This window comes from Erythrolamprus reginae, chromosome 11 (assembly GCF_031021105.1).
Source record: "Erythrolamprus reginae isolate rEryReg1 chromosome 11, rEryReg1.hap1, whole genome shotgun sequence".
In the NCBI taxonomy this organism is placed as follows: domain Eukaryota; kingdom Metazoa; phylum Chordata; class Lepidosauria; order Squamata; family Dipsadidae; genus Erythrolamprus; species Erythrolamprus reginae.
Window position 1 is genome coordinate 30200943 of NC_091960.1, and position 288358 is coordinate 30489300.

Here is a 288358-nt window from a genome sequence, read left to right on the forward strand (position 1 = left end):
TCTCCCTTATGAAACCGGGTTGCAACGCCTTGGTCTCTACAGCCTTGAAAGACAGCGTTTAAGAGGTGACTTGATCGAAGTGTATAAAATCATGCATGGGATGGAAAAGGTGGATAGAGAAAAATTCTTTTCTCTATCAGACAATACTAGGACAAGGGGAAACTCCCTAAAGCTCATAGATAAGAAAGTGAGGACAAATAAAGGGAAATATTTCTTCCCCCAGAGGGTCCTTGGTTGATGGAATTCCCTTCCAGAAGAGATCATGACAGCTGTCAGTCTGAATAGCTTCAAGGCAGGATTAGACAGATTCATGGATGCCAAGTGTATTGGTGGTTATTGAAACGGATGTCCAAGTGCCGCCTCTATGTTGGTTGAGGAAAGCAAAGTTCCCTTGGGTACCATTTGTTGGGGGTCAAGGGAAAAGGAGGGTTTTGCCTTCTCTTTCTGCTCAAGAACTCCATGTACAATTGGTGGGCCACTGGGTGACACAGAATGCTGGACTCGATGGGCTTTGGCACGATTGAGCATGGCTCTTCTTACATTCTTATGAGAAGGGCGGCTTAGTCGATTGTGGAGCTTTTGTGATGATATATTCACATCCTGCGTGAATCAAGAAGACAGGACAGGTGGAGTCGCTTATTTCTGAAGATGATCTAGTTTTATTATTTCCTCTCTGTCCCAGCTACTCATTTTGGGTGACTCCTCAGATCTATGGCTAAGTGTTCTGGACTTTTAGCGAGAGCTGTTGAAATGAAAGACTGTGTTATTATTCAAGACAAAGGATACTTTAAGAATACTATGCCTACCATTCTTAAATGATGTTTCTATGGAGTGTGTCACAATGAATTCTCCACTACTATTTACACAAAGTCTGCAGGCCTTTCTGGCATCAGAAATATTTAGCTTCATAACCAGAGATTTTTCTTTTGGAACTAATGGACAAATAACTAGGGCAGAGGTCTTCAAACTTGGCAACTTGAAGACTTGTGGACTTCAACTCCCAGAATTCTCCAGCCAGCACAGCTGGCTGGAGAATTCTGGGAATTGAAGTCCACAAGTCTTCAAGTTGTCAAGTTTGGGGACCCCTGAACTAGGGGGGGGGGAAGTCATGGGACTTTGTTCTTATGTAAAGATAGTCCTTGACTTATTACAGCTTGTTTAGTGACTATTCAAAGTTACAACGGCAGTGGGAAACAGTGACTTACGACTGTTTTTCACACTTAACAACGGTTGCAGCATCCCCACATGATCAAAATTTGGATGCCTGGCAACTGACTAATACTTATGACAGTTGTATGTCTCGGGGTCATGTGACCATCTTCCTATGACAAGCAAAGTCATTGGGGAAGCCACAATGGTGTGTTACTAATTTAACAACTGCAGTGATTTACTTAGTGACAGAAATGATGGGCTCAATTGTGGCTATAGGTTGAAAACTACCTGTATGACAATTGCAACAGGACTCTTTTGTTTTGACAAAAATACTTTTTATTCTTTAATTATACTGTAATAGTAAAACCTAATACCATCAAAACTAAACAAATTTAGTGATTCTTCAAGCTGTCTGTTATAAGCATGTATTATTTCATCCAATTCCCAGCTCTTATAAAAACATAGAAGATTGACGGCAGAAAAAGACCTCATGGTCCATCTAGTCTGCCCTTATACTATTTCCTGTATTTTATCTTAGGATGGATGGATGTTTATCCCAGGCATGTTTAAATTCAGTGACTGTGGATTTACCAACCACTTCTGCTGGAAGTTTATTCCAAGCATCTACTACTCTTTCAGTCAAATAATATTTTCTCACATTGCTTCTGTGTCTTTGGACCCATTCAATTTTATCAATATCTTTTTGTAGGTGAGGTCTTCAGAGCTGAACACAGTTTTCCAAATGTGGTCTCACCAGCGCTCTATACAGTGGGATCACAATCTCCCTCTTCCTGCTTGTTATATCTCTAGCTATGCAGCCAAGCATTCTACTTGCTTTCCCTACCGACTGACCCCACTGTCCACCCATTTTGAGACTGTCAGAAATCACTACCCCTAAATCCTTCTTTTCTGAAGTTTTTGCTAAAACATCCAATACAATACTGAGATTGAGGATTCCTTTCCCCCAAGTGCATTATTTTACATTTGGAAGCAGTTTCCATTGCTTTGACCACTTATCTAGTAAAGCTAAATTATCTATAAGCAAATTCATAAAGTATCTTTCCATTCCTTGTACAGAGCCTCAATGGTGCAATGCTTAGAGTGCAGTACTGCAAGCTACTTCTGCTGATCACCAGCTGCCAGCAGTTTGGCAGATCGAATCTCAGTAGGCTCAAAGTTGACTCAGCTTTCCATCCTTCCAAGGTCAGTAAAATGAGGACCCAGATTGTTGGGGGCAATATGCTTACTCTCTGTAAACCGCTTAGAGAGAGCTATAAAGCACTGTGAAGTGGTATATAAGTCTAAATGCTACTGCTATTGATATAAGAGGCTAACAAAATAACATACTTTCCTTTGACCTTGATCAAATAAACCAACCTTATATTCCTTCCTTTTATGTCACGCTCTCCAACATTTATTCCTAACAGTTTAAATCTTGTTCAAATATTGTCAAATGATTTTATTTGTCTTCATTTCTTTTTCTCCCATTGCAAAAAATTCTTCCAGTGTTTAATATGATCTTTTTGTAAATTCAATAGGAAGAAAAAAAAATCCAGATCAGTCTCTTGGGTTGTCATTTGTATTTCTTTATTAAATTTTCAAACATCTGTCAGTTCCTTTTTTAGATTCCAGTGGAATTCCTGTTATAAACTCAAAAATAGAAAGGTTTGACAGTATACACAATGGAGAAATGGTTGAAGATGATGGAACTTTGGAGATGGGTACATTAACCTTTTCATTAGCAAAAAACAAACAACCCCTAGTATCTACTTTCATTGCTAATTGGAAACTCCTTATACACTTTTTCCATAAATAGGAAAAATTGCATTTAGGATTTGTGGATTTGATAATTAGGGGGGTTAAATACATAATAGAAAAGAGCAACTTTTCGGTAATCACAAAGTAAGAGATAATTTGGTAATTGGGCTTGTTTGGTAATTGTTGTTTATATCCTAAGATTTTTATTAATCTTGCTTCTTCATTGCTTATTTGACCCCTATGACAATCATTAAGTGTCGTACCACATGATTCTTGACAAATGTATATTTTATTTTATGTACGCTGAGAGCATATGCACCAAGACAAATTCCTTGTGTGTCCAATCACACTTGGCCAATAAAAATCTATCTATCTATCTATCTAAAAAAAATTTCAAAGGAAATCAGAAGCTCATTTTTATTTCATTTAATGCTTTCATTCTGAATTTTCTTTTTTTTTAACCACTTTTACTCTTTATTAATTTGTATTAGTTTTTATGTTCTTTGTAAAACTTTTAATAAAAACTTATTTTTTTAAAAAACCTAGTATAGAAGAAAGACCGTTTCTTGTTCCAAAAAGTTTATGGAAAAACAAAAATGGGAGTAGACACTTTGTGGTCCTTTTTTAAGAAGTATGTAACCTGTTGGTATGTGACATTTCCATGTGAATGGCATGCACTTTTACTTTCCAGAAGATGTATATCTCTGCCCCTTCTAAGGGTAGACGTATCTATGTAAAAATGAGCTAATTTACACCATTTCCACATTCATCGGAATAGATTAAATGTCTAGCTTTGAAACGAGAAGGTAAGAATGAAGTCCTACAACTTCAGAGAAATACACCCAACAAGATAATTATAATAGAACATAGCTGTTGATGGTGTTACAGACGCTGGGCAAGAGGTGCTAATTATATTGGTGTAATCCAATTTCATGTAGTGATTATAACTGTAATCCTAGCTAAGATTAGACAGTTGTGTTTTCCATGAACAGATCATAATGCGATTGCTGGCTGCACAAAAAATGTCACCCGGAAAAGGTGATACTTGAATGCTGGGCTGCAATAACTATCTAAAGAAAATATGTCTATCTCCTCATTTAGAACCGATCTCATTTTCTGTTGCACCTCACCCAGGATATTGGTGACCAAAGAACCAAGTAGATGGTAGACTGCAGCAACTTGAAGATATGTGGACTTCAACACCCAGAATCCCCCAGCCAGTCTGTTGGTTCACGATAAGAATGAACCAATGGTGGGTTGCTCCCAGTTCAGCTGGTGGCTGGAGAATTCTGGGAGTTTATTTATTTGCTTGTTTGTTCTATCTATCTATCTATCCATCCATCCATCCATCCATCCATCCATCCATCCATCCATCATTTATTTATTTATTTATTTATTTATTTATTTATTTATTTATTTATTTATTTATTTATTTATTTATTTATTTATTTATTTATTTATTTATTTATTGGAGCGGCTAACAACAGTTATAAAAAACAGCATGTAACAATCCAATACTAAACAACTAAAAAACCCCTTATTATAAAACCAAACATACATACAAACATACCATGCGTAAATTGTAAGGCCTAGGGGGAAAGAATATCTCAGTTCCCCCATGCCTGACAGCAGAGGTGGGTTTTAAGAAGCTTACGAAAGGCAAGGAGGGTGGGGGCAATTCTAATCTCTGGGGGGAATTATCTATCTATCTTCTATCTATCTATCTATCTATCTATCTATTTTTGCTACTGCTTCTGGGTGAATTCTGAGAGTTGAAGTCTAGACATCTTAAACTTGTCAAAGTTGAAAAAGATTGCTCTGGGCAGTCGCTACGCTGACCACTAAATATGTCGGTGCCACCTGATCAACAAAATGGCCACAAACACCTCTTGAAGTAGGTGAAGGGTGTGTGCTGTAAACTGACCAGCATCCTGTGCACGCACATGTTATTTGTTCACATTTTTAAACAGAAAGCGGTTACCTCTAAGACACTTAAGCTGTTTACAATCCAAACTCCTTTGACTATATGAAAACAGGTAGGACTAGCTAGCGGGGAGGGGAGGGGGTCACCGGGAATTTTCCTATTGCCAATTTTTAACCCTCTTTACGTAGGATGCTGGGCAATTTCAGTATTGGCAGAGCTAGGGGTCAACTTGTTTGTTCCAACTTATAGCTTCTGGCTAGGCAGGGTCTATTTCACACAGCCGAGAGAGCTACACAGGTTGCATTCTGCAGATCTACGACAACTCCTCGGGGTCACTCCGATGACCCGAGGTAATTTATGGCTAGGATGAGGGGAATGCCCCCATTCTGAAGACTGTTGACATGAGAACACAACTGTTGACAATCCCAGAAAAATATTAGTCTGTGCGACTTTCCCCCAATCACATCTGCTGTTTTGCTTGCAGAAGAGAACCAAATAACAGAATTGGAAGGGATATTTGGGATCTCCTAGTGCCATGTTGGTGAATCTATGGCATACGTGCCAGAGGTGGCATGCAGTGCCTTCTCTTCGGGCACATGCGCCGTCATCCCAGGTTAAATCTCTATGGTGTTTCTTTCATGAGCTTCGGTTTCCCTGCAAACAACAGAAGCTCACGAAAGGAAAAAACCTTACCTTTTGCTGCACTGCTGGTGTTGGAATTATTATTATTATTTATTAGATTTGTATGCCGCCCCTCTCTGGAGACTCGGAGCAGCTCACAACAACAAAACAGTAAAAATTCAATTGTTAAAACAATTTAAAACCCTTAATATAAAAAACAATCATACATCTCATACGGTCCAGGGGAATCAATTTCCCCATGCCTGACGGCAGAGGTGGGTTTTAAGGAGTTTGTGAAAGGCAAGGAGGGTGGGGGCAATCCTAATCTCCGGGGGGAGTTGATTCCAGAGGGTTGGGGCCGCCACAGAGAAGGCTTTTCCCCTGGGTCCCGCCAGATGACATTGTTTCGTCGGCAGGACTCCTAGAAGGCCAACTCTGTGGGACCTAACCGGTCGCTGGGATTCGTGCGGCAGAAGGCGGTCCCGAAGATATACTGGTCCGATGCCATGAAGGGCTGGGATGCCCCACCTCCCGCCAACCTGTGGTCTTTGGGTCTGTTCTGCTCATGCTCATGTCCGCGCATGCACAGGCACCTTTCAGTTTGGGCACTCACTGTCTAAAAGGTTCGCCATCACTGTACTAGTGAGTCTAACCCCTGCATTGGTAGGAAACGCTATACCATTTCAGACAAATGGTTGTCCAATCACTTCTTTAAAACTTCCAGTGTTGGAGCATTCATAATTTTTGGAGTCAAGCTGTTCCACCAGTTAGTTAGTTAGTTAGTTAGTTAGTTAGTTAGTTAGTTAGTTAGTTAGTTAGTTAGTTAGTTAGTTAGTTAGTTTGTTTGTTTGTTTGTTTGTTTGTTTGTATGCCACCCCTCTCCGTAGACTCAGGGCGGCTAACAACAACAATAAAAAACAGCATGTAAATCCAATACTAAAACAACTAAAAAAACCTTATTGTAAAATATTGTAAAACTAATCATACATACAAGCAAGCATACCATGCATAAATTGTAAAGACCTAGGGGGAAAGAATATCTCAGTTCCCCCATGCCTGACGGCAGAGGTGGGTTTTAAGAAGCTTATGAAAGGCGAGGAGCGTGAGGGCAGTTCTAATCTCTGGGGGGAGTTGGTTCCAGAGGGCTGGGGCCGCCACAGAGAAGGCTCTTCCCCTGGGCCTTGCCAAACGACATTGTTTATTCGACGGGACCCGGAGAAGGCCCACTCTGTGGGACCTAACTGGTCGCTGGGATTCGTGCGGCAGAAGTCGGTCCCTGAGATAATCTGGTCCGGTGCCATGAAGGGCTTTATAGGTCATAACCAACACTTTGAATTGTGACCGGAAACTGATCGGCAACCAATGCAGACTGCGGAGTGTTGGTGTAACATGGGCATACCTGGGAAAGCCCATGACTGCTCTCGCAGCTGCATTCTGCACGATCTGAAGTTTCTGAACACTTTTCAGAGGTAGCCCCATGTAGAGAGTGTTACAGTAGTCGAGCCTTGAGGTGATGAGGGCATGAGTGACTGTGAGCAGTGACTCCAGGGCCAAATAGGGCCACAACTGGTGCACCAGTTCTCGCTTTTAGGAAGTTCCTCCTTTAATGAATGATATGTTTTATTTTATTTTAACTATTTGTTTTTCAAGTATGTATCGGTAGATATAACAATGTTTATATACATGATACTAGTAAGAGAGAAACTTTAGGACAGGGGACGGAAGGCAGGCTGGTGCACTTATGCACGCCCCTTACTGAGCTCTTAGGAATCAGCAGAGGTCAACAGTGGATAGTCTAAGGGTAAAGTTTTGGGGGTTAGGTGATGATACTACAGAGTCAGGTAGTGAGTTCCATGCATCAACTACTCGGTTACTGAAGTCGTATTTCCTGCAGTTGAGTTTAGAGCGGTTTACTTTAAGTTTGTATCTCTTGTGTGCTAATGTGTTGCTGAAGCTGAAGTAGTCATTGACAGGAAGGATGATTTAAACTGGACTGCAGAAAATACGATTTCAGCAATAGAGTGGTCAACGCCTGGAATTCACTACCGGACTCTGTTGTTTCTTCCCCCAATCCCAAAATCTTCAACCTTACATTTTCCACAATAGACCTCTCCCCTCCGAGTCTTCAGAGAGGGGCGGCATACAAATCTAATAAATTATTATTATTTTTTTTTAAGGGGCGTGCATAAGTGCACTTTTGTGCCTACCGTTCCTGTCCTAATGTCTTTTTTAATCTTTTCTATCTCTACTTTATACATATATTATGTTAAACATACTATATTTGTATGACAAATAAATAAATAAATTTTATGGGCTATGCTTAGTTCACGTTTAAAGCAGCATAGTTCTAAGCTTTCTGAACCTGGGGTTGTAAGTCAAGTTGTGTAGGGTATTCTGTTGAGAGTGGAGGAGTGGAGGACTCTTCTAGTAAAGTATCTCTGGACATTTTTTAGAGTGTTTATGTCCCAAATGTGATATGGGTTCCAGACAGATGAGCTGTATTCGAGGATTGGTCTGGCGAAAGTTTTGTACGCTCTGGTTAGTAGTGTGAGATTGTTTCCATTTGTTGCTTCTTATCCTGAATCCAGGTACTATTTATTTATTTATTTATTTATTTATTTATTTATTTATTTATTTATTTATTTGTTTGTTTGTTTGTTTGTTTGTTTGTTTGTTTATTTATTTATTTATTTATTTATTTATTTATTTATTTATTTATTTATTATTCATTCATTCATCCATCCATTCATTCATTCATTTATTCCAATACATAATACACATTGAAGAGAAAGATATGTAATAATATAAGTAAAGAAAAGAATATAAGAAAAGATATAAAAGTATAGGTGAACATATTTGAAAGGAAGAAAAGATAAATGAGATAAGGAGAGACAATTGGACAGGGGACGAAAGGCACACTGGTGCACTTATGCACGCCCCTTTCTGACCTCTAACGAACCTGGAGAGGTCAATTGTGGATAGTCTAAGGGCGAAATGTTTGGGGTTAGGGGTTGACACTACTGAGTCAGGTAATAAGTTCCATGCTTCAACAACTCGGTTGCTGAAGTCATATTTTTTACAGTCAAGTTTGGAGCGGTTAATATTAAGTTTGAATCTGTTGCGTGCTCTTGTGTTGTTGCGATTGAAGCTGAAGTGGTCATTGACAGGTAGAAACGTTGCAGCATATGATGGAATAAGTTGACCCCATCTTCTTTGTGACAGCCCTGACATATATATTATTGCTCTTTGAAATATTTTCTTGCCAACATGGACAGTGTGTCAAGGCTTTTGCCCCCAAAAGAAAAAAGTAAAGAACTGAAATGTAAAACATCAATACAAACCTGTGGCTGTTCTTTCTTTCATAATACAGCCACCATCCCCTTACCTCTGGGAACTGTGTGTTGTTATCCTTGCCATGTGATTACTTGAGCATCTTCCTTGGCTCCAGTGGATCCAGCCACTGATCCAAACGGAGTGGGTTTGTTCTATTGTAGTATCCCTGGATCGTCTGTTAAACCATGAATGATTTTTATTGAATGCAATTTGGAAATGATGGGGGGGGGGGTTTCTTCTTCTTTGTTTTCTAAATTATGTGCCTAGATAAAGAAAGACATAACAAAAAAAAATCCATAACCCTAATTCCATAATAAAAATTAATAACTGTAACCACAACTTCAGGGCAACACCCAACCACCGTTGGGTATATAAAGTCTGTCTGCACTGCTGTTATTTTGGACCCAGTGGTGGATTGCTAACTCTAGAAGATGCTATAAATGGTTTGTGTGGAAGTGATGATTTTTCCTCTTGTATGAAGAAGATAAGTCACAGTGGGAGTCAATGCACTGACGGTTGACATGTCGAAGCAAAGCATGAGCCACATATAAGAGTGATCTAATAGGTTTATTGAAGAGACCTACATTTATAAATTAACAGAATAACAGAATAGGAACTTTGGACATCTTCTAGTCCAACCCCAGCTCAAGCCGGAGACCCTATACAGTGGTTCATCTACTTAAGAACTTAATTTGTTCCGTGATCAAGTTCTTAAGTAAAAAAGTTTGTAAGGAGAAGCAATTTTTTTCCATTGGAATCAATGTAAAAGCAAATAATGCGTGCAAACCCGTAAGCAAAGAAATAAAAGCTTGGAATTTGGGTGGGAGGAGGAGGAGGAACAGGAGGAGGACAGTCGCTGCCGAAGGAGGGTGAGGTGTGGGGAATGAAAAAAATCCAAAACTTTAAGGCTTAAAAAAAAAGAGGGACTCTGGGACAGCGAGGAGGAGCACGCGCCTCCCATACACCCAGCGCAAAGCTGCCTCCCATACACTGCGCCAGAGAGAGAAACCCAGAGGGAATGGCAGGAAACTGGCCGGCCCTTCGTGCCACTCTCAAATTTCCTGGGAATTTTTTCCAGGCTCGGGTTCTTAAGTAGAAAATGGTTCTTAAGAAGAGGCAAAAAAATCTTGAACACCTGCTTCTTATCTAGAAAAGTTCTTAAGTAGAGGCGTTCTTAGGTAGAGGTACCGCTGTATACCATTTCAGATTGTCCAATCTCTTCCTTAAAACTTCCAGTGATAGAGCACCCACAGGTTCTGGAGGCAAGCTGTCCAACAGGTTAAATGTACTCACTGTCAAGAAATTCATCCTTAGTTCTAGGTTGCTTCTCTCCTTGATTAGTTTCCACCCACTGCTTCTTGTCTCGCCATCTGGCCTTCTGGAGAATAGTTTGACTCCCTCTTCTTTGTGGCAACCCCTGAGATATCGGAACACTGCTATCATGTCTCTTCTGGTCCTTCTTTTCATTAAACTAGACATACCCAATTCCAGCAACTATTCTCTATGTGTTTTATTTATTTATTTGTTTGTTTGTTTGTTTGTTTATTTATCAGATTTGTATGCCACACCTCTCCATAGATTTGCGGCGGCTAACAGCAATAATAATACAATGTAAACAAATCTAATATTTAAGTTAATTTTAAAAACCCCAATTTAAGAAACCAATCATACATACTGACATACCATGCATAAATTTTATAAGCCTAGGGGGAAGGGAAAGTCTTAATTCCCCCATGCCTGGCGACAGAGGTGGGTTTTAAGGAGCTTGCGAAAGGCAAGGAGGGTGGGGGCAACTCTGATATCTGGGAGGAGTTGGTTCCAAAGGGTCGAGGCCGCCACAGAGAAGGCTCTTCCCCTGGGTCCCGCCAAACAACATTGTTTAGTTGACGGGACCCGGAGAAGGCCAACTATGTGAGACCTAACTGGTCGCTGGGATTCGTGCGGCAGAAAGCGGTCCCAAAGATATTCTGGTCCGATGCCATGAAGGGCTTTATAGGTCATAACCAACAGTTTGAATTGTGACCGGAAACTGATCGGCAACCAATGCAGACTGCAACATGGGCATACCTAGGGAAGCCCATGACTGCTCTCGCAGCTGCATTCTGCACGATCTGAAGTTTCCGAACACTTTTCAAAGGTAGCCCCATGTAGAGAGCATGGGGTGATGAGGGCATGAGTGACTGTGAGCAGTGACTCCCGGTCCAAATAGGACCGCAACTGGTGCACCAGGCGAACCTGGGCAAACGCCCCCCTCGCTACAGCTGAAAGATGTTTCTCTAATGTGAGCTGTGGATCGAGGAGGACACCCAAGTTGCGGACCCTCTCTGAGGGGGTTAGTGATTCCCCCCCCAGGGTAATGGATGGACAGATGGGGTTGTCCTTGGGAGGCAAAACCCACAGCCACTCCGTCTTATCAGTGTTGAGTTTGAGTCTGTTGTCACCCATCCAGACCCCAACAGCCTCCAGGCACCAGCACATCACTTAAACATGAGCAAGCAATGTTCTGCAGTTGCCAAAAAAAGCTCACTCAATCATGGGTTACATTAACAGAGGGATAGAATCAAGGTTATGTGAAGTGTTAAGACCGCTAATCTGCTAATCATTGTTGTGGCTCTTCTTCACACTGTTTCCAGAATCTCAACATATTTTTTACATTGTGGCGACCAAAACTGGATGCATTATTCCAAGTGTGGTCTTGCCAAGGCATTATAAAGCAGTCTTAACACTTCACATAACCTTGATTCTATCCCTCTGTTAATGTAACCCATGATTGAGTGAGGGTTTTTTGGCAACTGCAGAACACTGCTTGTTCATATTTAAGTGATTGTCCACGATGACTACAAGATCCCTCTCACACTTACTCCTTTTGAACCAGGTACCACTTACTCTGTTCTTGAACATTTGGTTTTTCTTGCCAAAATGTAAAACCTTACTTTTCTCTACATTGAATTTCATTTTGTTATATAGCGCACAATGTTCAAGTCTGTCAAGATCCTTATGTATCATAAGCCTGTCTTCCAGAGTGTTGGGTTATTCCTGAGAGCTTAGTGTCACCTGCAAATTTAATGAGTTCCCCATCTATCCCCTCATCCAAATCATTGATGAAGATGTTGAAGAGTACTGGGCCTGAAACAGAGCCTTGGGCTACTCCACTGCATACATCTCTCCATGTAGATGCAATTTTAAATTTCAATCCTGGGCCTAGAAAGTTTAGAACTAAGACGCCTTAAACAAGATCTAAGTATTGCCCACAAGATCAAATGCTGCAACGTCCTGCCTGTCGGCGACTACTTCAGCTTCAACCACAACAACATAAAGGCACACAACAGATTTAAACTTAATATTAACCGCTCCAAACTTGACTGTAAAAAATATGACTTCAGTAACCGAGTTGTCGAAGTGTGGAACTCATTACCGGACTCCATAGTGTCATCCCCAAACCCCCAACACTTTACCCTTAGATTATGTACGATTGACCTATCCAGATTCCTAAGAGGTCAGTAAGGGGCAAGTACCAGTGCACTAGAGTGCCTTCCGTCCCCTGTCCTATTGCTCTCCTATATCTCCTATACCTTTCTTCTATTCCTATATCTCTTCTTCTATTCTTTCATTGATATGTTCTATTCCTATACCTTCTTTTCTATTATTTCTTAGATATATTTTACTATGAGTATCTCCTCTATAACCTTCATCATGTATTTTACTATGTGTATATAGATATATACCCACTAAAACCCTCATTGTGTATTGGAAAAAATAAATAAATAATAAAATTTCATTTAAGGGATCATTGTACTACAGAGTCTGAGAATCTTTGGATTAAGACAGAAAGCCAGGGGGAAACAAGAGATGGGTACTATTCTCATTGTTGGAGATATAAACAAATGACAACTTTAGAAGAAAATGTTATTTTTAGTACAGTGGTACCTCTATTTAAGAACTTAATTTGTTCCGTGGCCAGGTTCTTAAGTAGAAAAGTTTGTAAGTAGAAGCAATTTTTCCCATAGGAATCAATGCAAAAGCAAATAATGTGTGCAAACCCATTAGGAAAGAAATAAAAGCTCAGAATTTGGGTGGGAGGAGGAGGAGGAAGAAGAGGTTGAGGACAGTCACTGCCCAGAGCAAAGGGAGCATTTCTTTTCTCTGAGCGCTGGTAGAGGTTTATTCCCTCTCCAAGCGCCCAGAGAAATGGAAATGCTTCGTTCGCTCTGGATTGCCAAAGCCTCCTTAAGCACCACCGAAAGGTTCCTCTGGCAGCCCAGAAAAGCCCGAAATAGCCAGGATTAAAGGGGGAATGGCAAGAAACTGGCCGGGCCTTCGTGCGGCTCTTAAATTTCCTGGGAAATTTTTCCGGTCTTGTGTTCTTAAGTAGAAAATGGTTCTTAGGAAGAGGCAAAAAAATCTTGAACATCTGGGAATGTAATAAAGTTCAAAAATTTTGGAAACAAATACAAATGGAAGTGAATAAAATTACGAATGGTAATTGGAAAATAACTAAGGAAGCAGCATTATTGATAAAAAATAGTGAGGTTAAAAGAATATGAAGAAATCAAAATTGCAGCGATAGAAAGTGCCCAGGCAACTATAGTGCTTGGGTGGAAAGATGACAATAAATGGACGATAAAAAATTGGTGCAAATACATGGCGGATCACATTCACTATGAAATTATGGAAATTAGACTACACAATTATAATGAAGGGAAATTAGCAGCAACAATGAGGCGGTGGGAGAAAGTTAAAAATTATATATTAACAACATCAGTAAGCGATGCAAATGTAAGAAATACAATTCAATCACTCTATAAAGAATGAACAATGTAACCCAGAGACAAAGCAAATGAAGGATACAAAATGGATTCTTCCCTGGTGAAGGGATTTTTTTCTGTATGGTGATGGTACACTTTATGCTTTCTGTTTTGTTTTTTGTAAAATTCTTAAAAAATCAATAAAAAATTATATTAAAAAAAACAAAAAGAACACCTGGTTCTTATCTAGAAAAGCTCTTAAGTAGAGGCGTTCTTAAGTAGAGGTACCACTGTATCTGTCTTCAGCTGCAGCTTTCTCCCTGCTCCTTAAAGAATATTGATTCCCAGGGGTTGTCGAGAAAAAAAAGAGCGAAAGGGAGAGGTTAAATTTTTTTTTGTATTTTCTCTCTCTATTTGGGCCTTCCTTTTTCCCCAGGCTTGTTCTGACACGCCGGTTGAAATCCTCCGCTGCCTTCTTTAACCCACTGAAGTGAGTCACACACCAAGCCCATCACTTTTTGCACACTCTTGTTGCAACGTGTGGGTGACAGAAACTATCCAGGAGGATGGGAACTGCTTGAATAGTCAATGAGTTTTGTTTTTGTTGCATAAATCTTAGTTCTGAACAGCTGGGGTGGCTTGCAACAACAGGGCTGCAGCCTTGGAAAGCCCTCCGCCCCCAAGCAACAAAACCTCCGTGGGCTCTAAAAACAACAAATTATGCTGTCAACATCGCTGGATGAAGCTTTCGTGACTGCGCCTTTACGCCAGTCCGTGGTCCACCTGAAAACAATAAAATAAAAGTTAGAGAAAGTGGAATATTACTTTTGGTGTTTTTTTTTTAATTTTTTTATTAGTTTTTCTTAAAATAGACAGACACACATACAAACATTAAACATAAAGTGAGGGTGTATTTCCCCCGCTTCTCTTGAAAGTATAAATTCAAATACAGAAAAAGAATACATAATTGAATATATGTTGAATATTAAAAAGTCTAATAATTTTAGGTTAGAATTTTCAAAATCATAAGTACTATGCATATATAAACTACATTTCTTAATATATTGCTTATACATAAACTAATCTACCATAATCATCGAACAATACATTTAATCTAATTTTAACTACTATATGTGTATAAAACAAAATTCTTGATATATTGCTTATATATAAACTAATATACCATAATCATCAAACAATACATTTAAACTAATTTTAACTATTATACGTATATAAACCAAAATTCTTAATATGTTAATATGTTGCTTGTATATAGACTACTATACCATAGTCATCAAAAAATACATTTAAACTGGTATTAACATTGTTATCGCCTAGGTAAAAACAAATTCAAAAAATTAACTATAAATAAATTTGCATATCTTATTTTTTATCTATCCATTTATAAACATTGTTCCATGTTTCATAGAATTTAGTATCTTCTTGATCATTTAATCGTCTTGTCATCATGTCCATTTCAGCGCAATCTAATATTTTAGCTATATTTGACCTTAAAAGACACTATGATAAGATGGTGTAGAAATATTGGCAAGGAAATAGATATAGATACATGGGAGAAAGTTTGGATTAATAACTGGAAAATGACTAAATCAGTCTCTTTAAAAGAAAATCAAATCAAAATGTTTTACAGGTGGCATCTCCCACCAAATAGAATAGCAAAAATGTTTCCTAAAACATCCCCACTATGTTGGAAATGCAAGAATGAAATAGGAACCTATTACCATCAATGGTGGACATGTGGTAAAGCTAAAATATACTGGAAGATGATAGAGAAAATAATAAAAGAAATAGTAAAGCAAGATATAGAAAATACCCCGGAATTCTACTTATTAGGAATTACCAATCAGACTTATAAGAAAGAAATTCTTTACTTAATTATACACATACTAACTGCGGCTAGAATAATATATGCGCAAAACTGGAAGGGGGAAGAAATCCCCAAGGAAGAAGAAGTTATAGGAATATTACTTTTGGTGTTAACTTCCTAACCTGGCCCCTTCCAGATGTGGGAGGGGACTATAAATCCCTAAATGTGTGGATGGTGGGTGTTATGGTCCCAGCAGGTTGCGGGATGCAACTTCATGTGCATAAACCAGTTGACAGCATCTTTAGAAAGGCATCTGTTAAGCTTATCAGATTTGGGCTGCAGGAACTTGACTGTAAAAAATATGACTTCAGTAACCGAGTTGTCGAAGCGTGGAACTCATTACCGGACTCCATAGTGTCATCCCCAAACCCCCAACACTTTACCTTTAGATTATCTATGGTTGACCTATCCAGATTCCTAAGAGGTCAGTAAGGGACGAGTACAAGTGCACTAGAGTGCCTTCCGTCCCCTGTCCTATTGCTCTCCTATATCTCCTATACCTTTCTTATATTCCTATATCTCTTCTTCTATTCTTTCATTGACATGTTCTATTCCTATATCTTCTTTTCTATTCTTTCTTAGATGTATTTTACTATGAGTATCTCCTCTATAACGTTCATCATGTATTTTACTATGTGTATATAGATATACAGTATATCCACTAAAACCCTCATTGTGTATTGGACAAAATAAATAAGTAAGTAAGTAAGTAAGTAAGTAAGTAAGTAAGTAAGTAAGTAAGTAAGTAAGTAAGTAAACAAACAAACAAACAAACTTGGGAAGCCACCAAAAGAAGCCAAGGAGCAGAAAACCTAACCATGCTATAGTCCACTTGTCCTTGTTGAGTGTACGTTTTAAGAAATTGACCAAACCAAGAAAATGGATGCGTTGAGAACATCTCATTGACCAATTCAATTCAATTCAATTCAATTTATTAGATTTGTATGCCGCCCCTCTCCGAAGACTCGGGGCGGCTCACAACAAGCGATAAAACAATATTGTACAGGCACAAATCTAATATTAAGAAAAAACTAAAAACCCTATCAATTTAAAAAACCAAACAGCACATACATACCAAACATAACTTATAATAAGCCTGGGGGAAAGGTGTCTCAAATCCCCCATGCCTGGCGGTATAGATGGGTCTTAAGTAGTTTACGGAAGACAAGGAGGGTGGGAGCAGTTCTAATCTCCGGGGGGAGTTGATTCCAGAGGGCCGGGGCCGCCACAGAGAAGGCTCTTCCCCTGGGGCCCGCCAGACGACATTGTTTAGTCGACGGGACCCGGAGAAGGCCAACTCTGTGGGACCTTATGGGCCGCTGGGATTCGTAGGCGGTTCCGGAGGTATTCTGGTCCAATGTCATGTAGGGCTTTAAAGGTCATGACCAACACTTTGAATTGTGACCGGAAACTGATCGGCAGCCAATGCAGGCCACGGAGTGTTGTAGAAACGTGGGCGAATCTGGAAAGCCCCACGATGGCTCTCGCGACTGCGTTCTGCACGATCTGAAGTTTCCGAACACTTTTCAGAGGTAGCCCCATGTAGAGAGCATTGCAGTAATCGAACCTCGAGGTGATAAGGGCATGAGTGACTGTGAGCAATGACTCCCTGTCCAAATAGGGCCGCAACTGGTGCACCAGGCGAACCTGGGCAAACGCCCTCCTCACCACAGCCGAAAGATGATGTTCCAATGTCAGCTGTGGGTCGAGGAGGACGCCCAAGTTGCGCACCCTCTCTGAGGGGGTCAGTAGTTCCCCCCCAGGGTAATGGATGGACAGATGGAATTGTCCTTGGGAGGCAACACCCACAGCCACTCCGTCTTGTCTGGATTGAGTTTGAGTTTGTTGACACCCATCCAGTCCCCAACAGCCTCCAGGCACCGGCACATCACTTCCACTGCTTCGCTGACTGGACATGGGGTGGAGATGTACAACTGGGTATCATCCGCATATTGATGATACCTCACCCCATGCCCTTGGATGATCTCACCCAGAGGTTTCATGTAGATATTAAATAGCAGGGGGGAGAGGACCGACCCCTGAGGTACCCCACAAGGGAGAAACCTAGAGGTCGACCTCTGACCCCCCACTAACACCGACTGCGACAGACCGGAGAGGTAGGAGGAGAACCACTGAAGAACAGTGCCTCCCACTCCCAACCCCTCCAGTCGGTGCAGAAGGATACCATGGTCGATGGTATCGAAAGCCGCTGAGAGGTCAAGAAGCACCAGGACAGAGGACAAGCCCCTGTCCCGGGCCCGCCAGAGATCATCCATCAACGCAACCAAAGCAGTTTCCGTGCTGTAACCGGGCCTGAAACCCGACTGTTGTGGCCCTAGATAATCGGCTTCTTCCAAGGACCGCTGGAGTTGGAGCGCCACCACCTTCTCAACAACCTTCCCCATAAAGGGAAGGTTGGAGACTGGACGGTAGTTATTAAGCACGGCTGGGTCCAGGGAAGGCTTCTTGAGGAGGGGGCGCACAAGTGCCTCCTTATAAAGAGCTGGGAAGGACCCCCTCCCCAAGGAGGCGGTGACAATCTCCTGGACCCAGCTCCGTGTCACCTCTCGACCGGCCGAAACCAACCAAGAGGGACACGGATCCAGTAAGCAGGTGGCAGAACTCACAGCTCCAATGGCCTTGTCCACTTCATCAGGTGTCACCAAGTCAAACTCCTCCCAGACAGATGGACAAAGACGTTTAGCCCCAGTCACCTCGACTGACTCATTGTCAGCCGATACTGCTATGCAATTGGAGTCGAGTTCCGCTCGGATCCGAGCGACTTTATCCGGAGTGCAAAAAACAGCACAACGGCAAACCGGATGTACATTTTCCCAAATTTCCAATTGGCTCGTTGGGGCATTTTTTTTCACCTACCAGGCTTCAGAAAGGCCTGTGTGCATGCGTGTGGGAGGGGAGGGGTGTGGGCATATACACGCATGCTAGCACGCCCACACAAACCCCTTTTGGCACGCGAACCAATGATGACTAACCTTTGTTCCCTTGAGTGCCAAGTGTTCAAGGTCATCTTTTGTTCTGTGTTAACTGCACGAAAGAGGAAGTAGGGGAATCCCTGCACCGGACGGGTCCACGTGATTGCTCTTGTGGGTGTGGGCAGTAATGAGCAGCCAAAAATTTTATGCCACACTGTGGGTGTGGCTTATTTTGTGGGTGTGGCTTAATGGTCATGTGACTGGGTGAGAGTGGCTTGAATGATCATCATCGTTAAGTGAACTGTTAAGTCCTTGCATTACAACCTTACCAGTGTTGTTCGCTGGGGTGACAATTTGCTTCGTGTTTTCTGCGCTCTCCTTCCTGGGTTGCCTCCCCAGCCTCAGGTTCAGCTCTTCTTTTTTTCCCCTGCTGCTTCACGCTCCTTGCTTTTTTCCTCTTTCCTCCTTCCTGGCCTCAGGAGGTGGCCACGTGAGGCTGGAGGGGAGCCAGGCAGGAGAGAGGGAAGCTCGTCCAAGGCCAGAAAGGAGGAAAGAGGAAAAAAGCAAGGAGCGCAGACGCAGCAGCAGGGGGGTAAAGGAGAGCTGAGCCAAGACCAGTAATCCAGGAAGCGACAGCAGCCGATCATCTGGAGCTGCGCACGCATCTTCATTTCCGCCGGTGGAACTGCATTCCACCCCATCCTTAATGGTGCCCACCTCTAAACCTGGGTGGAGAACTGGAGAGAAATTAGTACCAGAATGACTGAAACGTAACCAACATGGCTCTGCTAATAAATCGAACCTTTTACTTGAGAAGTGGATTGGATTCTGATTTATTTCTCAGATGCTATTTGGGGCGCTGACACTAAAAGCATGCGCATGCATGACCACATCCATAATCCAATGCCTGTCCCATGCCCCCTGCCCCCTGCCCCCTGCCCCCTGCACATGTGCACGCAACCCCCCACGCATGCACACACGACACATACACCCTGGTTTTCAACTCACATCCCAAAACAACACTGGGAGGGAGAAAAAAGCTCTAATCCCCAAACAATCCTGGAACAGGGGGAAAGCCTCCCATGATCCATAGTTCCCTCTAAGCTGAGCAGTGAGCAATCGCTCACTTAAAAATCATCATCAACTCAGAGTTTTCCAAACCTGCCCAGAAGCCGAGAGGGAAAGAGTGAGAGGGAAGGAGAGAGAGGGGAAGAGAGAGAAACAGATAGAAAAAAGAGAGGAAGGAAAAGAGAAAGAAAAAGAATGGGAGTAAGGAAGAGAGAAAGAAAATCAAAATCTAGTTTGAAACTAGCTCAACTATTTAAGTGGCATTTTGATATTGATAGAGTTGCCCTATTATGAGCTCACTGTGATAGACACACAGTACAGTATTTTATTTTGAAATTCTCTGAGGCAAAACAGGGTGGGTTTTTTGTTTGTTTACTTACTTACTTACTTACTTACTTACTTACTTACTTACTTACTTACTTACTTACTTACTTACTTACTTACTTACTTATTATTTCTGTGCCGCGCAGTCCCGAAGGGACTGCCGCTCAGACACTATACTTTTCCGCCCAACCCCCCCAAAAAAATAGAGGGAACACTGCTCCCATCTCCAAATGGTGTTGGGAGGGAGGAATTTCTGGAGATCTGGGGATAGCAATAGCATTTAGACTTACATACAATGATGGGCTCCTATGGGTACGGTCAGGTGCGCAGTACCAGTAGCAAAATTTTGAATTTGTTTTCTTTTTTTTCCCTTCTGGGTTCTGGGTATGTTTTTCCTATCACAGTAAATGAGATTGAATGTGTATAATTTTAGAAGAGCTGTGTGTATATATCCACATACAGTTTATTTAGTGGATAATGTATATTTTTGTGTGCTTGTGTGTAATATGTATGTACACCTATGGCACATATACATAGAATTAAATAGTATATTTTGGATGTTCAGTAATAGTAAATAGATAGGGAAATTGTATCTCTTTGAGGCGAGGAGAGGCCAGGCACCCTAACCCTTGAGGTGAGTGACATCAAGTTGGCCACCTTTAAGACAGTCTCATGACTTTTAAGCCACCCCCAGTCACATGATAGTCAAGCCACTCTGGCATGCTTTCTGAAGCGCACTAAATTGATAGAGTCAATGCCGCCTGAGAATTTCTCGACCGTTTCGAGATTGAAGGTGAGACTTTTCTCAAGATGAAATTTGGGCTTATCTCCATACTCCAGAAAGCAAACGTCAATCAATGCAGAGGGCCATACCCATTCTCCTTCAGCCCAAAACTCAGCAATCGGCAAGAAAAATCTTGGGCACACATCGCACACAAATCTTATTTATTTAATTAATTAATTATTTATTCGATTTTTATGCCACTCTTCTCCTTAGACTCAGGGCGGCTTACAACATGTTAGCAATAGCACTTTCTAACAGAGCCAGCCTATTGCCCCCACAATCCGGGTCCTGGAATTCTGGGAGTTGAAGTCCAGATATCTTCAAGTTGCCAAGGTTGGGAAGCACTGCTCTAAACCTTCCCTTGAGTGGTTTCAATTCCAATAGGTCTTATATTAAAAAGACTGAACGGGTCTAACTGAGCCTTGAGGAACCCTGGGATTCACTTCTGTGAGAAGTAGCCATGGCCACCACCAAGGCAAATGGAGGATCTTTCGCAGAGTCCCTCACAGAGAGATGGAAGAATTTGCTTGGACAGAATTTCTCAACCTTGGTCAATTTGTGATGTGTAGACTTCAACTCCCAGAACTCCCCACATGTAGACTTCAACTCGTCCAACTCTGGGAGTTGAAGTCTACACATCTTAAAAATGGACAAATTTGAGAAATACGGGCCTAGAAGATCAAAGTATGAGTGGTGACTAGTCATGGAGATCCTGTATTACCTCTGACCAGGGGTGGGCAGCAGGCAGGATGGGGTGGAACACAGTTCCGCTGGCAGAAATGAAGCTGCATGCCCAGCTCCAGCTGACCAGTGGCAGTCACTTCCGGTGTTACAGATCTCGGCTGGGCTCTCCTTTTTTCCCCTGCTGCTCTGTCTGCATCTGCGCTCCTCGCTTTTTTCCTCTTTCCTCCTTCCTGGCCTTGGACAAGCTTCCCTCTCTCCTGCCTGGCTCACCTCCAGCCTCATGGGGCCACCTCCCAAGGCCAGGAAGGAGGAAAAAGGAAAAAAGTAAGGAGCGTGCAGCAGCAGCAGCAGCAGGGGAAAAAGAGAGAGCTGAGCCAAGCCAAGCCAAGCCGTGCCAAAGCAGTCTGGGCTGTGGTCTTTTTTCCCCCTTTGCGAAGCCCTCACTCTGCTTGCAGCTGAGATGAAAAGGCATTGTGCGGCAATAAGAACCGTGTAACTCTCCCTCGGCTTTCCAATATTTTTAAATCTTCCCCATCCCATCCTCCTCCTCTTCCTCGGAAAGTGGCAGGGAGACCAGCACTGGCAGGAGTTGCAGGGGGCCCTTTTCCTCCCCCCTTTTTTCTAAACAGCTGATGGGCACCCATTCGCCTAGCTACCCAGCCTGAGGCAGGGGGCGACCCAAGAAGGAGAGCGCGGGAAACGGAAAACAATTGAGCAACACTGGTGAAGTTGTAAGTCAAGGACTTAAAAGTTCACTTGAACGATGATGATCATTCAAGCCACTCCCACCTGGTCACATGGCCGGCAAGCCATTCCTACCCAGTCACATGATCATCAAACCACACCCACAAAATAAGTCACACCCGCAGTGTGGCAGTAAAATTTTGGCTGCCCATCACTGCCTCTGACCAGAGGTGGGCTGCTAAGGTGGAATGGTGATCTGTGCTCGCCCGTGTGGCTCTGAGTACTAGCGGAGTCCAGCGCAATTATGCTACTGCACCTGTGCGTGGAAGCAAAAAAGTGAGCCAAAACACGGGCACACCTTCATGAGCCGGGGTGGCGCAGCAGGTAGAGTGCTGTACTGCAGGCCACTGAAGCTGACTTGTAGATCTGAAGGTCAGCAGTTCAAATCTCATCACCAGCTCAAGGTTGACTCAGCCTTCCATCCTTCCGAGGTGGGTAAAATGAGGACCCGGATTGTGGGGGCAATAGCCTAGCTCTGTTTAAAAAGTGTTATTGCTAACATATTGTAAGCCACCCTGAGTCTAAGGAGAAGGGCGGCATAAAAATTGAATAAATAAATAAATAAATGCCCGCACGCGATTTTGCTACCTGTCCAAGTGCAGTAGCAGTATTGCGCTGGACTCCGCTAGCACTCGGAGCCATGGGGGCGAGCACACCTCACCATTCCACCCTAGCAGCCCACCTCTGCCTCTGATTTTTTTTTTCAGAATAGGAATTCCTGGGGAAGATGAATGGGAATATGTTATTTCACTCATATTTTGCCTCCACAGATGCCCCTCTTGGTCTCATGCACTAAGGCAGTAATAGCTAATCGTTTTGTCATCACATGCCGAAAGCGCATGCTTGCACCCATAATGCAATGTGTGTGCGCCCCCGTACTTCCCCGCACATGTGCATGCAACAACACAACACCCCCACACACACACAAGTTTCTTGAAATTCAGGGGTTTTTTTCTTTTAACTGAGTCCCTAAGGATTCCCTAAAGAGTTGGGAGGCATAGAAATAAAAAAATAAAATAAAATAAAATAAAATAAAATAAAATAAAATAAAATAAAATAAAATAAAATAAAATAAAATAAAATAAAATAAAATAAAATAAAATAAAATAATAAAATAATAATAAAATAATAATAAAATAAAATAAAATAAAATAATAAAATAATAATAAAATAAAATAAAATAAAATAAAATAAAATATAAGTTCACTTCACTTCTGCATGCTCAGAAGCATCCCGGGCATGTGGACAGATCATTCTACCATTGCCACTATTGGTTCGCAGAACCAGGCCGAACCAGAAACAACCCACCGCTGGTCTGTTTGGGTGGGTGGGATTGGACTAGATGACCTACAAGGTCTCTTCCAACTCTGCTAATCTGTATCTGTATGTACTTCAGCAACTTCAAGCTGTGAGGACTTCAACTCCCAGAATTCCTGAGGCAGCGTGCTGATTGGGGGGATTCTGGGAGTTGGAGTCCGCACAGCTTGAAGTGGCTAAGGTTGAGCAACGCTGTTCTAAGCGGAGGGCAAGGCTGAAGGGCAGATGGCCCTTGAGATTAAATCTACCCCCACCTACTACCATACTCATACAGGAGAACATAGCTCGTTCACTCCCCTTGGGTGTGTCAGGACAACCGCACAAGAATATTCTTGTAAAGTAAATGTTTCCCCAATCTGCACTCTGAAATTGAAGATTACAGAATGTAAATACCACACGGGATGGATTACAAAACAGAGAAATGACACATCACACACTCCTGGCATCACTCGGAGTCCATTGTATCCTCTGTGTGGGCATAATTGCATTTGTCTACGTTTTGGCATCCGTGTGAGAGTTCAGTTATCCTTTACTTGTTCTCTACTGCCGTGAATTTAATGGCGGCTGTTAATTTGACGATTGTTTGGGAGCTACCAGGACACAGGGGATTTTTAAAGTGTGCATTAAATCCACTCGCGGCAACTATGTGCACATAGTTACCGCCATAGTTCCCTCTTAGCTGAGCAGTAAGCAATCGCTCACTTAAAAATCATCATCAACTCAGAATTTTCCACACCTGCCCAGAAGCCGAGAGGGAAAGAGTGAGAGGGAAGGAGAGAGAGAGGAAGAAAGAGAAACAGATAGAAAAAAGAGAGGAAGGAAAAGAGAAAGAATGGGAGTAAGGAAGAGAGAAAGAAAATCAAAATCTAGTTTGAAACTAGCTCAACTATTTAAGTGGCATTTTGATATTGATAGAGTTGCCCTATTATGAGCTCACTGTGATAAACACACAGTACAGTATTTTATTTTGAAATTCTCTGAGGCAAAACAGGGTGGGTTGTTTGTTTGTTTGTTTGTTTGTTTGTTTGTTTGTTTGTTAGTTCGTTCGGTCATTCGGTCATTCGGTCATTTATTTATTTATTTATTTATTTATTATTTTTGTGCCGCCCAGTCCCGAAGGAACTACCGCTCAGACACTATACTTTTCCGCCCACCCCCACAAAAAATTAGAGGGAACACTGGTTACCGCAGTCAGAATTTCAATAGCACAATTATGGAAGAAAGAATATATCCCGTCTGAAAACTTAATCACTTAAAAAAAATTTCAATTGTGCTGAAATGGATATAATGACAAATGAAATTAAAGGAGTTAGAAATTAAGAAACTAAAGAGATATGGGAAAAATTGCAGAGATGGATCCGCAATAAAAAACAAAATTGACAATATAGAGTATATGTGTAAATGCCAAAGACTTGGAAATATTAACGTTCTGTTTTATATTAATATAATGATTTGTATTTGGTTTGCTCGTGACATAATGAAAGGAATTGTAATGATGATGTGGTAGCAGAAACGGTATTAGATCCGTAAGAACAACGATTTGACTTTTTTTAAATAATAAAAGTTTAAATAAACTTGGGGGGGGGAAACCCACTCGCAAAATGGGAAGGTTTCCCAAAAGAGCTGCTAGGGTGGGCATGGCACATCCCAAAGCCCTCCTGGCAAGAAGGCAAAATCACTGCCTGGCATAATTGTGGCATTTTGTGGCATTCAAGTCCAAGGGCATTGCTTAAAGTAAATATAATGCTAAATGCTGGCATTATATTTCTGCAGCATAGCATCTCTCTCTTTAATTGTTTGTGAACCAAACAACCTTTTTTTAAAAAAACAAGAGGGCAACAAAGGGCAGGTTTAACAGGGTATTGGTGCCCCTGAGTGCCATATTACTTACTTACTTACTTACTTACTTACTTACTTACTTACTTACTTACTTACTTACTTACTTACTTACTTACTTACTTACTTACTTTCTTTACTTACTTACTTACTTACTTACTTACTTACTTACTTACTTACTTACTTACTTACTTACTTACTTACTTACTTACTTACTTATTGGAATGGTATGCCGCCCCTCTCCGTAGACTTGGGGCGTCTAACAACAGTGATAAAAAACAGCATGTAACAATCCAATCCAATACTAAAATACAGTAGTCCCTCACCTATCGCTGGTGTTACGTTCCAGACCTGGCCGCGATAGGTGAAATCCGCGATGGGGAATTTATCGACTGATAGTACTTATTTAAGTATTTATATTGTAATTGTTTGGTAAGTTTTCATTGTTTTAAGTGTGTATAAACCCTTCCCACACAGTATTTATTTTAGATACAGTATTTAAATACAGTATTTACAATTTTAGATTTTTTTTTTTTAAAAAAACCTGCCGATCGAGTTCGGCGGGCTGTTTAAATCTGCCGATCGACTTCCTCAGAAACCCGCGATGAAGTGAAGCCGTAGTAGGTGAAGCGCGGTATAGCGAGGGACTACTGTAACTAAAAAAAAACTTATTATAAAACCAAACATACATATAAATATACCATGCATAAATTGTAAAGGCCTAGGGGGAAAGAATATCTCAGTTCCCCCATGCCTGACGGCAGAGGTGGGTTTTAAGAAGCTTACGAAAGGTGAGGAGGGTGGAGGCAATTCTAATCTCTGGGGGGAGTTGGTTTCAGAGGGGCAGGGCCGCCACAGAGAAGGCTCTTCCCCTGGGTCCCGCCAAACGGCATTGTTTAGTTGACGGGACCCGGAGAAGGCCCACTCTGCGGGACCTAACTGGTCGCTGGGATTCGTGCAGCAGAAGGCGGTCCCTGAGATAATCTGGTCCGGTGCCATGAAGGGCTTTATAGGTCATAACCAACACTTTGAATTGTGACCGGAAACTGATCGGCAACCAATGCAGACTGCGGAGTGTTGGTGTAACATGGGCATATTTGGGGAAGCCCATGATTACTCTCGCAGCTGCATTCTGCACGATCTGAAGTTTCCGAATTACCCATCCTGTGATAGAGGTCTTCCTTTACTTAAGAAGTAGGTAAAGGTTCACCCTGACCCACCTCTGCAGGCTAACCCACCGGAGATCCTTCAGCACTGCCGAAAGTGCAGCGGGTGAGATGGACTCAAACAAAATAAGATTTCTTATGGGCCAGGTGCAATACAGAGATTAAGGTATTGTGCGTAATGTTTATGTCTTTTTGAAAAAGAGGGAAATTCAAAATTATGCCCCAGATTGTCTAGTTCTGTTCCATCACAAGATGACACACTATTAAGACCATTTACGTAATGAACACTTGTCAACACTATTAACAGCGGATCAGTTTGGATGTGTGCATCGGTCATTATACTGCCATTTTTATTTCATTTCATTTTATATCTATTCTATACATTCTTGGTTATCTTTTGATCCCGCCCTATACGCCTTTGCCTTTCATAATTTAGATAGACAGGTACATGAAGCAATTCTCCGACTGGATAGTTTGTTCCATCTGGCCACATGGCTAAATAAACCATTTAAAATTTATATTCTGCTAGTGCAGACTTTGCTAAGTCCAAGGGTAAAAAAAGTTTTAAAATCCCCTCTTATCTATCTATCTATCTATCTATCTATCTATCTATCTATCTTTCTACCTACCTTTCTACCTACCTTTCTACCTACCTACCTCTCCATCCATCCATCCATCCATCCATCTATCTATTATCTATCTATCTATCTATCTATCTACCTACCTACCTACCTACTTACCTATCTACCTATCTATCTATCTATTATCTATCTATCTATCTATCTATCTATCTACCTATCTATCATATCTACCTACCTACCTATCTATCTATCTACCTATCTATCTATCTATCTATCTATTATCTATCTATATATCTATCTACCTACCTACCTATCATATCTATCTACCTACCTACCTATCATATCTATCTATCTATCTATCTTTCTTTCTATCTTTCTATCTTTCTTTCTATCTATCTATCTATCTATCTATCTACCTACCTACCTACCTACCTACCTATCTACCTATCTATCTATCTATCTATCTATCTATCTATCTATCTGGATTTGTATGCCGCCCAACTCCCAAGGGACTCTGGGAGGCTCACAACCAAAAAATTACATATACAATGTAATATTAAAACCCTTTAAAAACAGTTTAAAACAATTTAAAACCAACAATTAAAACAGTTTTAAAAACTCCCTCTGCTGCCTAACCCCCACTTTTTTCTTTTTCTTTCTTTTTTCTTTTTTGCAGGTACCACGTTGTTGGCCTTTACTGGCTGCAGACAGAGTGACATTTTTCTGCATCCTTTAAGAATGGCAGGTGTGCTAGGGAATGGTCTCCCTCCGCTGCCTTAAAAGCCCTCCCTCCAGATGAGCGCAAAACAAACTTTCCTGTGAGAAAGACCTAACATTCTCGGACTTCATCTCCTTTATTTCTCTCCCCCCACCCGCCAAGACCTTTTGCAATTCACTTCATTTCTACACCTACACTTACAAACGTCCCGATAGGGCAGCTCTTTCCTCGCTGCCCGGTTTGCAAAGGGTTAATAAACTGCTGCACCTGCTGAGGTGTACCTGTCTCCTGGCACCTGTCTCTCCCAGCCAATCAGGCGCAAGAATCTGACAGAACCTACCTGTCAGCAGAACGCCCGTACAACATAAACCTCTAACTTGAAAGAAAGTCTTCACTTTTACAGCTGATGACTCTCTTTCGACGGTGCTAGGAGCGCTCCAGCCAAGGGAAGGGAAGGGAACTAACCATCTTTTGGCTAAGGCGACGTTGGAACAAACTTGGGCGGACCATGTCGAATGACGTTGAGTAAGTGGACTGAGTCTATTTTTTCTCTCCATGCGTTTCGGGATCCGAAGCTGGCTTTCGCTGCCGCCGCCGCGCGATTTCTAAGCAGATCTTTCTGATCGACAAAAAAAAGGGGAGGGGGCAGAGATTAGGAAAAGTAGGAATCGTCATTCCAAGCCCCTTCGCTTATTTCCCTTTGGAAGGGAGGGGGGAGGGAGGGGGGGGAGGGAGGGAGGAAGGAAGGAAGAAAGGAAGAAAGAAAGAAAGAAAGAAAGAAAGAAAGAAAGAAAGAAAGAAAGAAAGAAAGAAAGAAAGAAAGAAAGAAAGAAAGCTGATTTAATTAACTGGGAGTGGGTGGCTGAGTTTTTGGTTTCAGAATTTATGGCAGTCTTTTCCGCGTAGCGGGGCGTGGGACGCTCAATCTTTTAGCAAAGTTGCCCCGGGGTTGCAACTGAAATTTGCGATATTCCACAGCCTCCTTCTCGCAAATGTCAGCTGAGTTGGAAAAGGGGTAAGCTTTGTCTCTTAAATGTTTGGAGAAGAAGAAGAAGCAGCCGTCCAAAGGAATTGCCCGTTCCTTCCTTTCCTGTACGGTACAGCTAAGCTGAGAGTATTTATTTCCTCTGGAGGTTATTTTTTGGATGTTTATTATTTTTGGATACGATCCTGGATTTCGTTGCTGTTTCATAAGAACATCTCGGCTGGGAGAGAAGTCAAGATTCTTCTTCCCAGGGTACAGAGCGGTGCTTCTGAATTTCTGCTGATAAAGCTTTTGGGGAACTGTTGAGTCTTTCTTTTCTTTCAGAAAGCCTATCAAACTAGGCATTTCATTCACTTCTTCATGCAAAAGAACAAATATGGGAAACCCAAAATTTCTTATAAGCAACCGCTTATTCACAGTACTGTAATGTTAAAAAAAAAAACAGAGGGGAAAAATCTGCTTTCTAGATTTAATCCTACAACACATTTCTGAGTAGTTATTAATTCTACAATTAATAACTTTAATTAATTCAATTCAATGCGTTGTGGAATTAATACAATTAATTCTACAATGCATTTCTTTAGCTGTTACTGTGTACGTATAGCTAAAGAATATTTTTTTAAATATAAGATCAACGGCACCCTAGATTGTTAGCTAAGGCTGTTACCTACAGATAAACCCATTGAGCGTGATGGCATGTACTTTTTCTGCATAAGTAGATGTAGGAATGCCGAGCTGATGTCGCAGCGAAGTTTGCTGTGGAAATTGCTGGGCTAATGCTTTTGCTGGGCTAATGCTTCCCTTGCGGGACAGATGTCAGTAGGCGAGGCCTGTCCCATCAGATGCAGAGGCAATCTTCCGCTGGCACCCTTCCAGAAGTGAGGGCTGACACTCTACTTCTGTTGACTCAGATAATAACATAATCTACACTCAAAGGAGATGCCCTGACAGCTTTGAAGCTGGTTCACGTTGTGATTCATCCCCGTAGACTTCCTTTCACAGAATTGGGTTAGGGAAAACAGGTGCTTGAAATGGCTTGGAATTATGGCACAAAACTTGGCAGTAATTTGCTGAGGATTGGATCTCAGCAAGAAGAAGCCAGGGATAAACTAACTTGGATTTAATGTTGTGTGCCGTGCACCTATTAGATAATTAACACATCCAGTGCAGCTAATGGATGTCTCCTCACATCTTCAATAAAGACAGGCTAGATTAAAAAAAAAAAAATGATGGAGGCTGTGAAGGCTTTCAGGGGAGTCTTATCACTTTGTGTGTTCTAATACAGAAGGATGTAACTCTTAAAAGATATTTGACAATCTTTAAGTGTTGTACCTCATGATTCTTGGCAAATGTATTTTTTATTTTATATACTCTGAGAGCATATGCACCAAAGACAAATTCCTTGTGGTGTCCAATCACAATTATTGGCCAATAAAGAATTCTGTTCTGTTCTGTTCTGTTCAACTCCACTCTACTCTATCTATTCCTTATTTCTATTCTATTTTTATAAAGCAAAAATTGTATTGGTGAAGGCACAGCAGAGGTAATTTTACAGCAATACACAAAGTAGTATTTTGTTTGTTTGTTCTGGATTTTGTTTTTGTTTTGTTTTTTTGAGGGGGGGAAAAAGTGGCTTGGGGTACAATATGGCTGGATTCTCAATTCAAATTGTGCCGTTGGCTTCTTTGCGGAGAATACGTTGCTGACAATGAGATGATGTGGTGGAATGAGTGGGGAAGAAACCTGGAGCAATTGTCTGGATGCATAGAGGCTAAAGCCATATATTCACCTGCCTGCTTTAATTTTGAAGGTGCCAGTCTCTTTAAACCCCACCTGAGGGCAATAGTTGAACTCTACCAATATTGGCTTATTCCATGAACCAAAGTTTTCTGCCATGTGTAAAGCCAGTTTTTAACCTAAAAAGTGGTTAATTCTGATTTTTGGGTCTCAGCTGTAAAGTGAATGCAGTGTTTTCTCATGGAGATGGATAGATGGATGAATGGATGGGTGGATGGGTGGGTGGATGGATGGATGGATAGATAGATAGATAGATAGATAGATAGATAGATAGATAGATAGATAGATAGATAGATGGAAAGAGAGAGAGAGATCTTTGAATTAGCTTTTTCCTTTGCTTGAGAACAACCAGTGTATGTGAGTTATTCTATCCATCCAGGTTTGAGGTCAGCTACTCTATTGCAATTGCAACCTGCTTTAAGCAACTAATACTTTTACATTGCATGAAGATGGTAACAGGAAAATCTGCATTCGTGGAATTTTCTTGCTTCAGCCTAGCCATTAATGGTGCAATGGTGGGGCTGGAGGAGCAAATTGACAAAGCTTGTTTTAGAAACACTCTTCTTTTTTTTTTTGGTCTTGATTTATGCCCTTTTTTCACCAGTGAAATTGCAGTAAATTACAGATGCCTCTTCCTACCCAACAGCTCAGCTCTAAGATATCTACAGTAATTACAGCTCTTTACATATCTCTGCATAGCAATTTTTTCCCCTAGTTGCTCCAAGCATTCAGCATATGTCTTATCTGGACAGGTTCCAGGGAAATATTTAAGATTGTGCCTGCTTTTCTCCTGGGCCTTTTCAGATGGGCTTTGAAAGGAAACTTGTTTCCTGCTTGCGTGGATAGTTGGTATCATAAGCTATCTGTCTTTTTCTTTATCTTCAAGAGTGGTTGTGTTTTTTTTAATGCACTGTATGAAGATGAGGAGTAAAGTTTTAACATCACATTTGAGGTTGTCACTTTGGGGTTCTGGGTGTCTTCTCCCCCCCGGGGACATACCTCATCTTTCCAAATGTTCAGAATGGATCCAGGATCTTTCAGGTGACTTTTCAACTTGATCTCACTGTGTTTAAATCTCTTCCAAGGTTTCTCAACGGTCCATGGCCATCATCCTTTAATTTTGCCTCTAAGGCAGGGGGTCTCCAACCTTGGCAGCTTTAAGGCTTGTGGACTTCAACTTCCAGAATTGAAGTCCACAAGCCTTAAAGTTGCCAAGGTTGGAAACTCTTGCTCTAAGGCCTGAGGCTGATTGGAGGATGGGTGGAGGGGAAGAGAACCACCAATGGCCTATTTATGCACTCTGGGATTTCTGCAGCCAGTTTTAGATCAGACTTTGGCTAACTTTGGCTTCTTGACTGTTTGCAATTATCTGGCCCTGTTGTCTGCAAGCTATAAGTAAGATGTGTACATGTGTACATATTTTCTCTCTCCCTCCCTCTCTCCCCCCAACTCTCTTTCTCTCTCTCTCTCTCTCTCACACACACACACACTTATCCATACAGGAAAAACCCGCGTCTTTCAAATGATGCCTTTCCAAAAGGCAATTGTTCCATTTCAAAGGAAACCTCTTCGGAGAAAGAGATGAGTTTATCACATAAACCATCACCACCACTATGATTCCCGAAAGAGTCCACAGTTTCCAAAAAAGAGGGGTGGGATTACATTGTGTTCTCTCCTCCCCACCTCCCGTCCAACCCCCACCCCCGCATCCTTTTGAAGAATCTGCATTCTCTAGGCCTTTCCTTTGAAATCTTCCCGACAATCATATATGTTGTTTACGCAGCAGGCACGAAAAAAGCTCTTGATTTTTCCACCCTGTTTGAAAGGTAGTTGACTGGCTAATAGTTGCCCTGTCTCCTCTATTGTGATGTTGAACTCGGATAAAAAGAGCCCCACATTGTGATGCTTCTTCTCTGGGGTCTGTCCTGATGCCCCGACTGTCTCTTTAGGCCTCTTGAATATGCAGGCCATCTCTTTCAAAGAAGGGATCAAGGGGTCCCATCCACAGAGATGCTGATGGGTTCCACCTGAAGGCAAGGAATGCAATCTACAATCAGGGACAGTTATCTTCAGGGTCAACCTGGGGCAGGTTAGGGCCGAGAAGCTCCATTGGAAAGAAAATCAAGGGTTTGGAGAATATGACAAGTCTACAAGCAGCTTGGAAGATTTTTTTCTTCTCAGCCAAGATGGGGAAAAACTCTTCTCTTCATTCTTTAACAAACTGGCATCCTTTGGGCGTCTTGGGACTACAATTAACGAAATAATAGAATAACAGGATTGGAAAGGACTTTGAATATACATAGGAATTAAAGTAGAACGATTATAAAAGAAGAAGAAAATGGAGAATGAATGGTGGTAGACCCATATGATGAAATTAAGTTTTGGGGAGGCAGCATTAGATAAGTAGCATATACCTAAAATAAAGAATTGCATGTATAGAAATGATTCAAAGTAATAAATTTAGAAGAGACACCCTGACAGTTTTAAAATGTACGGGAGCAAGCTATCAGTCTGTTAAACATGAGATGAACTAGGACAAGGGTAGGCAAAGTTGACTCTTCTATGACATCTGGACTTCAACTCCCAGAATTCCTGAGCTAGCATAATTGGCTCGGGAATTCTGGGAGTTGAAGTCCACAAGAGAAGAGCCAACTTTGCCTACCCCTGACCTAGGATAATAATCACTCAGGGGAAAGGTAAAGAAGGAGAAAGAGGGAGGGAGAAGAGAAGGAGTGGAGGGAAATAGGAAGGGGGAGAGAAGAAGTAAGAAAGTAAGGGGAAGAGGTGGAGAAAGAGAGAGGGGAGTGTAAAGAAAAGAAGAATAACAGGCTCATGAACAGAAATATAAAATAGGTGCAAATTTTATTTATTTATTTTATTTTAGTCGATTTATTGGCCACCCTTTCTCCTAGCAGACTCAGGGCAGATGGGATATTGATTTAAGAATGATTGATAAAATGTATAATTACTGTATGTATATTATTGATATATATTTAAGGTATATGCATTTTATATATATACAGTATATAAGAAAATTGTGGAGAATACGTGTGTGTGTGTGTGTGTGTGTGTGTGTGTGTGTGTGTGTGTGTGTTTATAGGGAAGGGAAGGAAGGATGGAAGGAAGGAAGGAAGGAAGGAAGGATGGAAGGAAGGAAGGAAGGATGGAAAGAAGGATGGAAGGAAGGAAGGATGGAAGGAAGGAAGGATGGATGGAAGGAAGGATGGAAAGAAGGATGGAAGGAAGGAAGGATGGATGGAAGGAAGGATGGAAAGAAGGATGGAAGGAAGGAAGGAAGGAAGGATGGAAGGAAGGATGGATGGATGGATGGATGGAAGGACTTTGGGAGTCTTTTAGTCTAATCCCTTGCTCAATAGGAAGCTCTATATCCTTTCAGACAAATGGTTATCCAACATCCTCTAAAAAACCTGCAGTATTGGAGCATTCACAACTTCTGGAGGCAAGCTGTTCCACTGTCAGGAAATTTCTCCTTAGTTCTAGGCTGCTTCTCTCCTTAATAAGTTTCAGTCCTTTGCTTCTTCTCCTTCAAACATCAGTTATGATATTTTGAAATGGAAATAACATTTTGTATTTATGTCAAGATCTTCCTCAGGAAGAGCTGACAATTGTTTTCCTGTTAGAGAGAGGGAATCTGACCCTCTTCTTCCTTGAAATTCCCTGTGGGACATAAAACATCATTGCGTAGTTGTTTGAATGGAACTTCTGCCATATTGTAGAGATACAAGGGGTGGGTTGCGGCTGATTTGGACCGGTTCCTCAGAACCGGTAGCTCTGACTCCAAGCCGAGAGCAAACCAGTTCTCTTCATCTGTGAAAGTGGGCCCGCCAGTCTGCCCCGGGGTTATACTGACAACCAAATACTTTTTATATCTACTTTTTTAACATGTATATTGCCCACCCTATTCAGTAATATATAGTCAATGCAACTAAATGTATGATATCTTGCTGAATAATACATACCTCTATTTGGTATGTCTGCATGGAGATCCACCATATTAAGTCCATTTATTATTAAGTCAAGGCTGAGTCAACCTTGAGCCAGTGATGAGATTTGAACCACTGACCTACAGATCTATAGTCAGTTTCAGAGGCCTGCAGTACAGCACTCTACCTGCTACGCCACCCCGGCCCAATATTTAAATGTATTGTTAAAAGTCTATTTAAATGTAGCATCCAACAGCTCTCTGATGGTGACCCTTTTGTTCATTGCTAAGTGCAAGTGTAGCTCTGGGATAAAAACTGTTCCAAAAACATGTGCTCCAAGTCTTGTCAACTTAACATCATGTCACCTTTTAGCTCCAGAAATGGTGTGTGATGGTTTGCATCAGACATGCAGTTTTGAAAACCAGGTGTTGTGTACCAGCCACGGGATAGATTTAAATTTTTGAAAATAAAAGAAAAAGAAATTCAAACATTCTACGGTTCAGAAAAGATAGGCAAAGAAAAAAGGACTCTACAAAATTTTTTTTGATTGATTTTGTCCAATACACAATGAAGGTTTTAGTGGGTATACACATAGTAAAATACATGATGAAGGTTATAGAGGAGATACTCATAGTAAAATATATCTATGAAATAATAGAAAAGAAGATATAGTAATAGAACATATCAATGAAAGAATAGAAGAAGAGATATAGGAATAGAAGAAAGGTAGAGGAGATATAGGAGAGCAATAGGACAGGGGACGGAAGGCACTCTAGTGCACTTGTACTCGCCCCTTACTGACCTCTTAGGAATCTGGATAGGTCATGTCTATTTCTCTTTATCTTTTCATTTATTCATTTGCAATTTTGCACTTTAGGCATTTTTGACTGTCTCTGCTCTTTGACTATGTGAGCTCCAAAATAAAGGTGGTTACTGCAGGCACACACCTACTGGCGGTTTTATCCTTGTGTGCTGACTGGATATTACTTCCTGGAATTCCCCTCTCCCCACCTCTCCCCATATCCTTCCCCCCCCCCACCAGGGATCCAGCTGCCCCCTTCTGCAGTGGCGCGGGCCAAGGGGGTGAGGAAAGGCCCTGCCGTGCGGCAGGAAAATTGCCGGCCTCGAAGGAGTTAAGCCAGCTGTGGTTTTTGTGGTCGAAACCATGATTGCCAGGAGCAAATTTTTGTCATGCAGCAAGGTGTGCTCTTGAAATTTTGACTTATGCTTTTGGTGAATGAAAAGGTAAAAGCCTTTTATTAACGTGCAGGAGGGCTCCTCCTGGATCTAGGCTCTTTGTGTTTGTGTGTGTGCGTAAGTTTGTGTATGACACAGAGACTGAAACAGATTGCATGCATGGATGTCTATCCCTTCCCTTTTCTTTCTTTCTTTTTTAAAATAGTTTTGATTAATTTTCCAATGTTAAAAAAAAACACAAAGACAAAAGACAAATAAATAAAAAATAAAAAATAATAAGACAAAAAAAATCAAATTGAACAGATGCAGAATAGGTCCAAATATAAACATTAAGAACACTCTTCAATATATTTTACAGTATTCCGTGTCAAAATATATGTTGTTGTTGTTGTTGTTGTTGTTGTTGTTGTTATAATAATAATAATAATTATTATTATTATTAATTAGATTTGTATGCCGCCCCTCTCCGTAGACTCCGTACTACTTAACTGCTTCATTTAAGTTAGTACTGTACATGTTTTTTTGCCATTGGTAATTGAACCTGTAGTTATCATTATTACTATTATTACTATTATTACTATTATTATTATTATTATTATTATTATTAATTAGATTTGTATGCCACCCCTCTCCGTAGACTCCGTACTACTTAACTGCTTCATTTAAGTTAGTACTGTACATGTTTTTTTGCCATTGGTAATTGAACCTGTAGTTATCATTATTACTATTATTACTATTATTACTATTATTATTATTATTATTATTATTATTATTAATTAGATTTGTATGCCACCCCTCTCCGTAGACTCCGTACTACTTAACTGCTTCATTTAAGTTAGTACTGTACATGTTTTTTTGCCATTGGTAATTGAACCTGTAGTTATCATTATTACTATTATTACTATTATTACTACTACTATTATTATTATTATTATTAATTAGATTTGTATGCCACCCCTCTCCGTAGACTCCGTACTACTTAACTGCTTCATTTAAGTTAGTACTGTACATGTTTTTTTGCCATTGGTAATTGAACCTGTAGTTATCATTATTACTATTATTACTATTATTACTACTATTATTATTATTATTATTATTATTATTAATTAGATTTGTATGCCACCCCTCTCCGTAGACTCCGTAATACTTAACTGCTTCATTTAAGTTAGTACTGTACATGTTTTTTTGCCGTTGGTAATTGAACCTGTAGTTATCATTATTACTATTATTACTATTATTACTATTATTACTATTATTATTATTATTATTATTATTTATTAGATTTGTATGCCACCCCTCTCCGAAGACATATATATATATAATATAATATTTTATCATTCAGGTTTTAGGTTTTTTCTGTTTCTTAACTTTGATTCCTATTTTCTAGCCAATTGTAAAATCTATTCCGAATTCTATAATAGTCCTATTCCTCTTTTTTTCTTTTAATTCCAATAACGCCCTATCCATTTCAGCACATTCTCCCTTCCCTTTTTTGCTTCCTTCATTTCAAGTGGGGGGGGGGGAGAGTTTGGAAAGTGCTCTAAAGTTAGGGAAAAGTTTGCAGATGACCTTTTCTCCACCGAAACAAGTTCGCCTGCAACCGGTGTGCCTTTTGTCTGTGGCTTGCACAACTCTCCCTGGCTGTGCTCATACCATTTGCTAGTACCAGGGACAGTTGTTTGCTTTCCATAGGAGCTCTCTACTTGAGAGTTGCAAGATTTTGAAAAGGATTTTGGCTGTTGGCAGAATTGAGCCGGCGCACTGGTTAGAGTGCAGCACTGCAGGCTACTTCAGCTAACTACAGCGGGTGAGTACAAGTGCACTAGAGTGCCTTCCGTCCCCTGTCCTATTGCTCTCCTATATCTCCTATTCCTTTCTTCTATTCCTATATCTCTTCTTCTATTCTTTCATTGATATGTTCTATTCCTATACCTTCTTTTCTATTCTTTCTTAGATATATTTTACTATGAGTATCTCCTCTATAATCTTCATCATGTATTTTACTATGTGTATATAGATATATACCCACTAAAACCCTCATTGTGTATTGGACAAAATGAATAAATAAATAAATAAATAAATAAAAATAAATAAATAACTGCTAGCTGTAGTTCAGCAGTTCAAATCTCACCAACTCAAAGTTGGCTCAGTCTTCCATCCTTCCAAGGTGGGTCAAACGAAGACCCAGATTGTTGAGGGCAAGGGGCTGATTCTGTAAACCACTTAGAGAGGGCTGTAAAAGCACTGTGAAGTGGTATATACGTCTAAATGCTATATTGTTATATTCTTAGATGACTTCTTACATACTGGAAGCCTTCGGTTTACAACCCCTGGTTTAAATGACTGTTTGAAGTTACAGCGGCATCGAACCGATCATTAGTCCTCACACTTATGACTGTTACAGCATCCCATGGTCACGTGATCAAAACATTGACCCCTGGCAAAGGTTGTAGCACAGTGATGGCGAACCTATGGCACGGGTGCCACAGGTGGCACGCGGAGCCACATCGGCTGGCACGTGAGCCATTGGTGGAAGGTCTTAAGCATAAAACCTATCAGGAAAGACTTAATGAACTCAATCTGTATAGTCTGGAGGACAGAAGGGAAAGGGGGGATATGATCAAAACATTTAAATATGTTAAAGGGTTAAATAAGATTCAGGAGGGAAGTGTTTTCAATAGGAAAGTGAACACAAGAACAAGGGGGCACAATCTGAGGTTAGTTGGGGAAAAGATTAGAAGTAATGTGAGAAAATATTATTTTATTGAAAGAGTAGTAGATGCTTGGAACAAACTTCCAGCAGACATGGTCGGCAAATCCACAGTCACTGAATTTAAACATGCCTGGGATAAACATAGATCCATCCTAAGATAAAATACAAGAAATAGTAGAAGGGCAGACTAGATGGACCGTGAGGTCTTTTTCTGCCGTCATTCTTCTATGTTTCTATGTTTCTATTGCCCTAGCTCAGCTGCAATGTGCATTTGTGTGCTGGCCAGCTGATTTTTGGCTCCTACAGAGGCTCCGGGAGGGTGTTTTTGGCTTCCAGAGAGCCTCCACGGGGATGGGGGAGGAGGTTTTTACTCTCCCCACAGCTCCAGGGAAGCTTTTGGTGCCTGGAATGGGTGAAACGTGAGCCTACTGGGCCACCAAAAGTTGGGAAAGAGGCCGCTTCTGGCCTCCAGAGTGCCGCCAGGGGATGAGGGAAGCTGTTTTTGCCCTCCTCAGCCACTGAATTATGGGCATGGGCACTTGCGCATATGCGCCCACGCTCTTTCGGCACCCGAGGAAAAAAAGTTTCACCATCACTGTTGTAGCATCTCGGGGATCGTGTGATCACCACGTGGGAAGACAGAATGTCTTAACGACTGTGTGTTTCACTTAACCACTACAATGGCTCATTTAACAACTGTGGCAAAAAAACACCAAGTCATAAAATTGGGTGCACCACACTTAGTATTTATTTATTTATTTATTATTTGGATTTGTATGCCGCCCCTCTCTCGCTCAGCACTCGGGTCCCAATTCAATTCAGTTCAGGACTGTGTCTGCCTCCGCCTGCGCATATAAGCACAAAGCCAGCATAGCACTTAAATGAGCATTGATATAAGTCCCATTTTCTTGTCTGAAAGACACAATGGGAATGTAGGAAGTCGGCTTCAGTATTGGGTTCCTACAGGTATGGATGAAGACACCGCACCTGGAGTAAAATTGGAGCTGCATGCGCAGCTTTGGGCTTCTAGCATGCTCAGACTGATGCGTGAAGGGATGTGCACATGGGTGAGGTTTCAGCGATTTTTTGCTTCTGAGCATGCACATAAGCAAAAATAATTGCCAAAATCTCACCCGCATGCGCATCCCCTCGTGCATCAGTCTGCGCATGCGCAGAAGCAAAATATCACTCGGATGCATGTACACACACACAAAGCTGCACACACAGCGCACCAGGAGTGGCGGAAGTGGCAACACCCACCCATCCACCCCCCGGTTGGCTTATATTGTTTGGGTTCACACAACCTGCTCAATATGCTCTGGGAATGTGTTGAAGTTCAAACATTTTGGAAGGAACTACAGAATGGAATTAACAATATGCTAAACATTAATTGGATAATCACGAAAGAATTAGCAACACTAGTTAAATATGGGGAATTACGAGAATTTAAAGAAATCAAAACAGCAGCTTTGGAAAGCGCTCAAGCAGTAGTGGTACTAGGGTGGAAGGATAGTAATAAATGGACAATCCAGAATTGGTACTGGTATATGGTGGACCACATCCACTTCGAAATTATGGAAATAAGATTAAATAACTTGGATGAAAATAAATTGGAGAAGCTGATGGCACGATGGAATAAGGTGAAAAGTTATATCTTAAGTAGGATTTATGACGACAATGTGAAAAATAAATTCCAATCACTTTTTGTATGTAAAGAAATGTAAACCGGAGCTAAGGAAGAAATTGAAATTTATTGGAAATAATTTAACCCCCTAAATGGTGGTGGGGTTTATTGGTGTTGGGCACTTTTTCTTTAAGATTTTTTTGTTTCTTTGTTTGTTGTAATAAAAATTTAATAAAAATATTTTTTTAAAAAACAAACCCACAACCTGCTAAATGTTTGGTTCTGGAGCAGTATGCTGTGCAATGGCTTATGAACTGAGGGATGGGCAGACTTTTGCCAATCAGGCTTTTGACTGATGTGTTTAACCAATCCCTGTTAACAGGAGATGTTCCTGAGGATTGGAGAATGGCCAGTGTTGTGCCTATCCACCAGAAGGGCAGTAGAGAAGAAGCTGGTAACTACAGGCCAGTTAGCTTGACATCAGTTGTAGTTAAAATGATGGAGACTCTACTCAAAAAGAGGATAAATCAGCACCTAAAAAACAATAACTTATTGGACCCAAATCAGCATGGCTTTACTGAAGGCAAATCATGTCAGACTAATCTCATTGATTTCTTTGACTATGTCACAAAGGTGTTGGATCAAGGTGGTGCCGTGGATATTGCCTCTCTGGACTTCAGCAAAGCCTTTGATACGGTTCCACATAAAGAGCTGAACATATATCCATTGTAAGATAAAATACAGGAAATAGTATAAGGGCAGACTAGATGGACCATGAGGTCTTTTTCTGCCGTCAGTCTTCTATGTTTCTATGTTTCTAACCCCACCCACAGGGGATGAATGGCAGGCAATAAGGGAGGAGAGGAGGCGGCTGGGATTATTTGCGCAAATGTTGCCTCTACTGATCTCAGAAAGGCTAAGCCGGGTCAAAGCTAGTTGCTATTTGGATGGGAGCTTGCTGAGATAAGAAGCTAGAAAAAGACAACTGATTTTGCACCAGAAAGTATGCTTTTAGGAATTTGGAAAAGACAATAGCCCTCCAAAAAATGTTATATCTCATGACACATACAATTACCGCGGTAAGAATCTCTATCGCGTAAATGTGGAAAAAAGATCAGATTCCACCTGAAAATTTAATTATAGAAAAAATATATAGATGTGCGGAAATGGACCAAAGGACGAATGCAATTAAAGGAAGGAAAAGTAAAGAAACCAACAAGACGTGGCAAAAATGGCATGAATGAATCCCCAGCAAAAATCAAACCTAACAATACAGAGTATCAGTGTACATAAATAGAAAGGAAACTAGTATAAAAATATAAAGACACATAGAGAAAGGAAACAACTACCAATGTTTAATTATTAATTGCTATAAAATAAAGAGTATCTTTGTTTGTTGAATATATGTGAGTGCATAGAGTTCAATTTAAGAAAATGTGTAGAATTGACAATGTATATATGGGCGTGGCTTGTGCAGGACACCCTGCATTTTCTTTCAACATGTTTCAATGCAAATTGGGTGCTCTGGGGTGGAGCTCCATTTTTGCTACCCCACTGCATCCACCCACATCCGGTCAGTAGACTACTCCTGCTTGTACACTACTCTGAGTCACTTCGAGAAGAGTGGCATAGAAATCAAATAGATAGATAGATAGATAGATAGATAGATAGATAGATAGATAGATAGATAGATAGATAGATAGATAGATAGATAGATAGATAGATAGATCTCCTATTCCTTTCTTCTATTCCTATATCTCTTCTTCTATTCTTTCATTGATATGTTCTATTACTATATCTTCTTTTCTATTCTTTCATAGATATATTTTACTATGAGTATCTCCTCTATAACTTTCAACATGTATTTTACTATGTGTATATATATATACAGTATGACGGTCTTGGTATATTCGGGTTTCTTCCCGTGTAGAATTTTGAAATTTCTGGCGACGTTTCGACGAGGTCCCACTCGTCATCTTCAGGCTGGTGTTTCTGTCCTTGTTCTAGGGTGAACACATATACAGTATATATATATATATACCCACTAAAGCTCTCATTGCGTATTGGACTAAATAAATAAATAAATATAAATAAATAAATAAATAAATAAATAAATAAATAAATAAATAAATGATAGATAGACAGACAGACAGACAGACAGACAGACAGACAGACAGACAGATAAAATCTCATGCACGAGAGCATGCTCACATAAGATTTTACTTGGCCTACCAGGGGTCAAAGAGCTTAATAAATTGTGCATTGGTGGATGTCAGATATTGGCAGTTGTGACGCATATTTTGAGCAACACGGAACTGCAGCAGAGGGATGAGAGAGCCACATGCGGCTCCAGAGCCGCGAGTTGCTGACTCCTGCTATAGGGTTTCCATTCCTCCTGCAGTTGAGAGCAAGGGTGGGGGGAGGAATTTTGGGAATGTGACGATGAAGTGTCCTCTTACTCTCTCCGGGTCTTGAAACGAACATAGCCAGTCACCGTTTCCAAAGTAGAGAAGGGGCACAATTAAAGTTTTCCTTATTGTGAAAGGTTTCACAAACTTTTTTTGTCCCAGGTTGCATTATCAGTGAAGATTCATCTCTGCCCACGCACTCACGCTCCACACCTTGTTTCACGTAAACTTTCATACTGCTCCCCTCAGAGGTGGGTTTCAGCAGGTTCTGACCAGCTCTGGAGAACTGGTAGCGGAAATTTTAAGTCATTCGGAGAACTGGTAAAAAACACCTCTGACTGGTCCCACCCCCATTTATTCTCTGCCCCCGAATCCTAGCTAATCGGGAGGAAATGAGAATTTTGCAGTAACCTTCCCCTGGAGCAGAGGCTCTAATCTCCGGGGGAAGTTGATTCCAGAGGGCCGGGGCCACCACAGAGAAGGCTCTTCCCCTGGGGCCCGCCAAACGACATTGTTTGGTTGACGGGACCCGGAGAAGGCCAACTCTGTGAGACCTTATTGGGCGCTGGGATTCGTGCGGTAGAAGGCGGTTCCGGAGGTATTCTGGTCCAATGCCATGTAGGGCTTTAAAGGTCATTACCAACATTTTGAATTGTGACCGGAAACTGATCAGCAGCCAATGCAGGCCACGGAGTGTTGTAGAAACGTGGGCAAATTTATTATTTATTATTTATTAATTGGACGTATATGCCACCCCTCTCCGAGGACTCGGGGTGGCTCTCAACAAACAAAAAGATACAATATAAAACATTTCTAAGCCAATTAATAGAATATTATTAATTGTTGGAAGTCTGCTAACTTAAGTGCTTAGTTAGTTTTAACCCTGGTGAAACATATGGCAGGCGAGGGAAATTATTGTTCGGTGCGAATCCAAACCTCTTTTTAACCAATTAATTACATTTATAATACCACCTATTTTATTATCCAAAGTGACACTGGGTTGGCTCTTAGTTAATCATTCACTGCATTTCACAAATTTAGTAAGTAGACTAAGTCAATAATCAATCAGGTTGATTTAATTGTACAGGAAATGACTTTTTTAAAAAGTCAAAATTAGGGCCACAACAATGAGCTCAGAGCTCTATTTCTTAAAGTGGGTCGCCTTTTCTAAACCATTTGACTTGGACGGTTGATCTAGAAACATAGAAACATAGAAGACTGATGGCAGAAAAAGACCTCATGGTCCATCTCGTCTGCCCTTATACTATTTCCTGTATTTTATCTTACAATGGATATATGTTTATCCCAGGCATGTTTAAATTCAGTTACTGTGGATTTACCAACCACGTCTGCTGGAAGTTTGTTCCAAGGATCTACTACTCTTTCAGTAAAATAATATTTTCTCAAGTTGCCTTTGATCTTTCCCCCAACTAACTTCAGATTGTGTCCCCTTGTTCTTGTGTTCACTTTCCTATTAAAAACACTTCCCTCCTGGACCTTATTTAACCCTTTAACATGTTTAAATGTTTCGATCATGTCCCCCCTTTCCCTTCTGTCCTCCAGACTATACAGGTTGAGTTCCTGAAGTCTTTCCTGATACGTTTTATGCTTAAGACCTTCCACCATTCTTGTAGCCCGTCTTTGGACCCGTTCAATTTTGTCAATATCTTTTTGTAGGTGAGGTCTCCAGATTATTGTTTCTCAAACTTCACAAATTTAAGATATGTGGGCTTCGGTTCCCAAGATTGCTGGCTGAGGAGTTGAAGTTCATGCATCTTAAAGTTGCCAAGGCTGATATTTAGATCATTTGTTCTCTTCTTTTTGACCAGGTAAGAATACAGCCACCTGGTCCCTATCTTTGTTGACAAGATGGGTTTCCTACACCCCCTTTTATTCACCCTTCTCTGCCTGACAGCTACACAAAAGAGAACAAGCTTGTTAAAAAAAAAAAGGAAAGTTTGTTTTACCAAAACCAAATTGCCCGAAGACTGACGTTAACATGACAAACTTTGGGAGGTCGAAATAAGCGAGGTGTGGACTTCTTGAGAAGTCCTCTTGAAATCTTTCTGAGAAGTCTTCCCATCCTCACCTCGCTTATTTACCGCAGACTTGTTCCTGCCCTGTTTCATATTTAAAGAGAGAACGTACATGGGCAAAGGATGTCTTTGTTTCTCTGTCTCTCTCTCACGTTGTTTGTGTTTGTCTATGTGGAGGTATCAGCAATGGAGTATTTTTGTATTTACATAATTTAATAGCCTACGAATATGACAATAGTAAATATGGCTCATGAATATAGCATATGCATGCAGGTAGTCCTTTATTTATAACCAAAATTGGGCCCAGAATTTCTGTTGCTAAGCAAGGCAGTTGTTAAGTAAGTCATGCCTGATTTTACAACCTCTTTTTGTCATGGTTTGGAACCAACCCATACCGCATTTTTGATATTAATACCCTTGAAAATGTCCAAAGATACTTCACCAGAAGAGCTCTTCACTCCTCTACCAGTAACAGAACACCCTACGAAAATTAGACTTACAATCCTGGGTCTAGAAAGCTTAGAACTAAGACGCCTCAAACATGATCTAATATTAACCGCTCCAAACTTGACTGTAAAAAATACAACTTTAGTAATCGAGTTGTCGAAGCGTGGAATTCACTACCGGACTCTGTAGTATCATCCCCTAACCCCCAACACTTTACCCTTGGACTATCCACGGTTGACCTCACCAAGTTCCTAAGAGGTCAGTAAGGGGCATACATAAGTGCACCAGAGTGCCTACCGTCCCCTGTCCTATTGTCTCTCCTATATCTCCTATATCTTCTCTTCTATACCTATATCTTTTTCTGTAAAAATATATTCCAAGGTGCCAGAATAGAAGCTTTTAGTTCCTAACACCAGGGGAAATTTGTCTTTTCCCTTGGTCTCAGGCGACCCCTGTGACACAATCGTTCAACCCACAAAGAGTCCCGATCCCCAGGTTGAGAACCACTGCCCCAAGCCCTAATTTTTTGTTGCCATCTAATGGTCCTCTTCCTCCCCCTCCTCCTCCCCCTCCTCCTCCTCCTCCTCCTCATTATTATTATTATTAATCATCGTGCAGTCAGTCGTTCAGATTGGGTTTGGCAAGTAAAGTTGTCTTTTGTAATTGACATTTGCAAATGGCAAATTTGTCAGTGCCTACATTGTTCAAGTGATGCTCCAGTTGTTTTGGAATTGTACCCCAAAACAACAACTATTACTACTACAACAACTACTGCCACTACCATTATTATTATTATTATTACTACTATTACTATTATTATTATTATTATATATTATATATTATTATTATTACTACTACTATTACTATTATTATTATTACTACTACTACTACTACTACTATTATTATTATTATTATTATCATCATCATCATCATTATCATCATCAATGTTATTATTATTATCCAGAGCTGGTATCCCAAAGAAGAGATGTCAACAAAGCAAACCTAGCGGGGGTGGGTTCTGACTTACCTCACTGCTGGCTTGCTTCCTGTTGTATGGCGCACCTGCGCAGTGCTAAAAACCCACCCTCTGCACATGCACAAAAGCAAAAAACCCAGAATGGCACCTCTGCAAGAGCTGCTTTGGGGACATGGCAGGCCTAGGTTGCTCCCAGTTCCAGCAACCCAGACCACCAAGTTACTACCAGTTTCGTAATGCCGATCTGAACCGGGAGGAACCCAAGCTCTGAAACCTAGGATATACATATAGTGTAGAACAGTGGTTCTCAACCTGGGATTCGGGACCCCCTTAGGGGTCGAATGATCATTTCACAGGGGTCAGCTAAGACAATGGTCAAAAGACAAATTTCCCTTGGTATTAGGAACTAAAACTTCTGTTCTGGCGTCTTGGAACCTATTTTTACAATCCGACCAATCAGGCATTCACAGTGGGGTTATCCCTCTGACCTTCCTGCCAATCAGCTTAAAGCTTTGTTGGGAGAATTGGCGCTAGACTTATGGTTGGGGGTCACCACAACATGAGGAACTGTATTAAGGGGTCACAGCATTAGAAAGGTTGAGAACCACTGGTGCAGAATGAACAGTCAAACAAGCATGCTATATTCTGAAGTGATATTATGAACAATGCAGACCATTAAAAGCTGGCTTTTCCAGCAAGCCTTGGGGAAGATATATCATAAAGCGTTTCGTTCTTGGAATAGAATGTTCTGTTACAACTGGGTTTGTTTGCTGTCCCTGGCATAGAATTGTCAGTTCTCTGCTGCTTGTTGGATTTTTAAGTTTGTGTTTGGGCTTATTTTTGGTAAGCCACTGAGTCAGTTCCTGGATTCGTCCAGTAAATAACAACAACATGGGAGTGCTAAGCTATGTCACGATTTCCTGAACAAACCATGTTTGCTGGGATTCACCCAATAGCCAGAAAGCTACTGTTTACAGAACCCAGTGGCTGATTTACACACACTGCATTCACACCAAACAAAACACAACCTGCGTGAACCCACCCGAAAGCAAGAATTTTGAATTTTCTGCTGATTTTCAGTAAGAATAGAGCTTCAAAGGGACCTTGGTGATCTTCTAGTCCAGGGGTAGGCAAAGTTGGCTCTTCTATGACCTGTGGACTTCAACTCCCAGAATTCTGGAGCTAGCTTGATTGGCTGAGGAATTATGGGAGTTGAAGTCCATAAGTCATAGAAGAGCCAACTTTGCCTACCCTGTTCTAGTCCAACCCCCTGCTCAACCAGGGGACCCCATACCATTTCAGACAGGTGGCTGGCCAGTCTTTTCTTTAAAACCTCCAGCAATGAAACACCCACAACTTCTAGTGGCAAACTGTTCCACTGGCATGGGGGAATTGAAACATCTCCCCCTTGCCCATGTAGTTTCTGTGTATGATTCGATTGTGTGCTTGTTTTTTATATATTGGGGGTTCTTTTGGATTTTTAACCTAAAACTGTAATTTAGATTGCTAAATATTAGATTTGTTTGTTTGTTTGTTTGTTTGTTTGTTTGTTTGTTTGTTTATTAGATTTGTATGCCGCCCCTCTCTGAAGACTCGGGGCGGCTAACAACAATGAAAAGACAATGTAAACAAATCTAATATTAAAAATAATTTAGAAAACCCCAATTTAAAGAACCAGTCATACATAAAAGCATACCATGTATACATTCTATAAGCTTAGGGGGAAGTGAAATTTCAATTCCCCCATGCCTGACGACAGAGGTGGGTTTTAAGGAGCTTGCGAAAGGCAAGGAGGGTGGGGGCAACTCTGATATCTGGGGGAAGCTGGTTCCCGAGGGTCGGGGCCGCCACAGAGAAGGCTCTTCTCCTGGGTCCTGCCAAACGACATTGCTTAGTCGATGGGACCCGGAGAAGGCCAACTCTGTGGGACCTAACCGGTCGCTGGGATTTGTGCGGCAGTATTGTTTTTTACCATTGTTGTGAGGGGCCCGAGTCTGCAGAGAGGGGCGGCATATAAATCCAATAAATCTAATCTAATCTAATTGTTCCCACTGTTAGGAATTTTCCAATTCCAGGTTGCTTCACTCCTTAATTAGTTTCCATCCCTTGTTTCACGTCTTCCCTTAGATTTTGATGGTTTTCTGCAGATCCATTCTGTAACTTTTGATGGATTCCACGCACAGACTCAAACTCAACCCGGATAAGACGGAGTGGCTGTGGGTTTTGCCTCCCAAGGACAATTCCGTCTGTCCTTCCATTACCCTGGGGGGGGGAATTATTGACCCCCTCGGAGAGGGTCCGCAACTTGGGCGTCCTCCTCGATCCACAGCTCACATTAGAGAACCATCTTTCAGCTGTGGCGAGGGGGGCGTTTGCCCAGGTTTGCCTGGTGCACCAGTTGCGGCCCTATCTGGATCGGGACTCGCTACTCACAGTCACTCATGCCCTCATCACCTCGAGATTCGACTACTGTAATGCTCTCTACATGGGGCTACCTTTGAAAAGTGTTCGGAAACTTCAGATCGTGCAGAATGCAGCTGCGAGAGCAGTCATGGGCCTACCTGGGTATGCCCATGTTTCACCAAAACTCCGCAGTCTGCATTGGCTACCGATCAACTTCCGGTCACAATTCAAAGTGTTGGTTATGACCTTTAAAGCCCTTCATGGCACTGGACCAGAATATCTCAGAGACCACCAGCTGCCGCACGAATCCCAGCGACCAATTAGGTCCCACAGAGTGGGCCTTCTCCGGGTCCCGTCAACTAAACAATGTCAGTTGGCGGGCCCCAGGGGAAGAGCCTTCTCTGTGGCGGCCCCGACCCTCTGGAACCAACTCCCCCTGGAGATTAGAACTGCCCCTACTCTCCTTGCCTTTCGCAAGCTCCTTAAGACCCACCTGTGTCGCCAGGCATGGGGGAACTGAGACATCTCCCCCGGGCATATACAATTTATGAATGGTATGTGTGTATGTATGTGTGTTTAGAAATGGGGTTTTTAAATGTTTTTAGTAGAAATTTAGATTTGTTGTGAATTGTCTTTTGCACTTTGTTGTGAGCCGCCCCGAGTCTGCGGAGAGGGGCGGCATACAAATCTAAATAAACATAAATAAACAAACATATCCTCTTAACCTTGTCTGCTTAAAAGGATCGCTTAAAAAGCGATCAACCTCAAAAAGTGCAATAGCAGCCCCCATGCCAAGGCCATAAGGGAAACCGCCTGCTTTCTGAATCCCCTTCGCCTTTCTGCCCGCTTGCTTGTCAGGTGAATATTTAGTCTGGCTGAAGATTCTTGTCTGAACAGGATTAAACAGAGTCAACAGTGGTGAAACCTGAGTCATTCCATGGGCCGCTCCGTTGGAGACAGTCGGGGCGGCACTGAAAAAGGAGGAACGGCTGCGTGAGAAAATTTTAAAGACAACGAAACTAGCACTAAAAAAAAAAATAATAATCACAAAAACCCACCTGCGAAGAGTTTTTATGCGGGGAGTGAAACTACCTAGCATTAGTCCCGTGTCTGGTTGGGAGGGATGATGATAAGTGAGGGGGGGATAAAAGGGGGGAGGAAAGAAAATCAAACTCTGGAAACTTTTTCCTCTTAAACAGTTGCAAGAATCCCCAAACTTGGCAACTTTAAGACTTGTGGCTGGAGAATTCTGGGAGTTGAAGTCGACCACAAGTCTTAAAGTTGCCAAGTTTGGGGACCCCTGCCCTGGAGGGTGAGAATGGAGATATTACAGTATTCTTCCTCTGCCATGCCCATCAAACCACACCACACCGGCCAAGCCACACCCACAGAACCGGTAGTAAAAAAAAAAGAATCCCAGCACTGGTTCCCCTCTGTGGAGCTTGTTTCTCCTAGGTTTACATCCTATTAGATTCCGTTCACAATATTGAGCATTACAAAAGGCTGTATTCATAAGATAGGTTAGCCTATGGTGGTGCAGTGGTCACAATGCAGTATTGCAGCCTAACTCTGCCCACTGCCAGCAGTTCAAACTTTACCACCTCATTGTTGACTCAGCCTTCCATCTTTCTGAGACTAGTAAAATGAGGAGCTAGTTTGTTGGGGGCAAGAGGCTGACTCTCTAAACCTCTTAGAGAGGACTGTAAAACACTGTGAAATGGTATAAAAGTGCTACTGCTGTTACTATGGTTAAATTAACCATGGTTTATTGAATCTTGTTATCTGGGTTTGCAGAATGTAGTTAATCATCCACTAACTTCACAGGTCTAGAATGTGGTTAGTTAAGGGTGAGGTTCAGTGGGTGGTAAGAATAAAATGCCGATCAATTTCCGGTCACAATTCAAAGTGTTGGTTATGACCTATAAAGCCCTTCATGGCATCGGACCAGAATATCTCCGGGACCGCCTTCTGCCGCACGAATCCCAGCGACCAGTTAGGTCCCACAGAGTTGGCCTTCTCCGGGTCCCGTCGACTAAACAATGTCTTTCGCGGGCCCCAGGCTGGCTGGAGAATTCTGGGTGTTGAAGTCCATAAGTCTTAAAGTTGCCAAGTTTGGGGACCCTTGGTTTAAGGGGTTGATATTTCTCACTTTCTTCTGATGGCGTCTTCTGGAGAACCCTCGTGAAAGTTGTGGAAGCCTAAAAGAGCTTTTATTTCACACCAGAGCAAATTCACTTTATTTTAATTAGGCAACGGACACAGCTAAGCCTCAGAGGGTGTAATTGGGCAGGGAGAAGAAAGGGATTCTGAGTTTGGGTTCTTGCCTTTTTTTGTGGCTTTAACAAGCTTCCTGGGCTTTTAGCTCTACTTTGAACCAAGGGCTTAGCTATGACTCAGCTGCAAAGAAAGTTCTTGATGCTTTTTGCGGGTTGAGTGTGGCTGTCATGATTGGCTGTTGCTTTTTCTTGACCGGTTGTTAACATTGTTTTGTTGTACGCTGCCCTGAGTCACATCTGGTGAGATGGGCGGCTATGTGAGTTGGATAAACAAGCAGCTAAACTCTTGCAAATTAGACATTTTTCCTAAAATACACAATTCTGAAAACTTCCAAAACTGCAGACATGGATGAATTCTGGAGTGGAATAAAGTAGAGTACTGTGGAGTAGAGTAGAGTAGAGTAGAGTAGAGTAGAGTGTAGAGTAGAGTAGAGTAGAGAGTAGAGTAGAGTAGAGTAGAGTAGAGAGTAGAGTAGAGTAGAGTAGAGTGTAGAGTGTAGAGTAGAGTAGAGTGTAGAGTAGAGTAGAGTGTAGAGTAGAGTAGAGTAGAGAGTAGAGTAGAGTGTAGAGTAGAGTAGAGTGTAGAGTAGAGTAGAGTATAGAGTAGAGTAGAGTAGAGTAGAGGAAAGAAAAAAAGAAGAGGAGAGGAGAAGAGAGGAAAGTGGAGTGGAATGGAATGGAATAGAATTCTTTATTGGCCAAGTGTGATTGGACACACAAGGAATTTGTCTTTGGTGCAGATGCTCTCAGTGTACATAAAACAAAAGATACATTTGTCATGAATCATCAGGAACAACACTTAATGATTATTTGGGTTCAATAAGCAATCGGGAAACAATATTAATAGAAATCTTAAGGAGAAAAGCAACAAGTTACAGTCTTACAGTCACAAGTGGGAGGAAATGGGTGATAGGAATGATGAGGAAAAAAACTAGTAGTAATAGTAGTGCAGACTTAGTAACTAGCAAACTGACTCGCTATTTCAAAAGCCATTTGCTTGTGGGAAGAAGAGGATGGTTAAGTCAATCTCGATGCTTCCTGGTGATTTCTACTTTGACAAGCTAAAACACTTGTTTGACATTATTACTAATGTGGCCTGGATCTTTGTCCACTACCCCTAATCCAGTCTAGATTGTGAATCTCTGAATTTCTTCCCTGGTTGAGCCAAGACCGCTGAGGACAGTCAACTTGAAACATCATCATTTCTTTTTATACCTAGTGTTGGAAGGCTGCGTTTTGATCCTCAGGTCGAGAGTAGCCACACCAGCATTAAATCGCTTATTTTCCCCTCGAAATTGTGAACCATACCATGAAGTTCTTCAGGAATAAAATAAAATGGATGGAAGAATTGAAGGAATGGTTTGAGGAACAGGGGTAGAGAGAGAGGAGCTATCAAAAATGTTGATCAGGACACTTGGGGTCCACGACAGCCCATCGGGTTCCATAACATAGAAGCCAAAGCATTTCTCACCCCAAGATTGTGGACTTCTCATTTGCTCAGCCATTGATCCCAGTAGACAAAGAAACAGTAGGGATGGGATGGAGTGACACACCGAAATATTTATTTTTATTTATTTTATTTATTTATTTGTTTGCCCAATACACAATAATACACAATGAGGGTTATAGAGGATATAATCAGGTAGAATGTATTAAAGGGGGAATAGAGGAGAAAATAAAGGAGTGAAACACGATTTGAGTATTGCCCACAAGATCATATGCTGCAACGTCCTACCAGTCAATGACTACTTCAGCTTCAACCGCAACAACACAAGAGCACGCAACAGATTCAAACTTAATACGAACCGCTCCAAACTTGACTGTAAAAAATATGATTTCAACAATTGAGTTCTCGAAGCGTGGAACTCATTACCGGACTCAATTGTGTCAACCCCTAACCCCCAACACTTTTCCCTTAGACTCTCCACGATTGACCTCTCCAGGTTCCTAAGAGGCCAGTAAGGGCGTACATAAGTGCACTGGTGTGCCTTTCATCCCCTGTCCAATTGTCTTTCCTTTCTTTCACCTATCTTATATATTCTCTTCCTTTCATATATCCTCTCCTCTAAGTTCACTTTCACCCTCTTTTATATTATCACATGTCTATTTTTCTTCCTATGTATTTGTGTATTGGACAAATGAATGAATGAATAAATAATAAATAAAATATAGCTATGATAGAATAGCAGGAAAAGATATAGGTATAGAAGAGAAGATATAGGAGATATAGGAGAGACAATAGGACAGGGGACGGTAGGCACTCTGGTGCACTTATGTACGCCCCTTACTGACTGACCTCTTAGGAACTTGGTTAGGTCAACCGTGGATAGTCTAAGGGTAAAGTGTTGGGGGTTAGGGGATGATACTACAGAGTCCGGTAATGAGTTCCACGCTTCGACAACTCGATTACTAAAGTCGTATTTTTTACAGTCAAGTTTGGAGTGGTTAATATTAAGCTTGTATCTGTTGTGGGCTCTTGTGGTTGAAGCTGAAGTAGTCTTTGACAGGCAGGACATTGCAGCATATGATCTTGTGGGCAATACTTAGATCATGTTTGAGGCGTCTTAGTTTTAAGCTTTCTAGACCCAGGATTGTAAGTCTCGTTTCGTAGGGTGTTCTGTTACGGGTAGAGGAGTGAAGAGCTCTTCTGGTGAAGTATCTCTGGACATTTTCGAGGGTATTAATGATTAATAAATAAGATGTCATGGAAGGAAGAGATGAGTTCAAAGGAATAATTTGGCTTTAGTTTATTTAAAATCTTGAGAAGGCTGTTGATACTGCTGCATCTGGACTGGAAAAATCCAGGTTATCTGGTGCTCATTTGAACTTTTGAAGCCGATGTATGGGTGCCCAGGCTTTGTCCAAAGGAGCCTGGATGGTCTGGAGCAGTGTTTCCCAACCTTGGCAACTTGAAGATATTTGGACTTCAACTCCCAGAATTTCCCAGCCAGCGAATGCTGGCTGGGGAATTCTGGGAGTTGAAGTCCAGATATCTTCAAGTTGCCAAGGTTGGGAAACACTGGTCTGGAGCTTTAACAATGAACCAGATGGAGGTTTGGGCTCCGTCCGGTAAAGGGCTACAAATTTTTTTACTACCACACTATGGGCGGGTCTTATCTTGTGGGTGTGGCTTGCCAGTCATGTGACCTAGTGGGAGTGGCTTCATGATCATGTGACTGGGGGATTGCTTAAAGGTCATGTGACTGGCTTAAAGGTGGCCAACTTGATGTCACTCACGGTTAGGGTTTACGTTAGGGTTGGAGTGCCTGGCCTCTTCTTGCCTCAAAGAGATACAATTTCCCTATTTACTATTACTGAACATCCAAAATATGCTATTTAATTCTATGTTTATATGCCATATGTGTACATACATATTACACACAGGCGCACAAAAATATACATTATCTACTATATAAACTGTATGTGTATGTACACACACACAGCTCTTCTAAAATTATACACATTCAACCTCATTTACTGAATGTGTTGAGAGAATGTGGCGTGAATTGATGGTTTTTTATGATTTTTTTGCGGGGGGGGTAGTTCTTTTAATTAGTTAATTGGATTTAAGATGTTGTGTACTATACATTTTATATGTTGTGAGCCGCCCCGAGTCCTCAGAGAGGGGCGGCATAGAAATCCAATAAATAGGTAGGTAGGTAGATGGGTAGATGGGTAGATGGGTAGATGGGTAGATGGGTAGATGGGTAGATGGGTAGATGGGTAGATGGGTAGATGGGTAGATGGGTAGATGGGTAGATGGGTAGATGGGTAGATAAACCCAGAGTCCAGAAGGGGAGAAAAAAGGAAAAAAATCAAAGATTTTCTACTGGTTCTGCGTACCTGACCCTGCCCATAGGAGCCCATCACTGGGTCCACCCTATCTCATCACCCCGAGTTAAGTGAGACCTATGCAGGTATCTACCTTGGATACATAACAGTTATTAGCAACCCATAATAGCTGCTGGTTGACTCCAGGATGGCGGAGTGGAGAGTGATCTAAGTAAAAGTCTTGCCCGTGAGCCACAGGGCCTCTTTCACTGGAAAAGCACCCAAGGGTGGGGATTGGCAATGATGCCTTTCTCTCTCTCTCTCTCTCTCTCTCTCCCCTGGCAGTGGGACTGTTTGATCTGCAGCTTGTCGTCTTTTCCATTTGTGGAAAATCAAAGCAGCCGGGAGGTTCTTGGCCCCGCCTCCAATCCTTTCTCTCTCTCCCTGCAAACAAAGCAGGAAGGTGCGCTGGGCCCAGAGATTGTGACTGATTTAAGAACAAGCTCCTTGTAGGTCGACGTTTCTCAACTTTGGCCTCTTGAAGATGTTACGGACTTCAGCTTCTAGAATTCTGGGAGTTGAGGTCCAACACATCTTCAAGTTGTCCAAGTTGAGAAACACTGCAGGAAATGATGTGATCTATCTATCATCTATCAATTTGATCAATTTTATCTATCTATCTCTCTATCTCTCTATCTATCTATCTCTGTCTGTCTGTCTGTCTGTCTGTCTATTTAATCTATCTATCATCTATCAATTTGATCTATCTATCTATCTAATCTATCTATCTGTTTGATCTATTTGATCTATCTATCTATCTATCTATCATCTATCAATTTGATCTATCTATCTATCTATCTATCTATCTATCATCTGTCTATTTGGTCGGTCTATCTATCTATCTATCTATCTATCTATCTATCTATCTATCTATCATCTGTCTATTTGGTTTATCTATCTATCTATCTATCTATCTATCTATCTATCTATTTAATCTATTTATCATCTATCAATTTGATCTATCTACCTATCTATCTATCTATCTATCTATCTATCTATCTAACTAACTAATCTATCTATCTATCTATCTAACTAATCTATCTATCTATCTATTTATCTATCTATCTAATCTATCTATCTGTTTGATCTATTTGATCTATCTATCTATCTATCTATTGATCTATTTGATCTATTTGATCTATTTGATCTATTTGATCTATCTATCTATCTATCTATCTATCTATCTATCTATCTATCTATCTATCTATCTATCTATCTATTGGATTTATATGCTGCCCCTCTCCGAAGACGATGGTGCATTAATGCTTGCATTCCATTGTATACATATGTGCTTAGTTCTGCCGTTGCTGGGGCTAATGTCTAATGGCCCCAGGCCTGTCGGCACAGGTGGGTCTTTAGGCTCATGCTGGGATTCATGCGGCAGAAGGCGGCCATGCAAGTAAACTGGTCTGATGCCATGTAGAGCTTTATAGGTCATAACCAACACTTTGAATTGCATTTGGAAACCAATCAGCAGCCAATGCAGGCCGTGGAGTGCTGGAGAGACATGGGTCTACCTAGGAAGGCCCATGACATTGCTTTTACTGTTCCAATAGTAGTTTGTCATTGTGTGAGTTCAGATCAGGTCTTGAAAGTAGGAGAGATGGAAAAGCTCAGATCTCTTCATCAGCCTTGGTTGACGTAAGCATTGGGCTGGCTTTGTATATCCTACAGTGCATAAATATAATTTGTTTCTTTAGACATAGCCTGTTGCCCAACCAATTTTTTCCCCTGATTCATAAGTTGTGTTTTATTGTGCTGGGGCACAAGTCAAGACACCACCTGCAGCCATGGACTCAAATCCCATTCCTTTTTTGTGTTTGCATTGATGCCAACTAACAAGCAGAGGGTTTTTAATTGCCTAGTTGTAGCTGCCAACCATGACTTTTTTGACCTCTCTTGAGAGCTCCTCTGGTAAACACTTGTGGCTCAATTCAGTCATTCGTGCTTAACAAAACCATTGGTTAGAGCAGGAGTTTCCGAACCTGGCGACTTTCAGCCTTATGAACTTCAGATCCCAGAATTCCTCAGCCATGCTGGTTGGGGGATTTCGGGAGTTGAGATCCACAAGCTTTAAAGTGGCGAAGTTTGGAGACCCCTAGCTTAGAGTAAACCTACCCTGGTTTAAAGCTTATCAGATATATCCAGCTAACTGTGATTTAGTTAATAAACCCTGTATGAATGAGAATAAGAGACACTGAAATGTTATGCCTTTAATAATTGCGTATCTTTTTAAAATAAAAATGGAAATTTGCAGTAAAAAGTATTCATCTTTAGGGTTCCCTCTGCTTTTTTCTCATTCTTATGTCCCTATTAATCCTAATCCTCTAAATCCACAATCTTGGCTGGGTGAAGTTTTATTCATATACTTTTTCTATGTCCACTTCTGCAAAGTATTGGACAGTTCCCAGTTCTGCAAGTTCATGTTTCTAACACTGTTGTAGCAACATAAGCGATGCCCCTTACAATTTGGACATCTGAAGTAAAGAAAATTTAGAGTACTCCGGGCATTGGATTAGATATAGTGGAAGTGGAGAGCAATAAACAATACAAAGAAGAGCCATGTAATTGATTCCGTTAATTAATCCTCAAGGATTCCCTAATGGGTTCACTCTTCTGTCTTCTCTGGTAGTGTCCTAAAAGGGTGTTACAGAAATGGGCATGTAGGTGAGGGAAATAGAATTCCATGACTTCCCTGGAACCAGGGAGGGAGGGAGGGAGGAAGTGGGAAGGAAGGAGGAAGGAAAGAAGGAAAAAAAGAAAGGAAGGAAAGAAGGAAAGAAGGAAGGAAAGGAAGGGAGAGGGAGAGAGTGGGAGCGGGGGAGGGAGGAAGAGGGAGAAAGAGAGAGAGAAAGAAAGAAAGAGGGGGAGAGAGGAAGAAAGGAAGAGAGAGAGAAAAAGAGAGAGAGAAAGAGAAAAAAAAGAAGAAAAGAGAGAAATAGAAAAGGAAGGAAGGAAGGGGGAGGGAGAGAGAGAGGGAGGTAGGAAGAAAGGAAAAGAGAGAGAAAGGAAAAGAGAGAGAGATAAAGGAAGAGAGGGAGGGGTAGGGGTAGGGAGGAAGAAAGGGAGAGAGAAAGAGAAAAAGAGAAAAAAGAAGAAGAAAGAAAAGAAAGAAATAGAGAAAAGGGAGGAAGGAAGGATGGAAGGAAGGAAGGATGGAAGGAAGGAAGGAAGGAAGGAAGGAAGTTCCTGCCATGAAGAACTGGTAACCAAATTTCCCCAATGTGGTGTTCTTGAGACAAATTGCATTAGCTTCCATACTAAGATGAAGATTGTAGACCCAAACATCTGGGCATCATGTCTGCAATATTTAAAGGGCCAAATAGGAAACGATTCCCCTTGCGTGTGAATGTCAGGTAGTTCTGTCTAGGACACATCTTAGAAGATCAGGAACCATCTCCCAAGGACCGTTTCCCTGTTTTGTGTTCAATGGAGAACGACTTCCATGGAAGATCTGATATAGTAAATTAAATCACAGTCTACTCTGTAGGTCAGGTTTCGGTTATCAGTTGCCCTCCAGGTGTGTTGATATTACTGCACAGGTGTGGGTTCCACTTACCCTCCCTACTAGTTCACATCACGATGGAAGTGTGCCCCATCGCATGGGGCAAATGACCCTCTGCGCATGCGCAGAAGCCCCTTCAGAAGCATGCACAGAGGGTTCTTTGCTGGCCGCGGTGACCGGAGATCCGGTTCAGGAGGAGTGGACATTGCTGCCAGTTCGGAAAGTGTGTGGAACTTTCCGCCACTGGTATTTGAGACCCGGTCCAGCTGATATTGCAGTTCTAGCTATCGGGATCTGAAATAGACGGGGAACATGTTGTTGGAGAGGACAAATGTAGATTCCGAGATTCCAAGTGGACCTTTGTAACCCCAAAGCGGCAGTTTTGAACCGACTCCAGAAATGGAGCTCAATTTAGTGAGAACAAGGGAGGATCCTGGGTGGTTCCACGTCAAATTGAACGTTGCCATCTCCTGCACCTGCCGGGGTGTCTGCGCCTCCTTCAAGGGTGGCCCCATTAATTAGCAGATCGCAGTAATCCAGGGATGGGCAAGCGGCAGCCCCGAGGCTGCCTGCAGAATCGGGAGATCCTTTTTTTTCCTAGGGTCCCCACCTACCCCTCCAACTGTTTGGGTTCAAAGGCAGAAGCCTGGGTCCTTGCTGTTTGGAAGGAATGAACTGTGCCAACATGGAGAGTTCTGGCAGAAAGTACGGAGAACCTTAACACCGTTTTCAAACAAAAAACAGCACAAAAATTCTGAGAGGAGGGCGGGACTGGGAAGAAGAGAGAGAGGCAGGAGAGAGGGAGAGAGAGGAGGGGGAGAGAGGGGGAGATGGAGAGAGAGGTGGAGAGGGAGAGAGAGGGAGAGAGAGAAAGAAAGGAAGGAAGAGAGAGAGGGAGGGAGAGAGAGAAGGAGAGAGAGGGGGGAGGAAGAGAAGGAGGGAGAGGATGAGAGGGAGGGAAGAGAGAGAGGGAGGGAAAGAGAGAGGGAAGGAGGGAGGGAGGAAGAAACAGAGGGAGGGAGGAGAGAGGGAAAGAGAGAGAAAGAGAGGGAGGGAGGGACAGTGAAAAAAGAGGGAGGGAGGGAGAGAGAGGGAAGGAGAGGGGGGAGAGAGAGAGGGAGGGAAATAGAGGGGAGAGGGAGGGAGGAATGGGAGGGAGAGAAGGAAGGGAGGGAGCTGGAGAGAGAGAGGGAGAAAGAATGTCCAAGAAGGTCCACCTCTTGGAGTCATGGCTTCATCTTCTGAGACTTCCAGCCAGGCAAAAAACGTAGCCCGCAATCCCATGCCATCCAAGGACCCAAGGGGATTATAAAACACAGGTTGTGATTGATTTACAACACTTCACTTAGTGACCATTTGAAGTTCTAACAGCCCTGGAAAAAAAGAGGACTTACAACCATTTTTCACACTTATGTTATGTTATGTTAATATTTTATTTATTTATTTATTTGTTTGTTTGTTTGTTTGTTTGTTTGTTTGTTTGTTTGTTTGTTTGTTTGTATGCCGCCCCTCTCCATGGACTCAGGGCCACTAACAACAATGATAAAAACAGCATGTATCAATCCAATACTAAAACAACTAAAAAAAACTTATTATAAAACCAGACATACATACAGACATACCATGCATAAATTGTAAAGGCCTGGGGGGGAAGAGTATCTCAATTCCCCCATGCCTGACGGTAGAGGTGGGTTTTAAGGAGCTTACGAAAGGCAAGGAGGGTGGGGGCAATTCTGATCTCTGGGGGGAGTTGGTTCCAGAGGGCCAGGGCCGCCACAGAGAAGGCTCTTCCCCTGGGTCCTGCCAAACGACATTGTTTGGTTGACGGAACCCGGAGAAGGCCAACTCTCTGGGACCTAATCAGTCGCTGGGATATAGTACTATAATACTATACTTGTCTTACAAATAGATAGATAGATAGATAGATAGATAGATAGATAGATAGATAGATAGATAGATAGATAGATAGATAGATAGATAGATAGATAGATAAATATTTATTCCTAAGAGAAGAAGTTCCAGTGTGAATTCCATTTGTAGATGGGTAATTTCCTGTATCCATTTGTGTATCCTAGTCCAAAATCTTTTTGTGTCAGGGCACAACCACCACGTGTGAAAGAAGGTGCCTAAAAAGTTTTTGCACTGCCAGCAGATCGGATTTAAATTCGGATATATCTTTTCCGATAGTGTAGGAGCCAAATACCATCTATAACCCATTTTATAGTAATTTTCTTTGTATGCTACTGCTTTTGATAGTTTAAGATTTCTGTTCCAAATCTGCTCCCAATCTCCCCAATCAGGGACGTGAACATTTTAATCAACTTCCCCTTAGAGGCTTAGACGGGAACGGGAGTCGTCTTCTTCTTTGGAGCCGTTGTGTATTTCATAGCTGCTAGCCTTTTTTTATGCTGCAGGATCATCCCATGCCTTTGGGGAGAAATGCAAATCCCAGAAACCGAATAATCACCCGGAGACTTGGCAAAGCAAAAGCCAGGGTGTTAGGCCATTGGGAGTGCATCCCTCCCCCCCCTACTATTTTGCATTTCAAAACATTTTGCAGGAATTGTTCCAGTTCTTTGTTCAGATTAATAATTGCATCATGAGAATGTCACAGTCTGCACTCCGTCTAATCACATTACGATGCAATTAATTCAAAGTGTGTGTGAAAGAGAGAAACTGAGCCACGGCTTCCCGAAGGAGAGTCTCAAGGTTCCAGGTGGGATCCGAACTAAATCAGAGTCCAAGACAAATTACAGTGGTTCCTCTACTTAGGAATGCCTCTACTTAAGAACCTTTCTAGATAAGAAGCAGGTGTTCAAGATTTTTTTGCCTCTTCTTAAGAACCATTTTCTACTTAAGAACCCGAGCCCGGAAAAATTTCCCAGGAAATTTGAGAGCGGCACGAAGGCCCGGCCAGTTTCCTGCCATTCCCCCTTTAATCCCGGCCATCTTGATTTTTTCTGGGCTGCTAGAGGAGCCTTTCGGTGATGCTTAAGGAGACTTTGGCAGACCAGAGCAAACAAAGCATTTTCCTTCCTCTGGGCGCTTGGAGCGGGAAGTAACTACTTCACTGTGGTGACTCCCTCGTGCTGCCTCCCACACACCCGGCATGAGGTTGCCTCCCGGAGCATCTGGACACAGAAAGGCAAAAGGGGGAGCTTTGCCCCGGCTGAATCAACTCGGCTTCAGCCAAACCGAGGAGTCACCACAGTGAAGGAAAAGTGCCAGCTACAAAGCGAGAGAGAGAGAGAAGAGGGAAGCCCTTCAGCATGGGAAGGAAGAGGAAGCAGGTAGCAACAGCCGCCTTTTGGTCAAAGGAGCGGGAGGTCCCCTCCTCTCGCCCTCCTGGGTTTCTCTCTCTGGCGCAGTGTATGGGAGGCAGCCTTGCGCCGGGTGTATGGGAGGCGCGTGCTCCTCCTCGCCACCTCAGTCCCTCTTTTTTTTAAGCCTTAAAGTTTTGGATTATTTTGATTCCCCTCACTTCACCTTCTTCCTTAAGGAGCAACTGTCCTCCTCCTCTTCTTCTTCCTCCTCCTCCTCCCACCCAAATTCCAAGCTTTTATTTCTTTCCTAATGGGTTTGCACACATTATTTGCTTTTACATTGATTCCTATGGGAAAAATTGCTTCTACTTACCAACATTTATACTTAAGAACCTGGTCACGGAATGAATTAAGTTCTTAAGTAGAGGTACCACTGTACTCCTCAAAATTGTAATTTATTGCCGGAGCCATCCTGCATCTATGCCGGGAAAACTGAATCTAAGTTTTCCACCCAGTTGAAAGTTCACATTCCTTGTCCCCCACCCACAAACTGTCACGTTGCCCACTCAGATTGTGCTAGCGTGGCAAGTCCTCCTTCCACTTCTGCCCAGGTGGGTGGGCATAGGAAGGCCTTGAATCACTCAAAAGAATGCTTTATGGCTGCAGCTGTTTCCTCATGAAAATCCTCCCTCCCAAGTTCCTATAAACATCAGGCCTCCGATAGATAGTGTGGCAAGACATTAATTTATCACCAACTTCTGCACCAGAAGACAAAAACCCAGGAGGTTGAGAACATCTCAAGCTGGGGTCTCCAACCTTGACAACTTTAAGACTTGTGGACTTCAACTCCCAGAACTCAAAACTAAAGAACTTATGGAGCGTGTCTGTGTCCCAACATAATTTTATTCATTTGTTTGTTTGTTTAATTACATTTATATGCCACCCATCTCCTCATGGACTCAGGGTGGTGACAACAATACAATAAAATACAAAAGTTAAAACTCCATAATAAAAACATTCATCCATCAGTTATACATTGATTAGGCCGGAGCAAGATGTTAATGCTCAAAGGCCCTCCTAGGCCTGCTGGCAAAGCTGAGCTTTTAGGGCCTTTCGGAAGGCCAGGAGGGTGGAGCTGGTGCGAATCCCCAGGGGAAGCTGGTTCCATAGTGCTGGAGCCACCGCAAAGAAGGCCCTGCCCCTTGGTCCCACCAGCCAGCATCCCATTGATGGGATGATTTTTTTTAAAAAAAGAAAAGAAAGAAAACATGAGGAAAAAAAGAGACTTTCCTCTTGTATTTTGACGATAAAGGGTATTAAATTTCTTCCGGAGCACAATTCAAATTGGCTTTGACCTAAAACATTATTCAGTACATAAGAAACATGTCCACTATTTTAATTGTCATTAGAAACCTTCTTCTAGAATTGTGCGGTTAACAGAGCCTTCTTGAGTTTGGCCCCTTAACTGTAATTTTTTTAAAACTTCCTCAAGAACATTTTGTATTTTTTTTTCCCAATTCATTTTTATTTTATTTTGTTTGACTTACAAACATTTAGACATCATACAATTGTATGATTGTAAGAACATTTTGTATTTTATACTAGCTTTATTTTATTATTTTTTTCCATTTCTCTTGCAAACCCCAGCTTCATTCTGTGAGGTTGCTCAAATAACCCTTGAGTGCTATTTTAATTGTGGTCCCTTGTGTGTGGATTTGAAGGCAGGCAAACTTGCTATGACTTCTTCTTCCTTGGGGATTTCTTCCCCCTTCCAATTTTGCGCATATATCATAGCAAAAATATTAGATTGCGCTGAAATGGATATGATGACAAGACGTTTAAATGATCAAGAAGATACTAAATTCTATGAAACATGGAACAATGTTTATAAATGGATAGACAAGAAAAAATAAGATACAGTATATAAATTTACTTTTAGTTAATTTCTTGTATTTGTTTTTACCTGGGTAATAATAATGTTAATATTAGTTTAAATGTATCGTTTGATGATTATGGTATATTAGTATAAGCAACATACTAAGAATTTTGGTTTATATACATATAGTAGTTAAAATTTGGAAAATTCTAACCCAAATTTACTAGACTTTTTAATATTCAATATATATTCAACTATTTATTCTTTTTCTGTATTTGAATTTATACTTTCAAGATAAGCGGGGGAAATGCACCCCCACTCTATGTTTAATGTTTGTATGTCTGTCTGTTTATTTTAAGAAAATTAATAAAAAATTTATTAAAAAAAAATGAAGGCAGGCAAACTTTATTGTCTGTCTCTCCTGACTGCTGGTGGAGTCGTTAATCACTTTCTTTTGTTGCCGTAGTTTATTTTAACCTACACATCTTGAAAGGTCTTGTACTGAAAGACATGACAGAAACGTCTTGGGTTTGTCATTGTTGCTAAACAGATTTTACCATTAGTTCAGCAACGGGAGCCCCAGCCACCCAATTTGGATCCCGTCTGTCTTTCAGGACGGACTCTTTTAACTTTAGCTAATGGCTTGTTTGTTTTTAACCGATCATAAAATCCCACCCATCTAGAGCTCCTAGGGCACCTCGCCATTACAAGATAAAAAAATAAAAGCACAACAAATTGCATAATCTAGGACTGTGAGAAAGTGCAGGAACGGGCAAGCAACGGAAGGGGCGAGGACAGACCGAGAATAAGGTTACTCATTTTATTCACCTATTCACTTCTTGGTATCTCACCACAAGATCCCAAGAACTTTTAATGTAAAGAGCCACCCAAAATTGTGTCTCTACTTCAGTTTTCCCTTGGAAACCTCCTAGAGCAGTGGTTCTCAACCTAGGGGTCGGGACCCCTTTGGGGATTGCCTAAGACCATGGGGGGAAAAAGACAAATTTCCCACGGTGTTAGGAACTAAAGCTTCTATTCTGGCACCTTGGAACGTATTTTAACAATCTAACCAGGTGTTTTCAGTTGAGGTGTCCCTCTGACCTTCCTGCCAATCAGCTTAAAGCTCTGTTGGGAGAATTGGCATTAGACTTATGGTTGGGGTTCACCCCAACATGAGGAACTATACTAAGGGGGTCGCGGCATTAGAAAGGTTGAGAACCACTGTGGACCTACAGACTGATGTGACTCTTGGTGGGAGACTTGACCCGTTACGTCTTATATTGCAAACTTCATCAGAAATTTAACAGAATAAGAGAGCTGGAAAGGACCTTGGAGAACTTTAAGACTTGGGGACATCAACTTCCAGAATTGTCTATGCTGGCTGGAGAATTCTGGGAGCTGAAGTCCACAAGTCTTAAAGTTGTCAAGTTTGGGGACCCCTGCCCTATACCATTTCAGACAAACAGTGGTCCAATCTTTTTTTAAGGTGATGGAGCACCACAACTTCTTCAGCAAAACTGTTTCACTGATCGTTTTTTGCAATCAGGAAATTTCTCCTTAAATTTAGCTTTTTGCTGTATCCTTGATTACTTTTCATCCATTGCTTCTTACTCCGGTGCTTCAGAGAATAGGTTGACTCCCTCTTCTTTTATGGCAGCCCTTTAGATATTGGAACCCTGTCAACTTTTCTTTTGATTAAACTAGACATACTCAGTTCCTGCGAGCGTTCTTCATCTGTTTTAGCCTCCAGTCCCCTAATCATCTTTGTTGCTCTTCTCTGCACTTTTTCTAGAGTCTCGACATCTTTTTTACATCGTGGCAAGCAAAACTGGTTGCAATATTCCAACTGTGGAATATTATAGGCAGTGATAGGCTCCTACAGGTACAGTATGGTATGCAGAACCGGTAGAGAAATTTTGGTTAGGTACATAGAACCAATAAAAAAATAATGACTTTTTTTTCTTTTTTTTTCCTTCTGGGCTCTGGGCATGTTTTTCCTATTGCAGTAAATGAGTTTGAATGTGTATAATTTTAAAAGAGCTGTGTGTGTGTGTACATACAGCTTATATAGTAGATAAAGTATAGTTTTGGGTGCCTGTATGTAATATGAATGTACACATGTGGCATATATACAGTGTTCCCTCGATTTTCGTGGGGGATGCGTTCCGAGTCAAATTTTCACGAAGTAGAGATGCAGAAGTAAATACACTATTTTTTGGCTATGAACAGTATCACAAGCCTTCCCTTAACACTTTAAACCCCTAAATTCCAATTTCCCATTCCCTTAGCAACCATTTAGATTATTGCTTACCATGTTTATTTATTAAAGTTAATAAAAAAATATTTATTAAAGGCAGACATATGATGTCATCTGGTGGGAAAAACCATGCTATAGGGAAAAAACCCACAAAGTATTTTTTAATTAATATTTTTGAAAAACCGTGGTATAGACTTTTCGCAAAGTTCGAACCCGCGAAAATCGAGGGAACACTGTACATAGAATTTAAAAGTATATTTTAGATGTTCAGTACTAGTCAATAGATAGGGAAATTGTATTTGTTTGAGGCAAGGAGAGGCCAGGCACCCTAAACCTTGAAGTGAGTGATGTCAAGTTGGCCAACTTTAAGCCAGTCACTTGACCTTTAAGCCACGTCCAGTCACATGATCAATAAGCCACTCCCACCTGGTCACATGGCTGACAAGCCACACCCACAAAATAAACCACGCCTACAGTGTGGTAGTAAAAAATTGTGCAGCCCTTCACTGTTTATAGACATTATAAAGTGGTACTAACATTTCTCTTTGAGCTTCAAATTAGAGCTAGATTCATTACGCCCTTCTTAATCCAACTAAATCAGTCTAATTTAGAAGATTAAAATCTACTCTTCGTTATCCGATGGAGACAAACATGTCAAATGGAACAACTTCGCAAGGCAGCATTCAAGGGAAGCCTGAAAACACAAGCTGACAAACACCGCTGCTCATATTAGAAAGGGTGTATTGAACTGATGTGGGTGCTGTAATTTTATGGGCATTTTGCTAAAACCGATGGTCGCAAAGAAATATCTCGGTGCAACGGGCCTCTTTGTTTCCCCACTCAGCTTCATGTCTGTGCGTCTTCTGAAAAACGACGGGATGGGCTTGCAGAAGTACTCCTACATGAATGAAGACGAAGCTTGGAAGAGTTACCTGGAAAATCCTCTAACGGCGGCCACCAAGGCCATGATGCGAGTCAACGGGGACGATGACAGCGTAGCAGCCCTGAGTCTCCTCTACGACTATTACATGGTATGAAAAGCAATCGGTTAGGACCGTGAGGGTGAACCTATGGCGTATCTGCCGGCACGCCTTAGCTCAGCTGCAGTGCCCATCTGCGTGCCAGCCAGCTGATTTTTGGCTCTTGTGGAGGCCCTGGGAGGGCATTTTTGGCCTCCAGAGGGCCTCTAGGGGGCAGGGGGAGGCATTTTCACCCTCTCTGCACTCCAGGGAAGGCTTTGGAGACTGGGGAGGGCAACAAATGGGCCCACCGAAAATCAGGAAGCGGGGGAATAGGGGGTTGTGCATACATATGCAGGGGACAAGGCGGTGGGGGGGGTCATGCACGCATGCGCAGAGAAGTGGGGTGCATGGAGGGGACATTGAAGTATGGGTATTGGCACGCATGCCGCTCGATAGCATGCGCATATGCATTTTCAACACCTGGGGAAAAATGGTTCGCCATCACTGGATTGATTGATTGATTGATTGATTGGATTTCTATCCCACCCCTCTATGAGGACTCCGGGCAGCTTACAACATATAAAGGAACAATATAGCCTCCTAAGTCCAATTAGTTAGTTAGTTAGTGAGTTAGTTAGTTAGTTAGTTAGCTAGCTAGCTAGCTAGCTAGCTAGCTAGCTAGCTAGCTAGTTAGTTAGTTAGTTAGTTAGTTAGTTAGTTAGTTCTTTCGTTTGTTTGTTTGTTTGTTTGTTTGTTTGTTTGTTTGTTTGTTTGTTTGTTTGCTTTTTATGCCGCCCTTCTCCTTAGACTCAGGGTGGCTTACAACATGTTAGCAATAGCACTTTTGAACAGAGCCAGCCTATTGCCCCCACAATCCGGGTCCTCATTTTACCCACCTCGGAAGGATGGAAGGCTGAGTCAACCTTGAGCCAGTGATGAGATTTGAACCGCTGACCTTCAGATGTATAGTCAGCTTCAGTGGCCTGCAGTACAGCACTCTTCCTGCTGCACCCCCCCGGCTGATTAATTAATTTAATTAATTAAACTAATTAATCTAAAAACCTAAGACCATTAAAAAAATTCCCATTCCCATTCAATCAACTAACTTACAATACATTCGTCGCCCAGGGGGGGCTAGAATCTAGTGGCCCCGGGGTTAGGTGAATCTGGTGGGTACACTCACAAAATGGCTGCCACAGAAAGCCTGTCAAATCCCCAAATGCCCACTGAACATTTATATTGTTGCCAACCGCCAGGATGCCAAGCAGTGTTTCTCAAACTTGGCAACTTCAAGAGAATGCGGTGAATAGCGGCTAGGGAATTCTGGGAACTAGAAATCCACAAATCTTCAAGTTGTCCTCTGAGAAACACTGCCTTAGCGTCAATGGTGGGTTGCTACCGGTTCGTACCGGTTCAGCGAACCAATAGCGGTGGTGACAAGAGGCGACACCCACCCACCCGAACGTCGTCAAAAATGCTTCTGTGCAGAAGCATTATTATTTATTTATTTATTTATTATTTAGATTTGTATGCCGCCCCTCTCCGAAGACTCGGGGCGGCTCACAACAAGATAGAACAAATCATAAATAATCCATTGCGCTCACATGCTCCTGTTTTCCAAACCAGTAGCAAAGTCAAACCCTCTACTGCTTAGCGTGTCATGCAAATCTATCTGGTTTGCATTTATAGCGGAGGGTGTTGCACAAAGTAGAAAATATGGTTCATTTGGTCACCAGGTTAAATGCATTTTTGTCAACCATTGTGATTAGACCAGGAGTGTCAAACTCAAGGCCTAGGGGGCCAGATCTGGTCCACGGGTATTTAGTTCTGGCCCGCGGAGCTGCCCTAGAAACAGCAAAGGACTGGCCCACGGTTCTGCCAGTGAAAATGGGCTCTCGAGCTCGGTTTTTGGCTGCTATGGTCTCCTGCAACCTTCTGCTGGTGAAAATAGAGCACACAGCCCTCCCAAGTTCTATTTTCACTGGCAAAGGCTCACAGGAGGCCATGGCAATCAAAAACCGAGCTCGGGAGCCCATTTTTGCTGGCAGAGCGCTTCGGCTAACACAGGTGTCCCCGACATGAATAACGTAGAGCTGGTCACTCCCACCATGGCCATGCCCACCATGGCCCCCCAAAGTTAAATATAACCCTGATGCAGACCTCAATTAAATCAGGTTTGACACTCTGGATGAGACAATGGAGATTCAACCTGGAAACACCCTCCTGGTCTGCAGGCCACGTTTATTTTTCACCGTTTTCCTTCCTTTGCTAGGTTCCAAAAGAAAAACGGATCCTTCCATCTGGAACTCCAGGACGCAGTGAAGTTGGGAAGAGGTAAGGAAAAAAAAACTCTGCCCCTTTTTGTAAACTGCTTGGTAGGGGAGTGGGGAACCTGATGATTTCTGGCAGACGAGGACTTTGTAAATCCTCAGCTGCAAAACATCTGTTTCTTTAGTTCAAAAAATAATTGAAAGGTGTGTCGGTAGGTGAAGACAATGGGAGGGCTGGATGCCATGTTGTCCTATTAAATTACAAGTTATGACAGATTTGGGGGTGGACAAAACAGAACTGAAAAAAAAACCCTATTTGCATGCCTTTGGGGTCTGTGGTTGCCCCCTACATGATGGTCCTTTGCAGTGAAGGGTTGCACAATTTTTTACTACCACACTGTGGGTGTGGCTTATTTTGTAGGTGTGGTTTGCTGGCCATGTGACTAGGTGGGAGTGGCTTGACGATCATGTGACCGTTGTGTGGCTTAAAGGTCATGTGACTGGCTTAAAGATGGCCAACTTGACATCACTCACGTCAAGGGTTAGGTTTAGGGGGCCCGGCCTCTCCTCGCCTCAAAGAGATACAATTTCCCCATCTATTTACTATTACTGAACATCCAAAATATACTATTTAATCATATGTATATATGCCATATTTGTACACACAGGCACACAAAAATATACATTATCTACTATATAAACTCTATGCATATGCACACACACACACACACAAGCACGCACATTATACACATTCTAATTAATAATAATAATAATAATAATAATAATAATAATAATAATAATAATAATAATAATTTATTAGATTTGTATGCCGCCCCTCTCCAAAGACTCGGGGCGGCTCACAACAACGATAAAAACAATATTATACAGGCACAAATCTAATATTAAAAAAAACCTAAAAACACTATCATACTTAAAAACCAAACAGCAGATACATACCAAACATAAATTATAATAAGCCTGGGGGAAAGGTGTCTCAAATCCCCTATGCCTGGCGGTATAGGTGGGTCTTAAGTAGTTTACGGAAGACAAGCAGGGTGGGAGCAGTTCTAATCTCCAGGGGGGAGTTGATTCCAGAGGGCCGGGGCCGCCACAGAGAAGGTTCTTCCCCTGGGGCCCGCCAGACGACATTGTTTAGTTGACGGGACCCGGAGAAGGCCAACTCTATGGGACCTTATCGGCCGCTGGGATTCGTGCAGTAGCAGGCGGGTCCAGAGGTATTCTGGTCCAATGCCATGTAGGGCTTTATTGGAAGGTTGGGTAGCAGAATTTTGCAGTCTGAAAGTACAAATTTCCCATCGTCACTATTATAGCCTGAGAAATTAGCGAGGGTTTTTTCCCCCCTGTGTTCTGTTTCTCTGCCTATTATGAAGCTGTAGGCGAGAGCCTCTCTTATCTGATCATCCTTTAGGCAGCATCCTTTCTCCCAAAATTTCCCAAGATCATTCTCACACACCTTTAGAGGGCCACTTTTGATGGGTAATAAAAAAAGATGAATCAGTCATGCTATTTTCTTGATTCTGGCCCAAGGCTAGAATTTCAATTGGGTGCCCATAGATCATGGGTCTCCGTCCTTGGCAACTTGAAGACTTGTAGACCAACTCCAAAGTTGGCTGAGGAATTCTAGGAGTTCGTCCACCATTCTTAAATTTGCCAAGGTTGGAGATCCTTTGCTTACCATCTTCGCAAGTGTTGCTGGACTACTTGTAGCAGCTACACTCACGATTCTGAGAGTTGTAGCTGAGGTGTCCCTGGAAAGACACGCGTTCTCCATCCATCCCTTGCAGAGAGTTTTGGGAAAGAGGTTGGGTAGCAATGCAAAATGTTGGTTATGACCTATAAAGCCCTTCATGGCATCGGACCAGGATATCTGCGAGACCGCCTTCTGCCGCACGAATCCCAGCGACCAGTCAGGTCCCACAGAGTTAGTCTTCTCCGGGTCCTGTCGACTACACAATGTTGTCTGGCGGGACCCAGGGGAAGAGCCTTCTCTGTGGCGGCCCCGACCCTCTGGAATCAGCTCCCTCCAGAGATTAGAACTGCCCCTACCCTCCTTGCCTTTCGTAAACTCCTTAAAACCCACCTCTGTCGTCAAGCGTTGGGGAACTGAGACATCTCCCCCTGCCTATGTAGTTTTAGTGCATGATATGACTTTATGTATGTTTTTTTATATATTGGGGTTCCTTGCTTTTAGATTTTAAATGTACAAGTGTTATTTTAGATTTTGAATTATTAGATTTGTCAATGTATATTGTTTTTGTCACTGCTGTGAGCCGCCCCGAGTCTGCGGAGAGGGGCGGCATACAAATCTAATAAATAATAATAAAAAAGGTGTAAGCTTTCCATTTAGCAGAATGAAAACAAAAGAATAATTTGATCAAGGTCTGGTTTTAGTAACCAAATGGAGATACGGTTGGTCCCGGTAAAGTGACGTTCTGTACTAAATATCCTTCTATTGGCCTTGCGTTGCTAAATCCTTTTTCCTGGTCCTCCTTTCTCTCTTAAGGCATTGCCATGGGATGGAATACGAACCAGAGATTTCTTCCTTTGAAGGTTCTGCCCAGCTCATGAAGCTTCTGGCTGAAAACGTTTCCGTGAACCAAGAATATCTGGACTTGCCCAAGAAGAACGGCCTAGCCTTTGAAGGCATCTCTTCTCCTCATAAGCCACCAGCTCTGCCTCCAGGTCCCAGCAAACTGGAGACAAATCCTGAGAATTATATGATTCCTTCGGGAGACATGTACGACAACGGCTCGCTGAATTCCCTCTTTGACTCCATCCACGTGGCCCCACCCCAGCAGAGATGGCAGCCAGATAGCACCTTCAAAGAGGACCCCGAGGAGGTCAGGATTTATGCACAATCCTTGTTTGATGTTATCAACCGATGGTGGTCTGCAGACGGAAGTGGGCTGCTAAGGTGGAACGGTGACGTGTGCTCGCCCCCATGGCTCTGAGTGCTAGCGAAGTCCAGCGCAATTACGCTACTGCACCTGGGAAGGTAGCAAAATCATGCACAGACATTTCTGGGCACGATTTGCTACCTGCCCAGGTGCAGTAGCATAATTGCGCTGGACTCCGCTAGCACTCAGAGCCACCAGGGCGAGTACAGTGATACCTCATTTTTCACGGGGGATGAGTTCCAAGACCACCCGTGAAAAACGAATTTCCGTGAAGTAGAGGAAAGACATTTTTTAATGCATTTAACAAGTTTGGTATGAATGTTGCTGTTTGGTTTTTTAAATAATGATATATGTTTTTAATATTAGATTTGTTCCACTGTTATATTGTTTTTTATTGCTGTTGCGAGCCGCCCCGAGTCTTCGGAGAGGGGCGGCATACAAATCTAATAAATAATAAGAAATAATAATAATAACAAGTATTGGGACTTTTAAAACCCACCCTTTGCATTAAACAGTCATTCTATAATGTTTCTCAGCTGGAACTACATGTGATATCTTACCAGTTTCTTTAATAGAGTACAGTAGTACTGTAGAAGAACTTTATGGATTTTCAATGGATTTAAAAATTTTAATGGATTTAAGCCCCCTTTGAAAACCCGTGAAATAGCGAATCTGCGAAAGATGAACCGTGAAGTAGCAAGGGATTACTGTACACATCACTGTTCCACCTTAGCAGCCCACTTCTGTCTGCGGAGTATAATAGTGACGCCCATGTCAGACTTCTCTAACCACATGGCATCCAGATGTACTGGAGGAACATCTCCAACCATCACAGCTGGGGGTTACGCAAATTATAATCCAGCACATCTGGAAAACAACAGCTTTGGGAACGTTTGGGGAAACTCTATTTTTAATTGATTTATATTTATTTTTAATTTATTTATTTTATTAATCAGATTTGTATGCCGCCCCTCTCCGCAGACTCGGGGCGGCTCACAGCAATAATAATACAATGTAAACAAATCTAATATTTAAGTTAATTTAAAACCCCAATTTAAAAACCAATCATACATACCGGTACTAGCATACCATGCATAAATTTTATAAGCATAGGGGGAGAGAAAGTATCAATTCCCCCATGCCTGACGACAGAGGTGGGTTTTAAGGAGCTTGCGAAAGGCTAGGAGGGTGGGGGCAACTCTGATATCCGGGGGGAGTTGCTTCCAAAGGGTCGGGGCCACCACAGAGAAGGCTCTTCCCCTGGGTCCCGCCAAACGACATTGTTTAGTTGATGGGACCCGGAGAAGGCCAATAAAATCCAGCTTGTTTTGAAATCCAGAATGTTTGGTGCATCCGAGGCAGGGCCACCTCAATTTGGTCAGCCACCTGGCTCGGAGCCAAACTGTGTGGGTTCTGCCCACTTTTATGCAGGATGTGACACGTATGGTATAAATGGGAGCAGCGCAGAATGGGGTAATTAGGCGTGTGAAGGAGTGTCCCTTTCATACAAAGTCAGCTGTCACAAAGATTGGGCAGGATAGAGTAGAGGGTTTTTTTTGGTGGTGGGTGATGTCAGCTGTTCCTTAAATAGACTTCTTCCCTATAGTTATCCACATTGTTCAGTGGCTACACTTATTTCCACATCGCTCTTTCCCATTAGACTTTGCCAGTGTGAAAGAGTTGAGCAACAGGAAATTATAGAGGCTTGCTCCACCTTTTAGCAATTAGTGACTTAGAACCCTGATGGGATTTTTTTCCTTTACTCCTAGTTCAAGGATAGACAACTTTTATGGACTTCATGGGCCGTGAAATAAACTGGAATGGAACTCTCAAAGGAGATTGATTGATTGATTGATTGATTGATTGATTTTTGTTTGTTTGTTTGTTCAAACATGGACAGGATTGTAGGTATTGGTATAAACATAAACATTAGCAAAATATGTACAGGTAAATTAGGCATGCTTGTAAACCATGGTTAAAGTAGCTAGGTAATGTTATAGGAGGTATTGGTATAAACATAAACCTTAGCAAAATATGTACAGGTAAATTAGGCATGCTTGTAAACCATGGTTAAAGTAGCTAGGTAATGTTATAGTAGGTATTGATATAAACATAAACATTAGCAAAGTAGGTACAGGTAAATTAGGCATGCTTGTAAACCCTGGTTAAAGTAGCTAGGTAATGTTATAGTAGGTATTGATATAAACATAAACATTAGCAAAATAGGTACAGGTAAATTAGGCATGCTTGTAAACCCTGGTTAAAGTAGCTAGGTAATGTTATAGTAGGTATTGGTATAAACATAAACATTATCAAAATAGGTACAGGTAAATTAGGCATGCTTGTAAACCATGATTAATGGGTTAATGTTCTGCGAGAGCTTTCTCCTGCCTTGCTTTGTCTGCCCAGTTTGTCCTGGACCTAAAGAAAGAATGCAAAACAATCCACAGGGAGCTCTTTTTTGTGTTCTTCCATTTGGGACCCCACCTTTTAAGGACCCAAGTGTAATTAAAAAAAATATCTCAGCAACATCTTTGCAAATGTAGCTGGGAACCCAAGGAAAGTTTCTGGAGATCAAAGGCAGATCTCCAACTTCAAACATTAGCACAACTTTCCCAGACTAGTTCTCAAGTTGTATTAGACCAGTGTTTCCCAACCTTGGCAACTTGAAGATATTTGGACTTCAACTCCCAGAATTCCCCAGACAGCGAATGCTGGCTGGGGAATTCTGGGAGTTGAAGTCCAGATATCTTCAAGTTGCCAAGGTTGGGAAACACTGTATTCCAACAACATTAGACTACATAAGACAGGGGAAAGCTGTAAGTGGGGATATCTAGGGAGAAATATTGACTGTTCTCAGGGTTGTGCAACTACTTCCCATCTAAATCCAGGATATTTTGGTATTTGTTCCAAGTTCATTAGCAGGTTGATAGCTAGTACTGTATATGCTTTGGATTAGAATGGGATGGGTACGTCTTTTTTCTGGCAAATATGTCCTCCTCCTGCATGTAATCTAGAGTTTTTCAACCTTGGCAACTTTAAGAGGTGTGAATTTCAATTCCAATAATTCCACAGGCAGCATAGCTGGCTGGAGAATTCTGGGAGTTGACGTCCACACGTCTTAAAATTGCCCAGTTCGACAAACATTGATCTAATCCATAGTCACTTCAACTCTCTCTCTCTCTCTGTTCCTAAAAACTTGTTCTGGATGTTGCAAAAAATAGCACTCTGGTATTCAAGGGCTGATTGTGTGGTTCTAGCACAAGGTGGTTCCCGCTTGGTCTTCTCTGCTGTCCTACTTGTTTAGCAACTGCCTGAGATAGTTAAGGAGATGGTACTTTTTTCTTGATACTTTGCTCCCCCACACAAAGTTTAATCTGCTAGATATCTGTCTACCCCAGAGATCAAACTTTGCAACATTAAGAATTGTGGACTTCAAATTTGCAATGTTAAAAACTTGTGGACTTTAACTCCTAGAACTCTCCAGCCAGTATAGCTGGCAGGAGAATTCTGGGAGTTGAAGTCCACAAGAAGTTGCAACGTTTGGGGACCCCCTGGTCTACCTAATTTGCTTGGATCTAAAGCAGGCAAATCAAACTTTTAAGACTTAAAATCAAACTTTAAGACTTGTGGACCTCAACTTCCAGAATTACCCATTCTGGCTGAGGAATTCTGGGAGTTGAAGTCCACAAGAAGTTGCAAACTTTGGGGACCCCTGGTCTACCTAATTTGCTTGGATCTAAAGCAGGCCAATCAAACTTTAAGACTTAAAATCAAACTTGAAGACTTGTGGACCTCAACTTCCAGAATTACCCATTCTGGCTGAGGAATTCTGGGAGTTGAAGTCCACAAGAAGTTGCAACATTTGGGGACCCCCTGGTCTACCTAATTTGCTTGGATCTAAAGCAGGCCAATCAAACTTTAAGACTTAAAATCAAACTTGAAGACTTGTGGACCTCAACTTCCAGAATTACCCATGCTGGCTGAGGAATTCTGGGAGTTGAAGTTCACAAGTCTTAGAGTTGCCAAGGGGAGACTTCAAAATACATACATGCATACAAATGAGCAAAATAAACTCAACTCTTATCACACTAAACTGTTCTGGTTTTGTTTTCTGCAGTCCTTGATCTTCAATGACATTTTGAAGGCAGAAGCTCCATGTTCAGAAGGTTACTCCATCAGTGATGGCAAGACGTAAGTGTGAAAGTTGTCTCCTGGAGTATTATCTTTAAAAAACACAACAACTGGGTTATACCTTTTTCCTATAAATTGGGCTAACTCGAGAGCAGCTGGAGATTTTCACACAGAGTTTCTCCTGAATCGGTGCTGCATTTTCTTTCTTTTTTCTTTTTGAAAAATACTTTTATTAGTTATTTACATTAAAAAAGGGTATAGACAATACAACAGTACAACATTTGCAAAGTGCATAAAAATACATAATTATTTGGTAGGGAAGGTTTGCCTATTTGCCGATGACTCTAAAGTGTGCAATAGGGTTCATATTCCTGGAGGGGGTCTGTAATATGGTAAATGATTTAGCTTTACTAGATAAATGGTCAAAGCAATGGAAACTGCAGTTTAATGTTTCCAAATGTAAAATAATACACTTAGGGAAAAGGAATCCTCAATCTGAGTATTGTATTGGCAGTTCTGTGTTAGCAAAAACTTCAGAAGATAAGGATTTACGGGTAGTGATTTCTGACACTCTCAAAATGGGTGAGCAGTGTGGTCGGGCAGTAGGAAAAGCAAGTAGGATGCTTGGCTGCATAGCTAGAGGTATAACAAGCAGGAAGAGGGAGATTGTGATCCCCTTATATAGAGCGCTGGTGAGACCACATCTGGAATACTGTGTTCAGTTCTGGAGACCTAACCTACAAAAAGATATTGACAAAATTGAACGGGTCCAAAGATGGGCTACAAGAATGGTGGAAGGTCTTAAGCATAAAACGTATCAGGAAAGACTTCGTGAACTCAATCTGTATAGTCTGGAGGACAGAAGGAAAAGGGGGGACATGATCGAAACATTTAAATATGTTAAAGGGTTGAATAAGGTCCAGGAGGGAAGTTTATTTATTTATTTATTTAGATTTGTATGCCGCCCCTCTCCGCAGACTCGGGGCGGCTCACAGCATAACATAACAGTTTGTAACAAATCCAAATATAATTTAAAACATTTAAAAGAACCCCATTTTGTTAACAAGCATACACTCAAACATCCCATACATAAAATGTGCATGCCCGGGGGAGGTGTTTCAGTTCCCCCATGCCTGACGACAGAGGTGGGTTTTAAGAAGTTTACGGAAGGCAGGGAGAGTAGGGGCAGTTCTAATCTCTGGGGGGAGTTGGTTCCAGAAGTGTTTTTAATAGGAAAGTGAACACAAGAACACGGGGACACAATCTGAAGTTAGTTGGGGGAAAGATCAAAAGCAACGTGAGGAAATATTATTTCACTGAAAGAGTAGTAGATCCTTGGAACAAACTTCCAGCAGACGTGGTCGATAAATCCACAGTCACTGAATTTAAACATGCCTGGGATAAACATATATCCATCCTAAGATAAAATACAGGAAATAGTATAAGGGCAGACTAGATGGACCATGAGGTCTTTTTCTGCCGTCAGTCTTCTATGTTTCTATGCATAGAAATCCATAGAAAAAGAAGAAGAGAGAGAAAAAGAGTGAGAAGCCAAGGGGAATAACAACATACATATATACACTCAAGACGGAATAAAGCATTGTGCTTTATACATGGGTTGTTTTGGTATCAGAGCTTAATATTTACACCTGCTAAATTGCAGGCTAATTGTTTTTTGCAGCATATTCATTTATAACAATATTTTTTTTCCCTCTTGTTTATTATTACACATATATCTTGTTAATTTATCCATTGACGTATCCATTTCTATGCGATTGCTTTCATATCCTCTATATTTTTCCATGGGATAATAGTGCCTTACAATGGTAATATTTCCTCTTAACAATTGTTTAGTTTCTCTCTCTTAGATCTGTAGCTTTAACTGCTGCATTTTCATGAACCTACCATGGTAGCTAATTTATTTCCAGCTCAGCTGTTGTGTATCCCAAATTTCTGGAACCCAGTTTTCCAATTGAAAGCCTGGCACTTTGCAAAAATTAGGGATGAGATGGGCTCCAGTGACAGGAACATTGGGTTCAGGGGCTGCTCCTTTTCTTTGGATTTTTGTCATCAAAACACTGCCATTTCACAATTTGCAGTTACATAGCAAACGGAGGGACAGCAAGCAATGAGATCCTTGTGGCAATTCTCCAATATGTGCCAAAGCACCCAAAAGCAGAACAAGAAAGCAATGGATGGATACTAATCAAAGAGGGACCCAACCAAGAACTAAGGAGAAATTTCCTGATGCTTAGAACAATTAATGATGGTTAGAACAATTAATCAGAGGAACATCTTGCCTCCAGAAGTTGTGGATGCTCTATCACTGGAGATAGAAACATAGAAACATAGAAGTCTGACGCAGAAAAAGACCTCATGGTCCATCAAGTCTGCCCTTGTACTATTTCCTGTATTTTATCTTAGGATGGATCTATGTTTATCCCAGGCATGTTTAAATTCAGTTATTGTGGATTTATCTACCATGTCTGCTGGAAGTTTGTTCCAAGGATCTACTACTCTTTCAGTAAAATAATATTATTGTACTAAATATTACATATTTAGTAAAAAAAAATGATATAGGGCAGTGATGGTGAACCTTTTTTCCCTTGAGTGCTGAAAGAGAGTGGGTGTGCACTATCGCACATGCACGAGTGCCCATGCCCATAATTCAGTGCCTGGGGAGGGAGAAAACAGCTTCTCTCACCCCCCCCAGAGGCTCTCTGGAAGCCAAAAACGCCCTCCCAGAGCTTCTGTGCAAGCCAAAAATCAGCTGACCAGCACATACATGCATGTTTGAGTTGAGCTACGGAAATGGCTTGCTTGCCAGCAGATATGTCTCCACGTGCCCCCTGTGGCACCCATGACATAGGTTCGCCATCACTGATATGGGTTTTCCTGGTTGAGCAGGGGGTTGGACTAGAAGACCTCCAAGAACCCTTCCAACTCTGTTACTCTGTTCTGTTATTCAATTGCAGTGATTTTTTTTTGAACATCAGTAAACACATCAAACCAGCATTGAAGATAGATGAGTTGTTGGTTGATGCTGTTTTAATATCTCCCCTATTGATTAGTGGTAGAGGGTTCTTCTACGATAGAAGCCGGGGTGGCGCAGTGGTCAGAGTACAGGACTTCAGGCTACTTCAGCTGACTGCTAGCTGTAGTTCAGCAGTTCAAATCTCACCACCAGCTCAAGGTTGACTCAGCCTTCCATTCTTCCAAGATGGGTCAAATGAGGACCCACATTGTTGGGGGCAAGAGGCTGGTTCTGTAAACCGCTTAGAGAGGGTTGTAAAACACTATGAAGTGGTATATAAGTCTAAATGCTATTGCTATTCTAGTTAGTACATGAACTAACTCTCCGAGACCGCCTTCTGCCACATGAATCCCAGTGTCCAGGGAGGTCCCACAGAGTGGGTCTTCTCAGGGTCCCATCAGCCAGACAATGCCAGCTGGCGGGGCCTAGGGGAAGAGCCTTCTCTGTGGGGGCCCCATCCCTCTGGAACCAGCTCCCCCCAGAGATTCACACTGCCCCCACCCTCCTTGCTTTCTGAAAAAGTTTGAAAACTCATCTTTGCTGCCAGGCCTGGGATCACTAGATCTTCTTCCCCCCCCCCCCGACCCAAGAATGTGTTTAGAGTGACCTATTGAGTGAATGATAAATAGAATGTTTTTAAGATGTTAGGATCTTTTAAAGTCTTTCAATCATAATTAATTGGATCAAATTGTTTTACTATGTATTCTATGTTTGTTGTGAGCCGCCCCGAGTGCATGGAGAGGGGCGGCATACAAATCCAATAAATAAATAAATAAATAAATAATAAACTGGGATCTGTCCAGCTTTGTGGTCTCATTATATTGGTGTAAACTATAACATCAAAGGAAACCAAGTTGGCTCCTGGACGATTCCTTTTGCGTTTTACCAAGTGACATCTCTTTCTCATTCTCCAACGGTTCCATTCCAGTGACTTCGAATACACCTTGGGATCTCCCAAAGCCATCCATATCAAGGCAGGGGAGTCGCCCATGGCGTACCTCAACAAAGGACAGTTCTACCCGGTGACTCTGCGGACCGTCGGAGACACCAAATGTTTACATTTGTCCTCAAACAAAGTGAAGGTAAGTGACAGGGGGTCAAGCGTTCACCAAAAAACATAGTCCCGTGATGGCGAACCTTTTTTGGCTTAGGTATTAGAAGGATGTGTGCATGCTAGCGCATGTGTTCATGCCCACATCCATAATGCAATGCCTTCCCTCTGTATTCATGCGCACATGGCATCACTAAAGCCACAGGACTTGCAGTAGGCCCGTTAGGCCATTTTTTGCCATCCCCAGAGTTCAGGGGATGAACTCTGAAGCTTGAGGAGGGCAAAAACGGTCCAATGGGCCAATTGGGCTGTTTTTGCCATCCCTAGGCTTCAGAAGACTTTCCTGAACTCTGCAGAGGGCGAAAAACAAACCGACAAGCCAAACTGGAAGTTCATTTCCACACTTCCAGTTATTATTATTATCATTATTTATTAGATTTGTATGCCGCCCCTCTCCAGAGACTCGGAGCGGCTCACAACAAGTTGCCCCATTTCTCCCCGTCCCCAGAGTTGAGGAGGTTTTTCTGAACCCTGGAGGTTGCGAAAATGGCCGCAAAGCCCAAAATCAGCTGGCCAGGATGCACATACGTGTTGGGGCTGACAGATGGCAACGCCTTTTATGCTCTCAGATATAGCTACACTCAGTAATGGGCAGCCAAAATTTTTACTGCCATGCTGTGGGTGTGGCTTATTTTGTGGGTGTGGCTAAATGGTCACGTGGCTGGGTAGGAATGGCTTGCCGGCCATGTGACCAGGTGGAAGTGGTTTGAACGATCATCATCGTTCAAGTGAACTGTTAAGTCCTCGACTTACAACCTTAACAGTGTCGCTCACTGAGGGGGGGCAATTTGCTTCGCGTTTCCCACACTCTCCTTCCTGGGTTGCCCCCCTGCCTCAGGCTGGGTAGCTAGGCGAACGGGTGCTGCCAGAAGCATGAATGTTGCCAGAGCTGCTTCCACCCATGCCTTCTGCTTGCACCTCAGGCGGGAGGTGTCTGTGCGAGGCTGGAGGGGAGCCGGGCAGGAGAGAGGGAAGCTCATCCAAGACCAGGAAGGAGGAAAGAGGAAAAAAGCAAGGAGCACAGACAAAGCAGCAGCAGCAGGGGGGAAAAGGAGCGCAGAGCCAAGACCAGTTATCCAAGAAGTGACAGCTGCCGATCAGCTGGAGCTGCACAAGCATTTTCATTTCCGCATTTTCTGCCCTGTCCTGCCTGCTGCCCACCCCTGGCTACACATTGCCACCTGTGGCACGCGTGCCATAAGTTCGCCAACACTGACATAGCCTTTTCAGGGTTCATTTTCAGAGCCATCCCAGCCAAGAGCCAGGCAGGATTCTAAAGTCATTATCAGTCCTAAACATGTTATTTTGATTTCGTTGAGTTTGGTTTTGCAAATGGATTTATAAATAAGCACTTTGTAGACCTTAACAGAGTATATGTGGGCTTCCTTCCCTCCCCCCCCCCCCCAGAGTGTGGTGATGGTAGTCTTCGACAATGAGAAGATTCCAATGGAACAGCTCAAGTTCTGGAAACACTGGCATTCACGTCAGCCGACAGCGAAACAGAGAGTCATCGATGTTGGTATGGAATGTAACTACTTTGCGGGTTCTTCTCCAGGGCATGCCCCCTCCCCTAGCTTTCCGAAAGGCTGTGAAAACATGGCTCTGTCGGGAGACCTTGGGGACATTGAGCAAGGCCAACTAGCTCTGGCCAAGAAGAATGAATGTTTGCTGAAATTTTAGTTTGAGGTTTTTAACTGTTTTATACTGTCATTATTTTATTGTGTCTTTTTTATCATTATTTATATTGTTATTATTATATTATATTCTTTTATTGTTGTACACCACCCAGAGTCCGCAAGGAATTGAACGGCTTATAAATTTAATAAACTAAATTAAATTAAATTAAAATAGGATAGGATAGGAGAGCTTAATCTGGTATCTGTGATGATTCTCAGTCATTCAGCTCATGGTTTTCCCAAAGGTGCTTTTTCAAAAGGCAACCGGTCTTTCTTTTTATTTTATTTTTATTTATTTTATTATTGTTATTTGTTTGTTTGTTTGTTTGTTTTTTAGTCAATACATAATGTAGGTTTTAGAGGATATAATCATAGTAAAGTACAGCAATAAAAGAATAGCAGACGAGGCATTAGGAATAATATGGAAGAAATAATCATCGGGAATAATAGAGTTTATATACATAGAGCTAGTAGAAATATAAGAGAGACATTAGGACAAGGGACGGACGGCATGCTGGTGCACTTATGCACGCCCCTTACTGATCTCTTAGGGATCTGGAGAGGTCAACCGTGGATAGTCTAAGGGTAACATTTTGGGGGTTCGCGGTTAATATTGAGCTTGAATCTGTTATGTGCTCTTGTGTTGTTATGGTTGAAGCTGAAGTAGTCATTGACAGGCAGGACGCTGCAGCATATGATTTTGTGGGCAATACCTAGATCGTGTTTTAGGCATCGTAGTTCTAAGCTTTCTAGACCTAGGATTGATAGTCTGCTTTCGTAGGGCATTCTGTTTCAAGTGGAGGAGTGAAGGGCTCTTCTGGTGAAGTATCTTTGGACGTTTTCTATCTACAGTCGATGTTGCTCCATTCCTAAGAGGTCTGTAAGGGGCGTTCATAGGCGCACCATCGTGCCTACCATCCCTGTCCCAATGTCCCCAATTATTTGTGTTCCTTTCATATGTTCATAAACATGTTTATACTTACATCTGTTATATTATGCCTGCCTGACGAAATAAATAAAAGAAATTGTGTGTGTTTTTTAATTTCTTTTAGCTGACTGTAAAGAAAATTTCAATACTGTGCAGCACATTGAAGAGGTTGCTTACAATGCCTTATCCTTCGTCTGGAATATCGCTGAAGAAGCAAAGGTAGGCTTGAGATACCAACAAAGCTCCCTCCTAAATCTGGTCTCAAGGTAGCCCTTGAAAAATACAGTGGTACCTCTACTTAACAACGCCTCTACTTAAGAACTTTTCTAGATAAGAACCGGGTGTTCAAGATTTTTTTGCCTCTTCTTAAGAACCATTTTCTACTTAAGAACCCAAGCTCGGAAAAATTTCCCAGGAAATTTGAGAGCAGCACGAAGGCCTGGCCAGTTTCCTGCCATTCCCCCGGGTTTCTCTTTCCGGCGCAGTGTATGGGAGGCAGCCTCGTGCTGGGTGTATGTGAGGCGCGTGCTCTTCCTCGCTGCCTAATAGTCCCTCTTTTTTTTTAAGCCTTAAAGTTTTGGGGATTTTTTATTCCCCTCCCCTCACCTTCTTCCTTCGGCAGCGACTGTCCTCCTCCTCTTCTTCTTCCTCCTCCTCCTCCCACCCAAATTCCGAGCTTTTATTTCTTTCCTAATGGGTTTGCATGCATTATTTGCTTTTTCATTGATTCCTATGGGAAAAATTGCTTCTACTTACAAACTTTTCTACTTAAGAACCTGATCACAGAACAAATTAAGTTCTTAAGTAAAGGTACCACTGTGGCTGGATTTGTCCCTCTCCCGGAGAAATTTGGAAGAAAAAATGGCCCACCAATTTTTATACCCAGAAATTTGGTACAGAGTTTTGGAAAATAATCACTTTGAATATCCCATTTTAAATCATCTTTCCCCTTTGGTGGTATTTTGACTTCCATCTTGTTTAGGAGCAGCTTCTCTGAGTAGTTAGTCTGGCCCATTGGTCCTTAATGTTCTTTATTTGTATTAGTTGCATGTATTTGAATATTATGATTTCTAATACACTTTTTTCAAATATTATTTATTTATTTGTTTGTTTGTTTGTTTGTTTGTTTGTTTATTTATATATTTATTTATTTATTTATTTATTTATTTATTTATTTATTTATTTATTTATTTATTTATTTATTTATTTATTAATCAGATTAGTATGCCGGCCCTCTCCGCAGACTCAGGGCAGCTAACAACAATAATAATACAATGTAAACAAATCTAATATTTAAATTAATTTAAAAACCCAATTTAGAAACCAATCATACATACTGACATACCATGCATAAGTTTTATAAGCCTAGGGGGAGGGAAAGTCTCAATTCCCCCATGCCTGACGACAGAGGTGGGTTTTAAGGAGCTTACGAAAGGCAAGGAGGATGGGGGCAACTCTGATATCTGGGGGGGAGTTGGTTCCAAAGGGTCGGGGCCGCCACAGAGAAGGCTCTTCCCCTGGGTCCCGCCAAACGACATTGTTTAGTTGATGGGACCCGGAGAAGGCCAACTCTGTGGCACTGGGATTTTGACTTTTACTAGTATCATGTGTCTTAATATTATCATATCTTCACCTGATAAAACAAACAAATAAATAAAAGAATATCAAACCCACCCATTGGACTATCACTAGAGCTTCAGGTGACACCACACAGCTCTTTTCAAGGCTGCAATGGAGCTAGAACCATCATGCTTTCCATTCGCTTTTGTAGGTGTTCATTGGGGTGAACTGCCTGAGCACGGACTTCTCCTCGCAAAAGGGGGTGAAGGGCGTCCCGCTGAACCTCCAGATCGACACTTATGACTACAGCACTGGGACAAACCGTCTGGTTCACCGAGCTGTCTGCCAGATCAAAATATTTTGTGATAAGGTAGAGGAAGGGGAGCCTTTGGCAAATTTTGTGCATGGGCTGTGTGTGTTTGTGTGTGTGTGTGTAGAAAGCCACAGAGTGGCCAAGGGTCACCCTATTATTATAACTTTTTATTTTTCTCCAGAATTTCCATATATGCATCAGTACATATACTTTAAGAATGTATCAGTGATATACAGCGTTCCCTCGATTTTCACGGGTTCGAACTTCGCGGAATGTCTATACCACGGTTTTTCAAAAATATTAATTAAAAAATACTTTGCGGTTTTTCCCCCTATGCCACGGTTTTTCCCACCCGATTCACATCATATGTCATTGCCAAACTTTCATCTGCCTTTAAAAAACATTTTTTTAATAAACTTTAATAAATAAACATGGTGAGTAATAATCTAAATGATTGCTAAGGGAATGGGAAATTGCAATTTAGGGGTTTAAAGTGCTAAGGGAAGGCTTGGGATACTGTTCATAGCCCAAAATAGTGTATTTACTTCCGCATCTCTACGTCGCGGAAATTCGACTTTCGCGGGCGGTCTCGGAACGCATCCCCCGCAAAAATCGAGGGAACACTGTATACATTTTCAAATCAATCAGAATTCAAGAACCTATTTTTACGTCTACTCTTGCTATTACTAACCAGTCTGTTTTTCTTTTTCTTCACATTCCCCCCTCTCCATCTCCTTCTCTCCTATCTACTTTCTTTTTCCTTCTCTCCCTCTTCCTATTTCCTTCTCCTCCCTCCCTTCTTTCCTTCCTTCCTAATTCTTCTTTCTCTTCTAAACCCTTCTCTGAGTGATTTTGATTCTAATATATATTATATTTAACAGACCGATAACATTTCCCCGTGCTTAAGCTGTCAACATTACTTCTTAAATTCTGTTGTTTAACATTATATCTATACAGTTAAATCTTTATTTTCAGTATATGTTGTTAATCTAATGCTACCCCCTTAGTATAGTTCTGTCATCTGGGCTGCCTCAATTTCTATTCCTTTTTCTTTTAGCCACAATAGTTTTTGGCATGAATGGAATCTACCCACCCACCCACCCAATTGTCCTACATCTGAACATGATAATTGAGGGGAAAGGATAAAGACACCTCTCTCTATCTTTCCTCACCATCCCAATCCTTACCCCATGCAGCAATTATGTTTGGGGGGGTGGAAACTTTGTCCTTATTTTCAATTCTAATTGTTAGGCAGATGGAGGCAGGAAGAGAGAGATGAGTCAGCCAGAGCAATAGAAAGAAGGAAGAAGATGGAGAGACCATGATGCATGAATGGATGGGTCCAGGACTGGTACCCATGGCTTGGAATAGCTCTACTGATAGGGTGTGGCACCTGAAAATTCAGAGAGGCAGGACACATTCTCAATCAAAGATTATGCATGATCAGGGGACTCATTCCTGACTTATTAGATCCAGGTGTTTGCAAGTTAAGTTGGAAGAATCTCAGTTCTTCACTGTTCCGTACTGACGTACGGAGTAAATTTGCTTAGCCGTTGCTGATTGGCCAATGTGGCAATGGCAGAATTGAACGGCTTTCACTGGCAGGCCGGGTTCCAGGGAAGCCCTTAAAAGTGGCTTCCCTGCAGCGCTCCCGCAGTAGTAATAACTGAAGCTCAATAAAGATGCTGAACTGTTCTACGTCTTAATTCTTCATTCCCATGCAAATTTAACAGCCTTACTAGGCAGACCACGGGAAACACAGCCAGATGAACTAAATCTAATTTATTGTTAAGCTACGTCAAAAGAACTTCACAGCCTGAAAGTGCAAGTCTCCTGCTGTCACTTTTAGAGCCTGAGAACTTAAGGAAGGTCCCTCCTGGCCATCTCGTTCCACCCACTGTGCAGTTGTGGGCCATGCTCCCTCTTATCTGACCCTTCCTTTGCCAGGATCTCTCAGTGGCCTCTCTTCCCTCAGTCTCCCAAGGCCATTCCCACACACCATTACATTTTTTTTTAAAAAAAATGCTTGTACGTCTACATTTAGCAGCCATGGGATGTGAGAGTGAGATTGTGGCTTCTCTCCTCTTCCAGGGGGCAGAGAGGAAAATGAGGGACGATGAACGCAAACAATTCAGGAGGAAAGGAAAGTGCTTGGATGCCAATAATAATGGTGAGTAGAAGCGGACGAGCACATTTATTTATTTGTTTGTTTGTTTGTTTGTTTGTTTGTTTGTTTGTTTGTTTGTTCGTTCCTTCCTTCCTTCCTTCCTTCCTTCATTCATTCATTCATTCATTCATTCATTCATTTATTTATTTGATTTGTATGCCGCCCCTCTCCGCAGACTCGGGGCGGCTAACAGCAGTAAAAAAGACAAATATAACAAATCTAATATAAAAAGTAATTTTAAAAACCCCAATTTAAGAGACCAATCATACAAACAGACATACCATGCATAAATGTTATAAGCCTAGGGGGAAGGGAATATCTCACTTCCCCCATGCCTGATGACAGAGGTGGGTTTTAAGAAGCTTACAAAAGGCATGGAGGGTGGGGGCAACCCTGATATCCGGGGGGAGTTGGTTCCAGAGGGTCGGGGCCGCCACAGAGAAGGCTCTTCCCCTGGGTCCCGCCAAATGACATTGTTTAGTCGACGGGACCTGGAGAAGGCCAACTCTGAGGGACCTAACCCGTCGCTGGGATTCGTGCGGCAGAAGGCGGTCCCGGAGATATTCTGGTCAAACTCTTTGGAAAAGAGTTGTGTGCTGGTACCAGGCCATGCAAAGGAAGCTGCAGGGATGGTGACTAACGGAGACACCTGTAAGCAGAGGTGAAATCCAGCAGGTTTTGGACTGGTTCTGGAGAAACAGTAGTGGATATTTTGAGCACTTTGGAGAACCGGCAAGGAGCACCTCTGCCTGGCCACAGAGTTGGGAGGGAATGGGGATTTTGAAATGTCTGTCATCTAATAATTAATAATAATAATAATAATAATAATAATAATAATAATAATAATAACAACAACAACAACAACAACAACAACAACAATTTATTAGATTTGTATGCCGCCCCTCTCCGAAGACTCGTGGCAGCTCACAACGATAAAAACAATATTATGCTGGCACAAATATAATATTTTTTAAAAAAACTAAAAACCCTATCATAATTAAAAACCAAAGAGCACATACATACCAAACATAAATTATAATAAGCCTGGGGGAAAGGTGTCTCAGATCCCCCATGCCTGGCGGTATAGGTGGGTCTGAAGTAGTTTACGGAAGACAAGCAGGGTGGGAGCAGTTCTAATCTCCGGGGGGAGTTGATTCCAGAGGGCCGGGGCCGCCACAGAGAAGGCTCTTCCCCTCTCCCCTAGAGTGGGGAGGGAATGGAGATTTTGCAGTATCCTTCCCCCGCCATGCCCACTAAGCTTCCCCCGCAGAAACGGTACTAAAAAAAAGGGTATGGTAGGGGATGGTCAAAAAAAGCCAATATGGTAACCACATCAGTCAACTGAATCTCGCTCATTTATTTGTGTGTTCCATATTTTTTTTAAAATGGGCGAGATCTTCCATTGCCCCAATCGTGATCACCATCTTGATGCTTACAACCACAAAAGTCATTTCTGGAAATGAAAATCCTGCTGCTTCATGTTTGTGAGCTGCTTTCCTGCTTTGCACAACTCCAGAATCAGATATGGACCTTTGTGGTCTCACCCTGCCATCTCTATCAGCCACCGAGAGAGCTCGGGGACAATGTGCCTCGGATTGCACGGAAGGCCAACTTTCTCTTTGAAGCAGTGAAACTCCATCGCAGTTGGTGGGAATGTCAGCCTTGCCCTGCCTTGTGAATTCCCATGGTTGGGAAAAACACTCCACCTTTCTTCCTTCCCTTTAGAGCAGAGTTCCCCAACCTTTCTGGGTTGGTGGCCTCGAGTGGGGAGGGGGTGAAGAGCAGAGGTGGATTTCAGCAGGTTCCGACCAGTTCTGGAGAACCAGTAGCTGAGATTTTGAGTAATTTGGAGAATACCACCATTGACTGGCCTCCCCCCCCATCTATTCTAGTTTTGATGGGTTGACAATTTTCTCAGCCATTGAGATAAGAGCCGAGGTGGCGCAGCAGGTAGAGTGCTGTACTGCAGGCCACTGAAGCTGACTTGTAGATCTGAAGGTCAGCGGTTCAAATCTCATCAGCGGCTCAAGGTTGACTCAGCTTTCCATCCTTCCGAGGTGGGTAAAATGAGGACCCGGATTGTGGGGGCAATAGCCTAGCTCTGTTAAAAAAAGTGCTATTGCTAACATGTTATAAGCCACCCTGAGTCTAAGGAGAAGGGCGGCATAAAAATCGAATGAATGAATGAATGAATGAATGAATGAATGAATGAATGAATGAATGAATAAATAAATAAATAAATAAATAGCCCTGAAGAGGGCCATGGATTGACTTCCAACTGCTTTTAAGGATTTTGGAAATAGAAACAGCATCAGTATAAAAAGACTGCTCCAGCAGTCAATAATAAAAATAATCATAATCATAAGCCCAAAAAAGTGGTCGAAAATGAGCAAGCAAAACTACTGTGGGACTTCCGACTTCAGACTGACCAAATTCTGAAGCATAACACACCAGACATTGTGATCGTGGAGAAAAAGAAAGTATGGATCATCGACATCGCAATCCCAGGAGACAGCAGAATTGAGGAGAAGCAGCTAGAGAAATTAGTGAAATACGAAGATCTAAAAATCGAGCTGCAACGACTCTGGCATAAGCCAGTGAAAGTGGTCCCAGTGGTACTTGGCACGCTGGGCACAGTACCAAAGGATCTCAGCGGACATTTGAAAACCATCGGAATTGACAAAATGTCCATCTGTCAATTGCAAAAGGCCGCTTTACTGGGATCGGCACACATAATTCGCCGCTACATCACGCAGTCCTAGGTGCTTGGGAAGCGCCCGACTGGTGATGAAATACGAAATGCAGCATAGTGATCTCGTTTGCTGTGTTGTACTATAATAATAATAATAATAATAATAATAATAATAATAATAATAATAATAATAATAATAATATAACAACAACAACAGAGTTGGGAGGGACCTTGGAGGTCTTCTAGTCCAACCCCCTACTTGGGCAGAAAACCCTACATTATTTCACACACATGGTTATCCAATCTCTTCTTAAAATTTTCCAGTGTTGGAGCATTCACAACCTCTGGGGGCAAGCTGTTCCACAGATTAATTGTTCAAACCAATAGGAAATATCTCCTTAGTTCTACATTGCTTCTCTCCTTGATTAGTTTCCATCCATTGATTCTTGTTCTACCCTCAAATGCTTTGGAGAATAGCTTGACCCCTTCTTTGTGGCAGCCCCTGAGATATTGGAACTCAGCTATCCTGTCACCCCTGGTCTTTCCTTTCATTAAACTAGACACACCCAGTTCCTGCAAGCGTTCTTCATATGTTTTAGCCCCCAGTCCCCTTGTCATCTTTGTCACTCTTCTCTGCACTCTTTCTAGAGTCTCAACATCCTTTTTGCATCGTGGTGACAAAAACTGAATGCAGCATTCCAAGTGTGGCCTTACCAAGGCATTTTAAAGTGATATTAACACTCCATGTGATCTTGATTCTGAAGTCAGTTGCTTTAGAGTTGCACAGATGGACAAGATCATCTACTGTTAGGCCACTTTGACTGATCTGGTGCCCTCTAGATAAATCAGTGCAATTCTGCTAATTCTCAGCTACCCAAGAAACTGACCATAGACTCCCAGTGTTCTGTCGGGCTCTCTGGTAGAATCCTCCCAAAAATTCACAGGTACAAATTTCAGACACACACACATTTGAAAATTCAAAACAATGTTCTTTATAATGAAAATTCACTTAAACTAAGCCCTCTTTTGGGATAGCAAAGAGCACTGGTCTCCAAACAAACTGGTAATTTATACAAGTCCTTAACAGTTCTGTGATACTTAGCTTGCAGCTGTGAGGCAATTCACAGTCCTTCTTCTTTCACAAAGTGAAACACACTTTGCTCTGGTTTAGTTTCAAAGCGGGGGAAAATCAGCACACAAAAGGTCAAAGTCAGTAAAGCAGTCATGAAACACAACGATCAGATAATCCTCCACAATGGCCAAACCCACAGGCTGCTATTTATAGCAGCCTCACTAATTACCACAGCCCCACCCAACCACAGGTAGCCTCATTTTCTTTGATAATAATCTCTCAGTTGTTGTTGCCTATGCATCGCTCTCCGCATGCGTGGCTGTATCATTAACTCTTGTTCCGAATCCAAGGAGGAGCTAGATAATTGATCTCCTTCTGAGCTGTCTGCCACACTCTCCTCCTCCCTGTCACTCATGTCTTCTTGGTCAGAGGAGCCTTCATCAGCAGATTCCACCGGGGGCAAAACAGGCCTGCAGCATGTGGATGTCTCCCCCAAATCCACAGTCCTTGGGGCAGGAGCTGGGGCAGAGCTAACCACAACACCTGGTCTGCTAAAGAGTTTGCACATTCCACCTAGAATCCAAGCCAGGCCAGGTTAGCCCAGCCCCTGCTGGATTTAAAGTCCTATTTTAAAATCCCTTCTCTTTGCTTATTCTATTTTATTTATTTACCTATCAGAGCTAGACCCCGTAAGGTTGACACATGCCCTCTGGGAAGCTTACAAAACAAATCCATATTCAAAACATCATAAGTAAGATGTCAAATAAAAACAGCCATAAAAACTGCAAAAGGGAGAAGGGTAAAAGAGCAGCCAGCGAGATTATTTTTTTTTTTAAAAAAGAAAGAAATAGCAGACTGAACTAGTTTCAAGAGCCTCGGTGATTGCTCCAAGGCCACAAGGAAGGCTTGGCACACTCTGCCTCGGGGCCTTCAAGATAGCAAAGAAAGGGTAGGGGGGAAATCCCTGGAGTAAGAGCTTTGTTGTATGGACGCCATAGCCCGAAGGCTTGTCATTCCAGTAACCAGGAGTCAGGTTTCCAAAAATGGGGAAGGCTATAAAGAAGCTGTAAGATGATTTGAGTTGACCATGAGGGTCATATAGGAGAAGGTAGTTGTTAGAGGTTTATTTATCTACTTATCTATTTATTTGTAGATCCACTGTAGATCCAGTCTGGAGGAGTGTTTCCCAACCTTGGCAACTTGAAGATATCTGGACTTCAACTCCCAGAATTCCCCAGCCAGCATTCGCTGGCTGGGGAATTCTGGGAGTTGAAGTCCAAATATCTTCAAGTTGCCAAGGTTGGGAAACACTGGTCTGGAGGACAGAAGGAAAAGGGGGGACATGATCGAAACATTTAAATATGTTAAAGGGTTAAATAAGATTCAGGAGGGAAGTGTTTTTAATAGGAAAGTGAACACAAGAACAAGGGGGCACAATCTGAAGTTAGTTGGGGGAAAGATCAGAAGCAACGTGAGAAAATATTATTTTATTGAAAGAGTAGTAGATCCTTGGAACAAACTTCCAGCAGACATGGTTGGTAAATCCACAGGAATTGAATATTCATGCCTGGGATAAACATATATCCATCCTAAGATAGAATACAGGAAATAGTATAAGGGCAGACTAGATGGACCATGAGGTCTTTTTCTGCCGTCAATCTTCTATGTTTCTATGATTCTATTTAGATTTATAACCTGCCCTTCTCCATTTCAGTTACACAGATATTTTTAAATGGTGTGTCAATTAGTCATTTTATAATCAGCTGATATAACAAGTATACAACATAACTAATATTTTAAATGTTTATTTATAAACTATATGGTAGTGCTGGATTCCAAAAGCACAATTAATTTATACATTTTTTAAAATATAAAATTCCCCTCTTAAGTGTGATTGTTTGGGTGTGTATAATTGGATACCCTGCATATGTATCTATCATCTTTAATCAGGTCACTCCAGAAATTTTCCCCACAAGTATGATAGCTGACTTCAAGGTTTCTGTTAATTTGGAATAAGGAGTGTGATTTTTTTTTTTTTTAAATAACTTTCTTTTCTATCTTTTAGGTTTGAAAAGCTGTTTAGTTTCAAGCTATCGCAGCAATGAAATCACTTACCTCAAGCCCCAAAGTGACTTGGAAACGCAGCCAGTCTTATTCATCCCAAATGTTCATTTTTCAAACCTCCAAAGATGTTCAACGGTGAGGCCCTACAACTTATGGCTAAGATCCTCCAGAGTTCTGTAAAGAAAACATGGACTTTGGAATGGATCCATGCTTTGATCCGGTTGAGTTGAAAAGAATCCACCAAGGTTGAACTTCTGTGGGGGAGAGGATTCACAATCAGTTGTTGTCCAGAAGGCAAAAGTCTTCACAGGATTATAACTAGGGAGTTCATTTTAATGGTTAAAACATCAGGGTAGAAAGCCAGGCACTCTGAATTCTAGTCCCATTTTAAGAATGAAAATTGACTTTGTGACTTTGGACCAACCACCTGGAAACTGTGAATTCTAATCCCACTTTAAGAATGAAAGCCAACTGGGTTGGTTTAGGGTCAAAACTATCTCAGTTCAACTTCTTTTACAGGGTTTTTGTCATGGGGAAAATAGCAGGAGGAAGGATTATTATATATACCGCTTTGAATAACTCATAAAATATAACAAAAGCAAGATATAAATGATAAATTCTTAATATATTACCACTCAACTTAAACTACTGTTTCTTTCTCCCTAGCTAAACAGTTAGTAGACTTTGTTGTATATCTGATACGTAGGTTGTAAATCTGATATGTAGGTTGGTTTAATTTTTATTCAGTGGTGAGTAAATATGTAGACAATGTATTCATACGACATGCTGATCCGGACAAGTCATAAAGCTGGGTTGGGTTGGGTTGGGTTGGTTGGATGATCCTATTTCATTTGATTAATATGCGGTTGACTATCACACAAACCCAAGAAAATTGATTATTCATGACCAGGTTAAGCTTATGGTGTGCACATCCAAATATTTGGTCAGCATAGCAATTATTTGAGTCTCTGTCCCAGAAAGGAACACACTCTGTGGGAATGACATATGATTTGGACCCCCCTACTTATCTCTCTTAAGGAAAAGGAGGAGCGAAGGTGTGTAAAAGTGTGTAATTAGTTGAGCATGACTTAAATCCCAAGAGGAATGTGGACATACAGTGTTCCCTCGATTTTCGCGGGTTCGAACTTTGCGAAAAGTCTATACCACGGTTTTTCAAAAATATTAATTAAAAAATACTTTGCGGGTTTTTCCCCTATACCGTGGTTTTTCCCACCCAATGACGTCATAGGTCATCGCAAACTTTCATCTGCCTTTAATAAATATTTTTAAAAATAAACTTTAATAAATAAACATGGTGAGTAATAATCTAAGTGGTTGCTAAGGGAATGGGAAATTGCAATTCAGGGGTTTAAAGTGTTAAGGGAAGGCTTGTGATACTGTTCATAGCCAAAAATAGTGTATTTACTTCCACATCTCTACTTCGCGGAAATTCATCTTTTGCGGGCGGTCTCGGAACGCATCCCCCGCGGAAATTGAGGGAACACTGTATATTGAAAAACCAACCTCTGATCCAGCAAGCTATTTAGCAAAGGAGATATTTTGAGTGGAGTTTCCATGCAAGCCCCCTTTGAACCCTTGAAGAAAAGGCAGAATCTAAATCTAATACCATAAATAAAGCTTTGCAGTGTTATTGCAAATTGAGGGAGGGCTTTAAAATGGCTGTTTGTCTTTGTTCAAAACATCTCCCTTCCTTTTTACAGGTATTACCTACTGCTGGAGTGCCACACGATTCCCACAGGTGTGTAATACATTTCCCTTGGTGGTGGAGGCATGGATGGGGTCAACAATCTGAGGCCAAAAATGTGTCTGCTTCCCCGTAGTTGTTGCCTTTATAGCTCATGGAAAGTGAAATATTTAAGTCTTTGATCCAGACATGGGTCTACATACAAACCTTCAGTGCTCTGGACCATGAAACACTTGAATGCTGCATGTTGGGTGACATTCAACAGTCACTGTCCTGCTTCAGCTCCCATATGGCGGGGAGGGGGGTGCCGTAGTCAGTGATTTCCATCTGGGAATCTCTAAGGGTCTAGTTTCAAATGAGGGGGTGACACTTCATTTGGGGTGTCTTTATGAGCAGTAGAGAGAGTAGTCCATCAGCATGTATATCAGCATAAATGAAATAAAGTGAATTGTCCTTTTTTGTAAAGGACAAAGCTTTGAAGTTGGTCTGTCCGTCCATCCATCCACTCACCCATCTGTCCATCCATCCATCCATCCATCCATTCATCATCCATCCACTCACCCATCTGTCCATCCATCCACTCACCCATCTGTCCATCCGTCCATCTGTTCATCCATCCATCCACTCATCCATCTGTCCATCCATCCACTCACCCATCTGTCCATCCCTCCATCCATTCATCCATCCATCCATCCACTCTCCTATCCATCCACTCACCCATCTATCCTTCCATCCACTCACCCATCTGTTCATCTGTCCATCCGTCCATCCGTCCATCCATCCATCTATCCATCCATCCACCCAACCACCCACTCACCGATCCACCCTCATAATCCATCCACTCACCCGTCCATACTCTTCTGTTCTGGGCAGTTTTTCCTATTACCCATAAGGTGGATTAAGCTGAAAAATGTAACTAAATCCACTTGAGGACTCTAAGGGGCCTTGAATGTGAGACTTTCCGGTCTAGAACTAACTCTTTAACCACTACGCAGTCTAGATTCAGTTATGGACATCTGATTGATTTGGGCAGATCCCTTGTGTTTTATATATTACAACCCAGAGGCAGTTCTGAATTTGTTCATTTTCTTTTTTTCCCCCAACCTCAGCTTGCCCTTAAAACGGAGCTGCCCTTCCTTCCCCGACCAATTTGATCCCATAGCCGCAAAACAAGTGAAAGAAGAAGACCCCCAACGAGGTAAGGTGGAAGAGGCAGGTTTGTTTGTTTGTTTGTTTGTTTGTTCAACTTCTATGCCACACAATCGCGAAGGACTCAAGGCGGCTTACAACAATAATAAAAATGCAATATAAATAGATACAACGCAATTAAAAAAAGAAATCAAACAATATCTGAAACTAAAACATTATCAGAAACTGAATAAATCCATCCATCACTTTCCTTAATTTGTTCTGATATCACCTGCTTTTTGCTCTGAAGCAGAACAGGGACGGAGGGCAGTGAAGTTTAGGCCATTAAAGCCCTACATGGCATCGGACCAGATTACCTATGGGACCGCCTACTGCCGCATGAATCCCAGTGTCTGGTTAGGTCCCACAGAGTCGGCCTTCTCCAGGTCCCGTCAACTGGACAATATCACTTCGTGGGGACTAGGGGAAGAGCCTTCTTTGTGGGGTGGTGGATGGCCCTCTGGAATCAGCTCCCCCTGGAGATTTGTACTGGCCCCAATGTCCTCGCCTTCCGCAAGAATCTGAAAACCTATTTATGCCCCTAGGCTTGGGGTCACTAGACCCTAGCCTCTGGCCCACGAGTGTGTGGTATGTTTGTGGTTTGAATCTGAATGAATGATTCTTTTTAATGCCGTTTTAGCCGTTTTAGAATGGTTTTAGATTAGTTATTTATATTAATTGGATTTCAGATGTCTTATTGTACATTGGTGGGGTTTTTATATATATGTTGTGAGCCGCCCTAAATCCACAGAGAGGGATGGCATACAAGTCCAATAAATAGATATATTAGATAGATAGATAGATAGATAGATAGATAGATAGATAGATAGATAGATAGATAGATAGATAGATAGATAGATAGATGATAGATAGATAGATAGATAAAGATTAAGATAGATAGATGATAGAGAGAGAGAGAGAGATTTAGATAGATAGATAGATAGATAGATAGATAGATAAATAGGGAGAGAGAGAGGGAGAGATTAAGATAGATAGATGAGAGAGAGAGAGATTAAGATAGATAGATAGATAGATAGATAGATAGATAGATAGATAGATAGATAGATAGATAGATAGATAGATAGACAGACAGAGAGAGAGAGACAGAGAGAGAGAGACAGAGAGATTAAGATAGATAGACAGACAGACGGATGGATGGATGGATGGATGGATGGATGGATGGATGGATGGATGGATGATAGTCTGTGCCCAGGGATAGTAGAGAAACATGGGAGTGTGTGAGATGAGGTTGTGAGAAATAGGGGCCTCAAAGAAAAAACGCAATGGGTTTGTGAGGTTCTATATTGGAAGGAGAGAAAAGGGGGCTTCCTTCTTTTCCTGCATCAGCAGATTCATTTGACCCTTCTCTCTTGTGTCTTTCAGTCCTGCTCTACGTCCGACGAGAATCCGAGGAAGTTTTTGACGCTCTCATGCTGAAGACCCCCGATCTCAAAGGCTTGAGAAATGCGGTGAGTTCCTCTCCTTGGTCAGCCTACAGCATGGGAGGTGGCTGTCTTGGCATTAGAATCAGAGATGGCGAACCTTTTTTCCGTTGGGTGCAGAAAGTGTGCACGTGCGCACTGTTGCACATGCGCGAGTGCCCACACACATAATGCAATGCCCCTCCTGCACATTCCACCCCCTGCACCAGGGGCATATTGCCATTACCCCCATGCGTGCAGCTTTGGTTGTCTTGCTACCTGCATGCGCGCTATGCACCTGCCCCCCAGCATGTTTTTGCTTCTGTGCATGCACAAGAAGCAAAAATGCACCAAAATCTCATGAGATGCATGTGTGAATGAGATTTCTATAATTATTTGGCTTCCATGGATGCGCAGAAGCTAAAAATTGCTGAAATCTCACATGCACGTCCCCTTGTGAGATTTTGCTTCTGCGCATGTGCATGAAACAAAAATACGGAAAAAAGATGGTGGCATCCATAGGACTGGCTGTGTGCAATCTGGTGGCTGCTACCAGTGCACTGTCCCCTATGTACTGGTAGCAACCTTCTACTGCCAGTAGTGGGTTCTAAATCCTGCCACTATGGGTTCTCTGAACCGGGAGCAATCCACTGCTGATGTAGCCCATTGACAACCTGACCTGGGCAATGCACACGATTCCCCCCACCCACTGGCCCCCACCTGCGCATGCACACAGTCCTCACTGAAGCTTCTGCACTTCTGGTAGGCCCACTGGGCTGTTTTTCGCTGTCTGCAGGGTTCAGGAGAGCCTCCTAAATCCTGGGGAGAGCGAAAAACAGCCCACTGGTCCAACCGGAAGTTCAGAAACAAACTTCCGGTTGGGCCTTTGGGCCATTTTTGTTGCCATTCTCAGAGTTCACGAAAGCCTCCTGAAGCCTGGGGATGGCGAAAAATGGGCCAACCAGAGGTTTGGAAATGAGCCGTTTTTCACCCTCCCCAGGCTTTAGGAGGCTTTCCTAAACTCTGAGGAGAGCAAAAACGGCCGAAAAGAAGGCCGAAAATCACCGCTCGCTGGAGCTGACGTAGGGCAATATTTATTTTTATTTTTTTATTTTATTCATTTGTCCAATACACAAATACATAGGAAGAAAAAAAGACATGTGGTAATATACATAACCGTAAAAGTGAACTTAGAGGAGAAGATATATGAAAGGGAGAGAATATATATGATAGGTGAGAGAAAGGAAAGACAATTGGACAGGGGACGAAAGGCACACCAGTGCACTTATGTACGCCCCTTACTGGCCTCTTAGGAACCTGGAGGGGTCAATCGTGGAGAGTCTAAGGGGGGTTGGGGGTTAGGGGTTGACACAATTGACTCCACGTGTCACCTGTGGCACACGTGCCATAGGTTCACCATCACCAATATATACCATAGAGACAAACAGAGCTTAAACAACAAACAGTTCCTACTTTTAAAGTTTCTGTGAAGATTTGGTTCTAGGCCTGTTTCTGGAGACCGTTCCCCTGTTCATTCTCTGCTCCTTTTCTCTCTAGATTTTGGCCTGGCTGGAAGTTCTCCCCCTTCCCTCTACCGCCAGGCACATTTGCTCACTGTTTAAAGAGCACACAATGCTCGAGCATATTTCTGTGATGTTTATCAACGCCGGTTCCTGATAACCCTCGGCTGGGCTTTGCTGAGGCGGGGAATAAAGCAAACAATCTCCTGAAATGATCTGATAGCCATATTTATGGCTTTGCTTTATGTGTGTGTGTGTCTCTCTCTGTCAGTGTGTGCCCTGCTTTTGCACACTTTCAAACTGGAGAAGAGCAAATAACAAATTTCTTTTTTTTTTTCTGAAATTGCCTCCTTGGGAGCTGTAGTTTTCCACACTAAAATGGTTTCTCTATTTGCTGAAATGAGGCTGTAGCTTTCCCCCAAAAAAGGGATGGCTGAGAAGTTAGAATAGAATCCTGTACAATAACAGAGTTGGAAGGGACCTTGGGGGTCTTCTAGTCCAACCCCCTGCTTAGACAGGAAACCTTATACCAGTGATGGCGAATATTTTTTTCCTTGGGTGCCGAAAGAGTGTGGGCATGCGCTATCACACATTCGAAAACAGCTTCCCTTCTCTCCCAGAGGTCCTCTGGAGGCCGTAAATGGCCTGCTTCCCAACTTTTGGTGGGCCCAGTAGCATCATGTTTTGCCTTCCCCAAGCTCCAAAGGCTTCCCTGCAGCCAGGGGAGGGTAAAACGCCCTCCCCGCAACCCCCCTGAGGTTCTCTGGAAGCCAAAAAATAAATAAAATAATAATAATAATAATAATTATTATTATTATTATTATTATTATTATTATTATTATTATTATTATTATTATTATTATTTATTAGATTTGTATGCCGCCCCTCTCCATAGACTCGGGGCGGCTCACAACACAATAAAACAGTTCATAACAAATCTAATAATTTAAAATTTAAAATATTTTAAAAACCCCATTATTAAGCAGACATACGTACAAACATACCATACATAAATTGTATAGGCCCGGGGGAGATATCTCAGTTCCCTCATGCCTGACAGCAAAGGTGGGTTTTGAGGAGTTTACGAAAGGCAAGGAGGGTGGGGGCAGTTCTAATCTCTGGGGGGAGTTGGTTCCAGAGAGTCGGGGCCGCCACAGAGAAGGCTCTTCCCCTGGGACCTGCCAACCGACATTGTTTAGTTGACGGGACCCGGAGAAGGCCCACTCTGTGGGACCTAATCGGTCGCTGGGATTCGTGCAGCAGAAGGCGGTCTCGGAGATATTCTGGTCCGATGCCATGAAGGGCTTTATAGGTGATGACCAACACTTTGAATGCCCTCCCAGAGCCTCTGTAGGAGCAAAATATCAGCTGGCCACCACATACATTCAGGTTGGAGCTGAGCTAGGGCAAGACCACCTTCTGCCGCACGAATCCCAGCGACCAGTTAGGTCCCACAGAGTGGGTCTTCTCCGAGTCCCGTCAATTAAACAATGTAATTTTGCAGGACCCAGGGGAAGAGCCTTCTCTGTGGCGGCCACGGCCCTCTGGAACCAGCTCCCCCCAGAGATTAGAATGGCCCCCACCCTCCTCGCCTTTCGTAAGCTCCTTAAAACCCCACTCTGCCATCAGGCATGGAGAAACTGAGATATTCCTTCCCCCTAGGCCTTTACAATTTCTGCATGGTATGTTAGTGTGTATGTTTGGTTTTATAATAAGGGTTTTTAGTTGTTTTAGTATTGGATTGTTACATGCTGTTTTTATCATTGTTGTTAGCCGCCCCGAGTCTACGGAGAGGGGCGGCATACAAATCCAATAAATAATAATAATAATAACAGCTCGCATGCCAGCAGATATGGCTCCATGTGCCACCTGTGGTACCTGTACCATAGGTTTGCTATCACTGCTCTACATCATATGTTATAGGCTGGTTCTCAGCCTCTGCGATGCAAAAATACTGTTTGTTTGCTTTTGGCTTAGTACAATTTGTGAATCTTGACTTTGAGGCTTATTCAACAAATAATGACTAAAGCAAACTAAGCTTGACCTGTGAACCATGGTTGAGTATTGATAGAACTTCACACCAGATGTTAGGAAGGTCTTCCTAAGATACAAAATCTATTGTTCTAGGGGGATAATCAAAAATAGGTGGGGGGGAGTCACAATGGTGGCCATGATTGTGTAACCACACCATTGCAGCCATCCTCTGTTCTGTCTGGGTCACTCCAGAAGCTATGACCAACCCAAAAAGATAAGCCAGACACACCGGTAGAATCCAAACACAGTTTTATAATGGTAAAGAGAAAAGAAGCCAACAGAAAATGTCCTTACAAATCAGGAAAACACTGGAACTCCAAATAGATACACAAAGGCATTTGTTCATACAAAAACACAGGATTCTTGATGACAAACGAGGCTGTTGCTAACAGGCACAAACCTCCCACGGGTCTTCAAGACTGCTGGGCCACGAGCCAGGAACAGAAACGCTGAGACAATGCAGATAACAGCAACTCCACTCTGATAACACTCCACACTGCCGCAAGAGTTTGCCTGCCTTATAAACCCTTCCCTGCTAATGAGGACCACACCCAACCCCCTGGTGTTCCTCATTCAACGCTGATAATAGTTCTTCAATTGATTCCTCCTTTGATCTATGCATCTCTGTCGCATGCTAATGACAGCTTGTGCTTCGTCATCCAATGACTCCAGAGACTCTAGAGAATCCAAGCTACTGGCTTGAGAGAGCCCCTCCCCAGGGCTCCCAGGCCTTTCTTCCTCGTCACTTTCCTCTCCGCTCTCATCCTCCCCCGGGCATGGAGCCAGCAGAGACGCAGCTGGTCTTTCATCTGACTCAGGCTGAACCACAACATCCTCTTGATTTTTTTTTTTTTAATCCTCTCCCAACTGCATGGGAAACCATGCATTGTTCTTGCGTTGCAAGGAAAGATTTAAACCAGAATTTCAGAAGGGAGAAATAAACATTAGAAACAGAGATTAGCCTAAGCCAGGGGTCCACAAACCTGGCAAATTTAAGACTTGTGGAATTCTGGGAGTTGAAGCCCACAAGTCTTAAAGTTGCCAAGATTGTTGGCCTAAGCCATCATAATTCCGATACTAGAATAGGATTTGAACAGGGTTTTCCTGGATCTGATGCTCTTTATCACTGAGTAGGTTAGTTTTCAGCTCTCGGTTGTTTGATTTCGACATGGGAATCTCTAAGGATGATGCAATTGCAACTGGTTTATGGTCAGAATTGAGCGAAATGAATGGGGAAGTATTACATGTACCAACGGCGAGTTTTATAAGCCCAGGAATCCATTCATCGGAATGCGCAGATCGATGTAAAACTATTCTTTTTCATTTTCCAGATTTCGGAAAAATATGGCCTGCCCGAAGAAAGCATCTATAAAGTCTATAAAAAGTGCAAACGAGGGTAAGTGATAGTTTGTTTGCCTTGTATGACATTCCTGGTTCTTGGGCATACAACAAGTCTAGCAACTAGGCAAGAAAATGTCTACAGGGAAAGAAGTAGGATTTGGAAGCAATTAGGACTTTTGGCCACCTGTCAGAGGTCGAGGGAAGAATTAATAAGCCTCAAATTAATTTGGAAGAAATTCTGTGCTTTTATGAGCAAAATAAACAAATAAGCATTAATTTTTTCACTTCAATTTTCATTTCATTGTGTTCAGAAATGTTCAAATTAATGCTCACATTAGAGAAACATCTTTAGGCTGTGGCGAGGGGGACGTTTGCCCAGGTTCGCCTGGTGCACCAGTTGCGGCCCTATCTGGACCGGGACTCACTGCTCACAGTCACTCATGCCCTCATCACCTCGAGGTTCGACTACTGTAACGCTCTCTACATGGGGCTACCTTTGAAAAGTGTTTGGAAACTTCAGATCGTGCAGAATGCAGCTGCGAGAGCAATCATGGGCTTCCCCAGGTATGCCCATGTTACACCAACACTCCGCAGTCTGCATTGGTTGCCGATCAGTTTCCGGTCACAATTCAAAGTGTTGGTTATGACCTATAAAGCCCTTCATGGCATCAGGCCAGAATGTCTCCGGGACCACTTTCTGCCGCACGAATCCCAGCGACCAATTAGGTCCCACAGAGTTGGCCTTCTCTAGGTCCCGTCAACTAAACAATGCAGTTTGGCGGGACCCAGGGGAAGAGCCTTCTCTGTGGCAGCCCCGACCCTCTGGAACCAGCTCCCCCCAGAGATTTGAACTGCCCCCACCCTCCTCGCCTTTCCTAAGCTCCTTAAAACCCACCTTTGCCGTCAGACATGGGGGAACTGAAACATCTCCCCCGGGCCTATACAGTTATGTATGGTATGCTTATATGTATGTTTGCTTTTAATAATGGGTTTTTTAGTGTTTTTTTAAAATTATTAGATTTGTTATATATTGTTTATTATTGCTGTGAGCCCCCCAAGTCTACGGAGAGGGGCGGCATACAAATCTAATAAATAAATAAATTAGTATACTCATGAAAAAAGTATTCAAAAAGACGATTCCAGTAGTTAGAACCAACCTTTTAAAACTCTGGGTCTAAAAGAACCCGGAAGGTAACATTGGTAACTTTTTTTGCCCAGCAAAAACTGTACACCCCTCCCTCCAAAAAAACCCACCACCCTTAGAAAGAACCCCTCAAATGAGACAAAGTCATGGAGTTTCAAGTTTCAAATATGCAGGGAAATTTTTTACAGGGTCTCAAACTTCTTTTCGGGTCCTTTTAGAGCCGAGGGGAACAGCAGGGTTTAATCAATTTAACACCTTCCACAATGAGAGCCGAAGTTCCTATTTGGGGCACAGCTGGTGTTGGCATTGGGAAAGGGCCAAGGTTTGCATTCCTTCTTTTGCAATCTTGTTCCAGTTGGCTTCTATTTAACTGTCTCTTATTTTTAAAATTGGGGGGGGGGGAGCCTGAGGAAGAAGTGTGTGTGTATATATATATATACAGTGCATGGAGAGGTCTGGGGAATTTAACAGATACATCGTTATCTCCCCAGGTGATGGCCTGAGGTCACCATGTTGTCATTTATCTTTATCATCGGGGCCCTGTTATTTGTTTGTTTCTCAAAACCAGCAGGATTGGAGTAACCCTGAGGCTTAGCGTGGGGAGATGATGCTGGCTTGGAGCAGTTTTAGAAGCAAAGTCTGTGCTAGGTTCTACTAATGGGACTAATTTAGAGGTTGTAAATATAGCATTTACTGATTGGAGGTACCACCATTTCAGCAAGGGCAGCTACCACTTAGCTATATAGTCAGAACGAACAGAGGACTTCAATATTACAGCAACTGCACAGAGAGAATGATAGATAGATGATACAGATCAGTGTTTCCCAACTTGCTGGCTGGGGAATTCTGGGAATTGAAATCCAAATATCTTCAAGTTGCCAAGGTTGGGAAACACTGATATAGATGATAGAGAGAGAGAGAGACAAAGACAGAGAGATCACAAAGAGAGGAGTAAAGGGTAAGTATAGATGTTATAGATGGATGGATGGATGGATGGATGGATGGATGGATGGATGGATGGAGAAAGAGAGAGAGAGAGATGATCGATAGATGATAGATGATAGATAGATGGAGGGAGGGGGGGAGGGATGGAAGGAGGGATGGAAGGAGGGAGGGATGGATGGACGGATGGATGGACGGACGGACGGACAGACAGACAGATACATAGATTCTGGGAATTGAAGTCTAAAAATCTTTAAACTTACTAAGGATGGACATTCTGCTCTGAAGACAAGATTGACACTATACTGGTGAAGATTGTTGTTATGCAAAATGATGCAGGCTTGGAACACAAACCCATTTTTCATTTAATACAGTAAAGGGATGTGAGCTAGAAGTGACACTTTAGAAGCAGGATCTTAAAATCCTTACAGAGGACTCCAGGAAACCACTGACACACACATTACACACACAAGGTACAACTATTGAAATAAGCAGCACATTGCATGCCCGGAACCTTTAGGAATGGAACATAAATCTGGTCTGGGTTTGATGGATAGAAATTGAAGTTTTGGGAAGGGTACCAAGAGTCCACTGGGGCCAGGAGTGGTATCTCCAACAGATAAAATTTAGAAATACAGGCTCCTTGCTGGTTCGTACTTGAGCTAATTCATAGGACCTAATTCATTCTTGAGCTCGGCCATCTCTCGCCAAATACTTTCCTCTTACGCAAGGACTGAGTAGCCGCTTAAAAATCTTTTGCATTCCACTTTGCAGCTGAGTCTGAAGGATACAAAAGCAGGGTCGCTAGGGGTGGGTGGTAGATTGACCGCTAATCCCTGTTTCCCCTTTTCTCTCCTCCACCTCTCAGTTTGGGCAGACAAAGAAACATAATAATTTGGCAGCGGGGTGGACCGCCCATCCTTCCGCTAATCTTGTTGTGTCTGGATAACTGCAATCCGCAGCCCATCGCAGAGAATGGAGGTTTTGTGTTCTCCCTTCTAGCAAATCCCAGGCCCTCTCGGGGCTTCTGTTTTTTCAGTAAGGTGCTGCTGCAGGTGGCTTGGCCCTCGGATATCTGGATCCAAAATGGAATTGCAGCACGAATCCCAGTGACCAGTTAGGTCCCACAGAGTTGGCCTTCTCCGGGTCCCATCGACTAAGCAATGTCGTTTGGCGGGACCCAGGAAAAGAGCCTTCTCTGTGGCGGCCCCGACCCTCTGGAACCAGCTCCCCCCGGAGATCAGAACTGCCCCCACCCTCCTTGCCTTTCGCAAGCTCCTTAAAACCCACCTCTGTCGTCAGGCATGGGGTAATTCAAATTTTTCTTCCCCCTAGGCTTATAGAATTTATACATGTTATGCTTGTATGTATGAGTGGTGGGGGTTTTTTTGTAAATTGGGGTTTTTTAGATTGTTTTTAATATTAGATTTGTTTACATTGTCTTTTTATATTGTTGTTAGCCGCCCCGAGTCTTCGGAGAGGGGCGGCATACAAATCTAATTAATAATAATAATAATAATAATAATAATAATAATAATAATAATAATAAAAGCCATCAACACCTGAAAAGAACCAATCTGATTCAAGCTTTTTCTCCCATGCTCCTATTATGGCACAAGCATGTCCTGAATAATTGCCCAACCATTTAACCTCATCACTGTTAGAAGGAGTGAGGTTTGCTCTCTGTTTATATACAGGTGGACTGCCAATATTGGTGGGAGTGTTCTTTCCTTCTTGGTAGCTCCTTGATAAAGCTATTGTTTATTATTTCTTTATTGGATTTGTATGCTGCCCCTCTCCTAGGACTCAGGGCGGCTCACAACATATCAAAACAATATACACTATACGTATCTAAAAAAATCCAATTAATACAGCTAAAAACCTTTAAAAACTCTAATAACATTTAAAATCATTCATTCCCATTCATACAGCAAGGCATACTACATATGTCGGCCAGAGGGCTAGGGTCCAATGGCCCCAAGCCTGGGGGCACAGATAGGTCTTTAAACCTTTACGGAAGGCGAAGAGTTGGCCTCCTCTGGGTCCCATCAGCCAGACCAGTGTTTCCCAACCTTGGCAACTTGAAGATATCTGGACTTCAATTCCCAGAATTCCCCAGGCAGCTTTCGCTGGCTAGGGAATTCTGGGAGTTGAAGTCCAGATATCTTCAAGTTGCCAAGGTTGGGAAACACTCAGCTAGACAATGTCAGCTGACGTGATCGCATGGGAGGGCCTACTCTGTGGCGGCCCCGGCTCTCTGGAACCAACTGCCCCCAAAGGTCCGTACTACCCCCACCCTCCTGATTTAGGTCCTGGTCATCCCAAAGTTGTTTTTCCAAAAGGCAAGTGAACTTTCTTGCTGTTTTTTTCAAAAATGTTTTGCTTCTTATCCAAGAAGAAGAGAATTGAAGAAGCACCTTTAGAAAAACACCTTTAGGCCATTCCCTTCATCACTTCCTCCCACTTCAACCTGTTATTGTTGTTGTTGTCATTATTATTATTTATTAGATTTGTATGCCGCCCTTCTCTGAAAACTCGGGGCGGCTCACAGAATCAATATAGAAACAAAGCATACACGACAAATCTAATACATTAAAAAACTGTAACTAAACCCCCAATGTATTACTCAATCAAACAATCCAATCACACCATGCATCACATTTATTGGTCATTGGGGCAAGATCTTATTATACCTTTCTGGGTCTTTCAATGCCTCCAAACTATTTATTTTATTTAATTTGTGAAGTACATATTAGTAGTATACAAAGAAATAACAATGTTTATGTACATGATGCCAGTAAGAGAGAAACATTAGGACGAGGAATGGAAGGCACTCTGGTGCACTTATGCACGCCCCTTACTGACCTCTCAGGAAATGGGAGAGGTCAACAGTGGACAGTCTAAGAGTAAGTGTCAACCCCTAACCCCCAACATTTCTCCCCTAGACTCTCCACGATTGACCTCTCCAGGTTCCTAAGAGGCCAGTAAGGGGCGAGCATAAGTGCACTGGTGTGCCTTTCGTCCCCTGTCCAATTGTCTTTCCTCTCTTTCACCTATCACATATATTCTCTTCCTTTCATATATCCTCTCCTCTAGGTTCACTTTTACCCTTATATATATTACCACATGTCTATTTTCTTCCTATGTATTTGTGTATTGGACAAATGAATGAATGAATGAATGAATGAATGAATGAATGAAAGAAAGAATGAATGAATAAATGAATAAATAAAAAAATAAAAAAATAAAAAAATAAAAAAATAAAGTTTTGAGGGTTAGGTGATGATACTACAGAGTCACATAGTGAGTTCATGCATTAACTACTCAGTTACTAAAGTTGTATTTCCTGCAGTCGATTTTGAAGCGGTTTACTTTGGGTTTGTATCTGCTGTGTGCTTGCGTATTGTCGTGGTTGAAGCTGAAGCAGTTGTTGACAGGAAGGATGTTGTAGCAGATGATTTTATGGGCTGTGCTTACGTTGTGTTTAAGGTGACGTAGTTATAATCTTTCTAAACCTAGGATTGTAAGTCTAGTTGCGTAAGGTGAATCTGTTGCAAGTGGGGTAGTGGAGGGCTCAGAAGAGGGCTAGAACCCTGGCAGGTGACCGGTGGCAAGGAATCTGGAGAGCCCTCCTTCACCCTTCACCCCATGTCCCCTTTAGTACCACCATGTGTGTGTGTGAGAGAGAGGGGGGGGGAGGCTGAACCTGACGTTCTAAGCCTCCGTCTAAATACACCCCGCCCTGCCCCACCCCACGTTAAAGACAGATTGATGTCCAGGAGGTGACCTTCAGTGGGAGGGAAAGCAAAGCCAATCCTGTTCCTTAATTTGGTCCACAATAAATAAGTAAGGAGAAGTCCTTTCAGTTGTTGTCAGTCTTGTTGCTGTGGCAGAAATACAACTTGGCATAGAACACCAAAATTTATATAATTCACTGCCGTCTCGAGATCAGATGGCTGGCGCTTCAAATATGTCATCTTGAAAGTGAGGTTTTTTTATTTATTTTTATTTATTTGTTTGTTTGTTTTGTCGAATACACAATGAGGGGTTTTAGTGGGTTATACACATAGTAAAATACATGATGAAAGTTATAGAGGAGATACCCATAGTAAAATATATCTAAGAAAGAATAGAAAAGAAGATATAGTAATAGAACATATCAATGAAAGAATAGAAGAAGAGATATAGGAATAGAAGAAAGGTAGAGGAGATATAGGAGAGCAATAGGACAGGGGACGGAAGGCACTCTAGTGCACTTGCACTCGCCCCTTACTGACCTCTTAGGAATCTGGATAGGTCAACCGTAGATAATCTAAGGGTAAAGTGTTGGGGGTTTGCGGATGACACTATGGAGTCCGGTAATGAGTTCCATGCTTCGACAACTCGATTGTTAAAGTCATATTTTTTACAGTCAAGTTTGGAGCGGTTAATATTAAGTTTAAATCTGTTGCGTGCTCTTGTGTTGTTGTGGTTGAAGCTGAAGTAGTCGCCGACAGGCAGGACGTTGCAGCATATGACCTGTTTCCTGACTCTCTTTGCTGAGAGCCGTTGCAGAGCCCTTGTGCGTGGAGCATTACTTTAACAAGCAGAGATTTCATGGTTTAATGAAAGAAGACTCCACTCATAATCCCAGTAAAACAGGTGCGAACGTGGCACAAAAATAGACATAGCTTAAAAATGAGCTGGGAAGATCTTGCTCTAACTTGCAAAAGTATTTCGTAGGTGGTACCTGGAAATTGCTGAGGAGCGGTGCCTACGTGGGCCTTATATTTACTATCTTTTTTTTAAAGCACTGCTGCAGAAGTGCGATTGGGAGATGGGAAGGTTTTAGCTAGTGAAAGATAGGTGGGGGGGAGGATTTAAAAGAGGAAGATAGGGACAAATTCAAGCAAAACGACCCGGCTATAAGCAGCATTTCAGGCCACCAATGCAAAATGGGTTTTGCTTTTAACTTCCTCTTCCTTCCTCCATGTACCAACACATTTTGTACACGCTTTGTGTGACATTACCAAATACTTACTTTCAATGAAGACTGGTAAATTATTGGAGAGATCTTTGTAGGTTTTCCAGCGACCAGTCAGGTCCCACAGAGTGGGTCTTCCCGGGGTCCCGTCAACCAAACAATGCCACTTGGCGGGACCCAGAGGAAGAGCCTTCTCTGTGGCGGCCCCGGCCCTCTGGAACCAACTCCCCCCAGAGATTAGAATTGCCCCCACCCTCCTTGCCTTTCGAAAGTTGCTTAAAACCCACCTCTGCCGCCAGGCATGGGGGAACTGAGATATTCTTTCCCCCTAGGCCTTTACAATTTTATGCATGGTATGTTTGTATGTATGATTGGTTTTTATATAATGGGCTTTTAACTGTTTTTAGTATTGGATTTTGTTATATACTGTTTTATTGTTGTTGTTAGCCGTCCCGAGTCTGCGGAGAGGGGCGGCATACAAATCCAATAAATAAATAAATAAATAAATAAAATCTTTCTGCCTGGTGATATAGTGATAGTAACATGGATTTATGCATTCCTCCGATATCAACCTATGTGGGTTTTGTTTTGGGTTTTTTGCTAAGTATTTTTTAAATGGACCTTTCGAATTCACTCATTGTAACAAACCATAATATAGGTTCTTATTTTTATTATTATTTATTAGATTTGTATGCCGCCCTTCTCCGAAGACTCGGGGCGGCTCACAAGATACAATATAAAACAATGCGTACCCAAATCTAAAATCTAAATGAATAAATAAAATTGTTGTGAGCCGCCCTGAGTCCTTGGAGAAGGGAGGGATAGAAATCCAATAAATAAATAAATAATAATAAAAAACAAGATGGCGGCACCTACAGTGCTACCGAGAACCAGTTTGGGTTCATGGCAGGCCTATGTCACTGCCTGTTCCAGAGATCCAGGGCGCTAATTTATTACCAGTTCCAGCAATCCAGGCCGCTAATTTATTACCAGTTCCTGCGACCGAGGCCACTAATTTATTACCAGTTCCTGTGACCCAGGCCGCTAATTTATTACCAGTTCCAGCGATCCAGGCCGCTAATTTATTACCGGTTCCTGCGAGGCCACTAATTTATTACCGGTTCCTGCGACCCAGGCTACTAATTTATTACCGGTTCCTGTGACCCAGGCCGCTAATTTATTACCAGTTACTGTGACCCAGGCCGCTAATTTATTACCGGTTCCTGTGACCCAGGCTGCTAATTTATTACCAGTTCTTGCGACCCAGGCCGCTAATTTATTACCAGTTCCAGGGACCCAGGCCGCTAATTTATTACCTGTTCCAGCGATCCAGGCTGCTAATTTATTACCGGTTCCTGAGACCCAGGCTGCTAATTTATTACCGGTTCCTGAGACCCAGGCCGCTAATTTATTACCGGTTCCAGCGACCCAGACCACTAATTTATTACTGGTTCCTGCAACCCAGGTCACTAATTTATTACCGGTTCCATAGAACCGATCCGAACCGGGAGGAACCCACCTCTGGCTTTACTACTAGAAAGGAAGCGGCTACTCTGCTCCGTCTGAAAAACAAACCCTTGCACAATCCTAGCGGGAACCTCTTTGGTTCTCTTCGGCGGAGGACAGGCTGCCAAAGCATCTTGATTACCTTGATTGTGAGCCCTCCAGCTTTGGGGGGAGTGTGTGTGTGCGTGGGGGGGTGAGTTTCACTCCATGGGAACCAGCTTGCAAAGGGTTTCCAGAGTGGCGTCAGAGGGGGGTGGAAAAGAGAGAAGGTGCCATGCCTCTGAATCGCCTCGGGTCCTCCCAGCAAACCGCAGCTCGTCTCCCCCAGCCTGTCTCTTTGCAAGCGCCAAGCGTTCTGCCTTCCCCTGTCTTCCTGGAGCCCTTGCAGGGACGGAGATGCAGCCAAGCAGCCCGGGTTTTTTCCTCCGGCTCCTCCCCAACGATGCTTGGCAGATGAGCTCATGTTTGCCTTGGCCCACGTCCAAGGCCTGGGCTTAAAAGACCAAGAGGCAGCCAAGTTCAGCATGGTGAGAAGTTTGCCTGGGGCAGGGGCTTTGAAAAAAGGGTATTTTGGCTGAGGAGGAGGGCTGGCTAGGGGGAAGGAGGAGAGCTGGCCTCTCCTAAGAATGACACCTGCCAGAAACATCAGGATAACATCACCTGTCCAAATGTCCATCCACTGGCTGGGTGGGCTGGGACTTCTCTATAGCAGTGTTTCCCAACCTTGGCAACTTGAAGATATCTGGACTTCGACTCCCAGAATTCCCCAGCCAGCAAATGCTGGGTGGGGAATTCTGGGAGTTGAAGTCCAAATATCTTCAAGTTGCCAAGGTTGGGAAACACTTTCTATAGGTCAGGGATGGCGAACCTTTTTGGATTTGCGTGTGCATGTGCTGGCAGGTATTATTATTATTATTATTATTATTATTATTATTATTATTATTATTATTTATTAGATTTGTATGCCGCCCCTCTCTGAAGACTCAGGGCGGCTCACAGAATAGATACAAACATAATAAGCATGTAGCACAAATCTAATAATTTAAAATACAACTAAAAACCCTAATGTAATACGCAATCATACAGTCCAATCACACCCATTCCCTCCCGCCATGCGTGTGTCCTCCCCCTTCCCCTGCGCTGCCCCTGTGCAGGCACATAACCCCCTCCATCCAGGGAAGCTGCACTCGTCTTCAGTGCTAGCGGGGCGCTGTCTGAGACTGGCCTGAGTGCCTGTGCATCCCGCAAGGGCATGCATGGGCGTCGGTGTGATATTTGGCTTCTGCGCATGTGCCGTGAGGATGCTCGCGCACAAGAGATTTTGCCTATTTTCAGTGGTTTCTTTGGTGCCGTGCACGAGGATGCTCGCACATGCGCAGGAAGCAAAAACGTGCCACAACGGAACATGTGCATGCGTAAGATTTCAACATTGTTTTTTTGCCGCACATTCATGGAAGCAATCCACAGAGAGAAGCCTTCTGCCGCACAAATCCCAGCGACTGGTTAGGTCCCACAGAGTTGGCCTTCTCCGGGTCCCGTTGACTAAACAATGTCATTTGGCGGGTCCCAGGGAAAGAGCCTTTTCTGTGGGGGGGGCCGGCCCTCTGGAATCAAACCCCCCCCAGAGATCAGAATTGCCCCCACCTTCCTCGCCTTTCATAAGCTCCTTAAAACCCACCTCTGTCGTCAGACATGGGGGAATTGAGATATTCCTTCCCCCCAGGCCTATACAATTTATGCATGGTATGTTTGTGTATACGCTTGGTTTTTAATAAGGGTTTTTAGCTATTTTAAATATTAGATTTGTCATACGCTGTTTTATTATTGTTGTTAGCTGCCCCGAGTTTATGGAGAGGGGCGGCATGCAAATATAATAAATAATTATTATGCGTCCCCTCGGGAGATTTTGCTTCTGCGCGTGTGCAGAAAAACGTTAAAAACCAAAAATTCAAGAAAAAAGATGGTGGCGCCCGAAGGACTGGCACCGAAGTGGTTGCACACAAATTGCGCAATCTGGCGGCCACTACAGGTGTGGAGTCGCCTAGCACACAGGTAGCGACCCACCACTATTGTGGACTTCAACTCCCAGGATTCCCCAGCCATGGGCAAGCTGGGGAATCCTGGGAGATGAAATCCATACATCTTTAAATTGCCAGGGGTTGAAACCCAGTGTGCATGTGGTAGTGATGCTACTACAGCTACAGAGGATCGTGATTGCTAAAACTGCAATGGAATCTATTTGGGGGGGGGGAATACAGATTAGATAATTTAATGGAGCAAGCAGATACATTGAGAGACTTCCTGAGATATTCTACCCCTTCCCCTTATCTGATGCAAAATTGCCATAATCTCATTTCTTGATAATCAGCCCATTGTGGAGTCCATTTTTGAAAACAAGATTTGGTGGTACCTGAATAATATAAACAGTATTACAGTGATCCCTCGATTTTCGCGATCTCGTTCTTCGCGAAACGCTATATCGCGATTTTTCCCACCCAATGACGTCACTCTCTTCCTTCCTTTCTCATCTTTCTTTCTCTCTCTCTTTCTCTATCTTGCTTCTTCCTCTCTCACACTCTCTTCCTCCCTCTCTCATCTCTTTCTTTCCTTCTCTCTCTTTCTCTATCTCTCCCCCTCTTGCTGGCGGGCGGCGGGCGGGCAAGCGGGGGCATCAGCGAGGAAGACCCAGGGAAGGTTCCTTCGGCCGCCCAGCAGCTGATCTGCTCGGCAGCGCAGCGAGGAGCCGAATCGGGGTTTCCTCTTTGCGTGGGCGGTGGGGAAACCCCGATCTTCGTCTGCTCGCTGCTGTTGCGCTGCCGAGCAGATCAGCTGCTGGGCGGCCGAAGGAACCTTCCCTGGGTCTTCCCCGCCGCCCACGCAAACTCCACCATCTGCGCATGCGCGGCCATGAAAAAAGGGTGCGCATGCGCAGATGGTGTTTTTACTTCCGCAACCCTACATCGCGAAAAATCAATTATCGCGAGGGGTCTTGGAACGGAACCCTCGTGATAATCGAGGGATCACTGTATATTCATTGTTGGAATAGGTGGTATTAATTGCAGTACACATTTTGTACAAATACAGTGATACCTTGTCTTACAAACTTAATTGGTTCTGGGACGAGATTCTTAAGGTGAAACGTTTGTAAGATGAAACAATGTTTCCCATAGGAATCAATGGAAAAGCAATTAGTGTGTGCAAGCCCAAAATTCACCCCTTTTGCCAGCCAAAGCGCCCGTTTTTGCACTGCTAGGATTTCCCTGAGGCTCCCCTCCAGGGGAAACCCCACCTCCGGACTTCTGTGTTTTTGCAATGCTACAGGGGAATCCCAGCATCGCAGAAACGGGTGCTTCGCTGGCAATGGAAATCCGGAGGTGGGGTTTCCCAGCGAAGGGAGCATCAGTGAAATCGCAGCATCGCAAAAACACTGAAGTCCTCAAAACCCCAGCTTCGGACCTCTGTGTAGCATCACAAAAACACGGAAGTTCCCATGGAGGGGAGCCTCAGGGGAATCCCAGCAGTGCAAAAACAGGTGCTTCGCTGGCAACGGAAGTCCAGAGGCGGGGCATCCCAGCGATGGTGGTGGGTTTGTAAGGTGAAAATAGTTTGTAAGAAGAGGCAAAAAAATCTTAAACCCCGGGTTTGTATCTCGAAAAGTTTGTATGACAAGGGGTTTGTAAGATGAGGTATCACTGTATTAAATATGACACTCGGAGCAATAGGAGCAAAGAATGGATGGATGGATGGATGGATGAATTGAAATGAATGACACTCAAGCAGCAGAGTTATAACATGAAACATAAGATCACTGTTTTCAGAGTCTGCCTTTCCCCTTCAAGTGACAGGAATTACCTTCAAGTACTGTATATTGTCTGAAAGATTAGAAGTACTCAGGGAAAGCCAAGAGGGAGGAAGAGGAAGTAGGAAGGAAGGGGAGAGAGGTGGGAAGGAAGCAGGCAAGAGGGAGAGAGGTAGAAGGAAGAGAGAGAGAAGAGAGGGAGATAGAGGGAGGGGATTAACAAAAAATAGCGAAAGAAATCAAACAGGAGATAAAAGTATAAACGGTGCAAATTTAGGATATCTGTTTATGATATATTGGAAAAATGTATGTGTGTAACATGTTGATATTGTGAAATATGCATGGATGTAAAGGTAAAAAAAATATAAAAAATTACAATAAAAAGTATATTGGCTACAGATGCCAAGAAACATAATTCCAAAAATATATATATACAGTAATCCCTCGCTACTTCACGGGTTTTCAAAGGGGGCTTAAATCCATTAAAAATGTTAAATCCATTAAAAATTCATAAAATTCTTCTACAGCACTACTGTACTCTATTAAAGAAACTGGTAGGATATCACATGTAGTTCCAGCTGAGAAACATTATAGAATGACTGTTTAATGCAAAGGGTGGGTTTTAAAAGTCCAAATACTTGTTAAATACTGTACATAAAAAAAAAAATATTTTCTCTACTTCACGGAAATTTGTTTTTCATGGGTGGTCTTGGAACGCATCCCCAGCGAAAAACGAGGGATCACTGTATCTCATTTTATTCTATCGTATCCTATAAACAAACTGTATCCTATAAACAAACCCATGCTTTGTTTCATTTTGTAATCACCACACTGTTAATGGAGGAGCCAGAGACTGAATCATAGTATGGAATCTTCTCAGTGCTTGCTCTTCTGTCTGAAATTTATTTATTCAACCGAATAAATTGAATACATCAAATGAAAGTTCCTTCTGGCTCACTCGCAAAAAATCCCACCTATCCCGAGAACATCAGGTTGGGTGGGAAGAGCTCTTCGAAGAAACCTCTTGTCTTCCTCTGGAAATGGCTGGATTCTCTCCTCTGAGCCACTCCCAAAGGAAGACTATCAAGCAATATTTCTTCTCAGCTTTAACTTTGGATCTTGCGTTGTTGCTGACATCCAAGGATAGCGTTCTGTTGACTAACCCTTCGGTTGCTTTCTTCTTCTTCTTTTCTCCCAGCATCTTGGTGAACATGGACAACAACATAATCCAACATTACAGCAACCACATGGCTTTCCTCCTTGATGTGGTGGAAGCGGAGGAGAAGTTCCAGGTGACCCTCAAGGAGCTCTGAAGACTCCAAAAAAGCCCGCACTTCTCTGGGATGATTGACAGAGTTTCACTCTCCTTCTGCGCAAGCCCAACCCATCCGTTCGGAGTATTTGACTGGTCCGCGACCCCCTTTGAAGGGGGAGAAGTAACCAGAAATGGTGGCCGAAGCTGTACATGTGAAGAGGGTGTAGAAGATGCATTCTCCAATTTGAATGTGGAACTTCTCTCCGTTATTGATACTATATTGTTGCTATTGTTATTATTATTTTTGTTATTTTATACTATATTATGATGCTGGCTGTCTGCCGGGCGGAGAATTCTAACCTTCTTCCCTGGTTCCAAACTTAGGGGTTGGGGTGGAGGAGAAAGGTCTGTCGGGTAGCAATGCCTTAATCCCCTTCGTTTTGCTTTTTTTGGAAATGGTTTAGTATCAACTCTTGGGAGCCAGGAGGAGGCCAAAAACCAAGTTCTAGACATGGTGAATTTCCAAACTAGCTTCAAAGACAAAGCCCTGTGGTTCCTCCTCACCCTACCTCCCTTCCTGCCTCAGAGGTCTGGATGCCTCCCCATCCAGAGCGACCGTGACTGTTTTATACATTTCCGACGCCTTTTTGTTATTTTATAAGTATCCAAACGTGTGCACGTGTATAAATATACCTTGTTTTATATATTGACATGGAGGAAAGCACAGCATTTCAAAACCAGCTGCCTCAGTTTCCCCCACCGGATTGTCTTTCCCTTATCCTCCTCCTACATTCATTTTTCTAACCCTTTTTTTTTTTGTATATTATATTGTAATAAAGACTCAGTGACAGAAAATGCGAGCCTGGCATCATCCAAGGAGAGAAGCAGTTTTCACGATTCCTTCAAATACATTTTATTAAAATGCATAAAATCAAGATGGCAGTCACAACAACTAGGTGATCAAATCCTTCTTTTTTTTTTTTGCATGGATGTAAAAAAAGGGTAGAGCTTCGAACTCATGGTTTTGGTAGCCAGCTTTGGATCGCGATCTTTATCACTCTCCCCTGTGTGTTTGTGGGTATGCTACCTCTTGTTCTTGTGGGAGAAGCTTGGAGGCAATTAAAACCCATTCCTACATGATCTAAGCCAACTCTCTTTCTTCTGGGATGATTCAGGAATACAGTAGAAGGGAGTACCTGTAGCTCGGGGTGGAACTATGGAGTTCCTGGTGCCCTCAGAGCTCAAGAGTCGGTTGTTCTGGGGACATTTCATGACCCAGCTAAGTTATATCATCAGGTGACATCATCAACTCACACAGACAATGTCCCCTAGTTGGGTATCTGCAAGCAAAACACCGTGCTCAACTACCAAGAACTCTACAGAACAAGTGTTGCTGCATTGCTGCAGGAAACTAAATTGACTCCAAGAACCTTTGAGAGAGAAAAATGGGCTGTCAGCAGATCTTGGAGTCATTCATTCATGGCCATAATTGGTATGGTTGGGTTGGAATAAAAAGAGAACTTAAAACCTCTGCACCATACATGTAATCCTTGATTTGCAACCTGTTGCTGAGCGACTGTTTGACACTTTAGCAGGCCTATCTGGAGTATTTACAACCTGGATTTGAAATTCCAACGGTTGGGCCCTCATTGTGGTCAGGGGGCTGAACTTCAGTCACTTGGCAATCAGGTGCATTTATGGCCATTTGCAGCATCCAATGTTCACATGACCACATTTTTCCCCCATATCCAGCATTGACTTGGGTGGGGGGGTGTTGGTGGCAAAATCGACTTAAAGCAAATCACGGGCTTTGCATCACTTAATTGATGCAAAAAAAGGCCATGAATTGAATCAGCCACATGACCAACTTGCTTTACAACCATCGCATGTCTTGAACATATGGGTTCCGTTATAACTCAAGGACTGCCTTTATCCCAACCTTGTCCTTGAGTTTGACGAGGCTATGAATAAGAGTCCTTTTTGGGGGAGGGGGGGATGATGGGCAGCCAGGTAAATTTGATTAATTAAAAAATTAAAAAATGGCCCCTGAGAATTGAACTTGAGGACCAGAAGGAAAGGATGAAAAACAGGAGCAGCAACAGAGGAAAGCATGAAAATGCTCCAAATTCTGGGTGGAAAACCTCAGGAAGAATTAAGTGGGACAGGTTTGACAAAGGACAGGGGGAGGTTTCCTGAAAGGCCAGTTGAATTTTGGAAAAGCACCTTGGATACAACTATAACCTGGATCAGGGGTCTCCAACCGTGGCAACTTTGAGACTTGTGGACTTCAACTCAGCAAAGCTGGCTGAGGAATTCTGGGAGTTGAAGTCCACAAGTCTTAAAGTTGCCACGGTTGGAGACCCCTGACCTGGAGGATTCAAAGTCTCCACAGGCATTCCCCAATGCCCTTTTCTCAAAGGAGTCTCCAGGTTGGGGTTCAAACAAACGAAATGGCGGTCAGAATGGTGTCATCCAAGCTCTGGGACATTTTATGTGTCAGGCATTGATTTTTTAAAATCGCCCTGTATGAGTGTCTTTGCCTTTTCTTGTTGGTTCACCAGCGAACATCTAAGCAGGCATCGCAAAAGCTGGAAACGGATCTGGGTGGACTTGGCTGTCACCTGCACTTCAGTCTATTGATTCTGGTTTAGCATGTTCAAGGAAGGCGGTGACAGTATTACCAGTGAGGTTAGGATTTCCCACACAGTTGTGCAACTTTGCCCAGGAGGATGGCCATGGTTCCTTCCAATGCTTCCCTAGAAGAAAAACTAAATATGACATGCTTTCATTGACACCTAAAAGGCAACAGAAGTAAAGCCATATTTTTTGAAACAGGATATCAGAGTTGGAAGGGGCCTTGAAATATTCTACTTCAAGCAGGAAGCCCTATATACCAGTGATGGCGAATCTTTTTTGGGGTTCGCATGCCAAAAGGAGCGTGACCGTGGGAGGGGGATGCGCAGCGGTGGGCTATGAGCTGGAACGCTAAATTGCGCTCGCTGCCGCAGCTCGTAAGTTCTTGCGGGGCCAGCACAATTTTGCTGCTGCATTTGGGGAGGAAGCAAAATCGCACACGGAGCCGCAGGTGCGCCCATGTTTCGGCATGCGGAGAAGAAAAATAAGCCTTGCCAAAACACGAGCGCACCTGCGGCTCCATGCACGATTTTGCTGCCTCCACAGGTGCAGCAGCAAAATCGCGCTGGCCCCGCAAGAACTTACAAGCTGCAGTGGTGAGCGCAATTTATTGTTCCAGCTCGTAGCACACCGCTGAGAATGCACATGCATGCCCACATCCATAATTCCATACAATCCCCGCTGTGCATGGGCATGTGCCCCCTCCTCCTCCGGTCCTGGCACACAATGTCATTCCCATCTTCCATTCTCCCCAAGCTTCAGAGCCTTTCTAGGAGCCTGGGGAGGACGAAAACAGCCTTCTCCACACACCCTCATTTCCCAACTTCCAGAAGTTTGCAAATGGGTCATTCCTGGCCTCCGGAGGGCCTCCAGAGAGCCTCGCGGCAGGGGGGAGGCTGTTTTTGCCATTCACAGGCTCCTCTGGAGAGAGAGAAACAGGACTTCCCATCTAACCAGAGGTCAGCAGATGGGCCATTTCCGGATCCGGAGAACCTCCAGGAGTTTGGGGAAGGCCATTTTCACCCTTCCCTGGAGCTTCGGGAGAGCAAAAAACAGGCCTTCTCCACCTCCTCCAGAGTTTCAAGTTTCAAGTTTAATCAGATTTGTATGCTGCCCCTCTCCGCAGACTCGGGGCGGCTCACAGCAATAGCAGTACAATGTAAGACAAATCCAATATTTAAATTACTTTAAAAAACACCACAAATTAAAACCAATCATACACACAGGCGGTTTCCCGACTCCCAGTGGGCCCAGAAGGCCTGAACATCAGGTGGCCGGCACATGCGTACCCACCAATATGGCTCCAGGTGTCACTTTATCACTGCCCAATGCTATTTCAGACAAATGTTTACCCAATCTCTTCTTAAAAACTTCCAGTACTCTGAAAAATATGGTAAATGTAAACCATGTCAGATTTTTTTTTTCCATTTTGGCCCAGAATTCCTGCCAAGGAAAATTAGTCTGTGATCTAAAAATCGGTAGTGAACCAATAGTGACTTTCTGTCCCAAACTCTTTTGCAATCCTATCCTACCGTACAGCAGCCCCAGTGAGAACCGAATGTTTTCCACCATTCAAAAAATATACAGGATTTTCAAATGATCTCACAATAGACTCTGCCAAAACCAACCTTGTGGCATCTCTTGCTTTATAATACTGGCACCCATTTGTTGCAGGCGTTGTACATGAAGGACTGCTTTCCTTGAGGAGGGAGGGTGTAAGCCCCTGGAAGGAGAAACACAGAGTTTTAAGGGATCGGTTTGCAGGATGGGGGCCCCCCCTTCACATCATTACGTTTCTCTCGCGTCCCTTGCTTTTCTGCATTGCAGGTGGTCCTTGACTTAACAACCACAATTGAGCCCCAAATTTCTGTTGTTAAGTAAGACAGTTACGTAGGTTTTGAATTGTTTTAAGTAGGGTTTAAAATTGTTTTTAACTATTGGATTTGTACTGTTTTGCTGCTATGAGCCGCTCCGAGTCTCCGGAGAGAGGCGGTATACAAATCTAATAAATAATAATAATAATATTTATTTTATTTTATTCATTTATTTATTTATTTATTGGATTTGTATGCCGCTCCTCTCCGTAGACTCGGGGCGGCTAACAACAGTAATAAAAACAGCACATAACAATCCAATATTAAAACAGTTAAAAACCCTTATTATAAAACCAAACGTACATACAGACATACCATGCATAAAATTGTAAAGGCCTAGAGGGGAAAAGTATCTCAGTTCCCCCATAATAATTATAATGATTGATAATGATTGATAATGATGATGATGATAATGATGATAATGATAATGATAATGATAATGATAATCATTATTATTATTATTATTATTATTATTATCATTATCATTATTATTATAGAGAAGCAGCTAGCGAAATTAGTGAAATACGAAGATCTAAAAATCGAGCTGCAACGACTCTGGCATAAGCCAGTGAAAGTGATCCCAGTGGTCCTTGGCACGCTGGGCGCAGTACCAAAGGATCTCAGCAGACATTTGAAAACCATTGGAATTGACAAAATCTCCATCTTTCAATTGCAAAAGTCCGCTTTACTGGGATCCGCAAACATAATTCGCCGCTACATCACGCAGTCCTAGATGCTTGGGAAGCGCCCGACTGGTGATGAAATACGAAATCCAGCATAGTGATCTCGTTTGCTGTGTTGTATTGATATTATAATAATAATAATAATAATAATAATAATAATAATAATAATAATAATAAATAATAATAATAATAATAATAATAATAATAATAGCTTTTGCATCATTTTATTACCTTTCTTGACCCAATTGTTTAAATGAATCCTTTGTTAAGGGAATCCAACTTCCCCACTGACTTGCTTTGACACAGGGTCATCAAATAATAATAATAATAATAATAATAATAATTTATTGGATTTGTATGCCGCCCCTCTCCGTAGACTCGGGGCGGCTAACAACAATGATAAAAACTGATCACATGACCCTGGGATACTGCAACCGTTGAACTGTGGTGATTCAGCGGTTAGAGTGCAGTACTGCAGACTCCTTCTGCTAACTGCCGGCTGCCTAAAATTTGGCAGTTCGAATCTCACCAGGTTCAAGGTTGACTCAGCCTTCTAAAATGAGGACCCAGATTGTTGGGGGGAAATATGCTGACTCTGCCTTCTGCCACACGAATCCAAGCAACCGGTTAGGTCTCACAGAGTTGGCCTTATCCGGGTCCCATCGACAAAACAATGCTGTCTGGCGGGACCCAGGGGAAGAGCCTTCTCTGTGGCGGCCCCGGCCCTCTGGAATCAACTCCCCCCCGGAGATTAGGATTGCCCCTACCCTCCTTGCCTTTTGCAAACCTCTGCCGTCAGGCATGGGGAAATTGATTCCCCTGGGCCGTTTTCATTTTATGTATGGGTTGTCTGAGATGTATGACTGGTTTTTTTATATATTAAGTGGTTTAAAATTGTTTTTAACTATTGGATTTATACTGTTTTGTTGTTGTGAGCCTCTCCGAGTCTTCGGAGAGGGGCGGCATACATATCTAATAAATAATAATAATAAAGAGGGCTGTAAAGCACTGTAAAGTGGTATATAAATCTAAATGCTACTGCTAATTTCTCTTCTCCTTTCCTTGGCCCTGGTGAGGCCATGCTTAGAATGCAGTATTGCAGGCTGACTCTGCTCACTGACAGCAGTTCAAATCTCACAGCTCAAGGTTGACTCAGCCTTCTATCCTTCCAAGGTGGGTTCTGCAACCCGACAAGACCGACACAGACTTCAAAGGATGATCAGAACTGCAGAAAAAACAATTGCTGCCAACCTGCCTTCATTGAGGATCTGCATACTGCTAAAGTCAAAAAGAGGGCAGTGAAAATATTTACTAACCCCTCACATCCTGGACATAAACTCTTTCAACTCCTACCCTCAAAACGTCGCTACAGAGCACTGCACACCAAGACAACTAGACACAAGAACAGTTTTTTCCGAAGCGCCATCACTCTGCTAAACAAATAATCCCTTCAGCCACTGTAAAACTATTTACTAAGTCTGCACTACTATTACCGATAAGGTCCCACAGAGTTGGCCTTCTCCGGGTCTCGTTGACTAAACAATGTCGTCTGGCAGGCCCCAGAGGAAGAGCCTTCTCTGTGGCGGCCCCAGCCCTCTGGAATCAACTCCCCCCGGAGATTAGAACTGCTCCCACCTTCCTTGTCTTCCGTAAACTACTTAAGACCCACTTATACAGCCAGGCATGGGGGATTTGAGACACCTTTCCCCCAGGCTTATTATAATTTATGTTGGGTATGTATGTGCTGTTTGGTTTTTTAATTATGGTAGGGATTTTAGTTTTTTAATATTAGATTTGTGTCTGTATAATATTGTTTTTTATCGTTTGTTGTGAGCCGCCCTGAGTCTTCAGAGAGGGGCGGCATTCAAATCTAATAAATTATTATTATTATTATTATTATTATTATTATTATTATTTATTATTACTACTAATTTTTTTCTCATCATTCCTATCACCCATTTCCTCCCACTTATGACCGTATGAATGTAACTTGTTGCTTGTGTCCTTAAGATTTTTATTAATATTGATTGATATTCCTCATTGTTTATTTGACCCCTATGACAATCATCAGTAAGTGTTGAACCTCATGATTCTTGACAAATGTATATTTTCTTTTATGTACACTGAGAGCAGATGCACCAAAGACAAATTCCTTGTGTGTCCAATCACACTTGGCCAATTATTCTATTCTATTCTATTATATTCTACTCTACTCTACTCTATTCTAAAATGAGGACCCAGATTGTTGAGGTCAATCTGCTGACCTTGTAAAACAGTGTTTCCCAACCTTGGCAACTTGAAGATATTTGGACTTCAACTCCCAGAATTCCCCAGCCAGCAAATGCTGGCTGGGGAATTCTGGGAGTTGAAGTCCAAATATCTTCAAGTTTCCAAGGTTGGGAAACACTGCTGTAAAACACGAGAGGGTTGTAAAGCACTGTAAAGTGGAATATAAGTCTTGATGCTATTGCTATTGTTAACACATGCCAATTGTCAAGCATCCAAATTTTGATCGTGCAACCGTGGGGATGCACGGCCGTAAGTGTGAAAAATGGTCGTAAGTCCATTTTTTGTCAGTGCCATGGTAACTTCGAACAGTCATTAAACACATGGTTGAAGGACTGCCGATGACTCTATTTGCCGATGACTCTAAAGTGTGCAATAGGGTTGATATTCCTGGAGGCGTCTGTAATATGGTAAATGATTTAGCTTTACTAGATAAATGGTCAAAGCAATGGAAACTGCAGTTTAATGTTTCCAAATGTAAAATAATGCACTTGGGGAAAAGGAATCCTCAATCTGAGTATTGTATTGGCACTTCTGTGCTAGCAAAAACTTCAGAAGAGAAGGATTTAGGGGTAGTGATTTCTGACAGTCTCAAAATGGGTGAGCAGTGTGGTCGGGCAGTAGGAAAAGCAAGTAGGATGCTTGGCTGCATAGCTAGAGGTATAACAAGCAGGAAGAGGGAGATTGTGATCTCGCTGTACAGATGAGACCAAATGTGGTCTCGCTGGTGAGACCACATTTGGAATACTGTGTTCAGTTCTGGAGACCCCACCTACAAAAAGATATTGACAAAATTGAACGGGTCCAAAGACGGGCTACAAGAATGGTGGAAGGTCTTAAGCATAAAACGTATCAGGAAAGACTTCATGAACTCAATCTGTATAGTCTGGAGGACAGAAGGAAAAGAGGGGACATGATCGAAACATTTAAATATGTTAAAGGGTTAAATAAGGTCCAGGAGGGAAGTGTTTTTAATAGGAAAGTGAACACAAGAACAAGGGGACACAATCTGAAGTTAGTTGGGGGAAAGATCAAAAGCAACGTGAGAAAATATTATTTTACTGAAAGAGGAGTAGATGCTTGGAACAAACTTCCAGCAGACATGGTTGGTAAATCCACAGTCACTGAATTTAAACATGCCTGGGATAAACATATATCCATCCTAAGATAAAATACAGAATGGGCAGACTAGATGGATCATGAGGTCTTTTTCTGCCATCAGTCTTCTATGTTTCTATATTAAAATGTCCACCTACTTGTTTTATGAATCTTTCTCCCTGCTTGGCAATTGCAAGGAGGGGGAAAAAACCCTTAGGTACGGCAATGATCAGATGCTGGCAGCCAACCTTTCAGGTAGCAGAACTGCAGAGGAAGCACTTCAGCTATGGGCTGGGTTACTCTCCCCACCCCCCCCAAGCAGCCAGGCTCCAGATCAGATGCATGAAAGACGGAAAATCAGCAGGCGCAGTTGCGTCGGTATGTCTAGCAAATTCCTCCTTTCTCTGCAGTTCCAGGCACAGATGTGCTGCCAGGAAAAAATAAAAAAATAAGTACTGACAAATCTGTGTGCAACCACAAGTTGGGACTGGAAGGAGGCACGAGTGGCAATGACGATGCAGCGTTTCCCTCCAACCTCCTTAGCTGCAGAAGCCTCCATTAAGGTGGTTTCCAGTCCCACGGTCTTTACACATAGATAGAATTCTTCATTGGCCAAGTGTGATTGGACACACGAGGAATTTATCTTGGTGCAGATGCTCTCAACGTACATAAAAGAAAAAGAGTCATTTGTCAAGAATCATGTGGTACAACACTTAATGATTGTCATAGGGATCAAAAAAGCAATGAAGAAATAATCAATATTAATAAAAATCTTAGGATACAAGCCACAAGTTACAGTCGTACAGTTCTACCCCTGAGAGGGACAGCATACAAATCTAATAAATTATTATTATTATATAAGATTTGTTCTATATGCTTGTTTTATATTTATTCAATGAACCGTCCCGAGTCATCGGAAAAGAGTGGCATACAAATCTAATAAATTATTATTATTATATAAGATTTGTTCTATATGCTTGTTTTATATTTATTCAATGAACCACCCCGAGTCATCGGAAAAGAGTGGCATACAAATCTAATAAATTATTATTATTATATAAGATTTGTTCTATATGCTTGTTTTATATTTATTCAATGAACCGTCCCGAGTCATCGGAAAAGAGTGGCATACAAATCTAATAAATTATTATTATTATATAAGATTTGTTCTATATGCTTGTTTTATATTTATTCAATGAACCGCCCCGAGTCATCGGAAAAGAGTGGCATACAAATCTAATAAATTGAATTGAATTGAATTTTATGCCGGCAGTAAGATTTAAACAATAACCCTCCAAAGTTGAAGCAATTTACATTTATACCTCCCGTAAATTTCATAAACTATAAAGAAAAACAAGTATTAATAGAGATGCTTAAAAATTCCTTCTGTTTTTTTTCCTTTTGTTGTTGTTCCTTTTTTAAATGAAAGCCATAATTGTTCCTTTTTTTAAAAAAAGCATTTGTCTTTCCCTGGGCTTTGAAAAGTTTAAAAAAAATCCATTTAAGCCCTTCTCATATTTTAGGATGTGTAGTTTATCCTGCTAATTCCAAATATTCAGCCTAGAAACTCTATTACCAGTGATTAATGACCACTTTTCATAAATCAAAGGCAACATTGCCATTGTCTCCATCTCAGACTCCACATTCACCTGTCAGAAGGACTTAAGAGATTTTTGGAGTCCTTTACTTCCTTTAAAGGCTGAAGGAAATATTATGTTACCACTTGGGACTGATTGCTCACAAATCTCAAGCATGCTTTAGCCAATATCAGCTCTCGTGCTACCCCCTCCCAGGTGATGTCTTGTACATACCGTATGTGAAGGAATATTCAGAACTGGTTGAAAGGACAAGGAAGTGGGTAGGGGTCTTGAAAAACATCTGACGCTGCCCTTCTGCAAATGCAGGATGTCCTTGAGTTATGACACCAATTGGGACCAGAATTTCCATTGCTAAGCAAGATGGTTACTAAGGAGAAATTTCCTATCACTGACAACAATTAATCTGTGGACCCGCTTTGCCTCCAGAAGTTGTGAATGCTGCAACACTGGAAGTTTTTAAGATGATGTTGGATAACCATTTGTCTGAACTGGTGTAGGGTTTGCTGCCTAAGCAGGGGGTTGGGTAGAAGACCTCCAAGGTCCCTTCCAACTCTGTTATTCTGTTCTATTCCACTCCATTCCATTCTTCTATTCTTCTACTCTACTTTACTCTACTCTACTCAACTCTATTATTCTATTTCTATTTCTGTTTGTTTCTGTTTCTATTTCTATTTCTATATTTCTATTTCTATTATTTCTATTTCTATTTATTTATTTTATTTATTTTATTTATTTTATTTATTTTATTTATTTTATTTATTTTATTTATTTTATTTATTTTATTTATTTTATTTATTTTATTTATTTTATTTATTTTATATATTTTATTTATTTTATTTATTATTTTATTTTATTTTATTTTATTTATTTATTTTTTATTTATTTGATTTTATTATACTCCCCTTCTCCTTAGACTCAGGGCGGCTTACATCATGTTAGCAATAGCACTTGTTTTTAACAGGGCCAGCCTATTGCCCCCACAATCTGGGTCCTCATTTGACCCACCTCGGAAGGATGGAAGGCTGAGTCAACCTTGAGCCGGTGATGAGATTTGAACCGTTGCCCTGCAGATCTACAGTCAGCTTTAGTGGCCTGCAGTACTGCCTTTTCTATTTTTATTTCTCTCTATTTCTATTTCTATTATTTCTATTTCTAATATTTCTATTCTATTCTATTCTATTCTATTAAGTGACAACGGACTTTACAAAAATTGTTTTGCCATGATTATGAAGCAAATCAATACAGTTAGATGAATCACTTGATTGCTAAGTGCATCCGGCTATCCCCATTGACTTTGCTTCTCCTAAGTCCGCTGGGAAGATTGCAAATGGTGATCATGTGACCTTGGGATGCGGCAACCATCATCAACCCATGTCGGTCGCCAAGTTGCCCAAGTTTTGATCACATGACCATGGGGATACTGCGACAATGATATAGTGAAAACTGGTTGCAAGTCACTTTTTTTAAAGAAATATCGTAACTTTGGATACTAAGCAAATGTTTGTAAGTCAAGGACTAACTGTACTGTAGCAGAAGACAAAAATGTCACTCCAGCCAATAAAGCTGAATATCCTTGATCATGCAATCAAAGGCAACAGGGGAAAGAGTAAGAAGAAAGGATTCTGCTCTCTACATGGGGCTCCCTTTGAAGAGTGTTCGGAAACTTCAGATCGTGCAGAATGCAGCTGCGAGAGCAATCATGGGCTTCTCTAAGTATGCTCGTATCACTCCAACACTCCGCAGTCTGCATTGGTTGCCGATCAGTTTCCAGTCACAATTCAAAGTGTTGGTTATGACCTATAAAGCCCTTCATGGCATCAGACCAGAATATCTCCGGGACCGCCTTCTGCTGCACGAATCCCAGCGACCGATTAGGTCCCACGGAGTTGGCCTTCTCCGGGTCCCGTCGACTAAACAATGTCGTCTGGCGGGACCCAGGGGAAGAGCCTTCTCTGTGGCGGCCCCAACCCTCTGGAACCAGCTCCCCCGGAGATTAGGATTGCCCCCACCCTCCTTTCGTAAGCTCCTTAAAACCCACCTCTGCTGTCAGGCATGGGGGAACTGAGCTTCCCCAGGCCTATATTGTTTATGTATGGTATGCTGTGTGCATGTTTTTTAAATTATGGGTTTTTAGTTTTTAAATATTAGATTTGTATTGTATATTGTTTTTCTATTACTGCTGTGAGCCACCCTGAGTCTACAGAGAGGGGTGGCATACAAATTTAATAAATAATACTACTAATAATAATTAGAGTATGAGAGAAAAAATGAGGCAAGGAAACGACAGGAATAGCACTTAGACTTCATAGTGTTTTACAGCCCTCTCTAAGCTGTTTAAACAATCAGCATCATGTCCCCAACAATCTCGGTCCTCGTTTTACTGACCTCGGAAGGATGGAAGGTTGAGTCAACTTTGAGCCAGTGAGAATCGAACAGCCAAACTGTTGGCAGATGGTAGTCAGCCCACAATACTGCATTCTAACCACTGGAACACCTTGGCCCAGGATGTCTTCTGTGGTCCAAGCTTTGACTGATATTTGGCTTTTTAAAAGCCATTACTTGACCTAATTTCTGCAGATACAGCAGATTAGAAATCTTTCTTTTAAAAAGCCAAGTCACCATTGACGTTGACAACAAAAGAGCCGGGGTGGCGCAGCAGGTAGAGTGCTGTACTGCAGGCCACTAAAGCTGACTGTAGATCTGTAGGTCAGCGGTTCAAATCTCATCACCGGTTCAAGGTTGACTCAGCCTTCCATCCTTCCGAGGTGGGTAAAATGAGGACCAGGATTGTGGGGCCAATAGCCTAGCTCTGTTAAAAGGTGCTATTGCTAACATGTTGTAAGCCGCCCTGAGTCTAAGGAGAAGGGCGGCATAAACATTGAATAAATAAATAAATAAATAAATTAATTAATTAATTAACATCACATTCAGTCAATTGCCAAAGGCAGTGTTACCTGGAACAGCTTATATCCCGCCACAATATCTTTAACATCATAAGATAAAACATCTGCTATCCTAGGTCCTTGGGAAGGACTCAACGGGTAGATTGAAATGTCAAATCCACCCTAAACATCTGGCAGACTGTGCAGCCATTCACAATAAAGATAGTACCAATAGTAATAAGCACCATGAGTGCAATCTGAAAACATCTGGAGCATCACTTGAACATTATTGGCATTGTCGAAAGCACCATCAGTCAATTGTAAAAGGCAGCTCTACTTGGAAGAGCTTACGTCCTTTAACACCATCAAGCACAACATCTGCCCATCCCAGGTCCAAGAAAATAGGTGGATGAAAATGCCAAATCCAGTCTAAACATTTGCAACCAACAATAATAAATAGGAAGGTAGCCTTGGGGCAGTTCATAATAGACAACGCTAGCTGTTAGAGTCATTTCCTGGTTGGGCAAGGCAAGCATTACAGGACTGAAGAATCACACATTCATCATCTACCTTCTGTAGCGACACACCTTAGAAGCCCCGCCACAAGGTCACCAATGACCAAAGAGTGTGCTGGCAATGCAAGGAACCGAAGGATGTTTTTCCAAGGGTAATTATTTGTATTCTTGTACTGAATGACATGAAAGCCAAAGGTCCTGCTAATTAACCTTTTCGAATAATTGGCAGCCAACGCTTCACCTTTCTTGATGTTTGGTCTCAAGAATGGTGGAAGGTCTTAAGCATAAAACGTATCAGGAAAGACTTCATGAACTCAATCTGTATAGTCTGGAGGACAGAAGGAAAAGGGGGGACAGGATCGAAACATTTAAATATGTTAAAGGGTTAAATAAGGTCCAGGAGGGAAGTGTTTTTTATAGGAAAATGAACACAAGAACAAGGGGACACAATCTGAAGTTAGTTGGGGGAAAGATCAAAAGCAACATGAGAAAATATTATTTCACTGAAAGAGTAGTAGATCCTTGGAACAAACTTCCAGCAGACGTGGTAGATAAATCCACAGGAACTGAATTTAAACATGCCTGGGATAAACATAGATCCATCCTAAGATAAAATACAGGAAATAGTATAAGGGCAGACTAGATGGACCACGAGGTCTTTTTCTGCCGTCAGTCTTCTATGTTTTATTATTTATTTATTTATTTATTTATTTATTTATTGGATTTGTATGCCGCCCCTCTCCGCAGACTAGGGGCGGCTAACAACAACAATAAAACAGTATATAACAAATCCAATACTAAAAACAGTTAAAAGCCCAATTATATAAAACCCAATCATACATACAGACATATCATGCATAAAATTGTAAAGGCCTAGGGGGAAAGATTATCTCAGTTCCCCCATGCCTGGCGGCAGAGGTGGGTTTTAAGCAACTTTCGAAAGGCAAGGAGGGTGGGGGCAATTCTAATCTCTGGGAGGAGTTGGTTCCAGAGGGCCGGGGCCGCCACAGAGAAGGCTCTTCCCCTGGGTCCCGCCAAGCGATGTTTGGTAACAGTTTGCGACAATTTGTGGCAAGACAGATTGCTTTCAAAGAACTCTCAGCAAAAATTACTTCTCGGGCAAAGCTGGACAGGTCAGCCCCCGTAGTTATTTTCTGCTTTGCTGCCCTTGATATTCCACAGGGCCATCTGCAAAATACAATCCAAAAAAGTCAAGATGGCGAACAGGACGATAAACAAAAACAGTTGGAGCTTTGACTGCATGGTCAGTAGAGGTGGGTTCCTCCCGGTAGCAAGTCACTGGTGACGTCATGGAACTGGTCCGTGGATGCCGCCCGCCATCTTTTTCTTTCAATTAGTTTTTTGGGGGAATTTTTTTTTAAAAAAATATTCTGTGCATGTGCAGAACCTGAATTTCCAGCACTGTGCATGCACAGCCGTCTTGTTTTTGGTTCTCTTTTTTTATTTTTTGGGAGGAATTTTTGGCACTGCGCAAGTGTGCGAGGCACATCCATGCGGCGCAGGAGGAAGCGAGACGGTGGCAAGGTAAGTTAGGACCTGCCCCAATCATCAGGGATGCCTTCTTGACTTTTCTGAGCACTGAAGATATCCTGACACCCCAATTACATTCCTGTACTTTCCATTTGTCAATCTTCCCTTCCGGTTTTACTTTTTGCTTGGTCTTGGCCTCTCCAGCCAGCCAGCTGACCTTTTCTGAGCTTCACCTTAAGATTTAAGATTTATTAGATTTGTATTTATTTATTTTATTTATTTATTAGATTTGTACACCGCCCCTCTCCATAGACTCGGGGCGGCTCACAACAATAATAAAACAGTATATAATAAAGAAATCTAATATTTAGATTAGATTAGATTAGATTAGATTTATTGGATTTATATGCCGCCCCTCTCCACAAACTCGGGGCGGCTCACAACAATAATAAAAACAGTACATAGTAACAAATCCAATTCCCACCAATCTAACTACAATTTTAAATTAAAAAGTTCATAAAACAATCCCAATATATATAAAAAACAGGCACACAGTCAATCAATCAAACGGCAAAACAACTTGGGCAAGGGGGAGATGTTTTAGTTCCCCCATGCCTGACGACAGAGGTGGGTTTTAAGGAGTTTACGAAAGGCAGGGAGGGTGGGGGCAATCCTAATCTCAGGGGGGAGCTGGTTCCAAAGAGTCGGAGCCCCCAAAGAGAAGGCTCTTCCCCTGGGTCCCGCCAGACGACATTGTTTAGTTCAGTGATTTTCAACCTTTTTTGAGCCGCGGCACATTTTTTACATTTACAAAATCCTGCGGCACACCACCAAACAAAATGACACAAAATGACACTCTAAGACAGTACATATTATACATGTTATCCCCCCTTGTGTGTGTGTGTGTGTATACACACTCTTGAACCATTTCCAGAAACAGGTGAGGGCTGGGGGTTTTCCTCTCTTATTCTTTGGGTGCTTTTTATCATATGCTTTAAATCAAGAGTCACTTCTCTCTCTCTTTTGTTTCTCTCTCTTTCCTTTCATTCTATGCCTCAATCATTTTCTCATTTCTCTTTCCCCCCCCCTTTTTTTCTCTCATTTCTCTCTCTTTCTCCCTTCCTCTCCTTCTCTCTCTCTTTCTTGCTTTCTTTCTCTCTCTTTCTCTCTCACACACACACACTCTCTTTTGCTATCTTTCTCTCTCTTTCTCTCTCTTGCTTTCTTTCTCTCTCTCGTTTCTTTCTCTTTCTCTCTCTCTTTCTCTCTCCCCTCTCGCGGCACACCTGACTATGTGCCACGACACACTAGTGTTCCGCGGCACACTGGTTGAAAAACACTGGTTTAGTTGACGGGACCCAAAGAAGGCCGACTCTGTGGGACCTAACCGGTAGCTGGGATTCGTGCGGCAGGAGACGGTCCCGAAGATATTCTGGTCCGGTGCCATGAAGGGCTTTATAGGTCATAACCAACACTTTGAATTGTGACTGGAAACTGATCGGCAACCAATGCAGACTGCGGAGTGTTGGAGTAATATGGGCATACTTAGAGAAGCCCATAATTGCTCTGGCAGCTGCATTCTGCATTCTTTAAAAAGTATCTAAAAACCCAATAATTTAAAAACCATTCAACGCAAGCATACCATACATAAAACTATATAAGCCTGGGGGAAATGTCTCAATTCCCCCATGCCTAATGGCAGAGGTGAGTTTTAAGAAGTTTGCAAAAGTCAAGGAGGGTGGGGGCAATCCTAATCTCCGGGGAGAGCTGGTTCCAGAGGGTCGGGGCCGCCACAGAGAAGACTCGGGGCGGCTCACAACAACAACAATACAATTCATAGAATACAAATCCAATAGAGTTAAAAAACGAGATTTAAAGCCCATAGATATTAAAAGCAATCATTACTGCACAATCACACCATTCTCATATATTAGTCAGGAAAAAAGGTGGTGGTGTGGGAAGAGATAGTTATTCCCCCCATGCCTGGCGACATAGATAGGTCTTCAATATCTTGCGGAAGGCAGGAAGGGTAGAGGCAATGCGAATCTCCGGGGGGAGTTGACTCCAGAGGCCCAGGGCCGCCACCGAGAAGGCTCTTCCCCTGGGTCCCGCCAAACAGCACTGTTTAGTCGACGGGACCATAATACCTCCGGGACCACCTTCTGCCGCACGAATCCCAGCGGCCAATCAGGTCCCACAAAGAAGGCCAACTTTGTGGGACCTGATTGGCCGCTGGGATTCGTGCGGCAGAAGGCAGTCCCGGAGGTATTCTGGTCCGATGCCATGTAGGACTTTATAAGTCATTACCAACACTTTGAATTGTGACCGGAAACTAATCGGCAACCAGTGCAGGCCGCGGAGCGTTGGCAAAACATGGGCAGATCTTGGAAGCCCCACGATAGCTCTCGCGGCCGCATTCTGCACGATCTGGAGTTTCCGAAAACTTTTCAACGGAAGCCCCATGTAAGAGAGCATTGCAGTAGTCGAACCTCGAGGTGAACCTTCACTGTTCTTCTCAAATGGATGACCGTCTGGTCTGCCACAGAGGCATTTAATAGCAGTTGTATTCTCACCTGGTCCAGGTATGCCTTTGTGGAATTTATCACCTCCCCAGCGTTTTGTGTTTGAAACAAATACAGCACTGGAAATGTAGTGTTTAGGGGGTCCTCTGTAGTCCACTAAGTCATATTGGCCGGGCCCCGGTAAAGGTGGATTTTGAGGGGGAGGGACAGCAGGGGCCGAGAAATTCAAGAGACACCTCCTCCTATGAAACAAAACAAGAAACAACAAAAAAACATAGTCTTAAATTCTTTGTGGTTTCAAGCAGAACCAGAATTATTTTAATTGGAGTAGTAAATCCTCCAGCTAAGAGATTTAGGGACTACAACTCCCATGGCTCCCCAGTCTTCTTGGCCTAATAACAAATCTAAGTTGAAGTTAGAACGAATTAGAACTAGGTTTAGAGCAATTCTAGGTTGGCTCTTATTTTGTAGGTGTTGTGGTTAGCTCTGGCCCAGCTCCTGCCCCAAGGACTGTGGATGTGGGGGAGACATCCACAGGCTGCAGGCCTGTTTTGCCTCCGGTGGAATCTGCTGATGAAGGCTCCTCTGACCCAGAAGACATGAGTGACAGGGAGGAGGAGAGTGTGGCAGACAGCTTGGAAGGAGATCAATTATCTAGCTCCTCCTTGGATTCAGAACAAGAGTTCATGATACAGCCACGCATGCGGAGAGCGATGCATAGGCAGCAACAACTGAGAGATTATTATCAAAGAAAATGAGGCCACCTGTGGTTGGGGGGGGGCTGTAGTAATTAGTGAGGCTGCTATAAAGAGCAGCCTTTGGGTTTGGCCATTGTGGAGGATTATCTGATCATGTGTTTCGTGACTGCTTTACTGACTTTGACTTTTTGTGTGCTGATTTTTCCCCACTTTGAAACTAAACCAGAGCAAAGTGTGTTTCACTTTGTGAAAGAAGAAGGACTGTGAATTGCCTCACAGCTGCAAGCTAAGTATCACAGAACTGATAAGGGACTTGTACAAATTGCCAGTTTGTTTGGAGACAAGTGCTCTTTGCTATACCAAAAGAGGGCTTAGTTTAAGTGAATTTTCATTATAAAGAACATTGTTTTGAATTTTCAAACGTGTGTGTGTCTGAAATTTGTACCTGTGAATTTTTGGGAGGAGTCTACCAGAGAGCCCGACAGAACAGTAGGGACATCTGTGGGACATCGTCTTGGTTTTCAAAGTTCCTGGTGTTTCAAGACCCTCCAGGATAGCGTGTATAACACTTAGGAGTCGAGTGCTTCAAAATGTACAAAATGTGCCACTGTGACACCTGGCTGTTCCTATTTCCAGCAGTGTTTCTCAACCTGGGACAACTTTAAGATGCATTCCAAGCCTTCTGGCTTGGGGTATTCTGGCAGCTGAATTCCACCCACCTTAAAGTTGCCAAGATTAAGTAACACAGCTTTAAATCCAACGTTTATTTTCCTAGGATTGTGCTAAGGAGAAGTTGCAAAGCTGGTTTTGCATGAGCATCCTGGGTGCACAGAAACAACGTTCCCCCTTCGAATCACACAACACATCCTTATACTCCAGAATTATTCTCGGGCACTTTTTAGGGACTTCTTAAAAAGAAGAGCAAAAATTGCTCCTCTCATTAAAAAAATTGGAGACATGCACCAGCCATTACTCTAATGTCACCTTGACATCGGTGGAAATTGAAATGGCCTCTGGAAAGTTCAAGCTTAGAACTACGTCGCCTAAAACACGATTTAAGTATTGCCCACAAGATCATATGCTGCAACGTTCTACCTGTCAATGACTACTTCAGCTTCAACCGCAACAACACAAGAGCATGCAACAGATTCAAACTTAATATTAACCGCTACAAACTTGACTGTAAAAAATACGACTTCAGCAACCGAGTTGTCGAAGCGTGGAACTCATGACCTGACTCAGTGGTGTCAACCCCTAATCCCCAACATTTTTCCCTTAGACTATCCACGATTGACCTCTCCAGGTTCCTTAGAGGTCAGTAAGGGGCGTGCATAAGTGCACCAATGTGCCTTCCGTCCCCTGTCCAATTGTCTCTCCTTATCTCATTTATCTTTTCTTCCTTTCTAATATGTTCACCTATATATTTATATCTTTTCTTCTATTCTTTTATTTACTTATATTATTACATATCTTTCTCTTCAATGTGTATTATGTATTGGACAAAATAAATAAATAAAATAAAATAAATAAATTTTCTGCCAGCAGACAGGTCCTTTACTCACCAGGTTTGAGCTATGTCTTCCCTATTTACTTAGTTTATGGCTATTACCGGCTGCCTCCCCCCCCCCCTGCATTAAAAAGGCATGAGATGTAGTAAAGATACCTCTGACCGTGTGCAGAGAGTAGCCGATTTGTATTAGGAGAAGAGGAAGGGTGAGCACTGCGAAGTATTTGGGCAAGAATGCAGGGGGTAGATCTTAATCTTATCTCTAGCCAAATGTCTCCATTGTTTGCAGGACAGTCACTATAAAACTGACTCGGTTGAGCAACTGGCTAATAGTTTCATTAGGCCTTGGGTCACAGATGAGCGGGAAGTATGAAAGCACCTTTGGTCCCCTAGAGATTGTTAAAGAGAAGGTCAAAAACCCATCGATGCAAAAATGAGTTTGGATTAGACATTGGAAAAAATGAGTTCTGTAGTCCAGACTTTTCCAATCCAGAAATGTACTCAGTTATATACATACCATATTTATTGCTCTGTGCACCCTGAGCAATATTTGCTATTAAAGGGTCACGTCTGGAATTAAGGAAGAAATGGATCCTGGCCTATTCCTTGCAGGTTGATTAGTTCAAAGAAGGTGAGTTCACAACCCTTTTAATAAACTAAGCCTGGGGATTTGCTAGTCCAACTGTTTTGAGAGCAACCTTTATTTTATTTAAATTTGCTTTTTCTTTGATGATTTGGGGGGTCACGCTATCCACATCACTGTCTGCTTGGAATATTCTTTTTAAAAAATGGTCCAAGGATATGTGGTTGAATGGTTTTAAACGATATGGAGTTATTTTAGGTCTGTTAACTTGATTTTAGTACATTTAATGGTTTTTAGGATTTTGGTTTTAAGTTGGTTTAGTTCAACTTCGATTTCTATTGTGTCATGTTTATATATTTTTATGTTGCAAGCCACCCTGAGACTCCGTAGAAGGGTGGCCTAGAAATCTATCTATCTATCTATCTATCTATCTACCTACCTACCTACCTACCTACCTACCTACGTATCTATGTATCTAAGTATTTAAGTAACTAAGTATCTAAGTATCTAAGTATCTATCTACCTACCTACCTACCTACCTACGTATCTACGTATCTACGTATCTAAGTATCTAAGTATCTATCTATCTATCTAACTAACTAACTAACTAACTAACTAACTAACTAACAAATAAATAAATCAGGTTCTGTGTACCTGACCATGTCCGTAGGAGCCCATCACTGGTTGCGGGACCACCTTCTGCCATATTAGCCTCAGCGACCAGTCAGGTGCCACACGTTTGGCCTTCTCCAGGTCGCGTCAGCTAGACATTGTCATCTGCCGGGGCCCAGGGGAAGAGCCTTCTCTGTGGCGGCCCCAGCCCTCTAAAATCAGCTCCTTCCAGAGATTCATACTGCCCCCCCCAACCTCCCTGCCTTCTGCAAAAGTTTAAAGACCAATCTCTGCCGGCAGGCTTGGGGCCATTAAGTCCATCATCTTTCCCCGACCGACGAATGAACATAGAGGTTTGTTTGACTGAATGTGAGTGATTGGCTTTTTTAAGAAATGGGGGTTTTAGTATGTTTTAATTTTAGGTTTCTATATGTTATGTATTCACTTTTGTTGTGAGCTGCCCTGAGTCTTGAGGAATAGGGCGGCATAGAAATCTAATAAATAAATAATTTTTTTTAGTTTGGAATCTTTTCATTTCTGGAAAGTAATTTGTCTTTCCCGTTCCATCTATATCTGAGCCATGGTGAATTAATGTTGTGGTGCTTTCCTCGCCTTTAGGTCAGTAAGGGGTGAGTACAAGTGCACTCGAGTGCCTTCCGTCCCCTGTCCTATTGCTCTCCTATATCTCCTATACCTTTCTTCTATTCCTATATCTCTTCTTCTATTCTTTCATTGATATGTTCTATTCCTATACCTTCTTTTCTATTCTTTCTTAGATATATTTTACTATGAGTATCTCCTCTATAACCTTCATCATGTATTTTCCTATGTGTATATAGATATATACCCACTGAAACCCTCATTGTGTATTGGACAAAATAAATAAATAAATAATAAAACCTTGGCAACTTGAAGACTTGTGGATTTCAATTCCCAGAATTCCTAAGCCAGCCACCAGGATAAATCCAGTAAGTAAGTAAGTAAGTAAGTAAGTAAGTAAGTAAGTAAGTAAGTAAGTAAGAAAGAAAGTAAGTAAGTAAGTAAGTAAGTAAGTAAGTAAGTAAGTAAGTAAGTAAGTAAATAAGTAAGTGAGTAAGTGCCCAGATAAAGAGTTTAGAGCAGTGGTTCTCAACCTTGGCAACGTCAACTCCCAGAATCCCCACCCAAGTTGACCAAGGTTGAGAAGCACTGGTTGAAAATGATACCAATTGATTTGTTATTTAAGAACAGGAACTGGAGGGGATTGGCAAACGTCTTTCCAGGACTCACAGTCCGGGGAATCTCTTTGAGGGTCCAATTGTGGCTTCGACCGCCTGTTGATAGGCTGCTGGTCCTGGGCTCAGGGTTTCCGGGTTGACGGTACGGCCCGTGGTGGATCTAAAGCTGGACACCATCTCTGGCGGAGACACTCTGATCAGGGAGTCTTTAATTCGGTAGTGACCTAAATTTAATAAAATAAAATAAAATATGGAAAACCAACTGTCCAAATGATACAGCCGGGTATTATTCCATTTGGGGAGCTGCCTGTAATCGTTTGATTGAGACCTGGGGTGAGTTCTAACTTACCTCAATGCCAGTTCGCTTGGCTCCGTGCGCATTGCATGCTGCGTGGGTGTGCTGCACGGGCATGCGTGGGCATGCACAGTGCCGAAAACTCAGCTTCTGTGCATGCACAGAGGCAAAAACCAGCAAAAAATAGCATTTAAAAAATAGGCAAAAACAAGACGATCATAGATCAAAGGAGCATTGGTTGCTATGTTTTTGCCGCAGTGAAAGGTACCTTTGAACTAGAATCCATAAGAATGGGAATGGGAATAGAATAGAATAGGAATATAGAATAGAATAGAATAGAATAGAATAGAATAGAATAGGGATGGGATGGGATGGGATGGGATGGAATAGAATAGAATAGAATAGAATAGAATAGGGATGAGATGAGATGAGATGAGATGGGATGGGATGGGATGGAATGGAATGGAATAGAATAGAATAGAATAGAATAGGGATGGGATGGGATGGGATGGAATGGAATAGAATAGAATAGAATAGAACAGAATAGAATAGCATAGAATAGGGATGGGATGGGAAGGAATGGAATAGAATAGAATAGGTATGGGATGGGATGGGATGGGAGAGAAGAGAAGAGAAGAGAAGAGGAGTGGGAGTGGGAGTGGGAATGGAATAGAATAGAATTAGAATGGAATTAGAATAGAACAGAACAGAACAGAATAGTCTGAGGTTAGTTGGGGGAAAGATCACAAGCAACATGAGAAAATATTATTTTACTGAAAGAGTAGTAGATCCTTGGAACAAATTTCTAGCAGACGTGGCTGGTAAATCCACGGTAACTGAATTTAAACATGCCTGGGTTAAACATAGATCCATCCTAAGATAAAATACAGGAAACAGTATAAGGGCAGACTAGATGGACCATGAGGTCTTTTTCTGCCGTCAATCTTCTATGGTTCTATGTTTCTAATGGAATTTTATTGGCCAAGTATGATTGGACAAACAAGGAATTTGTCTTGACGCATATGCTCTCAGTGTACAAAAAAGAAAAGATTCATTTGTCAAGAATTATGAGGTACAACCCTTAATGATTGTCATAGAGTACAAATAAGCAATCGGGGAAACAATCAATATTAATATACAGTAAATCATAAGGATACAAGCAACAAGTTACAGTTATACAGTCATAAGTGGGGGGAAATGGGTGGTAGGAACTATGAGAAGATTAATAGTAATAGTAATGCAGCCTTAGTGAATAGTCTGACAGTGGTGAGGGAATTATTTGTTTAGCAGAGGGATGGCATTCAGGGAAAAACTGTTTTGCATCTAGCTATCTTGGTGTGCAGTGCTCTGTAGCGATGTTTTGAGGGTAGGAGTTGAAACAGTTTGTGTCCAGGATGCAAGGGGTTAGTAAATATTTTCACATCCCTCTTTTTGACTCATGAAGTATACAGGTCCTCAATGGTATCAATTTTTTTTTCTGCAGTTCTGATTCTCCTCTGAAGTCTGTGTCTCTCTTGTTGGGTTGCACAACCAAACCAAACAGTTACAGAGGTGCAGATGACAGACTCAATAATCCCTTTGTAGAACTGTATCTTTTTACTTGGAATAAGAGTGAAATCTTCCAGCTTCTTGGGCAAAGCGTTGAGGCTTTTTTAGAACTACATTTGCAAAAAAATTGGATTACAGGGGCAACTAAAAAAAAACCCCTGCCATTCTTTCAAAGAATTGTTTTGGTTTCTAAAGAACAGACTGTCCATGGAAAGCTAAGAATTATACCCACTTAGAAACATAGAAGGCTGACGTCAGAAAAAGACCTCATGGTCCATCTAGTCTGCCCTTATACTATTTCCTGTATTTTATCTTAGGATGGATATATGTTTATCCCAGGCATGTTTAAATTCAGGTACTGTGGATTTACCAACCTGTATTTTATCTTACAATGGATCTATGTCTATCCCAGGCATGTTTAAATTCAGTGACTGTGGATTTACCAACCACGTCTGCTGGAAGTTTGTTCCAAGGATCTACTACTCTTTCATTGAAATAATATTTTCTCACGTTGCTTTTGATGTTTCCCCCAACTAACTTCAGATTGTGTCCCCTTGTTCTTGTGTTCACTTTCCTATTAAGTAGGAAAATGTTAGGAAAATAGAGCAATGCATTTCTTTGTTAAATGTATTGTTTTCCCCCAGCCTCCCTTCTTCCTAGGGCATTACTAAAGTGGCAAGTCATATGGTGCAGGTGAACAATTAATAATTTTGATACACAAGGCTGGTTATGCATAGCATTTTTATGCACTTGCCAAGGATGAACTGTCTTCTTTACAGCGTGCATTTTATTTCTCTTGTTCTTCTGAACAGGGGTCTCCTTGGCAACTTTAAGAGTTGTGGACTTCAACTCCCAGAATTCCTCAGCCAGCTTTGCTTTCCAACCTTGGCCACTTTAAGTCTTGTGGACTTCAAATCTCAATTCTGGGAGTTGAAGTCCACAAGTCTTAAAGTGGCCAAGGTTGGAGATTCCTGCTTTTGAATATTATACAAAGAAAGCCCATTTTTGCTTACATGGAGAAGGCATCCGCTCCTTGCCGTTATATGTCATGGCCCGTCTTGTTTTCGATGCGAAGACAGACTTGGCACCCAGTTTGGGGTTCTCATTGCAAAGATCCGCAGAAATCTGGAAATGCAAATTTGTGTTTTGCAAAAGCTGATCTTTCAAATGTCGTTAGATTGCTTTTTAATTAAATCTGCCTACTTCCCAACACTGGTGCTCGTTATACAATTTCTCCGCCTGAAGTATTGCAAGCGCATCAGCCTTCTGCTGCACGAATCCCAGCGACCAGTTAGGTCCCACAGAGTGGGTCTTCTCCGGGTCCCGTCAACTAAACAATGCCGCTTGGCAGGACCCAGGGGAAGAGCCTTCTCTGTGGCAGCCCCGGCCCTCTGGAACCAACCCCCCCCAGAGATTAGAATTGCACCCACCCTCCTTGCCTTTCGTAAGCTACTTAAAACCCACCTCTGCCGCCAGGCATGGGGGAATTGAGATACTCTTTCCCCCTAGGCCTTTACAATTTTATGCATGGTATGGCTGTATGTATGTTTGGGTTTTTTATTATAATGGGTTTTAATTGTTTTTAGTATTGGATTATTGTTATACGCTGTCTTATTATTGCTGTTAGCCGCCCCGAGTCTCCGGAGAGGGGCGGCATACAAATCCAATAAATTAAATAAATAAATAAATAAATAAATAATCGTCTGTTAAAATATGTGACTCCTATTATTTTAGAGTAAACTTCAATAACTAGTGCAATAACATATCTTTATGGCATGGCCTTTGCTCACCGTTGGATAAAATTCTCTCTGTTACATATTTTTTTGGTAATAATTTTATTAAAATACAAAATTTTATTTTATTAAAATACAAAATTTTGTATGGAGGAACGAAGAATCGGGTATGGTGAACTGTCTTTTATTCTTTAAATCAAATTATTCTTGACAGCTGGACTTCAGGTCCCAGAATTCTCCAGCAAGCGGCTGGCTAGGGAATTCTGGGAACTGAAATCCACACATCAACAATTAGACAAAGTTGAGAAACTACTTTAAAGGGTTTGTTTTGGTCCACGTCAAAGCAGAGGTGGGATTCAGCAGGTTCTGACCAGTTCTGGAGAACCGGTAACAGAAATTTTGATCAGTTTGGAGAACCGGTAGCGGAAATGTTGGATAGACTGTAGAACCGGTAAATACCGCCTATGACTGGCCCTGGCCCCATCTATTCTCTGCCTCCCGAGCGCCAGCTGATCGGGAGGAAATGGGGATTTTGTAGTTACTTTCCCCTGGAGTGGGGCAAGAATAGAGATTTTACAGCATCCTTCCCCTGGCACACCTGCTAAACCACGCCCACCATGCCACGCCCACAGAATCGGTAGTAAAAAAAACCCTAATCCCACCGCTGCATCAGCGGTGTCCAACTCTTTTATTTATTTGTTTATTTTATTTTATTTTATTTTATTTTATTTTATTTTATTTTATTTTATTTTATTTTATTTTATTTTATTTTATTTTATTTTATTTTATTTTATTTTATTTTATTTTATTTTATTTTATTTTATTTTATTTTATTTTATTTTATTTTTTTGTTTGTTTATTTATTTATTAGATTTGTATGCCGCTCCTCTCCAAAGACTCTGAGCGGCTCACAACAAGAATGCGGCCCTCAATAATAATAATAAATAATAATAATAATAATAAGATTTGTTTCGCTATAATATTGTTTTTTATTATTGTTGTGAGCCGCCCCGAGTCTCCGGAGAGGGGCGGCATACAAATCCAATAAATAAATAAATAAATAATAGTAATAGTAATAGTAATAATAATAATAATAATAATAATAATAATAATAATAATAATAATTTATTAGATTTGTATGCCGCCCCTCTCCGAAGACTCGGGGCGGCTCACAACAATAATAAAAAACAATATTATAGCGAAACAAATCTAATATTAAAAAGAAGCATATAAAACCCTATCATATTTTAAAACTAAACAACACATACATACCAAACATAAAATATAAAGAGCCTGGGGGAAAGGTGTCTCAACTCCCCCATGTCTGGCGGTATAGGTGGGTCTTGAGTAATTTACGAAAATGAATTGTCATTGAGAGCCGCATTAGGGCTGTGGTTGATCTCAGAAGGGGGGGCCATGCGGGTGTGAATGACCAGGTGGGTGTGGCCAACTGGGTGGGTGTGGCCAACTCCCCAATGCTGGCATGTTTCCTCTTTGTATCGGGTAGACCAGTGTTTCCCAACCTTGGCAACTTGAAGATTTCTGGGAGTTGAAGTCCAGATATCTTCAAGTTGCCAAGATTGGGAAACACTGGGGTAGACCTTGCCGAAGCCTGAACTTTCCTCTTCACACTCGGTAGACTGGGCTGGAGCTACGTCAAGCCGATCTTTCCTCTTTGCATTGGGTAGACCACATTGAGGGCCACATTGATTCGGCCTGTGGGCCTTGAGCTTGACACCCCTGGTGTCAATGCCCCAAATAGCATCTGAGAAATAAATCAGGTTCCAGTACAAATCTCTCATCCAAGGATCGAGAGCCATTAACAGAGCCATGTTGCTCACACTGTTGCGACCCAGGTTAAGGTTCATCTACAATATGATCTTCATGGTTCTATATTTTTTAATTTTTTTAATTTATTTATTTTGTCCAATACACAATAATACACAATGAAGGTTACAGAGGATGTAGTAGAGAAGAAATACGAGATATAGGACCATAGGACAAGGGATGGAAGGCACTCTAGTGCGTTTATGCACGCCCCTTATCAGAGGTAGGCAAAGTTGGCTCTTCTATGACTTGTGGACTTCAACTCCCAGAATTCCTGAGCCCATCATGCTAGCCTAGGAATTCTGGGAGTTGAAGTCCACAAGTCACAGCAGAGCCAACTTTGCCTACCCCTGGTCTATATTACCAGATGTCAAGGGCAGAAACAATACCTGCCGAGAGGAAGCTTGTTTTTAACCCGGTTCACATAGACCTGTGTTTTTTGTTTTTGTTTTTTTAGCGAGTACGAAATAGATAAATTAAGGGCTCATTATCCTACGGTGAATTTTGCACAACCCCGAGGGAAAGGTGTAACTGCTAGATCTACTTTGTAAGAAATTTCTTTGTCTGCAAACTAATTACCCTTTCTAATCCATAAGAGACTCGGGCAACAAATTAGCCTACAAATAAAAGATTGTGCACTGGGACACTGATGACATAATTGGGACTTCGGAGCCCGGAGAAGCTTCTGTCAACCTGGTGCCCTGCAGAGATTAGAAAGATGGGGATGATAATCCAACTCACCTGGAAATCATCCGATTCTTCCCAGCACTCTTCTCTATGTGGCACTAAGCCTCCCTGCTAGACTGACACTCCTATCACTCCTAGTCTCTCGCCGTAATCTAAGAGCTTTCATGCAAGCTAGTAACATCTTCTATCAGTGATGGGCTGCCAAGATTTTTACTGCCACGCTGTGGGTGTGGCTTATTTTGTAGGTGTGGCTTGATGGATATGTGACTGGGTGGGAGTGGCTTGCCGGCCATGTGACCGGGTGGGAGTGGCTTGACAGTCATGTGACTGGGAGTGGCTTAAAGTTCATGTGACTGGGTGGGAGTGGTTTACCGACCAAGATAAGTTTTCAAATAGGTCTTTGGACTCATTTTCAGTTGATTAAGTCACATTAAGTCACATGTCATCTGGCGGGCCCCAGGGGAAGAGCCTTCTCTGTGGAATCAACTCCCCCCAGAGATTAGAACTGCTCCCACCCTCCTTGTCTTCCGTAAGCTACTTAAGACCCACCTATACCGCCAGGCATGGGGGATTTGTTTATTTATTTGTTTATTTAGATTTGTATGCCGCCCCTCTCCGCAGACTCGGGGCGGCTCACAACAAAGTGAAAAAACAGTTTACAACAAATAATTGTTGTAACAACAAATAATAAATTTGAGGCATCTTTCCCCCAGGCTTATTATAATTTATGTTTGGTATGTATGTGCTGTTTGGTTTTTAATTATGATAGGGTTTTTAGTTTTTTAATATCAGATTTGTGTCATTATAATATTGTTTTTATCATTGTTGTGAGCCACCCCGAGTCTTCGGAGAGGGGCGGCGTACAAATCTAATAAATTATTATTGTTATTGTTATTGTTGTTGTTGTTGTTGTTATTATTATTATTATTATTATTATTATTATTATTATTATTATTTGAAGAGCCACAAAAAGGACACATGATAGACAGCATTATTTGTTGAGGGGCAGTCACATTTTAAGGTTTTGTACAGAACCCACAATGTTCAGTAGGATAACAGATTAGGCAAGTAGCTATAAAAGTTCAGTTCTAGATAATGATTAAAATGATTAAAGTGTTTATGGGTAGAAACATACTATTTAATTATTTCCTATTTTAAAAGTAATTAAGGATCATACTAAGGTACTAGAGAAAGAAGGACAATTAAAAAACTATTAAGTATTCAATAAACAGTGCATAAACTTACTACCCCCACTGCCCCCCTCATGGGGGTAGCAGCCCATTATTGTCTGTTGCGTTTCTTAGTGCTGAGTCCTTTATTTCTTTTATTTATTATTTTATTTTATTTTATTTATTTATTTTATTTATTTTATTTGTTTTATTTGTTTTATTTATTTTATTTATTTTATTTATTTTATTTATTTTATTTATTTTATTTATTTTATTTATTTTATTTATTTTATTTATTTTATTTATTTTATTTATTTTATTTATTTTATTTATTTTATTTATTTTATTTATTTTATTATTTATTTATTATTTGGATTTGTATGCCGCCCCTCTCCGAAAACTCGGGGCGGCTCACAACAAGTGAAAAGACAATCCAATACATTAATCCAATTAATTAAAATATTATAAATTTAAGAAAAAGCCCTATACTAACATACACACACACAAGCATACCATATATAAATTCAACGTGCCCAGGGGAAGATGTTTAGTTTCCCCATGCCTGATATTAATATAAATTAATATAAAATATTTATTTTATTTATTTTATTATTTTATTATTTTATTATTTTATTTTATTTTATTATTTTATTTTATTATTTTATTATTTTATTATTTTATTATTTTATTATTTTATTATTTTATTATTTTATTATTTTATTATTTTATTATATTATATTTTATTTTATTTTATTTTATTTTATTTTATTTTATTTTATTTTATTTTATTTTATTTATTTTATTTTATTTTATTTTATTTTATTTTATTTTATTTTATTTTATTTTATTTTATTTTATTTTATTTTATTTTATTTTATTTTATTTTATTTTATTATTTTATTTTGTCTCCTCAACCACGGCTATACATTATTGTGCTTTCCTTTTTAAAAAAAAAAAATAGGTCATTTCCTGTTTGGCTTCTCCAAAGGTTATGCGTTACAGTTAAAGTCTAAAAGTAAATCGTGGGTTAGTGATTAACTCAAGGAGGATTTCTTCCTCCCAGGAGAAATCTCCTCTATAATATTCAGCTTCAGTTCATATTTTTATTAGGGTGGGCTGATCATAAGACAGCGATGGATTGCAGGGAATGGCTTTGGGGCAAAAATTGAGAGGCGCATCAGAGCAGGGGTCTCCAACCTTGGCAACTTTAAGCCTGGTGGACGTCATCTCCCAGAATTCCCCAGCCCGGCTTAAAGTTGCCAAGGTTGGAGAAATCAGTTGCCTTTTCTTCAGTACCATTCCACCATTCATTCATCTGTCCGTGCTTCTCACCAGGTAACTATGAAAGACTAAGACTAAGACTATGAAACCCATGCCACATAGATCAGTGTTTCCCAACCTTGGCAACTTGAAGATATTTGGACTTCAACTCCCAGAATTCCCCAGCCAGCGAATGCTGGCTGGGGAATTCTGGGAGTTGAAGTCCAGATATCTTCAAGTTGCCAAGGTTGGGAAACACTGATATAGATCATGTTGACTACTGTTCTGTCTCAGCACCGAGCCTCCAGTAAGCAAGATTTCAAAAGTGGAGATGTCAGAAGCTAGCTGGAAAGCCGAAGCTCCTTAGGAAAGCCAAGTTTGAAACACAAACCGAATACCAGAGCTGATACCAGATGTTTCCGAAATGAACTGCATTGTTCTCTGCAATAGAGGCAGGGCGTCAGCCTTGCTGTGTTTCATCCTTCAACTGTGTATCAGCTGTCATGAGAAACGGGGTGGGATGGGGGTACATGGTGGGATTTGGGAGGGGGAAGTCCGGTGGAGGAGCCCATATAAGTTGTGTTTCTTCTGGTGAAGGCCAGGAGAGTTTCGTTTCTCCTGAGAAGGGGTGAGAACGTTAGTGGCATGCATTCCAAAAGTATGACGCGCCGGTGGAGATACATCCACCTGACGAAGATGGACAATGGGGATTGGTTGTTTTGCCAAGGGGGGTAATTAGGGTTACTTTGATATGGGCAACTATTGCACCTTTTTCCTCAGACTTTGCTTTGCTTTCGATGCCTTCACTTCTGATTTAGTAAAGTTTACTTTTGAAGTTCAAAATGGACTCTGAGTTTCACTTTTCTTATATTCTGTGCAAAGCCAACCTTGACACGTGGTGTGGCTCACACTTAAATAGCGTGAGGGCATAACCCAATAGCCTGCAGTGCTACTCCTGCGTAAGACTCCTCCTAGCAAACCACTCGTGCCTTCTAGATGCTCTGTGCACTCTAGCATCCAGGAAAAAAATTAAAAAATACAAAAAAAAATGCATCATCAGTGCTTTCACCCCCACAAGAGATCTAAGTCCAGCCCACCTTGAATATACAAACACACACACACTTACTACCCTTGGGGCTGTATGTCATTTCTTACGTTGTATTGGTTGGGGGCTGGCCCGGTCTTTTTGACAATCGTCCTGGCAAATGGTGGGTGAAACATGCTGGAGAACCCCAGACTGAAGTCTTTCTTGGCATGCAGAGTAGGTGAGATGTCATAAGCATTTGAAGCAGGATAGTTGGGAATTTTCTGGTGAGCGATCCGGACATCCTGCAAAGGTTGTAATGAAGCGAAGCTAAATAATGTTTAAGGTATACCATGGGATCAGCTTTACTACCCCAAAAAGTTCATTTATGGAGTCTTTGATGCGCTCTGACTTTGGCTGTTTGCTTACACTCCTTACCCAACTGATGATGTTAGCAAGTCAGGTAATGAAACGTCCGCGATCGAAGAACCAAAATCAGAGAGCATCATGGACTCTCTTCTATAAGACTATGTATCTCTGGGGTTTTCTACATTGCCAGTTAACTCAAAAACAGAGAAAAGGGAATCTTTTCATGATAGTTCTGCAGTTTTATGTATCTTACTAAGATCTTTGGGAAATGTGGTGCCAAAGAAGTGTTATCTCCAGAAAACCTATGGGCAAATTTTTATGTTCATTTTCATGGGAGGGGTTGTGGGAATATCGTATCACATTTTTATGACGAGATTGCCATCTGAACAAGAATTTTTTTAATGGATTTTTATTGGTTAGTAGTGCAATAGCAAGACTGCTTAGAATTTCAGTTCCACACACAATAATTTAGAAACATAGAAACATAGAAGACTGACGGCAGAAAAAGACCTCATGGTCCATCTAGTCTGCCCTTATACTATTTCCTGTATTTTATCTTACAATGGATATATGTTTATCCCAGGCATGTTTAAATTCAGTCACTGTGGATTTACCAACCACGTCTGCTGGAAGTTTGTTCCAAGGATCTACTACTCTTTCAGTGAAATAATAATTTCTCACGTTGCTTTTGATCTTTCCCCCAACTAACTTCAGATTGTGTCCCCTTGTTCTTGTGTTCACTTTCCTATTAAAAACTCTTCCCTCCTGGACCTTATTTAACCCTTTAACATATTTAAATGTTCCGATCATGTCCCCCCTTTTCCTTCTGTCCTCCAGACTAGGGAGGAGTTTAAGAGAGTTTTCCCTGGGATGAAAATTCTTGTTCAGTCTTTAAGTCTTTTATTTTAAGTCTCATGGAAATCAGCTAACTTAACTGGATTTAATTTACTCCCAATCCAGAGCTTAAGGTTAGGTTGCTTTCTTATATTTTGTCAGACGCCTTAAGTAGCTGCATAGTTTTGAAACATTGGCAGCAAAAGGACCTAGAACCCACCCCTGGCGCTCGAGCGCTCTGCTTGATGCTTAGATCTGGAGTTCAGGGCTGCCCTGAAAACAGTGGACCAGCCGGCGGTGCCTCTGCCAGCAAAAACAGAACTCGGGAGATTGCAATGGCCTCCTGCAACCCTCTGCCAGCAAAAACGGAGCTCGGTTTTCAAATGTCCCTAGGTATGCCCATGTTACACCAACACTCCGCAGTCTGCATTGGTTGCCGATCAGTTTCCGGTCACAATTCAAACTGTTGGTTATGACCTATAAAGCCCTTCATGGCATCGGACCAGAATATCTCCGGGACCGCCTCCTGCCACACGAATCCCAGCGACTAGTTAGGTCCCATAGAGTTGGCCTTCTCCGGGTCCCGTCGACTAAACAATGTCATTTGGCGGGACCCAGGGGAAGAGCCTTCTCTGTGGCGGCCCCGACCCTCTGGAACCAGCTCCCCCCGGAGATTAGAATTGCCCCCACCCTCCTTGCCTTTCGTAAACTCCTTAAAACCCATCTCTGCCATCAGGCATGGGGGAATTGAGACATCTCCCCCAGGCCTATACAGTTTATGCATGGTATGTTTGTGTGTATGTCTTGCTTTTAATAAGGGGTTTTAGTTATTTTTAAATATTAGATTTGTTGTATATTTTTTCATTATTGTTGTCAGCCGCCCCAACTACGGAGAGGGGCGGCATACAAATCTAATTAATAATAATAATAATAATAATAATGGACAGCCCAGAAAATGAACAGCTGGCTGGAGAATTCTGGGAGTTGAAGTCCACAAGTCTTAAAGTTGCCAAGTTTGAGGTCCTCTGACTTAGACAATCAGATCAGTGGTGTATAAATTTAATTAATAAATAGCAATAGCATATGCTTTACAGCCCTCTCTAAGTGATTTACGGAGTCAGCATATTGCCTCCAACAATCTGGGTTCTCATTTTACTAACCTCAGAAGGATGGAAGGCCTCAGCCTTGAGCCTAGTGAGATGTGAACTGCCAAATTTCCAGCAAGCGGCTGTCAGCAGATTTATTATTATTATTATTATTATTATTATTATTATTATTATTATTATTATTTATTAGATTTGTATTCCGCCCCTTTCCGTAGACTCGGTGCGGCTCACAACACAATAAAACAGTTCATGACAAATCTAATAATTTACAATTTAAAATATTAAAAAAACCCATTATTTAAGTAAACATACATACAAGCATACCATGCATAAATTGAATTGAATAGGTCCGGGGGAGATGTCTCAGTTCCCCCATGCCTGACGACAAAGGTGGGTTTTAAGGAGTTTACGAAAGGCAAGGAGGGTAGGGGCAGTTCTAATCTCTGGGGGGAGCTGGTTCCAGAGAGTCGGGGCCGCCACAGAGAAGGCTCTTCCCCTGGGGCCCGCCAACCGACATTGTTTAGTTGACAGGACCTGGAGAAGGCCCACTCTGTGGGACCTGATCGGTCGCTGGGATTCGTGCGGCAGAAGGCGGTCTCGGAGATATTCTGGTCCGATGCCATGAAGGGCTTTATAGGTCATAACCAACACTTTGAATTGTGACCGGAAATTGATCGGCAACCAATGCAGACTGCGGAGTGTTGGTGTAACATGGGCATACCTGGGGAAGCCCATGATTGCCCTCGCAGCTGCATTCTGCACGATCTGGAGTTCCCGAACACTTTTCAAAGGTAGCCCCATGTAGAGAGCATTACAGTAGTCGAGCCTCGAGGTGATGAGGGCATGAGTGACTGTGAGCAATGAGTCCCGGTCCAGATAGGGCCGCAACTGGTGCACGAGGCGAACATGGGCAAACGTCACCCTCGCCACAGCTGAAAGATGGTTCTCTAATGTGAGCTGTGGATCGAGGAGGACGCCCAAGTTGCGGACCCTCTCCGAGGGGGTCAATAATTCCCCCCCCCCAGGGTGATGGACGGACAGATGGAATTGTCCTTGGGAGGCAAAACCAAGATTTAGCCGGCAGTACTACACTCTAAACACTGCGCCACCGTGCTATGTACATAATTTTGCAAATAAATATTTGCAAAATTGAAGAATCCATATTTTAGTTTTCTATGATGTGCAAATCCAGTTTTGGACAAGCAAGGATATATCTATTGGAGTTAAGGTTAAGATCAGGGTTAGAAAAAACTGATTCCGCTACATTTTAAAAGGATTTCTTTTTGTAGGTTACTTTGAAGGATCAAAGCCAAGCTGAAATATAGCAATCTCTGCCAGTGGGTGGTTGCACTTTTCGTGTCTCTCACTGGGAGTTAATACAATGCTTTTAAACAGCAGGAAAACAAAACTGTGAGCTAGAAAATGTGAGAGTGTGATCTTATTTCTGTCACTTTCTCCTCTGCACATAAATACGATTCCCATAAACTTTTATCCTTACCAAGGAGGGGAAAAAACAGGTTCCTTTCCGAGACAGGGAGACGCTGTCGAGAAGCTTAGATTGATGAGTGATATTATAAAGTCCGGGCCCTGGGTTTTCATTCTGGAAAAAAAACACAAGAATCATTTGGAAGACGTCACAATGATCTGCCTGCTAATACTCGGGAAATAGATTTGATCAATATAGAAACATAGAAACATAGGAGACTGACGGCAGAAAAAGACCTCATGGTCCATCTAGTCTGCCCTTATACTATTTCCTGTATTTTATCTTAGGATGGATATATGTTTATCCCAGGCATGTTTAAATTCAGTTACTGTGGATTTATCTACCACGTCTGCTGGAAGTTTGTTCCAAGGATCTACTACTCTTTCAGTAAAATAATATTTTCTCATGTTGCTTTTGATCTTTCCCCCAACTAACTTCAGATTGTGTCCTCTTGTTCTTGTGTTCACTTTCCTATTAAAAACACTTCCCTCCTGAACCTTATTTAACCTTATTCAAATAGCTATTAACAGAAGAAACATGAAGGGGTCCCCAGTATGTGGTAACCCTTGAAAACGTCCAAAGATATTTCACCAGAAGAGCCCTTCACTCCTCCACTCGAAACAGAATACCCTACGAAAATAGACTAACAATCCTGGATCTAGAAAGCTTAGAACTACGGCGCCTAAAACACGATTTAAGTATTGCCCACAAGATCATATGCTGCAACGTCCTACCGGTCAATGACTACTTCAGCTTCAACCGCAGCAACGCAAGAGGACGCAACAGATTCAAACTTAATATTAACCGCTCCAAACTTGACTGTAAAAAATATGACTTTAACAATCGAGTTGTCGAAGCGTGGAACTCATTACCGGACTCAATACTGTCAACCCCTAACCCCCAACATTTCTCCCTTAGGCTCTCCACGATTGACCCCTCCAGGTTCCTAAGAGGTCAGTAAGGGGCGTACATAAGTGCACTAGTGTGCCTTTCGTCCCCTGTCCAATTGTCTTTCCTTTATCTCATATATCATATATATTTTCTTCCTTTCATATATCTTCTCCTCTATTTTTACATATTATCTTTATATATATTACTTCATGTCTATTCTCTTCCATATGTATTGTGTATTGGACAAATGAATAAATTAAATATATATATATATATATATATTAGATTTCTTGAAATTGCCTTGCCAAGCAAGGATTCCTTATAGGCAGTAATGGGCAGCCAAAATTTTTACTGCCACTGGGGATGTGGCTTATTTTGTGGGTGTGGCTTAATGGTCATATGACTGGATAGGAGTGACTTGCCGGACATGTGACCAAATGGGAGTGGCTTGAATGATCATCATTGTTCAAGTGAACTGTTAAGTCGACTTACAACCTTACCAGTGTCGCTCGATGAGGTGACAATTTGCTTCGTGTTCCCGCGCTCTCCTTCCTGGGTTGCCCCCCTCCATCTCAAGTTGGGTAGATAGCCTGCCAGCACCACTTCCACCCACGCCTTCTGCTTGCACCTCCGGTGGGAGGTGGCCGCATGAGGCTGGAGGGGAGCCGGGCAGGAGAGAGGGAAGCTTGTCTGAGGCCAGGAAGGAGGAAAGAGGGAAAAAGCAAGGAGCGCAGACAGAGCAACAGCAGCAGGGGGAAAAAGGAGAGCCGAGCGGAGACTAATAATCCAGGAAGTGACAGCTGCTGATCAACGGGATCTGTGCACACTTCTTCATTTCTGCCGGTGGAACTGCCTTCCACCCTGTCCTGCCTGCTGCCCACCCCTGCTTATAGGTGTCCAACATCCACTAGTGGTCCAGATACAAAAACGTTTTACGAAGTCAAAATCTTGGACGATCACCGCATCTCAAAATTTGGGAGATTTGTCCTCTTCAAAACTCACTAGATTTCACCTGGGAAAACCAAACTCTTAGTGAGATGTGGCAGTTTTGTAAGATTTTGGCCATTTTTTAAAAAAAAAACTTTTCTTTTGGGGATTCCATTTATGCAATCTGCTCACAGATGCCATATTGCCAGCAATGACCTGATCTGCAGATTAAAAACTAAACTATTTTTAAAGACACTACAATCGATGACCTTATGTCAAAACACTTTTTTTTTCTTTTTTTGCTCCTCTGTAAAAAACAGAAATAAAAATAAAACAACAATAAAATACCAGGGGCCAGTTCTGCTACTTTTATTCAGTAAGTCTGCAGTACTCATTTTTTCTCATCATTCCTATAACTCATCTCCTCCCACTTGTGACTGTATTACTGTAACCTGTTGCTTTTATCCTTAAGATTCTTATTAATATTGATGCTTTCCTGATTGCTTTCCTGAGTGCAGTCAGGAAGTAGGGAAAGCAAGTAGGATGCCTGGCTGCATAGCTAGAGGTATAACAAGCAGGAAGAGGGAGATTATGATCCCGCTATATAGAGTGCTGGTGAGACCACATTTGGAAGACTGTGTTCAGTTCTGGAGACCTCACCTACAAAAAGATATTGACAAAATTGAACGGGTCCAAAGACGGGCTACAAGAATGGTGGAAGGTCTTAAGCATAAAATGTATCAGGAAAGACTTAATGGACTCAATCTGTATAGTCTGGAGGACAGAAGGAAAAGGGGGGACATGATCGGAACATTTAAATATGTTAAAGGGTTAAATAAGGTCCAGGAGGGAAGTGTTTTTAATAGGAAAGTGAACACAAGAACAAGGGGACACAATCTGAAGTTAGTTGGGGGAAAGATCAAAAGCAACATGAGAAAATATTATTTTACTGAAAGAGTAGTAGATCCTTGGAACAAACTTCCAGCAGACGTGGTAGGTAAATCCGCAGTAACTGAATTTAAACATGCCTGGGATAAACATATATCCATCCTAAGATAAAATACAGAAAATAGTATAAGGGCAGACTAGATGGACCATGAGGTCTTTTTCTGCCGTCAGACTTCTATGTTTCTATGTTTCTATGTTTCTATGCTTATTTGTACACTATGACAATCATTAAGTGTTGTACCACATGTTTCTTGACAAATCTATATTTTCTTTTATGTACACGGAGAGCATATGCACCAAAGACAAATTCCTTCTGTGTCCAATCATACTTGTCCAATACAGAATTCTATTACATTCTATTCTTAAGAGCATTGCTAGTAAACAACGATTCTTTGTGTTTATGCTAAAATAGGGCAGTTTGCTAAATTGACCCAAAAGGTTTGCCAAAAAAATAATGTGTGCTTCTCCCGTGGAGGGTTTACCTGACATGAGCTTGACCTCATGGGTGGAGACACACACAATGGCATGAAAATGTGAACAACCTTTCCATTTTCATAAGCCACTCCAAATCTTGCTGGCTTGTGGTTTCATTTCTGGTCAATTGTCTCTGTGCTCTAAGCAGGTTCTTCTTTGCTTGTTTCAAAATCTCGTTTTAATGGAGCATATCTCAAGTTACATGGCAATGCAGGCCTCAAGCAGAAGATTAAGTTTCTCCAGGGTCTGTGCAAAGGCCCAGAGAGGCTCAAGGAGCGCAAATCCATTGCGCGCTTAATCCCACCAAGACGTCTGATTTGGCCTGAATTGTTTAAGCGTGTGGGCAGAAATATATTATTTTAAGGAGCCACGCCTCTCCTGACTCAATTTCCACCCAGAGCGACATTTCTTTTATTCCTCAAAGAGTGCTGGGCTGGGTTTGCTATTCACAGAAAGAAAAGAAAGCAAAACGAGACGGTTGCCCTTGAACACCACTTTCGGTCTTCTGCAGTTGACAAGGAGAGCTTCCTCCAAAAATGGACTCAAAAGGTTTTGCAAAAAAAGTATCACACAGCCAAGCAAAATTGAATTTTGAAATTGAAATTTCAACCCTACACCGAGGTAAGAGAAACCAAAGTCACATGTATAAACTGGGTGAAACTACACTCAATAGCAGCGACTGCGAGACGGATCTTGAAATCTTGGTGGACAACCAACTAAATATGAGCCAGTAATGTGCAGCGGCAGCCAAAATGGCCAATGCAATCTTGAGTTGCATTAACAGAGGGTTACAATCTATTATTATTATTATTATTATTATTATTATTATTATTATTATTATTATTACTGGACCAGAATATCTCCGAGACCGCCTGCTGCCGCACGAATCCCAGTGACCGATTAGGTCCCACAGAGTGGGCCTTCTCCGGGTCCCGTCAACTAAACAATGTCGGTTGGCGGGCCCCAGGGGAAGAGCCTTCTCTGTGGCGGCCCCGACCCTCTGGAAACAACTCCCCCCGGAGATTCGAACTGCCCCTACTCTCCTTGCCTTTCGCAAGCTCCTTAAGACCCACCTTTGTCGTCAGGCATGGGGGAACTGAGACATCTCCCCCGGGCATATACAATTTATGAATGGTATGTCTGTATGTATGTTTGTTTAGAAAATGGGGTTTTTAAAATATTTTTAAACTGTAATTTATATTTGTTGTAAATTGTTTCACTTTGTTGTGAGCCGCCCCGAGTCTGCGGAGAGGGGCGGCGTACAAATCTAAATAATAAATAAATAAATAAATAAATAAATAAATAAATAAATAAATAAATAAATAAATAAATAAATAAATTATTATTATTATTATTATTATTATTATTATTATTATTATTATTACTGGACCAGAATATCTCCGAGACCGCCTGCTGCCGCACGAATCCCAGTGACCGATTAGGTCCCACAGAGTGGGCCTTCTCCGGGTCCCGTCAACTAAACAATGTCGGTTGGCGGGCCCCAGGGGAAGAGCCTTCTCTGTGGCGGCCCCGACTCTCTGGAACCAGCTCCCCCCAGAGATTAGAACTGCCCCTACCCTCCTTGCCTTTCGTAAACTCCTTAAAACCCACCTTTGTCGTCAGGCATGGGGGAACTGAGATATCTCCCCTGGGCCTATGCAATTTATGTATGGTATGCTTGTATGTATGTTTGCTTAAATAATGGGGTTTTTTAATATTTTAAATTGTTAAATTGTTAGGTCCCACAGAGTTGGCCTTCTCCGGGTCCCGTCGACTAAACAATGTCATTTGGCGGGACCCAGGGGAAGAGCCTTCTCTGTGGCGGCCCCGACCCTCTGGAAACAACTCCCCCCGGAGATTCGAACTGCCCCTACTCTCCTTGCCTTTCGCAAGCTCCTTAAGACCCACCTTTGTCGTCAGGCATGGGGGAACTGAGACATCTCCCCCGGGCATATACAATTTATGAATGGTATGTCTGTATGTATGTTTGTTTAGAAAATGGGGTTTTTAAAATATTTTTAAACTGTAATTTATATTTGTTGTAAATTGTTTCACTTTGTTGTGAGCCGCCCCGAGTCTGCGGAGAGGGGCGGCGTACAAATCTAAATAATAAATAAATAAATAAATAAATAAATAAATAAATAAATAAATAAATAAATAATATTATTATTATTATTATTTATTAGATTTGTATGCCGCCCCTCTCCGCAGACTAGGAACTAGGCAGGCACTAATACCACTCTATAAAGCCTTAGTTAGACCACATGGTTTGGTCATCACACTACAAAAAAGACATTGAAATGCTAGAGAAATTGCAGAAGAGCGCAACCAAGACAATAAGGGGACTGGAAACTAAAACATACGAAAAGCGGTTGTAGGAACTGGGCAACTTCAGATCGTGCAGAATGCAGCTGCGAGAGCTATCATGGGCTTTCCTAAATATGCCCATGTCACACCAACACTCCGCAGTCTGCATTGGTTGCCGATCAGTTTCCGGTCACAATTCAAAGTGTTTGTTATGACCTATAAAGCCCTTCATGGCACCGGACCAGATTATCTCAGGGACCGCCTTCTGCTGCACGAATCCCAGTGACCAGTTAGGTCCCACAGAGTGGGTCTTCTCCGGGTCCCGTCAACTAAACAATGCCACTTGGCGGGACCCAGGGGAAGAGCCTTCTCTGTGGCGGCCCCGGCCCTCTGGAACCAACTCCCCCCAGAAATTAGAATTGCCCCCACCCTCCTTGTCTTTCCTAAGCTACTTAAAACTCACCTCTGCCGCCAGGCATGGGGGAATTGAGATACTCTTTCCCCTAGGCCTCTACAATTTTATGCACGGTATGTCTGTATGTATGTCTGGTTTTTATATTAATGGGTTTTTGATCGTTTTTTTATTATTGGATTATTATTGTACACTGTCTTATTATTGCTGTTAGCCGCCCCGAGTCTCCGGAGAGGGGCGGCATACAAATCCAATAAATAAATAAATAAATGACCAGTCTAGTGAAGACCAGGGCCATGGGTGACATGTTCACAGTGTTCTGATACTTGAGGGGCTGCTACAGAGAGGAGGAGATCAGGCTGTTTTCCAAAGCACCAGAGGGCCAGACCAGAAATAATGGACGGAAGCTGACCAAGGAGAGATTCAACCTTGAAATAAAGAGGAACTTTCTGACGGTGAGAGCGATCAACCAGTGGAACAGAAGTTGCCTGCAGAAGTTGTGAGAGCTCCAACACTTGAGACTTTCAAGGGGAGATTGGAGTGCCATTTTTCCAAAATGGTATAGGGCAGTGATGGCGAACCTATGGCACGGGTGCCACAGGTGGTACGCGAAGCCATATCTGCTGGCACGTGAGCCGTTGCCCTAGCTCAGCTCCAACATGCATGTATGTGCATGTTGATTTTTGGCTCACACACAGGCTCTGGGAGGGCGTTTTTGGCTTTCAGAGAGCCTCCGAGGGGATGGAGGAGAGCGTTTTTACCCTCCCAGGATCCAGGGAAGCCTTTGGAGCCTGGGAAGGGTGAAACACAAGCCTACTGGGCCACCAGAAGTTGGGAAACAGGCCATTTCCAGCCTCCAGAGGGCCTCCAGGTGGTGGGGGAAGCTGTTTTCGCCCTCACCAGGCATTGAATTATGGGTGTGGGCACTCACGCATGCACGCTCTTTTTGCACCCGAGGAAAAAAAGGTTTGCCATCACTGGAATAGGGACTCCTGCCTGAGCAGGGGGATGGATCAGACGACCTACAAGGTCCTTCCCATCTCTAATAAAATAAATTAAAAAACAGTGACACTGGTCAAGGTGGCATCTTGATGATCCACCTCCTCGATCCACAGCTCACATTAGAGAAACACCTTTCAGCTGTGGCAAGGGGGGCGTTCGCCCAGGTTCGCCTGGTGCACCAGTTGCGACCCTATTTGGACCGGGACTCATTGCTCACAGTCACTCATGCCCTCATCACCTCGAGGTTCGACTACTGTAATGCTCTCTACATGGGGCTACCTTTGAAAAGTGTTCGGAAACTTCAGATCATGCAGAATGCAGCTGCGAGAGCAATCATGGGCTTCCCCAAATATGCCCATGTTACACCAACACTCCACAGTCTGCATTGGTTGCCGATCAATTTCCAGTCACAATTCAAAGTGCTGGTTATGACCTATAAAACCCTTCATGGCACCGGTCCAGATTACCTGAGGGACCGCTTTCTGCTGCACGAATCCCAGCGACCAGTTAGGTCCCACAGAGTGGGTCTTCTCCGCGTCCCGTCAACCAAACAATGTCACTTGGCGGGACCCAGAGGAAGAGCCTTCTCTGTGGCGGCCCTGGCCTTCTAGAACCAACTCCCCCCCAGAGATTAGAATTGCCCCCACCCTCCTTGCCTTTCGAAAGCTGCTTAAAACCCACCTCTGCCGCCAGGCATGGGGGAACTGAGATACACTTTCCCCCTAGGCCTTTACAATTTTATGCATGGTATGTCTGTATGTATGATTGGTTTTTATATAATGGGTTTTTAACTGTTTTTAGTATTCGATTTTGTTATATACTGTTTTATTGCTGTTTTTAGCCGCCCCGAGTCTGAGGAGAGGGGCGGCATACAAAATAAATAAATAAATGAATGAATGAATGAATGAATAAATAAATAAATAAATAAATTTTGAAAAAAATCTGGGGAATTCTGGGAATTGAAGTCTACCAGGCTTAAAGTTGCCAAGGAAGGAGACCCCCTGCTCTAGAGAATTCAGACCTGGTTCCCAGCCCGCACCAAACTGTGGTAGGTTGAACAACCACAGCTCCCAAAGCCCCAGATCTTTCAGATCTAGGACATGGGCTTCCGACCGAGAGTACAAGATAATATTTTGGAGGGAGAAAAATCAGAACGCCACCTGCTCTCTCTCTCTCTCTCTCTCTCCCTGAAACTTGGGAGGAAACTAATGTTCTCTAGGGATAGTCAAGAGCCTGCCAAAACTTTGTATTCCTTGTGGCTTGGCTCGCTGCCCGCAAGTGTTATGAAGCAGGAAATTCCTGGGAAGGAGAAAAAGGGCGCTTTGTAGAGCTGTTTTTCAAAGGCCGCTTGCTCGTTGGGCTTTGAGAACTGCGCCTCGGGCACCGGTTCTTTGGTTGTCCAGCCAAGATGCCCATCCAGGCGAGAGGCTTCCCTTGGTTCTGCAAGGTTGGCTTGGCGCACCTCAGCCAGCTATTGTTGAGGAAGGAAAGAGCTGGAGAGCTGCACATTTTTTGACGGTGGAGCAGAAGGAGAGAGGAAAGGCGAGCGGGGCCTCTTTGGCAGGGGCTGAAGAAGTGGAGGTGTGAGAGCGGCGTTTCGCTAACCGTTCTTCCCACCTGCTCCTTTCTCCGGGCCAATCGTTTCCATAGAACTTGGCAGCTGGAAGATGGGTGGACTTCAACGCCCAGAATTCCCCAGCCAGCATGGTTGAAAGGTGGAAAAGTTTGGCCCCAGGACACAAGGCAAGTCTGGATTTTCTCCGCCACACCTGGGTTCACATGGTCTAATTCCTAGCTCATGCTTTCAAGCAGGTGTGTCCGACCTTGGCAACCTTAAAACGTATGGACTTCAACTCCCAGAATTCCCCACAAGCCTCCAAGTTGCCAAGGTTGGGCCCTTCGAAGTCAAGGAAGTCCATAAATCTTAACGTTGCCACTGCTTTAAACAATTTTGGCATTGGACCAGATTGATTATTTATCTATCTATCTATCTATCTATCTATCTATCTATCTATCTATCTATTTATTAGATTTGTATGCCGCCCCTCTCCATAGATTACTTACAGGCAGTTAAGGGCGGCAAAAACTTTTACTACCACACTGTGGGTGTGGCTTACTTTGTGGGTGTGGCTTGCCGGCCATGTAACCAGGTGGGAATGGTTTAACAATCATGTGACCAGGGGGTGGCTTAAAGTCATGTGACTGGCTTAAAGTTGGCCAACTTGACGTCATTCACATAACGGGTTAGGGTTAGGGTGCCTGGCCTCTCCTTGACTCAAAGAGATACAATTTCCCTATCTATTTACTATTGCAGAACATCCAAAATATACTATTTAATTCTCTGTATATATGCCATATGTGTACATACATATTACACACAGGCACACAAAAATATACATTATCTACTATATAAACTGTATGTGCATGTACACACACACAAGCACGCACAGCTCTTTTAAAATTCTACGCATTCAACCTCATTTACTGTGATACGAAAAACATACCCAGAGCCCAGAAAGGAAAAAAAGAAAAAAATTCAAAAATTTTCTACCGGTTCTGTGTACCTGACCGTGCCTGTAGGAGCCCATCGCTGCTTACGGGACCACCTTCTGCCACATTAGCCTCAGCAACTGGTTAGGTCCCACAGGGTTGACCTTCTCCAAGTCCCGTCAGCTAGACATCGTCATCTGGCGGGGCCTAGGGGAAGAGCCTTCTTTGTGGTGGCCCTGGTCCTCCTGAATCAGCTCCCTCCAGAGATTCGTACTGCCCCCCCAACCTCCCTGCCTTCCACAAGAGTTTAAAGACCTATCTCTGCCAGCAAGCTTGGGGCCATTAAGTCCATCATCTTACCCCGGCCGGCGAATGAACATAGAGGTTTGATTGACTGAATGTGAGTGATTGGCTTTTTAAAGAAATTGGGTTTTTAGTATGTTTTAATTTTAGGTTTCTATATGTTATGTCACTTTTGTTGTGAGCTGCCCTGAGTCTTGACGAATAGGGAGGCATAGAAATCTAATAAGTAAATAAATAAATTTTTAGTTTGGAATCTTTTCATTTCTGGAAAGTAATATGTCTTTCCCGCTTTATGTATATCTGAGCCATGGTGAATTAATGTTGTGGTGCTTCCCTCACCTTTAGGGTAGAGGTCTCCAACCTTGGCAACTTGGGAGACTTGTGGACTTCAATTCCCAGAATTCCTCAACCAGCCACCAGGATAAACCCAATAAATAGGTAGGTAGGTAGGTAGGTAGGCAAGTAGATAGATAGATAGATAGATAGATAGATAGATAGATAGATAGATAGATAGATAGATAGATAGATAGATAGATAGATCAGTGATTTTCAACCTTTTTTGAGCCGCGGCACATTTTTTACATTTACAAAACCCTGGGGCACATTGAGCGGGGGGGGGGGGGAAGTTTGGACAAAAAAATTTTCTCTCTTCCTCCCTTTCGCTCTATTTCTCTCTCCCTTTCTTTCTCTCTCCCTTCCTTCCTCTTTCTTTCTCTCCATCCCTCTTTCTTTCTATTCCTTCCTCTCTTTTTTGCTCTCTTTCTCTCTCCCTCCCTCCCTCTATGTCTTTCTCTCTCTCTCCTTCCCTCCCTCTCTTTCTCTCTCTCTCTTGCTTTCTTTCTCTCTCTTGCTCTCTCTTTCTCTCTTGCTTTCTTTCTCTTGTTCTCTATCTCTCTCTCTTGCTTGCTTTCTCTCTCTCTTGTTCTCTTTCTCGCTCGTTCCTTCTCTCTCTCGCTTTCTTTCTCTCTCTCTTGCTTTCTTTCTCTTGCTTTCTTTCTCTCTCTTGCTCTCTCTTTCTCTCTTGCTTTCTTTCTCTTGTTCTCTATCTCTCTCTCTTGCTTTCTTTCTCTCTCTCTTGTTCTCTTTCTCGCTCGTTCCTTCTCTCTCTCGCTTTCTTTCTCTCTCTCTTGCTTTCTTTCTCTTGCTTTCTTTCTCTCTCTCTTGTTTTCTTTCTCTCTCTGAGCTTCGCGGCACACCTGACCATGTCTCACGGCACACTAGTGTGCCGCGGCACACTGGTTGAAAAACACTGAGATAGATGATAGATAGATAGATAGATAGATAGATGATAGAGAGAGAGAGAGAGATGAGAGAGAGAGAGAGAGATGAGAGAGAGATGATAGATAGATAGATAGATAGATAGATAGATGATAGAGAGAGAGAGAGATGAGAGAGAGAGAGAGAGATGATAGATAGATAGATAGATAGATGAGACAGAGAGAGAGAGAGAGAGAGATTAGAGAGAGAGAGAGAGAGATAGATGATAGAGAGATAGAGAGAGAGATAGATAGATAGATAGATAGATAGATAGATAGATAGATGATAGAGAGAGAGAGAGATGAGAGAGAGAGAGAGAGAGAGATGATAGATAGATAGATAGATAGATAGATAGATAGATAGATAGATAGATAGATAGATAGATAGATAGATAGATAGATGATAGAGAGAGAGAGAGAGAGATGATAGAGAGAGAGAGAGAGATGATAGATAGATAGATAGATAGATAGATGAGAGAGAGAGAGAGAGAGAGATATGATAGATAGATAGATAGACAGACAGACAGATAGATAGATAGCAGGGTGGGAGCAGTATGGACATCAGGATGTAGTTCATTCCATAATGTCGGGGCAACCACAGAGAAGGCTCTCCCCCGCAGTCCTATCAATTTGCATTGTTTAGTCGACGGGGCTTGGAGGAGGCCAACTCCTTGTGATCTGATTGGTCTCTGGGAGGTCAGTAAGGGGCGTGCATAAGTGCACCAGAGTGCCTACCATCCCCTGTCCTAATGTTTCTCTCTTCCTAGTATCATGTACATAAACATTGTTATATCTTTGTATATATGTACTTGACAAAATAAAAAATAAAAATAAATCCTTTTGAGAAATAATGGCAATGACCTGGGATTAGATTTTTAATCTTTTAACTCACTGAAGCCCTGTTGGGGAAAACCGCACTTTAACATATAACCAATATTTGTGTCCTGCTTTGGGATGCAATTTTTGAACCTCTTGGTTCTCCTCTTTCATGAAGCTCTACTGTCCTCTACTGGTCAAAAGGAATAATTACAATGCCAAAAATAGAAGAATCTTTGCTTTTAATAATCTATCGGTCTCAACTTCTTTTCCAAATGATGGTTGCCTGGATTCTTGGTATCACCCATGACCATTCATTTGAAATAAAAAGCATTTTTATTGGACCCGGATTGTGGGGGTTCTGTTAAAAAGTGCTTTTGCTAACATGTTGTAAGCAATCGACCGTGACTTCACTATAAAGAGAACAGATACTTATCAACTAACAATCAATCACCAACTGTCCACCAACAGGAAGTTCAATGAGGACTGGAAAAGAACAGCATGTTCCACGTTTGCTGCTTATTCCATGACTGTCAACACAGGAATTAACCAATATCTAGACATGAACCACCACATCATCTGCCAAAAAAATAACTCCAGGATTGCAAGATACCCGTCAGTGACAAAGCAACACTGCTCACAGAACCATTACATTGAAATATGTCAACCAATCAACTAACCAACTTCTGGTCTGATGGAGTTACCTACTGGAGCAAGGATGTCCAACCTTGGCAATCTTAAGACCTCTGGATTTCAGTTCCCAGAATTCCCCAGCCAGCCATGATTGACTGACTAAGACAGTCCAGAGACAAGAAAATATTGGAAAAAAATAAATAATTGGTTGTGTCAAATAACAAATATAAAAATAGAATATACGCCAGAATTTTGTCTACTGGGTATTGTTCTGTCTGGGTGCCCCCAGACTTCAACACCAACTGGAAAAAGCATCCAGACACGCTGGTAAAAGCAAAAGCACTTTATAGCTTGAAAAATAAACACAGAGAAAAACCTGTTCTTCCCAACAGGCAGGCTATGAGACTTCACAGCAGAGTCCTGATGGCCAGACAATACAGCAGACTTCTTGCTGGCACACACACCGCTGTAGAGAATAAGCCCCCACGCCTTTTCCCCCAAGGTTTCAGCCTTCAAGGCCACAAGCCAGAATCAGAGACGCCAAAGATCACAGCCAGGTCCCAGGACTCCCAAAGATAATACTCCACAATACAGGAAGGGTGGGTCTGCCTTTTCAGCCTTTCTGGGGAGAACCATACCCAAACCCAGCTGTTACCTATTTAGGACTGGAAGTACCTGGCTAATTGTCCCCTTCGTTGTGCTGCTCTTCTCTGCCTGTGATCGATGATGGCTTGAGCATTTTCATCTAAGGACTCCAGGCTGCTTGCTGGGGAGAGCTCTACCCCGGGGGATTCTGGCTGTTCTCCCTCTCCCTCGGCCTGATATTCCTCCTCCCCTTCTGCCTGGGCCTCCTCCTCCTCCTCCTGTTCCTCATCCTCCCCCTCTGAGCAGGGAGCCGGCAGAGGTTCAGCCATTCCCTGAGGAGCCTCAGACGGAATCACAACAGGTATTATGAGAGGTAACTACAGTATTCTAAAAATGTAAAATATTTAAGCTTGCATATCACAACAGCTGCAAGGATTGTATTTGCACAGAACTGGAAAAATCCGCAAATACCTGAAGACAATGAAATCACCAAGAAAATATACGACTGTGCAGAGATGGACAGATTGACAATGGAGCTTAATAATCGAAAAGAATCGGATTATTATGAAACCTGGACAAAATGGTACCAAGGGACAAAAAAAAGAAACTTAAAAGAAGCATTGAAATAAAATATTAAGAAATTCAAAAGCAATTAAAAGACAATATTGATAGGAATGTATATATGATGTAGATTCATCTGTAAATATGATCATGTACTTTTTTTTTAAAAATGGAAAAACTTAATAAATATATGTATATTTTTTTTTTAAAAAGACAGTGTTTCCCAAGTTTGGCCACTTGAAGATATTTGGACTTCAACTCCCAGAATTCCCCAGCCAGCATTCGCTGGCTGGGGAATTCTGGGAGTTGAAGTCCAGATATCTTCAAGTGGCCAAGGTTGGGAAACACTGGACTAAGGAATTCTGGGAGTTGATGGTCATAAGTCTTAAAGAGAAGACTTGTTGGGAAAAATATTTCCCGGCAAAAAAAGGAAACACAGACAAGCCACAAATAATAGATCTTACTTTGAGATGCAGAGGTTTATTCATGAGCAATTGAGAACGGGAGAGAAAGCTGTAACAACTTACGTCAACAACACATTGCAATGTGGTCCAGAGACCATAGCTAAATCCCACAATCATTAGCTACAGCCAGTGGCCCCGAACTCATCCCAATACATTCTTTTTATAATTTTCTGCACGCATGTCAGAACTTACTTCCTTGTTCTGTCTTAGTGACAGACAGTTTCCACATATACCCATGTAGATCTCAAACCTCTGGCTTCGTGCTTTAGCTAAGTATGTGTATTGCCTACTGTCTCTCCTTGTTAGTTGTATATGATAAACATATATCCATCCTAAGATAAAATACAGAAAATAGTATAAGGACAGACTAGATCAGCGTTTCCCAACCGGTGTGCCGCGGCACACTAGTGTGCCGCGAGACACAGCCAGGTGTGCCGCCAAGCTCCTAGGGAAAAAGGAGAGCTTAAGGAGAGCCCTGCCCAGCTGGAGATTCCCTGGCAGCACCAGGTAGAAGCCGGCAATGCAGCACCCTTTTCCAGTGCCGCGCAAGGAGCTGGGCGTTGGAGTTTGGGGTGGGGAGCGATGAAAGTGCGGAGGCCGGCGCCGCGGCTGCCCCCACCCCCCAGTGCCTCCGTTCCCCTCGCGCCCCTGGCTTCTCGCCGCTGACGCCCGCCCGCCCTCCCGCTCGATCTGCCCCTTTCTTCAGCTCCTCTGGCGAGCTCTCGGAGAAAACCTTCTCACAGCAGAGGTCGGAGAAGGTTCTTTGGAACGTCGGGGGTGCGTGCGCGCGTGCGCTCTATCCCCCAGCCAGTCTACCCGGAAAAGCTTTGCCGGCCTCCGCAGGGAAGGAAGAGAGAGAACAAGAGAGAGAAAGAAAGGAAGAGAGAGAAAGAGATAGCAAGAGAGACAGAATGAGAGAGAGAGAGAAAGAGAAAGAAAGAAAGAGACAGCAAGAGGGGGGAAGGAGGGAGAGAGAAAGAGAGCCAAAGAGAGAGGAAGGAAGGAAGAGAGAAAGAAAGAGATAGCAAGAGAGACAGAATGAGAGAGAGAGAGAAAAAGAAAGAAAGAAAGAGACAGCAAGAGGGGGGAAGGAGGGAGAGAGAAAGAGCAAAAGAGAGAGGAAGGAAGAGAGAAAGAAAGAGATAGCAAGAGAGACAGAATGAGAGAGAGAGAGAAAGGAAAGAAAGAAAGAAAGACAGCAAGAGGGGGGAAGGAGGGAGAGAGAAAGAGCAAAAGAGAGAGGAAGGAAGGGAGAAAGAAAGGGATGGAGAGAGAGAGAAAGAGGGAGGGAGAGAAAGAGGGAGGGAGAGAGAAATAGAGCGAAAGGGAGAAAGAGAGATTTTTTTGATCCAAACTTTTTTGCCCCCCCCCCCCCTCAATGTTCCCCAGGATTTTGAAAATGTGAATAATGTGCCGCGGCTCAAAAAAGGTTGGGAAACATTGGACTAGATGGATCATGAAGTCTTTTTCTGCCGTCAGTCTTCTGTTTTCTATGTTTCTATGATTTGCTGTCATGCCCTTTGTTAAATATACATTTGTTATAAATAAACATTTGTTGTTGTTGTTGTTGTTCTTCTTGTTGTTATTATTATTATTATTATTATTATTAGTCTAGTTTCCCTATTTCTCACAGTTTTAATGTTCTAATTCCAAATATATCTCAAAATATATTTGCAAAATCACATTTCACAGCAACATAGAAACATAAAAACATAGAAGTCTGGCAGCAGAAAATGGTCCATCTAGTCTGCCCTTATACTATTTTCTGTATTTTATCTTAGGATGGATATTTTTTTAAAATATTTTTATTGAATATATACATTAAAAACAGGGTAGAGAAAAGCAAAAGGGATATATATAATATACATTCTAACATTTATAATTTACTTATATAGTACACGTAGGTGGGGAGGGAGAAAAGAAGAAAGGTAGGGGGTTGGGGAAGAAGGGAAAGAGATATAGGGGGAAGGGGGATAGGAAATTGGAGCAAAAGGGGGGTGGTAAGAAGAGAAGGCCAACGTTAGAGCTGGGGCTTTCATGCTTTGCGGCCTGTGGTTTAAGCACATAGGTGGTGTAAATTTCCCTAAAGTTTTATCCATATGTTTTTGATGTAATTGTTAGTGCCAATACGTATCAGTGGTTTAAGGGTTTGTTTTCTTTGTAATTTAAAGTTTGTGTCAATCGATGTTTACAGTTTGTCGTTTCAATTTGTTATGATTTGTGATGGATATATGTTTATCCCAGGCATATTTAAATTCAGTTACTGTGGATTTATCTACCACGTCTACTGAAAGTTTGTTCCAAGGATCTACTACTCTTTCAGTAAAATAATATTTTCTCATGTTGCTTTTGATCTTTCTCCCAACTAACTTCAGATTGTGTCCCCTTGTCCTTGTGTTCACTTTCCTATTAAAAACACTTCCCTCCTGGACCTTATTTAATCCTTTAACATATTTAAATGTTTCGATCATGCAAGATGACAAATAGTTCCAATACGCTTTGCAATTTTTCTGTCTAAAACTTTGGTTCATGTAACTTTTTTAGGGCCTAATATCCCCCCGAGACTTATATAAGCAAACCCTTCCACTCCACTCCTTTTCCTCCATTCACAGTTACCAATGTTGGACAGCCATGTACTAGAATAATGAAAACTCTACAGCACAAAATCCAGGTTCCAAGAACACTGATGATGATACAGCATGGCAACCCTCAGCAATACAGCCCTGCAACCAGGTTACATTCTGTTCTGCCTGGCCTTGAGCCACCCAGGAACAAAGTAATTAATCAAACACACGCACGTAGACTTGTAAAAATCAAACAAGGATTGTTCTTTATATTCAGAAAACTGCAAACCACGGAGTGTCAGAGCAATGTTAGTTTAAGAAGTCAATAGGTCAGAGTTAATTACTCCAGCCAGTGCAGGAACCTTTCAGACATATGTCACAATTTGAATGTCAGAAGGTCCAGAAATCCACAGCAAACACCAAACCACAATTCATCAAATTTCTTCAACGCTGAACGATAGACTCCCACACAAATCTTTCCAACCCTCCCCTTTTTCAAGGTTGCAGCAGCATCATTAATTCTTATCACCTGTGACCTATAATTTATTTCTGCATTTGCGCAGCTGCTCTTGCCTTCCCAGCATTCTCCGGACCCAAGCATTCAGAATAGGTTCTTCATTAACTCTTCCCCTTCTGATTCAGATGAACCTATGTCTGGAGATCTGACTGACTCCATTCCCCTCCCTGTCTCTCCAGTCCTTTCCTCCTCCATTTCTCTCCCTGTCTCTGCTTCTGGTTCACTGTCTGATTCGTCCTCCAGCCAGACTGGTCTTCTGTAAACAGATGGCTCCCACTCCTCTGCATCAAAATCAGCAGCCACAGGAGCTGGCCTGAAGCCAACCACAACATATTCCCTAATAAGTCCCTTATTTGTTTCTTGATTTGATTTGATTTGATTTGATTTGATTTGATTTGATTTGATTTGATTTGATTATTTGATTTGATTTGATTTGATTGCCACCCCTCTCCGAAGACTTGGGGCAGCTAACAACAATAAAAAAGACAATGTAAACAAATCTAATAGTAAAAATAATCTAAAAACCCCCAATTTAAAGAACCACTCATACAGGACCCAATCACACAAACAAGCATACCATGTATAAATTCTATAACCCTAGGGGGAAGGGAAAACTTTCAATTCCCCCATTCCTGACGACAGAGGTGGGTTTTAGGGATATCTGGGGGGAGCTGGTTCCAGAGGGTCAGGGCCGCCACAGAGAAGGCTCTTCTCCTGGGTCCCACCAGACGACATTGTTTAGTCGACGGGACCCGCAGAAGGCCAACTCTGTGGGACCTAACTGGTTGCTGGGATTGGTACGGCAGAAGGCGGTCCCGGAGATATTCTGGTCCGATGCCATGAAGGGCTTTATAGGTCATAACCAACACTTTGAATTATGACCGGAAATTGATCGGCAACCAATGCAGACTGCAGAGTGTTGGTGTAACATGGGCATGCCTTGGGAAGCCCATGATTGCTCTCGCAGCTGCATTCTGCACGATCTGAAGTTTCCGAACACTTTTCAAAGGTAGCCCCATGTAGAGAGCATTACAGTAGTCGAACCTCGAGGTGATGAGGGCATGAGTGACTGTGAGCAGTGAATCCCGGTCCAGATAGGGCCGCAACTGGTGCACCAGGCGAACCTGGGCAAACGCCCCCCTCACCACAGCTGAAAGGTGTTGCTCTAATGTGAGCTGTGGATCGAGGAGGACGCCCAGGTTGCGGACCCTCTCTGAGGGGGTCAATAATTCCCCCCTCCAGGGTTATGGACGGACAGATGGAATTGTCCTTGGGAGGCAGAACCCACAGCCACTCCGTCTTATCCGGGTTGAGCCTGAGTCTGTTGACACCCATCCAGACCCCAACAGCCTCCAGGCACCGGCACATCACTTCCACTGCTTCGTTGACTGGACATGGAGTGGAGATGTATAACTGGGTATCATCCGCATACTGATGATACCTCACCCCATGCCCCTGGATGATCTCACCCAGCGGTTTCATGTAGATACTGAATAGCAGGGGGGAGAGGACTTCCTCCAGACTCAAAGGGATGGGCAAAAGGCAGGAAAACAAAATGTCTCTTACCTCCGGAGATTGAAATCTCTTTGCCTGAGAATTGAAGCCAACCTTTTCGGCGTTGGAAATTATTTTGGTGTAGCATTTGAGAGGGATGGAAGAATAGGGTGCGCCTAGGAAAGAAAATTGTTGAGCATCAGGTGAGGATGCAACAAACCCAGGTTCAAATTTCTGTTCAGCCATGAAACCCTTTGGATGAATTATAGTTTTGCTGTCCAATTTCAGCACTGCGTCAGGACTCTTCGGAGAGGGGGGGGCATATAAATCCAATAAATAAATAAACAAATTGCTAGGGAACTACAGTGCTACGGGATACCTGACTACATGGCTTTAAAAAGACAAACAAAACACAATTATTTTTGTTTCTACTTGGAAAGCGCTTGTGGACATTGTGCTTGAAAAGGAAAAAAAATGTAACTTTTATTTTATTTATTTATTTATTCATTCATTCATTCTTCATTCGCTTATTTATTTATGTATGTATGTATGTATGTATTTATTTATTCATTCATTCATTCACTCACTCATTCATTCATTCATTCATTCATTCATTTATTCATTTATTTATTTGTTTGTTTGTTTGTTTGTTTGTTTGTTTGTTTGTTTATTGGATTTGTATGCCGCCCCTCTCCGTAGACTCGGGGCGGCTAACAACAATGATAAAAAACAGCATGTAACAATCCAATAATAAAACAACTAAAAACCCTTATTATAAAATAAAACATACACGCAAACATACCATGCATAATTTTGATTTTGAGTTTTACCGATTGGATAGATTTGTTATTATAGAAATGGCTAGTTTATACCATTATGTAAAAAGCTGAGGCTTTATGTTACTATCTTATTCTACTGCACCAAAGAGAGTCGGAAGTTAATGTTTTTTTTCTTTCTTTTTCTCTTCTTTTCTGCACTTTCCCCTTACCTTTCCCCTCTCCTATTTTTCCTATTATTTGCTTTTGTATTTTTTATTTTATACTATAAACTAAATAAAAAGGCAGACAAAGTAATTAAAAAAGGATTGATTATCCCTTTTTTCAATGCCATTTAACTTTGAACAATCACTAAACATATGGTCTTAATCAAGAATTCCCTGCACTAGCACCACATCAATGGAATGGAATAGAATAAGAATAAGAATAAGAGTAAGAGTAAGAGTAAGAGTAAGAGTAGGAGAAGGAGTAGGAGTAGGAGTAGGAGTAGGAATAGGAATAGGAATATTCACAACTATTGTTGTGAGCCGCCCCGAGTCTATGGAGAGGGGCGGCATATAAATGTAATAAATAAATTAATAATAATAATAATAATAATAATAATAATAATAATAATAATAGGAATAGGAATAGGAATAGGAATAGGAACAGAACAGAATAGAACAGAATAGAATAGAATAGAATTTTACTGGTCAAGAGTAATTGGACACAAAGAGAATTTGTCTTTGGTGCATATGCTTTCAGCCTACATAAAGAAAAACATTTGTCAAGAATCATAAGATACAACATTTAGTGATAGTCATAGGTTACTAATAAGCAATCAAATCGTGCTAAGAAATGAATAAAACAATATAAATTGTAAAGATATAAGCAACATGGTTATAACTGGGAAGAGATAGGTGCTAGGAAGGAAGAGGAGAAAAATAGTAACAGTCTTAGTAAATATTTTAACAGTGTTGTGGAAATTAGTTGTTTAGCAAAGTAATGACATTTTTATGATTTTTTTATTGTTTTTTATGATTTTGGGGTGGGGGGGTTAGTTCTTTTAATTAGTTAATTGGATTTAAGATGTTTTTGTATTTTTTATTTTATACTATAATATAGTATATATGTTGTGAGCCACCCCGAGTCCTCAGAGAGGGGTGGCATATAAATCCAATAAATAATAATAATAATTGGGGGGAAACTGTCCTTGGGTCTAGTTGTTCTGGTGTGCAGTGCTCTACAGCGTCATTTTGAGGGCAGAAGTTAAAACAATTTATGTCCAGGATGCGAGGGGGTCTGTAGATATTTTCCCCGCCCTCTTTTTGACTCGTGCAGTCTACAGATCCTCAATGGAAGGCAGGTTGCTAGCAATTTTTTTTCCCTGCAGTTCTAACAATCCATTGAAGTCTGTGTCTGTCTTGTTTGGTTGCAGAGCTATTTCTATAATAGGAATGTAACATATATTTCTCTTCAGAGAGTATAAATCTAAATCGTTGTCATCACGTGACGTATCGTGAGTGACGCCCACCCTCTTCATTAAACGGGATGGGCATGGCCAGTACATGACCCAGGAGAAGAGCCTTCTCTGTGGCGGCCCCGACCCTCTGGAACCAGCTCCCCCCAGATATCAGAGTTGCCCCCACCCTCCTTGCCTTTCGCAAGCTCCTTAAAACCCACCTCTGCCATCAGGCATGGGGGAATTGAAATTTCTCTTCCCCCTAGGCTTATAGAATGTATACATGGTATGCTTGTATGTATGAGTGGTTCTTTAAATTGGGGTTTTTTAGACTATTTTTAATATTAGATTTGTTTACATTGTCTTTTTATATTGTTGTTAGCCGCCCCGAGTCTTCGGAGAGGGGTGGCATACAAATCTAATAAATGAATGAATGAATGAATGAATGAATGAATGAATGAATGAATGAATGAATGAATGAATGACTCCTGGATTAAACTATTTCCAAACTTCCCACTCTCTGGTCTGGCTTCTACCAGGGCGGTATTTAGATTCCATGTCTTACCTCTTTCTGTACTTTCTGTATTCTCGGGAGTCGGATTCATATTAGCAGGTTAAGTTGAGAAGGACTGAGACAGCGAATTCAGATCAAAATTGGCCTCTGTGATGGACAATTATTGCAAACTTGGTGAGGGGATTCTTCTTCACGCCATCCTCATGCTTCTAAAAACTGAGCACACACACATCACATTACCTTAAGACTATCTACAATTGGCCTCTCCCCCTTTCTAAGAGGTCTGTAAGGGGCGTGCATAAGCGCACCACTGTGCCTACCGTCCCTGTCCTATTGTCTTCTATTGTTACTTTTTATTATTGCTTCTTTAATGTTTTATTTGTACAAATTACCACCCTATAATTATTTGAATGAATGAATGAATGAATGAATGAATGAATGAATGAATGAATGAATGAATGAATGAATGAATGTCAGGAGGGCTTTGCAAGCTCTGCAGAAAAGGACCTTGGTGGCTTCCTTGAGTGGTACGATTGTAGGTTGCCCATCTCTGCCTTAAGACTGCAGCTCTGGACAATACTGTATGCTCATCATGGCTGCACGGACAGGCTTTACCTAGAAAAGCCCCCCCTCCCTGCTGCCAATTGCTTACCTGGTTCCCAGGGCTGCCTGTAGGCGAGACACTGGAGCATGTATACCACTGGTTGCCCCAGGCAACCGGAGAACAAAGGCAGCTTCTCCCATTCGTTCCGCTCCTACTTCCGCTACTTTCCAAATGGGCCAATCACAGAGCAGGACTCCGGAAGAATCTTTTCTGCTTCAGCTGCTCAGTGGCTGGTCTCTCAGGAGAGCAGCAAAACAGCGATTTTTAAAAGGCACCCATACATCGCAGCTTTCCTATGATATATAAAACGTATCAGGAAAGACTTCATGAACTCAATCTGTATAGTCTGGAGGACAGAAGGAAAAGGGGGGACATGATTGAAACATTTAAATATGTTAAAGGGTTAAATAAGGCTCAGGAGGGAAGTGTTTTTAATAGGAAAGTGAACACAAGATCAAGGGGGCACAATCTGAGGTTAGGTGGGGGAAAGATCAAAAGCAACGTGAGAAAATATTATTTCACTGAAAGAGTAGGAGATGCTTGGAACAAACTTCCAGCAGACGTGGTTGGTAAATCCACAGTAACTGACTTTAAACATGCCTGGGATAAACATATATCCATTGTAAGATAAAATACAGGAAATAGTATAAGGGCAGACTAGATGGACCATGAGGTCTTTTTCTGCCGTCAGTCTTCTATGTTTCTATGTTTCTATATATGATATATGATGTATATAATATGATATACATACCCTGTTTCCCCGATAGTAAGACACCCCCGATTGTAAGACGTATCGGGGGTTTCAGGGGGGGTCGGGTAATATAAGCCGTACCCCGAAAGTAAGACATATGTCTTACTTTCGGGGAAACACGGGGGTATTGCCGGGGGGGGGAGCCCGATGACGTCGCTTCCAAGCTCCCCGCGCGCCCCTTGCCTTCGCCTCACCGTGGCGCCACCGCCTCTTCCCCGGCTTGGCAAAGCGAAGGACGGCGCTGGTCCGAAGCGAGCCGAGCGGGCGGCGGCTTGCAGCGAAGGCGCTCGTCCCAGCAACCGAGTCCTGCCGAGACTCGGCTGCAAGCGGCCAGCGAGGCCGACCAGCTCCGAGGCGAGCGGCCGGAGCTGCGCCCTCCTTCGCCCGCCTCCTTTCCGGCAGGCAGGTGGGGCTGCCCAACTGCACAGAGCGGCTCCTCCCTTCCAGACACACTCTTCCCCGACACGCATCTGTGGCTCCACGCGTGCACGCCGCTTGGAGCCCTGAGGTTGAACTTGGAAAAGGGCTCACAAGGCTCCTGTCCCACGGCTGCCCTTCTGGACTCTGGGGAGATGCCTTCGGGAACGCGACCCTTTCAATTTTTTTCCAATGTAAGACATACCCCGAAAGTAAGACGTAGTGGGGCTTTTTGGGGTAAAAAGAAAGTAAGACACTGTCTTACTTTCGGGGAAACACAGTATGACATAAAGAATAGAATATAGAATAGTATAGAATAGAATAGGAATAGAGAATAGAATAGAACAGAATAGGAATAGAATAGAATAGGAAATAGAATAGGAATATAGAATAGAATAAACTAGAATAGAATAGAATAGGAATATAGAATAGGATAGGACAGGACAGGAAAAGAGAAGAGAAGAGAGTAGGAATATACAGTAGAATAGAATAGAAAATAGAGTAGAATAAAACAGAATAGGTTTGTTGTTACAGAAGTGGCTTTGCTTTGCACTCCCCCTTTCTTTTCCCTCCCCTGTTCCCTGATTATCTTTGTTTCCATTTACATTTCATATTATAATAAACTTTAATTAAAAAAAGAGGATATCTACCTCTGCGGTTACTAAGAGTCAAATGAAACGACTTGATGGCACATCATGAATTACAGCTAAGATGGTTCCTAGTGGTTTTACATCAAAGGGGGTTGTTAAATTCAGCAGAAGAGAATAATGGTAGTTCAGGCTTGACCTGTGGGGTCCTTGGTGCTCTCGGAGCTTGGAGCTTTTCTTCCAGATGTTGCACCGATGTTATCTAGTTGGGCTATGAAACCGCTGCACTATTTGAAGGGATGTCACACCGAAGAGTGTCCACCTATTCTTCAAAGTGCCTGAGGGCAGGGCAACAAGTGACATTAGAGAAGGAAGATCCAACCTAGCATTAAGGAGGAATTTCATCCATCCGTGGAATGCCCTTGCCTTCAGAAGTTGTGGGTGCCGCTGTTTCCTCGCTGGAGGATTTTAAGAAAACCCTGGACAGGCCTTTCATCCAAAACGGAATACGGTCTCCTCCTTGAGCAGAGGGCTGGACTAGATTACCTCCATGGTCCCTTCCTACTCTGTTCTAGAACCCAAGACCCTATTGCTAAAACCTCAAGTCAAGTTTGGTCACCTGCCACCGGACATCCCCGCCCCCGTGGGCACTAGAGGCCACCACAACTCAAAGGAAGGCTCTACCCGCGTCCAGCCCCCCCCCCCCCCCCAGCATCTGGCCCTCTGCAGTGATGCCATAGGAGCTGCTTTCACTTGGCTTGGCTTCCCTTATCCTTCTCCTGTGCGTTGACCCTGACTTAAGAGAGAACCTGGAGAATGGGTACGCACGGATGGTGCCCTTATCTCTTAAGCACCTCCGGGGCAGCGAAAAGCGTGTGTGTGTATGTCTCTGTGTGTGTGTGTGTGTGTCTGTCTCTCTCTCTCTGTAGGTGTGTATGTGTCTCTCTCTGTGTCTCTGTGTAAGTGTGTGTGTCTGTCTGTCTCTCTCTGTCTCTCTCTGAGTGTGTGTGTGTATGTGTGTGTGCACACGTGCTGGAGGGATTCCTCTCTATTACAGGCTCTTCACCTTTCTGGGTGATTCCTATACCTCTGATGTGCTTAGCCTTGCTGGGTGGAATGCAAGGAAAGATATATATATACCAATCTCTGTGTGTGTGTGTGTTTGTGTGTATGTGTCTCTCTCTTGTCTCTGTGTGCCAGGCTTTCTGGGCGATTCCTGTACCTCTGATGTGCCCAGCCTTGCTGGGTGGAATGCAAGGAAAGGTATCAATCTGTGTGTGTGTGCGTATTTATTTTATTTATTTGTTTATTTGTTTGTTTATTTATTTATTTATTTATTTATTTATTTTATTTTATTTGTCCAACATGTATAGCATAGCAGTTTGTATAAACGTAAGTAAAAAGTAATGGATAAAAGAGGGCAATCGGGCAGTACTACAGGGACGGTAGGCACAATGGTGTGCTTATACACGCTCCTTACAGACCTCTTAGAAACAGGGAGAGGTTGAATGTAGACAATCTAATGTTAAAAGTTTTGGGGGTTGGGGAAAGAAATCACAGTCAAGTAGTGCGTCCCAGGCATTGATCACTCTCTTGCTGAAGTTGTATTTTCTGCAGTTGAGTTTAGAGAGGTTTACACTGAGTTTGAATCTATTACGTGCTCGTGTGTTGCTGCGGTTGAAGGTGAAGTAGTCCTTTAACAGGAAGGACATTTTGGTGTATGATTTATTTTCATTTTTCTTTTTTTTTCACTTTTACTTTTTATTTTTTATTACTCATTTTGGTGTACAGTGGTACCTCTACCTAAGAACGCCTCTACTTAAGAACTTTTCTAGATAAGAACCAGGTGTTCAAGATTTTTTTTGTCTCTTCTTAAGAACCATTTTCTACTTAAGAACCCGAGCCCGGAAAAATTTCCCAGGAAATTTGAGAGTGGCACAAAGGCCTGACCACAACCCCCCTGGGTTTCTCTCTGGCGCAGTGTATGGGAGGCAGCCTCGCGCCGGGAGTATGGGAGGCGCATGCTCCTCCTTGCCCCTCAGAATCCTTCTTTTTTTTTAAAGGCTTAAAGTTTTGGATTTTTTTGATTCACCTCACCTCACCTTCTTCCTTTGGCAGCAACTGTCCTCCTCCTCTTCTTCCTCCTCCTCCTCCCACCCAAATTCCGAGTTTTTATTTCTTTCCTAATGGGTTTGCACACATTATTTGCTTTTACATTGATTCCTATGGGGAAAAATTGCTTCTACTTACAAACTTTTCTACTTAAGAACTGTTGTGATTCCGTCTGAGGCCCCTCAGGGAACAGCTGATCTTCTGTCGGTTTCCTGCTCAGAGGGGGAGGATGAGGAACAGGAGGTGCAGGCAGACGAGGAGGAGGAATCCCAGGCTGAGGGAGAGGGAGGACAGCCAGAGTCCCCCGAGAGGGAGCTCTCCCCAGCAAGCAGCCTGGATTCCTTAGAGGAAAATGCACAAGCAATAATCGATCTGCGACAGAGAAGAGCAACACAAAGAAGGGACCAATTGGCTAGGTACTTTCAGCACTAAAGAGGCAACAGCTGGGTTTGGGTGTGGTGCTCTCTGGAAAGGCTAAAAGGCAGACCCACCCTTCCTGGCTTGTGGAGTTTTATCTTTGGGAGTCCTGGCTGTGATCTTTGGCGTCTTGGAATTCTGGTTTGTGACTTTGACTACTGAAACCTTGGGGGGGAAAGGTGGGGGCCTTATGCTCTACAGTAGTGGGTGTGCCAGCAATAAGTTTGCTGTATTGTCTGGACATCAAGACTCTGCTGTAAAGTCTCCTAGCCTGCCTGTTGGGAAGAACAGGTTTTTCTCTGTGTTTATTTTTCAAGCTATAAAGTACTTTTGCTTTTACCAGCGTGTCTGGCTGTTTTTTCCAGTTGGTGTTGAGGTCTGGGGGAACCCAGACAGAACAAGAACCTGGTCACGGAATGAATTAAGTTCTTAAGTAGAGGTACCACTGTATTTATTTTATTTTATTTATTTATTTTGTCCAATACACATTGTAGGTTATATAGAATGTACACGTAGTAACGTATATCAAAAAAAGAATAGAGAAGATATAAGAATAAAAATAAAATAAAATGTCAATGTGGAATAGAGGGAAAGATATAGGTATGGAAGAAAAGATAAATGAGATAAGGAGGGACAATTGGACAGGGGACGGGAGGCACACTGGTGCACTTATGCACGACCCTTACTGGCCTCTTACATACTTGGAGAGGTCAATCAATTCTGTAGGTCAGCGGTTCAAATCTCATCCCCGGCTCAAGGTTGACTCAGCCTTCCATCCTTCCAAGGTGGGTAAAATGAGGACCCGGATTGTGGGGGCAATATGCTGGCTCTTTTTAAAAGTGCTATTGCTAACATGATGTAAGCTGCCCTGAGTCTAAGGAGAAGGGCGGCATAAAAATCGAATGAATGAATGAATGAATGAATGAATGAATGAATGAATAATAAATAAATAAATAAATGGTGGATAGTCTAAGGGAAAAATGTTGGGGGTTAGGGGTTAACACTGCAGAGTCAGGTCATGAGTTCCACGCTTCGACAACTCGATTGCTAAAGTCGTGTTTTTTACAGTCAAGTTTGGAGCGGTTAACATTAAGTTTGAATCTGTTGCGTGCTCTTGTGTTGTTGTGGTTGAAGCTGAAGTAGTCGCTAACAGGTAGGACGCTGCAGCATATGATCTTGTGGGCAATACTTAAATCATGTTTAAGGCGTCGTAGTTCCAAGCTTTCAAGACCCAGGCTTGCAAGTCTAGTTTCGTAGGGTATTCTGTTTCGAGTGGGGGAGTGAATAAAGTCATTTATTTACTTGCTTACTTATTTAAAGTGTGTGTGTGTGTATCCTGGGGGGGAGGGATTCCCCCCTGTCAGAGGCTCTTCGTTCAGCTGAAGAACCTCAAATACAGCTCATCTGTTTGGAACCCATATCGCATCTCAGACATTAACACCCTTGAAAATGTCCAAAGATACTTCACCAGAAGAGCCCTTCACTCCTCCACTCGAAATAGAATACCCTATGAGACTAGACTTTCAATCCTGGGCCTAGAAAGTTTAGAACTAAGACGCCTTAAACAAGATCTAAGTATTGCCCACAAGATCATATGCTGCAACGTCCTGCCTGTCGGCGACTACTTCAGCTTCAACCACAACAACACAAGAGCACACAACAGATTTAAACTTAATATTAACCGCTCCAAACTTGACTGTAAAAAATATGACTTCAGTAACCGAGTTGTCGAAGCGTGGAACTCATTACCGGACTCCATAGTGTCATCCCCAAACCCCCAACACTTTACCCTTAGATTATCCACGGTTGACCTATCCAGATTCCTAAGAGGTCAGTAAGGGGCGAGTACAAGTGCACTAGAGTGCCTTCCGTCCCCTGTCCTATTGCTCTCCTATATCTCTTATACCTTTCTTCTATTCCTATATCTCTTCTTCCATTCTTTCATTGATATGTTCTATTACTATACCTTCTTTTCTATTATTTCTTAGATATATTTTACTGAGTATCTCCTCTATAACCTTCATCATGTATTTTACTCTGTGTGTGTGTGTGTGTGTGTGTGTGTGTGTATGTGTGTGTATATATATGTATGTATATATATATATATATATATATATATATATATATATATATGTATATATATATATATGTAGATTGTTCTGAGTTCGGGTTTTGCCCTGTGTAATGTTTTGCATGTCTATGCGACGTTTCGGTGAAATCACATTCACCATCTTCAGGCTGGAGTTCCAATCTTTGTGTTGTTGTAAATGGAATATTAGCAAACTGACATTTCTTTCTAGTATGTAGTGTGGGGGTGGAGATTTGCTTTGAATGTAGCAAATAGATTGGGTGACTATGCTTCAGTGATCTGATTGGTTGGTGTAATCATAGTTGTTAGAAGGAATGACATGAAGATTTTATGAAGTTTTTTGTTTAAGGCTGATTTCCAAATATAAAATTCTAAAATCATAATAATTAGAAGGATTGACATGTTGATTATTATGAAGTGTTTATTTTGTTTAAGGCTGGTTTCCAAATCTCTGGCAGGCGGGAGGTATCATCTCTTTTATTTAAACAAAGGGGTCTCTTTTCAATTTCGATAGCTTCTAGAGAGATTCTTTTATATAAATTCTCTGTTTTGTGGAGTAATTTAGTTTTTTCAAAGTCAATTTCGTGCCCTGTTTTTTTATATATATATAATATATATATATATATATATATATATTTGTTTTCGTAAATTTTCACGGGTATATGTTTGTAGATTGTTCTGAGTTCGGGTTTTGCCCTGTGTAATGTTTTGCATGTCTATGCGACGTTTCGGTGAAATCACATTCACCATCATCAGGCTGAAGTTCCAAGCTTCGTGCTGTTAGTTTGGAACTACCGTGTTTCCCCGATAGTAAGACCCCCCCGATTGTAAGACATATGGGGGGTTTCAGGGGGGTCGGCTAATATAAGTCATACCCCGAAAGTAAGACATATGTCTTACTTTCGGGGAAACACGGTACTAAAAGCGAGTGAGGCGTCCGCTACTCCCGCCGCCGCCTTTGCTCTCCCTGCCGCGCCTGGGGCTGCCTGCTCTCCCCGCCGCGCCGAAGCCGCCTTTGGTCTCCCCGCCGTGCCTGGGGCTGCCTGCTCTCCCCGCCGCGCCGAAGCCGCCTTTGCTCTCCCTGCCGCGCCTGGGGCTGCCTGCTCTCCCCGCCGCGCCGAAGCCGCCTTTGGTCTCCCCGCCGCGCCTGGGGCTGCCTGCCTGCCTGCTGCCGTAGCCGGGCTGGGCGCGGGGCATCCTCGGCATTGGGCAGTAGGCAGGCAGGCAGCCCCAGGCGCGGCGGGGAGAGCAAAGGCGGCTTCGGCCCGGGCGAGGCCTCTTCTCCTCCAGACAGCCGCGCCTGCCGCGCAATGCTGCCTAACGCCGCCCGCCCGGAGGAGAAGAGGCCTCGCCCGGGCCGAAGCCGCCTTTGCTCTCCCCGCTGCGCCTGGGGCTGCCTGCCTGCCTGCTGCCCAATGCCGAGGATGCCCCGCGCCCAGCCCGGCTACGGCAGCAGGCAGGCAGGCAGCCCCAGGCGCGGCGGGGAGAGCAAAGGCGGCTTCGGCCCGGGCGAGGCCTCTTCTCCTCCAGGCAGCCGCGCCTGCCGCGCAACGCCGCCCACCCGGAGGAGAAGAGGCCTCGCCCGGGCCGAAGCCGCCTTTGCTCTCCCCGCCGCGCCTGGGGCTGCCTGCCTGCCTGCTGCCGTAGCCGGGCTGGGCGCGGGGCATCCTCGGCGTTGGGCAGCAGCGGGAGGAGCCACAGCCTCCGGAGCCGGCCAGCCGGGCGCCCCCAGGACGCGCATCGCGGACCGGCCCCGCCGCGGCGCAGGAGGGATGGAGGCCAGGCCCGACGCCGCGCAACGCCGCCTAATGCCGCCCGCCCGGAGAAGAAGAGGCCTCGCCCGGGCCGAAGCCCGAAGACGAGCCGGCCCCGGGTGCCCGGGACAATGTAAGACATACCCCCAAAGTAAGACACAGTGGGGCTTTTGGGGGTAAAAAGATAGTAAGACACTGCCTTACTATCGGGGAAACACGGTATATATATACCCACTAAAACTCTCATTGTGTATTGGACAAAATAAATAAAATAAAATAAAATAAAATAAAATAAAATAAAGTAAAATAAAATAACATAACATAACATAACATAAAATAAAATAAAATAAAATAAAATAAAATAAAATAAAATAAAATAAACCAAGTAATCTCCAAGGCAATCTTTACTTTTTGGATCTGTTTGCCGCACCAGCTCTCCGTCCGGCACGCACCACCTCCCGGCCAGCCGGCCCTCGCAGAGGCGAGATATCCGGGGCGGGGAGTGGCAGCGGCGGGGGCGGCTTCCGGATCCAACCTTTGTTTTGCTTGGGGAGAGCCAAGAAACCGGCGCCTGCTTGTTTCTCCGCTGGGCTTGCAAAAGCAGCAGCAGCAGTAGGTGGAAAAAAAGAGGAAGCAGGTGAGCGGCTAGGTGGGGTTGCAGACGACCGGAGTGAAGACTTTGTGGCCGGGGAGAGGGGGGTAGAAGAGGGAGGGGTGGGTTATGCTGATCTAGAAGCCCCGGTGGTGTATTTATTTTAAGGCTGCATTTATTTCAATGTAGCATTGACTCGGCCTGTTTTACCTGCCACCGGCGGAGGCCACCTGGATTATCGCCCGCCTTACTTGTCAAACGCGACCCCGCTTCTCCCCCTCGGCTGGTGCAGGCGAAGTTGCGGAGGGGAAAAAAATCCTCGTCGGAAATTTGACCAGGCAGGTCCCTGGATGCCCTTTGAGCTTTGGCGAAGTTTTTTTCTTCTCTAAAGGACGCCACGCAGCCTCGGCGTGCAGGTGGGTTGGATTCCAGGTGAGGCAAGCGGTTTGGTAAGTGAAGGAGGGTGGTGCAAGGGAACTTCAAAAGGACCTAGGAATTGAGACAGGGGTCCCCAAACAGTGCCCCTTTAAGACTGGTGGACTTCAGCTCCCAGAATTCTGGGAGTTGAAGTCCACCAGTCTTAAAGAGGCCAAGTTTGAAGACCTCTGGGGTAAATGATATGGGAGGATAATGGCTTGCTGGAGAATTCTGGGAGTTGAAGTCCACCAGTCTTAAAGAGGCCAAGTTTGAAGACCTCTGAGGTAAATGATATGCGAAGATAATGGCTTGCTGGAGAATTCTGGGAGTTGAAGTCCACCAGTCTTCAAGGGGCCAGGTTTGAAGACCTCTGAGGTAAATGATACTTGAGGATCATGGCTGGCTGAGGAATTCTGGGAGTTGAAGTCCACCAGTCTTAAAGAGGCCAAGTTTGAAGACCTCTGAGGTAAATGATATGCGAGGATAATGGCTTGCTGGAGAATTCTGGGAGTTGAAGTCCACCAGTCTTAAAGAGGCCAAGTTTAAAGACCTCTGGAATGATACACAAGGATCATGGCTGGCTGAGGAATTCTGGGAGTTGAAGTCCACAAGTCTTAAAGGGGCCAAGTTTGAAGACCTCTGGAATGAAACACGAGGATCATGGCTGGCTGAGGAATTCTGGGAGTTGAAGTCCACAAGTCTTAAAGAGGCCAAGTTTGAAGACCTCTGGAATGATACACAAGGATCATGGCTGGCTGAGGAATTCTGGGAGTTGAAGTCCACAAGTCTTCAAGGGGCCAGGTTTGAAGACCTCTGAGGTAAATGATACTTGAGGATCATGGCTGGTTGAGGAATTCTGGGAGTTGAAGTCCACAAGTTTTAAAGTGGCCAAGTTTGAAGACCTCTGGTCTAAGTGATTCAAACTGGTTTACAAGTTTGGGGGAGTCAGCCACTAGAGCAGTGGTTCTCAACCTTTTTAGTATCTTGACCCCTTAATACAGTTCCTCATGTTGTGGTGACCCCCAACCATAAGCCCAGCGCCGATTCTCCCGACAGAGCTTTATAGCTGATTGGCAGGAAAGTCAGAGGGATCCCCACACTGCAAACGCCTGATTGGTCGGATTGTAAAAATATGTTCCAAGGCGCCAGAATAGAAGCTTTAGTTCCTAACACCGAGAGAAATTTGTCTTTCACATAGTCTTAAGCAACCCCTGTGAAACGGTTGTTCAACCCCCAAAGGGCTCCTGACCCCCAGGTTAAGAACCACTGCTCTATGCCATTTCAGACAAATTGTTATGTAATCTCTTCTTTAAAAGCCAAGGTTAAAGGATGCTGGGAGATGAAATTCCCCAGGGTGCCTATTTATAGAAAGGGAAGCTAAATTTATGAGTGTTGTCCGCGAAACAGAAGAATTGTTATTGATTTATCCAATGTTGACATCTCCCAGCATCGCTGGGTGGTTTGCAGTTACAAACACACAGAATGATAAGAATACCACAAAAGAAAAGGTAACACCAAAAGCAAAGGTATTAGTTAAGCCAGGTTTGAAGACCTTGGAATTAAGGGGTTGCAGGGATCTAAAAAGGAAGGGTTGTTTGTCCTTTTGCATTTTATATTTAAACAAAAACAAAAAGTTGGAAAGAGAAAAGAGGGGTAGTGGAGGTAAAATGATATCGAGTGTTCACAATAAGAGAAATCAGAGGTTTGTTTTTAACCGTGATCCGTAGAATGGAAAAGTTGAGACAAAGGGAGGTTGGATGGAGGGATTTTTTAAAAATTTGATGCACTGTAGTTTTAGTAAAGGAGTAATTTAGCCACTCCGAGTCTTCGGAGAGGGGCGGCATACAAATCTAATTAATAATAATAATAATAATAATAATAATAATAATAATAATAAGGCAGTTTTCAAACATTTTAGTCTTGGCACCATTTAACATTCTTACAAATGATCGAGGAACCCAAAAAGATTGTGTGGTTTATATCTGTTCAGGTGTGATGATGTGTTAGAACTTAAAACAGAGAAATGTTATGACATTTATTTATTTTACTTCCCAGTCACCCCCTGCCCTGCCCTTAAATGGGAACTACAGGGTTGAAAGTTAGGAACAGTACTGATAAGGAATTGGCAGCGATGGCCAAACTGACAACTTGGATTAAAGGAAAGACTTTTGACCTTTTTTTTCACTGTGATCATTAAATGAGTGTGGTGGTGATTAAGAGTGCAGTATTGCAGGCCACTAAAGCTGACTGCTAGATCGGCCGGTCAGCGGTTCAGATCTCATCCCCAGCTCCAGGTTGACTCAGCCTTCCATCCTTCCGAGGTGGGTAAAATGAGGAACCGGATTGTGGGGGCAATAGGCTGGCTCTGTTAGAAAGTGCTATTGCTAACATGCTGCTATGCACTTTGTTAAAAAGGGTATTTTAAATAAACATTTTTTTAAAAAGTGAACAATAACCTCTAGCTGAATCTAGCTCTAATTTTAAGCAAATCAATGTATTCTTGCTGGTATTTATTGCTGGAAATCAGCCAAAAGGCAGAAAATTGGCAAAAAAATGTGACCACAGAATATTATTAAATTAAGGACCGCAGTGTAACAAGTATGGCAAAAAATTATTTTTTATTATTTATTTATTTATTTTGTCCAATACACAATGAGGGTTTTAGTGGGTATCTATCTATATATACATAATAAAATACATGATGAAGGTTATAGAGGAGATACTCATAGTAAAATATATCTAAGAAATAATAGAAAAGAAGATAAAGTAATAGAACATATCAATGAAAGAATAGAAGAAGAAATATAGGAATAGAAGAAAGGTATAGGAGATATAGGAGAGCAATAGGACAGGGGACAGAAGGCACTCTAGTGCACTTGCACTCGCCCCTTACTGACCTCTTAGGAATGTGAATAGGTCAACCATAGATAATCTAAGGGTAAAGTGTTGGGGGTTTGGGGATGACACTATGGAGTCCAGTAATGAGTTCCACGCTTCGACAACTCGGTTACTGAAGTCATATTTTTTACAGTCAAGTTTGGAGCGGTTAACATTAAGTTTAAATCTGTTGTGTGCTCTTGTGTTGTTGTGGTTGAAGCTGAAGTAGTCGCCAACAGGCAGGACGTTGCAGCATATGATCTTGTGGGCAATACTTAGATCTTGTTTAAGGCGTCTTAATTCTAAACTTTCTAGGCCCAGGATTGAAAGTCTAGTCTCGTAGGGTCTTCTGTTTCGAGTGGAGGAGTGAAGGGCTCTTCTGGTGAAGTATCTTTGGACATTTTCAAGGGTGTTAATGTCTGAGATGCGATATGGGTTCCAAACAGATGAGCTGTATTGGTCATAACATGGGTCAAAATGTATGTAACAAATGACCCACTTAGCAACAGTTGTCTCAATTGTGATTGTAAGTTGAGGACTATCTGTATGCTGTTGCCTAAGCACCTCCAGAAAAGAAAAACTCACCTGTTCTTATCAAATTATTATTTACCCTTAAGATGTTTCTCTGCAAAACCCGTTTCCCTGCTGTTTTTGTCTCCTGACCCTGCGACTGTCCTTTCGAGCAAAACAAACAAAATCTCTATTTTTAGCGTAAATGTTCTGTGGAAATTTTGAGAGAGCGATCAAATCTTCTCAGGGGTCTACAACCAGTTACAACCACCACATCATACGCACAGCCACATGGTTGTTGATCTGGGCACCTGACAACCGACTCACATTTACAAGAGTTGCCGTGTCCTGCAATCCCATGATTGCCATTTGTGACCTTCCCAACCAACGTCTGACAAAATCGGTCGGTGGGGAAGGGAATGGTACAAGTGGTGATTGTGTGAGAGCTTGCTTAGTGGCATGGAGATTCGCTTAACGACCATGGCAAAAAAGGTTTGAGAATCAGGTGTGGTCCAGGTGATTTCCTGCTTAACAATGAATTTTCTTGTCCCAATTATAGGCATAAGTTAAGGGCTATCCATAATGAAAATTGCAGCACAGGAATATCAGGAGGCGGCTTGTCCCTGCCTTTATTTTATTTTATTTTATTTCATTTCATTTTACTTTATTAGAAACATAGAAACATAGAAGACTGACGGCAGAAAAAGATCTCATGGTCCATCTAGTCTGCCCTTATACTATTTCCTGTATTTTATCTTACAATGGATATATGTTTATCCCAGGCATGTTTAAATTCAGTTACTGTGGATTTACCAACCACGTCTGCTGGAAGTTTGTTCCAAGGATCTACTACTCTTTCAGTCAAATAATATTTTCTCACGTTGCTTTTGATCTTTCCCCCAACTAACTTCAGATTGTGTCCCCTTGTTCTTGTGTTCACTTTCCTATTAAAAACACTTCCCTCCTGGACCTTATTTAACCCTTTAACATATTTAAATGTTTCGGTCATGTCCCCCCTTTTCCTTCTGTCCTCCAGACTATACAGATTGAATTCATGAAGTCTTTCCTGATACGTTTTATGCTTAAGACCTTCCACCATTCTTGTAGCCCGTCTTTGGACCCGTTCAAAGACGGGCTATTAGATTTTACTTTCTTTTATTTTACTTTACTTCTTTAATTTATTATTTTTACTTTATTTTGCTTTATTTTTTCATTTGATTTTATTATTATTTTATTAAATTTAATGGCCACCCATCTTACCACAGAGTCACTCTGGACGGCCTTACCGAGACCATTGGAGACCAGAGTAGCCTTTGAAAGAGGATGCTTAATAGGAGAGAGCGCAGTGCTGCTTTGGATATAGCGAGATTACCAGGTAGCAACTGAAGCTCCAGGGAAGGACCAAACACCTGCTTATCCTGCAGTCCACGCCTGCTGCATTGCTATAACTGAGAAAGGGCTGTGATTGATGATAAGGAGAAATGCAAGAAAACAACCCAACCTCAGAAAGCACAAAGGACCTGTCAGCAGCTTAGAATAGAATTGAATAGAATAGAATTCTTTATTGGCCAAGTGTGATTGGACACAAGGAATTTGTCTTTGATGCAGATGCTCTCAGTGTACATAAAAGAAAATACAGTGATACCTCATCTTACAAACCCCTCGTCATACAAACTTTTCGAGATACAAACCCGGGGTTTAAGGTTTTTTTGCCTTTTCTTACAAACTATTTTCACCTTACAAACCCACGGCCGCCGCTGGGATGCCCCGCCTCTGGACTCCCGTCGCCAGCAAAGCGCCCGTTTTTGCACTGCTGGGATTACCCTGAGGCTCCCCTCCATGGGAAACCCCACCTCCGGACTTCCGTGTTTTTGTGATGCTACAGGGGAATCCCAGCAGGGGAATCCAGCAGCGCAAAAACGGGCACTTCTCTGGCAATGGAAACTCCCTACTGGGATTCCCTTGCAGCATTGCAAAAACGCAGAAGTCCGGAGGTGGGGTTTCCCATGGAGGGGAGCCTCAGGGGAATCCCAGCAGTGCAAAAACTGGTGCTTCGGCTGGCAAAAGGGGTGAATTTTGGGCTTGCACGCATTAATCGCTTTTTCATTGATTCTTATGGGAAACATTGTTTCGTCTTACAAACCTTTCACCTTAAGAACCTCATCCCGGAACCAATTAAGTTTGTAAGACAAGGTATCACTGTATACATTTGTCAAGAATCATGAGGTGCAACACTTAATGATTGTCATAAGGGTCAAATAAGCCATTAGGAAACAATCAATATTAATAAAAATCTTAAAGATACAAGCAACAAGTTACAGTCATACAGTCATAAGTGGGAGGAGATGGATGATAGGAATGATGAGAAAAAACTAGTAGTAATAGCAGTGCAGACTTAGTAAATAGTTTGACAGAGTTGAGGGGATTATTTGTTTAGTAGAGTGATGGGGTTCGGGGGAAAACTGTTCTTGTGTCTAGTTGTCTTGGTGTGCAGTGCTCTGTAGTGGCGTTTTGAAGGTAGGAGTTGAAACAGTTTGTGTCCAGGATGCGAGGGGTCAGTAAATATTTTCCCCGCCCTCTTTTTGACTCGTTCAGTATGCAGGTCCTCAATGGAAGGCAGGTTGGCAGCAATTGTTTTTTCTGCAGTTCTGATTCTCCTCTGAAGTCTGTGTCGGTCTTGTTGGGTTGCAGAACCAAACTGGACAGTTATAGAGGTGCAGATGACAGACTCAATGATTCCTCTGTAGAACTGTATCAGCAGCTCCTTGGGCAGTTTGAGCTTCCTGAGTTGGTGCAGAAAGAACATTCTTTGTTGTGCTTTTTGGATGACGTTTTGAATGCTAGATGACCATTTTAGGTTTTGAGATACAAGATAGAAATTTGAATGTCTCTACTGTTGATAGGTGATGCATAAATAGGATGGAGATTTATTTATTTATTTATTTATTTATTATTTAGATTTGTATGCCGCCCCTCTCCGCAGACTCGGGGCGGCTCACAACAGATGGGCATTTATCCAAAGTAAACTCATTCAATCTCTTTCTCTCTCCCTCTCTGTCCCCCCTCTCTCTCTGCCTCCCATATATGTCCTCTGCTGTCTCCTGCTTACTCAGGAGAGCAGTTAACAATCAATCTCTTTTCTCTGCTCAATCAGATTATGGCTATTCTCTAGGAGAGGCAGATGGGGAAGGAACCAGGGAGACCGTCTGGCCACCTCCTGGATTTAAAGTGGTGCTGAGCCTAAACACCAGAAATGCACAGATAGCCTAAAATGGAGAAAGCCAACAGCCCCGGCTTGCAACTGGAACAGCTGGTGACCCAGCCAATCCCTGTGACGGCCCACGAAGATGCCTTCTCTTACAAGGTAATTTCTTTTATCTGAAAGTTTTCATTTCCGGGATTCCCCAGAGGGGCCCGCACAAGACGAGGTTAATATTTTGATAATATTATTTTTAAAAATATTTATTACTTTTAATGGCTACCCATTGTTAGCATGGGGTAATTCTGGACAGCTTGCAATTTTTTTTAAAAAAATAAAACTATATGAATAAAGTGCTCCAAAAATATTTTAAAAATTATAAAGGGTAGGTCACATACAGGGATCTGGGGAGCAGTTGCTGGAGAAAGGGACAATTTAGGACTGGCGATAAGTCATTTCTTTCAATTTATTTTATTTATTTATTTATTTATTGGATTTGTATGCCGCCCCTCTCCGAAGACACGGGGTGGCTAACAACAGTAATAAAACACTGTACAATAATAATCCAATAAATACTAAAAATGATTAGAAAACCCATTAATATAAAAAACCAAACATACATACAGACATACCACACATGAAATTGTAAAGGCCCAGGGGGAAAGAGCATCTTAATGCCATTATAATGTTCAATCTGAGGGTGAAATGCTACCACTTCGGCCCAGTTCAGGCATACCAGTGGTAGTGGCCACTGGTGGTTCGGAGAACCGGTAGTGGTGGCAGTGAGGCTCCTCCCACCGGCCAAAACATTGTCAATTTCTTTTCTTTTTTTAACCCTTTGCACAAGCCTTCTGCGCATGCGCAGAGAGTGAAAAAGCATGCGCTTCTGAACCGGTAGGGAAGGTAGGTAGATTTCACCACTGGTTCAATTTGTTGCTGAAAGAAAGGTTGTAAGTCAGTGGTTCTCAACCTGGGGGTCATGATCACTTTGGGGGTCGAACGACCGTTTCACAGGGGTCATCGAAGACCCTGGGAAAAGACAAATTTCCCACAGTGTTGGGAACTAAAGCTTTTACTCTGGCGCCTTGGAACATATTTTTACAGCTGTTTATAGTGGAGGTGTCTTTCTAACCTTCCTGCCAATCAGCTTAAAGCTCTGTTGGGAGAATTGACGCTAGACTTATGGTTGGGGGTCACCACAACATGAGGAAGACTCCGAGTCTTCGGAGAGGGGCAGCATACAAATCTAATAAATTTATTTATTTATTATTTATTAATCAAATTTGTATGCCGCCCCTCTCCGTAGACTCGGGGCGACTAACAACAGTAATAAAACAATATAAACAAATCTAGTATTTAAGTTAATTTAAAAAGTAACCCCAATTTAAGAAACCAATCATACATACAGACATACCATGCATAAATTTTTTATAAGCCGAGGGAGAAGGGGATATCTCAATTCCCCCATGCCTGACGACAGAGGTGGGTTTTAAGGAGCTTACGAAAGGCAAGGAGGGTGGGGGCAACTCTGATATCTGGGGGGAGTTGGTTCCAGAGGGCCGGGTCACCACAGAGAAGGCTCTTCCCCTGGGTCCCACCAAATGGCATTGTTTAGTCGACGGGACCCGGAGAGGGCCAACTCTCTGGGACCTAGCTGGTTGTTGGGATTTGTGCGGCAGAAGGCGATATCAGAGATATTCTGGTCCGATGCCATGAAGGGCTTTATAGGTCATAACCAACACTTTGAATTGTGACCGGAAACCGATCGGCAACCAATGCAGACTGCAGAGTGTTGGTGTGACATGGGCATATTTAGGGAAGCCCATGATAGCTCTCATATAATAATAATGAAGTATTAAGGGGTTGTGGCATTAGAAAATTTGAGAACCACTGTGTAAGTCAAGGGTTACCTCTAGGTCCATCTTGCATTCACAGAAGCTTGTGCTCTTTCCTTCCTTTGCAGGAAAATCTGATTGGTGCCTTGCTGGCAATTTTTGGGCACCTGACGATCAGCATTGCTCTCAACCTCCAGGTGAGCTGAGAGAAGGAGAAAAAAGGATTCCAGAGCCATAGAAACCCCATAGACATCTTCTCAATTCACCTTTCTCTTCCTCTAGAAATACAGTCATATCCGGTTGGTGAGTTACAAAGAAACTAAGGCTTATTTTAGGACCAAGACATGGTGGTGCGGTTTGTTCCTCCTCTGCCTGGGAGAATTGGGGGTCTTCTCTGCCTACGCTTTTGCCCCCCTGTCTCTGATCGTGCCTCTGGGAGCTGTGTCTGTCATAGGTAAGTCCCTTGATAAATGTCAGCTATTCAGGGCAGAGCAGACTAGGAAACCAAGCCCATGAACTCAATCTGTATAGTCTGGAGGACAGAAGGAAAAGGGGGGACATGATCGAAACATTTAAGTATGTCAAAGGGTTAAATAAGGTCCAGGAGGGAAGTGTTTTTAATAGGAAAGTGAACACAAGAACAAGGGGACACAATCTGAAGTTAGTTGGGGGAAAGATCAAAGGCAACATGAGAAAATATTATTTGACTGAAAGAGTAGTAGATCCTTGGAACAAACGTCCAGCAGACATGGTAGATAAATCCACAGTAATGGAATCAAAACATGCCTGGGATAAACATAGATCCATCCTAAGATAAAATACAGAAAGTAGTATGAGGGCAGACTAGATGGACCATGAGGTCTTTTTCTGCCGTCAGACTTCTATGTTTCTATGAATGCTGATAGGACTCTTATTACCGTATTTTTCAGAGTATAATACGCACCTAGGTTTTGGGGGAGGAAAATAGGGGGGAGAGAAAATCTGCCTACCAGGTGTTCATTTGGCCAATATCCTTTATCTGGTCAGCTTCAGCACATTATTTTCAGCCTTGGGGAAGATCATTTCACCCTCTGGAGGCTTCCCTGAAGCCCTGGAGTGCAAAAAACAGTCCAACGGGCAAACCAGAAGTTTGGAAAAACGGACCTCCAGTTTGCCCGTTGTGCTGTTTTTCACACTCGGGGGCTTCAGGAAGCTTCCCTGAAGCCTCCAGGGTGCAAAAAACAGCGCAATGGGTAAACCGAAAGTCCATTTTCCCGAACTTCCGGTTTGCCCATTTGGATGTTTTTCCACCATCCCAGGCTTCCATGACACCTGTGCGCATGCGTGGGGACAGAGAGGGATTGTGTGCATGCACAAGAGCAGCGCAGGGGGGGGGGGGTTTCGCGTGCGAGGGAAAGGAACGGTTGTCAGCACATGCTAGCACATGTACACACACCCTTTTGGCATGTGAATCAAAAAAGGTTCGCCATCACTGATCTGGGTGCTGATTCCTGGGGGAGAGTTACTGGAGTCTTTTTTGTTCTGTTTTGGGGTGTTTGATTGTCTATTTATTGCAGTGATGGCGAACCTATGGCACGGGTGCCATAGGTGGCACCCAGAACCATATCTGCTGGCACTCAAGACGTTGCCCTAGCTCAGCTCCAATGTGCAAGTGTGTGCTGGTCAGCTGATTTTTGGCTCGCAGGGAGATTCTGGGAGGATGTTTTTGGCTTCCAGAGAGCCTCCAGGGGAATGGGGGAGAGCGTTTTTACCCTCCCTTGGCTGCAGAGAAGCCTTTGGAGCCTGGGGAGGGCGAAACACAAGCCTACTGGGCCCACCAGAAGAGGGAAAACAGGCCATTTCCAGCTTCCACAGGGCCTCCAGGGGGTGGGGCAAGCTGTTTTCACCATTCCCATGTATTGAAATATGGGTGTGGGCACTCGTGCATGGGCGATAGCGCATGTACATGCTCTTTCAGGGGAAAAAGGTTCGCCATCTCTGATTTATTGCATAGATTGTCTATTTTGCATAGTCCATAGAAGTTTTCACGTCTATGTTTCTTTTGATAACTGATTTTTTCAGAGTGCCAAACTTCTAGGAATTCCCTGGCATTTTTGGATGGTCTAGGATTCCCTGGCCATTTGGCCTGGTCTAGGATGGTCACATGTTTTCCCAATTGAAACTATGGTTACATTATATTGTGACATTAAAAAAAAGACCAACTCTCTCTCTCTCTGGCATTGGCAAAGCTCATCGCTTGCTATTTTCTCATTCAGCCAGTGCGATCATTGGAGTGATATTCATCAGGGAAAAATGGAAACCCAAAGACTTCTTGAGTAAGTGGCTGGATGCATTTTTTTTTTTCAGAACTGCCTGTCTTCCGCACCTTTCTTTTACCTTGGCTTGCTGGCTCTTGCATGGATTGTACCAATAAACAAAGAATAAGTTTCTGGCACACACTCTCTCTTAAAATTGCAACTGTTTTTTTTCTTTAAGCTTCTTTTGTACTTGCTAATTTGTTAGGGACCGGCTCGGAGGTACAGCAGCTGGCTACTTTTTCATTCTTTCAGAAAGGTGGGTTGGAGGCAGTGTTCCCCATAAGCTGCGCGTGTGCGCACGTGCGCGCCCCAAAATACCCCCCCGCGCACCCTTTTCCATGGGCGCGCGCTCCCCATCCCCCTGCTAGCCCGCGGGGGGGGGGAGGCGCCGGCAGTAGAAGGGAAGGGAGCCTCAGCCGCCCCTGCCTCCCCACGGTGCCTCCGGCACCCTCGCACCCCTGGCCTCTCGGCCCTGCCCCCCGCCCGCCCGATCCGCCCCCTCTGCTCCTCCGCCGCCTCCTGGCTTGGGGTGCGACTTCTCCCGCAGAGGGGGCTGCGTCTTCTCCTTTTCCACTTCTGCCAGGGAGCTGCGAGAGAGGGTTTTCTCCGCGCGCTTCAGGAATGCCCGCCCCTCTCGCAGCCCCTTCACTGGGAGCACTTTTGTCCTGAGCTTTCAGCAAGGGGGCTGCAGTAGAGGCAGGGCAGGCGTTCCCGAAGCGCTTGGAGAAAGCGCTCTCTCAGCCCCCTCGCTGACAGAGAGAGAGAGAGAGGGAGAGAGAAAGTAAGTGAGAAAGAGAGGGAGAGAAAGGGGGGAGAGAGATAGCAAGAGAGAGAAGAGAAAGAAAGCAAGAGAGATAGAAAGAAAGAGTGAGAGAGAAAGAAAGAAAACAAGAGAAAGAGAGAGAGAGCAAGAGGGGGAGAGAGATAGAAAGAGAGGGAGAGTGAGAAAAAGAGAGAGAGAGCAAGAGGGGGAGAGAGAAAGAGAGAGAAATGACTCTTGATTTAAAGCATATGGTAAAAAGCACCCAAATAATAACAGAGAAAAAAAACCCCAGCCCTGTGTGTGTGTGTATGTGTGAACTCTTGAACCATTTCCAATAGCTCACCTGTTATTGGAAATAGTTCAGGAGTTCACACACACACACACACAAGGGGGGAGGAGACGGGCATGGAAAAAGAGGAGACGATAGTAATAATAGTAATAGATTTTGGTTTTGTTTTATTATTAATTTCTTTTAATAAAAAAGAAGGGATTTTTTTTCTTATTTATTTATTTATTTATTTATACGTCTATGCCGCCCAGTCCCAAAGGAACTGCCGCTCAGACACTATACTTTTCCGCCCACACCGAAAAAAAATTAGAGGGAACATTGGTTGGAGGGCTAGTTGGTTTCTCCTCTTGGATGTCCGAAAGAAAAGGGGAATAGGGCTGTCCTTGTTATGTTGCATCAAGATCCCTGGGGTGCATTCTTTTCTTTCGTTTTTCTTTTCCCAGTATTTGCTAATTGTTTTCATTCCTCTTCCCCAAAATTTGCTAATTGTTTTAATTATAACACACAGGTAGCCCTTGAGTTACAGCCATTCATTTAGCGACTGCTTGAAGTTACACTGGGGGGAAAAATGACATAAAGGCAGTTTTTCACACTTACTGATTGTTGCGTGGTCCCATGATCAAAATTCACTCTCTTGGCAACTGGCATGTATTTTATGACGGTTGCATTGCCCCATAATGATTCCCTTTTGGGACTTTCTAATAGAGCCGGGGTGGCGCAGCAGGTAGAGTGCTGTACGGCAAGCCACTAAAGCTGACTGTAGATCTGTAGGTCAGCGGTTCAAATCTCATCACCGGCTCAAGGTTGACTCAGCCTTCCATCCTTCCGAGGTGGGTAAAATGAGGACCCGGATTGTGGGGGCAATAGGCTGGCTCTGTTAAAAAGTGCTGTTGCTAACATGTTGTAAGCTGCCCTGAGTCTAAGATGAAGGGCAGCATAAAAATTGAAATAATAATAATAATAATAATAATAATAATAATAATAATAATAATAATAATAATAATAATACTTATTGTGAGCCGCCCTGAGTCTCAGGAGAAGGACGGCATAGGAATCTAATAGATAATTAAACAAATTTATTTATTTATTTATTCATTCATTCATTCATTCGACTTCTACATCGCCCAATCCCGAAGGACTCAGAACGGGTTACAATAACAATATGAATACAATAAACAGATACAAAATAGTAAAAGAAGTTGAACATTATCTAAGGCTAAAACATTAACAAACTAAAACCCCTTAAAAAAAGTTATTATAAGAAATGGCGGTCACATTCATATACATACACACCATTCATACAATTGGCCATCGAATATGTAAATTTTTTTGCCTCTTCTTAAGAACCATTTTCTACTTAAGAACCCGAGCCCGGAAAAATTTCCCAGGAAATTTGAGAGCAACACGAAGGCCCGGCCAGTTTCCTGCCCTTCCCCCTTTAATCCCGGCCATCTCGGGCTTTTCTGGGCTGCCAGAGGAGCCTTTCGGTGGCGCTTAAGGAGGCTTTGGCAGTCCAGAACGAACAAAGCATTTTCCTTTCTCTGGGCGCCAACTCGGAGTTCCTGTCTTTTTTTTTTAAGCCTTAAAGTTTTGGATATTTTTGATTCACTTCACCTTACCTTCTTCCTTCGGCAGCGACTGTCCTCCTTCTCTTCTTCCTCCTCCTCCTCCCATCCAAATTCCAAGCTTTTATTTCTTTCCTAATGGGTTTGCATGCATTATTTGCTTTTACATTGATTCCTACGGGAAAAATTGCTTCTATTTAAGAACGTTTCTACTTAAGAACCTGGTCAAATTTATTTTCAGTTAATTTTCTGTATTTGTTTTTACCTAGGTGATAACAATGTTAATATTACTTTAAATGTATTTTTTGATGATTATGATACAGTAGTTTATGTATAAGCAACATATTAAGAATTTTGGTTTATATACGTAGAGTAGTTGAAATTAGCTTAAATGTATTGTTTGATGACTATGGTATATTAGTATACTGTATTAGTTTATGTATAAGCAATATATAAAGAATTTTGGTCTATATACGTATAGTAGCTAAAACTAGATTAAAGGTGTTTTTTTTTTTATGATTATAGTATATTAGTTTATGTATAAGTAATATATTAAAAATTTTAGTTTATATATACATAGTACTTAAGATTTTGAAAATTCTAACTCCAATTTACCAGACTTTTTAACATTCAACAAATATTCAATTATGTATTCTTTTTCTGTATTTGAATCTATACTTTCAAGAGAAGCGGGGGAAATGCACCCCCACTTTATGTTTAATGTTTGTATGTGTGTCTGTTCATTTTAAGAAAAAATTAATAAAAAAATTATTTAAAAAAAAAAAAGAAGAACCTGGTCACGGAATGAATTAAGTTCTTAAGTAGAGGTACCACTGTAATAAGCAAAATAATAAATATTAACACTAAAATTCCATTGGCGCCCAGATCGGAAAGTTGGGGGGGGGGGGGAGACAGGGGGCATACATGTTTACTTCTCTCTAGGGAGGTGTAAAAGAAAAGAATCAACAAGTGCTGGGTTAAACCATGGTCATAATTCGACGGCTACCTGTCTCTCTCCTTACAGGGTAATTAATTTTAAGATCTTTCTCTGTCCTGTGTCTTTCATTTCTACGTGCCTTTTATTCTTCAGGGGAATAAATGGGATGCTCCCTTTAAGTCCCTGCTTAACTGTACTATTATTTTACTGAAAGAGTAGTAGATCCTTGGAACAAACTTCCAGCAGACGTGGTTGGTAAATCCACAGGAACTGAATTTAAACATGCCTGGGATAAACATAGATCCATCCTAAGATAAAATACAGGAAATAGTATAAGGGCAGACTAGATGGACCATGAGGTCTTTTTCTGCCGTCAGACTTCTATGTTTCTATGTTTCTATGTACCGGCAGTCAGTGGTGCTCCGCTAAGGTGGACCGGTGGTGTGTGCTCGCCCCCGTGGCTCCGACTGCTAGCAGAGTCCAGCACAATATTTCTTCACCCAGAGGGTCATTGGTTCATGGAATTCCCTTCCAGAAGAAGTTGTGACAGCTGTCAGCCTGGATAGCTTCAAGGCAGGATTAGACAGATTCATGGATGCCAAATGTATCAGTGGTTATTGAAACAGATGTCCATGTGCTGCCTCTATGTTGGTTGAGGCAGACAAGATTCCCTTGAGTACCATTTGTTGGGGGTCAGGGGAAAAGGAGGGTCTTGCCTTCTCTTTCTGCTCAAGATCCCCATAGACAATTGGTGGGCCATTGGGTGACACAGAATGCTGGACTCGATGGGCTTCAGCATGGCTCTTCTTATGTAAAAGCCGGGGTGGCGCAACCAGTAGAGTGCTGTACTGCAGGCCACTAAAGCTGACTGCTAGATCTGAAGGTCAGCGGTTCAAATCTCACCACCGGCTCAAGGTTGACTCAGCCTTCTATTCTTCCGAGATGGGTAAAATGAGGACCCGGATTGTGGGGGCAATAGGCTGGCTCTGTTAAAAAGTGCTATTGCTAACATGTTGTAAGCCACCCTGAGTCTAAGGAGAAGGGCGGCATAAAAATAAATAAATAAATAAATAAATAAATAACGCTACTGCACCTGTGCGCGGACACGCAGGGGGCCCCCACAGTGACCCACTCAGACAGGTGCAATAGTGTAATTGCGCTGGACTCCGCTAGCACTCAGAGCCAAAGGGGCGAGCATACGTCGCCTTAGCAGCCCGCCTCTGCCGACAGTGCAATTCCCATTATTCCCTACATGGAGTTCTATTCCAAGCCATCTAAAAGGCTAACCTGTGCTACCTTCCCTGTCTCGTTTTTGTAACTACGCATGTATGTAACTCAGAGCGGCTGTAGGTTTCCAGACTGATGCACTAACACAGCTTTTTCCTGTCTTCATCCTGCCAAAGGGCGTTATATTTTGTCCTTCATAGGCTGCGCCTTAGCCATCGTTGGGACCTACCTGCTAATCACCTTTGGACCGAACAATCATGAAGTCATGACAGGGGAGAACATCAGAAAACACTTGGTCAGCTGGCCGTTCCTTCTGTACATGGTAAAGTGACCCGTTGAATCGAGGATAATCTGTGGTCTTCCTCCTCAGCTTCCTTTCATTGAAAAGCCTAAGCCAATAAGGGATGTTTTGGGCTTGCTCTGTGGTTCAGAGGTGGGATTCAGCAGGCTTTGATTGTTCCGGAGAACCGGTAGTGGGAATTTTGAGTAGTTCGGAGAACTGGTAAATACCACCTCTGACCACCCCCATCTATTCTCTGTGTGCCAAATCCCAGCTGATTGGGAGGAAATGAAGATTTTGCAGTATTTATTTATTTATTTATTTACTTACTTACTTACTTACTTACTTACTTACTTACTTACTTACTTACTTACTTACTTACTGGATTTGTATGCCGCCCCTCCACAGACTCGGGGCGGCTAACAACAATGGTAAAGGACAATATGTAACAATCCAATTTAATAAAACAACTAAAAACCCTAATTATAAAAATCAAACATACACACAAACATACCATGCATAACTTGTAATGGCCTAGGGGAAGGAATATCTTAACTCCCCCATGCCGGGCGACAAAGGTGGGTCTTGAGTAGTTTGTGAAAGACAAGGAGGTTGGGGGCCGTTCTAATCTCTGGGGGGAGTTGATTCCAGAGGGCCGGGGCCACCACAGAGAAGGCTCTTCCCCTGGGCCTCGCCAAACGACATTGTTTGGTCGACAGGACCCGGAGAAAGCCAACTCTGTGGGACCTTATTGGCTGCTGTGATTCGTGCGGTAGAAGGCGGTTCCGGATGTATTCTGGCCCAATGCCATGTAGGGCTTTAAAGGTCATTACCAACACTTTGAATTGTGACCGGAAACCGATCGGCAGCCAGTGTAGGCCTGGAGTGGGGAAGGAATAGACATTTTAAGTATCCTTCCCCTGGAGTGGGGAGGGAATGGGGATTTTGCGGTATCCTTCCCCTTCCATGCCCACCAAGCCATGCCCACAGAACTGGTAATAAACATTTTTGAATCCCACCCCTGCCGTGGTTACTTGATTTTAGATCGGGGTTTCTCAAATCTTGACAACTTGAAGAGGGCTGGGCTTTTGATTCTCAGAATTGCTGGCTGCCCGGGGGATTTGGGGAACAGGCTTCCACCCACCTTAAAGTTGCCAAGTGTGAAAAATGCTGATCTGGAGCTTTAGTTTCAACTGGTTTGTCGAGTGGGTCACAAAAGCTGAGTTCATATATCAAGTTGAGCCATAGAGCAAAGATGGGCGGACTCCAAGCTGTATGCAGTCCGATGCTGGCAAAAAAAACAGACAGGTTTCTTATCTTCAGAAAGATAAATACTGAAACAGTGTGACTGTAGTTAAAAATGATCAAGAATCTACCCCAATGCTTTAAGGAAACAACCTCCCCTACAATACAGCCACTGTCAGCTCCAGGTTTGTTAAGAATGTTTCCCAGGCTTCAAAAAGTTGACTGCCCCCTGGCCATGATCTATGACTTGAAAATCGCAATGATGTATTAATACTACCCGAGGAGGTAGCCGGGCTGGCCGTGGGGTTCGCTAGACTTATTGTCTTGGGGGACCTCAACCTGCTGTCGCTCGGCGAATCCTCTGGACTGGCACAGGAGTTCATGGCCACCATGGCAGCCATGGACCTGACCCAAGTAGTACAGGGTCCGATTCACGAGGGGAGGCATGCACTTGAGCAACTGAGTAATGGTCTGAGATTAAGGGGCTTAGAAGTGTTGCCTTTGTCATGGTCAGACCATTTTCTACTACGGCTTGACTTCCTTGCTCCAATCCTCCCCTGCAGGGAGGCAGAACCGATTAAGTTGTTCCGCCCCAGGCGCCTGATGGATCCAGAAGGCTTTCAGAAGGCACTTGGGGTTCTTCCAGATACACTTGCGCACAGTTCGGCAGAGTCTCTGGCTGAGGCCTGGGACAAGGCTGCAGCGGAGGCCCTTGACCGACCAGATTATCTCAGGGACCGCCTTCTGCTGCACGAATCCCAGCGACCAGTTAGGTCCCACAGAGTGGGTCTTCTCCGGGTCCCATCAACTAAACAATGCCGCTTGGCGGGGACCCAGGGGAAGAGCCTTCTCTGTGGCGGCCCCAGCCCTCTGGAACCAACTCCCCCCAGAGATTAGAATTGCCCCCACCCTCCTTGCCTTTCGTAAGCTACTTAAAACCCACCTCTGCCGCCAGGCATGGGGGAACTGAGATACTCTTTCCCCCTAGGCCTTTACAATTTTATGCATGTATGTCTGTATGTATGTTTGGTTTTTATATTAATGGGTTTTTAATTGTTTTTATTATTGGATTATTATTGTACGCTGTCTTATTATTGCTGTTAGCCGCCACGAGTCTCCGGAGAGGGGCGGCATACAAATCCAATAAATAAATAAATAAAATAAATACATTCTATTAAATCAAACCAATTAGATAACAACATGATTTAACATGATGTGATCCCAACCAAGTTGAGTTTTAGATCTGCAGTTTCAATGGATCCCCAGATATCTCTAGCTATCCTGAGTGGCTCAAGGTTGACTCAGTCTTCTATTCTTCCAAGGTCGGTAAAATGAGGACCCAGATTGTTGAGGACTCTGTAAACCACTTAGACAGGGCTGTAAAGCATTATGAAGCTGTATATAAGTCTACGTTCTATGGTTATTGCCGTCCTTACTCCATATCCAGCCTAGATGGTTGTGTTTAAACACAAGTTCTTGGGATATTTTACTGGTAGCTCTAGTGCACGGGTGTCAAACTCATGTCATCAGGGCGGCATCACATGACATATAGGGACTTTTCCCCCATTCGGATGGCCAGCACATGATGCTTCCGGCCCATGGGCCAGGAGTTTGACAGTCGTGCTCTAGTGTGTTAAGCAAGCCAAGTGAGTCAACTCATTATAATAATCTAGGAATGTGAGGAAATGTCAAAACTAACAATGGAATTGCAAAATAGGGAAAAGTCAGACTTCTACAAGGCCTGGGAGAAATGGTACCATTGGTTAAGACAAAAAAAATATCTAAATACCATCAAAAAAGAAGACTGTTCAACAACGACGTCACGTATAGACAACAAATCATGAAATGAAAATAATATTTCCGTTTAATTTACTTAAGACATTGATCGACGTAACCTGTAGACACTCAACAAACCCTACGAATAAATTCCCAAAATATCGACCAATTAGACAAGAACATGCTCATTAGATAAGCATTACTTATATTTATTAAAACTAATTAATACTACACTACAAGCAAATAAAAGCGAAGGGAAACTTATTCCAATTACACATTTAAATCAGAGGTTGTGTATTATTGAAATGCCAACTAAATAGTCGGCACCCTTTCCTTCTCCTCTCCTTTCTATCACCCCTTTCTTTCTTTCTTTCTTTCTTTCTTTCTTTCTTTCTTTCTTTCTTTCTCTATTACGACTTTTCACTATCTTTTATTTTTTTCCCTTCTTTCTTTTGTTCTGTCTCTGTTTTAATAATGATACATATGATTGTGATATCATGCATTATATATACCTTTTTTATGTCTTGTCTTTGTTGTGTTTTTCTAAAGTATATATTTAATAAAGATTATTTTATATAATAATCTAGGACAGGGATGGCAAAACTTTTTGGGTTCGTGTGCCAAAAGGGTGTATGTGCATGTGCTAGAAGGCACACGGTGCCCACAACCATTCCCTCCCCCCACACATGTGCACAACCTCCCCGCACTGCCCCTGCCCATGTGTACAATTCCCCGTGCATGCGCACAGGCCTCACTGAAGCCTGGGATAGTGAAAAAACAGCCACAATTGGCAAACCGGAAGTCCGTTTTTCCGAACTTCTGGTTTCCTGTTGGATTGTTTTTCACCCTCCGGGGCTTCAGGAAAGCTTCCCTGAAGATCTGGAGCGTGAAAATCAGCACAATGGGGAAACCGGAAGTCCGTTTTCCTGAACTTCCGGTTTGCCTGTTGGGCAGTTTTTTGTGCTCCGGGGCTTCAGGGAAGCTTCCTTGAAGCCTCCGGGGGGCAAAATGGCCTTCCTGAAGGCCAAAAAATCAGCTGGCTAATGCGCTCATGCGCACTGTAGCTCACATAGAGCGATACCTCGCATGCCTTCCGATATGGCTCAGGGCACCACTTGTGCCATATGTTAGCCATCACAGATCTAGGGTTTGCAAACTACAGAGGATCAGTTCTTGGGGCTACTTCTGAAAAGTGTTCGGAAACTTCAGATTGTGCAGAACGCAGCCGCGAGAGCCATCGTGGGGCTTCCAAGATTCACCCACGTTTCTTCAACACTCCGTGGCTTGCATTGGCTGCCAATCAGTTTCCGGTCACAATTCAAAGTGTTGGTCATGACCTTTAAAGCCCTACATGGCATTGGACCAGATTACCTCCGGAACCGCCTGCTACCACACAAATCCCAGTGACCAATAAGGTCCCACAGAGTTGGCCTTCTCTGGGTCCCGTCGACTGAACAATGTCGTTTGGCGGGCCCTAGGGGAAGAGCCTTCTCTGTGGCGGCCCCGGCCCACTGGAACCAACTCCCCCCGGAGATTAGAACTGCTCCCACCCTCCCTGTCTTTCGTAAACTACTCAAGACTCATTTATTCCGCCAGGCATGGGGGAGTTGAGATATTCCTTCCCCCTAGGCCATTACAAGTTGTGCATGGTATGTTTGTGTGTATGTTTGGTTTTATAATAGGGGTTTTTAGTTGTTTTTTATTTTTGGATTGTACATGTTGTTTTTATTATTGTTGTTAGCCGCCCCAAGTCTACGGAGAGGGGCAGCATACAAATCCAATAAATTATTATTAAATTAATTATTATTGAGAGAAGCTGGTTTAGTGGGGAGGCTATTCCCTTCCTGAGCCAAACAGCCAAGAATAAGGAATCTGCCATCAGAAAGAAGCAGCTCAAGAAACAGGTGTGGCTCCGGAAGATTTTACTGATTTATTTAAAAAATGTGGATGGCCATCCATTTTGCCAAACCTCGATGTAAATTAAACCTCTGCAAGAAAAGTATATAATTAAAACAACAATTACACAAGATGATGATATAATTAAAATAATAACAACACACAATTATAGGAATATAATTAAAATAATAATTGCTCATGAACTGCGGCACTGCCCAATAGCTTACAGGGTTATGTTTGTTAGTTCATGAGTGAGATGGCCGAACAGCTTTTGCTTCAGGGGCACCAATTGCATAAGGAGCCATGTGGGCTGTAGTTCCCCAGTTCAAATCTCAGCAGGCTCAAGGTTGACTCAGCCTTCCATCCTTCCGAGGTAGGTCAAATGAGGACCCAGATTGTTGGGGGCGATATGCTGACTCTGTAAACCACTTAGAGAGGGCTGTAAAGCATTGTGAAGGACTATATTTACTGACCCCTCACATCCTGGACACAAACTGTTTCAACTCCTACCCTCAAAAGGTTGCTCCAGAGCACTTCACACCAAGACAACTAGACACAAGAACAGTTTTTTCCCGAACGCCATCACTCTGCTAAACAAATCATTCCCTCAACACTGTCAGACTTTTTACTATGTCTGCACTTCTATTTCTACCAGTTTTTTCTCATCATTCCTATCACCCATTTCCTCCCACTTATGACTGTAACTTGTTGCTTGTATCCTAAGAGTTTTATTAATATTGATTGTTTCTTCATTGCTTCTTTGACCCATATGACAATCAGTAAATATTATACCTCATGATTCTTGACAAATCTATATTTTCTTTTATGTACACTGAGAGCATATGCACTAAGACAAATTCCTTGTGTGTCCAATCACACTTGGCCAATAAAGAATTCTACTCTATGCTACTCTACTCTATTCTATTCTATTCTATTCAAGTCTAAGTACTATTAACTAAAAACTGACCCTTCCGGCCCAGGGTGAATAATAATAATAATACAGTAATAATAATAATAATAATAATAATAATAATAATAATAATAATAATAATAATACAGTAATAATAATAATAATAATAATAATTTATTGGATTTGTATGCCGCCCCTCTCCGCAGACTCGGGGCAGCTAACAACAATAATAAACACAACATGTACAATCCAATAATAAAAACAACTAAAAACCCCTATTATAAAACCAAACATACACACAAACATACCTTGCATAACTTGTAATGGCCTAGGGGGAAGAGCTATCTCAACTCCCCATGCCTGGCGGTATAAATGAGTCTTGAGTAGTTTACGAAAGACAGGGAGGGTGGGGGCAGTTCTAATGGTTTGCACTTATGACCACCACGTTCACTTAATGAATGTCACAAAAAAGGAAAAGCGTTTTACCACCATTACAACCTACCCTGTTTCCCCCAAAATAAGACACCCCCGAAAGTAAGACATAGAAGAGGTTTCATAGAATTGCCTAATATAAGTCACCCATGAAAGTAAGATATAGGAGATGTTTCGTTTCGCAGCATTCCCGAACAGAACATATATAACATATTTGAAGAAAGTATGATTGTTGTACATGGAAATAATGGTACAGTAGTAGTAAGAAATTCTTGATAGAATTCACAGTTTGTCTGGTTATGCTGTACAGTATATAATAAATGTTCATTTTTTTTGTTCAGCAATAAATGTGAATTCTTTTTCATTGAAAGAAAAAAGACATCCTGCCAGGCCCAAAGTCAATATGTGAAGTCAAAGGTTGGCCTGACACAGTTTTGGTAGAACAGGGGAGAGTGAGAGAGAGAGTGAGAGATTTTTTTTTTTTTTTTAAATAAATTTTTATTGATTTTATAGGTTTACAAAAAACAAACATATAACAGTGCACAGTGCATGTGCCCATCACCAAACAACACACACACACACACCGTCACCCCCACCACCCCTATAGAAGGATTCAAAGAATTTTTAAGTTATTTGTCTATCTATTGATCCTTGGCTCTATCTTGAACGATTTTTACTAAAAGAGTGATTGTAATTTATTTTTCGTATGTACATCACAGATTCTACTTAACATATAATCTTTTACCTTGTTCCATCGCACCATCAGCTTCTCTAGTTTATTCTCATCAAAATTATTTAATCTTATTTCCATAATTTCAAAATGTATGTGATCCACCATGTACCAGTACCAATTCTGTAGTGTCCATTTTGTAGAGTCTTTCCATCCTAATACTATCACCGCTTGAGCACTTTCCAATGCTACAGTTTTAATTTCTTTAGATTCTCCTAGTTCCCTATATTTAATTAAGATTGCTGTTTCTTTTGTAATTATCCAATTAATGTTTAACATTTTATTAATTTCATTCTGGACTACCTTCCAGAATTTCTGTATTTCTGTACATTCCCAGATCATATGCATAAAAATTCCTTTTTTCTGGCATCCATGCCAGCATTTACCCTTCTCTTTCCCCTGGAAGTGTGCAATTTGTACAGGTGTATAGTACCACTTATGTAAGAGAGAGAGTGAGAGATTTATGCCACGCAGCACACATTACGCAGAATCCAAAGTAAACTGAACACAGGAAGGAATTAGAAATCCCTGCATCGGATTTGTCCTCATGATTGCACTTGTGGGTGTGGGGATGGGAGATGAGCTTTTGACCTGGATGTAATCTTAAGGGACCTTTAGTTGGAATGAATCATGCAGAATCCAAATTGGCTTTGTTAATAAATCGGACCATGCGCTAAAAATATAAGACGTGGAAGTTGATTTATTTTCTCAGATGCTATTTGGTTCGCTGACACATCCCCTGAAAATAAGACGTAGCACATCTTTTGGACCAAAAATTAATATAAGACGCTGTCTTATTTTCGGGGAAACACGGTAATAGACGTCCTCCAATATGGTTGAAAATAGAGGGCTTCCTGTCCCTGAAATGCAAATTCCTGCTCCCAGATTCCTGGGGAACTAAAGGGGAGATGTCTGTCTCTTCAGCCTGCAAGGGCAAGAATAGACCCCTGGAAACCCAGCCTGATTTCTCTGTTCTCTTTCTTTAGCTGGTGGAGATCATTCTGTTTTGCCTGCTTTTATATTTCTACAAGGAGAAGAAAGCAAACTACATTGTGGTGATTCTGCTTCTGGTAGCCCTCCTTGGTAAGTTGCTTCTCCTCTTCCTCTTTATGCAAGGTCGGTTTCACAAACTGGGTTGTTAAGAGAAACCAAAGATATACAGTAATACCTCGTCTTACGACCTTAATTGGTTCCAGAAGGCGGTTCGTAAGGCGAAAGGTTCGTAAGACAAAACATTGTTTCCCATAGGAAACAATGTAAAAGCGATTAATGCGTGCAAAGGGGACAAAAAAAACGCAAAATGGCGCTCCGCTGGGCGCTGTCGCCTGGCTGTCACCTTTTATAACAGCCGGGGGGCTTCTCAGCATTCTCCCGAACCCGAACTTTTCGGGTTCGGGTTCCGGAGGCTGCCGAGAAGCGCCCGGCTGTTTCAGAAGGTGACAGCCAGCCGGCGGCGCTTCTCGGCAGCCTCCCGAACCCGAACTTTTGCCAAACTTCCAGGTTTGGCATTCGGGAGAACGCCGAGAAGCCCCCCGGCTGTTTTAAAAGGTGACAGCCGGGCGGCGGCGCACAGCAGAGTGCCATTTTGCGATTTTTTTCCTCCCTTGCACGCATTAATTGCTTTTACATTGTTTCCTACGGGAAACATTGTTTCGTCTTATGAACCTTTCGCCTTACAAACCACCTTCCGGAACCAATTAAGTTTGTAAGATGAGGTATTACTGTACATACAAACTGGGTGGAACTGCACTCAATAGTAGCAACAGCAGGAGGGATCTTGGAGTCTTGGTGGACAACCAATTAAATATGAGCCAGCAATAGGCAGTGGCAGCCAAAAAAGCATTTTAGAATGAGCTGAAATTTTGCCCGCCAATTCTGTTTGTTTGCCATGGAGATCAGCAGCTGAATCTCACATGAGGCCCTTCCAACCCAATGCGAACCGAGAGGGGAGGTAAGTCTGGAACACATCCAGGAGGGGGTTCCTACTTACCGCTGCTACTGGTGCGATGCACACGCAGCTCTGGTTGGCACGTGGAGATTTCGGTGATTTTTTTCTGCATGCGCAGAAGCAAAATCTCACCAGGATATGTGCACCTGCCTGTCGGTCACGCCGTTTTTTACTACCCGTGTGCAGTGCGGTCCGGTAAGGAGCCCAATACTGAACCCATCTGTTAGTATGGTTCGGTACGAAATCTTCAACACACATTAAGCAGAGTTGTGGTGGTGTAGGAAATGTGGATTAGCCAGGCAATGACTCAGAATTAGTATCAATGTATATACAACAATATTATTATTTACCAATATACAGAATCAACCATATAATACTCTAATAGTTTACAAACCACGCGCACAGCAAGAATACAGCTCAGGGCAAAATATATCTTTAACAAAGTAACTTCCCGCAAAGGGAATGGTGTTGGCGCCCTCTTATGGCCAATCAGGAATACTTCCTTAAAGGTACAGTCTTTACATTTATACAAACTAACGTAGTTAGTTATTGTATGTCAACACCTAAGTAGGTTACGTTCTATCTACTAACACCATCCCTGAACTGTGGTGATTCACTTAACAGCCATGGCAAGAAAAGTCATAAAGGGAGGCAAAACTCATGGTACAAATGTCTCCCTTAGCAACAGAAATGTTGGGCTCAATTGTCGCCATAAGTCAGGAACTACCTGTACTGTTTTTTTATCACTGTTGTTAGTCGTTGCTCTTGAGCAAAACGATGGCTTGTTACTGTTCTGTCGGGCTCTCTGATAGAATCCTCCCAAAAATTCACAGGTACAAATTTCAGACACACACACGTTTGAAAATTCAAAACAATGTTCTTTATAATGAAAATTCACTTCAACCAAGACCTCTTTGGGTATAGCAAAGAGCCCTCGTCTCAAAACAAACTGGTAATTTGTACAAGTCCCTTATCGGTTCTGTGATACTTAGCTTGCAGCTGTGAGGCAATTCACAGTCCTTTTTCTTTCACAAAGTGAAACACACTTTGCTCTGGTTTAGTTTCAAAGCAGGGGAAAATCAGCACACAAAAAGTCAAAGTCAGTAAAGCAGTCACGAAACACAACGATCAGATAATCCTCCACAATGGCCAAACCCACAGGCTGCTCTTTATAGCAGCCTCACTAATGACCCCAGCCCCACCCAACCACAGGTGGCCTCATTTTCTTTGAGAATAATCTCTCAGTTGTTGTTGCCTATGCATCGCTCTCCGCATGCATGGCTGTACCATTAACTCTTGTTCTGAATCCAAGGAGGAGCTAGATAATTGATCTCCTTCTGAGCTGTCTGCCCCACTCTCCTCCTCCCTGTCACTCATGTCTCCTTGGTCAGAGGAGCCTTCATCAGCAGATTCCACCGGGTGGCAAAACAGGCCTGCAGCATGTGGATGTCTCCCCCACATCCACAGTCCTTGGGGCAGGAGCAGGGCCAGAGCTAACCACAACAGTTACCTTGGTGGATTTTTTTTCCAGGTTCCATGACTCTCGTTACCGTCAAAGCCGTCGCCGGCATGGTGGCGGTTTCCATTCGGGGGAATATGCAGCTGGGCTACCCCATCTTCTACATCATGGCAGTGTGCATGGTGGCGACAACAGCCTTTCAGGCCGAGTAAGTGGAGCCGAGATTTCTTTCTCCCTTTCTTCCCAAATGTGTATTTCCCCCCGCCCCTGCCACTCACCACCAAATGTCAAGGTAATTTCAATTTAATCAAAATGAATTATAGATCAAAAATAGAGCCTGTGTGGCAGCTAGCACTGGAAACTGGGTAATTGCATTCTTCTCGCTGTTTCTGCCCAGAGATGGGCCTTTTAATAACAATTTGAATAATTTCCTGTTCTAAAGAGGCTTGGCGGGGAGGCGTTTGGGAATTACACAGCTAAATGCCAACTTCCCACACTGGTTGCAACTTGCGTGGATGGCTGGACGTGTGCTCAGAGGGATGGAGAGCATTCTTTGACACATAAGAAGAGGTGGGGGGTTTTCCTGGATCTTCAGGTTCCATTTGTAGCCATCATGGTTGGGAGCCAAAGCTATACTTTGGTGCAGCAACCAAACAGGACAGGTACAGGCTTCAATGGATAGGAAAAGTCCAGATATCTTCAAGTTGTTAAGGTTGGGAAACACTGTGCTATGGGATAATGCATGCCAAAACAAAACACAGAGACAGATTTCCCCTCCCCATGCCATCATTCTGCCCAACACTTAATTCCCATAGCCTTTATTCTATTCTATTCTACATTGTATTCTTTCTATTCAGCATTATATTATATTCTACATTATATTATAATCCATTGTTCTATTTTCTCCTATTCTCTTCTCCCCTCCTCTTCTATTTTCTTCTCTTCTCTATATTTTCTCTTCTATTCTACATTCTGTTCTCTTCTATTCAACATTATTATTCTACATCATATTCTAATCCATTGTTCTATTTTCTCCTATTCTCTTCTCCCCTCCTCTTCTATTTTCTTCTCTTCTCTATATTTTCTCTTCTATTCTACATTCTGTTCTCTTCTATTCAACATTATTATTCTACATCATATTCTAATCCATTGTTCTATTTTCTCCTATTCTCTTCTCCCCTCCTCTTCTATTTTCTTCTCTTCTCTATATTTTCTCTTCTATTCTACATTCTGTTCTCTTCTATTCAACATTATTATTCTACATCATATTCTAATCCATTGTTCTATTTTCTCCTATTCTCCCCTCCTCTTCTATTTTCTTCTCTTCTCTATATTTTCTCTTCTCTTCTACATTCTGTTCTCTTCTATTCAACATTATTATTCTACATCATATTCTAATCCATTGTTCTATTTTCTCCTATTCTCCCCTCCTCTTCTATTTTCTTCTCTTCTCTATATTTTCTCTTCTCTTCTACATTCTGTTCTATTCTATTCAACATTATTATTCTACATCATATTCTAATCCATTGTTCTATTTTCTCCTATTCTCTTCTCCCCTCCTCTTCTATTTTCTTCTCTTCTCTATATTTTCTCTTCTATTCTACATTCTGTTCTCTTCTATTCAACATTATTATTCTACATCATATTCTAATCCATTGTTCTATTTTCTCCTATTCTCCCCTCCTCTTCTATTTTCTTCTCTTCTCTATATTTTCTCTTCTATTCTACATTCTGTTCTCTTCTATTCAACATTATTATTCTACATCATATTCTAATCCATTGTTCTATTTTCTCCTATTCTCCCCTCCTCTTCTATTTTCTTCTCTTCTCTATATTTTCTCTTCTATTCTACATTCTGTTCTCTTCTATTCAACATTATTATTCTACATCATATTCTAATCCATTGTTCTATTTTCTCCTATTCTCCCCTCCTCTTCTATTTTCTTCTCTTCTCTATATTTTCTCTTCTATTCTACATTCTGTTCTCTTCTATTCAACATTATTATTCTACATCATATTCTAATCCATTGTTCTATTTTCTCCTATTCTCCCCTCCTCTTCTATTTTCTTCTCTTCTCTATATTTTCTCTTCTATTCTACATTCTGTTCTCTTCTATTCAACATTATTATTCTACATCATATTCTAATCCATTGTTCTATTTTCTCCTATTCTCCCCTCCTCTTCTATTTTCTTCTCTTCTCTATATTTTCTCTTCTATTCTACATTCTGTTCTATTCTATTCAACATTATTATTCTACATCATATTCTAATCCATTGTTCTATTTTCTCCTATTCTCTTCTCCCCTCCTCTTCTATTTTCTTCTCTTCTCTATATTTTCTCTTCTATTCTACATTCTGTTCTATTCTATTCAACATTATTATTCTACATCATATTCTAATCCATTGTTCTATTTTCTCCTATTCTCCCCTCCTCTTCTATTTTCTTCTCTTCTCTATATTTTCTCTTCTCTTCTACATTCTGTTCTCTTCTATTCAACATTATTATTCTACATCATATTCTAATCCATTGTTCTATTTTCTCCTATTCTCTTCTCCCCTCCTCTTCTATTTTCTTCTCTTCTCTATATTTTCTCTTCTATTCTACATTCTGTTCTCTTCTATTCAACATTATTATTCTACATCATATTCTAATCCATTGTTCTATTTTCTCCTATTCTCCCCTCCTCTTCTATTTTCTTCTCTTCTCTATATTTTCTCTTCTATTCTACATTCTGTTCTCTTCTATTCAACATTATTATTCTACATCATATTCTAATCCATTGTTCTATTTTCTCCTATTCTCTTCTCCCCTCCTCTTCTATTTTCTTCTCTTCTCTATATTTTCTCTTCTATTCTACATTCTGTTCTATTCTATTCAACATTATTATTCTACATCATATTCTAATCCATTGTTCTATTTTCTCCTATTCTCTTCTCCCCTCCTCTTCTATTTTCTTCTCTTCTCTATATTTTCTCTTCTATTCTACATTCTGTTCTATTCTATTCAACATTATTATTCTACATCATATTCTAATCCATTGTTCTATTTTCTCCTATTCTCTTCTCCCCTCCTCTTCTATTTTCTTCTCTTCTCTATATTTTCTCTTCTATTCTACATTCTGTTCTCTTCTATTCAACATTATTATTCTACATCATATTCTAATCCATTGTTCTATTTTCTCCTATTCTCCCCTCCTCTTCTATTTTCTTCTCTTCTCTATATTTTCTCTTCTATTCTACATTCTGTTCTCTTCTATTCAACATTATTATTCTACATCATATTCTAATCCATTGTTCTATTTTCTCCTATTCTCCCCTCCTCTTCTATTTTCTTCTCTTCTCTATATTTTCTCTTCTATTCTACATTCTGTTCTATTCTATTCAACATTATTATTCTACATCATATTCTAATCCATTGTTCTATTTTCTCCTATTCTCTTCTCCCCTCCTCTTCTATTTTCTTCTCTTCTCTATATTTTCTCTTCTATTCTACATTCTGTTCTATTCTATTCAACATTATTATTCTACATCATATTCTAATCCATTGTTCTATTTTCTCCTATTCTCCCCTCCTCTTCTATTTTCTTCTCTTCTCTATATTTTCTCTTCTCTTCTACATTCTGTTCTCTTCTATTCAACATTATTATTCTACATCATATTCTAATCCATTGTTCTATTTTCTCCTATTCTCTTCTCCCCTCCTCTTCTATTTTCTTCTCTTCTCTATATTTTCTCTTCTATTCTACATTCTGTTCTCTTCTATTCAACATTATTATTCTACATCATATTCTAATCCATTGTTCTATTTTCTCCTATTCTCCCCTCCTCTTCTATTTTCTTCTCTTCTCTATATTTTCTCTTCTATTCTACATTCTGTTCTCTTCTATTCAACATTATTATTCTACATCATATTCTAATCCATTGTTCTATTTTCTCCTATTCTCCCCTCCTCTTCTATTTTCTTCTCTTCTCTATATTTTCTCTTCTATTCTACATTCTGTTCTCTTCTATTCAACATTATTATTCTACATCATATTCTAATCCATTGTTCTATTTTCTCCTATTCTCCCCTCCTCTTCTATTTTCTTCTCTTCTCTATATTTTCTCTTCTATTCTACATTCTGTTCTCTTCTATTCAACATTATTATTCTACATCATATTCTAATCCATTGTTCTATTTTCTCCTATTCTCCCCTCCTCTTCTATTTTCTTCTCTTCTCTATATTTTCTCTTCTATTCTACATTCTGTTCTCTTCTATTCAACATTATTATTCTACATCATATTCTAATCCATTGTTCTATTTTCTCCTATTCTCCCCTCCTCTTCTATTTTCTTCTCTTCTCTATATTTTCTCTTCTATTCTACATTCTGTTCTCTTCTATTCAACATTATTATTCTACATCATATTCTAATCCATTGTTCTATTTTCTCCTATTCTCCCCTCCTCTTCTATTTTCTTCTCTTCTCTATATTTTCTCTTCTATTCTACATTCTGTTCTATTCTATTCAACATTATTATTCTACATCATATTCTAATCCATTGTTCTATTTTCTCCTATTCTCCCCTCCTCTTCTATTTTCTTCTCTTCTCTATATTTTCTCTTCTCTTCTACATTCTGTTCTCTTCTATTCAACATTATTATTCTACATCATATTCTAATCCATTGTTCTATTTTCTCCTATTCTCTTCTCCCCTCCTCTTCTATTTTCTTCTCTTCTCTATATTTTCTCTTCTATTCTACATTCTGTTCTCTTCTATTCAACATTATTATTCTACATCATATTCTAATCCATTGTTCTATTTTCTCCTATTCTCTTCTCCCCTCCTCTTCTATTTTCTTCTCTTCTCTATATTTTCTCTTCTATTCTACATTCTGTTCTCTTCTATTCAACATTATTATTCTACATCATATTCTAATCCATTGTTCTATTTTCTCCTATTCTCCCCTCCTCTTCTATTTTCTTCTCTTCTCTATATTTTCTCTTCTATTCTACATTCTGTTCTCTTCTATTCAACATTATTATTCTACATCATATTCTAATCCATTGTTCTATTTTCTCCTATTCTCCCCTCCTCTTCTATTTTCTTCTCTTCTCTATATTTTCTCTTCTATTCTACATTCTGTTCTCTTCTATTCAACATTATTATTCTACATCATATTCTAATCCATTGTTCTATTTTCTCCTATTCTCTTCTCCCCTCCTCTTCTATTTTCTTCTCTTCTCTATATTTTCTCTTCTATTCTACATTCTGTTCTATTCTATTCAACATTATTATTCTACATCATATTCTAATCCATTGTTCTATTTTCTCCTATTCTCTTCTCCCCTCCTCTTCTATTTTCTTCTCTTCTCTATATTTTCTCTTCTCTTCTACATTCTGTTCTCTTCTATTCAACATTATTATTCTACATCATATTCTAATCCATTGTTCTATTTTCTCCTATTCTCCCCTCCTCTTCTATTTTCTTCTCTTCTCTATATTTTCTCTTCTCTTCTACATTCTGTTCTCTTCTATTCAACATTATTATTCTACATCATATTCTAATCCATTGTTCTATTTTCTCCTATTCTCCCCTCCTCTTCTATTTTCTTCTCTTCTCTATATTTTCTCTTCTATTCTACATTCTGTTCTCTTCTATTCAACATTATTATTCTACATCATATTCTAATCCATTGTTCTATTTTCTCCTATTCTCTTCTCCCCTCCTCTTCTATTTTCTTCTCTTCTCTATATTTTCTCTTCTATTCTACATTCTGTTCTATTCTATTCAACATTATTATTCTACATCATATTCTAATCCATTGTTCTATTTTCTCCTATTCTCTTCTCCCCTCCTCTTCTATTTTCTTCTCTTCTCTATATTTTCTCTTCTATTCTACATTCTGTTCTATTCTATTCAACATTATTATTCTACATCATATTCTAATCCATTGTTCTATTTTCTCCTATTCTCTTCTCCCCTCCTCTTCTATTTTCTTCTCTTCTCTATATTTTCTCTTCTATTCTACATTCTGTTCTCTTCTATTCAACATTATTATTCTACATCATATTCTAATCCATTGTTCTATTTTCTCCTATTCTCCCCTCCTCTTCTATTTTCTTCTCTTCTCTATATTTTCTCTTCTATTCTACATTCTGTTCTATTCTATTCAACATTATTATTCTACATCATATTCTAATCCATTGTTCTATTTTCTCCTATTCTCTTCTCCCCTCCTCTTCTATTTTCTTCTCTTCTATATACAGTGGCACCTCTACTTATGAACTTAATTCGTTCCCTGACCAGGTTCTTAAGTAGAGAGGTTTGTAAGAAGAAGCAATTTTTCCCATAGGATTCAATGTAAAAGCAAATAATGTGTGCAATTGGGGAAACCACAGAGAGGGTGGAGGCCCTGTTTCCTCCCAGGAGATTCCTAAAGTGGCCCCACGGAGGCTTCTCCCTGCCTTTTCCGGTTACAGTTTGGGAGGCTCGGGTTTGTATGTGGAAAATGGTTCTTGAGAAAAGGCAAAAAATCTTTGAACACCTGGTTCTTATCTACAAGAGTTTGTAAGTAGAGGCATTCTTAGGTAGAGGTACCACCGTACTCTCTTTTCTTTCTTCTCTTCTCTTCTACATTCCATTCAATTCTATATTCTATTCTACATTCTGTTCTATTCAACATTCTATTCTATTCTACCTTATATTCTAATCCATTGTTCTATTTTCTCCTCTCCTCTTCTATTTTCTTGCTTAACAACTAGGACAGAAACAACTCAGGATTGAAATTAAGGGTTCTTGGAGCTCTCTGTCAGGCCAAAACCTCTAACTTCCCGTAATGACACTGAGATTGGTTGTTTTCTTGCAGACATATAATTTATTTATTTATTTATTTATTTATTTATTTATTTATTTATTTATTTATTTATTTATTAGATTTGTATGCCGTCCCTCTTTTGAAGGCTCGGGGCGGCTAACAACAATAAAAAAGACAATGTAACAAATCTAATATTAAAAAATAATCTAAAAACCCCAATTTAAGAGACCAATCATGCAAACAAGCACACCATGTATAAATTCTATAAGCCTAGGGGGAAGGGAATATCTCAATTCCCCCATGCCTGATGACAGAGGTGGGTTTTAAGGAGCTTGCGAAAGGCAAGGAGGGTAGGGGCAACTCTGATATCTGGAGGGAGCTGGTTCCAGAGGGTCGGGGCCGCCACAGAGAAGGCTCTTCTCCTGGGTCCCGCCAAATGACATTGTTTAGTCGACGGGACCCGGAGAAGGCCAACTCTGTGGGACCTAACCGGTCGCTGGGATAATTATAACAGCCAGTGGAACAACTTGCTTCCAAAAGTTGTCAATGCTCCAACACTGGAAGTGTTAAAGAAGAGATTGGATAATCATTTGTCTGAAATGATATAAAGGTTTCCTGCCTAAGCACTCCCTTCCAACTCTGTTATTCTACTTGTGATTTGTAATTGCCCAAACTAGGCAACACTGATGACGTCATATAGTTTGGGTAATGAAATGTCTACCAAAAAATCCACCAAGTTCAAAAAGTACCAAGGACCCCTCGCTGTAAAACATTACCTAGACATTTTGGAGTGAGCTAAAAATTTTGCCTGGCAAATCAGCTTATTTTCGCCACCAAAATCAGCAGCTAAATCTCAGACTGTTGATCCTATTTTGGTTCATGATTTGTAATTTTCCCCTTTTTGTGTGCCGAAACATCTTTGCCTTTTCCTGAAATGCTTTGTTATTTATTTATGGGCAGTGTTGTCTGATTTTTTTTCTTCCACTGTATTTCTGTTTCTCCTAGGTTTTTAACCCAAGCTTCCCATTTGTATGATGTATCCCAGATTGCCAGTGTGGGTTATATCCTGTCTACTGTGATAGGAATTTCAGCAGGTAGGTGTATATCCGTGCATTAAAATGACGAAAGGACCTGATCAGCAAATACTGTATTTTTTGGAGTATAAGATGCACCTTTTTCCTCCCTAAAAGAGGCTGAAAATTCAGGTTTGCCTTATTTATTTATTTATTCATTCATTCATTCATTCATTTATTTATTAGATTTGTATGCCGCCCCTCTCCGTTATACTCTGAATGCAGCTTATTTCAAAGTTTTTTCCCCCAGCCCTAACTAGGTGCTAACGATCTTCCCAGCTCTTATCTTGCAGGTTCATTCACTGTTACTTTCTGCAAAGAATGTTTTCCACGCTCTAGGTCTTTGCAGAGTTTTTTTTCATTACTCTAACTTGCTCCAAGTTGTTCTGTCTGGGTGCCCCCAGACTTCAACACCAACTGGAAAAAGCAGCCAGACACGCTGGTAAAAGCAAAAGCACTTTATAGTTTGAAAAATAAACACAGAGAAAAACCTGTTCTTCCCAACAGGCAGGCTATGAGGCTTCACAGCAGAGTCCTGACGGCCAGACAATACAGCAGACTTCTTGCTGGCACACCCACCACTGTAGAGAATAAGACCCACACCTTTCCCCCCCAAGGTTTCAGTATTCAAAGTCACAAACCAGAATTCCAAGACGCCAAAGATCACAGCCAGGTCCCAGGACTCCCAAAGATAATACTCCACAAGCCAGGAAGGGTGGGTCTGCCTTTTAGCCTTTCCAGAGAGCACCACACCCAAACCCAGCTGTTGCCTCTTTAGTGCTGAAAGTACCTGGCTAATTGTCCCCTTCGTTGTGTTGCTCTTCTCTGCCGGAATGATTGCTTGTGCATTTTCATCTAAGGAATCCAGGCTGCTTGCTGGGGAGAGCTCCCCCTCGGGGGACTCTGGCTGTCCTCCCTCTCCCTCAGCCTGAGATTCCTCCTCCCCGTCTGCCTGAACCTCCTGTTCCTCATCCTCCCCCTCTGAGCAGGAAGCCGGCAGAGGATCAGCCGTTCCCTGAGGGGCCTCAGACGGAATCACAACACAAGTAAGTTTCTTTCCAGCCCTAACCAGTTGCTAACAATGTTCCTAGCTTGCAAGCTCTCATTGTTACTCTCTTCTAAGAATGTTTTCCAAACCCTGTCTTTGTAGGGTTTTTTTATTGCTCTAACTCAGTGATTTTCAACCTTTTTTGAGCTGCGGCACATTTTTTACATATACAAAATTATGGGGCACATTGAGCAGGGAGGGGGGGCAGTGGGGGGGGCTAAAAAAAGTTTGGACAAAAAAACTATCTCTCCCTCCCTTTCACTCTATTTCTTTCCCTCTTTCTCTCTCTTCCTTCCTTCCCTTCTCTGTCCATCCCTCTTTCTTTCTTTCTTCCTTCCTTCCTCTTTTTTGCTCTCTTTCTATCTCTCCCTCCTTCCCTGCCTCTCTTTCTCTCTCTCTTTCTTTCTCTCTCTCTCTCTTTCTCTCTCACTTTCTTTCTCTTGCTTTCTTTCTCTCTCTCTTTCTCTCTCTCTTGCTTTCTTTCTCTCCGTGTCTTGCTTTCTTTCTCTCTCTCTTTCTCTCTCTCTTGCTGAGCTTCGCGGCACACCTGACCATGTCTCGCGGCACACTAGTGTGCCACGGCACACTGGTTGAAAAACACTGCTCTAACTTGCTTCAAATGTTTCTTTCCAGCGGTAATGATGTTCCTAGCTCTTCCTCGCTTGCAAGCTCTTTCACTGTTACTCTCTGTGAATAATGTTTTCCAACCCCTGTCTTTGTAGGGTTTATTAAAATTGTTCTGCTTGCTCCGAATGTTTCTTTCCCACCCTAACCAGGTGCTAACAATGTTCCTAGCTTTTACTGGCTTGCAAGCTCTTTCATTGCTACTCTCGCCAAATAAGGTTTTTTTAAAGCCCTCCTAACCAGGGGATAAAATAATGTGCTGAAACTTACCAGATTAAGGATGCTAGCCACATGAATATCTGATAAGCAGATTCTTTTCCCTATTTTCCTCCCCAAAAACTAAGGTGCATCTTATAGTCCAAAAAATACAGTAATCAGCAATGGATTTTGCCTTCTTTCCCATTCCCGGGAGAGCAACACTTAACTTGAAATATATATTTTAGTGCTTAAAATGAAATAATCTGCATTGATAACAAGTTTCTGTGCCCCCCTTTAGAAACGGTGTGGTTTTTTTAAATTGAAAATGCTTCTTTTCTTTTCAGGTGCAATTTTTTATTTGGACTTTATTGCAGAGGATGTTCTTCATATTTGTATGTTTTGTTTGGGGTAAGTTTACAATATTGATCTAACTCGTTGGCTTTGTGTCGCTTGTATTTCCTTTTCTCTCTGCTTGGCTGTTGTGATTCAGTCTGAGGCTCCTCAGGGAACGGCTGGAACTCTGCCAGCTCCATGCTCAGAGGGGGAGGACGAGGAACAGGAGGAGGAGGAGGACCAGGCAGACGGGGAAGAGGAATGTCAGGACGAGGAGGAGGGGGAACAGCCTGAGACCCCCGGGGGGGAGCTCTCCCCAGCGAGTAGCCTGGAGTCATTAGATGAGAACGCACAAACCATCATAGATATGAGGCAGAGAAGGGCAGCACAAAGAAGGGGACAATTAGCCAGGTATTTCCATCCCTAATAGGCAACAGCTGGGTTTAGGTGTGGTTCTCCTCAGAAAGGTTGAAAAGGCAGGCCCGCCCTTCCTGTATTGTGGAGAGTTATCTTTTGGGAGTCCTGTGACCTTGCTTCGATCCTTGGCGTCTCTGATTCTGGCGTGTGGCCTCGAAGGCTGAAAACTTGGAGGAGGCGTGGATTTTATTATCTACAGTGGTGTGTGTGCCAGCAAGAAGCCTGTTGTATTGTCTGGCCGTCGTGACTCTTCTGTGAAGCTTCACAGCATTCCAGTTTGTAAGAACAGTTTTTGTTATCTGTGTTTGTTTTCAAAGATATAAAATGACTTTGCTTTTTACCAGCCTGTCTGGCTACTCTTTTTAGTTGGTGTTGGCGTCTGGGGGAACCCAGACAGAACACTTGGCAAGTTGGTTTTTTTTAATGTACGATTGCTATTGGAAGGCTACTTTGAGCATCTTCTATCTCATAAGGGTGGGAGACAGTGTCAATCATTTTCAGCTTATTAAAAGCAGAGCGTGAGCGCTGTTAGTTGTCCACTCTTTGCTAGTAGCTTGGGAACATTTGTGGATGGATTCTTGGTTGCCTGAAAAACGTCCAGCTGATCTTATTCTAACTCACAATCCTGTTTTTTTAATTAATAAAATATTAATATTAATCAGATTTTTATTAATATTGCTTCTTCATTGCTTATTTGACCCCTATGACAATCACTAAGTGTTGTACCACATGATTCTTGACAAATGTATATTTTATTTTATGTACGCTGAGAGCATATTCACCAAGACAAATTCCTTGTGTGTCCAATCACACTTGGCCAATAAAATTCTATTCTATTCTATTCTATTCTATTCTATTCTAGAGTTTGCTGAACTGGGAAACACTATCCCAATCCCTGCCCAGATTACAGTTCTGGATATACCGTATTTTTCAAAGTATAAGATGCATCGGAGTATAAGACGCACCTTAGCTTTTGGGGAAGAAAATCAGGGAAAAATAATTTGCCTACCAGTTATTCACCTGGCTAGTTTTTAGTCTGGTCAGCTTCAGCACATTAGTTTGCAGGTTTTGAGCCCACCTGCTTGTTTTTTATCCCCTGATAAAAACCCTTCAATTCTCTGTCTCTTCAGAGAGAAAAAATGAGAAAATTAGGCAAAGGGACAATCCCTTTGCTAGCAAAGCACAGAAGATCATTTCACTCATTACCACCTGGTTAGGGCTGATATTTATTTATTTATATAAATAAATAAATATTCATTCATTTATTCATTTATTTATTTATTGGATTTGTATGCCGCCCCTCTCCGTAGACTCGGGGCGGCTAACAACAGTGGTAAAAACAACATGCGACAATCCAATACTAAAGCAGCTAAAAACCCTTATTTTAAAACCAATCATACATACAAACGTACCGTACATAAATTGTAGAAGCCTAGGGGGAAAGAATATCTGTGGGACCTAATTGGTCGCTGGGATTCGTGCGGCAGAAGGCGGTCCCGGAGATAACCTGGCCCGTTAGCATCTGGTTAGGACTGAAAAAAGGCTCAGCTGATTGTCAGAGGGAGCAGCAATGAACGAAGCAGGCAAAGGGCAGATCACTTAGCTAGTAAAGGAGGAAGATCACATTAGCACCTTGCTAGGACTAAGAAAACAGTAAAAGCTACATTCGGAGTACAGTGATCCCCCGGGTATTGCGATCCCGATCATTGCGAAACGGCTATATGGCGATTTTGCAACCCGGAAGTAAAAACACCATCTGCGCATGCACGCCCTTTTTTCTATGGGCACACATGCGTAGATGGCGCCGGGCAGATCAGCTGCTGGGCGGCTTCCCTAGGTCTTTCCCCTCTTGCTGGCGGGAGGGCGAGCGGCGGGCATCAGCGAGGAGTTTCCCCACCGCCCACGCAAACTCCTCGCTGCCGCCCGCCCTTCGCCCGCCCACGCCGTTCATTCTCGCCGCTTCCCAGCTGAGTCCTGAAGCGAATTGGCTTCAGGACTGAGCTGGGAAGCGGTGCGAGCGAACGGCTTGTCCGCCGCCTGCCTGCCCGCCCTTCGCCCGCCCACGCCGTTCATTCTCGCCGCTTCCCAGCTGAGTCCTGAAGCAAATTGGCTTCAGGACTCAGCTGGGAAGCGGCGCGAGCGAACGGCGTGGGCGGGCGAAGGGCGGGCGAAGGGCGGGCGAGCAGCAGCGAGGAGTTTGCGTGGGCGGTGGGGAAACCCCAATCTTCGGCTCCTCGCTGCTGCGGAAGTAAAAACACCATCTGCGCATGCGCAGATGGTGTTTTTACTTCCGCAGCGCTACTTTGCGAAAAACCGGTCATTGCGAGGGGTCCTGGAACGGAACCCTCGCAATACCCGGGGGATCACTGTATAAGACGCACGTAAATTTTCAGCCTCTTTTAGGAGGGAAAAAGTTGCATCTTATACTCTGAAAAATACGGTAATTGGAAATACGTACCAGGGCGCTGCATGCCACCGCTGGCACGTGTGCCATAAGTTTGCCATCACCGATTGAGTATTATATAGGGTTTTTAGTCATACTTTTTTCATATATTAGATTTGTTCTATATGCTTTGTTTTATATCTATTCTGTTAGCCGCCCTGAGTCTTTGGATACATACAAATCCAATAAATTGAATTGAATTGAATTGAGTCACGGAGGTGGATTGGTGACTCTCTTTCTGGGGGTTGAAATATGTAGCTAAGACTTTTAGCTGTCAGCCACGTTTTCTCTCACATATGCTTCAAACTCCTTTATCTTCTCCTTTTTAAAAATCTCTTTCAGATGCCTCATTGCCTTTTTAGGTGTCTTCCTGATCACTAGAAACAAGAGGAAATGCGTGTTTTTTGAGCCTTACATCTCCATGGATGCCATGCCAAGTAATTATAAAATCTAGTACCTTTTTAATAAGCAGGGGAAACTGACAGGCTTTCGAAAAAGTGAGTCTACCCCAAGTAGAGAATGGGGGACGGGGGAACCCTGCAATGACGTAGGGCTTGGAAAACATTCTTGGTAGGGAGTAACAATGAAAGAGCTTGCAAGCTGGGAACATCGTTAGCATCTTTTAATTTTTCATTTCATTTTATTGGATTTATATGCCGCCCCTCTCCGAAAACTCGGGGCGGCTAACAACAGTCATGAACAATATACAGTAAAAATCCAATACTAAAAACTAACTTAAAACCCCTTAATATATAAAACCAGCATACGTACAAACATACCATACATACAGTTGTATCAGCCTAGGGGGAGAAGAAGTCTTAATTCCCCCATGCCTGGCGGCAGAGGTGGGTTTTGAGTAGCTTACGAAAGGCAAGGAGGGTAGGGGCAGTTCTAATCTCTGGGGGGAGTTGGTTCCAGGGGGCCGGGGCCGCCACAGAGAAGGCTCTTCTCCTGGGTCCCGCCAAGTGGCATTGTTTCATTGACGGGACCCGGAGAAGACCCACTCTGTGGGACCTAACTGGCCGCTGGGATTCGTGCGGCAGAAGGCGGTTCCTGAGATAATCTGGTCCGGTGCCATGAAGGGCTTTATAGGTCATAACCAACACTTTGAATTGTGACCGGAAACTGATCGGCAACCAATGCAGACTGCGGAGTGTTGGTGTGACATGGGCATATTTGGGAAAGCCCATGATTGCTCTCGCAGCTGCATTCTGCACGATCTGAAGTTTCCAAACACTTTTCAAAGGTAGCCCCATGTAGAGAGCATTACAGTAGTCGAACCTCGAGGTGATGAGGGCATGAGTGACTGTGAGCAGTGACTCCCGGTCCAAATAGGGTCGCAACTGATGCACCAGGCGAACCTGGGCGAACGCCCCCCTCGCCACAGCTGAAAGATATTTCTCTAATGTGAGCTGTGGATCGAGGAGGACGCCCAAGTTGCGAACCCTCTCTGAGGGGATCAATGTTTCTCCCCCCAGGGTAATGGACGGACAGATGGAATTGTCCTTGGGAGGCAAGACCCACAGCCACTCCGTCTTGTCTGCTTAGGGCTGGGAAGAAACTTACTCAGAGCAAGTTAGAGTAATGAAAAAACTTGGTAACTTTAAGACTTGGGGATTTCAACTCCCAATTTTCAACTCCCTACATTTCAAACTACCGTATTTTTGGAGTATAAGACGCACCTTAGTTTTGGGGGAGTAAAATGGGGAAAAGAATCTGCTTACCAGGTATTCATCTGGCTAACGTCCTTAGCCAGCACATTATTTTATCCCCTGGTTAGGGCTTTAAAAAAGCTTTATTCGGAGAGAGTAACAATGAAGGAGCTTGCAAGCCAGTAAGAGCTGGGAACATCATTAGCACCTGGAAAGAAACATTTGGAGCAAGTAGAGCAATGGAAAAAAACCCTGCAAAGACTTAGGGCTTTGCAGAGAGTAACAGTGAAAGAGCTTGCAAGCTGGTAAGAGCTGGGAACATTGTTAACACCTGGTTAGGGCTGGAAAGAAATATTTGGAGCAAGTAGAGAATGGTGGGGAGGGGAACCCTGCAATGACGTAGGCCTTGGAAAACATTCTTGGTAGGGAGTAACAATGAAAGAGCTTGCAAGCTGGTAAGAGCTGGGAACATCGTTAGCACCTGCTTAGGGCTGGAAAGAAACTTACTCAGAGCAACTTACAGTAATGAAAAAAAAACTCTGCAAAGACTTAGGGCTTGGAAAACATTCTTTGCAGAGAGAAACAATGAAAGAGCCTGCAAGGTAAGAGAATATCATTAGCAGCTAGTTAGGCCCGAGGGGAGAAAAAAGCTACATTCAGAGTATAAGACGCACCCAAATTATCAGCCTCTTTTAAGAAGGAAAAAGGTACGTCATATATTCCAAAAAATACGGTATTAAATTGGTGTGACGGGCTAACAGGAATAGAGACAGACTTAGGCTCCACTGGCAGCCAGCACAGTGATAACTGTTAGGACTTATCACAAACCCCTCCACCTTTGTCCTTCCTTCGACCTTCAGGCATACAGAACCTACACGACAACGGAACTGCAGTTCAACCTGAGCTGAAGACTTCTTTTTCCTATGGTGCCCTGGAAAGCAACGATAGCATCTCCGAAATTTATACTCCTGCTACGTTAACCGTTGTCCAGGAAGAACATGCTTCTTGCCGGATCATGTCACACAGCAAAAGCGAGTGAATGCTCTTTGGAGGAATACTGTAGGTGTGGTTGTCTTATTTATTACCTCCCCCTTTCTGTTATTTCACTCACTGAGCCCAGAAGGCAGCTGAAGTAGGGATGAACTCGTTTAATAATTCTTTCTTTAAAAAATACTGATTAAGGATCACGTACCTGCAGATGCAAAGGTAATTCTACGATAAGCTGAATTGCATTGGAATCCGAACAGCTCCATCACTGCAAACGCAGAAGGCATTTGAGTAGCTAAACAGACTGTATGTAGGTGACTACAGACGCTCCATTGTAACAGAAGCAGTGGGTTCCTTGGGATAAAACCAGGGATTGTGTGTCTATTAAAAACTGGAAGAATGGCATTCTCCAAGAGATATGTATTAGTGATTCCTCATGCTAAAAACTAATCATTTATCCTTTTTTCTGTTGGCATGGCTAACCTGAGATGGATTGATGCAGTTCACTAGTTTTTACTTAGTACAGTGATACCTTGTCTTACAAACTTAATTGGTTCCGGGATGAGGTTCTTAAGGTGAAAAGTTTGTAAGACGAAACAGTGTTTCCCATAGGAATCAATGAAAAAGCGATTTATGATTTGTTGTTACATGTTGTGAGCCGCCCCGAGTCTTCGGAGAGGGGCGGCATACAAATCGAATAAATAATAATAATAATAATAATAATAATAATAATAATAATAATAATAATGCATGCAAGCCCAAAATTCACCCCTTTTGCCAGCCGAAGCGCCCCTTTTTGTCCTGCTGAGATTCCCCTAAGGCTCCCCTCCATAGGAAACCCCACCTCTGGACTTCTGTGTTTTTGCGATGCTGCAGGGGAATCCCAGCAGGGGAATCTCAGCATCACAAAAATGAGCACTTCACTGGCAACGGAAGTCCAGAGGTGGGGTTTCCCATGGAGGGGAGCCTCAGGGGAATCCCAGCAGCACAAAAACGGGTGCTTCGCTGGCAACGGAAGTCCGGAGGTGGGCCATCCCAGCGGCGGCAGTGGGTTTGTAAGGTGAAAATAGTTTGTAAGAAGAGGCAAAAAAATCTTAAACCTCGGGTTTGTATCTCAAAAAGTTTGTATGACGAGGCGTTTGTAAGACGAGGTATCACTGTATATTTTGTCCTCCCAAATCTGGGAATTGGGAGGCAGGATACATTCTAGTATCCTGTTACCTGGTCAAAGGGTTTCATCCAGGGGTCTCCAACCTTGGCCACTTTAAACTTGGAGGACCAACTCCTAGAATTCTGGGAGTTGAAGTCCACATGCCTTAAAGTGGCCAACGTTGGAGGCCCCCTGGTTTAGTCAACAGTTCAACCTTTTTTTCCTTTGAAAACTATGCAACTGAAGACATATCGCCACTGAGAAACTCGTACCTTTCACAACAACACACCATGAATTAGTAAGGTTGTTCTGCAACCCCAGATGCTGAGAATATGATGACACGTGTTTCACTAACCCAAAGATCGCCATTGCGAAATCATAATATTTGTGCTTTTAATAACTGTTCTGAAAATGAAAATCTAGATTGTAATGTCCTTTGCATTAGGCCTAGTCTTCATATTTAGTGGGTTACAGGGTAGATTGCATTATTGGATAGTAATGTTTGGAGACTGCAATTGAATGCTTTTTTTAAAAAAAATGCGGATTAAAAATTCCCTGCAAATAGAAAGAAAGCCAGCTTCTGCAGATTTGTTGAGTTGTGACCAAAACTTCCTTCCTTCTTTCCTCTGTGTGATATTTATGTTTAAATGTGCAGGAATTATTTACAACTGGAAGAGCATTTAAAAATATCCTGGTGCTTCAACTTCCAGTCTACAATACCGCAACCTATTTTGTTATCTCTGGCTATTTTGCCCGTAGGGAAAGACATTGATTTCCTGCAAGTTTTTGTTTTTAATTTGTACTGTACCAGGGTTTTATCTGCTCCTTCACCCCCCAGCAACATTTAGACAATCTTAGCTGGCCTTAAAAGGCTAAACTCTGTTAGATGTGGTCTTGTATTAAGGGCGGATGATCAGTGGAAATACCCAGTTGTAAGGTGTACTGGGAAATGTGAAAGCATCTCAGAAAATAGTCACTACCCTTTTCAGGTTTCTGGTGGTTATCAGTAGAACTGAAAAGATTTTAACCCTGGTTTTGTAGAAGAATTAACACGAGTGTAAATCTTGCTGCAGTTTTCAACGGCTCTGTAGAGTTTGAATGGAGGATACTCAGATATTTTGGGCCATTTTCACAGACTGATTTGCACTGAAGATCCATGGGTGATATGAAATAAAAGTGTTTTTTAACCCTGGCAGCTTGAAGATGTGGGGCCTTCAACTTCCAGAATTCCCCAGTTGGTTAGGGAATTCTGGGAGTTCAAGGTCACACATCTTAAAATTCTCAAGTTTGAAAAGCACCGCTCTCTAAACCTCTTCAAAATCTTCAGCATTCTTTTTGATTGTTGTTTTGATATCTTCTGGAGACACCTGTTGGAAATCAGATTTCTTCCCATGCCATCACCTCTTCCCTAATATCAAGCAAATATTTAGGCATAACTCCAAATTTGGGGGGGTGGGGGGGTGGACTTCCTGGGATATTGATCTGGGAATGATTTTGCAAGCATTAATTGTTTAGAAATTTCTCTTAAATTCTTCTTGAGGAGACAGTCAAGGTTCTTTTCAGAAGGATAGCTAACATTTTGGTCCCACTGATTTCTAGGACCCCAAACACATTTGTTGACGGAGTGTATTGTCTTCACCATGGTATGTGTAAATAAACAAAGCTTTATGACACCAAGATGGAGAATGGCATCTTTTGTTCAAAGGAAGCCTTGTGTTGGGTGCGTGGGTGGGCAAATAAGTTTATTTATTTATTTTATTTATTTATTGTTAGAGTTGGAAGGGACCATGCCGGTCATCAAGTCCAACCCCCTGCCTAAGCAGGAACCCTATAGCATCCCAGCCAAATGGCAGTCCAATTTCCTCTTTAAAATGTCCATAGTATTGGAGTTCACAACGTCCTCTGGTAGGTTGTTCCACTGGTTGATCGTTCTGACCGTCAGGAAGTTCTTCCTTATTTCCAGGTTGAATCTCTCCTTGGTCAGCTTCCAGCCATTGTTCCTCGTCCGGCCCTCCAGTGCCCTAGAGAATAAAGTGATTCCCCTCCTCTCTGTGGCAACCCCTCGTATACCTGTAGACTGCTATCATGTCCACTCTGGCCCTCCTTTTCTCTAGGCTATCCATGCCTAGTTCCCGCAGTCTCTCTTCGTAAGTCTTGGTTTCTAGTCCCCTGATCATTTTGGTTGCTCTTTTCTGCACCTTCTCCAGAGTTTCAATGTCTTTTTTGAAGTGTGGTGACCAGAACTGAACACAGTACTCCAAGTGTGGTCTGATCAGGGCGTAGTAGAGTGGTATTAAGACTTCCCTGGTCTTGGAGTGTATTCCCCTGTTGATGCAGCTTAGGATTGTATTGGCTTTTTTGGCTGCTGCTGCTGCACATTGTTGGCTCATGTTTAGTTGATTATCCACCAAGACTCCGAGATCTCTTTCGCAGTCGCTACTGCTAAGAGGGGTTTCTCCCAGGCTGTATGTGTGTCCAGGTTTTTTTTTATCTAGGTGAAGGACTTTGCTCTTGTCGATGTTGAACATCATTTTGTTGGTGTGGGCCCACTGTGTTAATCTGTCCAGGTCTTTCTGTAATTTGAGCCTGTCTTCAAGGGTATCGGCTAAGTTGAATAAATAAATCTTCACCTTGAAGACCCTATGGATAAAAAGGCAGACCACAGGTATTTAATGAAATAACAACGCCTCTACTTGAAACCACAATTGGATCTAAAATTTCTTTTGCTGATCAAGGTAGTTGCTAAGGCAGTTTTTACAACTTTTTTTGCCATTGCTGTTAAGTGAATCGTGCGGTCATTAAATGAATCCAGCTTTTCCCATTGACTGCCTGTCCGAAGCTGGCTGGGAAGATCCGAAAGGGCGATCATGAGTCCTTGACACACTGAAATGCATGCTGTGAATGTGCCGGTGCCTGGAGGCTGTTGGGGCCTGGATGGGTGTCAACAAACTCAAACTCAACCCAGACAAGATGGAGTGGCTGTGGGTCTTGCCTCCCAAGGACAATTCCATCTGTCCGTCCATTACCCTGGGGGGGAAACTATTGACCCCCCTCAGAGAGGGTTCGCAACTTGGGCGTCCTCCTTGATCCACAGTTGACATTGGAAAATCATCCTTCGGCTGTGGCGAGGAGGGCGTTTGCCCGGGTTCACCTGGTGCACCAGTTGCGGCCCTATTTGGACAGGAAGTCACTGCTCACAGTTGCTCATGCGCTCATCACCTCGAGGTTCGATTACTGCATGGGGCTACCTTTGAAAAGTGTTCGGAAACTCCAGATCGTGCACAAGAGCCATCGTGGGGCTTCCTAGATTCACCCACGTTTCTGCAACACTCCGTGGTCTGCACTGGCTGGCTGCCGATCAGTTTCCGGTCACAATTCAAAGTGTTGGTTATGACCTTTAAAGCCCTGCATGGCATTGGAGCAGAGTACCTCCGGAACCGCCTGCTACCGCACAAATCCCAGCCACCGATAAGGTCCCACAGAGTTGGCCTTCTCCGGGTCCCATCGACCAAACAATGTCGTTTGGCAGGCCCCAGGGGAAGAGCCTTCTCTGTGGCAGCCCCGACCCTCTGGAATCAACTCCCCCCGGAGATTAGAACTGCCCCCACACTCCTTACCTTTCGTAAATTACTCAAGACCCATCTATACCACCAGGCATGGGGGAGTTGAGACACCTTTCCCCCAGGCTTTTTTATATTTATGTTTGGGTATGTATATGTTGTTTGCTTTTTAAAATATGATAGGGTTTTATGTGCTTTTTAATATTAGATTTGTTTTCGCTGGAATATTGTTTTTATTATTGTTGTGAGCCGCCCCGAGTCTTCGGAGAGGGGCGGCATACAAATCTAATGAATTGAATTGAATTGAATGCAAGCACAAGGGGAGATTTCTGCTGAAGCTTAGTGACACCAGAATGCAGTGATGGCCAACTTATTTATTGTTTGTTTGTTTGTTTGTTTGTTTGTTTGTTTGTTGGTTGATTGATTGATTGATTGATTTGATTTGATTTGATTTGATTTGATTTGATTTGATTTGATTTGATTTGTATGCCGCCCCTCTCCAGAGACTCGGGGCAGCTAACAGCGACAATAAAACAGTGTACAATAGTAATTTGGTATTGATGATTAAAAATCTATTAATATAAAAACCAAACATACATACATACATACCATGCATACAATTGTAAAGGCCTAGGGGGAAAGAGGATCTCAATTCCCCCATGCCTGGCGGCAGAGGTGGGTTTTAAGTTGTTTACGAAAGGCAAGGAGGGTGGGGGCAGTTCTAATCTCTGGGGGGAGTTGGTTCCAGAGGGCTGGGGCCGCCACAGAGAAGGCTCTTCCCCTGGGTCCCGCCAGGCGACATTGCTTAGTTGACGGGACCTGGAGAAGATCCACTCTGTGGGACCTAACTGGTCGCTGGGATTCGTGCAGCAGAAGGCGGTCCCTGAGGTAATCTGGTCCGGTGCCATGAAGGGCTTTATAGGTCATAACCAACACTTTGAATTGTGACCGGAAACTGATCGGCAACCAATGCAGACTGCGGAGTGTTGGTGTAACATGGGCATATTTGGGAAAGCCCATGATTGCTCTCGCAGCTGCATTCTGCACGATCTGAAGTTTCCGAACATTTTTCAAAGGTAGCCCCATGTAGAGAGCGTTACAGTAGTCAAGCCTCGAGGTGATGAGGGTATGAGTGACCGTGAGCAGTGACTCCCGGTCCAAGTAGGGTCGCAACTGGTGCACCAGGCGAACCTGGGCAAACGTCCCCCTCGCCACAGCTGAAAGACGTGTCTCTAATGTGAGCTGTGGATCGAGGAGGACGCCCAAGTTGCAAACCTTCTCTGAGGGGGCCAGTGATTCTCCCCCCAGGGTAATGGACGGACAGATGGAGTTGTCCTTGGGAGGTAAGATCCACAGCCACTCCGTCTTGTCTGGGTTGAGTTTGAGCTTGTTGACACTCATCCAGGCCCTAACATTATGGCTTGCGGGCCTTCCCCAACCCCTCCTGAGGCTGAAAACCGGTTGTTTCCCAACTCCCAGTGGGCCCAGAAGGCCTGAAAATCATGCACGCATCGGACCTGAGCTGATTGTTACCTAATTTAGATGGCAACCCTGAATACAGTTTTATTAAATCAAGATTTATTAAATGCACTGATTAGCCTTGTCTTGCATTTCTAATCATCTTATCGCGGCAAATACAAGTTTGAAAACATGCTAAGCCTTCACCCTCTGAATGAATGCAAAATGTAAGATGTGGCTGACATGTTAATGAAACCGATGGTGGTCCTGACAGATGCTTGAGCTAAGCAGTTGTTAAGGGAGATTTTTAAAATAGAAGTTCTGTCAGGTCCATCTTGTTCAACACTAAAGCGTGCAGATTGGAAGGCTTGCAGCTAATGTTTTCAATGCAGTTGAGCTGTTGACTCGAATCTGCCAGTGAAATACTTGCCAACATAATTAACGTTCTATGGATTTTATTCCATCGAAGCAAATAGAAATTAACTTTGAGAACATTTATATTTAGGTACTGAATTACCAGTCAGGAAAAAAAAAAGGCAGCGGAAGCCAACTGTCTGATTATGGACTTGATTTGTTGAGCGAGGCAGTGAGCTGGATATGAATGGAAAAATACAGGAATCGGAGACTAAATTATTACAGGAAGAATAAGAGAGATGAGAAGAAAAATATTACATAATACACCAGTACAATTAGCACGCTTTCAAACAACGAGGAAAGGAAATTGTTGGCATGGTTGTAAGGGAAAAGGAATATTTATGCATATGTTTTGGGAATGTAACAAAGTTCAAAAATTTTGGAAGCAAATTAAAATGGAAGTGAATAAAATTATGAACGGTAATTGGAAAATAACCAAGGAAGCAGCATTATTGATAAAAAATAGTGAGGTAAAAGGATATGAAGAAATTAAAACTGCAGCGATAGAAAGCGCCCAGGCAACCATAGTGCTTGGGTGGAAAGACGATAATAAATGGACGATAAAAAAATTGGTGCAGGTACATGGTGGACCACATTCATTATGAAATCACTTTATAATGAATGAACAATATAACCCGGAGAAGAAGCAAATGAAGGATAAAAAATTGAATCTTCCCTGGTGAAGGGAATCTTTATTTTTTTTGTTTGGTGATGGTACACTTTTATGTTTTATGCTTTCGTTTTGTTTTTTTGTAAAACTTTTTAAAAAATCAATAAAAATCATATTTAAAAAAAAATTATTACAGGACGTATAAAATAGGGCACGTGTAGACCAATATCTTTATATATTAAAACGTGCAACAAGTCAGTTATGCTTCTTACAATTGACAAATTGTACAAATTAATAAAAAACAGAAAAATAACATAGCCTGCAGGTGAATTTAGCCATTTTCATGCACAGTGGAAAAAAAGTCTATTTGTGGTTTGTTGAACAAAGACTGGTTTCAAATAAGCATGTTGGAAGCGCAGCCATTGTGAATCGGAATGAATCTGTTGGATCTCCTCACATTTAGAGCTGACAGTTTTGAAAAGCAGCTCCGAGATTGCTACAATAGATCTGGTAATCCAATTAAAAGGTGGTGGGTTAAGTTTATCCTCCTTAGGAACTGGAGGATGTATTATCTTCTCTATGCAATATTCTCTATGTGGCTTCATTTATTTATTTATTAACTTCATATTCCAGCTTTCCAGGAGCCCAAGATAGCAGAGTTTCCCTATTCCACACACACACACACCCCCCCAAGAAGAGGAAGGCTGGGAAGAAAGAGAGCAAGCTTTTGTGGCTGAGTTGTTAACCTAATCCTACGTAGCTTCTGCTCCGGTAATCTCACACTACTAACCAGAGCATACAAAACTTTCGCCAGACCAATCCTTGAATACAGCTCATCTGTCTGGTACCCACACCACATTTCAGACATAAACACTCTAGAAAATGTCCAGAGATACTTTACTGGAAGAGCCCTCCACTCCTCTACTCGCAACAGAATACCCTACGCAACTAGACTTACAATCCTAGGTTTAGAAAACTTAGAACTACGTCGCCTTAAACACGACCTAAGCATAGCCCATAAAATCATCTGCTACAACGTCCTTCCTGTCAACGACTACTTCAGCTTCAACCACAATAACACATGAGCACACAACAGATACAAACTTAAAGTAAAGCATTCTAAACTCGACTGCAGGAAATACAATTTTAGTAACCAAGTAGTTGATGCATGGAACTCACTACTAGACTCTGTAGTATCATCTCCTAACCCCCAAAACTTTACCCTTAGACTATCCACTGTTGACCTCTCCCGATTCCCAAGAGGTCAATAAGGGGCGTGCATAAGTGCACCAGCGTTCCTACCGTCCCGTCCTAATGTTTCTCTCTTACTAGTATCATGTATATAAACGTTGTTATATTTTTGTATACCACCAATACGTACTTGACAAAACAGATAAATAGAAACATAGAAACATAGAAGACTGACGGCAGAAAAAGACCCCATGGTCCATCTAGTCTGCCCTTTTACTATTTCCTGTACAGTATTTTATCTTACAATGGATATATGTTTATCCCAGGCATGTTTAAATTCGGTTACTGTGGATTTACCAACCACGTCTGCTGGAAGTTTGTTCCAAGGATCTACTACTCTTTCAGTAAAATAATACTTTCTCATGTTGCCTTTGATCTTTCCCCCAACTAACTTCAGATTGTGTCCCCTTGTTCTTGTGTTCACTTTCCTGTTAAAAACACTTCCCTCCTGAACCCTATTTAACCCTTTAACATATTTAAATGTTTCGATCATGTCCCCCCTTTTCCTTCTGTCTTCCAGACTATACAGATAAAATAAAATAAATAAAATAAATAATACTGCCACTAGCCAACATTTCACCGATTACATATACAAGTTCTTGGACTGGGAGGGAGGCTTGACAGGCTCCCTATTCTCAATCTAATTATTATTATTATTATTTATTGGATATGTATGCCGCCCCCTCCGCAGACTCGGGGCGGCTAACAACAGTAATAAAACAGCATATAACAATAATCCAATACTAAAAACAGTTAAAAACCCATTATTATAAAAACCAATCATACATAAAGACATACCATGCATAAAATTGTAAAGGCCTAGGGGGAAAGCGTATCTCAATTCCCCCATGCCATGTCGGGGCAGCGCGAGCGCCTCAAGAGCTGCCTCAGCTCTCCGCCTCAGACTCGTCAGTCCACCCGCCCGCCTTCCCTCCCTCCCTCCCTACGGGGCTGACGGAGGACTCGGCACGAGCGCTCACGCGCACGCTCACAAGCCCGGCCAAATCCCCCCGCGCGCACGCGCGCTTTGTGGAGGGGCCGCGTACGCCTCCCCCATAGCAACCGCCGACCCCCCGCTCCCTCTTCCGGTCGCGAGCCGGCTAACTCGATCTCTAACCCGGAAGGGCCTCTCTGGAGTGCGCGGAAGCCCGCCGGCGGAATAAAGCTAAAGGGGAGGGTGTCATTATTCCATCGGAGGGTGGGGGCAATTCTAATCTCTGGGGGGAGTTGGCTCCAGAGGGCCGGGGCCGCCACAGAGAAGGCTCTTCCCCGGGCTCCACCAAGCGACATTGTTTAGTTGACGGGACCCTAATGCATTAAGCCAGTGTATCTCAAAGCTTGTCAGTTTTCAGATTGGGTGGAATTCAACTCCCCAGAATCCCCCCGCCAGCATGTCAATATCTGCCCTGAACTGAAGCTCAAGAGAAAGTCGGTCATGCAACAAGGCAAATGACCCAAAATATGCACGAATGGTTTGAGCAGAGTGGAATTAACATTCTGGAACTGACAAGTTGAAATGCTGACCTTAATCTTGGACAAGTTTATGTCAGGGAACCTACCAACATCGCTGAGTTGAAGCTGATCTGCAAGGAAGGATGGGCTCAAATCCCTCCCAGATGATGGACAGGAGTGATCAATGGCTATTGGAAATATTTAGCGGCACTTATTGTTTTGCCCAAGGGGGAACCGCAGGTACTGAAAGCTTTTGCTAGACACCAGTCACTTTGTCTCATTTTGGTCAATAAATCAATATATTTTTTAATAATTTGTATTAAATATAACATTAAAAACATTAAAGACAAGCATATAGACAATACAAATCAACACAATTCTACAGTACAGTACAGTAGATTGTCGTAATGTTAGATTTTCATTTATATGTCATTGTTAAACTTTAGTTTTTATCCACTTATTTATTAATAGATATACATGTCCTTATATATACTATAGTAAATCTTTACATATCCTTACATACACATACGTTTATCTATTAGTAAATATACATATCCTTTGCAACCATATTCATATAATCCTATAATCCCACTATGCATCAATATACACTGCTCAAAAAAATAAAGGGAACACTCAAAGATCCTAGATCTCAATGAATGAATGAAATACAGTATTTTCATTGAATATTTTGTTCTGTACAAAGTTGACTGTGCTGACTACATGTGAAATTGACTGTCAATCAGTGGACAGTTTGATTTCACAGGAGTTTGATTTACTTGGAGTTATATTGTGTGGTTTAAGTGTTCCCTTTATTTTTTTGAGCAGTGTATACACATTTATACATTCCCTTTCTTCTTTCTAGTCTTTCTTTCCAACCAATTATAGAACAAGTTCCAAACTTCAAAGTAGTCTGAATCCTTTTGCTGATTTAACTCTACTGTTAATTTGTCTAAATGCAATACTGTATATATATATGTTTGGCTGCTTTTCAATGAAATTAGAGCCGCCCAGCTCTTGGCTGCCATCTAGAGGCCGTGTAGGTTTTGTTTTTTGTTTTACCAGCCCGAGACGCCTTTTTCTTCCGATGGAATAATGACACCCTCCCCTTTCTTTTAATTCCGCCGGCGGGCTTCCGCGCGCTCCAGAGATGCCCTTCCGGGTTAGAGATCGAGTTAGCCGGCTCGCGACCGGAAGAGGGAGCGGGGCGTCGGCAGTTGCTATGGGGAAGGATGAGGGGAGGCGTACGCGCCCCCCCCCCCCCACAAAGCGCGCGTGCGCGCGGGGGGAGAGGTTGGCCGGGCTCGTGAGCGTGCGCGTGAGCGCGCGTGCCGAGTCCTCCGTCAGCCCCGCAGGGAGGGAGGGAGGGAAGGCGGGCGGGCGGGCGGACCGACGAGTCTGAGGCGGAGAGCTGAGGCAGCTCTTGAGGCGCTCGCGCTGCCCCGACGTGGCCGGGAGAAGCTGGCCGTCGTCGTCGTCGTTCGACGAAGGTGAGCGAGGGAGAGAAACGAAGGGAGGGACGCGGGGAGTCCCGGTGACCCCGCCGGCTTTGCCCTTCGCGACCCCCGCCGCTCCTGAAGGGGGGGGGGTTGGCGTTTGCCGGCCCCTCGCTCTTCTCCTCCCCCCCCCTTGGCTGTGGGGTAAAAAGCCTCCGCCTTCTTCTCTCCTTCTCTGAGGACCGGTTGCTTTGCTCTTTCCCGCCTCCCCGCTGCAGGTTTGGGGGGGGGGTCTCTTCTTCTTGTCACCGTCCCCACAACAACCCCGTGAGGTTGGCCTGTGAGGAGCTGAGGAGATGTACTACTACTAGCCCAACGGAGGGTCTTGAGAGCTTCCTCGGCGGACGACTCCATCCGCCCTTCTTCCAAGTCCTGCCATCCTTGCCTCCATGGGCAGGAATAGTCTACTTCGCCCCGGCTTTTCTCTCCCGCCGGTGCTTCTTCCTCGAAGGCCCAGGGAGGGAAGAGGGTGACTCTGAGACCGAGCTGAAGCCCCAAACCATAGGCTCTTGTATTCCCCCTTTTTTCAGGGTCCCCCCCCCCCCGCCCCAGTTTAAGCTCCTGGAAATGCAGGGCAAGGTAACCGAGGCAATATATTCTTTTCAACTTCAGAATTTATTTTTTATTCCATTAAAAAACTGACGGGGGGGGCAGGGGAGGGTTGGGGAGAGCTGCCCTTTTTGCAGATTGTGGGTCGTCAAGCCCTCTTCAATATTACCAGGAGGTTGAGCCCTTCTATTGCCCCATAGTTAGAAAATAGTTGCAGGAGAGAGTGTCTATCGACCTACCTACCTATCATCTCCTTCTCTCATCTGTCTGTCTGTCTGTCTGTCTGTCTGTCTGTCTATGTATCTATCTATGTATCTCTCTATGTATCTATCTATTTATCTATCTATCTATCTGAGATAGATAGATACAGAGATACAGAGATACAGAGATAGATACTGTACATAGATAGATACATAGATAGATAGATACATAGATACATAGATAGATACATAGATATGCAGATTGTTGTGATCTACGAAAACAAATATATACTGTATATGTGTTTGTTCTGTTGAATATGCTAGTTAGTATCTGTACTACTCTCCCTTCATTTTTTCATTTTCAAATTCAGCAAAAATATGTTGCACACACATATACTATATATACCTATCTACCTATCTATCATCTCCCTCTCTCATCTATCAGATATATATATATGTATACATGTGTACATATATACAAACCCGAACTCGAACAATCTACATACATATACTGTACCATGAAAATCTGCGAAAACGTGTGTGTGTAGTTCGGGTGTGTATATATGTACCCACATATATACATACCTATCATCTCTCATCTACCTACCTACCATCTCTCTCTCATCTATCTTTCTGTCTGTCTGTCTATCCTTTCTGTATTTGGGGGTGGGGTTGCTCCACTTTCTCAGTCTTTTTTTCAATGTCTTTTTCCTCTTGTTCTGCTTGCCATTTCTTACTTTCCCGTGATCCTTGCTCCTAAAGCAAAGCCTTGCTGGATCTAGCTACACAAGTAATCCTATTTAGCAACCACGATGGGTTACTCAATTCTTAAGTGGAGTGGTCATTAAGTGAAACCGCCCTGTGTTTCTTGTCTTTAGCTTCGGCTTTCCTTTCCTTTGCAGATCTGTGAAGGTGGAAAACATAGAAACATAGAAGTCTGACGGCAGAAAAAGACCTCATGGTCCATCTAGTCTGCCCTTATACTATTTTCTGTATTTTATCTTAGGATGGATATATGTTTATCCCAGGCATGTTTAAATTCAGTTACTGTGGATTTATCTACCATGTCTGCTGGAAGTTTGTTCCAAGGATCTACTACTCTTTCAGTAAAATAATATTTTCTCATGTTGCTTTTGATCTTTCCCCCAACTAACTTCAGATTGTGTCCCTTTGTTCTTGTGTTCACTTTCCTATTAAAAACACTTCCCTTCTGAACCTTATTTAACCCTTTAATATATTTAAATGTTTCGATCATGTCCCCCCTTTTCCTTCTGTCCTCCAGACTATACAGATTGAGTTCATTCAGTCTTTCCTGATACGTTTTATGCTTAAGTCCTTCCACCATTCTTGTAGCCCGTCTTTGGACCCGTTCAATTTTGTCAATATCTTTTTGTAGGTGAGGTCTCCAGAACTGAGAGGGTTGGTTGAAAGGTTCCTTTCCCCCCACCATATGAAAGCTACCCATATCTGTGAAAAGTTGCTATATAAGAACTACATTCATTCCTATGTTCTTCTTTATTATATTTGCTGTCTCCAGTTCATGTCCGTGTGCTTTCAGACATAGCTAATCTTTTTAGAGGTGAGGGGCTATTTTATCATTTTAAGGAGATGTCCCTTTATTTTTGTTGCGTCCTCTGCCACATGGACACAAGTTTATTGCCGTTTTATTTTTTTTATAGCATTCTTCTTTTTTACAATAATTTTTCACTTTTTACCCCATCTATTGATTGGCCCCCCGATTTAATTAAAACAGGAAACTGATTTCACACAATATGAATGAGCAATAGGAAGCCCTTGCTTTCTGTTATCCACTAACCTTATTTAACATAAAGTAGCTGATTTGTTTTTCTTTCCTGCCATGTGTGGGAAAAGTGAGACCTACCCACTGTGTAGTGGGCATCTGCCAGAATAACACTTTAGCATTCTCTTTCGAAGCAGCCTTGGTGAAGGAGGAAACCGTGTGGAAGGGAAAATGAACAATCCTTCTGTTAGGAAAATATTAAGTGCTTGACCTGCCTTAGTGAGGATGTATAATTTCCTTAGTCGTGAGTGTGGAGGGCTGACAGCACAAGCAAGTACGTCATACAGATGGTGATTTTTTAAAATGCTTCAATACTCAAATTTTGAGGCTTGAGAAGGTAAATACTTACCTTTAATATCAAACTGTGTACAGTCACGTATCCCTGAGGTTAAGGTTTTGATAAACATCTGTTTATTAGCATAGAAATTAGTTTTTATATTGTTTAGTTTCATCATTTTACAAGTCTGGTTTCTCAGATTCATGAATGTTGGACAATTCCATTGGATTACAGTAGTAGCCACAATCATGTGCACAATCATGTTACAGAGTCAGAATTTGCCACAGAATCAAGGATGCTCAGAGTCAATGTTCAACCTACAATTTGAGATATAATCTCAACCATATAGAAGAGTGTGCTAGTTGATTGATTCCGCTGCATATGTGTTTCTAATTTAGAATTCTTCTTCAAGTTGAGCTCAATTCTATTTTTCAGAAATGTGGGGGTTTTTTTCAATTTCCTATCTAATCTTGAACTCTGGAATCTCCTGTTGGTCTATCATCCAAATGCTATCAGGCCCACCACTACTTAAGTTTTGATAGTAAGCAACTTTAGCTAGATGCTGCCACCTAGGGGTTGAAACCAATAAACTCTACTTTGACAAGATTTGTTTTGCTAAAATGTAAGTCTCTTCTATTACTTTTAGCAACTTTTCCTAACATAGCGGATGGATTCTGGCAAATTTTTATTACCTTCTTGTTTCTTTTGTTGCATAATACTGAAAATGCAGTAATCTCAGGGGAAGACAAGGATATATAACAAAATTTTCTTTGAAATCCATAATGATCAGTAGTCCTGCATTAATGGCCACAATGCTACTGGTATACACATGCTTGAAAAAGTATCTAGGGGAAAAGTAGGGTTTTTATATGAAAAAATTATGATGCATAGTTCATATGGCATATCATAAAAACACAGTTTCAGCTGGCAAATGCCATCTGTTTTACACCTGACTTTGATTGAAAATTCTAGTAGGAAAAATGTTAATTTGGTTTTCCCATTGAAGTACCTGCTCAGCACAAACAACCTATACATCTTTTGATCAAATATATTTGTCATTTTATCCAGTTGTTAAAATAGACCAGTCAAGAGTAAATTTAAATTCTGTTAAGCTTTTTTGTTCTCTTGCAGTTGTTGGTATATTGTTAATCTCTTTGTCAAATGCAAAAACTGAAACAGAGGCTATTGGAGCTGCCTTATATCATCTCAGTTCCATAATTTCTCAAAGCAAGAATCCAACATTCTGGACTGAAACTGAAGATTCCTTTTCATCTACTAATTCACTGTGTTTTGTTTCTGTTGTGGATTTCTTAGTAAATCAACATTTTATTTCTGTTAAAGATCTTTATGCTAGAAAGGTCACTTTGTGATCTCCTTTTTGTTAAGGGGGAATGTTGAAATATGCCTCTTTAATCAAGGCCTTAATCTGTTTACCAAATTAATTCAGTTCTCTATGTTCTTCTCTTTTTAAATGTCCTTCCCACTCAGAGAAAATGCAGTGCACTTTGAGGGAGTTGGAATATATAAATTCACACTAAGACACTCAGTTAACAACTGGGCTTCTCAGGGATCTCTGCCTAAAGAGAAATAGCCTAATTTGCAGTAATCATTTTGACTATAGAATCTTTCTCCTGTGGCTACTGAACACTCTGAAAATGTTAATGCTGCGGTATTATAAGTTGAAATATTTTGGAATTGTGAGTCATCAAATTCGCAATGTGATCATAATTGCAAGTTAATTTTCATTCTTTCTTCAGAAATATAAAATGCTCTTGTGTTCTCTGAAGATTTTAACTTTATTTGTAATATTGCTGTATATTTCTTGGTATATTTTTTCCCCATCTCACCCATCTGCTTTGATAATTTTGGCTTATAGGCAACAACCAGATCCTTTGCTGTCAGTAGAATCACAGGTGGCCTTTGTATCCAGGAGCCCTCATCCTCAGACTGACCTGCTTTACCAGGTATCAGTCAGGCTCCAGGCCCTGATAACCTGCAAATCACATTGTGCTGTGTTTTCCTCCAATTTGATTTGATTTGATTTTTATGCCGCCCTTCTCCTTAGACTCAGGGTGGCTTACAACATTTTAGCAATAGCACTTTTGAACAGACCCAGCATATTGCCCCCACGATCCGCGTCCTCATTTTACCCACCTCGGAAGGCTGGAAGGCTGAGTCAACCTTGAGCTGGTGATGAGATTTGAACCACTGACCCACAGATCTACAGTCAGCTTCAGTGGCCTGCAGTACAGCACTCTACCTGCTGCGCCACCCTGGCTCAATGAAACTGTTAGTGTCTGGGCCAGAATCTGAAACATGGGTAGTACTGTCTGGTTACTTGCCTAAAAAGAACAGCCTGTTGGAAACAAATTATATCTGTTCTGAGCAAGCGGCACCTTGAATTTGATCCAAGCCGAATTCAGAGGTTGCTCTGATGCTTTAAAACTCAGCATGTTTGATTTCTGTCTTATGCCATCTCTCAGGAGTGAGGGCCCCTCCCCACATTCAAAGAGTCTCCATCCTACCCTGTTTTCACCCAAAATAAGACATCCCCTGATAAGCCCAATTGGGCTTTTGTGTGTGTGGCAATAAGGCCAAGCGCTTATTTCAAGGTTAAAAAAAATATAAGACAGGGATTTATTTTCAGGGAAACACAGTATTAGTGTTCCAGGGGTCCTGAAGGACTAGCTCACCTTTTGATGACGTGTTCGAAGACCTTTATTTTTTCTTGCTTCTATCCAGTTTCATTATTTCTGCCATCTTTCTTTTAGTCTCCTTGTTTTTAAATATATTCATAAATTGCAGTGTCACTGGGAGTTGGGCAACATATAAATTTAATAAATGGTTGTTGTTTATGATTGCATAATGGATTGAATTCAGTTCAATTCAATTTATTAGATTTGTATGCCGCCCCTCTCTGAAGACTCGGGGCGGCTCACAACAACGATAAAAACAATATAATGGCACAAATCTAATATTAAAAATAACTAAAAACCCTATCATAATTAAAAACCAAACAGCACATACATACCAAACATAAATTACAATGAGCCTGGGGGAAGATGTCTCAAATCCCCCATGAATATTGGGAATTAGCAAAAATGCCTATAAAAGCCCCTCAAATGTGACACTTGAGACATTGTGTAGAAATGAACTGTCTCAATACAGAGACTTTGATTTGCTGAATGCCTTCCTTGCTCAGTTACAATCAGCGTCCTACTAAGTCTGGTGTGAATGTCTTGTTTAACAAGCAGGACCTTTCTTGAACTTACACATTTTCGTATTTTGTTTTCTTCTATCCTAACTAAGGTGTTCCATCTGCAGCAGCGATGAAATCCCAATTGTTTTTGCTACTAGTTCTGTGGGTGTGGCTTGGTGGGCGTAGTGTGGTTTGGTGTGTCAAGGGAAGGTTACCACAAAATCCCCATTCCCACCCCCTTCTAGGGCCAGACATAAGTGGTATTTGCCAGTTCTCCAAACTACTCAAAAGTTCTGCTACCGATTCTCCAGAACCTGTCAGAACGTGCTGGGTTTCACCCCTGATCTGTAGCAATTTTAACTTTTATTGTTGGCTTGTTACTTTTCTCTTAAAATGTTATGCAATGTTACTGGTTTTAATGTAATATTTCTTTGAAGGCTATTTTTAAATATTTATTTGTTTGTTTGTTTGTTTGTTTGTTTATTGGATTTGTATGTCGCCTCTCTCCGGAGACTCGGGGCGGCTAACAGCGACAATAAAACAGTGTACAATAGTAATTTGGTATTAGAAATGATTAAAAATCTATTAATATAAAAACCAAACATACATACATACATACCATGCATAGAATTGTAAAGGCCTAGGGGGAAAGAGGATCTCAATTCCCCAATGTCTGGCGGCAGAGGTGGGTTTTAAGTTGTTTACGAAAGGCAAGGAGGGTGGGGGCAGTTCTAATCTCTGGGGGGAGTTGGTTCCAGAGGGCTGGGGCCACCACAGAGAAGGTTCTTCCCCTGGGTCCCGCCAGGCAACATTGCTTAGTTGACGGGACCCGGAGAAGATCCACTCTGTGGGACGTAACTGGTCGCTGGGATTCGTGCAGCAAATATGACAAATAAAGACAAATATGTCTTTAAAGCAGGCCTGTCAAACTGGCGGCCCACCAGCCGGAGGCATCACACACACAGGCACGCCCACACCGACAAAGACAAAAAACATCACGATACGTCACGTGATGCGATCGGGTTTGACACCCGTTCTTTAAAGTAATATAACTACACTTCTATTCTTATCCAGTTGTGACTTTCCTTGAAGAGCACGTGAAAAGCACGGTATTAGTCTAATATTAATATTCTGGAACTAAAAATGAGCATGTTGTAATCTTTCCTCCCAAGCACAAATCAAACCCCACTATTATAGAGACCATGCGTTCCAATGGACAGACAGAGGGAAGGAGAGAAACCATTTGCCAGGTCTGTTCTCCTTTCAGTCTGGTACATGTAGTAGACAGACACTTAAGTAAATTATATCTACCCTGTTGGGCCAGACAGCCCTTGCCTTTAAATATTCCTCATGCTCATAGTATATAACAGTACTTGTGATTAATTTATATGCACAATGTCTCAGGTGTCGTATATGAGGGGCTTTAAAATAAAAAGTTCATGCAACTGGCTGATTTCTGATCACTAAATGTGCCTTATTGAATATCCCAGTAGTAAATAGAAAATATGGTATTAGAGAAATGGATGATGTGGAAAATCAAGCTGACTTTCTGAAAGCTATTTTACTGGTACCTATTATTTATTATTAATTTATTAATTGGATTTATATGCTCCCCTCTCTGGGGACTCGAGGCATTATGACCTTCTGTTAAGCTGGAAACATTCAGGATGCAAATGAATTTAATGTTTAAATATCAGATACTGGGTCCTGCTAAAGAAGTATTCTGTAGCTTGTTATACAGTATTTGGTGATCTATAAATTTTCAGAATACCATGATTCTATTTGCTTTTGTCTCATAGTAAAGAATGACAGGATGCTTGCCAATTTGCCTATCATAATGTAGTACATATTACTGATGCTACCACATCAACCTGACTACACAGGCCTCCATCTAATCTTGGAATGTCTTAGGGTTTCTAGATTATAACGGATTGCATGTCGGGTTTAAGAGTGGACAAAGGCGGACTCCATATAGAAAGACAACATGTTAGAGCAATGTTTCTCAACACTGGCAAATTTAAGACATCTGGACATCTTCTAGGCTGGCTGAAGAATTGTGGGACTAGGCCTAGACGTCTTAAACGTGCTAAGGTTGAGAAAACTGTATTAAAGCCTGTTTCCTTCTGAATTCAGGACCAGTGGTTAGTTGCTGTCGGTTCAGACCAGTTTTTTAGAACCAGTAGAAAAAATTTGCACCGGCAATGATGACTGGCAGTCCACGCTCCCGAACTGCTCCTCCAGTCACTGCAAATTGCAAAAACAACCCCCTCTGCATGCGCAGAGAGTCATTTCAGGGAAGTGATACACGCACATGAGCAAAGTGAGCATGAGTACGAAAAGCGTGTACTGTACTTCCATCGCAATGCAAACGGGTGGGGAAGGTACCCCTGTTCAGGACCCATTAGGTGTCATCAGGATCTTCTGCAAATCCCATCTGGATTTAATTATAATTAAATTTTTAGATACAGTTTTTCAAGATAATCTCCAGAAGTATCATGCAAAGAATATAAACAAATAGGAAGCAATACTTCAACAAATAAGAAGAAAATAAAGAAGGAAGAAGCTTCTAGAGCCTTTCCAGGGACTAGCTGGTGATAATGATCTTGTAGATATGGGAAAGAAAGAGAGGAGACGCCTTCCTTTGCCCTGTATCGGTTTCTTGTAAATGAGCATGTGTCATTTCCTGGAAAATTTAGTTGCTCATCTCTAATATTATTTTAGAGACAAAATAAAAATAAATTCTAGATAAATTGGTTGGATTTAATTGACTGAGTCATGGGATATTTGGGGAGGATCTATGATATCTTTGCCAGCAAAGCAAAATGTTAGGGAAAAAAGGATTCCTATTTTTCCCCTTCTATGTCATATGTGCTGTCTTAATTGACAGTTTCTTCCTGAAGGAAAGTTGGAAATTCAGAAGAGCTTTGTTTGGTGGATCATAGATATTCTTTCATCTGATCAACATTTACTCCCTCTCCCCGCTCCCCAAAACCATCAGAAAGTGGCAGAGATTTCTGCCATCAGAGCACAGGAGTTGCTACTGAGTTGTTGTCCTTCTCCTCACCATGGAAAAGTGGGGGATCTACTGTTTCTTGGATGCCCTAAGATCGAATTGTACAGTCTATTCCTAGACCCTTCATGTGTTCCCTGGAAGGTTCAGTTTACTCCAGAGGTCTTCAAACTTGGCAATTTTAAGATTTGTGGACTTCAGCTCCCAGAATTTATAGCTGGCTGGAGAATTCTGGGAGTTGAAGTCCACAAGTCTTAAAGTTGCCAGGTTTGAAGACCCCTGATTTACTCTTTCAAAAGGAGCACTTCCAGAGGTGATTTGTCTGTTTCCAGAACTGTTTTTTTTGGGAACAGGAAATGTGTTTAAATCTTTGAATGGAAGTCTTATTTAGGCCCGTCTCATGATAAAAGACTGAGTATTGCATCAAGCTTATTCATATCTGAATAAGCAGTGACTCCTTCCTACTCTAGGAGTCAATGAATTGTAAAATGAGCCAGAGTTACTGCTCTAAGGTCGACCTTATTTCTGCACATAATGACTAAACAGTTAAACACAGCCAAAATAAGAAATGATAGAAAAATATATTCCTTACTGTTTTTGTTCTCTCTTTCTCTCTCCCCGCTTCTCTCTCTTGGCTCATTTGAAAGACTCTTCCTACCAGCACAGAACACAGAGGCAGAAAGAAGCTTTGAATGGACAGTGATTAATGATACAATGAAGGCCTGGAGTGATAGTCAGTCAGACCTTTATAGCAGTGACCTAGAAGAAGAGGAAGAAATGATTTTTGGAGAAAGCGAAGAAGACTTGGAAGAGATGATGGATTTAAGTGATCTTCCTACCTCACTCTTTGCTTGCAATGTTCATGAAGCAGTATTTGAAGTACAAGAGCAAAAGGTAAAGGGTTTTAAGAGCAACAGTGCTGTTGGCAAATGTAATTCCAGTTTATTAAAATGAATGTAAAATTTATTGAAAAGCAAATGCAGTACTTTATTCAAACAATATATGCTTCTTTTACCATTGGGTAAAATATTAATACTAGTTATTTTATTCTACAAGTGGGTGAATTATACAATTAAATAGCATATTAAAAAAAAGCAAAAATGCTGATTTCTGCTCCTAACCACAGTCTAGAATAGGGGTCTCCAACCTTGGCAATTTTAATTTAATTTAATTTAATTGACTTCTATGCCACCCGATCCAAATGGGATCGAACTTTAAGACTTGTGGAGGAATTCTGGCTGAGGAATTCTGGGAATTGAAGTCCACAAGTCTTAAGTTGCCAAGGTTGGAGATCCCTGGTCTAGAAGATTGCTTTGGGGTCCAGTATTGAGTTGTAACTCTACTTAGAAGTAGACTGTTGCATGCTTCCTCAGATATATATTTAAACGAACGTTGTAAAATTTCAGTTCATTGTAGAGTATCCGCTTTGTAAGCAAAAGATCCAGGTTCAATTCTTGATATATTAGAGATACCTAATTAAAAACTATTCTTCTTTGAAATCACTGCTATGTAGTGTTTAGCTCAATTTAATTGGTTGTCTGTATATAAACAAAAATGGTTCATTTTTCAAAGATTCACAAATGTTGTGGAGCCATTGTGTGGTTTGCTCCTGACATGATAAAATGGATAAAATTTAGGGGTGGGCATAGACGACTTTTTCTGGATCAGAAATTGCAACTCTCTTCTCAGCTGATGAACCACTGGAGGCTTAGGATAACATCACCCAGAAAGGGAAGGTTTGAAGATTTTTGGCTTTTTTAAAAAAATTGTTTTACTACTACCGCACGAATCCCAGCGGCCGATAAGGTCCCACAGAGTTGGCCTTCTCCGGGTCCCGTCAACTAAACAATGTCGTCTGGCGGGCCCCAGGGGAAGAGCCTTCTCTGTGGCGGCCCCGGCCCTCTGGAATCAACTCCCCCCGGAGATTAGAACTGCTCCCACCCTCCTCGTCTTCCGTAAACTACTTAAGACCCATCTATACCGCCAGGCATGGGGGATTTGAGACACCTTTCCCCCAAGCTTATTATAATTTATGTTTGGTATGTATGTGCTGTTTGGTTTTTAATTGATAGGGTTTTTTAGTTTTTTCTTAATACTGTATTAGATTTGTGCCTGTACAATATTGTTTTATCGCTTGTTGTGAGCCGCCCCGAGTCTTCGGAGAGGGGCGGCATACAAATCTAATAAATTATTATTATTATTATTATTATTATTATTACTTTAGTGGAAGTAGCAGGCTAGTCATTTTCATTCCTTCTTTTTGAACATTTTTTCATTCCCACAAAAGTTATAAGTGAGCCAATCAGGTATACAATTGATCATGATGAAGGGAACCATGACTTAGCATGATGAGAACCTAATTAGTTATTTTCAGCTCCAAGCAAATTTGGAGACTCCTAATTGTAATTTTTTTAAAATTAGGACGTTCAATAGACATTTCCCTAGTAGTTTAGTTTATTCAGTTGAAACACCACCTGATTCCACTTGGTCCTATTAATATAAAACAACATAAAAACAGAATATGATAATTATAAGAGAATAAAACCACAAAATGGCAGAACTGGGAATACCATCCAACCCAGCCGGGGCTTCAACCTCATAACCCAAGGTTTTGGAGGATTGTCAGGTCTTTAAGACTTTTTCTAATGCTAGTGGGCTGGTAGCCAGACAGCTACCAAGTGAGAGTTCATTCTAGAGGGCAGGTGCCATGACAAGATGCAATTCAAAGTGTTGGTTGTGACCTATAAAGCCCTACGTGGCATCGGACCAGAATACTTGTGGGCCCACCTCCTGCCGCATAGGTCCCAGCAACCGGTTAGATCCCACAGAGTCGGTCTTCTCCAGGTCCCGTCAACTAGACAATGTTGCTTGGCAGGACGCAGGGAAAAAGCCTTCTCTGTGGGGGCCCCTCCCAGAGATGTGTACTGCCCCCACCATCCTCACCTTCCTCAAGAGTCTGAAGACTCATCTGTGCTGCCAGGCTTGGGGCTACTAGACTCTAGCCCCCTGGCTGACAAATATATTGTAAGTTAGTTGATTGAATGGGAATGAGAGTTTTTTAATGGTTTTAGGTTTTTAGATTAATTAATTTAAGATAATAGGATTTAGGATGTTATATTGTTCCTTTATATGCTGTAAGCCATCCTGAGTCCTCAGAGAGGGGTGGCATATCAATCAAAGAGGGAGGGAGGGAGGGAGGGAGGGAGGGAGGGAGGAAGGAAGGAAGGAAGGAAGGAAGGAAGGAAGGAAGGAAGGAAGGAAGGAAGGAACACTTCTTAGGTCCCTATTGATGACACTATTGTAAATTGAAGGCACATGAAACATGCTAAATTTGTAAGATTGAACTGGCTGGGCTGAGCATGGAGTAAGTGGTCCCTCTAATAACTATTGTTGGGCTTTATAAGTCATAACCAGCACCTTGAATTGCATGCAGAAGTTGAGATGTGAATTGACGAGGTGTTAGCCTTGTGAGGTAGTCTATACAGGGAACATGCCCAGCTGAAGTACTAAATGTACAGTACACTTTGTTGTAATGTTATATCCACAGAATCTTGCAAATTTGAATGTTCATTTCTCCCTTGTCACCTTTGCAGCCCAAGAAACTTGGGAGGGTCCCTTCTGAGACATTTGCCATGCCGCCACTATTTTTGCCAGCTTAGCTGCTTTTTGTTAGAGTGCTCCCCACACTGTGGCTCTTCCTGCTGTCATTCCAACATACCGTTATACGAGGACTCAAGTGACTGTCTGAAGGGCTTCCGAGTCTTGGGAAAGGGCACAACTGGTACGCTAGAGCAGGGGTCTCCACCCTTGGTAGCTTTAAGACTTGTGGACTTCAACTCCCAGAGTTCCTCAGCCAGCTTTGCTTTGCTGGCTGAGGAATTCTGGAAGTTGAAGTCCACAAATCTTAAAGTTGCCAAGGTTGGAGACTCCTGGACTAGAGGAAGTTGTGCAAAATACCTTCCTGGTCACACTTGCCACCTGCTCTCAGGTTACAAAAACCACCCTCCTCCCCTTCTTGGGGTCTCAACTGGTGCAAAACCTGGTTGGGTACAATTCTTAGAAGGGGTCTCCTCCCCCCCAGCCCCCCGGCCACCGCCAAGGCTAAACCAGGCGTCTGTTAAACAAGCCGGGTCAGCATCCTCACCCATAGTAAATCATAAATGAAAGCAGCTTTATTGCATCCCAACCTGGCATTCAGGATTAGCACTTGGAGCCCAGGGCCACAGAGGATAGAGTAGGACAGTGGATGGAAGCCAAGGGCTGGACAGTCAACTGCTTTCAAGCTGTGCCCCCATATCCCCTTCCCTAGTGCCCTGCCATGCTTCCCTCTGCCATCGCTCTTGTGATAATCCTGTCTGCCCTTCCCTTCTCCCAGGTTAAGGCACATTTGCAAAATCTTTCCTCCACCTCATTCATTCATTCATTCATTCATTCATTCATTCATTCATTGCTCTAGAAAGAGTTCCTAAAATAGCATCTAGTGTGGCTAAAAAGGCCAATGCGAGAGTGGCAATCCCTTCCACACTGAGGGCAGATCCATTCTGTCCCCTGCTCGGCCCCTGGATTTTTCTGGTTCCGGGATGGCCTCTTTGCCTCAGCCTGCCAAACAAGAGTCTCCTTGAAATGGAGAAGGCCATGCTGCATCTTTAGCTGAACGGTCAGAGGTCCAGGTTTCCCAGCTGTTAATGTCCATTCCCAAGGCCTTTAAATCCCTCTTACATATATCCTTATATTGCAGCCTCTGGAGCACTTTCCCTGCACTAATTCTCCATAAAGGAGATATTTCAGGATCCAACCATTGGCCATTCTCACGATATGCCTAAGCCAGCATAGATGACGCTGTTTCAATAGTGTAGACATGCTAGAGATTCCAGCCCATTCCACCTCCAACACATACAATCCTGACCCAGCACCCCACAGCTATTTTCCTATGTACAGAATGGCCTCTGCAAGATTAACTTAAGCATCATATTTCAAAGCCTGATTCCGATATTGGATAAAAGCTGCCTTGTTCTGGAGACCTCACCTACAAAAAGATATTGACAAAATTGAAGGGGTCCATAGACGGGCTACAAGAATGGTGGAAGGTCTTAAGCATAAAACGTATCAGGAAAGACTTCATGAACTCCATCTGTATAGAAGGAAAAGGGGGGACATGATCGAAACATTTAAATATGTTAAAGGGTTAAATAAGGGTCAGGAGGGAAGTGTTTTTAATAGGAAAGTGAACACAAGAACAAGGAGACACAATCTGAAGTTAGTTGGGGGAAAGATCAAAAGCAACATGAGAAAATATTTTACTGAAAGAGTAGTAGATCCTTGGAACAAACTTCCAGCAGACGTGGTAGATAAATCCACAGTAACTGAATTTAAACATGCCTGGGATAAACATAGATCCATCCTAAGATAAAATACAGAAAACAGTATAAGGGCAGACTAGATGGACCATGAGGTCTTTTTCTGCCGTCAGACTTCTATGTTTCTATTAAGACCATGCTTAGTATCAAAACTTTTCACTTGGAATTCAGTTCTTCAAAGAAACCTATTCTTTATTAACAAACAGCCCTCTTTCAAAGAACCAAGGCATATCATATTTCTCAAAATTTAAGAAATTGAAATATCAAGAGGCAGTTTTTTTCTATCTCCGTATACCTTTCTCTAAACTATTTAAGTTTTTGTTGAAACAGACTGAAACACCAAATGGAACTCTGTTATTACTTTTCATTGTCCTGATAGTCATAAAGCAAGGTTAATCATGCGTAGGCAGGCATGTTTCCATGACAGCTCTAGTTGAGGCTGGATTTGTTTCTGAAGAAACGAGAACTTAATTGTCTATAATACTTTGATGACAAAACATGTTTTTTCTTCCTTGTTTCAAGTGTGGTGCAAAATACGCTTTTAAAGGAGCTCTGTGTGCTCATTTATATTCATGAAAGAAATTTAGAAAGCAGAATAAACTCTTCCAACATCTTATTTAAAGTCTTTTAAAAATATGATTCTTTGCTATATAGATTGCTTAGGATAGGAGTTAACTGAACAGGGGAATAGTCATCTTCAATAGTTGGAACGTTGGAGTGGATCCAGAAAGCACTGATTGAATCCTCACTAGATAGTGGAGTTCACTAGGCCAAGACTTCTTAAACTTAGATTTTAATTATTCATATGCCACCCTTAGTCGCTGTGGCTAATGAAATGGGTGGCATATAAATTTCATAAATGGATAAAATGTTGTATTATTTTTCAACATAGGCTGGAAAATCATTTTGCTTTTACAGATCAAAGGACAATACTTGAAATCATGATGGGGAATCGTGGTCTTTTTATGACTTGTAGACTGAGTCTCAGGAGGAGGGCGGCATAGAACTCGAATTAATAAATAAAATAAATAAATAAATAAACTCCCAGAATTCCTGAGCCAGCTTGCTGGGCCAAAGATTGTTGTTTGATCAAGCTATAACTTCATTAAATAATTATGGCCATTTGGAGCTTGTTTTACATCAGAAAGATAGACAAGCAGATAAATACTGTACTATGGAGCTGATTGCTCTCAGAATGTAGTTCTGTGCATGTTTACTTAGGAGTGTGTCTATTGAATAAAATTATTATTATTATTATTATTATTATTATTATTATTATTATTATTATTACTTATTAGATTTGTATGCCGCTCCTCTCTGTAGACTCGGGGCAGCTCACAGCAATAATAAAACAATGTACAACAAATCTAATATTTTAAAGTAACTAAAAAACCCTTATTTAAAAAGCAAGACATACACGCAGCTTATTTCTTAGACATTTATAGAAAACAATGGGATAGGAACTGAATCTGGCCCTTTTAGGTACTACATTAAATACAGTATGGAAACAGATAGTTCTATTAGATATTTAGCAGGGATGCGGTGGCTCCGTGGCTAAGACACTGAGCTTGTCGATCAGAAAGGTCAGCAGTTCAGCAGTTCAAATCTCTACCAAGGGATTGCAAGGAGAACCTTTGCCTTTGTTAGATATTTCCCTCTGGAAAAGAATGGACTATGCCAGTTTGATATAAAGCCATCAGACTAGAAACTGGGAGACCAGGAGATCTTGTACTGCATAAAACCAGCTGGGTGACTTTGGCCCAGTCAGTTTCCCTTAGTCCTAGTGGAATACCACCCCTGAAAAACATTGCCAGGAAAACTACAGGGACTTGTCCAGGCACTCTTCAAGATTTGGACATATTTGAACAGAAATTATGGGAGGGAGGGGGGGATGGAAATTAGGTCCAGTTGGACTGTGCAATAATCACCGTCTGGGGGTAGGAAGGGAGCCCGCTATTAAAAGTGTTGTTTCCTCATCAGATGAATTGAAATGCAGCATTTCCTTTTGCAACGAAATATCTGCATCTAGTGCATTTAATGATAATTGCCATATCGATGTTATGAAATCTCTTTGAGCAATGCCAGATTTCTCTTGAACACAGACAGCACTGCACTTCTCAAATACTGGTCATTGATGATAGAATTTGATGTTTCTTTATGTGATATATTGTCATCTCATCTGCTTGTTGCATGTATTCGTTGTTTTTGCTTTTTGTACATAGTCAATGACAGAAATAGAATTTGATCTGATTTGATCTTCCACCATCTGAAACCAGCCTTGCTTACATCCTATCAAATTATTCTGGGATCAGTGGCCACGGATCTGCTTAATTTCTAAGTTTGGAAAGGAAAAGATACAAAGAACAGTCTCTTGTTGGACTGGTGCTTTCTCCTAACTAGGTTTTTTTTTTAATGAAATAGCTATGTTTAAGGTTTCTACCTTACTCTTGTAGGAATTTAACACCCCTCTCCTAGAAAATGAAATATTTTAGAAACATATTAAAAAGGCAGAATATTATATTTCCCTGGGTGGGAGAAACATGCAAGAAATAGACTCATGCTTCTCATTCCATCTGTCCGTCCATCACCCTGGGGGGGAATTATTGACCCCCTCAGAGAGGGTCCACAACTTGGGCGTCCTCCTCGATCCACAGCTCACATTAGAGAAACATCTTTCAGCTGTGGCGAAGGGGACGTTTGCCCAGGTTCGCCCGGTGCACCAGTTGCAGCCCTGTTTGGACCCGGAGTCACTGCTCACAGTCACTCATGCCCTCATCACCTCAAGGCTCCACTACTGTAATGCTCTCTACATGGGGCTACCTTTGAAAAGTGTTCGGAAACTTCAGATCGTGCAAGAGCTATCATGGGCTTTCCCAAAAATGCCCATGTAACACCCACACTCTGCAGTCTGCATTGGTTGCCGATCAGTTTCCGGTCACAATTCAAAGTGTTGGTCATCACCTATAAAGCCCTTCATGGCACCGGACCAGGGTATCTACGAGACCGCCTTCTGCCGCATGAATCCCGGCGACCGGTTAGATCCCACAGAGTGGGCCTCCTCCGGGTCCCGTCAACAAAACAATGTCGTTTGGCGGGGCCCACAGGAAAAGCCTTCTCTGTGGCGGCCCCGGCCCTCTGGAACCAACTCCCCCCAGAGATTAGAATTGCCCCCACCCTCCTCGCCTTTCGTAAGCTCCTTAAAACCCACCTCTGCCATCAGGCATGGGGGAACTGAGATATTCTTTCCCCTTAGGCCTTTACAATTTATGCATGTTATGTTTGTTTGTATATATGTTTGGTTTTACAATAAGGGTTTTTTAGTTGTTTTAGTATTGGATTTATATGATGGTTTTTATTACTGTTGTTAGCCGCCCCGAGTCTATGGAGAGGGGCGGCATACAAATCCAATAAATAAATAAATCACCCCCACCCTTGTCAGTGGACCATTAAGGCCAGAGCCTAGCTCATTCATTCCCCCAACTTTTGTTAATAGCCTGGACCCGTCTATTCTACATAACAAAGATCTACCTCCTTCAGACAGAGCCATCTAGCAAACAGAAACTCACCACTGGCACTTGGGAAGATTAACATCAGCAAAACCTGGGACATAGACAAATAGAATAGAGTAGAATTCTTTATTGGCCAAGTGTGATTGGACACACAAGGAATTTGTCTTTGGTGCAGATGCTCTCAGTTTAAAAGAAAAGAAGATGGATACATTTGTCAAGAGTCATGGGTTACAACACTTAATGATTGTCATAGGGGTCAGATAAGCAATGAAGAAATATAATATTAAGGATACAAGCAACAAGTTACAGTCATACAGTCATAAGTGGGAGGAAATGGGTGATAGGAATGATGAGAAAAACTATTTAGTTAGTAAATAGTTTGACAGTGTTGAGGGAATTATTTGTTTAGTAGAGTGATGGCGTTTGGGGAAAAACTGTTCTTGTGTCTAGTTGTCTTGATGTGCAGTACACTGTAGCGACATTTTGAGGGTAGGAGTTGAAACAATTTGTGTCCAGGATGTGAGGGGTCAGTAAATATTTTCCCCGCCCTCTTTTTGACTCGTTCAGTCTACAGGTCCTCAGTGGAAGGCAGGTTGGCAGCAATTGTTTTTTCTGCAGTTCTGATTATCCTCTGAAGTCTGTGTCACTCTTGTTGGGTTGCAGCACCAAACCAGACAGTTATAGAGAGGTGAAGATGACAAACTCAATGATTTCTCTGTAGAACTGGATCAGCAGCTCCTTGGGCAGTTTGAGCTTCCTGAGTTGGCGCAGAAAGAACATTGTTTTGATGTTAGGTGACCATTTTAGGTCTTGAGATATGATAGAACCTAGAAATTTGAAGGTCTCTACTGTTGATACTGTGTTATCTAGTATTGTGAGAGGAGGTAGAGTGGTAGGGTTTCTCTTAAAGTCTATCAATGTGGTATGTCTGTATGTATGTATGATTGGTTTTTTATATAATGGGTTTTAACTGTTTTTAGTATTGGATTATATTGTTTTGTTACTGTTGTTAGCCGCCCTGAGTCTGCGGAGAGGGGCGGCATACAAATCCAATAAATAAATGAATGAATTAATGAATTAATGATGGGTGGGTGGGTGGGTGGGTGGGTGGGTGAGAGGCATCATTCCAGGTATGTATAAATAATATTAGTGTTGGAAGAAATGTTGTTTGGTTGACGGGACCCGGAGAAGACCCACTCTGTGGGACCTAACTGGTCGCTGGGATTCGTGCGGCAGAAGACGGTCCCTGAGGTAATCTGGTCCGGTGCCATGAAGGGCTTTATAGGTCATAACCAACACTTTGAATCATAAGAATACTGTACTTAGTTTGACTTGTATCCCTTGTAGCACATTTCTCTTTCGACCCTCATACAATTATTTTTTCCTTGTTCATTCCATGGAGCGAAGAGGCAACAACCAATATTGGGAATGTTTCATTGCAGAAACAATGAAACATTCCCAGTTGCTCCGATTATGCTGATCTGGTGCCTGGCAATCCTTTCTACCTCCTCTCAGGGCTGGGCTGGCCTGATCATTGTCCCCGTAATCCTGATTTATTCACTTGGCAACCTCTGCAGGATACTCCTTCCGGTGTTCCAAACAAACAGAGTGACTTAATGAAATGGTGCACAAGGTCATCTTGAACATACCTAGAGATGATGCAGTGCTACAGAGCTTATTTTTATTTTATTTTTTACAAGGGCTCCCTTCTTTTCATTCATAGGCCCCCTCCCCTGACCTTGACAGTAGGGCAGGGAGAGTCCTCTTGCGCTAAGGCCAAAAGGGAAGAGGGTGAAGGGAGAAAAAAAGGTGGCATTTATTTTTGGCTGCACATCGCCCTGGGCGTCCATAAATGAGAATTTCTTTGCCTCAGTGATTCTGCCAAGGACACATGTAATAGGTGGCTGTTTAGCTTGCTGACCTCCAAAATGTATGAGGGGCGGGGAAGCGGGAGAAAGCCTGAGCGTTGGTCCAGCGCTCTGGGAAAAAGACTGATAACATGTGGCCATAAATCAAACCCATGTACACTTTTTAAAGCAGTTGGTTTAACAGCTTTCGGATGGAAGAGGGGAATTATGTAATAGCTAATGTAATAATATTCCAGGCTGTGGCTGGTTGACTGGCTGGGGAATCATGAAATGTAACAGGCTGGCTTGTATTTGTTCTGTGAGTGGAGTGGGGTCCTTGGTTTTACAAGGCTTCTGCAAAGGTAGGATAGTCAGATAATATCAGGGGTCCCCAAACTGGGCAACTGAAGGAAAGTTGGAAATTCAGAAGAGCTTTGTTTGGTGGATCATAGATATTCTTTCATCTGATCAACATTTACTCCTTCTCCCCGCTCCCCAAAACCATCAGAAAGTGGCAGAGATTTCTGCCATCAGAGCACAGGAGTTGCTACTGAGTTGTTGTCCTTCTCCTCACCATGGAAAAGTGGGGGATCTACTGTTTCTTGGATGCCCTAAGATCGAATTGTACAGTCTATTCCTAGACCCTTCATGTGTTCCCTGGAAGGTTCAGTTTACTACAGAGGTCTGCAAACTTGGCAATTTTAAGATTTGTGGACTTCAGCTCCCAGAATTTATAGCTGGCTGGAGAATTCTGGGAGTTGAAGTCCACACGTCTTAAGGTTGCCCAGTTTGAAGACCTCTGGTGTAGGCTGAAAGAGGAAGCAAGTGCTAAGGTCACTGGTGAATTTATTGTTTCAGAAAACAGGACAGAAAGAAAATAATGGTTAATCCCTCATTTTTTGAAATTAAAAAAAACATTTGTAAGTAAGATGTACAGCTTTATTGGACATGGAGAACATACCATACTTTGTTCATTCTTCAGTAAATCTTCCTTGGCTTAAGAAAGGTGTTGCCTTTGTGCACATGCTGCACTGAGTTTCTCTTTCTCATGGTCAATATGATCTTGCCTATAGAGTTACAGAAATGCTTAGCTTGGCAGATCAACGTTGGAAATACAGTGCAATTCTGGTTGCCCTGGCTACCCAGAGATCAGTCTAAAATGCATACAGTGTAGTTGTTGGTGGGACAAACAACATTAATACTCATTATCTGGATGAAGCAGCATATGGTACTGTTTCTGGAAGATAATCGGATGAAGGCCATTTCTTTTTTTCTGACTCGGAGAAATAATAAACACAGGAATTCTGCTTACTGAATCCTGCTTACATTGTGATTCTTATCTGCCTGTGAAGGCTCATCAATTCTAAATTTGGAATACTGGACGAGAGAAACGGTGATGATGAGAGGCAATTTTTATACCAAGGCAGTCACTGAAAGGTTTCACAAATCTTGGTAAGGCAAGGTTGCAGCCATAGGCAAGTTATATGCTGAGATTCATCATTTTTAATGCGGAAGTTCTCAAACGTTCTTGGTTCGTCCTGCCCTTGGTGTCCCAATAATTCTTTTCACGATGCACCTGGAAGTTTATGCAGTATCGATTAGAAGTTCATTACTGTGTTATTTTCCATTGCTCCTGTGAGTTAACTGGAACAGCCCGAGGCACCTTGGCACATGGTTTGAAAATCATGGGCTTTGTGTAATATTCAACCTATTAATATGTACAGGTATGAAAAGTAAATAAACTTAATGCCTTGTACAAACCAGTCATCTGTGAGAGCAGATAACTACTTCCTTGAAGCAAACATATCTCAGGGACCGCCTTCTGCTGCACGAATCCCAGCGACCAGTTAGGTCCCACAGAGTGGGTCTTCTCCGGGTCCCGTCAACTAAACAATGCCGCTTGGCGGGACCCAGGGGAAGAGCCTTCTCTGTGGCGGCCCCGGCCCTCTGGAACCAACTCCCCCCAGAAATTAGAATTGCCCCCACCTTCCTTGCCTTTCGTAAGCTACTTAAAACCCACCTCTGCCGCCAGGCATGGGGGAATTGAGATACTCTTTCCCCCTAGGCCTTTACAATTTTATGCATGGTATGTCTGTATGTATGTTTGGTTTTTATATTAATGGGTTTTTAATTGTTTTTAGTATTGGATTATTATTGTACGCTGTCTTATTATTGCTGTTAGCCGCCCCGAGTCTCCGGAGAGGGGCGGCATACAAATCCAATAGATAGATAGATAGATAGATAGATAGATAGATAGATAGATAGATAGATAGATAGATAGATAGATAGATAGATAGATAGATAGATAGATAGATAGATAGATAGATGGCATTTTTCATGTTACAGATTCAGCCTGGTTCTTAGTTTCGCAAATCTGAAACTTGGGTTCAAATGCCCATTGTGCTAATATCACTGGTTACATTTAAAATCCATAATACCTCGACTCCAATGTTTTGTTTCATGGGATTCCTATGATTGTGACAACAATATAAAGCAAGGGTATCAAACACTATTTCATTGAGAGCCACATCAGGGTTGTATTTGACCTTGGGGGGTGGAGTACGGCCAGGGGGTGTGGCCAGCTCAACATCAACCAATCAGCCAGAATGATCAGGGGACTGTAAACTACAATATACAAATAGCAGTTGCAGGAACTGAGTGAGAGCGGTCAACCAGTGGAACAGAAGTTGCCTTGCGGAGGTTGTGAGAGCTCCAACACTTGAGCATGGGGTTGGACTAGATGACCTACAAGGTTCCTTCCAACTCTAATAATAATCAAATCGAGGCTCCGTTTTTGGACACGATCCTCCCGAGCTCTGTTCTCAGTGGCCAGAGTGCTGCAGGAGGGGAAGGTCTCATCCGTGTGGTTGCTAGGAGCCAATTTCAATTTGATGACATTATTCAAATCTAGAAGCAATAATAATGATAATATCAACCACTAGATGGCAGTATGAACATAGCATTATATGCTATGTTATTTAAATACAAGAAGGCCTGTCATTACAGGAGCCTGTGTTTTCTGTAGATATTGCAATAAAAGGTATTTTTTTGGGGGGGGGAAGGAAAAACCAATGAAGCAACGTTCTAGATAAGTTTGTTTATTGAAGTAAGCTTTAAGATACCTTCATTATGTGTTGGGAATTTTTTTCCTATCCTTAGGAAAGATTTGAAGCACTTTTTATGATCTACGACGCTCATGTTACGTTCCAGTTATTTAAAAGCTTCCGAAGAGTAAGGATAAACTTTAGCAATCCAGAAGCAGCAGCCAGAGCACGGATAGAGCTACACGAGGCAGATTTCAACGGGAAAAAACTGAAGCTATATTTTGCCCAGGTATATGTGTTTCTTACTTGAATCCCCTGCTTTCTATTAAAAATAGAAATAGTTCCCAGGGACCATCTTCACTTCTGTTCCAAATCGTCTATTACAAACTTGGCAACTTTAAGAGTTGTGGACTTCAACTCCCAGAAAGCTATGCTGGCTGGAGAATTCTGGAAGTTGAAGTCCACAAATCTTAAAGTTGCCACGTTTGAAGACCTCTGGTCTACTAGCACAGTAGTTTTTATGTTAGTTAGAATAATTATCTTGCCTTTTAAAACTCCATTTGAAATCCTTGCTGGCAAACCCTACCTACCTGCTTTCATAGGGTACCTGTAGTCCTTTCACTGCTTGGAGACGTTAAATGCATCCTTCAGGAATAACTCGTCAGAACAGCTGACCAACAAAATGGCTAGAGAAAATCCTTTCTGCTGGGAAATCATCTGCATATGACCATCTGTTTCTTGCAGATGTGCTGCGATGTACTATATCTTAATGGTCAGAAAATCAGGATTGTCCAGCTTGATACTACAAGCCCACACACAAAGCATGCACAGTGTTCTGGACTTGGCAAAGAACAATGCATTTTTTAAAAAAGATTATTTTTAATAGGGTATTATTTCTGTGCCTTCAATGAGAATATATCTGTCGAACATTGGCGACAGGAAGGGCCAGTAAACACTCAGCTCCATTCAGTTGCCCAGATTCCACCCTGATGCAAGGGATTATGAGGTCATTAAAAGATGATGATGATGATGATGATGATGATTTCTGTGCCCTGTATCAGTTATGCAGAATGTCTCTCCTCTTTATTTCCATTGTGGCAGTCCTACAAACATAGTTCCCTCTAAGCTGAGCAGTGAGCAATCGCTCACTTAAAAATCATCATCAACTCAGAGTTTTCCAAACCTGCCCAGAAGCCGAGAGGGAAATTATATTATTATTTCTGTGTCGCCCAGTCCCGAAGGGACTGTCGCTCAGACACTATACTTTTCCGCCCACCCCAAAAAATTTTTAGAGAGAACACTGCCTACAAATAGGCAAGAAACTCTGTAATATATGGAACCCTACAGGGAATCTTTCCATCTTCTTCCATTGGATTCCTTTTCGTCTGCTCAGAATTCAGCAACGTTCTCCGTAAACTGTAGGCCTGTCTACATGTCTATGCAGACTATTAACAATATTGGAAAGTCACCAAAAATCCTTGGCTGGAGATAAAATCTTAGCCTAGCCCTGATTCCGCAGGGAGTCTTCAGCAGCTTGCGTAGCTGTAAAATAAAATAGGAGTGATCTTTCTTGCCAGAATACTGAATAAGTGGATACTTAATGGATGGGCACTTAAATAGACTCTTAATTTGGCTCAAGCAATGTGTTATTTACTACCTACCCTGGTAACTGTTTAACTCAAATAGCCAGAAGAAAATAAACTATGCACTTGGAATCCAATCAGTGAAATGCAGCCCCAATTAATCTTTTACAGCTTTCCCAATCTTGTGTCCTCTAGATGTGATACAGTATATTATACAACAAGTTCCAGCACTTTTAATGGAAATATTAAAAGAGAAAGCAGGACTAGAGAGACTTTGTAAAAAAATTTAAATGATACGTTATGTGCCTTATTGTTCTGACAACATTTGTTCTTTCAGGTTCAGGTGCCCAGTGAAGTGGGAGACAAATCGTACCTTTTGCCCCCCAAACCTGTCAAACAGTTCCTGATCTCCCCACCTGCGTCCCCCCCCGTAGGATGGAAGCAGAGTGAAGATGCTACTCCTATGATAAACTATGACTTGCTTTGCGCTGTTTCAAAATTGGGGCCTGGTAGGGATGTTTTATTTTCTCCCCATGTTCTGTACAGATGCATTTATCTCTATACAAGGCCTAGTACTGGAATTCACCTCAAAGATGCTGGTGCTGATGAAGTCCACAAATCTTAAAGTTGCCAAGTTTGAAGACTTCTTTTTTAGATAGTTTAAGAAGGGAGATGGGCATTCAATCAGGCTATTAATGAAGAATGGACTTTGATGGATGTTTAATAGCCATTAAACAACTTGAAATATCCTTTAAATCATAATAAAAGAGACCAATTAATCTTCATTTATGTTTCCATAAATTGGCCAATCTGTAACATAATTTGTTGGTCTAGGTAGGACCTTGGCCTCTTCCAGCTTCAGAGCTCTAAGTTAAAAGCAGGGTTTTTTTGTAATAAATCATAGCAGATAGTCCAGCATATGGCATTTTGGTTGACATTGGTACGTAATGTTATCTATCAGACAGTGTTTCAAAATATTATATTGGAGGCTTTGTGCTCAATTATATAAAAGCTGTTCTGTGAGACCCTATAAAATTTGTATCTGTACATTTATATTATCCTTCCCCAACCTGTTGCCCTTAAATTGTATTGGGCTTGAGTTCCCACAGCCCAGGCATCGGGTATTGATGTCTATTATCTCTGGAGGGCCCCAGAGATTATTAATCTGTATACAATAAATAAGATCATTCAAGAGCTTGAGACGATGTGCCCACCCAGGTTTTGACTATGGCACCACCCTCGGTCCCAGGCAGAGGAGACAAGACAGAGTGGCTGAAGTTGCCTTGAGATTCTGGTGGCTTGAAGAGATGCTGTTCCACAGAGTGCTGAATGTTAGACCCTATTCGTGAAGTGGGACATAAGAGTTCAAAGGGGGCAGTTACCACTGCACTGGCCTCCTTGCTGCTTAATAGACTTTTGCTACTCAGTGCCCTGACTGGACTGGCAGCAGACTTCCCCAGATTTAGGTTTCTGGAGGACTCTGCCTTCCCTAGACATAGAATTAGAGACAGTTTGGGAATTTACAGTCATATGGCAAGGGTACAGCAAGCTGGCTGGAGAATTCTGGGTCTTGAAGTCCATACATGTGTTTATGTTTATTAGATTTGTATGCCGCCCCTTTCTGTAGACTCGGGGCGGCTCACAACACAATAAAAAACAGTTCTTAACAAATCTAATAATTTACAATTTAAGATATTTTTAAAAACCCATTATTAAGCAGACATACACACAAGCATACCATACATAAATTGTATAGGCCCAGGGGAGATATTTCAGTTCCCCCATGCCTGAGGACAAAGGTGGGTTTTAAGGAGTTTACGAAAGGCAAGGAGGGTAGGGGCAGTTCTAATCTCAGGGGGGAGCTGGTTCCAGAGTCGGGGCCGCCACAGAGAAGGCTCTTCCCCTGGGGCCCGCCAACCGACATTGTTTAGTTGATGGGACCCGGAGAAGGCCGACTCTGTGGGACCTAATCGGTCGCTGGGATTCATGCGGCAGGAGGCGGTCTCGGAGATATTCTGGTCCAATGCCATGAAGGGCTTTAAAGGTCATAACCAACACTTTGAATTGTGACCGGAAATTGATCGGCAATACATCTTAAAGTTGTCAGGGTTGAGGAGCGCTGACATAAAGGATTGCTTACCAATGCCTGTCTTACTCTCTAGGGGAAAAGTACGAGCTTCATGCTGGAACCGAATCCACTCCAAGCGTTGTGGTCCATGTGTGTGAAAGTGAAACGGAAGAGGAAGAGGAAGTGAAAAATTCCAAGCAGAAGATAGTGCAGACTCGGCGTCCAGACCCACCGCCCGCCTTAATAAGTGAAACAAAAACTCTTGAATGTATGCTAGAAGTAGGTGGGATGCACTACTGATTCAAAGCTGTTTAATCATGGCAGTGGATGATTACTCCCATTTGCATTGCTGCATCCTGCGTTGCAGCAACAGACTCCTCTTGCTGTCATCTCACATCAAGAAGACATTTTGAAGAGCACTTTAATTTTTAAGGTCAACTTCCAAGATGTAGCAAATCCACTAGGCTGCCAATCCTAGGAGAGTGCCATTTCTGGTAATCTGTGTTACCATTCTCTTGGTGTTTGTTAGGCCGAAGGAACTTGGCTGCCGCCATTTGTATATGGGCTAACACATGGTTTTGTATGTGAGTCTCTCATGCATATTTTTGTGTGCTGCTGTATACCATGAATCTGATTCACTTGATGTTCTAAGTAATCTAGTGACAAATTATACATGTAATGTACAATGTACATTGTTATCAGTAGGAGAATCTCAAACTGTTTTTGAGGTGATAGAATCAAATATCCAAGCAGGTTCGTTTTTGTGGTTTCTGGGTTTGGTTTGGTTTTGTTTTTCCTTATAGGTGCCATAATTGTGTGTGTTGAATGTCAAGATATTCTTGTGAATTGGTGTAAGGCAAAACAAAAACAAATTGGGAGTTGTAATAGTTCTTTTCTGCCCACTGCAATTAAGAAGGGTTTTAAAAAATGAAATGCCTATAAGGATACAGTGGAGGATGGATTCATTACCTTTGAAGCACATCTCAATCAGTAGTTTTCCACCTACTATGGTTATATCCTACATGAAATATTTCTGAAGCAAAGGAGTGTCTTCTCCTGAAGCTTGTTCTCCATGGCCTGTTTTCAGAATATTCTGGTTGGCCAAGCAAGTAGATAGCCCTCTCACTCTTCACTTTCCCCGTCACTTTAACTATTTTCCATTTGTGTATGTATTTATCATTTCTAGGATCAGGTCCCACATGCTGTGCCAAGATGTTTAGCCATGGTTTGTTCTACAAGCCACAGTAACCTGGTTTGTTGATGAAGCTAAGCCAAAAAAAAGAAACCAGCTGCAATTATGTCTTATGCAATATGTGAATCAGCCTGCTGTGTTACAGAGAATGCAAGTCCGCATTTCCCAGTGAGCTTCTGGTTGAATTTGCTTGTTTATTGCCTGATTTTATTTTTCTCCCCGGCATCCAATCATGTAGCTTAATGATTTCTGAGGAAGAAAGGAAGAGGTAAATCAAGATAACTTGCATTCTGCTGTGCAGGAGGTTCAGGTACAAAAACTTGAGAAATAAGGTTAGACCAGTTGTGCAAATCGCTCTCTATGCCTGCCTTTCTCTTCCCAATGTCTTTCTCCCACCTTTATTCAATTATTTCTGTAATAGTACATGTCTGAAAGTAAATACTTTTTATGGCTGAAATAAATGGAAAAACAGATACAGAAAGTGTTGGGTTCTACTTTATCTCTATAATCATCAACTATGACATATTCTTTGTGATCCAAACTGAATTCAGGGCAGTCAGTTTTTCATTTTATCTCTTTTTGTTGAAGCAGCCTAGAGCTGGAGATGGTGATCTGTTTTCCTTATATAACTGCTAGATTTGGGCAGCCAAAATGCAAATGACCACCAGATGGCAGCACATACAGTTTCCTTGTTCTCTTTGCTGCCCCTAGTGGTCATTGCATTTTTGTATCTTAGAGTTAAAATTAGAGATTAATTAACGAGCAGCTTTAGTTCTGCTGCTCATCCTTTAACCTCTCCTTGGCTCAATTCCCGGGGGGGGGGATCACTTGGATTTTTTGCATTTTTTTCTAGAAAGAAAAGTGGGGAAATCACAAATAATGCCTAGCTGCTTATAGCGATTCAGGATACTATTTAATTTTAAGCAGGATTTTGCGTTGATAGTAGATGAATGATGTTTAATTTTAAAACTCTGGTATCACTAAATTTTACTGGGTGGTCTTGAAGCAGGTAAATTTTCCATCTAATATATGAGAATCTGAAGGATCGTTGGACAACTGTAAGCTCTTTTGATGCAAATGTATTAATTTAGAAGGCGATGACTAAACGCTGCCAGAGTAAGCCTTCATTTTTACTGTTTATTTTAAGAACAAAAACTCAGCTGAAGTTCCCCACAATGTGACTTAATTCTGATGTGAAGTCAAAACTAAACTCAAAATTCTTATTCTATAGAGAATTATTGATTATTGACAGTAAAATGTGAGGAGCCTGCTTTGTCTCTGCTACAGTGATATATTGTGGAGCACAGAACACCATTTGGGAAGAATTAAAATACATTAAATGATAGCCAGGAATCTCATTGGCCCTCTGCATTTGTGAAGTTGTGTGCTTATTTATTTATTTATTTTATTTATTTATTTATTTATTTTATTACTTAGATTTGTATGCCGCCCCTCTCCGAAGACTCAGTTCTCTTGTTGCTGATGGATTAGAGAGCAATGTGATGAGAAACTCAACAGTCGTGAGGTTTGCTAGCAGCACACTATTGGAGAAAGTGGAGATTGGGGTCTCAGCCTTTCATAACTTCCTACATTCTCAACTACTGTATTTTTCTGACTATTAAGACGCACAAGTGTATAAAATGCACCAAAATTTCAAAGAGGTAATTAAGAAAAAGAGAGGTTTTTTTTGTTCCCGGACCCCCAGGAGCACTCTGCAGGCCTCCCAAACCTTCTGCACAACCCGTTTTTCGCAAAAAGGGACCCATGCAGAGAGTTTGGGAAGCCTGCAGAATGCAGGGCACTTGGAGAAGGCAAAAATGCCATTGTTTTTGCAAAAAATTGCCCTTTTTTTGGCCCTTCCCTCAGCCCCCAGGACCATTCTGCAAGCCTCCTAAATCCTCCCCACACCCAATTTTTCGCAAAAATGGGGAGTGGGGCTTTAATAGGACAAAAATGGCTTTATTCATTGTATAAGGTGCACTGACATTTCCACCCTCTTTTAGGTGGGAAAAAGGAACGTCTTATACTCTGAAAAATACAGTATATTCTCAAATTGCTGCTGGGAAGTCCCAGTTGAAGAACACTGAAAATGCTGGGTGTGCTCTTTTATTCACCCATCAGGAAAATAGACACCTTGGCAGTGTATGATTTCAGGCCATGTAATCCTCTACCTGCTTTCAAATGCCTTCTGTAAGAAGCGAGATACAGAGAGAGAAGGTTTGCTTTATTCCTACTGATGGTGATCAGCAGAACTGAGGGCAACAGACTGTGACCGTTGAATTGCCTTGTTTTCTCTGTAAAATGGTTGTGGGCACCTCTTAAGCAGAGACCTTTCAACACCATTGAGGGCAGCAAACAGGAAAGTAAGCAGAGTAAGTCATTGCAGCCATACCCAGGTATGAAATTTGGTTTAATTTTATAGAAACATAGAAGACTGACAGCAGAAAAAGACCTCCTGGTCCATCTAGTCTGCCCTTATAGTATTTCTTGTATTTTATCTTAGGATGGATATATGTTTATCCCAGGCATGTTTAAATTCAGTTTACTGTGGATTTACCAACCACGTCTGCTGGAAGTTTGTTCCAAGGATCTACTACTCTTTCAGTGAAAGGTTTTATTTTATACATGTGCACTGGTGCTAGATAACGCAATACCTTCTTAATGGCAGCATTTCTAATGTAGCAACCCCCAAACCTTTGGGCACTATGGGCTAGTTTTATGGGGAGCAGTTTTTCCACAGATTGGATGGGGACGTGGTTTTGTAGTTCTGCATTTGCGTAGAAGGGGCTTCGCTTGTTTGTTTGTGTTCTGTCTGGATCACTCCGGAAGCCAATACCAACCCAAAAAGAGAAGCCAAACACACCGGTAAAAGGCAAAGACAGTTTATAAAATTCAAGAAAAACACAGGTAACAGAAAATGTCCTTATAAACAGGAAAATGCTGTATCTTCAGATATATCCACGAAGGCAAAAGTCCAGGCAGCAATACAGGATTCTTGCTGCCAAGCCGAGGCTGTAGATAGCAGACCTACACCTCCCACGAGTTTTCCAAACTGCTGGGCCACAAGCCAGGAACAGAGGCGCCGAGAACAAAGCAGGACACCGTAACTCCCAATTGATAACACTCCACATGGCTTCAAGGGCTTGCCTGCCTTTTAAACCCTGCTGATGAATACCACACCCAAACCCAGCTGTTTCTAATTCAATGGTGATAATATTTCTTTAACTGCTCCTTTCTTTGCTCTGAACGTCTCTGTCGCATGTCAATGACAGCTTATGCGTCATCACCTAATGATTCCAAGCTACTGGCTGGGGAGAGGGCCCCCCCCCCCGGGACTCTCATGCTGTTCATCCTCATCCCATTCCTGGCTGTCCCCTCCCCCGTCCGACTGCTCAGTCCCCTCCTCTTCGCTGTCCTCCTCCTCCGGGCATGGAGCCAGCAGAGACACAGCTGGTCCCTGAGCAGCCTCAGGCTGAACCACAACAGTTTGAACCAGTTTGTTTGTTGGGTTTGTTTATTGGATTTATGTGCCGCCCCTCTCCGAGGACTCGGGGCAGCTTACAAGATATAAAAACTACAGAATGCAATAGGGTCATTCTTTCTCAAGTGGACTAGGTGTCCCCATTCGACCATCGTCTATTTCAACGAACCTTTGCACATACTGTATATTCCTTATGGTACAAAACTGAAATGTGCAAAATTTTAGGTCCATATTCCAAACATTCAAGGTGCAAACAAGTTTCATTGAAACTGAAGGTGGTTGAGTGGGGAAGGTTCTGAAACTTGGTACACTTGACAAAGAATGACCCAATAGATAAATCCAATTAATTACACTAAACAATCTAAAAGGCCCAGATGTTAAAATCAATCATACACATTCAGACAACAGCCATATCCACATTCATTGGCCAGGGGGTGAGATCTAATCACCCCAAACCTGGTGGCATAAATGAGTCTTCAGACTTGCGAAAAGCGAGGAGGGTGGGGGCAGTGTGAATCTCTGGGGGAAGCTGATTCCAGAGGGCCGGGGCCCCCACAGAGAAGGCTCTTCCCCTAGGTCCCACCAAGCGACATTGTCTAGTCTAGTTGATAGGACCTGGAGAAGGCCGACTCTGTGGGACCTCAGCAGTCGCTGGGACTCATACGTCAGAAGGCGGTCCCGCAGGTAATATGGCCCGATGCCATGTAATTATACCTAGGAAGGCCCATAACTGCTCACGCGGCTGCATTTTTCACGATTTGTAGTTTCCAAACACTCTTCAGAGGTAGCCCCATGTAGAGAGCATTGCAGTAATCAAACCTTGAGGTTCCTGGCAGGCTGTGGGCCAGTGCTGGTTCCTGGACTGGGGTTTGGGGACCCCTGTTCCAATGTACTGGAAATGTTCTTTAAAAATTCAGGAAGACTTGAAAATAGTCCTTCACAATGAACTGTATAACACACATCATACATACATCAGGATCTGATCACAGGAAATGTTTTATGACAACTTGTATTCATCCATAAAAAAGAAATTATGATTATGTTTATCTCGTAATATGTTTTATAAAAATTGCCAAATTTCAATTCCATGAAAGTCATGGATCTTGGATTTTTGACAGATTTCTGTAATTTAGCCCATTTGAACTACCTTGGTTGAAAAGTTTTGCCCTATGATGCTCCATTTCACCCACCTAAGGTTACACACGTGAGAGTTTTCGTATTATATAGATAAAGGCAGATTTTAATATTTTTTCCACCCACAGCAACCAAAGAGACCTAGATGGCTTTGTTGCCTGATTACAATCTATTAGGCACCTGATGGGCCATTTTGAAAATAGAACTGGTCTTGAGAACGATTTGACACAATTTTGCATATTCTCTTGTCTGTCCTTCACATGCTTTGTAAGGGCTTAACATAGTCCATGGCTTGCCTTACGTAATATTTGCAGCCAGGTCATATGATGTGATCTGCATTATATATTCAACAAACTCTGTGATCTTTCTTTTTCTATTTAGTCTGATCAGGAAATCAGTGCTATTGAAGCTGTAGTTGGTTAATTAGTCCAGTATTTTGCAAGTTTCAAGGTCAATAGAAGGAAGGGACCAAGTCTTCATAAGGTAATAAATAAAATCCTGTTTAAAAGTAGCAGTAGGAAAGATGTTCAATCTGTGAAAAAATGCTTTTGGGTTTACAGTGTTCCCTTGCTTTTCGCGGGGGATGCGTTCCGAGACCGCCCGCGAAAGTCGAATTTCCGCGAAGTAGAGATGCGGAAGTAAATACACTATTTTGGGCTATGAACAGTATCACAAACCTTCCCTTAACACTTTAAACCCCTAAATTGCAATTTTCCATTCCCTTCGCAGCCATTCAGATTACCGGTATTACTCACCATGTTTATTTATTAAAGTTTATTTTAAAAAAATATTAAAGGCAGACGAAAGTTAGGCGATGACATATGACATCATCGGGTGGGGAAAACCGTGGTATAGGGAAAACCCCCGCAAAGTATTTTTTAATTAATATTTTTGAAAAACCGTGGTATAGACTTTACGCAAAGTTCGAATCCACGAAAATCGAGGGAACACTGTATTTATTTGTTTTTTAAATATAGTATATCTTTGCTTCTCTGTATTACCAGGGCTTCATTGTACAGCCAGTAGAGAATATAAAGAGAATCTGAATGAAAAAATGGCAAAATCATCCAGATGTGGAGTCTACCTTTGTGAAATGTAATTGCTTTCCCAGTAACACAATTCAATTAAAGAGATAAGGAGCCGCAATCTTACCAATCATTAAACAGCCAGGGCTAATTTAGGCCTATTCTGCCTTATATAAATCTTAGGCTCCTCTTTAGTATGACAGTTCTTTCTTCCAGAACTGTAAATATTTACTTACTGTTTACTCACGCATAGCTTTTGTTGCATTTCCAGGGCATTCTGCCTTTATCTTGCCAGCAAACTGCTGATCTGCTTCTGCAGTTTAAAAAAAAATAAATACCGGTAGACTGTATTCATGTTTGTGGAAAGAAAACAAGGTGGAAGGTCTTTTGTGAAATGGAGCCGCACAGGCCACCTGCAGGAGGAACAGAATTGAATATTCCTGCACAGCTCCAAATAAACTTTGGACTTCCGTGCCAATGAGGAAACCTTTCAGTAGGCTTCAATATCAGTTATTTGATGTGAGACTACCAATATTTGCTGCGCCAATTTGTAAATTCTGGGAGTCCACACATCTTGCATTGGCTGCCAATCAGTTTCCGGTCACAATTCAAAGTGTTGGTCATGACCTTTAAAGCCCTACATGGCAATGGACCAGATTACCTCCGGAACCGCCTGCTACCGCACAAATCCCAGTGACCGATAAAGTCCCACAGAGTTGGCCTTCTCCGGGTCCCGTCGACTAAACAATGTCGTTTGGCGGGCCCCAGGGGAAGAGCCTTCTCTGTGGCGGCCCCGGCCCTCTGGAACCAACTCCCCCCGGAGATTAGAACTGCCCCCACCCTCCCTGTCTTTCGTAAACTACTCAAGACTCGTTTATACCGCCAGGAGTTGAGATAGCTCTTCCCCCTAGGCCATTATAAGTTATGCATGGTATGTTTGTGTGTATGTTTGGTTTTATAATAGGGGTTTTTGGTTGTTTTTTATTATTGGATTGTACATGTTGTGTTTATTATTGTGGTTAACCACCCCGAGTCTGCAGAGAGGGGCGGCATACAAATCCAATGAATAATAATAATAATAATAATTATTATTATTATTATTATTATTATTATTATTATTATTATCTTAAAGTTGCTTAATTTGAAAAATGTTAATGGCCTACCAGGAAATTAAAGTGGACTGGATATTTTGAGGTGGGAACCAGAAAAGCAACACAAAGAAATCAATTAGGGCTTTTAAAAAAATGTATTGACATGTCTGCAACATTGGAGCTTGACTTATGGAAGATCTTTTGTTTCCATTAAAGACGAGGGGAAAAATAGACACCCATCCCATTTTTATAAACTTTCCACAAAATCAACTAAGAAGCTTGGTGGGGTGGGGTGGGGGGAGAAGGAATGGTGCAGTATGTGGAATGCAGCCCTGTGTGGAAAAAGAAAAAAAAAACTCCCTACGCAGGGAATAAAAATAGCTTGTGGGCAAACATGCTTGTTTTAAATCTGCAGGAAGGGGCATTAGTTCAGCCATGAACAAAAAGAGAACTCGGCCATGTGGTCCCTTCAGCTTCAGTTTTAGGCCGGGCAGAGAAGCTCACTCAATAGGCCCATTCATCCGAATGTAGAAAGTGGCCCTTTGGTGGAAGGCGGCACGCCTGCAGAGCCAGCAGAGAGTTAAACGGCTTGTGCAGGACTCTGCTTATGTAGGAGGGAGGCAGAAGGCGAAGAAACTAATATTGTGTGCCCTACAGCCCTTCCTTTCTTCAAAACGAGCCCATGTTGAAACCCAGAAGCAAAAGCATGTGCCCTTTAATAAGATTTGTCCATATGAAGAAAGGGGGACAGCAGATTCCTTCCAATGTTTGGATAATTAAGACTGACCTGCTTCCTCCTCCTACATTAAAATGTAGTTTCTGAGAAGAATTGCCAGCATCCCAATGTTTTAAAGTACATTTTAATAATTGTTTTAGCAAAGAAAATCCTATTTTGACCTTTTAGGCGCGGGGTGGGGTGAAGGTTCTGCTTGTTTGAGTGCCAAGAAATTTTAAGGAACACCAAGGTCAGTTTCCAAGAGAAGCCATGTTTCAAAGGCCAGTATGGATGCTCCCCACACGTGAACAGGACCCCAAAATCGTGGTTGTGATTGGTTCCAAAGTTCCGATGGCTGCAACCACCCTACCCCATCAATAGTGGGTTTCACTTACTTACGCTACTGGTTTGGAACTCTGAGCATACAGAACTTTCCGCGCAAGCACAGATCGTCTGATGACATCTGGGCAGGTGGGCGGAGCCTCCTGCCATCGCCGCTACCCATTCGCCCAAACCAAGGTGGACTGGTAGCGACCCACCACTGCACACCATGGTTATTTGACTGCCTTTTGGATGCTTGGCAATTATGGTGCTTTCTAATGTTTGGTGAAAATGCTTCTCAGCGAACATTGCATTTACTCAACAATTGCTGTAACAAAAAGTTGGGGTGTAGGTGTTTAACATAGAAACATAGAAGACTGACGGCAGAAAAAGACCCCATGGTCCATCTAGTCTGCCCTTATACTATTTTCTGTATTTTATCTTAGGATGGATATATGTTTATCCCAGGCATGTTTAAATTCAGTTACTGTGGATTTATCTACCACGTCTGCTGGAAGTTTGTTCCAAGGATCTACTACTCTTTCAGTAAAATAATATTTTCTCATGTTGCTTTTGATCTTTCCCCCAACTAACCTCAGATTGTGTCCCCTTGTTCTTGTGTTCACTTTCCTATTAAAAACACTTCCCTCCTGGACCTTATTTAACCCTTTAATATATTTAAATGTTTCGATCATGTCCCCCCTTTTCCTTCTGTCCTCCAGACTATACAGATTGAGTTCATTAAGTCTTTCCTGATACGTTTTATACTTAAGACCTTCCACCATTCTTGTAGCCCGTCTTTGGACCCGTTCAATTTTGTCAATATCTTTTTGTAGGTGAGGTCTCCAGAACTGAACACAGTATTCCAAATGTGGTCTCACCAGCATTCTATATAGCGGGATCATAATCTCCCTCTTCCTGCTTGTTATACCTCTAGCTATGCAGCCAAGCATCCTACTTGCTTTCCCTACTGCCTGACTGCACTGTTCACCCATTTTGAGACTGTCAGAAATCACTACGCCTAAATCCTTTTCTTTTGAAGTATTTGCTAACACAGAACTGCCAATACTATAGTCAGATTGAGGATTCCTTTTCCCCAAGTGCATTATTTTACATTTGGAAACATTAAACTGCAGTTTCCATTGCTTTGACCATTTATCTAGTAAAGCTAAATCATTTACCATATTGCCGACGCCTCCAGGAATATCAACCCTATTGCACACTTTAGAGTCATCGGCAAATAGGCAAACCTTCCCTACCAGACCTTCCCCTATGTCACTCACAAACATATTAAAAAGAATAGGACCCAGAACAGACCCTTGTGGCACACCGCTTGTAACCTGACTCTGCTCAGAATACTCGCCATTCACAACAACCCTCTGGTGTCTATGCTTCAGCCAGCTGCAAATCCATTGAACTATCCAGGGATTAAGTCCAATCTTCACTAATTTATCATTGATGGACTAGTCCTCAAGATGACAATGCAAAATAATTTTTTTAAAAAAAAAAAGCAGAAAAAGCTATTTGGGTAAAACCAAAACCTGGGTGATTTTATGCTTAATGAAGTATAACTCAGTTTTTACACAGTGATGTCTGCTGCCTATGGAATGGAATAGGAATAGAATTATTTATTGGCCAAGTGTGATTGGACATAATCCAATCACTTACTTACTTATTTACTTACTTATTGGATTTATATGCTGTTCCAAGGACTTATACATAAGTTATTAGTAATTTCAAAAAACAAATGCTTTTGACAAATTCTCTAAGTCAAGCACTACCAAGGCTATACAGCCCTATGGCGCCCTCATGGCGAACTGTAGAGAGAGGCGCACTCTGCACATGCCTCAGAGTGCTGCTTTCCCTGTGGACCACGCCACCCTCCGGCCCGAAGATAAAAGCGGACGCAGGCCCAGCTCCCTCCCCAAGTGAAGGACGGTTTTTAAAAAGGAGGCGCCGAGCCTCGCTCGTTCTTGGCCAGCAGCCGAGGCGGAGGGAAAAGCGGACTAGCCCCCGCCTGGTCCAGCCCAGCCCACCGCATCACCTGAACCAGGACGCCCGGGGAGGGGCTGGGGCGCACCCCGAGCAGCGCGGCGGGCGATGGCGGCAGCGAGCGGTGCCAGGAGAAGACGGTCCCGGTCGCCCCGCTAAGACGCCTGTACGGGAGAAGGTGAGTGCCAGCCGCGGATCGGGCCGGGGAGGGCTGGGGATCTGAGGGGGGCAGCGCCGCCGGGAAGCGCGCCCTCGTCCCGCGCGAAGGGCGCCAGGAACGCCCAGGCGCTCGCGCGGAGCTGCCTCCCGTCGTGGCCGCGCGCTTCTCCCCCTTCCCCGCTGCCCCTTCGCGGGTGGGTTTCCCAGAAAAAGCGCGCGGGAGCTGAGAGGCTCCCCCTGCCCTGCTCAGCCTGGGCTCCCGCGCCCCTTTCCGCGCTGGCGAGGCGGACGGTCCTGCGGCTCCTTCTGAGAGAGGTGCTCGGAACACGGACGCCCCGCTCCCAGCAATCTCCATCTTTTCCCTCAGGTTCCGTCAGGAGAAGACGAGTCCCCCCCCTTTCACACACACACACACATGCCTCTATCTGGCCCCTCAAGTACCCTCAGGAGATGAAGGACACCCCCCTTTCATACACACACACACACACACACACAAACACAGGTCTCTATCTGGCCCCTCAAGTTCCCTCAGGAGATTATGGGTCCCCCCCTACACACACACACACACACACACACACACACAGAGGGACAGAGTCTCCACCTGGTCCCTCAGGTTCCCTCAGGAGAGTAGGGTCCCCCCCTTGCACACACACACACACACACACACACACGTCTCCACCTGGCCCCTAAGGTTCCCTCAGCCTCAGTAGTACGGTTTCCCCCCCCCCTTACACATACACACAAACACATGCCTCTATCTGGTCCCTCAAGTTCGCTCAGGAGAGTATGGGTCCCCCCTACACACACACACACACACACACGTCTCCATCTGGCTCCTCAGGTTCCCTCAGGAGTAAGCCCCCCCTTACACACACACCCCTCCATCTGGTCCCTCAGGTTCCCGAGCTACACCCCACCTACACACACAGGTTCCCTCAGGGGAGGACGGGTCTCCCTCCCCAACTCCACACACAAACACACACACACACACCGCTTTTCGATAATAATTTGGCGCTCTCATAGGACTTTGGACTGTGGCTATCAACACCTGCAGCGGCCTTACATTGAAGAAACTTTTACACACACAGGCGCTCCCCCTCCCCTCCCCCCACCCCCGCTTTCGTAATAAATAACTAAATATCCCGCTTTTTCAAAATCTTTCAAAAAGCGGATTCCCTCGAAAGAGAGATCCTAAGCGGAGCCTTTTTTTAGGATCGGCTGTGGTGATTCGCCAGAGTTTTCCCCCTCAGTCTCAGGTGAAGCGGGAATTCATGAAGCAAACCGGGCGCTGATTAAAACAGTTCCCCACCCCCCTTCCTTCTCCGAATCTGAGCTTTCACGTCTGGGCAGCTCCTCGCCTTTCGGACAGGTTGGGGTGGCTTTAAAGCGGGGATGTCTCCGACCTAGGCAATTTTTAAGACCTGTGGACTTCAACTCCCAGAATTCCTCAGCCGGCTTTGCCCAGCTATGCTTTGCTGAGGAATTCTGGGAGTTGAAATCCACAAGTCTTTAAGTTGCCAAGGTTGGAGCCCCCCCCCTTTAAAGCGTAAAACGGGGTACTTAAATCTCTCTCTCTCACACACACACATATACACAGACACACTCACACACACACACACACACACGGGGTCGGGGGAGACTGACCGACTGGTTGACTGACAGGCTTATAATCTTAAAACGAAGGGGGTAGTTTAAAAAATTGGGAATAGCTGTAGGATGTGAAAGCAAAAAATACATTTTTTACTTGCTGGCTGAGGTAATTATCCCCTCATACACACACACCCCCACACACACACACACACACCTTCTGAGGTGGCAAATTTTCTTTCTTTTGCCCCCTTGTTTGAGAGCTTTTCGGATGTGTCTTGGAATTTATCTAATTAAAGTCTCTAACCTTGGCAACTTTAAGACTTGTGGACCTCAACTCCCAGAATTCCTCAGCTGGCTTTGCCCAGCTTTCCTTTGCTGAGGAATTCTGGGAGTTGAAGTCCACAAGTTTTAAAGTTGCGAAGGTTAGAGACTCCTGGTCTAAACCAGTGTTTCCCAACTTTGGCAACTTGAAGATATTTGGACTCCAACTCCCAGAATTCCCCAGCCAGCAAATGCTGGCTGGGGAATTCTGGGAGTTGAAGTCAAGATATCTTCAAGTTGCCAAGGTTGGGAAACACTGGTCTAAACCATGGTAATGCCCAGAATTGAAGCCCTTTAAAACTTCCAATACTTAGTTGCGAGCAAAGATACAGAGAATTTGTATTCGCTGGATATAGATTTTAAATTTAAGAAGGGGACATGTGCAGCCATTGACAGAGGAAAGAACTATACTTTTTATTGGGGGGGGTGTAGTGATGGGCAACCAAAATTTTTACTACCACACTGTGGGCGTGGCTTATGCATTTTGTTTCGACATCTTTCAGTGTAAATTGGGTGCTACGTGGTGGAGCTCCGAATTTTGCTACCCGAACTGCGTTCCTGACCGTTCCCTTAGGATCCCATCACTGGGCGTGTACAGTATATATTAATCTGAACTGCTAGGCTAGAGCAACCTTTGTATGACGGGTCAATAATTACTTCCTTACTGTTAATCAGCATCTACATCTTACATTTAAACACTTTTGATGTGGGTTTAGAGAAACACCAAATAAACCTTTAGATTAATAATTGATACTTGAATGGTTTCATTTTCCTTTGAGCCTGACAGCCCAGGACTGTGGTTTTGGTTTTTTTAAAAGACAGTTTTTAAATAAATAAAAAATAACCAGGTCACTGAAACCTTCAGTGACTTTGTAGAAGGGAATGTTTCATCTAATGTGGTCTGAGTTAGCTAAATTGTGTAAACAGTAAAATAAAAATGGGGCTTAATTTTCCTGGGGTGTGTGTGTTTGTGTATAAGGGGTAAGAGAGATTTTTAAAAGGGTTCCCACCATTTATTTATTTTTATTTATTTATTTATTTATTGGATTTGTATGCCGCCCCTCTCCGCAGACTTGGGGCGGCTAACAGCAATAATAAAACAGCATATAATAATAATCCAATACTAAAAACAGTTAAAAAGCCATTATTATAAAAACCAAACATACATACAGACATACCATGCATAAAATTGTAAAGGCCTAGGGGGAAAGTGTATCTCAGTTCCCCCATGCCTGGCGGCAGAGGTGGGTTTTAAGCAGCTTACGAAAGGCAAGGAGGGCGGGGGCAATTCTAATCTCTGGGGGGAGTTGGTTCCAGAGGGCCGGGGCCGCCACAGAGAAGGCTCTTCCCCTGGGTCCCGCCAAGCGGCATTGTTTGGTTGACGGGACCCGGAGAAGACCCACTCTGTGGGACCTAACTGGTCGCTTTAGTGGAACCAGCGGTGCAAATGAAGAACTGGAACTGGAATTCTCCTGCACCCTATATTGGGTTTCTCCTGCACATTAGTCTCCTGCGCACTAAATTGGAGAAGATTCAATCTCTGCAGAATTACGATTTGGCCATTTTTGTCTTTTTAGAGCAGGGGTCTCCAACCTTGGCAACTTTAAGACTTGTGGACTTCAACTGCCAGGGAGTTGAAGTCCACCAGTCTTAAAGTTGGCAAGGTTGGAAATCCCTGTGTTAGAGTCCATCTAGCAACTGTCATTTCCACGCTGATGATTTACAGCCTCATTTAGCAATCCAGGGAAAGATTTAGAATCCCTCTCTTGGTGATAGATTGCCGCGGAGATGACTCCGGGGATGCTGTAAGTTATTGCTGGGAAATGGCCTATGACTTAGTCGCCCACAGGACCAGGGGCTCTGAAAAAGTGACCTGTCATTTTGAATTAAGACAGCAATTCTGTTCTATGTTGTCATTTTTTTTTTTATAAGGGTTTTTTAGTTGTTTTTATTAATTGGATTGTTCATGCTGTTTTACCACTGTTGTTAGCCGCCCCGAGTCTTCTGAGAGGGGCGGCATACAAATCCTATAAATAATAATAATAATAAATAATAATTATAATTATAACACCCAGGATCTCTAAATACATCTGGAGTGCTTTTCCTTCATCCTCGAGCAACTGCACTCTCTTCTTCTCAGTAACTTTTCAGTATCTTCTACATCTGCCATCTTCTGAAAGTGCCACCCATGTTTGCTTGAAAGTGAGACATCCCCCTGATAATAAGTCCAATCGGACTTTGGAACTCATCCCCCCAAAACAAGGCTCCCCCCTGAAAATAAGCCTCCCCAAGCAAAATATATTTAGCCCCACGTGCATCCAGTCCCCATCATTTCCTCTGGTTTGGGTTAGGGAGACAGAGTTGAAATCAGGTAAACAATAAGAGCTCCCTGAAAATAAACCCAAGCACTTATTTCAGGGTTCCAAAAAAAAAAAAAAATAAGGCAGGGTCTTATTTTGGGAAAAACAAGGCTATTTGTGTGTTTATTTTGGGGAAAACATGGCTATTTGTGTTTGTCAAGTGCAAAGAATCAGGGCCATCTGCTAGATTGCAGCGTAGATTTATTCAAGCCTGTACAGAAGAGTTGATGAACAGTCAGCACTAAATTGGTACTAAAGGGATTCAAGGGGGTCTAGGCTTGGATCATTTGTGGTAAGCAAGGACTCTAGGCTGATGACATGTTTAACTCCTCCTCCTACCGTGTTTCCCTGAAAATAAGTCCCTGTCTTATATTTTTTGGAACCCTGAAATAAGCGTTTGGCCTTATTGCCATGCACTCAAAAGCCCGATTGAACTTATCAGGGGATGTCTTGTTTTGGGGAAAACAGGGTAGTTCTGCCTGCTCTCCTCCTCCTCCTCCTCCTCCTCCTCCTCCTCCCTCCTCCTCCTCGTCATCATCATCATCATCATTGGCATCCTTCAGTCTTGAAAGATGGTATTGAGCTCTGGAAAGAGTTCCTAAAACAGCATCTAGTGTGGCTAAAAGGCCAATCCCTTCCACAACACAAGGCTCCTACAGCTTTTGTTATTTCACATTATTGGTTCAGTTCTTCTTTTTCAACTTGGTGCGACTAAAATCAACAACAGCGGGCATATTTTTGTTGCCAGGTCTGTGCCTAAGGGCCATTTAATCAATGTAAAGTGACAGTTATACTTTGAAAAAGTCAACATTCAGACACTTTGAGTGTTTGCTGTGCTGAAGAAGATAAATAATTCTTCCATGTATACTTGGCATGTTTCATAGAGTAGCCTTTCAAAAGCTTTGGCGTTAACGACATTTTCAGCCCTTGAGCTCTTCACCCAAAATGCCACATCGAGTTTTTCCAAAACGTATTTTCCTTTCTTCCTCCTAGTTGCCTTGTTTATAGGGAGAAGCTGGGATGGGTTCCGCTTACTTTGCCATTGGTTCGCATCGTGACATTTTGTGCGTGTGTTGTGCGTGCGTTGCGTTAGACCAGATTATCTCAGGGACCGCCTTCTGCTGCACGAATCCCAGCGACCAGTTAGGTCCCACAGAGTGGGTCTTCTCCGGGTCCCGTCAACTAACAATGTCGCTTGGCGGGACCCAGGGGAAGAGCCTTCTCTGTGGCGGCCCTGGCCCTCTGGAACCAACTCCCCCCAGAGATTAGAATTGCCCCCACCATCCTTGCCTTTCGTAAGCTGCTTAAAACCCACCTCTGCCGCCAGGCATGGGGGAACTGAGATACACTTTCCCCCTAGGCCTTTACAATTTTATGCATGGTATGTCTGTATGTATGTTTGGTTTTTATAATAATGGCTTTTTAACTGTTTTTAGTATTGGATTATTATTATATGCTGTTTTATTATTGCTGTTAGCCGCCCCGAGTCTCCAGAGAGGGGCGGCATACAAATCCAATTAATAATAATAATAATAATAATAATAATAATAATAATAATAATAATAATTTGGCTTCTGTGCATGCTCACTATCTGAAACTGGCCCGAAACACAGCTGAGGAGCTGATTGGTGGTTCGGGGGAAGGAATAAAGGTCAATTTAAGCCTGGGGGCAGGAAGGAAGCCCTTTTATAAGCAGGAGAACAGGAAACACCTTCAAAGCAGTAAAAAAAAATGCGCAAAAAACCCTCCCTCCAGAACCGTCTTCTCCCCCATGAATCCCAGCGACCAATTAGGTCCCACAGAGTTGGCCTTCTCCGGGTCCTGTCAACTAAACAATATTGGTTGGCGGGCCCCAGGGAGAGAGCCTTCTCTGCGGCGGCCCCGGCCCTTTGGAATCAACTCCCCCCAGAGATTAGAACCACCCCTATCCTCCTTGCCTTTCATAAATTGCTAAAGATCCCCCTATGTCGCCAGGCATGGGGGGAATTAAGATATCCCCAGGCATATGTATTTTATGCATGGAATGATTGTGTTGCATGGTTTTAATGTTGGGGTTTAAAATGTTTTTTAATATTAGATTGGTTATACTGTGTTCTTTTGTTGTGAGCCACTCCGAGTCCACGGAGAGAGGCAGCACACAAATCTAATAAATTATTATTATTATTATTATTATTATTATTATTATTATCATCAATTTAAAAAAGATATTATTATTATTATTATCAATTAAAAAAGATATTATTATTATTATTATCAATTAAAAAAGATATTATTATTATTATTATTATTATTATTATCAATTTAAAAAAGATATTATTATTATTATTATTATCAATTTAAAAAAGATACTATTATTATTATTATTATCAATTTAAAAAAGATATTATTATTATTATTATTATTATTATTATTATTATTATTATTTAGATTTGTATGCTGTCCCTCTCCGTAGACTCGGGCCCATGGACCGGCACTAGCCGATCCCGTTCAGTGACGTCACCAGTAGGTTGTTAGTGGTTTTGGCCATCCGGTCTGAACCTGGGAGGAACCCACCCCTGGGAGAAGCCATACAGATTGTCCTCAACTTATGAACAACTGGGACTAGAATTTCCATTGCGGTTATTCAGTGAGTTGTGTCTAATTTTACAACACTTCTTGCGTGCTTGTTATGCAAATCATTGCAGTTGTTAAGTGAAGCCTGCAGTTGGTTGTTAAGCAAACCCAACTTCTCCCATTGACTTTGCTTGTTGGAAAATGGCTGAGAAGGTCACAAATGGAGACCATGTAACTCCGGGTTGCTCATAATCGCCCGAATCTATAAAAATAGAGTAGGGTAGGGTAGGGTAGGGTAGGGTAGGGTAGAGTAGAGTAGAATAGAATAGAATAGAACAGAATTCTTTATTGGCCAAGTGTGATTGGACTTTGGACACCAAAGAATTTGTCTTTGACCATGCTCCTTATGGCTTTGACGCTGAGGATTTGACCATGGGGATGCTGTGGCAATCATAAATGAAAGAATTGCTTATAAGTCACTTTTTATAGTACCATGGTAACTTCAAATGGTTGCGTAAAAAAATGATAGTAAGTTGAGGACTATCTACCGTATTTTTCAGAGTATAAGCCGCACCTGAGTATAAGCCGCACTTTACTTTTTGGTTAGTCATGGTTAGCCACAATGGCTTGGCCATAGTGAATTGTCCCATTCTGCTCTGGAAGTGCGTCTTTCATTACTGTGTGTAGATGTTCCCATCCCAGTGGCATAACTGCAGCATTTTTATAGCAATGGGGCAGCGGGCAGTTTTCTGAGAAACCCCTGCTGCACTGCGATATATCAAAATTGGCTGCCATCATCTCCTTTGGACAGGAAAGAAACAGAACAGTGTGACAGGTCAAAGGCTGCTTCATTTGTTTGTTTGTTTTGCCAAGTTAGCTGGTGTTTGTTTCTTGGAATTCAGGAAACCTTGCAGAGGAATTAATTCAGGAAATTCCCTTTGCTCTGCAGAAACTGCTGAGTGGTTCGTTTTCCTTTGAGGAAATGTCCTTTGCTGATGGCTTCTCCCCTTCATTATTGGAGGCTGGTAGGGAGTCCATAGGAGATACGGTAGCTCAGGGGCTAAGATACTGAGCTTGTCAGATCAGTTAGGTTGGCAGTTCGGCAATTCCAATCCCTAGCACCATGTAGCAGCATGAGCGCCTGTTACTTGTCCCAGCTTCTGCTAACCTAGCAAGTTCAAAAGCATATGTAACAATGCAAGTAGAAAAATATAGTTTACCTTGGTGGGAAGGTAAATAATAATAATAATAATAATAATAATTATTATTATTATTTATTAGATTTGTATGCCGCCCCTCTCCGAAGACTCGGGGCGGCTCACAACAACGATAAAAACAATATTATAATGGCACAAATCTAATATTAAAAAACTAAAAACCCTATCATCATTAAAAACCAAACAGCACATACATACCAAACATAAATTATAATAAGCCTGGAGGAAAGATGTCTCAAATCCCCCATGCCTGGCGGTATAGGTGGGTCTTAAGTAGTTTACGGAAGACAAGGAGGGTGGGAGCAGTTCTAATCTCCGAGGGGAGTTGATTCCAGAGGGCCGGGGCCGCCACACAGAAGGCTCTTCCCTGGGGCCCGCCAGACGACATTGTTTAGTCGACGGGACCCGGAGAAGGCCAAAAGCGTTCCCTGCGCCTTCGGCATTTAGTCATGCCAGCCACATGATCACGGAGAAATCTTCGGAAAGTGCTGGCTCTTCGGCTTATAAACAGATGAGCACCGCCCCCTAGAGTCGGGAACAACTAGCACATATGTGCAAGAGGAACCTTTACTTTTACCTTAGAGCAGTGATGGCGAACCTATGGCATTAGTGCCACAGGTGGCATGCGGAGCCATATCTGCTGGCACGCGAGCTGTTGCCCTAGCTCATCTCTCGAACATGCATGTGTGTGCCAGCCAGCTGGTTTTTGGCTCTCACAGAGGCTCCGGGAGGGCGTTTTTGATCACGATGAAACATTTAAATATGTTAAAGGGTTAAATAAGGTCCAGGAGGGAAGTGTTTTTAATAGGAAAGTGAACACAAGAACAAGGGGACACAATCTGAAGTTAGTTGGGGAAAGATCAAAAGCAACATGAGAAAATATTATTTTACTGAAAGAGTAGTAGAACCTTGGAACAAACTTCCAGCAGACGTGGTTGGTAAATCCACAGTAACTGAATTTAAACATGCCTGGGATAAACATATATCCATTGTAAGATAAAATACAGGAAATAGTATAAGAGCAGACTAGATTGACCATGCGGTCTTTTTCTGCTGTCAGTCTTCTATGTTTCTATGTTTTTGGCTTCCAGAGAGCCTTCATGGGGCTGGGGGAGGGCATTTTTACCCTCCCCTGGGAAGCCTTTGGAGCCTAGAGAGGGTGAAACACAAGCCTAATCGGCCCACCAGAAGTTGGGAAACAGGCCATTTCCGGCCTCCAGAGGGCCTCCGGGGAGCAGGGGAAGCTGTTTTTGTCCTCCCCAGGCATTGAATTATGAGTGTGGACACTCGCACATGCATGATAGTGCACGCACATGCTATTTCAGCACCAGGGGGGGAAAAGGTTCGCCATCACTGCCTTAGAGAATCCATTGTGCGAAATTCTACCGTTTCAAATGGCAAAAGAGTCTTCGGAGTGGGGTGGCATACAAATCTAATACTGTAAATTATTATTATTATTATTTATTTGCTTGTTTGTTTGTTTGTTTGTTTAATTAATTAATTAATTAATTAATTAATTAATTAATTAATTAATTGGATTTGTATGCCGCCCTTCTCCGTAGACTCGGGGCGGCTAACAACAGTGGTAAAAACAACATGCGACAATCCAATACTAAAACAGCTAAAAACCCTTATTTTAAAACCAATCATCATCATCATTATTATTATTATTATTATTATTATTATTATTATTATTATTATTATTATTATTATTGACAGAGAAAAAAGAAGCTGCTAATGTGGCCTTTTTTCAGCCTGGTTGCTTAGATTTATAGGCGGCCTGATTTTTATTGCTACATCGACATTAAAATATACCATATTTTTCGGAGTATAAGACGCCCCTTTTTCCTCCCTAAAAGAGGCTGAAAATTTGGGTGCTCTGAATGTAGCTTTTTTCGAAGCTTTTCTTTTCAGCCCCAACTAGGTGCTAACGATCTTCCCAGCTTTTACCATGCAGGCTCTTTCATTGTTACTCTCTGCAAAGAATGTTTTCCAAGCCCTAAGTCTTTGCAGGGTTTTTTCCATTGCTCTACTTGCTCTGAATGTTTCTTTCCAGCCCCAACAAAGTGCTAAAGATGTTCCCAGCGTTTACTGGCTTGCAAGCTCTTTCATTGTTATTCTCTCCGAATAAGGCCTTTTAAAAGCCCTAGTCGGAAGATTATTATTATTATTTATTATTATTTATTACATTTGTATGCCGCCCCACTCTGAAGACTCGGGGCGGCTAACAACAATAAGAAATACAATGTAAACAAATCTAATATTAAAATAATCTTTAAAACCCCCAATTTAAAGAACCAATCATACATACAAGCATACCATGTATAAATTCTATAAGCCTAGGGGGAAAGGGAAATTTCAATTCCCCCATGCCTGGTGGCAGAGGTGGGTTTTAAGGAGCTTGTGAAAGGCAAGGAGGGTGGCGGCAACTCTGATATCTGGGGGGAGCTGGTTCCAGAGGGTTGGGGCCGCCACAGAGAAGGCTCTCCTCCTGGGTCCCGCCAAACGACATTGTTTAGTCGACGGGATCCGGAGAAGGCCAATTCTGTGGGACCTAACCGGTCGCTGGGATTCGTGCAACAGAAGGCGGTCCTGGAGATATTCTGGTCCGATGCCATGAAGGGCTTTATAGGTCATAACCAACACTTTGAATTGTGACCGGAAATTGATCGGCAACCAATGCAGACTGCAGAGTGTTGGTGTAACATGGGCATACCTTGGGAAGCCCATGACTGCTCTCGCAGCTGCATTCTGCACGATCTGATGTGCTGAAGCTGACCAGACTAAGGATGATAGTCAGATGAATATCTTGTAGGCATTTCCGCATGAATCCCAGCAACCGATTAGGTCCCACAGAGTGGGCCTTCTCTGGTTCCCGTCAACTAAACAGTGTCGGTTGGCGGGCCCCAGGGGAAGAGCCTTCTCTGTGGCGGCACCGGCTCTCTGGAACCAACTCCCCCCCGGAGATTAGAACTGCCCCTACTCTACCTGCCTTCCGTAAACTCCTTAAAACCCACCTTTGCCGTCAGGCATGGGGGAACTAAGACATCTGCCCCTGGGCATGTTTAAATTGTGTATGATATGCTTGTGAGTGTGTATGTACTATATGGGGTTTCTTTTTAAATCTTAAATGTTTTAAATGTATTCAGATTATTTATGATTTATTTTTCTCTGCTGTGAGCCGCCCCGAGTCCTCGGAGAGGGGCGGCATACAAATCTAAATAATAAATAAATAAATAAATAAATAAATAAATAAATAAATCCCCCCCCCCCCCCCTATTTTCCTCCCCAAACAATAAGGTGCGTCTTATACTCTGAAAAATACAGTATGGTTTGGAGGCTGTTTGGGCTCCTTTTCTGAGTTAAAAGATACCGTAAGAGGAATTGGATTCCGCCTTTTTGTCAGCTACTTAAAATCCTCCAGAGTTTTCTCTAGCAAGATTTATTGCAGTAGAATAGCAATAGGCTTGCAAGAATTCTAGCAACTGAATTATTCTGGTGTTTTAAAACTTTTTAAAAAAAATTTACATATACTGGTTGAGTCATTTTGCTGTTCTAAGTGCCATCCAGGCAAGGGTTCCCCGTCGCCAGCACTACCAGTGTGCTCTCAGTGACTGGCGTGGGTGCGACACATTGCCGTGCGATTCAGCTTCTGCGCATGCGCAAGAAGCCAAATCTCAAACCAAGGTCCTTGCATGTGCGAGATTTTGCTGATTTTTGTCGATTTCTTTGTTTCCGGGCATGCACAGAAGGGAAAAAAGTGCCCAAAACTGGCAAACTCTTACGATATTAGATTTTGCCAATTTTTGGCAGTTTCTTTGCTTACGTGAATGTGCAGAAGCAAAACCCCCCGCCAAAATTGACAAAATCTCATGCGCGCAAGATTTAGCTTCCTGCGCATCAACAGAAACCAAATATTGCACGGTTGCGCACACCCATCCAACAGTTACAGAAAGCTGCACGCACAGCTCCATTTTCACCACCGCTCTATAGAGAGGCCCGTGCCAGCAGGAGCCCATTGCGGGAGCCACGTATGCATAAACAGGAAGGCCTTTTCATTGATAATAGGGGAGCATGTAGCTCCCCCCAAAGTCATAAGTTTTACAAGGATGTGATCTACATGTAAAAATGGGCCAATCAGAATTGCGGGGTCTTATCATTTTCAATTTCAGCCTCCCTTCCCCCAACTTTCTCTTTACCGTATATGACACGTATATGGCATGTTTAAATTCAGTTACTGTGGATTTATCCACCACGTCTGCTGGAAGTTTGTTCCAAGGATCTACTACTCTTTCAGTAAAATAATATTTTCTCATGTTGCTTTTGATCTTTCCCCCAACTAACTTCAGATTGTGTTCCCTTGTTCACTTTCCTATTAAAAACACTTCACTCCTGAACCTTATTTAACCCTTTAACATATTTAAATGTTTTGATCATTGAAAGGAATAATCCTTTGAAAGGAATGATCATTCGATCAGGAAGTATTTCTAAGTAGGCTTTTCCCTATTGTTCTTTCAAACAAATGTCCTGGCTTGCAAAATTTGGAAAACTGTGACTTGAGACATGTTTGGGCTTTGGTTTGAAATTGCAGCATTCAAAATTTCACCATGAACGAAATTCTCTCTTGCCCAATCCTATTCTTCTCTGTATTGCTGGATTGCTCCATGAGCATAAAAACTCTTAGAATTCTCTTTACATTACACGGCGAACTCAATTGCAGAAAATACGACTTCAGCAATACCTGAAGTGATCAATACATGGAATTCACTACCCGACTGTGGTAGAGTCAATAAAACGTTAAACAAGCCCCAAAAACTTTAACCATAGACTGTCTACTGTCGACCTCACCCCATTCCTAAGAGGTCTGTAAGGAACATACATAAGGCTACCATCCATGTCTTACTGCATCCTATTGTCTTCATTTATCTGTATTACTTTGCTTGTGTTTATGTTTATACCTATACCTGCTATCTTTTACATGTTTCACAAACAAACAAACAAAAACATGAAAAGATCCAACCTTACCCAATGTCATTTTTCTGCTTGCCCACCACATCGCCAGCCTTTTATTTATTTTATTTATTTATTCATTTGTCCAATACACAAATACATAGGAAGAAAAATAGACATGTAGTAATATATATAAGGGTAAAGTGAACTTAGAGGAGAGGATATATGAAAGGGAGAGAATATATAAGATAGGTGAAAGAAAGGAAAGACAATTGGACAGGGGACGAAAGGCACACCAGTGCACTTATGTACGCCCCTTACTGGCCTCTTAGGAACCTGGAGAGGTCAATCGTGGAGAGTCTAAGGGAGAAATGTTGGGGGTTAGGGGTTGACACAATTGAGTCCGGCAATGAGTTCCACGCTTCGATTACTCGATTGTTGAAATCATATTTTTTACAGTCAAGTTTGGAGCGGTTCGTATTAAGTTTGAATCTGTTGCGTGCTCTTGTGTTGTTGCGGTTGAAGCTGAAGCCTTAGACAGGAGTCCAATCGTGGAGGGTTCAGCATCTAGCCAGGGTCAATGTCAGTGTTTCTCAGCTTCACCAACTTTAATTCAATCAATTCAATTTATTAGATTTGTATGCCGCTCTTCTCCGAAAACCCGGGGCGGCTCACAAAATGAGTATAAAACAAAGCATATAGAACAAATCTATTAAAAAATGCAACTAAAAACCCAATAAAACACTCAGTCAGACAGTCCAATCACACCATAAGATTTCACCTTTAAGACCTTTAAGACCAATGGTACCATTGGTTAAAAAAAAGAAATTACTTAAAAATTATACATCAAGAAAAATGTCCAACTAAAACCAGTAAATAACGACATGAATCATAATACTAAATTGAAACGATAAAATGTAAACATCGATCGACACAAATTTTGAACTACAAAGAAACTGAATGAATAAATTTATAAATTGCTGATAAATGATGACACTAGCAACTACATCAAATACATATGGATAAAACTTCAGGAAAATCTATACCACCTTATGCTTAAACTACAGGCCGCAAAACATAGAAGCTCCAGCTCTAACGCTGGTCCCCCACACTCTTCTTACTACTCTTGTCTTGCTCTATTTTTCTATTCTTCCTCCTCTTGTATTTCTTTCCTGTCTTTCTAAGTCCCTTTTCCTTTCTTTCCCTCTCCTTCCCCAATCACGCATGCTACCCTGTTTCCCCGATAGTAAGACACCCCCGATTGTAAGACGTATCGGGGGTTTCAGGGGGGTCGGCTAATATAAGCCATACCCCGAAAGTAAGACATATGTCTTACTTTCGGGGAAACACGGGGGTATTGCCGGGGGGGGGGAGCCCGATGACGTCGCTTCCAAGCTCCCCGCGCGCCCCTCGCCTTCACCTCGCCGCGGCGCCACCGCCTCTTCCCCTGCCGAGGCTCGGCTGCAAGTGGCCAGCGAGGCCGACCAGTTCCGAGGCGAGCGGCCGGAGCTGCGCCCTCCTTCGCCCGCCTCCTTTCCGGCAGCTCCCCACGCGCCCCTCGCCTCCAATGTAAGACATACCCCAAAAGTAAGACGTAGTGGGGCTTTTGGAGGTAAAAAGAAAGTAAGACACTGTCTTACTTTCGGGGAAACACGGTATATAAGTGAACTATAATTGCTAGAATGTACATTATATGTGTTCCCTTTACTTTTCTGTACCCTGTTCTTAATGTAATAAAAATTAAATAAAAAAAAAAAAAAAGACTTCAATTCCTAGAATTTCCCAGGCAGCCCATGTATATTTGCTAGGATGCTCAAGCCAGTTTCATTTGCAAAGCTGTTGTGGCTGTTGCAGCATCCTTGTGGTCACCTGTGTGCGATTTCCATCACTCCCTGCCAGCTTCCCACAAGCAAAGTCAGCAGGAACTCGGAAATCACTTCCTCTACTCCTGCTGTTTGCCTGCCTCTGCTCCTTTTCAAGGCAAAATGATAACAACATCATCCAAGAAAATTTAAAGTTCATTCCAGTCACATCCTTCTCTCCAAGAATGACCAGGAGGTCACAAATTTCCTAGTGATCAAGCAACTTGGATGATGATGGTGGTGGTGGTGGTGATGACAATGATCTCTTTTATTCATTAAAGTGAAATTCAAGTCAACTAAACATTTTAAAAAGTGTCACAAATAACACTGAGTGGTGCTAATGGTTTCTGTATAGTCTGGAGGACAGAAGGAAAAGGGGGGACATGATCGAAACATTTAAATATGTCAAAGGGTTAAATAAGGTCCAGGAGGGAAGTGTTTTTAATAGGAAAGTGAACACAAGAACAAGGGGACACAATCTGAAGTTAGTTGGGGGAAAGATCAAAAGCAACGTGAGAAAATATTATTTTACTGAAAGAGTAGTAGATCCTTGGAACAAACTTCCAGCAGACGTGGTAGATAAATCCACAGAAACTGAATTTAAACATGCCTGGGATAAACATATATCCATCCTAAGACAAAATACAGAAAATTGTATAAGGGCAGACTAGATGGACCATGTTCTGAGTAGTGCAGTTTTTTGCAGTTCCCAACATTTAAAAAACCATGCAACACACGCATACTATACATAAAATATAAAAGCCTGGGGGAGGTGTCTAAGTTCCCCCATGCTTGGCGATACAGGTGGGTCTTAAGTAATTAACAAAAGACAAGGAGGGCGGGGGCAGCTGTAATCTCTGGGGTGAGTTGATTCCAGAGGGCCGGGGCCGCCACAGAGAAGGCTCTTCCCCTGGGGCCCGCCAAACGACATTGTTTAGTCGACAGCTTAATTGTTGATCTGGTTCTTTATCACAAGATATCAGTTAACCCCGTGGTATGCCCGCTAGAGAAAATTTCCATCCTGTCTCCATAGGTTTCTTCTCCAAACCCCAGAAACTTTAACCTTAGGCTGTCTACTGTCGACCTCACCCCATTCCTAAGAGGTCTGTAAGGGGCGTGCATAAGCGCACCATTGTGCCTACCGTCCCTATCCTACTGTCCTATTGCCCTTATTTATCTGTACTTACTTTGCTTGTGTTTATACCTACACTGCTATCTTGTACATATTTGACAAACAAATAAATCAAATAAAAAATGAAATAAATACATAAAAACTCCCTTAAGGACTTTGGAATGGATTGGTTCTGCTCTTCAGGCTGGTGGTGTG

General features: G+C 42.3%; 5 protein-coding genes across 19 annotated transcripts in view; 4 read left to right on the forward strand and 1 right to left on the reverse strand.

Moving 5' to 3' along the window:
- Positions 1–28037: 28037 nt before the first annotated feature.
- On the forward strand, positions 28038–117113 carry GRHL3 (grainyhead like transcription factor 3). Its single transcript, XM_070764219.1, has 16 exons — positions 28038–28101; positions 65959–66145; positions 68349–68410; positions 70871–71207; positions 75385–75458; positions 79361–79514; positions 80951–81062; positions 82272–82366; positions 83919–84077; positions 86112–86190; positions 92017–92150; positions 93737–93774; positions 94830–94918; positions 96292–96377; positions 101215–101279; positions 114777–117113. Exons 1-16 carry the CDS (start codon positions 28085–28087, stop codon positions 114889–114891), a joined length of 1803 nt encoding a protein of 600 aa, XP_070620320.1. The 5' UTR covers positions 28038–28084; the 3' UTR covers positions 114892–117113.
- Positions 115722–181527, reverse strand: STPG1 (sperm tail PG-rich repeat containing 1). 7 transcript variants are annotated; one of them, XM_070764228.1, is made up of 12 exons: positions 181280–181527; positions 174169–174443; positions 172399–172643; positions 171798–171962; positions 169088–169191; positions 150384–150485; positions 146708–146881; positions 139890–140001; positions 137086–137257; positions 132468–132658; positions 119096–119190; positions 115722–117589 (listed from the first exon to the last, which is right to left on the reverse strand). In XM_070764228.1, exons 4-11 carry the CDS (start codon positions 171835–171837, stop codon positions 119114–119116), a joined length of 972 nt encoding a protein of 323 aa, XP_070620329.1. In that variant the 5' UTR covers positions 171838–171962; positions 172399–172643; positions 174169–174443; positions 181280–181527; the 3' UTR covers positions 115722–117589; positions 119096–119113. The 7 variants fall into 7 exon arrangements, with proteins under 7 accessions (XP_070620329.1, XP_070620328.1, XP_070620334.1 ...); XM_070764227.1 differs by lacking the exon at positions 181280–181527 and adding an exon at positions 180886–180952; XM_070764233.1 differs by lacking the exon at positions 181280–181527 and adding an exon at positions 180886–180952 and having other exon boundaries at positions 115722–117601.
- On the forward strand, positions 180538–226059 carry NIPAL3 (NIPA like domain containing 3). Of its 6 annotated transcripts, none has more exons than XM_070764222.1 (13): positions 180982–181114; positions 181259–181501; positions 188028–188237; positions 190036–190104; positions 190190–190361; positions 192163–192222; positions 197162–197307; positions 205241–205337; positions 207734–207869; positions 215467–215555; positions 217749–217812; positions 220940–221034; positions 223110–226059. In XM_070764222.1, exons 3-13 carry the CDS (start codon positions 188145–188147, stop codon positions 223286–223288), a joined length of 1200 nt encoding a protein of 399 aa, XP_070620323.1. In that variant the 5' UTR covers positions 180982–181114; positions 181259–181501; positions 188028–188144; the 3' UTR covers positions 223289–226059. The 6 variants fall into 6 exon arrangements, with proteins under 6 accessions (XP_070620325.1, XP_070620323.1, XP_070620322.1 ...); XM_070764221.1 differs by having other exon boundaries at positions 181259–181485; XM_070764226.1 differs by having other exon boundaries at positions 181259–181485; positions 197186–197307.
- An 8257-nt stretch (positions 226060–234316) lies between these two features.
- On the forward strand, positions 234317–262735 carry RCAN3 (RCAN family member 3). The gene is made up of 5 exons (XM_070764942.1): positions 234317–234618; positions 244308–244554; positions 257533–257706; positions 259338–259509; positions 261163–262735. The coding sequence occupies exons 2-5, from the start codon at positions 244375–244377 to the stop codon at positions 261366–261368; spliced, it is 732 nt and encodes a 243-aa protein (XP_070621043.1). The 5' UTR covers positions 234317–234618; positions 244308–244374; the 3' UTR covers positions 261369–262735.
- Positions 262736–267274: 4539 nt separating this feature from the next.
- The window catches only part of NCMAP (non-compact myelin associated protein), a 610040-nt gene continuing 588956 nt past the window's right edge, over positions 267275–288358 (forward strand). Inside the window, exon 1 of one of the 4 annotated variants that reach the window (XM_070764243.1) lies at positions 267275–267358. The gene's annotated coding sequence lies outside the window, so the exon portion shown is untranslated. Of the gene's footprint in view, positions 267359–271949; positions 272198–278944; positions 279076–288358 lie in introns of those variants that run through there. The other 3 variants (XM_070764241.1, XR_011560306.1, XM_070764242.1) reach the window with 3 other exon arrangements.

Excerpts from the sequence above, each read along its gene's own strand:
- GRHL3 (XM_070764219.1), top strand. Across the intron at positions 82,367-83,918 it reads ATATCGCTGAAGAAGCAAAG|GTGTTCATTGGGGTGAACTG; the intron begins GTAGGCTTGAGA and ends TCGCTTTTGTAG. Across the intron at positions 94,919-96,291 it reads AGAAGAAGACCCCCAACGAG|TCCTGCTCTACGTCCGACGA; the intron begins GTAAGGTGGAAG and ends TGTGTCTTTCAG.
- STPG1 (XM_070764231.1), bottom strand. The coding sequence starts at position 171,837 with ATGAATCCGACTCCCGAGAATACAGAAAGTACAGAAAGAG. Across the intron at positions 140,002-146,707 it reads CAGCCCCCAACCAATACAAC|ATTTCTGCGGATCTTTGCAA; the intron begins GTAAGAAATGAC and ends TTGCATTTCCAG. Across the intron at positions 132,659-137,085 it reads TCAAAGAGATTCCCCGGACT|GAGGAGGTGTCTCTTGAATT; the intron begins GTGAGTCCTGGA and ends TTTGTTTCATAG.
- NIPAL3 (XM_070764224.1), top strand. The coding sequence starts at position 188,145 with ATGGAGAAAGCCAACAGCCCCGGCTTGCAACTGGAACAGCTGGTGACC. Across the intron at positions 188,238-190,035 it reads AAGATGCCTTCTCTTACAAG|GAAAATCTGATTGGTGCCTT; the intron begins GTAATTTCTTTT and ends CTTCCTTTGCAG. Across the intron at positions 190,362-192,162 it reads GGGAGCTGTGTCTGTCATAG|CCAGTGCGATCATTGGAGTG; the intron begins GTAAGTCCCTTG and ends TTTCTCATTCAG.
- RCAN3 (XM_070764942.1), top strand. The coding sequence starts at position 244,375 with ATGAAGGCCTGGAGTGATAGTCAGTCAGACCTTTATAGCAGTGACCTA. Across the intron at positions 257,707-259,337 it reads TGAAGCTATATTTTGCCCAG|GTTCAGGTGCCCAGTGAAGT; the intron begins GTATATGTGTTT and ends TTGTTCTTTCAG. Across the intron at positions 259,510-261,162 it reads TGTTTCAAAATTGGGGCCTG|GGGAAAAGTACGAGCTTCAT; the intron begins GTAGGGATGTTT and ends CTTACTCTCTAG.